This window comes from Gobio gobio (assembly GCF_949357685.1).
Source record: "Gobio gobio genome assembly, chromosome: 4".
Lineage (NCBI taxonomy): Eukaryota > Metazoa > Chordata > Actinopteri > Cypriniformes > Gobionidae > Gobio > Gobio gobio.
The window spans coordinates 36,753,415-36,967,483 of NC_137100.1; the positions used below are offsets into that span (position 1 = coordinate 36,753,415).

The following is a 214,069-nucleotide window of genomic DNA, read 5'->3' on the forward strand; positions in this document are numbered from 1 at the left end:
CGTTAGGCTACAGTCTCAAATACGTTTTCACATTGCCATAATAGGCGTGCTAATGTTGTTTTCCTCAGCGTCCCAGCATAATGACAGAGAAACGGGCTCTGATAATGCATTACTAATGTTAGCAATGACGACTCGCCGTTTTTATTTACCAAACAATTCCTTAACGTTACCTTTTCAATTCAATGACCCACCTCCTCCATCTGCGCTACGTTACTTTGCACTAACATGCGAACTTTGTTCGACTGTCATGAATATTTGAAATATCCATTTACATTAAGTACAAGTTAGCCAAACATAGATTAACCTTACCTGTCCAGGAGAAAATTAGCAACGTTGGCATCAGTCTTCAAATTATTCTCCGTTTTCAGCCGTCTCCATCTTTCAAAGGCATCTCCTATACAAATCCTTGTTTTATTTCGGACACTGTCACAACGTTTTTCTGATTCATAACGAGGTCGTTTAGGTTTCGTAAAATTAGACATTGTTTATCCAAAAAGTTTGTAGCTGCAGCTTTGGTAACTAGAGCAGAGCTGCCAACCCGAATGCAGAAACACTACTGACTTCGTGATTGGTAGATAGGCGGAGGGTGGCGCTTCAGGCCAAAACACAACATGTCAACATCAACATCAGTTGAGGGCTGCAACTTCACTTTTAAAATGACAATATCTTGGCCGGACAACCGTTGTCAGTGATATAAGTATTTGAAATTAACATGATTTCTTAATGTCTAGTGACATATCAGGGCCATTTTATGATTAATTGAAATACATTTCTTACATACAGTTCCTTTAACTGATAACTGGTGAACTTTGTACTACGATAAACTGCGTGCGAGCTCTCCCTTTCACTAACGTTACATGTAGACTATAATACCCATCAAAATAGGAGTCCTCCTTATAAGACAGATAATGCAGACCTTTAAACATATCTAAACGCAGAGAAATAAAATGGGAAAAAAATAAATATGGTGAGAGATTAATTTGGAAGCGATGGTTTACAGATCTCAATGCAAACGGGAGAAGCCTCTTGTTACGATCGCAGATGATAACATCCAGGATCAACACTGTTCATGTCCCTCAGGGTAAGATTACATAAATTCACATTTAATCAGTTTAATATGGAGAGATGCACTGAAATGTAGACCTTCGTGTTTCTGACCTAAGTTACACCGTTGCATGAGAACAGTTAGTTATAGTTAGTCGGTTTGTACGTTAGCAGGGAAATGGGGGAATTACTAACTTTAATAGAAATTAGAGTATGACAACCAGAAAATCCTCTCAGGATCCCTGGAATCAGTGTTGCAGTACCTCAGGCACGACGTTTACCATTTTTGTAGCATAAACACCATCAAACCGATGAGAGCTTCGGATTTCCCAATACATTTACATGTACATTTAGTCATTTAGCAGACGCTTTTATCCAAAGCGGCTTACAAATGAGGGCAATAGAAGCAGCTAGAGCAGTCAAGGGCAACACTATCAACAATATGCAAGTGCTGTAACAAGTCTCAGTTAATCTAGCACAGAACAGAATGTGTTTTTTTTTTAAATAAATAAATTAGACAGACAGACAATGAATAGAATAATAAGTGCTATTCTCGATCGGTCAGGTGTTGCTGGAAAAGATGTGTCTTTAGACGTTTTTTGAAAATGGCTACAGACTCGGCCGCAGAATTGAGATAGGCAGGTCATTCCACCAGGTGGGAACGGTCCAGGAAAAGCTCAGTGACAGCGATTTCATGCCTCTCTGGTATGGCACCACAAGGCGTCGTTCACTGGCAGAACGCAAGTTCCTGGAGGGTGTGTAAGTCTGAACAAGCGAGTTTAGGTATATTGGTGCAGAGCCAGTGGATTTTTTGAAGGCGAGCACCAGTGCCTTGAATTTAATGCGAGCGGCTATTGGTAGCCAGTGCAGACTGATGAAGAGAGGCGTGACGTGTGCTCTCTTCAGGTGTTTCTCTATGGCGCTGAAACCTAAAGATGTCCGAGTTCTGGTCCCAGCGCAACTGATACTCAACTGCCATTGGCTCATCGGCGTTTGATGGGAGGGGTTTACCGAAAGGAATTCCGTGAAATGAACACGGGCCCCTTAACTCAAAATCCGTGGCAGTTTCACGGAATCGCCGAAAATTCTGTGATGGGTCAACAGAAGTGATTCCTATGCAAGTCAATGACAGTAAAAAGTAGAAATGATTTTAAGAATATTTATAGGCTACTTTTATATTTTGGAGCTAGGGATGAAACGATTACCGGTTTCACGATAAACCACGATAAAATTTAGTGACGGTTAGTAATATCGTATAAAATTTAATTATCATTAAAACCGCGTGTGATTATCATGATTGTGAAAACTCGCGGTAAATCTTGGCCAGTCAGCGTCAGTCTGGTGCAAGCGCAGCGCTGTTTTTGAATGAGAAGAAATGGCAGAAGGCAGTGACAGCACTCCGGGGATTGTTCAGCCTCTAAAAGGACCAAATCTGAGGTGTGGTCATATTTTGGCTTTTACAAAAGTCCTGAGGGAAACTTAATCGAAGATGGTCACCCTGTCTGCAGAACATGCCAGAGGAAAGTCGCTGTAATAGGGGGAAACACTTCAAAACTACAAACGCAAGGCAAGTGGACTTTTGGCTCTTTTCCACTGCGTGGTACAGCTTGGTACGGTTCGACTTGACTCGGCACTGCACGTCTCAGCTCGGCTCGGTTGCTTTTCCACTGCAGTAGCACCGCTTCAAGTGGGTGGGATTACGTTGTAGTTGCGCCTCCTCTACTGCCACGACATCATCGTAAACGCGACACAAAATCAAATGTGCAAAACCGGAGCAATGGAGCCTATCGAAGGAATGGTGTTCTTGATTCTCGGCATGTGGATGTTTTTCACCGCACAACGAAAAAGTTTGTTTCAAAGGAGGCTGATGGCAGCAAAACAAAATACTGAAAAAAAAACTAAGAGAGTATGGGAACTCCTACAACAAAGCGCATTCGACGATAGGCTTGCTCGACGGCGCACGAGGGTAAGCTAATCTTGCACCACGGTCTCAATCGCTATATCACTGTCACGAAAACATATAATGAACTTGGCTGGCAAAATTATGTTTTAAAATGCGTATTCTGTGTATTTCAGATCCTTCATATTTTGCAACGTCGCCGCAACAGACCATCTGTTTGGACATTTAACCGAGCTTCTGAGTGGTGGGATGTGATTGTTCCCGGTTTTACAAACACTCAATGGCTGGAGAACTTTAGAATGTCAGAAGAAACGTTTGTCTACTTGTGCAACAAAGTGCGTCCAGCGATGGAAAGACGGGACACAAACTTTCGTGTTTGTGTACCTCTAAAGAAGAGAGTAGCCATCGCACTGTGGAAGCTCGCAACCGGTTCTGAGTACAGAAGTGTTGGCCATCTTTTTGGAGCAAGCATAACAACTGTTTGTCGATGTGTCCAGGAGTTCTGTGCTGCAGCAGAGACTTTGCTGGTACCAGAACAAATTCGTTTTCCAGATCAGGAGAAGTTTCAAGAAATGGCTGCCTACATTGAGAACAGGTGGGGGCTCCCACAGTGTATTGGTGCTATTGATGGATCACACATACCCATCATAGCACCACAGGACTATCACTGTGACTATTTCAACCGTAAAGGCTGGCACTCCATCATCCTTCAAGGTGTTGTGGATGGAAAGGGACTTTTCTGGCAGCGAGTGACCGACAGCCCGATTGAGCACGCCTGGACACCCACCTTCACGAGCACGAGGACTTCACAGGAACACCAGCCACGACGACAGCACGCACCTTTGTTTCACCGTTTGCACCTATTCCCCAAAGTACTCACAATAAATCCACCCTCCGGGGTTCACTTTCACGAGCAACCTTGTTGTGTGATTTCTCACCCGTGACAATACATACATATATACACATATATACATACATACATACATACATACATACATACATATGTATAAACCTAAAACGTACACTTTTCACAATGTTGAAGTAGTCTATTATAATCATTCAGATATTGCGTACCCTTGCGATATGCATATTGCGATATTTTGATATATTGCGCAGCCCTAATAGTTTTAGTTTTATATATAAGTATATACACACACACACACACACACACACACATTTTGTGATATATCTAATGCTGCCAATACATGCTATATATTATTTCTGTCATTCAAATCATCATTACTCAAGATTTATGATTTGCAAACGTGAGTGTTTTACTCATTTCATACCTGAGACCATGCGCTCCGGTGTCGTACTGTTGCTGGAGTTTGCTGGTGTTGGTGATTGTGCTGGTGGCGTCACTGCTGCAACCGAAGTTGAGGCTTCAGAGCATGGAGAAAGTGCTAACGAATCAACCGTAGACAAAGCATCTGAAACAAAAACAAAATATGGGTACAAAAAAAATTAATGCACAAATTACCACACCATAGAACAAACTAGCAAATCCAGAATACCACTGACCATAAACAAAAATAACAATTAAATAGGTATAGATGTAAACAGTAAGCTTTTAAGTAGATGGTGAATGTTAACATAACACAACGTACCATCCTCCATCATGTTCTCCATCAACGCCGTGGCTGAGTCCAGAGCACCCAGCCGTCCATTACTCGCCTGTCTACTCCCATAGATAGCGTCCATTTGGTCAAACCACTTCCAATTTCTTCTGTTTGAACCACTCCGGCTGTTGTGGTCCTTTATGGTTCTGTAATCGCTTTTAAGTTTTTTTAACTTGTCCCTACACTGTTTAAATGTCCTCGCTCCTCGGCTACCAACGAGAGGAACGTCTGCACCTCATCTACCGACCAAGATTCAGCCATATTTTTAGTTTTTTTAAACAAGTTTTCCTCTCAAGTCGTGCCAACGATACTGCCTGGCTGTTACTGCTAGCAGGTTGGTGTCGCAAATCCAATGACGCTAGTAGTGACGATACTCTCTGACCAATCAGTGATCTGCAGTGTTTACACGTCACATTTTAGTATCGGTACTGCATGCTTGGAACCCCAACCGAGGTGGTACTGTTTAAGCGAGCTGTACCGAGCCGTACCATGCAGTGGAAAAAGCGCCAAAGCGAACCATACCGAACCATACTGAGCCGTACCGTGCAGTGGAAAAGCGCCATTTGACCTCAATACCAAAACTACGTCTGGCAAATTATAACGTGAAGCAAACGAACAAATTCAGACAAGACTAGGGTGACATTTTAAGGGATAATAATCAGGGCTTGACATTAACAACCGGCATTTGCGGGTGTAACGTATAGACTGTAAAAAAAATAACGTGTAACGTTATTTCGGCTGCACACTAGTCACTCTGGCTGTTGAACTTATTATAGTCTTCTCAAAAGCCGTCTGTTATAATCGCGTTGCGCATTAAAACCACTCACACGTGTTTATATTGAGTTTATGAATGCAATGTCTCATAATCAGAGGCGTTCAGATTAGCCGGAGTTATGTTTGCGCCGTAGCCTGGTTAAAACCAGACCATTCTCAAATTTGCCGGAAGTTGTCTGGGTTTTCCCAGGCTATTCGCGCCGCTCTCTCTCTTGCTGTAATCTACACTCAGAGCAGATTTAAACGTGCGATGTATGCAGGAGATTCACTCATCATAGAGTGGATGACTGTTTTTGTTCTATTTCAGCAGCGAAAATAGTTTAAACAAACACAGCAGAACCACAGCGCATCTGATATGACTGGCATAATGCTGGCGAATTTAGGAACCGTCTCTAAAGTTACACACAACATTGGTAACGTTATACACGTTTCAAACTTTAATAGCATTTGAAAATAATGACAGTCATAAAACTGACTGTAAAGTGATCATTTAGGTGTCAGGTATGATGCACACATTTTGATATTTAATAAAATAAACTGTCAAATCATATGGAAATATGGATATGCATTATTTCACTTGGATACTGTTTGGGCTCTAACACAAAACATGCTAGATTTAAATGCATCATTGCTGAACACTGATGCGAAATATTGCCTGAGAATATATTTACAATATTAGACAATATTAGAGATTATATTTTTACGACAAATTATTATTATTTATGCATTATGCGTTGCTATTGACGACGGCCATTAAGGAAGGAAATCCCACAGAATCTAGCTTAAAAAAGTGCATCGAGCTGCTTTAGTTATTTGTTGTTTGTTGAATTTCAAATATCAAATATCAAACTTGTTGAAATGTTTTAAGTGTGTGCATCTGTTCTTTTTGAATACTTTCATCTCATTTGAACAAAACCGTGATAATATTGATAACCGTGATAATTTGGGTCACTATAATCGTGATGTTAAATTTCCATACCGTTTCATCCCTATTTGGAGCAACTAACTCCACTCCTACCCTAAACTTACCCACTCTCAACAATATAAAACACATAACAGGCAAATACAAGTACAGTCACAGGTATTTATTGCAAAAACTGACCAAAAACAGCATAAAAGTATTAACTCATGTTGCATTCCAAGTCTTCTGAAGTCACACGATGTCTTCATGTAAAGAACACAACACACTCATTCATATCTCATTCAAATAATACACACGACTCTTTAGCATGACGCAATCTGTCACGAGACACACGAGAGCCAATGGCATTTTACAATCAAAGCCGACTTAATGACGCAATTGGTCACGAGACATACGACAGCCAATGCTGTCAAAGCTGACGTAACGTTTCTTCCGGCGGTAAAATTTGAAATGTGTTTTTGATCTTTGGCGGATGGACTCGACGCTGCTGATCGCTTTTGGGGATTTTCTTCATACAAATTAATCGTTTGGCCTCGGAACACTTGGAATATTTGTACTTTTTGAATAAATTGTGCCTGCAGTCGTATCTGCCTGTTAAATCCTGTTTTTTATAATACACAAATGGGTAGGTTTAGGGAAGGGATTGGGTTTACATGTTCAAAACGTCTCTAAATACTGTAAAAAAATAAATAAAAAAAATAATGATAAATAAAATGATGCTGGCTGATTAAATCGAGAATCACATGTCATAATGGCAAAAATCATAGTTTCATGATGATAACCATGCCCAACGCGTCTGTATACTGTCATTGACTTACATATAGGCATCAATTCCGTGGACCCATCACAGAATTTTTTGGCGATGCCGTGAAACTGCCACGGATTTTGAATTAAGGGGCCCGTGTTCATTTCATGGAATTCTGTGAGATCAGGTTGTATTTAACTAGGAAACAAAAGCTTTCAAATGGTCATGGTTGTGATGCCCTGCTGTTTTAAATTGATTGAACAAGGCATGAAAAGAACTGAAGCACAGATTTTATTCACTAATGGGAAACACAAAAGGGGTTTGAGGGGGTTTGAGACTACAAAAGTGTGTTTTATCATGATAATGGCAGGAGTTATCTATTGGGGAAGACATATGGTAATCTGTCTCTTTTTCTCTTTCATGAAGTCATATATATTTTGAAGTATAAAGTCAATATCCATCAGTAAAGTCCCTGCAGAATAACCATTATTGCCTGTCTCATGAAACACACACACACACACACACACACACACACACACACACACACACACACACACACACACACACACACACACACACACACACACACACACACACACACACACACACACACACACACACACACACACACACACACACACACACACACACACACACACACACACACACACACACACACACACACAGACAGACAGACAGACTGTCAATGGATTCTAATTATACACTTACTACCTTTACAAGTACACATTACCATTCTTATCTAAAAGGAAAGGAAATTGCCTGGCCAATATTCATTATTAATATGGAAATTCTTGCTTTTGCAAATAGTACTATACAGCATTTATTTTCAATAATTAGTATTCCTGTGGGTTTTTAATGGTTTGTGTGTGTGTGTGTTTTCAGTGTTAGATGTCTATCCAGATGTGTGTCATTGTGAGGGTCGGAAGGTGAACTGTAATGGCAAAAACCTCCTACATGTACCTGCTGTGTCATCTAATGTAACTGCACTGTAAGTATAACACCAACAGAGAGCAAGAGACCCTCACCTCTATTATACAGTACAATCTGCATGAAACTGAAGTTGCGATAGTCTTTTCTTTCCTATTGTAAAAAAAATTAATTAGGGCAGGACTGTTCCATCAGGAATTGATCGTTATCGTTCGCTATTGCTGTCATCTGATGTGAGTGACAGGTTGCCCTGCCCTCACAGCAGTAAACATGTCATCAGAAAAGAGATATTGTCATTTTGATTAAAGATTATGAGAGCACGTGTTTAAAAAAAAAAAAATGTATGTGCTCTGAGAAAACATTTATAAAAAAATAAAAATACTGCAATATTCCATAAAAAAATAAATACAATGGTCAATTTTGATTTAATGGTGAATAAAAGACAGGACTTGTCAGGTACTGGTCATTATGGAAGGTAAGCTGGCTTACCAGCAAAACCCACTAGGACCAGCAACCCCCCTTAAGCTGGGAACAAGATGCAAATCACTATATTTATACCATGGTTTGTCTGAATACTTGATTCTGATTAGCTGGAAGGTGTGCAATAAAACCGTTTAATGCACAGGTTGTTCCAAGAGTTGAATCACAATTCTATATTAATGCGCTGTTTTAATTGAAGCGCGCATACACATACAATACTCGCACACAGAGAAGAGATCACGCTGCATTCACACAAAAACATTCAGGAGCACAGAAACGTAATAAAATAGCATTGATACTGAATCTCTACATTATATTTCTCAGCATCAAAGGGGTAACATCGTTATTTTGAAGTAAATAAAGGCACAATATGTAAGATTTAAAATGCGAATGGTACCACTAGAACAAAGTTATATATTTTGTTGACTTGTGTACTTACATTATCCCAAACGTTTCCAATAATGTTTAAATCCAGAGAAATCCGCTATTTTAACCGGTGTTGCCGACCATGTCCTTGCGTCGCCTGTCAATGATGTCATATCCACGCTACCCTTCATTTTCGTAGAAACCATGGAAACACCAAAGACGCTTTAATAAAGTATGTATTTTATTAGACTGGTGAGCAAGTGTTTGGATAATATATCAACAGAAAATGAATCATTGCGCAACACGATTAGTCTTCTTGTTTAAATCGCTTGTTTTCTTGATTCACCGCGAGTAATGTTTTTACTATGCCTCAGAGAGACTATTTGGTCAGGTGGCTAACATAGCATAATCAGAGAGAGCTTTCTCCATCATACAATTAAAACGAATTGCATGTCATTTAGTAAGCCATTTAGTCACCCTGTTTTTATTAAAGGGGTGGTAAACCACGATTTCACTTTTCTAACTTTAGCTAGTGTGTAATGTTGCTGTTTGAGCATAAACAACATCTGCAAAGACATTCCTCCAGGGTTGCTGACATCACCAGCCCCAATATTTACATAAACCCCTCCTCCGAGAATATTAAATAAGGGGGGGCGAGGCCATTTTGTTTCGCTGCGGGGAAGCTTTGTTGTGGTATAGTTAGGCTGGAGTGTTGTTGCCGCAATGCCGACGAAATGCTGTTATTTTCATCCGGATTGCAGGTCCACTTTGTTCAGCCTTCCTAGGGACGGAGGTGCATTGCAGTGCGTTTAACATACAACATGTTATATGCATGTGTGTATGAGACAGTGGGGAAAAGGTCGCATTTGCAGCAGATATAGGTATGCTGCCCATCATAAATCAAAGCACAAGACAGACAGGGGTCGGAGGAGAAGACCGTAAAATGTGACATAATGGACAATATTCGTCTGTATTTGCAATACACAAGCCGCGGTTCAGCTGCGCGAGACGAACGCTGCCAGTGTCAATGCACAACGGCCGCGCACGGCTCCCGCTGCACATTTCACGGAGGAAAGCTTCCACAATCTTCACGAGTTCAATGCAGGATTCGCACAACGGCTTGTCCTGAAAGATGGATTTAAAAACAGGAGCTTTTTACGGGCCACAACGTGTAAGTATGATTTATTTTTCGTCAATGTGTTTTCCTGTAATAGTTTGTATTGTTAATTGTACGTTGTAGAAGGAAGTACACAGATGACAACGCTGTTTGGCTCTGCAAACCTGTTTGTTAAATGCTCATTCATACTTAACGTTATCTGACAAACACCTAATGTTACAAACTTTTATTAAATCTCAACAGCGAACTTGGCATTAGTGTAAATTATTCTTTGATTAGAGCTTTTATGTATTGTTTATCTACAGGCATGGTAAACATGGTTCTGTGTTTGATTTGGCTACTATTAAAGCCAATGTTTAGTGTTCGTTTTGGCTTAATAGTTTTTGCGACAGATATTTGGCTATAATCATTCTAAAAATACAAAAGTAACAGTGCCATTCAGTAGCGATCATTATAGATCCGCAGTCTGTACTCTTGAGGACTGAACAGGTTCTGCTCGATCATCTTCACTAAAATTGTCTGGGTCTGATTTGGGCTCATATTGGTATGGTTTTATTGACGCCATTGTTTCTAATACTACCCACAGCACAGTCTACCGGTAAAGGGGCGTGGCGTTTCCGACAAAACGTGCACTAGGCGGTTAGCGAATCACAACACACTGGGCCAGCTAACCAATCTGAGCCCATCGCGTATTTTTGAGGGACTGGTTTCATAGAACCCGGAAACCATCAGACCGTTTTTACAAGGAGGGACAGAGCAGTGTAGAATAAAGGTCAAATATATGAAAAATAATGAAATTTTTTAAAAACGAAGCATGAACACATGTCACAGTGCACCCCACAAACACAATCAAGCCTTCGAAAGAATGTGTTTTACCACCCCTTCAATAGGATATTCTAATATCGATCTAGATTATTGCAAATTGCAACAAGTCTCTCAGCCACCGAGCGAACGCACAGAGTAACGTTGTAACATAACTTTAAACACACTTAAATGTATTTAGTATGACTGTTTTAACCATGTAAAACAGTGCTGCGTTACCTCATATCCGCAACAAAAAGAGCGGAAGTAGCCAACTGCAGCATAAGCATAATAAAAGCTCAGTTTCACACAGGTCCTTCTCATTAGCCTTTGCTCCCAAGGGCTCTCAGGGCTATCTGCTTCATACCACCGTAACGTTAATAAAACTTTAATACATTTGCTCATTCATGAACATGATTTCTGCCAGAGTCCATCGGTTTCCTTTCCATTGGCTGTGGAGGTGAAGAGTCAAGACTACAACTCCCATGATTCCACGCTCATTCACAGCATCATCAAGCTATGTCTTTGATTTGAATAAGCGACCTCTAGCAGCAAAACTTACATACTGTGTCTTTAAACTCATGTAGCTTCGTTGTTAATAGAGAGAGAGAGAGAGAGGTATACATCTCTCTCTCTCTCTCTCTCTCTCTCTCTCTTTCTCTCCCTCCATAATTAATTAAAATAAATGCTATAATTCATTCATTCAAATAAATGTACTCTTACGCTCTACTTTATCTCTGTGTCTGATTGAAAGCGGGCAGAATGCTTCATCTATGAGCCGCAACTGACGAAACTGTAAATTTTACCTTTCCAGTCAAATATTGCGCTGCAAACATCAATAACAGCTTTAAATTGTGAATGCTGGCAAATGACCATGGTATAAATTGGATAATCTACAACTAGCAGTGCATTAAACTATTTTAATGCGTGTCAGGCGGTTCTTTGCCTCCACGTCGTGCATTAAAATCGTTTAATGCACTGCTAGCTGTTGATTATCCCTTACGTAATAACTGTTTTTTTCCTCCCATGCTGCCATCAGAGAGCTGAACAGTAACAGAATCGAATCTCTCTCTCGTGATCTGTTCATCCGCTATAGACACCTGGAGAGACTGTGAGTGACACTTCATCCTTTCATCTCATCTTCTCCTTTCCTAATCCCTCTTGCTGTTATCTCTTCTAAGCTTTTTAAATGTCTGAGTCTCCTTGCCTTGAGCTCAAGTAATGATTTATGAATGATGATTAACAACAGCTTTACAGTGATTCATTTTTCCTTTTCTTTAAAATACCAAGCAGAGAGCTGTCCGAATAGGTTTTGTGTGTGTATGTACTTAAAGGGTTAGTTCACCCAAAAATGAAGGTTCTGTCATTAATTACTCACCCTCATGTCGTTCCAAACCCGTAAGACTTTCGTTCATCTTCGGAACACAAATAAAGATCTTTTTGATGAAATACAGTGTCAAGAAAAAGTATGTGAACCACTTGCAGAATCTGGGAAAATGTGAATAATTTTAACTAAATAAAAGAGATCATACAAAATGCATGTTATTTTTTATTTAGTACTGTCCTGAATAAGATATTTACCCAAAAAAATGTTTTACATATAGTCCACATGACAAAAAAATATATGAATTTATTCAAATAACCCTGTTCAAAAGTTGATGAACCATTAATTCTCAATACGTGTGTCGTTCCCTGGATGATCCACCGCTGTTTTTTATTTTTATTTTGAGATGGTTGTTCGTGAGTCCCTTGTTTGTCTTGAGCAGTTGTACTGCCCAATGTTCTTCAGAAAAAATCCTTCAGGTCCTGCACATTCTTCAGTTTTCCAGGATCTTTTGTATATTTGAACCCTCTCCAGCAGAGACTGTATGATTTTGAGATCCATCTTTTCACACTGAGGACAATTGAGGGACTCAAACACAACTACTAAAAAAGGTTGAAATATTCACTGATGCTCCAGAAGGAAAGACAACGCATTAAGAGCCAGGGGGTGAAAACTCAAGGTAAATTGTACTCAATTTGTCTTCTGGGAAACATGCAAGTATCTTCTGTTGCTTCTGAAGGGCAGTACTAAATGAAAATATATATATATATTTAAACAAAATAAGAAACATTTGGACATCCTGCTCAAAAGTTTTCACCCCCCAGGCCCAGCTCTTAATGCTTCGTGTTTCCTTCTGGAGCATCAGTGAATGTTTCAACCTTTTTTAGTAGTTGTGTTTGAGTCCCTCAATTGTCCTCAGTGTGAAAAGATGGATCTTAAAATCATACAGTCCCTGCTGCAGAGGGTTCAAATATGAAAAAGATGCTGGAAAACTGAAGAATGTGCAGGACCTGATTTTTCTGAAGAACGTTGGGCCGTTTAACTGCTCAGGACAAACAAGGGACTCATGAACAACCATCTCAAAATAAAAAAAACAGCGGTGGATCATCCAGGGAACGACACACAGTATTGAGAATTAATGGTTCATCAACTTTTGAAAAGGGTTATTTGAATAAATTCAGCTTCTTTTTTTGGTCTTGTGGACTAAATATAAACATTTTTATGTAAAATATCTTATTCAGGGCAGTACTAACTAAAAAATAACATACATTTTGTATGATCTCTTTTATTTAGTTAAAATTATTCACATTTTCATTGATTCTGCAAGTGGTTCACATACTTTTTCTTGCCACTGTATGAGAGCTTTCTGTCCCTCCTTTGACAGCCTACACAACTACCACTTTCAAGCCACAAAAAGATATTCCAGTGGTTTAACTCAATTTTATGAAGTGACGCAAGTAATTAATGACAGAATTTAAATATTTTGTTGAACCCTTTAAGGGTTCAAAACAACACTCCAATTGCACGTAAAAAAGGTAAAACTTTATTTTACAGTGTTCCTGTTACACATTACATGTACTTAGTAATTACAGTAAATTATGCATGCAATTCAATGCAACTAACCCTAAACCAAACCCTATAAAGTTTATGTTCTTAATAATTATTACACAGTAATTACACGTATCAATGAGACCTTCAAATAAAGTGTTACCATATAAAATTGGCCATTTGGAACATTACTTTATAGGGCTCTGCAGCGTTTTAATTAAAACTATAATAATTATTGCATGACTCTCACTGATGTTAGCAAAACATTTAAATCATATAAGAAAATTTGTGTTCTAATGAGTTTTACCTACGTGAGAAATTTACCATCAGAATTAGATCTATGATGGCAGAATATTCTGAATACTGCTTATATTTCCTCATATTAATCATCCAAAACAAATGTATAAAATCATCATATTTCTAATTTGTATATAAAGCTGCAAACGACACAATGACATACACCTAAATAATAATGTAGCAGTGATAAGGGAGTATATAAAGCTAAATACAGTTTCATGACCTACAAATTACCCTTCTTTTGTGCATGATTATGTTTGCATGGACATAGTGGCACCTTCTTTTTCTGAATCCTCTTTCCTTTACACTTTTTCTTTCGCTGAAAAAAAGAAAGAAAAAAAGATCTCTCCCCCATTCAGTGTAGTGGAGGTTTTTAAAGCTCATATTTCTTTGTAGAGTTCAGACAGGATGACATTTTTATTGTCCATCAAAGTTCAACAGTGTAGCAACATTTACACTCAGACAGACAAAGAAAGGCCTTCACAAGACATCTCATCAATGTATCTTTATATATGACAGACATTGTTTAGAAGATTTCATAATAAAGATAATCATTTTCCACCAATAGTTTGATATAAACAAACAAAAAAGACTCTTTGAAGGGTTTAAATGTTTCTGTTCCCACAAATGACCAATTAAGAAACCGCAAGCAACCAATTAAGCAACCATAAAAAATTAATAACTGATAGTATGTTTGCTTTTGATCTTCATTCCATTTCTGTCAGTTCATTGATTGTGTAAGCATGAAAGATTTGTATCTAATAACTGCTATTTTTAGGGAATGTGTTTTCAGATAAAGGGTGTTTACGTGCACTTGTAAGTGTCTTACATGCTCACCAAGGTATCATTCATTTAATAAACAGTATATTGTGGAACTATTATAACAATTTAAATGAACTGTTTTCTATTTTAAAATGCTGAATTTTCAGCATCATTACTGCAGTCTTCAGTGTCACACTCAGAAATCACTATAATATGCTGATTTAGTGCTCAAGGAACTTTTCTTATTATAAATAAAACTGTTCTACTTGATATATTTGTGGAAACATTGATACATTTTTTTCAGAAGTCTTTGATGAATAGGACATTCAAAAGAAAATGTATTTGAAACAGAAATCTTTTATAACAAAAATGTATTTATATTACTTTTGATCAATTTAATGCATCCTTGCTGAATAAAAGTATTGTTTTCTTTTGAATGGTATTATAATAATGATGTTTGTCAAAGTATATATTTGTAAATATCATATAATCATGACTCATCCAATCATTATCTCAAAATAAACCCTTGTGATTCCACAAAGCACAGGAGTCTTATATAATCTGAAGGGGTTTCCAGGTGAAAAAGACACACTATTAAATGTATTAAAAAATAATTAATTGTATATTTGTATTGTACTAAAAAGATACTCAAGAACATGTTTAATGCATTTAATAGTAAAACATTTTTACCTGGGTTATTTGCAGTAAAGTCTGTCTGAGTGTACATTTTATATATATATTATTGTTATTATTATTATCATTATATATATATATATATATATATATATATATATATATATATATATATATATATATATATATATATATATATATATATATATATATATATATATATATATATATATATATATATTACATGATTACTTAGCAATTAAATCAATAAATGGACATAAAATATTGATTTAATAATAAATAAAAAAAATATATATATACAGTATATATTAAGCGAGAAGAATCCTGAAGTACAATGAGAATTATGAAACAAGCATAGAGTTGAATTGGTTGCCAGGCACATGGCAACCACTTATAGATTACGCAAAAAGTTTAGACAAAAATATCTGGCCGCAGGATGCCACAATTGTTTATTTCTTTAGGGGTATAACTTTTTAATGAAGCAAAATATACGGAGTGCACCTACAGCAAGGACTCAAACTGTAAATATTCTCTCTCTCTCTTTCTCTGTCTGCAGACATTTGGAAAGTAACAGTATAGAAACGATCTCCAAGAAAGCATTTTCAGGACTGATCTCTTTGCGTAAACTGTGAGTTATGTGTGAATGAACAGTTCACTATGTGTTTGACTCTGCAAAATCATATCAATGTCACATCATGTATTGATCCTTCCCAGAGCTCCTGTTTTTATTAATGTGTAACTGTACATCACTGTATGTCTATGATAATGTAATTGTGAGTTCTCCATCCCTTTCTTCCCATTAGTCAGTCTGAGGCTTTCATCATCCATCCAACCATTCATCCATGTAAAAGAGAAAGAAGGAGAAGGATGTTACAATCAGGATGGAGGATTGATTCAGGCAGAACAGATCCATGATCAAAGAATGAATTTTAATGCATCCTGATACTTTTGTGTTTTCTTTTATGCTTCAGTTTACCTGCATGGGCTCTTACTATCAGATGCCTGCTTTCATACATATAACTGTGGATCTAATTAACATTATGCTAAGACTAATCAGCCAGCAAGAGAGAGAGAGAGGGAAAGAGAGGGAGAGAGAGAGAGAGAGAGAGAGAGAGAGAGAGACGGAAGGACGGAAATCACTGACGAGGCGGCAGGAAAAGCTGTGATGGTTATACAGCAGATGGCCTTTTGTATTGACACAATTTAACAAAACCCATTTAAATATCTGACCTCTGTTAATGTGTACTCCTCCTTCTCATTCTCATTCTCTCTCTCTCTCTCTCTCTCTCTCTCTATTACTTTTTTTCTTCTTCAGTTTTTTGACTCAAAACAGGATTGCGTCTCTGAAAGCAGGACTATTTAGTGACCTCAGCTCTCTGGAGTGGCTGTAAGTACAAAAACACAGACACCTACACACCTACACACTCACATGGGTGGATGAAATGAGATGATAGGTGCGATTCAATTGGTGCGATTCAATTTATCTCTCACTTTATTCGTCTCATTCTTCTTGTTTCTGTCTGTTTCTTACGCTGTCTCCTTTTCTTTTTTGCTGTTTGCTTTTTTCCCTCCTCTTTGTCAATCAGGCATAATTGATGGATTGTGTTTGTTCTCTGTGAGAATGAAATGCAGAATCATTTAAAGGAATCTATCAGGGTTCAGATTGAGACTTTGAGTCTGACCTGCTCTCATTACCAAGCAAAGAGCTTCAACATGCTCTCCTCAAAAGATTTGGGGTTTCTGCAAAGGTTTTTATTTCAGATGAAGTTCAAATGATTTTCAGGGTCACTCTTTTGAATATATCTGTGTTTGTCTGCATCTGTAGGATTCTGGATGAGAACAGAATATCATCTCTGCGTCAGAAGTCCTTTGAAGGCCTGAAATCATTATTTTTCCTGTAAGAGTAACCTTCTAATTCACAGTGACAGATAGATCAAATAGATTAATCCACAGTATATTGTGCATAGACCTTCAATAGAGGAGGATAAATAGAAAAATGATGCCTGTCAAATGTTTTTGATTTATTGTAAACAGATTTCTCTGTTGATAGTGTTGTATAGCTCAAGTGCGCATGTATGTTTTTTTCAGGTCTTTATTAAATAACTCAGTCGAACAGTTTCCTAAAACCTCGATTTGCCTTGAGATGCCCCGTCTGAACTGGTTGTGAGTTATAAGCATGACACTTGCATTGCACATTACATCTTAAATAAAGTGGATCCATGAAGTATTTACATATATGCAGTATATTAAGTAAAATAATTTTACAGAAATATGTTTAAAAAAACAAATGTGCAGTTATTGTATTTGGAAACTTTCTGGCTGTCAAACGTTAGTGGACCATGGTTATAAGTATTGTGATGAACTACTCTACTCTGGTATCTATATGAACTTGAGGGAATCTGACATTATACATCCAGAGGTGTTAGTGAGGCGATGAAGGGGTGCTCACCCTGTGTTCTGTGTGGGTCCTAACACCCCAGTATAGTGACAGGGACACTGTACTGTAACAAGCACCTTCCTTCGGATGAGATGTTACTCAATGTGCTCATTAAAAATCCCATGGCACTTCTTGTAAAGAGTAGGGGTGAAACCCGTTGTCCTGGCCAAATTCCCTCTATTGGCCCTTACCAATCATAGCCTCCTAATAATCCCCATCCACTGAATTGGCTCTATCACCCTCTCTCCTCTCTACCTATAGCCGGTGTGTGGTGAGCGCACTGGCGCAGCTGTACACTGGTGGTGGTTGAGGAGAGATCCCCTGATATGATTGTAAAGTGCTTTGGGTGTACAGTAGTACATATAAAAGCGCTATATAAATGCCTCATTCATTCTTTCATTCATTCATTCACTAAAATATCCAGTTGTTTAAGAATAATATAAAAAATGGCTCTGAGAAAAGTGTTTGTGGACACTTTGCCTTATTTGACTTATTAGACGTTCCTACGGGTTACTCTTATCACTGGTTTCTCTGGTGCTAGGAGTAATACTATCTGGCTTTCAGGCTTTCCGACTTTGTTGATGCTCAAATGTGGGCGATAAGTGGGTCAGTTAATTGTAGAAGTACGAGCCAATTTTGCAGCTTTGTTTCTGTAAATGTTCTTTTTTTCACTGGGAAGTAAGTTTTGAGTTCTGAGAATCACAGTCTATTTTCATAGTGTAATCAACAAAAATTTGATTCCTCATAGCATGACCCTTTTTAGTGTCCAAATATGGGTAACACTTCATTTTGATGGCTTTAGACAATCTACTAACTAAGTAACTTTGCAACTACTTGTCAACTAACTTTTATTAGAATATTAGTAGAATATCTATTATGCTAACAATTTATTCCGATGGTCCCCCAACAGATAATCTACTAAATATAAGTAACTTTGCAACTACGTTAACTCATGTTATTTTAACCCGAACCTTAACACCTAACCATAACCTAACCGTCTACAGTCTACCAATAATCTAATGACTCAAAACTACATGTTACTTATAACATGAAAGTCTAAAGTGGACCATCTAAACCAAAATCTTGATATTTAATCATTTTGACTCCATCGCTACACACTCCTGTGATCAGCTGAAGGTGTTTATTGTTGCAGGGAAATGGAGGGTAATAGAATTTCATCTCTCTGGGCATCAAGTTTTAAGAACTGCTCATCTCTCACCGTCTTGTGAGTATCCACAAACCACACACACACACACACACACACACACACACACACACACACACACACACACACACACACACACACACACACACACACACACACACACACACACACACACACACACACACACACACACACACACACACACACACACACACACACACACACACACAGTAACATACAATGTACAGTTCAATGAGTGTTGTGGGAACCAGGGTATTTATATTATATATTGTTTATTTGTCACAGCTGAGTGTGGGAGAAGGAGAGAGAAGTGGGACTCATCTAAAGCTCCTCCTGAGTCTCTCGGCTCGGCTGGAAACACTTACAAATAAATGCAGATTTAGGTTGAACTGAATAATTTAAGACCTTAGCAGATTAAAGACATCGGGAATGAATAAATTACAATAATTACTCATGTTTTAGATGTACATGTTGATATGCATCACAAATATCTGGTGCTGTGGTGTAAGGCCTTTGATTTGGTCTGTCAGTGACATTTGAAGGACACTCTGTCCTGAGGGACGCAGCATCACGACAGCTTCTCTCTCACTCTTCTACTGTATTTTGGTATCACTTTTATGGGCCAAGGGTTGCTTTTAATTAAAACTAACAGATTTAAATAATACAATTTCATTATTTATTTTTGCAATTTTTTTATGCTTTTTCATTATATATGTTGCAGTATTACCCCACAGACTTTCAATCTTAAACTATGAAATCCATCCATGTGTGTCCTATCAAGATTATGCAAAAAGTGTACAAATTTTATTTTACTGTGCGTAATCAGATACATATAATTAATTCAGTTAAAATAGCTTTAGCGAGACTACGAGTTCCCCCAAATAATTTAATTTCCACCACAGATTGCAATTGTGTACAGTATAGTAGATTTACATAATCTGAAATGTGGGTGAAATTACATGTGTTGGATAAGAAAATATTACATAAATTGCATAATTCTCCTTTCATGCATGTACTGCTGGCCTGGCATTAGTGGACAAATAAACTACTGTGAGTGTGCAACATGTGTTTTAAGGGAATTTATTTTCCACAGAGCTATAAGTGATTATATAATCATTGAAGAAACCACGATGACACCATGATGACATTTCCTTGAAGGGTTAATTAATATTCTAGCATCTGAGAAACTGAATTCTCTTTTATACTTGTACAGGATGTTAATGAATCGACTGAAGTGACAGTGTGTTTGTTGTGATATCTGATCCCATTCATTCACTCTATTCCTCAATTCAAAGATGTTTGAGTTATCACAGAAGAGTACATTTCTTCAAAACTATAAATATTTCATGTCTTCGATACATCCAGTGCTTTTCAGACCTAAACTGTGACTGTTAGTTTGTCCTTGTATACTCAAGCATTATAGAAAATGTTTGAGATCGTTCCTGGAAGCATGAATAATGATATGGATAGTTCTTAAAGGGTTAGTTCACCCAAAAATGAAAATTCTGTCATTAATTACTCACCCTCATGTCGTTGGACACCCGTCAGACCTCCGTTCATATTCGGAACACAAATGAAGATATTTTAGTTGAAAGCTGATGGCTGAGAAAGGCTTCACACAGGCCTCCATTGGCATTCAGTACATTGACACTTCCAAGATCCATGAAAGGCACTTAAAACGTCGTTACAAAGTCTATCTCACCAGTGGCTCTACAATAATCATACAATGCGACGACAATAGTTTTTGTGCGCAAAAAAAAATCAAAATAACACCTTTATCCAACTTGTTCTCGACTTCCGTGTATGCCTCCACGACGCATGCGCGAGAATATGACGCAGATCCGGCGTTCGGACATATGACCCAGAAGCGATTTGTTTACGAGCAGAGGAAGACGCGCGTGTCTAAGCTGTTGGATTCTACATTGATCGTGCTTTAGGTCTCGGCGTAGTGCTCAAAATGGAGCTTAAGTGTGTATTTCATCGATTCCCGAACACCGGCGCTACGTCATATTCTCGCGCATGCGTCGTGGAGGCGCACACGGAAGACAAGAACAAGTTGGATAAAGGTGTTATTTTGATTTTTTTTTGCGCACAAAAACTATTGTCGTCGCATTGTATGATTATTGTAGAGCCACTGTGGTGAGATAGACTTTGTAACGACGTTTTAAGTGCCTTTCATGGATCTTGGAAGTGTCAATGTACTGAATGCCAATGGAGGCCTGTGTGAAGCCTTTCTCAGCCATCAGCTTTCAACTAAAATATCTTCATTTGTGTTCCGAATATGAACGGAGGTCTTACGGGTGTCCAACGACATGAGGGTGAGTAATTAATGACAGAATTTTCATTTTTGGGTGAACTAACCCTTTAAGTGTGATCTTCAGACTTTCTGATTTACATATAGATGTTTATGACTTCATCATGCGGCACTGAAGGCCTTGGTGAAAAGGGGAATAAGTTTGAGACTTATGCGTGTCCTTTTCTGGTTTAGAGCGCTGAGGAGAAACCACATTAGCAACATTGAGGAGGGAACATTTGCAGACATGCAAAGATTAATAGACCTGTGAGTATACATGCGCACGCTAAGTGAAGGCATTCATTTCAATGTGGCCCCTAGATTATTTTTTAAAATACATTTTCAGGTCATTGCTTATAAAAATGTGTGCGCCAGAGAGAGAACCAAAGAGACACTATTTGTGAATTTTAAGGGTTCATCTAAAAAATTAAATTCTCTCATTCTTGTTTATTCACCCTCATGTTGTTTCTTTCGTCCCTGGAACACACAAAAAAGAGATGTTTACAAAACTATCTCCCATACAACAAAAGCATATAGAAATGGGCTGAAGTTGGTATACATTCACAGATGAGATTTGACAGCTACGGTCGAGGCCAATATTTTGAGTCAGCAAGTTCAGTTTTATTCTTTTTTTTTTCCACACTATCGTATGGCTTCTGCAGACTTAGAATATAGAGCACATGTTATGTATATGAAGCACATTTTCCTTTTTTTTTTGTTTTTTTTTTAGCTGGACAGCCCTGGTCACGTTTGTTTTGAATAGGAAAAAAAGCAGCATGAACAATTTTCATATCTTTGCAGAGATTTGAAGGCAGAGAGAGAAAGACAGAGAGAGCAACCTCCTGTGTGTAAATAATCTCAGCCTGATAAACACAAGTGTAGGAACAAAGCTTCTATTTTAGGGGATCCCAAAATGATTTTCCCCCCCAGTTTTATGTATTTTGTAAATGATTAAGGTGAAAAATGAGCTGCTGAATTTTCTGTGATTTGATTTACAGAGACGTGTCTATGAACCAGATTAAAGACCTGCCTCCATCTCTGTTCCAGAACCTCCAGAACCTCAAACAGCTGTGAGAGACATTCTTTTTTTCTGCAAATTGTGTTGTCTAAAGCTCCTTGCTTTATGCTTAAAAGCTAAACAATATTTTTCTTGAGGTACCTCAGTGGAACAATACCTGAGTGTTATTGACTTGTGCTGATCTGCCCAGTGATTCATTGATTGGTTGAAAGCCTCTTTGGATAAAGTGACAGGCCTTATGAATCACAGAAGCATATTATGGGCTTTATCAATAACTATTTTACTGTTTGTTTGTGTGTGTGTTTGTTATAGAAATATCTCCAACAATCCCCTGGCACACATATACACCAATCAATTTGACACTTTGGTGAATCTGCAGTCACTGTGAGTAAACAGGAGTAAACACAACATTAGTTATGTTATTATACTGATGCTGTGTATTAGGAGAGAACTTGTATTTAATCATGTGTGCACAACGTTTATAGAAATCTACATCATATTTACATGAAATTCACATCCGGTACATGACTATTAATCGCAGCATGTGGTCGACCTCAGACTGTTAATCAGAGAATAATTAAATATTTAATAATTCAGTCACATTGAATTAGCTCTTTAGGTTCTGATTAGGCAGCCATTAATGGTTACAAAAACATATAAGTTTTAATATATGATGGGTTTCATTCTAAGGGTAAGGTTTCAAAAAATGTGGGTGGAATTTAGGTTCATTTTTGCCTATTTTATTGGAGATCGTGCAGATTTGAAAGCGTTCAGGTCCTGGCATTTTCCACACAGTGTCTTGGAGTGAAGCAGCCCAGTGTCGTCTTCACACTTCTGCTGGTTTGAGCTCTGTAGACCTGCACCACGTAATTCACAGAAGTAGGACATATGGATCGACATCATGGGGCCCTATATTGCACCCAGCGCAATTGACTTTGTACACCGACGCATGTGTCATTCCTATTTTGCACCCGCGCAAAGCGCGCTTTTCCCTCCACAGAAGCACGTCGCTAAACTAGTGAATGAACTTGCGCTCCCTGGGCGGTTCAGCGCAAAAAAAGGAGGCGTGTTCCGGCGCAAACAATCCCTGGTGCTATTTTGTTGTTCCATTAAACAATTGCGCCACTGACCAGAAAAAACCTAGTCTAAAGTCAGTGGCGCGTTGCGCGTTGTTCATTATACTATTTTAAGGGCGCATGCTTGACCATAATGTATAGCGTGCACAACGCGCATACACTTTGCTCATGTAACCTACACAGATGCAACAGTTATTTTTGCAAATCATAAATTGTTACACTAAAAAAATATTAACACATGAGATGACGGAAATCATTGTGGTGTGCCACGAAGATGTGAAAAAATAGGCATAAATCTAGCTTACAAATGATTCAGGCTAATTGTAGCCTAATAATTAAGGATAAGACCTGTTTGCCCAATAGTGGCAAGACATATATGTATATAAGGACATCTGACAAATTGGTTTGTCCGTCAAGAACCAGGAAAAAAAATCGACTGAAAAACTGAAAAAACTGAAAAACTGAAAAAAAAAAGACTGTGAAATCACCTTTACCATAATGTACAACATTACAACTTCACTTCTCTGTCTTTCACTGCTCTTACAAGAACATCAGTCTCCTCGGCTGTGAACCGCTCCTGGCGTGCGCCTGGTAAATACGCCATAATAATAGCAATCCATAATGGAACTTGCGCACCTGCTTTTAAAGGGAATGTTGGATGATTCTCGGATTGGTTTATTCACGTTACGCCCAAACCACACCTATGAATAATGAAGCTACTTCAGACCAACCCATTTTAGATTTGTGCCGGGCGCAAGAGCCATTTATCCCGCCGGGAAAATAGCAACAGCGCCGAGACCCGCCCACAAAGTTACTTGCGCTTATTACTTGAGTCCAAATGAGATTTTGAGGAGCTAGGCAGAAAAACAGCAGGACATTTAAACAAAAGCAAAAGTTGCCATTTGCTCTTGATTTGATCTGCTTTCTGTCTATGAGAGACATTAAATAAATCTAATTTATTTATTTTTCTAAGGGTAATAGAACTTGAACTTAATGTGAACCCTAATTATAACCTATCTATAATCAGACGCCAGCAATTGGTTGATAGGAATGTTGTTCTAGGTTATGAAAGGACATAGATCCAGGAACAGCTTCTTGGCCTAATATTTCTATCCTCATACAAGCCCACTCACTAATTCAATCCCCATTGAATCCTGCTGGGTCAGAAATGAACAATTCCATGCATCATGTCAAGAAAGGAACAGAGAGCAAATGTAAAAAATAATCAGATTCTTAGCCTTTGATAATGTATCCTATATTGATATTATAATGCTACTTTTTTACTAAATGCTTAATATTTAAAGGTTTGTTTGCACAACAACAATGTACTAAAAATGGAAATGTTTTTCTTTTGCATTTTTCAGACAAAAACGTTGTCAAAACAATATCCGTTTAATGATCTGTGAAAATGATTAAAAACGCGGTGTTATGCTGCCAGTCTAGTAGTTGGCAATGTCACTTTGTAAAGAAACACTACACGCCTATAGACTGAACAAGTAATACGCATGCGCATGATGTCACCGTTTTCACAAATCCAATCTTTTTAGAGTTTACATGGAGACAATGGCGGTATTGTTTTCAAAAACTGGCACTTTGAAACCCTTTTTCAAAAGTTTGCGTTTTCAGGCCCCCAAAACACCTTTGTCATGTAAATGAATGGCCCAAAACTTGTGTCGGTGTTGTGTAAACGGCCCCTAATATCTGGTTTATGTACTATTTAGGGCTGTCAAGTTTAATATGTATTTGACATACATGCATGGCACTCTCTGTTTTTAAATGAAAGGAAATGACCTTATAGGGGTAAAACTGTCCCTAAAAATCAGTTCCAGATATTGCCCCTGGTCATTTTTTTTATGATGTTTTATTAACAAGGTTTGGGAGGAGCATGTTCAGATCATTTACACGAGTGGAGAGCACTCAGCTAATCAACAATAGGAGGTTTATATATGCAGCAGTCTTACCTCCGTTTGTTGACAGTTTATCAGCATCCCTCCACCACCCCTTCTCCACACTTCTAATTCTAACCACTTACATTCACGGGGAGAGTACTCTGGGTTCGGGCCAGATTCCGAGCTCGAAGCCCTCCCCCCGGACAGCACGCCAAATACGCATTTATATATATATATATATATAGCCTAACATAAAAAAGCTAATTATCTTGTCTGTAGGCTGATCCTCTGGTCGCAGTGAATGTTGTGTATCTTCCACAGATGTAATTGAGATGTTTTGTGAGATTCATGTTCAGAACTGCAGCCTCTGTGTCTGTATATATATATATCTGCATTTGTTGATATTTTTCTGGGCATTATGTCAGTAATTATTAATCTGGTTTATACGTCTACAGTCCTCTACAGTTCTCTTTTATTGGCTTTGAAAATGTGTTGTGTTTTTTGGTTCTGGATAAAAAAACACCTGATGGAGATCAAATCTGCATCTGTCTTTTTTGGTGTGCAGGAGTATGGAAGAGGTGGAGATCCCCAACATCAGCATCAGGATGTTCCGGCCCCTAACTAACCTCACTCACATGTGAGTGTACTAAAATTCTATTGTACAACTTAGATTAGGTTACTTTCTTTGTTTACTTCTTATGCCATCTTATTCTTATATATATATAGTTGCACTTGTGTGCCCTCTGTGGAGAGTTATCAGCATGCTGCAGACCTTCAGATTTGCACTCAAATTCCTTGTACACCATAGTCTCTCAAGACAAAGACAACGAAAACCTCCATTAAGCCAGAAAGTCACACAGCACGCCCCCTGAGTGAGATAGAGGGCGAGAGAGCAGAGAGAGGTCTTTACTCTTGAATGTAGGCTGAATGGTAGCTGTCAGTCTGATTACTGCATTTGAAAATTCAAACCCGCTGACAAATACAGCTCAACTTGAACTCTTGATTATTCACAGACGACAAGATTACTGTGCCTCTCTCTGCTTGAGAATTATCTTTAACTTTTCTTCCATCAGATTTATTATCTCCAGAACAGATGTGCTCCCCTCTGGAGAAATGAAAATGAAAATACATTTTAAAAAAAGCAGTAGAGTGTAGGCCTTCCGAGAGATTTTTAAATGGAATGCCATTATTTCTTTATGAGGAATGAGTCCCCTCCACACCAGCACTGAACAAAAGAGCCGCCGCATGCCAAGAGATACTTTACTGAAGTGAGCGCTGAACCTCACGCTGAACCTGTCGGCACTTTGATGTGGAGATGAGGTTTTCGGGATTGTTACTTTGCAGATATCAGCTGCACTAAAAATTCACTTTTGATCTGAGACAGGCCCACCCTAGCAGACTGTGACATTAATAGAAGGTTAGCTCTGCATTTCACAAACCTGTTGATGAGTTCGAAGAAGCATAAATGACAACAGAACTGCTTGTGTGTGTGCTGGAGTGAAACACACATGATTTAAGAACAAACAGGGGAACAGATCTCTGCTCGGGCTGGAGTGTTTGATTGTGCAGCAGGGTAAAGTGTTAATTTAGGGTGCAAGTGTTAGGCATTTATTTGAACACGTTCAAGCACATTACTTTTTCTTAATGCATTCTGCCTTCATTTACTCATCTTTGTGTCACTGTGGCACTTTATCTAACAGTATGTGCACTTACGTGTACTTACAGTGTACTTACCTAAGTACTGGGTATAATATAAGGAAACTACATGGGTTAGTACCTAGTTATTATTACCCAGTTAGTATCATTACTACAATAATTACAAAGTGTGTATATGGGGAACAGGGCTGCATTTCCCGAAACCTACGTCGTTTTTAAGTTATACCTTAAGCTGTTTCGGGAAATACGTGTTTCCCGAAACGTTCTTAGTTAAGTATGCCTTCTGTAAGTCATTTGTTCGTAAGGTTGGTCTGGAGCACTCTTAGCTATACCTTATCTCTGCTGACAGTTCATTCCGATAGTGGCCACCACTGTTTCTTGACATCTCAGTCTATACCAATATAATTCTGCTAATTGAAGTGTTTTCATGCAAAGAATACAATTGTCATTACACTGATGTTTGTTAGCTTTTTAATTATATTATCCAAAGGTAGGCCTTATCAGCTGGCAAACCATTATGGAGTCTGTTTAAAGGGAATGATTGTGGAGGGGAGTTTGGTCAAACTATGGCAGCGAGACAGCGAATAGTTGTGCTAAATCAAAGACGGCGCCGTCCGCGGAGCCATTTAGAGTATTTCATCCGTGAAAACTTTAGTCCCCTGGCTACCATGTCAGAAGCTGCCATTCCAAATTAATTTTGCCTGCCACGGCAGCAAATTCAGCAGCTTTTAGATCTTGTTGGTCCGACTTTGTCAAGACAAACTCGACGGAGCTACCCCCTCTCAGCCCTGAAATTCAGCTGCTGGCGGCTCTTCTCTTTCTTTCTTTTTCTCCGATATAGTATAGCTGTTGATTATGTTTGGCATGTTGCGCTTTTATTGAGTAGGTCATTCAATAACAGAAATTAGTGATTTACACCAATAATGTGATGCGGGCAATTAACTTTGCTTGTGGAGTAGGCTATATTAACTATGGCAAAATATATTATGATAATATAAATGGCATACTGCCAGTTAGTGTAGCGGGTTGAGGCATGATACGTTTGGGCATGAGAGGTTGCGGGTTCGCACATCGTTTCAAAATTATATCAAATATTCATGGTTGGATTTAGTTTGCAATTTGGATTCTATTTATAAGATCTCACAAGACCTGATAAATGCCATTTCAACTATTTCTGAAGTGCTTCTATTATAAAGAACACCACTTTCTCACATAGCGCAGATAAACAGCCCCTGCACAGAGTGAATAATCGATTTTTGAGCCATTGATAAACCAATTCAGCACCACTGCCACGGACAGCACCTGGTAATGTCGCACTTAGGAGGTTGCTCCAGGGATACCTTCTTAAGATATTTCGGGGAACACACCTAGAAATGGTATACCTTTAGTTAAGTTATACCTGTAGTGTAGAGTCTTCGTAGCGTGCTAAGAGACGACGTTATCGGGAAATCCAGCCCTGGACTGTAAAATAAAGTGCTACCAAATATCTTGACGATTCTTTTCCATAAAATTAAAGTGAAGGGTCATAGAAGTGGTTCATATGACTTGTGCGCTATATTCCAAGTTCTCTGAAGCCATATGAAAGCTTTGTGTAACACACTAAAGTGTAAGTAATGAAAAGAGTCATAAGAGAATTATTGTTAAATTTCTAACAAAACAAAAAAATCATCTTTTTAATGAATTGGTTGATTTAGTTCACAAAACTTGTTTACAAATCAGACTGAACTTGAATATTGCCTCAATGTCACCTCAGAATTGTCATTTGTGTAAACAATTTCCTAAATGTTTTAATATCTTTTTTTATACACTATATGATCATTAATGAAGTATGCAGTTATGTGTAAAACAATTTTCCTTTTCTATTCTCTTTTTCTGTCTTTTATGTGTTGGATCATTTCAGTTATTTTAAGCGTTTTGAATTCTGTGGATATTCTCCCAACGTGAGGAGCTGCAAACCAAACACAGATGGAATCTCGTCCTTTGAGAATCTGCTCGCAAACATCATCCTGCGCGTGTTTGTCTGGGTCGTTGCCTTCATCATTTGCTTCGGAAACATCTTTGTCATCTGCCTGCGGTCCTGTATTGCTTCAGAGAATCAACATCACACCATGGCCATCAAATCCCTCTGCTGTGAGTCCATTATACATCAAACACGAGTGTGACAACCAATATGCAGGATCCTACTCAACCCCAGTGAAGCTCAAATGATTAATCAGTGAAAATCCATTTCGTGCATAAAACAGTGAGACAAAAAATCTTGTGAACTCAATGTAGAACAGTCGGATTACATCAGATAAGAGTGAGATTTCTACACATCCACAATGCAATACACTTAACCCAAAAAACCTTAGTCAACATGAAATGCCCTTTGCAACCCATTTTACTTTGCAATATTTTAGATTGAAACAACATATTCAGCAAGAAAAATGACGTAAGGTAAGACTTGATTTTATCCATCAAGAATTGATTGGATCATGAAAGTTGTACTTTCTTGGCCAGATTGAAGCCAGACCTGAATACGGTTAACATTATGCAATAGACTGCAAAACCTTGGTGATATCAGCAGAAAGGGACAGTTGTTTGGAAGCTGAGAATTTTATATTTTCATTAAATATTATTTTATACACTACTACATTTCAGTTTTTACAGTGTTTTTTGTGTTTTTAAAATAAATCTCTTATGCTCGCCATTGCTGCATTTTTTAATAATACATTTTATTTAAAGAAATACAGTCAAAACAGTAATATTGTTTAACAATACCAATTAAAATAACAATTTTTTATTGCTGTGTAACATGACAACCCCCAAAATAGAATAGTTTAAGCAAAATAATTCAAATAGCCGCCAAACAGGATTAAGCCTGCCAAAAAAAAAAAAATTAAACCAAGATAGCTCAAAGGAAAAACCTCCGGTTACATAAAATAATAATAATAACAGCTGTCTTTTCCCAAAACAGTGCTTTGATTGAATATAAAGGTATATAAAAGAGTCACAACCCTGAATAATCAGGTTAAGTGTGCGTACTATAGTAAATATAGGTGTATTTGATTGTGTGTTGACTTATGTAATCATCTACTTATTTAAAGTGATTCAAAGTTCTTGATGAAAAAGTTGTTTGCTTTCTGAAATGGCAATATTTGAGTGCAGGGTCTAATTTTGGAAGTTCACAGGTATCAGACAAACAGGCTTAGAGGGTCGTATAGTTCCCTCTAATTGCAGCATTTACACACACACACACACGACACGTTCCATTATACACTCAGCTAATTATACACATCAACACACAGCCCTGAATCTCACTAAATTATACATCTATGCAGTATCACAAGCTTTTAATAAACATCAAAACACACGCACTCTCGACTCCCCACTGGGCAGATAAATAATTACAACAGTCTGTATCATTATACACATGTGTGTGTGTGTGTGCACACAAAGAGAGCTTGCTGACTTGTGTGTGACCTTGCACATTGCAACACAATTCATTCCTGAACACACATGCTGTACACACACTGACAGGAATGGTAACATTTATTAGAATACATTTTATTATATTTATTAGTGCGATATCTAGAGCTGATCAGCTGGGGATCAGAGTCTGAGGACTAATCTGTGTCTCAGTGACAGAAAGAGATAACAGACAGGGGCTGGAGCAGATATGGCTGGATTTTTAACCCACATAGACTTTAAAGGACCAGTCACTCTCTTAAATTATCAAAACCTGCCGCCCCCTCAGATGAGAGACATGTAGAGAGAGGAAAGAGTTCCATCTCACGGGGTGGCATTGGCTGGAATATGTTCAGCAATGGGGGAGGGGGGGCTGTCTCTGTAGGACTTACTTATTCAGTTAAGACTAACACACTATCAATGCTTGCTTGCAAAAAGCCATTCACCGTGTGTGAAATGTCTCATCTCAATGGCTCTGATTTTGATGAATGAAACCAGAAGCAGGGAGAGACATCTTTGAGGGGAGGGAAGATGATTTGGAGGGAGTGCAGTGAATGAAAGTGTGTGGGTGGTTTGGTGCTTGTTAACTATTGGCTGAATCAACTGCTCTGTAGGTTTCTAGGACACAAAAATAGAGAGAACACTAAATAATAGAGAGACTTGGGCTTGACCACAAACTACCAGAAAGAAATATAGCAGAAAGAAATTGACTGATATGACTGACTGATTGATTATGGATGGGTAGATGTATAAATGGATCAATGCTATTATTTATATACTATTATAGTATTTAATAATATTCTTAGTTAGCTTTCATTTTTATATTTTCATTTTAGTTTACGTTTTAGGATTATTGTTGTTTTGTCATTTTTATTAGTCTGTTTAAATATATGTGTGTGTGTGTGTGTGTGTGCGTGCGTGCGTGCGTGCGTGCGTGCGTGCGTGCGTGCGTGCGTGCGTGCGTGCGTGCGTGCGTGCGTGCGTGCGTGCGTGCGTGCGTGTGTGTGTGTGTATATATATATATATATATTTCCATATAGACTGGATGTATTTTTTATTTCAGCTTTAGTTTTAGTAATTTTAGTACTTCAACCTAAACATTTCAGTTAGTTGCCAAGGCAACATTTGTTACATTTTCTTTTACAAGTTTTCATCTAATATTTATATTTTATTTCAGCTTTATTATTCATTTTTTTCAATAGTTTTAGTTTCAGTTAATGATAACGCCGGAATGGATGTGCCGATGCAGAAACAGGTGAATGGATGAAAGTTTGACAGATTGATAGATGGACAGATGCGCAATTGGATGAGGATGAATGGATGGATTAATAGTTTGATGACCTTAAATCATGTATTAAGATGTGTGTTTATCTCTGATAGGTGCAGACTGTCTCATGGGCGTGTATCTGCTTTTCATCGGTGCTTTTGATATTAAGTATTGCGGCGAGTACAACCGCCATGCTCAGATATGGATGGAGAGCCTGTCCTGCCAGCTGATTGGCTCTCTGGCCATGTTGTCCACAGAGGTATCCGTCATGATGTTGACCTACATGACACTAGAGAAGTACCTGTGCATCGTCTTCCCATTCCAGCATTACCGTGCTGGACGAAAACAGACCCTCTGCTCACTGACCTTCATCTGGCTGCTAGGATTTATCATTGCCGTTATTCCCTTCTGGGATAAACAGACATTTGGGAATTTTTATGGGCGGAATGGAGTGTGTTTCCCTCTTCATTCAGACCAGACAGAGAAACCTGGTGCCAGATGTTACTCTACAGCCATCTTTCTCGGTGAGAGCAGAGGGCACTGGAGTGTACAAATTTTGCACTGTGTTTGAGACGATATGCCTGTGTGTGTGTGTGTGTGTGTGTGTGTGTGTGTGTGTGTGTGTGTGTGTGTGTGTGTGTGTGTGTGTGTGTGTGTGTGTGTGTGTGTGTGTGTGTGTGTGTCATTCTCTGGATGTGACTCAGCTTTGCAGAATTATTTAACAATTTTTGTGAATTTCCCCAGAGCTTCAACAATGCTATGTTACAAAAGCTTTTTTTAAACTCAGAAAAAAGTTGAAGCCGTCACTGGTCAGTCACTGAACTCAGCAAAAAACAATGCTCTTAATTACAATTTTTCAATTTTTCTAACAAAAGTAGCTAAATATCCACAAAATGTGCTAAATTATGTAAAATATTAAAGGTGCACTATTTAACATTTTTTCAGTAAAATATCCAAAAACCACTTGGCCAGTGTTATATATTTTGTTCAGTTGAGTACTTACAATATCCCAAACGTGTCCAACTATTTGTAAATCGTGTGAAAATTGCTATTTTAACCAAGGAACCGGGACATGTGAGGAAGTCGCCTGTCAATTGCGCCATGTCTGCGTTACCCTCGGTTCCCAGTTTTATTTTGCAGAAACGCTTTACTCTCACTTCAGTGTGCAACAAGTGTCAACATAGCAGCCGCCGAGCAAACGCAGAGTGTAACACCATAACATAATTTTCAACACACTCAAATGTATCTAATATGATAAACAGAGCTGCGTTACCTCATACTCATGACCGGAAAAGCGGAAGTGGCGCCGGCGACTGTGGCAATATAAAAGTCCCGCCGGCGACTATGTCATAATAAATGTCCCGCTGCTCACGAGGCGTGTGTTCCGCTTTTCTTATTAACAATCGCTCCTGCGGCCTTGCTCAGCTCCCACAACACTCGGTCCTGCTCTGCTTCATACTACAGTAACGTTAATAATCACATCCATGAACATGATTTCTGCCCAAGTCCTATCCTGACTCTTTTCCACCGGCTGTGAGGTGAAGACCACATGTCCCGAGATTCTGCGCTCAAACGTGGCCTCATCAAACTACGCCTTTGTTTTGAATAGGCGACCTCTAGTGGACGGAAAAGTTACATAGTGCAGCTTTAAGGATTGTTTTTTAGAGAATACATAATGAATTTAATTTATTTTAATTTCTCCATTGCCATTTATTTATTTTTCAATGGTGTAAGAAAGAGTAATTAAAAATATATTGTCCGAAAACCTAATATAAATAAAAGTCTATTTTCTTAAAGCTGCAGTCTGTAACTTTTTTTGGTTAAAAATGATCCCAAATCAATCTATTTGAGAACAAAGTATAACAATAATGATCATTCGCATGATTTGATGTTTTATGAGCGATCGTTAGATTTAATCACCGTTGGTAGAGCGATTTATTGTTATGTCTTGTTCCCAAAAGTGGCAGACATGTTACTTGTTCAGATGACATTTTCCGGTGAAAATTCTTATTTAGGTTATACTCCAAGAAGTAGAATCTGTGATTCTGAAGTACAGGATCCACACCGATGCGGTGATTGACAGAAAGCTGCACATACTCCTCAAAACATTAGATTCATCCACGCTGAGGAGCTGATGCACAACTCGTGTACAGATGATAACTCCGCAAATAACTGCAATTGCAGACTGATCTCATGAAATAGCGTATGTATGACACGCCAATTCGCTATGCCATTTTGGCGTGCTATCAAGATGCATTATCGCTTGTTAGCGTGTTTATCAACGCCATTTCATTCTATCCCCCTACACTGCCCCTACCCCTAAACCTACCCATCACACACACACACACACTGCCCATGCCCCTAAACCTACCCATCACAAGAAACATTCAGCATTTTTACATTTTCAAAAAAACATCATTTAGTATGTTTATAAATCCATTTACATTCATGCGGAATCACACGGCGTAGACATACACACGGAATCACACGGCGTAGACATACACACGGAATCACACGGCGTAGACATACACGCGGAGATGATGGTTCGTTTCGGCGTACACATACACGCGGAATGACCAAGCCTGTAGTGCTTCAGTCAGAAATTGAAGCTTTCGCGCCTCGATCGCCCCCCGGTGGCCGGTCCCAGTATAGCTCCTAAACCCCGCCTCTCCATGTATTAGAATGGGCGCGAGACACACTAAACAATTTAATTACACTTCAAATAATTGTTTCCTAAAGATGGTTTCTGTCATTTTAGGCAGTTTTTATTACAATAATTTCATTTCAAGTGTTCGTTTTTTAAATAAGTTTAGTTTTAGTGAGTTATTTGATGCTATAAAAACGAGGGGTGTGACGTCATGATTGACAGCTGAGATTGACGGCTTCTCTGAGTGAAGTTGTCACTGAGGCACTAACAGACTTTTTTCTGGATTTTTGGGAGGAGATTGGAGCTTTAGCTTTAATTTCTACACTTCCATAACTGTTTATTTCACACCAACATAATGAATTGTTCTGCATCTGCGAGAGTGTGGGCGGGCTTTTGATAATCGCGCCTCTACTTCCTGTTCTCTACTGCGCAACTCCGGTCCCGAGATCGCTACTGCGCAGACTCGGTCCCAAGATGTCAGCGCCGTGAGCGGGCCTATGAAAGCTTCAACTTTGGTCAGCGGAAGTCAATGAAGTCGCGTCGTCCATATTTTTTTACGGTCTATGGGAATGACATGGCGTAGACATACTCGCGGATAGCTCAAAATGCGTTTGGCTTTAGAAAGTGGCGTGTATGTTTACGCAAAGTCATGATGTCATGTTGGCAATTGTAGGTTTCAAACAGATGGCGACACAGAAGCAAAACTCACCTACTACAGCTTTAAAATGAAAAATAAAAATATTTCAAAAACAATTAATAATAAAAAGAAATTGCTCCCCAAGTTGATGTCTCATTTTGAGGATGTTACAGTAATTGTTTTTACTGGAAAAATATTAAGTCATGCAACACTGCACCAGTCCAAAGACAAAAGAAACAAAACTTTTTGCTCAATGTTACTGAAGATTTATGTGTGTTCTTTCTCTGTCAGGTCTGAATCTGCTGGCTTTCATGGTGATCGTATTCTCCTACTCCAGTATGTTTTACTCTGTCCAGAAAACGGCAAAGTCAGCACGGCAGACAGTATTTGATCGGGAAGTCACTATTGCCAAGCGATTTTTCTTCATTGTGTTCACTGATGCCATGTGCTGGATCCCCATCTTCCTCTTGAAGATACTATCACTGTTAAGAGTTCAGATCGCAGGTAAGCAAACACATGTGATCACAATACGTTTGAGAGGACACACTGGCAGGTTATTAAGAGTGTGTCTTCTTAACTCATAAATGCTGTGACCGCAGTTTGGCAGCACATTAGCTAATGATTTTAATGAGGCAAATCATTAATATTATGTATTCTAAATTACTGCTTGGCCTGATTTCGAGTCAATAAAACTGCAGTTCTATGTTGTTCTTGTGCATGTTCGATGCATACAGCAGGATTTACAGAGCTTTAAAATAAGATCTGATATATGCTCCAGTAGATATTGATTTTTACTTTTCTTGTTTTCTTTTTATTTTGCTTTGTGAACACATACACCCACAAAAATAATATTAAACTATCGGTGTTAGAAATTACAGTGTGAACGCTAAGGGAACCAGGACTAAATTAATGCATTTTCTTCATTGGTCCGGACCAAAAGTGAACCAAACTTCAAGTGTGAACGCACCCCTAACTTAAACTCTGTGGACCCTGACCCTGTCCCTGTCCGGAATGACATCATCAAGTATATACTTTACATTTTAAATGTCTGTGGAGGAGCTCTGACCTCATATGGTACCATTTGAAAGCTTAGAGTCTCTACTTTCTGGAGATAAACAAAGTAACTTATTTACACTAAATTACTCTGGGACCATTTCCACCTGGATTTGGCCTACCCACATTGAAAAGCTTCCCATACCCACATACAGTGGTCTAAATACAAAGTTTTGGTGTCATGTTACAGGAAACCCTTTGACGTAAAACACTGCTAAATGTGATAAACATTTAAAGGGTTATTACAGCTCAGACAACATATACTTACATGTTTATCACTTTTAGCAGTGGTTTATGTAACTTCAAAGGGTTCCCTGTAAAATGACATCAAAATTGTGTATACCACTGTATGTGCATGGGAAGCTTTTCAATTTGGGTAGGCCAAATCCAGGCGGAAAACTCCAACAATGGTACCAGAGCATAAGAGGTTAATATCCACAATTCAATTGATGAATGAGTATTGATTGTTGAGTAGTTGACTTTATCCAGACACAATAAGCCATTCTCCTTTTTAATTTTTTTCCTTTATGCTGAACCCTTTAAGCTTGTATCCAGATATAACTTTACTCCTTGTAAAAATCTGTTGACAACTGTCATTTACGAAACATGCGAGCGATGCAAGTAGCCGGTCTGAGCAAAGAGGCACATTTTGATTTGTAGATGGCTGAGGAGCTGAAGCCCCGGGCACTAAGAGGATTAGACCTTCAACAGCCATGAGCACACATGAACACTTATCAGCTAGAATGGCTTTGCAGTTCTTCCCTCGGACAATACGGTTTAATCTGCACTTTCTTTTCGCTTTCTCTCCATCTCCTCTAGGTACCATTATTCTGTGGGTGGTGATTTTTATCCTACCAATAAACAGCGCCCTGAACCCCATTCTGTACACTATCACAACCAGCGCTTTTCAGCAGAGACTCAAACAGTGTCTGAAATATCGCTGCCAGCAGACTAACTGACACAAACACACTATATGCACATGCTCTGAGACTAATATGCCATGTGGAATAAAACGTTAATAGATGAAAGGATAATGACCACACACACACACATATGATGCTCTCATCCTCGGCAAGTTAATGAGGCTGCAGGTGTGAAGAAATGAGCGCACACATGACCACATTAACCAGCAGACCATCATAAACAATATACACTTATGCAAATAACATGTAATACCAAGCCTTATTTGAAAAACAAAGAAACTACATGCAAACCTATGAAACTTCAACTGCCATATAGACCTGGAGCAGTGCATGCGTACGCAGGGAAAGCCAAACTCTGCAGCTGTCAGAGGAACAGGCAGGAAACAGTTCAGGACGGACCCGGTGGGCTGAGGATTGGAACCCTTCCGACTGATTTAATTGAATTTTTGTTTGCTTGTGTGGATGTGTATGGAAAACAAAGAGGCGAAGATGGCATTTGCATACTGTCAGGATAGAAAATGTTCAGACAGACCATGTAAAAATATATGGTGGAGAGGAAGGAATGAATATACAAAAGATTTCACAATGAAAGATCACACTAAAACCAATCATAGCACTTAATCCATGAAAAAATACAAATACAGATCATTATGGGTGTTCAAGTTGGTATCAAATGACAAATTTGTTCCAGATTGCCGTTATTGACTTTTATTGTGTGAGTCTGTTATTTAGGAAACTCACGGCTTTCATTTGTCTGCTGTAATTTGTCAGTTGTCTACAATATGTAAAATGAATGTAAAACCCCAAAAATTGCAATGAATAAATTATAATTATTTCATTATATTTTGTTACACAACACATGTTTGGCAGCTCTAACTCCTTTTCCTTGCTCTGACATAGTTTATATCTTACACAAAATCAGCTTTAAGAGAATGTCTTTTAAGAAAGACTTAGGATAGACTTGATTACCAAAGAGCAGCGTTACTGAATAAAGAAGTTCATTGATCTCCCTGGACCCCACAGTCTTACTAAAAAGCATCCCAGGACAGTCATCTGTTTACTGAGGTGGACCCTTTACAGCAGAAGGTTTGGGGTTAGACTTTGTTTAGTCTCATAAAGTCTGACAACATAGTCTTGTCCAAATTTGAATGTATTCAAAAACTGTTCACACAGAACACATTGCTGGTAAAAATGTAATAGTTTTTTGTTTTGTTTTCTTGCATGCACTAGACCAGGGTTCTTTAATTCTGCTCCTGTGGGTCCACTGTCCTGGGCTGTGTTTCCCAAAAACATTGTACGCCTAGATTGATCGTAGAACAATTGCCACCAATGGTCTCTACAATCAACATAGGCTTATGATGCATTTGGGAAACACAGACCTAAAGAGTTGAGCTCCAATTCTGATCAAACACACCTGAAGGAGCTAATCTACATCTTTTGTATTACTTGAAAATTACAAGCAGGCTATAGGCATGAAAACACCCTTGATGACCAGTTCATCACAGGTCTAACATTTACACTTATGGCCAGTTGACTTTTCCAATTCACCTGTCCTGCATGTCTTTATATTGTGGGAGATATCTTATTCGCTACAAAGTGGCTTTAAACAAAAATCTGAATACCTTTCAAAGATGTTTGATATGCTGCCACTGAGCAGCAAATTATGGCAAATCTAGTGATTAATTATTTCATCCACAAAAGTGCTCATTGCATCAACCTGATACCTTGCAAGCACTTTTTTTTCCATGCAGAGAAATATCCCAGATGCCAACCAATCAGAGTTGTGTGCTATGCATCAGACCGGTGCTAGGCTTTGTTTTATTATTTTCGACAGGTCCTCAAATCAGCTGATGAGGCTCATTTTAATAATGTATAGACATTAGACCGATTTAAAATCCAACCGTTAGGTTTATAGTCAGTCAAGTCACTTCTATTTATATAGCACTTTATACAACACATATCGTTTCAAAGCAGCTTTACAGTGATAACAGGATTATGCATTTCGGCTGTTGTTCAGCTGAAGTCAGTTCAGTGTTGATTCAGTTCTGTTGTAAAGATCATTATTATACTTACATTTTTTAATTAGTTCATTTAATTTATTAAGCAGTTCAGCAAGAAATTATGTCATCGTCCAGCTCAGTTCAGTTCTCATACAACAGCATCATTTTAAGTTTATAATGCTGAAACAGCCAATGCTACATTTGATCCAGTTACCAAAAAAAAAGGCCGAGCAGGGTCATCTGTCATTGATTCAGGTGTAGTCTGATGTCAAACAATGTTACAAGAATCCTTTTCAGACAGGCCTGAAATGTGGCCTTCATGACTTTTTCTTTATCACCTGAGCCAGCCAAGCTATCAGACAATCGATTTATCTAATCAATACAACAGATGAGGCACAATCAAGACTGAAAAGAGAAAAGGACAGGGTGTGGGAAAGAGAAAGAGAGAGAGAGAGAGAGAGAGAACATTGCTGTAAACTAAAACTAACCTCATTTTGACCCTAGGAATAAAACTTGCAGAATACATTTATGCGACCTGCCACATCAACTGCTACAGACAATTTTTCAAAGGAAGTCAAATGAATCTATATTTCTTCTCTGTGTTTCACTGTAATCTGTAGCAGGAGATAAGGAGGCAGCACAAAAGAACAAGGAAATTAATTGGTCTCCAAAAGACCACTAGCCTGTGAAAGGCTTCGAGCCAAGCTGCTCAAAAGAACAGGAAACCACTTCAGTTTCTAGGCAGGTGATAAACAGAACCCTACATTACATTTTTCTTAATTTAGCACATACTTTGATATCCAAAGTCATTTTGAAATGGGAAACTCTCATTCTGGGTTCACTGTAAGTGCCTTGCTCAAGTAGACATTGGTCCTCATTAATTATTCTTCTGAATTATATTATCTTGTTACATGGATTTTTTTTGTTGTTGTTGATATTTTTACTGGAAAACAAGATTATTAATTTTTTTGTTTTGTTAAAAAAGAGTCCCAGTCCCAAAAGTTTCCTGTGAAGAGCAATAAAACAAATCCTTCCCTGTTTATGATCTAAAAACTGATGATGGCTTGAATAGAGATTTCTTTAAAGTAGACTTTGGTAATAGCAAAGCCATTGAAAAATTGAGTTGTGACAATCACGCTCACCGGTAAATTGATAAAATGACTGCATTTTATAATATTTGAACACATTAGCTGACCTCTCAGTAGTGGTATTTTATGTAGCCTGCTTTAGTTAATGTTTGTCATTATATAATAGCAAATGAGATTCTAATTGCACATAATTGTTGGTTATTTTGTCGCTGCTCTTCAACATATTGGATTTGGAATTAAACAATAACTAGGATTTAACAAATCAGACTTTGATCTTAAGTATAAGGGAATTATTTGTTCAACAAAGAATCATCAACCAAATACTGCCTAAATATGATCATTTTATTTAGGTTTATATGAACTTGCAAAAAATGTGCACCTCTAAAAATGGTAGGCTGTCAAATACTGTAGTTACTACATGGTTCACTTGATACATCTAAAAAATACCCACACATTTTGCACTTGAAATCCATCAGCATTATTTAATTTCAGGATCAATGTACTGGACAGAAATCGTGAAATCATCATGCCCCAAAATGAATAAACCTATGGACCTGTAGGGGCGTACTCTCAATTTAGTCATTTATGAACCAATAGTTCAAGTTCAAGTTCAATTTTATTTGTATAGCACATTTCCAACAGCCCCCAGGCTGACCAAAGTGCTTTACAGAAGAGCAAGAATATCACACATACAGAAAAATAAAAATAAATAAACCACATAAGAATATAAAAACCACCTATAAAAAAGTTTAACAAATCACCATAATCAGTACACTAAGGAAAATAAAAAAGTTTTTAGCAGGGACTTGAAAATAGACAAGGAAGGGGCCAGCCTAATCTCTAAAGGCAGGGTATTCCAAAGTCGTGGCCCTGCCACCGCAAATGCACGCTCACCTCTACGCTTTAGTCTAGCGCGAGGAACGACCAACAAAGCCTGATCACAAGAATAGTTTCATCTTTAATTACTAGCCTACTCCCAGTTCTATCCTCCTCTATAGGGCATGGTCTGTTTATTGTAACAGAATATGTAACTATTAGATGTGGAGTTGTAATGTTTTTGCTATCACTGTATGAAAAATAATCTGACTGAAGTTCTTGCATGTGTGTTTTTGAGCAGTCATTATCCATTGAAGTTTCTTAAGCTCTCATGGCCAGGTGTCCAACTCTCTTTCTGATGTGTTGAAAGAAATAATGCGAAAGCCTTTCTTCGCTAGCCTGCTTTCTTCCATTTTTTCCCCCTTCACATGGTTAAACGGGTTTCTATGAAGAGTGTCCTTCAAGGTAAAATTCTTTCCCTAAATATATTAGGCTATATAATACAATTTTTTGTTGAATACAAATGGTTGTCTCGTTTATTTTGTTTATTGACCAAACTTCTTTCCTGGGTTAAATTGAGCATTTGGTTGCATTCATTGATTTTCATTTGTTGTGCATGTCTTTGTCAATGTCTTGAGATAAAATCAGGATGTAGTTAGTTTATGAAGCAAGAGAAAAATATTAATGCATAGCCTACACCAGTGTCGTGCACAGACCTCCGATGGGACAGGAGTGAAATCGCATTCCTGGTTTTGGTCTCTTTATTTCCATTTATCATCGGACGTATTCCTTTTCTGGGACGTTTAGCTGTGCATGCCGTTCTTGACAGTTCAAATCGTGAGTCAATTTAGACTGTATCTTATCAAACCCATTCCAAATCCACCACGTTCTACTAAGCTTACGGCCTTACTGCCTGCTGTGAACGCGTGTGAACCAGTGTTGCCAGCCAACGCCAGTGTTTTGTTTTTCTTTTTGATAATTTTTGATTAAAATCTTCATGGCCCACAAAATATTTTGTTGTATGAATATCTGAACATGCATCAAAAGAAAGTTTTTAAAATAAAGTTTTATTCTAGCTTTCATTCAGCAGGCAGTTGGATGTGCTGTTTAATGTTGGTGATCGGTTATTTTACATATGCATATGATTATATGGTATCTACGGTGGCCGAGAGAGCACTGAAGAAAACACATGCAAATAGAAAAAAATACAGAAACGCGCTGAAGAAAACATATGTGCTGCAAAAGTTCACGACGCACCCAAATACAGAAACACGCTGCTGTTGTGTTTGTGTAGGACTCAATAACCACACCGTGTAACTTCGTTCATTTCACTTTACTTCAATACCGCCAACCTGCCGTTTTCCGACCTTTTGCCGTAAACCACTGCTGTCAGCCTTAAAGGCACCGTAACCTGTCACACGCAGTGTATAACATAACAGAGTCCAACAGGACCCAATACTGAACGTTTTCAGACATAACATTTCCCCACCCCCTTGAAAACTGAAACATAGCATTTAGCCCACATCCCCAGTGTCACTATAACCCTGTCACATAGTCCCCATGCCAGATGGGAGGGGCCCTCATCCTCTGAGGGCGTACTGGCCGTGAAACTGCGTCGGGCAGTGTGGCTGGACCCAACTGGTTAGACAAAGTGAGGGGGTCTGCACCCTGTGCATGGCATCAAACCTTTCTTTCATCCGGGCCTGCAAACCTTTTACCTGAGCTCTGACTTTCTGGAGCCCTGGGCACCCACGTGCAGGAGCTGACTCAGCTCTCAAGCAGTCCAGTGGTTGCTTTAGTTCGCGCCCAATCATGAGCAATGCAGGTGAGACTCCCGTGGTGGAATGCTTGGATGCCCGGATGGTCAGGAGAGTTTGGTTGAGTGCATCGCTAAAGATTTTCCCTTCCTCCAGACAGGCACGGATTCCATTTTTGAGAGTTTTATTCAATCTTTCCACCCCCCCATTGCTCTCTGGGTGATACACTGCCGTCCTGATGTGCTTGATAGATCGTACCATGAGAAACTCTGTGAACTCCGCGGATGCAAACTGGGGCCCATTATCTGTTGTGACGACACTGGGGAGGCCCCAGCGCCCAAACAGGTTGTCAAGGTGTTCGATGATGGTGTGTGCAGAGATGGAGCTCAGCTGAAAAACCTCTGGCCACTTTGAATGAAGATCGTGCACCACCAGCAGGTAGCGAGCGTGAGCAGGTGCCCCGTGAAGTTTGCCACAGAGGTCGACCTGAATATGTTCCCAGGGTGAAGAAGGCCAAGGGGTCGGGGTGAGAGGGGCTGTGGCAGGTTGACTGGTTTTCCCACTCAGGAGGCAACAAGCACAGTTACGTACCAGCTCCTCAACATCAGAGTCTATGTGGGGCCACCACACTGTGTCACGGCAGCGCTGCTTCACCTTGACCACCCCCAGGTGGCCCTCATGCGCCATGTGTAGTACTCTTGACCTGAGAATCTCCGGAACAACCGCACGGTGGCCGCGGAAACGGTAATAGGGAAGCAGCCTGTCATCCACTTTGGCAGGCCAGCCATCCTGGACATAGGTACGGAGAATCGTGAGGGCCTCATCTGCAGCTGAGGCCTGCTGCAGCTCCGCCAGAGTGACTACTGAGCTGAGGGGCCCGTGTAGGACGTGGACCCAGTCTTCGTCGCTCTCTGTGTCAGCTGTCACCCCGCCCGACTCTTTCGTCACGGACACAGCTCTAGACAGGAGGTCGGCCACCGTGTTGGCCCGTCCAGGCAAAAACTCCAGGCTGAAGTTGTACTGATTTAGCCTGTCAGCCCATCTCAGCAGTCTCATGGGCCTGTGTCCTGAGCCTTGAGTCGCCAGCAGTGCCGTCAGCGCTTGGTGGTCAGTGCGGATGGTGAAAGGCCTCCCATATAGGTAAACATGCCAGCGTTCGCACGCCCACAGGCAGGCCAGGGCCTCCCTCTCCCCCACCGAATACTTCTGCTCTGCAGGAGTAAGTGCTCGTGAGGCGAAAGCCACCAGGCGTTCCACCCCTTCCTGAGTCTGGGAGAGCACAGCACATAGCGCCACCTCAGAGGCGTCGCAGGTGACCATGGTGGGTGCGGCCAAGCTGAAATGGGTAAGTGTGGGTGGAGATGTGAGCTGCCGTTTGATGATGCGCACAGCTTCGTGGCAGGCCGAGGTCCAATCCCACGTAACATCCTTCCTGAGCAGCCGGCGCAGGGGGGCCGTTGAGTCAGAGTAGTGTGGCATGAATCTGAGGTAGTAGGCGGCCATCCCCAGGAAGGAAGACAGCTGGGATGGTGACTGTGGGTCTGGCAGGGATAGAATTGCCTCAGTGTGGGACATAATCGGGGCGATGCCCTCCTTCGAGAGTCTGAAGCCCAGGAACTCGACCTCCTCCACCCCAAACATGCATTTCTCAGAGTTCAGTGTGACCCCATGCTGTTCGAAACGCTGAAAAACCTGCTCCAGACGATCGTCATGCAGTGCAATGGAGGGCGCATGCACCACCACATCATCCAGATAGATGGAAACACCCTGGATACCAGCCAGTATGAGTGACATTATCTTCTGAAAACAGCTCGGGGCTGATGAAAGTCCAACTGCCATTCGTTTAAATCTGAAAACCCCCATGTGCGTGACAAACGCTGTAAGGTCCATGCTGGCCGGTGCGAGAGGGACCTGCAGGTATCCTGCTTATCGAGGATGATGGCTTTGTTTACATCTGTGAGGTCGACACAGAGTCGCAGTGTGCCCCCCTTTTTCTTGGCTATTACCAGGTTAGACACCCACGGCGAGGCATCGACGGGCTCTATGACATCCGCCTCTACCAGGCGATGAAGCTCGGCCTCCACCGCATCACGGAGAGCCAGGGGAATGCGCCAAAGGGGCTGGATAATAGGGCGGACCGACAGGTCAATCGTAGGCTGGTGTACAAATCCAGTCATGCAGCCCAGCCCGTTGAACAGTTTTGGGTAGCGGTCAGGCCAGGAGGTGGCGACCTGCAGGACATGCAGGCCCCTAGCATCACTCACCGTAAAACCCAGGGCAAGGAACAAGTCTAGGCCCATAATGTTAGCTCCCTTCCGGGTGATACAGAACTTAGTGGCAGGCGCATATTGTTGATCATATCTGACGGAGAGGCGGGCCACACCCAGAGTGGAGATGGGAAAATGGCCGTAGCCTAACAGGGGTCTAGCCGCTGCTTCCAGAGGAACATCACTGAAGAAGCGGTCATATGTGCATTTATTCAGAATTGACACTTTAGCCCCTGTATCCACGAGGAGTGGAATGAGAGCAGTGCCCACATGGCATGTGCAGAGCTTGAATGAAGGCTGTGAGGTCTGTACAGTGTTTATGGGAACAGCAGCAGTGTCATTGTAAGCAGGAGAGGAGCGACAGCAGCGTGCAAAATGGTTCAACTTGTTGCAGTTACGACAACGTTTCCCCTGGGCAGGGCATGACTGATCTCTGGTTGCGTGTTTAGGAGAGCCACAGTTGCTACAGCTCTTGCGCCCACTCTCCCTGGGCCCCCTGTCCACTCTCTGTACATCCAAACTGTCACTCACCCTGTCAGCTGCTTCTGCAGTTGCTGTGTGCTGAACTAATGGTGGTGATGACGTCACAGGCTCGTGCACAGCGCGAACAAACTTGCGTGCCTCCTCTAGGGCCGTTTCCAACTTTTTTTTTCAATTACTAAAGCGTCCGCTAGTGTCGTGGAGTCTGGCTCTAGTAAAAGTCTCTCTCAGTTGGTTACAGGACGTTTTTTCTATTAACTGGTCAACTATAAGTCCGTCCTCCAACACCCCAAAATCACAAAGTCTGGCCAGCTCACGTAATGCTGATACATAGTGGGCAACGGTCTCACCCGGCTTTTGGGTCCTCTGACGAAACTCAAAACGATGCATCCGCCGGCTTTTCCCGGAACTGAAGTGAGCCTTCAAGGCGGCCGTGGCTGTGACATACTTATCATCCGATAAGGTGAGCGTGGCGAAGATTCGCTGTCCCTCCTGCCCGAGACAATGGCGCAGGAGCGCACACTTTCTCGCCTCCGCTAGGTCTGAGTGACCCAAAGCCAGAAAATAATCCTCAAACGATGTCAGCCAGCGATCCCAGAGAACAGCTGGATCACCGGGAACAGGTAGAAAAGGTGGCGGTGGTGGTAAGACGAGTTCAGACATCCTCGTTCGCCAAATGTTGTGTTTGTGTAGGACTCAATAACCACACCGTGTAACTTCGTTCATATCACTTTACTTCAATACCGCCAACCTCCCGTTTTCCGACCTTTTGCCATAAACCACTGCTGTCAGCCTTAAAGGCACCGTAACCTGTCACACGCAGTGTATAACATAACAGAGTCCAACAGGACCCAATACTGAACGTTTTCAGACATAACAGTTGCCAATACTCACAACGGGATGTTAAAATAAACAAAAAAACACCCTCACTTTTCAGGTAATTGACAACACCACTGACAAGTAGATTGAACGATAAGGGGTCCCAGTCAGGTTCGTCATTTGTTGGGGTTCCCTTGAAACATTTCCGTTGTGGTCTGTGCTATTTGCAGCTCGTTTCTGTATTTGGGTGCACTGTGAGTATTTGCAGCATGTATGGTCAAACTGGTGAAGATGTTTTCTTAATTAGGGCCCGAGCATGAATCGCATTTTTGAGGACCTAAACATGCTAAAAAAACTCATGAAACTTTGCACATGTCAGAAGTGGTGACAATTTACATTTGATATGGGTTTCAGAATTAGGTGTGGTGAAATGACTTGATAGCGCCACCTACAAAATTTCAAATGAGCGTATTTCGCTCCAGGTTCCAAGTAGGGCTCGCTGCAGCCTGCGGTGGATATCCAACTCCGCCCACATCCAAGTGTGATGTCAGAAATCCCGCCCTACAGCTAATTTCATTGGTTACAGTTACGGGTAGGTTTAGAGATCAGTGTTTGGTGTAAGCAATCAGTACTTAATTCGTTACAGTGACGGTTAGGTTTAGGGAAAAGAGTTTGGTGTAGGCAATTCGTTACAGTGACGGTTAGGTTTAGGGAAAAGAGTTTGGTGTAGGCAATCAGTACTTAATTCGTTACAGTGATGGGTAGGTTTAGGGATCAGTGTTTGGTGTAGAGGCAGTCTCTACTGTGATTGATATGACCAATAAAATCTTAAAAATCGGCTGCAGGGCGGCATTGGCCTGGCCTCTGACGTCACACTTGGATGTGGGCCAGGTTGGACATCCACCGCAGGCTGCAGCGAGCCCCTTCTCCTAGGTTTACGCACAAGAATGAAATTCGGTAGACACATGTAACAGCCCATTACCTACAAAAAAAGTCCCAGGGAGCAAAATCTGAAAACCCAGCAGGAAGTGAGGTATTTTGAATTTTCTCTACAAAATGTTTGCAGTTTTACTTTAAAGAACTCCTCCTAGAGACTGAATCAGATCAACATTATATTTGGTCAGTCTAATCTAAAGGCCTTTGCGATGATAAATTGCGAAGATCTTGAGGTTTCGCTGAAGGGCGTGTCTGTGACGGCCTCACAAAGTTTAATGTTTTGCAATGAAATAGGAAGCTGTTGTAAGTCAGGCATACAATGTCCGATCTGCCCTAAACTTCACGTTTGATAATAGTCCTGGCCTGAAGACACTTTGATGTTGCTTCAGCCATTGTTGTATAGACCGAAGCACTGAACCAGACTCGTGTTCTAAGTTCTGTGAAAATGAGAAAAGAACAAAAAAAAAACTTACAGTACCTGTGATGATAGGCTATAGATAAGGTTAAAAAGAAAAACTTTAAAAGAACTTAACTTTCTACAGTTGACAGATGTCTCTGACATTTGAAACAAACTGAATTTCCTTTAAATAACCCAACATGTTGTCTAACATATTTTCTGACCTATACAAAAACAGTTCACTCTCATGCAACATTAAAAGGTGCTCGGCAACGGTTTCCTTTTAGTCTGCCAGTACAGAATAATTGGCCAATTTTAGACACTTTAATAATTAATGAGAAAAAAGTTGAGCACTTTATCTCCCAGAGAAATGACGGCTCACAAGGAGTTGTCACTGCAACAGGGCAGACTGTCAGCCCACAGTCTGCGCCTCAGAATCAGCAATTACTCTGTATCAATCAAACTAATTTGGAAATAAATACTGTACAAAAGCAGCTTGTGTAAATGGGAGTCCTCCATCAGCTCCATAATGTTTACCAACCAAACCTGTGCCCTTAAGTGTCCTACAACACCTTGTTCTAGCAGGACACCAGTGCACTTTTTTAAATGGATTGCCGCACACTGCAAGACACCTGTTAGTTAAATTAAATTCTGTTTTCAGGATTAACACCTTATGTCTGTGTAAAAGCCAAAATACAAACACTGTTTGTTTTTGGGTTTTTGGGAAAAGTTCCTTTATTCTCATTGCACGAGAGGCTAAGTTGGCACGATACACAAGAGTATAATTGAAAATGACAATTAAATCAACATTATTCAAAAATGACGCCTGTGTTTAACACTGAATTATCATTCCAAAAAGCAAGACTTGAAACAAATGGTAAATGGAGATTCTGTACATTAGAAAAAGTCAAAGCACATTGAACCATTTCACTTTGAGGCAGAACACTTAAAACAACACGTATACATGCAGTTACGCTTTTAAATAAATAAAATACTGATATTACATAATGCCCTGGTGAAACAGCACAGATTTAATGACAATTATAAGACAAAAGACGAACACACATACGCACATTTCTCTTTAGTTGCTCATAGGCACTTAGGCAGTTAGGACTTATAATAATAACAACAGATAAGAACAGTAATAAGAAAGAGAATCATCTAATTGTATATAAAAAAAAACTTTACCTTTAGGGGAGATAAAAATGTAAAAAAGTAAAGGTGTATTAAGAAAGTTTCTTGAATATCATTCCCATGGATTCCATGCAGACGTTAAGTTATTAAAACTTCACAAATGAAGTTTGCCACATGCAAATGGCTCACGCAAATAAATTAAAAAGGGGGTGGCGGAATAGGAAGAAAGGGATTGAGGTCACAAAAATAACCGATGTAGAAAACTGTCAGACTGATTCAATTTGGCCTGCATACATCAGATTATCATGCACTGTGTCAGTGGAGAAAGTGTCACATTTGCTTAACAGCACCAATCATATAACATACAGAAATGTTTGGAGGCTCTATGATGTCTGTCGCGTTGGACTGATGATGTAAAGTACACAGGGAGCTTATAACAGCAGATCCTGTGTCATATGATGCTATGAATGTTTGTTGATTGGCTGCTTCTCTTTGCCACCTGGTCATTATCATTGCCACATGACAGGTCAAAAAGCAACACTTGTTTACATTTACCCTGAGAATGAATGAGGGGTCTGACAGACCACACTGGATTATTAGAAAGAAATTTTAAGGGATATCAGGTGTCTATCGAGACACACTGCTTAACACAAACCGATATACACAATTACACAAACGAAACACACACAAGATTAGACACAGTATCAACAGTATGATTGTGAGCTTGAGCTTTTTCACATTAATCAATGGCTTTTAAAACCACAATGGTTTATTTTTTTTGCATTTTCCAACTACTATTCCACACAGTACTGTGTTCTTTGTCATTCATTCCCAGTTTAAAACATTCTCTAATGTTCTTACTTTCCACCTTCCGACTTGCATGGCTATCCTTGTTTTACACCTGCACTCTCATTCTTTCTCATACAAAATAGTCTTAGATTTAACCCAAGTGGGTTCAGAGTTTGGTTTCAGGTCCTCGTGCTGTTAGAACTGGGAAAGAACTGCGTATTCTAGCAAGCTCCATCGCACACAGACGGCCGAACACTTTATTATACCAATCAGGAGAGCGCCCCCTGTGGGAGAGAAATACAAAAGATTACAATTCATGACGAGCTTTAATTAATATTATTACACATGCAGTCACGTTCCTGAGAGATGTAGCAAATCATTCGTAAAACCTGCATGTCTTACCGTAGATCAGCCCTACAGTAGTGTGTGAGCCGGGACCGGCCCATTCCACATGGCTCAATAAAGATGCGTGATGTCAGAAGCACAGCCCGTAACCCTGCCTCCACCTGGACGTTATCATGGTCCACAGACGAGGAAACAAGAACGCACAGCCCCTTTGGAAGATCACTACACCAACGTCTGCAACACAAAACACTACGATTACCAGGAGCCCACGGCGCACTAGAAGGCATCTGCAAACTTGATGACTAAAAAATATTTAAATGAATATTTCAAAATATATTTGTATTTTTTAAATATTTAAAGTTAAAAATATTCAGTTCAATATTTCAAATATTATTAATAATGTCCAATATTCAAATTCTAATCAAAATGTAAAAATATGCATTTTCCCCCCTCAACAATTATACAATTATTATCAATTACATCATGATCTTGAAACTTCTGAAAAATCACAAAATGAATCGTGGTATTCATTTAAATCAGTATTCTATTCACAAATCTGACAAATCACTTTGTCATAACTACTGGAATTCTATAGAAATACCAGAAAGCCTATAATCGGGGAGCCTTTGAATATTGTGTTGGATAACAAGGGGCTTTATACACACACACACGAGTACACTGAGAAGACACAATTGAACAAACAAACATCTGCATAGAAAACAAGATCTTACTTATTCTAGACAGATTCTAATTTGATCCCATTAGTGTTTTAAATTACAATAATTCTATTAGCAAACCTGTACATTTAAGATATTTAGGGTTCTCAGTTAGTTAGTTATGGGTGTGGCATAATAAAGAACCAAACTGATCACACTAAAATAGTGTGGAGCTGTGTACCTGAGCACTATGAAATTTCTCCGTGGATGTGGAGCCATGCTGTCTGTGATGTAATGGAAAACCTCTGTGTTGTTTTCCAAAGTCTCAATGACTCGACTGTGTAGAAGGTCTTCATCCCACAGGTGGCGCTCTCGCAGAACACGCTGCAGCACCATAGCAGGAGGGGCCTCTATCTCCACCGAAACACGCCATAGACGCATTGGCTGCCCGTCTCCTACCTGCAAACAACCATTATTAATCTGCGAAGATCATGCCAAAAATAATGACGAATGAATAACGCGATGAATAACGCATAATAATGCAGACGGATTTGAAAGTTCTGGAAGGAGTTCCGTGGCTATTGGAAATACTGGAGTTGATCAGCAGAAGAGGATATCTGTGCACGTCTCACAGCAGACCGCCACAATGGGGGAGCCCATATGAATCTAAGAGAGACCATTTCAGCAGGTGATTTGGTGGCAGATGGTCTAAATTCAGTTGTGCCAACAGTTCTCATGGTGCTTGGGCATCTGATATTTAAAAGGTTAATCTAAGGGGAGACAGCATGAACTTGCCACATGCACTAAAATCTCATTTCAGTTTTAGCAAAGTTCCTTTCAGGCAAGTCATTTCACTTGGCGGCCATCTTTGAAATGCCTCTCAGGCAGCTATTTGAGTCATGCAAGTACAGCTCCTATCTCTTTGCATGGAAAACATCAAATACTCCAAAGTCGTTCACTAAGCTTACATATTTGAAATCACCAAAGAAATGTGACCACACAATTTTGTTTCTAAATGCTCAAATCATGAAAAAAACAAAAAAACAATTCAGGATGGACCAGCCAGTGTGCATGCGCATTCCTAAGCGTGTCTCTGAACATTGACTGTTTCGATAACAATCAGAGCTTCTAACACTTTTGCAGTGACGCAATGACTTTTCCAATTGCCGACTGCTTTTGCACATATTGCACCATATCCACCATATTGCACATTGCAGTTTCTCATTCATTAGGAATACGAGTGCACCATCTTTATATACACCTAAAGTCTTTGGTGTAAGTGACAAAAAACAAGAAGGGTACATCTGTCTACTGTGGGCATGTATGCTTCGGCCTCCCTGACTGATGGTAACTGGCCAACTGTTTGACAAACAGAGACCAAAAAAAAAATCTTCAATCCATTTTGAGCACATTGAGCACAAATATATAAATAGTGAAATGGAAACAGGTATTTGTTAAGCACGTTTCCTAATATGACCAAAATCTGATAATACAATTCATTACATAAATATAATTTCTTGTCATTCAGACACAATTTGTCATAATTCAGAGGGCAGAACTGGGAATCTTTCCAGACACTGGAATTATCAGAATGCTTTGGCATCAGCAACAAAATAAAAACAGCAGCAATTAAACAGGGTTTCAAATAGGTTTCAAAACCATTATGTAATATAATCATGTTAAATCTTAATTTGCTTTCGCTTTTCTGCAAAGTCTAATTATTGTAATAATCTGCTCTAAAACTGTATAACTAATATGTAAATAACATTAAGAGGGAAACAAGTGCCTTATGGATGTGATAAATGTGTTTTATTAATGATTCAGACATCTGAGGTATAGATTATGAATGTCCATAAGAATGGCAAAAATCTATTAAGTGATTTTGGAACCATTACTGTCTTGCAGATTATGGTTTTATATGGCCATCAAAAAAACATCATTCACATTAAAAGCAATTAAGACCTTGCGTTGTTTGTGAGAAAAAGAGAAGCTGTCGTGCATATTGGTTAAGGGAATTAAACACCTTTCAAGTCTTTTTAATGGACATAAAAAAAAATTCAAGACAATTTTGTGCTATAAAAGGGGGGGGGGGTATTTATTTATATAAAGTCATCCAGTTTATGAAGAAAATAAATCTTGCAGGTAGGTGTCTCTAGGTCCCCATTAGATGTCAGAACGTTCTTCAAGCTTGTTTCTCACATTCCTTCTGGCAAATAGTAGCCGAGATGTCATATGACATTTCAGCAGCAACTTTCTCCTCTTTCAGTGCCACTCCAAAGCAGTGACTGATGAAGTACCCTGCATGCACAGTCTCTCCGGTCTCAGCCACTGAAGCGTTTAACCTTTATGCACAGTCGCTGTGTTAAAGGATTAGTTCACTTCAAAATGAAAATTCTCTCATATTTTACTCACCCCCATCTCATCCAAGATGTTCATGTCTTTCTTTCTTCAGTGGAAAAGAAATGAAGTTTTTTTGAGGAAAACCTTCCAGGATTTTTCTTCACATAATGGTTTTCAATTGCAACCAAAATGTTCAAGGTCCAAATCAATGCAGTTTCAAAGCATTTCCAAGTGCTTCAGAGGCTCTGCGTGATCCCAGACGAGGAATAGGGTCTTATCTAACGAAACTATCGGTCATTTAAAAAAAAAAAAAAAAAAATGTTTTTAAATAATAAAAAATAAAAATATATACATACTTTTTAACCTGTATTGCGCAATCATGTCGAAAACATCAGACTAGACGTAGACAGAAGTACTTCCCCAAGCGAACGTGCGAGGACATATACAAACTGCCTTTACCAAAAACACTTCATCTTCAAAATCGTCTGACATCGTTGTTTTACCTTTTTTTTTTGTTGCAAAAGGGCGTTTGTATTAGTCTTCGCATGTGCACTTTGTAAACACAGAGGCGGTACTTCTGCCTACGTCTAGTGACGTTTTCGACGTGATTGTACAATCCCTAGCACGTCGCAGAGCATCGCAAGATGATCAATTTAGGGATATTTCTTTTTTTTCTTTTTTTTAAATGACCATCATTTCGCTAGATAAGACCCTATTCCTAAGCCCTCCGAAACGCTTTGAAACTGCATTGATTTGGACCTTCAACATTTTGGTTGCAATTGAAAACCATTATGTGAAGAAAAATGTCACATGAATGAAAAATGAAAAATGTTTTCCTCAAAAAAACTTACATTTCTTTTCGACTGAAGAAAGAATGACATGAACATCTTGGATGAGATGGGGGTGAGTAAAGTATTAGAGAATTTTCATTTTGAAGTGAACTAATCCTTTAAGGACAGCCTGCCGTAGGTAGATTTACAGCTGTGACAGGCTCCTTTCCATTTCTTAATCATTTCTAAATTGATTTTACCACACTCCAATGGATATTTAGTGACTTGGAAATGGGTTTGTATCTATCCTTGCCTCATGTTTTAGGAGTGCGTGTATCACTTTTCAGTTGCATATGTTGTGTGAACCTGTCACAACATCACGTGGAGCTGTTAAAAACTATATTGGACTTGACAGCAAACCCAAAGAGCATATTAGTTAAAGCAAAAAACTAAACAAGACTCATTTACTTGTATTAATTCACAAGTAGTAATTACAAGTATACAAATATAAATAACATTTTTCAGTTTAACGCAATTAAGACTGTTTTTTCTGTCATCCTTTGGCTAGCGTTACATTTTATGATCATGCTCTTATTCATACAAATGCTTTTAAACTATTCAAGCGCGACAAGACAAAAGAGAACGCACTGTCTGTGAATGTCCTGTCTCACACAATGCACAGAAAGATGCGTGCCAGTATCGTGTGCACAGACAGCGCCAGAATCAAGTTCTCTTTCAAGCTTGAACAAACAATAACAGAATTATGCTAAAACTCACGTTTTGTCGAGTATTCTCAAATGAGCAGTCTTAAAGGCCACAAGTAAATATGAAATTTGTTATGATGGGTTTATGTGAAGTTCACTTAAATTAGAAGTTATTTTTTTAAGCCTAATAAATGTTGAAATTGATAGCTTTCAATTATACTGTAATGCTGAACATCTATCATTAATGTTTAAAAAAAAAATCAATTTGATAGAGACATCAGTAGAAATATCAGAGATACTGGCATTCATTCATAAAAAGATGCCATTACAACAAATATTTAAAAAAATACTGTCTTTAAGTTGTTTTTACATTAATTTGGAGAATAACTAAATTATCACAATATAAATGTGCGATTAAATGCGATTAATTACAGAAGAAAACATTTTATATATACAAAAATAAAAGGCAATTATATTATGCGTAATAAGTTAATGAAATAATCAAATAAAAAGTTAATTAATTAAATAGAATTCTGGACATAAAGCTCCAGAGAGACTGTTCTGAGTATATTTCTGTATCTCTACCTTTTTATAAGCCAGTTCAGTGTTGTCGGGTCCATGGGCATGATGCCAGCCTTTACTCCGCTCAGATGCCTCTCTGAGAAGACACTGAATGTTGTCTTCCAGGTACGCCCGATAGTCCACAGGCTCGCCCAGGGCATTCACCCCGAGCCCGTGCAGAGGCAATGGCTGGGCATCAGCCGCCACATAAGAATTCCTAGACTGGAGCATCATTTCATGTGGGATCTGCAGAAGGAAACAGTGACAGAAAGCTGATCAGTGCAAAAATGAGATGCTCCTGGTTCCCAAAATGAATTCCTGCCACTGTTAATCTATACAAAATATGCAAGACACTTGAGAGTTATCAATAGACACTAGAAATTAAAAAGTGGCTACCTGGAACAGCTTCTTGCATTCCGTGATCATGTGACTAAGGCAGTGTGTGGCAGCCATGTTCTCACTCAAGTCCTTTTGGACAGGCTTGTCTCCACCTTTCCTGCTCATGATCCTTTAACCAAACCGAACATAAATAATTATAAACCAAAAAGTTGACCAAAAAAAAAAAACAGTTCTGTGAGAGGACATTATGAATGCTGTTACCATGAGTTGTTTTGGAAAAACTGGCAGTAATCTTTCATTCCATTCTGTTATGATGGTTACTTTTCATCAACTTTTTAGAATATTAGATCGCTTTTCATGTGGGGACCTTTGCTGGTCCCCCAATGAAGGCAAAACGTGACACACACACACCTTGGTGAAGCTCCATCTTTCTTGGAGGCATTCAGGTGCAGTATGGAGGGTGCGAGACAGACAGCCAGACTCTCTGCAGTCATCTGGTTTTCCTGTGCAGATGCAATATCACTGAGGAAATAGAGCAACGTCTGTAGAACCTCTCTGTTCTCATCAGGCAGCAGGATCACGGCTGCCTGCACGGCCTGTAAACGCTGCTCTGCTGGAACGACTACACACACACACACGTGGGAGAGAGTTGTGAAGCTTACTGAAGCAATGATGTGTTAAGTATGTGAACTTGGGAACACTAAAAAAATGTGAGACTGTGTGTGTCACTCACACTGGTATGCATGTAGAAAAGTGTCTGTAAGCTTGGAGGTGAGCACGGGTTCAGGCAGATCCCTAAAGTACTGTTTAATCAGGTCAGCCACATCATAAGCCGATTGGCCCTGGTAGGTCACATGATCGGGGGAATTCTCATTGAGCTGCCTGAGGGCCTGGATCCGGGATTTAACCCCGGATTTTCGGAATATTCCCACCTGTAGAGAGGAATTAGAGAGAAGACGTTGACGAAAAAAAATGTGTGTTTGTGTGGATGAGTGTGTGTGTTTGCTTGCATACAAACCTTCTCTAGACACTGGCTGCGTAGGTATCTCATCGCCTGCTGGATGCTCTGAGGCAGGGGCTGACCAGTTCGCTGGACGTTTACGATCGGCGGAACGCCAAACACATGTTTATCTTTGTAATCTGGAACTTTGGAACGTTTCATAAACTTCGGAACCACCCTGACCAATGACAGAGGGAGAAAAAAATATTTGATGTAATGATACAATGACAACTAACCAGGGAGATGAGACCCAACATACATGAATTTAATTATTTATCTACTTTTATTTATTTAACTTGTATTTTTAATTATTTCCTTTAATTGATTACATACTTATTTACTAATACTTTAATTAAATATTTACAAATATACTGATACACTTTTTATTGTTATATTCATGTATAAATGAGAAAAGGAGGTTTAAAAAGCACACTAGTACAATCATCCAATATGTGCATGTCCCCAATAAAACCTGCAAGGTCACATCATTGCAAGATAAACTCAAAATCATGGCAGCAGGCTGTAGCGAGAGAGCAAGAGCAAATGGAATTGCAGTAAGTATGAATAGACCTTGTGAAAATTGGATCTGTTTGCTGCCTATGACACTGACACTGATGCAGGCCTTTGACTGTGGGGTGTGTGGGAATGGACGAAAGGGGAAAGATAATGCCTCCTCAGTGACTGGTGCAAAATGAAATGAATCATCTTTTACATCTTTTACACTGTGAGCCATGACAGTGTATGATAGACCTATAAGCTTCTCATCAGAAGTCATTTCCTGCAGCTGGAGTTTAAAATGGACAAATGCAAAGAATATAAACCAATTTACACTTCGTTCCTGCAATGGCGAATAAAAAATTACTGAAGAACGAAAGTGTGTGTGTGTGTGTGTGTACATAAACAGAACTGTAATTTTAACCCTGTTGGCTGAGGTAGATATGGAAAGTAATTTTCATAAGCAATAAAAAGCCAGCGGGGGAACAGATAGAGAGACAGAAAGATGCTGTCATTAACTGCATCTGTTAGAGCCGTTTTACTCAACGGATTGTGCCAATAAAAAAAACACTTTTGGCAGAAATGAGATTTCTTGCATCAGATATATAAGAGAGCATTTAGATTGGGAACATGCCTTGAGCTACAATCTTGGGTGTTATTTAGAAAATGTGTGACAATGTGCCATCTCACCAGTTCCAGCCATGTTTGCTGGTGTCTGTGTGTTTCTCCAAGATGGCGGTCAGTCGCAAGAGGCTGAATTTCTGCAGCAGGTTGAGCTGGGCAGCCGACTGCCTGTTGATTTCTAAAGATGCAGAAGTCACGCTCGGACGATGAGAGTTTTGGAAACTGTGCCAGCGCAACTTTCTGAGTATAGAGAAATGGGTGGAAGAAAGACAAGAGTGAGAAAAACAAGAATGATAAAAGGATGAACAGATGGATATAAAAGCAGCACGTTCACTCAGTTCACTCTTTTGGATGTATGGGACACATGTAAACAAGAAATAAAGTAAGTTTATGTGACAAAAAGCCTCAAATGTGATTATATTTCATTTTAAGAAAAAATGTAATTGCAAAATAGGTCTTGTTTTCAGAACGTACATTATTTATTCTTAAGCATTTAATTTAGTGAGTTTTATTCATTTAAGGAAATAATTTAAGACAAAAAAATCTTCATAAAGAAAATCTGTTTTAAAAATGTGTCTGAACGGGTGTACCCCAGAGTTCCACTCTAGGTCCTTTAATCCTCATCAGTGATGTGTTTGCATGAAGTGGAATTATACTTTTAATATGGAGAAAACTATCAAATCCCAAAAACAGAACTTCAAGTAGGCTTTCAATGTACACACAGCTGTCACTGTCATCAGACTCCAGTTTAACAAACGACAAACTGAGTGACCTATATCTCTCTCTCCATTACATTCTTTCACAGCACTAGAAACAACTGCACTCACAAGTGTGGACAGGCCTATAAAGGTCTATAAAGTCTAACCATCAGATGTACTCACCTGCTGGGTCTCGTGAGTGATGCTCCCACACCCGAGTCCCTCCTCTCTCTCATTCCTCCTTCTCCCTCATTCATTGAGTTTCCTGCACTATCGTAATCGCTCACTGTCGTCCCAACATCTGACATGGATTGCTCATCATAATTCAGACTGCTGGGTAATGTCATGTCCGCCGTGGACACAGTCTCCACATTCGATTGGTCTTGCGGCTGAATGCCGAGCGAGCGTGACCATTCGGCAATGTTATGCTGTAGCCCGTGTACATGCTGTAGAATGTCATCCAGATGCTGGAAGGCTTTCTCTTTTCCAGGGTCGAAAATGTCACATAGACTGCCTGGTGTCTCTGGAACATTGTCGTAAATGCTTCCAATCGAGCCCATAGAAATTCTTCTCCTCCCAAAACCTGAAAGAAAGTCTTGCGATCCACTGCGACTAATGCTTTCATCCAATGAAAGGTCTCCATCTTCTCCTGCCCAGTCACTATGTTCAGGACTTTGAGAAACGGACACCGGGCAGAGACTTTCGATAGACAGAGACTTGGGGAAGGTTCCAGGCTTGTGGTCAAAGGGGAGGTGGACCACACGATCCTCTTTCCTCTGACTGTTGTTATGACTGGTTAACTTTGGCATCTCCCAAGTTAACTGGTAGTCCTCCAGGTAAAGGCATGCTCTGTGAGGCTTGTGCAAAGTGGCTTTCTGGCTAACATTACTGCGGCATATTGTATGTGACCTCCATGCCTCATCTTTGGTGATTCTGAACTTATTTGTGGTTTGTCCAGGCAAACTTGCATTGGATGTGCAGTGCAGACCTGGAGGTGTCTGATGTCGAGTTACTGTTGAAATGTTCTTTGGGACTTTCTCTCTCTCACAATCCCGTTTCTTTATTGATTCTTTCCTTCGTAAAAATGATCTAGAAGGACGCTTCGACTTCTCTCTTATGGACGGCAGGGAAGATGAGGACCCGGTGTCATCATTCTCATCTTGGCCGGGTGAGACACAAACTGACGATGCACCTTCACCCACCTTGATGTCACTGAAAGCTGCAACTTCTGGAGAAGTTGTTTCCCGGGCACTGTCTAAGCTCAAGCTGCTAGCGCTGAGGTCAGAGGTCAAGGAGGTGACTTCTAGGAGACTGATGTCACTGAGCACACTATCACTACTACCCGAGGGTCTTAAAGTCGAGGCCCGGTTGCCAGGGGGAGCAGGGGTGGGTGAGAGAGTGCGGAGACGGGACCAGGTTTTACTCTCACGCTGAAAAGCCCAGCGGGAGCTAAGGGCACATGCGTCATCCTCCTCTGAGTCCTCACTCTGCTGACGGTAGCACAAACATGCACACTTAGATAACATTTTTGAAGTATGAAAAAGAAAAGTAGCTAACCAAGAGTACCAGAATTCACTAACAATAGCATAAACACAAGGACATAGATATATTTTAAAAGGTTTAAAACTGCCAGTTTAAAAGATACCATCTAGAGGAAGTATTTATCTTTAAAATTTATGAAAACAAAGAGCAGTTGTCAGCAGATGATTAGATCACATAATTGAATTAGAAGTGTGTGGCATGTTTGTTTGTTTACCTGTTTACACTGAAAATGAACCTCTAAGCTCATTGCAGCACATTTGTTCAGGGTCGTTAGCCTCCTAAAACACACACACACACACAAGGGCATTTTTGAGTTCTGTGGGATTTAAATTCACATGAAATGTACATGTATATTCTTGGTTATATATTATTATAAGAGGCAGGGTGGCCTAGAGGTTAAAGGCCCACTGAAGTGCCTTGAAACTGTTCATTGTGGTGATGTAATTTCCACTGAAACAGGAAACATATCGAGCAGCTCCTCCCATTTTAAAATATAGCCAAAAGCATTTTGTATCACAGCTTGACCTGAGCCGTTGAGCCTGGTAAAGATGCATTTTACAGCTAATGACAGTCACAGTCTAATAGATTCCCCCTTTATATTTAATATAAAACTTTTAATGAAGCAAAACAATAATCATAATCATGCTGAGGATGTGTTTGAAATGCGTATAATTTATGTTGGTGAACGGCACCGGTGTTGTCTTTTCTATTCGTCAGTGCTGTTTCTAATGAGTCTGGGTGCGTCTCAAGTTCAGTAGTCAGGGCACTGATCAGTCCATTGATTTATGTTCTGATCAGTACCCTGACTACTGAACTAGGGAGCTGATTGAGACGCACCGGGGCCTCATTTATAAACGTTGCGTACACACAAAAGAAGGCGTACGCCGCTCTCTACGCAATAATTGTATTTATAAAAAGCATGCAAAAGCACTTGACGGGAAAATGTGCGGTCCTTCACGCAAGCTCTGACCCAGGCGTACGCAAAAAAACAGGTGAAATGAGAAATGGCGACACCGTCGGCAGATGGAAGAAACACGCGAAAGTGTGTGAAACTGTAGACCGTTGTGTAAAAGAAATGGCAATACTGCCTCTCATAAATAACATGAAGACTTCACAAAGCAAGTCTTACAATTAACAGCCTACACGAACACCCGTTTGATCGATCTGCAGTGTAAAACAAACAAAATCAAACGAAAATTACAACAGAAATGCAAATTAACACATATTTGCAAAAAGAAAAGTGAAATATGTTCTGCAATAATATTGGCATGTTATGCAATCCATCCTCATAAATAATATGGTAAACAGAAAGAAATAGTTAATGTACAAAACTGATATTCTCGTTAATGTGTCCGTCTGGCGGAGCAGACAGACAGACAGACAGACAGATAGATAGATAGATAGATAGATAGATAGTTTTATTTTTGATAAAATAACGTATGACGTATGTCTCAACCATTCAGAAAGCTACAAGACATTACATTTGCACTGAACTATTTCCCATTTCCACGTAGATTATAACCGACATCTGTAGCTTGTCAGATGCAATTAAATGGATGGAAATAAAATGCCCCATCACTATGCGTAATGATGCACAATGGCTGATCTTGCGCTCTTAGAAGATGTGGCAAATGGAAGGATTCGGAGTGAAAGCATCTTCAGACAGCAAGAGGACTTGCTGGCAAACGAGGACACACTCTGGCGATGGAGCGCTAGACGCTTTTTTGCCTCGACTTTGATGTCCGACCATTTCTTTTTTATTTCGTCCATGGTCCGAGGTTGTGAGGCTACAGCATTTACGGCGTCTGCAACCTTTTGCCACTCAAGTGCCTTTTTGGCATGAGTAATGCCCACACTGTGCCCTCCAAAACAAATGCCCACACTGTGCCTTTTCTCCTCTTTTCAACCTCGCCAACGATAACTTCTACTTCACATTGAGTGAAGTTACGCTTTTCTGATTTCCTCTCTGTGTTTGCCATGATTTCGCAATCAATGAATATTAACTTGTGGGCGTTTCACAGACTATTTATGGGCAACTATGGGCGTGACATGAAGCCGCAAAAGCTGCGCTACATTTAGAATTGATTGTGATTTATTAAGGGAAAACTGCGTAGGATGTGCGTGCGCACAGTTTTATAAATCTGAATATTTCTGTGCGTATGCAGACTACGCACGTCCTATGTTTCATCCGTACGCCACTTCTGACGTAAATCCTACGCAAAGTTTTATAAATGAGGCCCCCAGTGTCTCACTGTTTCCCCTATTGTAAATCTGTGTTTCCGCCATGTTTCACATCAGCCCTTTTAATGTCACAACTCATGCATTATCTAGAATTCAGACTTTAGCACTTGTTAATACAACTTCGCCATTCATGCGCTCGGAACTCGTAATTACTATATTTCCAACCACATTGATATCAGGTGTAAACGAGCCCGAAGTGTTCTTGAGCAAGACACATAACCCCAGATCACCTCAAGGAAACTGTTCCTTTAAGTCAGGGATGGCGAACTCCGGAACTGAAGAGCCTCAGTCCTGCAGAGTTCAACTCCAACCCTGATAAAACTCACTTGCCTGTAGCTTCCTAGTAACCCTTCAGACCTTTATTAGCTTGTTCAGGTGTGTTTGATTAGGGTTGAAGCAAAACTATGCAGGACTGTGGCTCTCCATGGGGGTAATCCAGAGAGCAGGCTATGTGACATACCCGGGTATGTTTAAGAGTAAGCGGATAACCTCAACTTTCGGTTCCAAAAACGGAGGTAACTTTCAGGGTATGTAAGTAACAATGGCAACTCACTCTCTGAACATAACCTGCTCCGGACCAGGTTATGTTCCAGGGTTAGTTTGCTTAAGAGGTATTCAGATGGGTTTTATATAATTAATATAGTTATTAATATAACCAAATTTGTTTCAGTTATATAATATACAATATTATATATTAATTCTAAAGAATTAGAATTCACACATTTAAATGTTAATTCAATTAAAATATATTTATTTATTTTATTGTCATCTCACACATGGATCTGCATTCAATTAATTAGCATTAAACAAACAATATTTTTTTTAAAGATTACTTATTAAACGAAAAGATGATTGCACAACCACCAAATAGGTGGCGATGTGCACTAAGTAGGTGATATAAACCGCCGTAAAACAAAAGAAGAAGAGGAAGTAGAATGGCACGCTTTTTCTTAGCGTCTGTTTCCATGGTGACTCATCGATTCGTTGCTCTGTTGAGAATGTCTTGTGTGTTAACCGGGAACATACTCCGAGTTGGCTGAACTTACTCCCGGACTCGTTTTTGGAACCAGCATACCTCGAGTAAGCAAGGTTTGGGTTAATCAACTGAGAGTTCAAGGTATATGTGACGGTAAGTTAACCTTGCTTTCTGGAATACCCCCCAGGAACGACGTCCACCAAGCTTTAAGTAATATACTATTGAATAAAAGTCACACTGAATAAAAGTGTCAGCTAAATGACAGCTTAATTAAAGTACATATTATATGTTCCTGTGGTTAAAACAAAACCAAAGTTCCAACAGTGACACAAATGTGTGGACATATCAACCTGTTAACAGCAGTTGTCCAGGTTTAGAGCAGTATTTAGATGAACTTGTTATTTCTGTCAGCAATTGATCCAAGCCACAAAGTTGAACACATTCAGTGAGTGTGTGCATGTTTATTGATGTTGACTGAGCCCTGATGATCCTTCCAGCTGAATTGCATTAATGCCACACTTGACAGAGTGATGAATCTATCAGCCCATGCATCTTTCTAGAATGATTTGAACTTGACTCTTGGCTCTGATATAGGAGTGCTTTTGTTAGAGGTAGAGAGGCATTCATCACCATGTAATTATGTGATTATCAGTATGTTTAGAGTTGATGTGAGTGGCCTCGTAAGTGTACGAGTCAGCGATGCTTTCATGAGCACTAAGCACTCTCTGTGAATTAGTGCACTCGTTGTGCTTGGTGTGATCTCATTCCGGCTCTGTTGTGTGTATATGAAAGAAAGATGAAATGATTTAGCTGTGAAAATCATCACATTTGGAGTAGGGGTGTGCACAAATAGTCGAATATTCGATCAGTAATTAATATTCGAAAAATAAAAATACTATTCGAATTTTACTATATTGCTTTGCTAACCGTAAATGCAGTGAATCCATGATAAATCCCTCTAAAACTCGCAGTTATAATTAAATCCACTGGGTTGCGCTGTGGAGCGTGTTAATAAGTTGAGTGTATTTGATCAAATGATGTCGTCGTCTGCCTCACGATGTTTGGAATTACTCCGATGAAAATTTTAAATGATCTTACAAAATGGAGTTACTTTTGATAAAACGAATGAATTAATTATCTTATCACGACCAAAATGAGAAATCACATGAAATCCAAACACCAGGCGAATGAGGAAAGACAGCTGTACATCACTGCATTCACGACTGCAGGTAAAGACAGATGTTCACCGAGTGAGAGCGAGATAGCAAAATGATCGAGACAAATGCTTCCTTTAGGTTTCATCAAGGGTTTAAGAACGTCTCGGTTACGTATGTAACCCTCGTTCCCTGAGGAGGGAACGGAGACGTACGTTAGTGACTAACGAATGGGGGTTTCGCCTAGAAGCCAATTACCTTCGAGGTGTTTAACAGCGCCCAATGGCGTGCCAATGCCATGGGCATGCGGAATTTGCATGCGTAACTCCACCCCACCGCGTGGGTATATAAGGAAGTACACTGGCAACATCGCATTATGTATCTGCTGCGGAGCCAAGATCTGAACTCCGCGTTCCAGCAGCACAGCTGACGTGGCTGAGGAACGTACGTCTCCGTTCCCTCCTCAGGGAACGAGGGTTACATACGTAACCGAGACGTTCCCTTTCGTTCAGTCACTACGACGTACGTTAGTGACTAACGAATGGGGGTTCCAATATAACCGCGCCACTCAGCTGTCGTCCAGTGCCCTGCTTAAGTGTGAGATCCCGCCACTTAAGGCCGTAGGACTCCCACTTATCACAGGATTACCAAGGTACACTGGGAAGCATATCCCAGTGAGGGAATGCCAAAGATGCCTACCCGTGGGGAAGACTTAGAGAGTACACATATGACCCGCTGTGGGCTGCATATGGGAAACTCTAGGGTACCAGCCGAAGGTGGATTTTTAACCCTAGGGGTGGCAGGGGCTTGCCAAGGGAAAGACACCTGCTCACTGAGGAGGCTTACGGTGGAAATACTCGTGTGGGGGTCGCCGGAGGGAACCATGCACACGGGGCACCTGGGCGGACATGAGGGTCTGGGCTCGAAAGGGCAGACTGAACTGATGTCGGCGTCGACAGTGCTGGAGGAGCTCAGGGCTCTCGGGGAGCTCACCTGAGGAAATTATCGCACGTATCCAGTCCGTGGAGTGGAGTGGCGAGCAAGCGAAGACACCAGAGCCTGGTCCATTACCGGCCCCTCGGGGGAGCGAGTACATAGTCGGACACTGGCTCCACTCGGAGATTGTAGAATCTGGCGAATGTGTTGGGTGTCGCCCAGCCTGCAGCTCTGCAGATGTCTGTTAGCGAGGCGCCATGCGCTAGAGCCCAAGAGGAGGCCACACTCCGGGTGGAGTGTGCCCTCACACCAAGGGGACATGGTCGACCTTGCTGCTGGTAAGCCAAAACAATGGTGTCCACTATCCAGTGAGACAACCTCTGCTTTGAGAGCTCTTCGCTTCCGCTCTCCACCATAACAGACAAAGAGCTGGTCTGAGGTCCTGAAACACTGCGTCATGTCTACGTAAGCGCGGAGAGCGCGTACTGGACAGAGCAATGCCAAGGCTGGGTCTGCCTCCTCCAAAGGCAGCGCTTGCAGGTTCACTACCTGATCTCTGAAGGGAGTGGTAGGAACCGTGGGCACATATCCAGGCCGGGGTCTCAAGGTCACGTGAGAGTTAGCCGGCCCGAACTCAAGGCACGCTTCGTCAACTGAAAAGGCCTGCAGGTCCCCGACCCTCTTAAGAGAGGCCAATGCGGTCAGCAGAGCCGTCTTCATCGACAGGAACTTAATATCAACCGACCGCAAAGGCTCAAAGGGAGGCCTCTGCAGAGCACTAAGAACTACTGAGAGGTCCCAAGAGGGAACGAGAGGAGAGCGAGGAGGATTCAGTCTCCTCGCCCCCCTCAGGAACCTGATGATCAGGTCGTGCTGACTTACCTTTTTGTCTCCCAAGAGGTCGTGATGGGCAGATATTGCAGCCACATACACTTTCAGGGTGGAGGGAGACAGCCTTCGCTCCAGCCCCTCTTGGAGAAACCCAATCGGGCAATTCCAGGGGTCTTCTTGGCGGGAAGAGCACCAGGTGACGAAGAGGTTCCACTTCAACGAATAGAGGTGTCGTGTAGACTCTGCCCTAGCGGAAGTGATGGTGGCGGCCACCGTAGGTAGCAGGCCACTCAAACCTGCCGCGTCCCGTCCAGAAGCCACACGTGGAGCTTCCAGAGCGCTGGACGCGGGTGCCATAGGGTGCCCCATCTCTGAGAGAGGAGGTCCGGTCTCAGAGGGATAGGCCAGGGAGGGGCTGTCGCAAGGAGTAGCAGTTCTGAGAACCAGGTCTGGCCGTGCCAATACGGGGCGACCAAGACGACCTGCTCCTTGTCCTCCCTGATCTTGCACAGTACCCGTGCGAGAAGGCTCACTGGGGGAAACGCATATAAGCGTAGGCCCTGGGGCCAGCTGTGCGCCAGTGCATCCGTGCCGAGCGTGCCCTCGGTCAGGGAATAGTACAGGCTGCAGTGGGAAGAGTCTTGGGAGGCAAACAGATCTACCTGTGCGTCGCCGAACTGTTCCCAAATCAGCTGGACCGTCTGGGGATGGAGTCTCCATTCTCCAGGAAGTGGCTGAATCCGTGAGAGCTCGTCGGCTGCACGGTTCAGGTCTCCCGGGATGTGGATAGCACGAAGGGACCTCAGGTGCTTCTGACTCCATAAAACGAGATGGCGGGCGAGTTGAGACATACGGCGGGAGCGTAGACCGCCCTGGTGGTTGATGTACGCTACAGTGGCCGTGTTGTCTGTCCGGACAAGTACGTGTTGACCCCTCAGCAACGCTCGGAAGCGGTGCAGGGCGAACCGTACTGCCAGCAACTCGAGGCAATTGACATGCAGAAGGCGCTGGGGTCCTGTCCAGGAGCCCGCGGCTGCTTGTCCATTGCACCCCAGCCCGTGGAGGAGGCATCCGTTGATACAACAACATGCCTGGAAACTCGTTCTAAGGACACGCCGGCCCGTAGAAAACTGAGGTTCGACCACGGAGTGAGTGTCTGTAAGCAGGCCCGGGTTATTTGGACCCGGAGCGTGCCAGACCGCCATGCCCATCTCGGGACTCGATCGCGAAGCCAGTGCTGAAGCGGTCTCATATGTAGCAATCCGAGCAGCGTTACCACGGCTGCAGATGCCATATGCCCCAGGAGCCTCTGAAAATGTTTCAGTGGAACCACACTCTTGCTCTCGATTTGACGGAGGCAAGTCAGCAGAGACTGCGCGCGCTCGCTCGTAAGCTGCGCGCACATGGCGACCGAGTCGATCTCCATACCGAGAAAAGAGATCCTCTGCACGGGGCAAAGTTTGCTCTTCTCCCAGTTGACCCGAAGGCCCAGACAGGCTAAGTGGTGGAGAACCAGATCTCTGTGTTCGCAAACCTGCTCTCGAGAGTGACTCAGTATGAGCCAGTCGTCGAGGTTGTTCAGGATGCGAACCCCGTGCTGCCGTAGGGGCGCAAGGGCTGCCTCGGCAATCTTCGTAAAGACGCGAGGGGACAGAGATAGCCCGAATGGGAGGACCGCGTACTGGTATGCCCGCCCCTCGAAAGCAAACCGTAGGAACGGTCTGTGTCGAGGTAGGATGGAGACATGAAAGTAGGCGTCCTTCAGGTCGATTGCTGCAAACCAATCGCCGGGACGAACGCATTCGAAAAGGCGTTTCGCTGTCAACATCTTGAACGGAAACTTGTGAAGGTAACGGTTCAAGATGCGCAGGTCCAGGATTGGTCTCAACCCACCGGTCTTTTTGGGTACAATGAAGTAGGGGCTGTAAAACCCGGACTTCTTCTCGGCTGGAGGGACAGGTTCGATCGCACCCTTCGCCAGTAGGGTGGCAACCTCCGCTCGCATGACAGGGGCATTGGCCCCGACCATAGTAAAGTGGACTCCCCGGAAACAGGGAGGAACCTGCGCGAACTGAATCGCGTAGCCGCGCCTGACTGTCTTCGCGACCCAGCGGGACAGCCCTGGAATCTGAAGCCAGGCTCCCAGGAACTGCACCAGCGGGGTCATTCGGACTACAGGCGTACCCGGTGTGGGGCAGCGATGCAGCGTTACCGACCCGGACAAGGGAGGCTGTTGGGCGTCCCGGTGTGGGGGTGCGGTTAACTGCTGCGTCCTGACAGAGGAGACCAGGGAAGGACGCACGTTCCACTGGGGTCTGCTCTGCCAGGAGGCTGGCGACAGAGTGGGATGCGAGTGGCGGGACCCGTGGGTGGCGCGCACTGACATCACCAATCTCTGGGGGCTCAGGGATGGGAGTGTTAATTCTTTCTTTGACCAGATTAGGGTGCTGCTGGCCCCCGGGTAAACAAAGGATTCTCCCCCGGCCCTCCACCGGGGGAAGGAGTGGTCCTGCTACCATCTCCTCGAAAGAATTTCCCATCCCTGAGCCGTCCGTCTCAGGAGCGCCGCTTGGCCTGGCGTTTAGCGGGGCGCGGGGCGGCCTGAGGGGACTTGGACGCCTTCCTACGGCTTCCTCCGCGACCCGGCCCGGGTGAAGGCTGCTGCTTGGACCGGGTGGGAGGGGCGGGAGCCTTAGGAGGGCGTCCTCGGCGGTGAGCAGGCTGAGGCGACTGTGCCGGCGGCTGGGTGGAAGCAGCAGCTGGCCGCCGGGGCAGTACATGTTTGAGAGCCTCAGTCTGCTTCTGGGCGGTTGAAAACTGTTGGGCGAAGTTTTCAACCGCTCCGCCGAAGAGGCCAGCCTGGGATATGGGGGCATCGAGGAAGCGTGTTCGCTCGGTGTCCCGCATATCGGCCAGGTTTAGCCAAAAATGTCGCTCCTGGACCACATTTGTGGACATCACTTGACCCAGGGAGCGTGCGGTCACCTTCGTCGCCCGGAGAGCGAGGTCGGTGGCGGCACGCAGCTCATTTAAGAGCCCCGGATCAACTCCACCCTCGTGCATGTCCCTGAGGATCCTGGCCTGGTAGACCTGTAGGATCGCCATGGCATGCAAAGAGGCGGCAGCCTGCCCCGCAGCTCTGTGCGATTTCGCCAGGTCGAAGCGCTCTGAGGACACAGTTGCATCACAACAGAACGTTCAACCTGGGGGACCCCAGTGTACCCTTTGGCCGCGGCCCCATCAAGGATGGAGAAGGCGGAGGAGACTGCAGACCGGTCACGGGAAGACAACGGGGACTTCCAGGACCGGGCAATCTCCTCATGCAGCTCGGGAAAGAAAGGTATTGAGGGCGGGGACTGACGTGAGTCAGCGCGGGCCCCCAAAAACCAATCATCGAGCCGCGAGCGTTCGGGACAGGGCGGAGGGTTCCACTCTATCCCTAGACTCGCGGCTGCCCGAGACAGCATGGCTGTCAGCTCTGGGTCCGACTCGGGCAATGCTGGCGCGCCCGAAGGCGGCAGCACAGCCGAGTCATCATCCTCAGAGGACTCGAGCCCACCTTGTGATGCGGTGACCGACATCGCATCATCCTCTGGAGCGCCAAACGAAATGCACGGGGAGCCGGAGCTGGCCCCGCGATTTCAGCCTGAACGCTCACGGGTTGCGGAACGCTAGAGGGAGGTGTGGCCCGAGGCATGAGCGTCGGGGCTTTGTTCCACACCGTAACCCTCAGGTCACCCTGACCACCAGCTGAAGTACCGGCCACGGGGGGCACGGTAGATCGGGGTGTGGTTGAGGGGACTCTCACTTCATTACGAAGATCCTTGAGTCTTGACCGCAGGACCGCGATGGTCATGTTCCCGCAGTGGGAACATGACTCATCCACGAACGCTGCTTGAGCATGCTGAACACCCAAGCATACCAAGCAGAGATCGTGCCCATCAGAAGAATTCAGCGACCGGCCACACCCAGAAGTAGACGGGCGAGACATCCTGAAAAGGACGTGCCACGTGTAAGCTCTTTTATGAGAGGAAAGCTTCGCAGAGACGCCGAAGCGCCCAGGGACCACACACCAGCTGTCAGACGGACCACTGCGCAGATCAGCAGGCAGGCAGTATGCGATCACTGGAACGCGCTGTAGATCCAACGCCCCTGGAAAGCTGCTCGTCTCGAAGGCTTGACAAAGACTCAGTTGTAGGCTTGAAGGAGTGAAGAGGTTCTCTTGGCTCCAAAGCAGAAACATAATGCGATGTTGCCAGCGTACTTCCTTATATACCCACGCGGTGGGGCGGAGTTACGCATGCAAATTCCGCATGCCCATGGCATTGGCACGCCATTGGGCGCTGTTAAACACCTCGAAGGTAATTGGCTTCTAGGCGAAACCCCCATTCGTTAGTCACTAACGTACGTCGTAGTGACTGAACGAAAGGGAACAGAAAATACAAAGTGCTGTTAGAAACTTCACTTAACACTGTTATCTTTGTGTCTCTGCAACGTCTGTCAGCAGAGCACGTTTATCATCCACATGATATTATTGTTTTTCTCAACATGAAAATGTGAAACTACATAAACACAACGATAACAATACACTGACCCAAGTGTATAAGTACGTTCTGCACGATAACTGGCGCGCTCTGCTTTATTTTTTTTCATTTTTTTTTTCGCTCGCGCTGCTTGACCATATAATAATGCTTTTGTTCTTTAAGCCTATATTTTGTGTTTACACATATTGTTTAACAATATCATTTATTGTTTAATGTTCAGTTCTTTTGAACTGAATGAAAACCTTAAGATATAATGTAAGCTTAATGTGTATATTACCTAATCATAAGTTTGTTCAGAAATGGTAACAAAAACTTGATGAATAAAAAATTAAATTTTTCAAAATAACGTCATTTAAATAAACGAATATTCGATTTTTATGAGCCCAAATATTCGAATCCAGATAGCACACGTACGTCTGCAAGATGTCTGCTAAAGATCACTTAATCTGGAAAGCATCTGCTGTTTCAGACCTGCAAACTCCTCAAAATAAAAAAGGTGACAGTGTTGCACGCGCGCGGGGGTGGGGGGGGGGGGGGGGGGGTATGCAAATGACACATTTCTGAGCGTGACTTAAAGAGAGTGACACATTTAATATTTAAAAAATTATTTTATTTACAACACGGAAACACCTGGAACTCAAGGAAGTGTTGTGACGCATGACAAAAAATAAAAGACTGACAGCAGAGGTGTTACACAAAACGGACGGTTCGGTACGTACCTCAGTTTTGAAATCATGGAGTTTGGTACAGCAGTTTTACAAAATTGCTTTTTAGATTTAACAGTTGTTTACTGAAGAAGAAAAAAAGTGTCTGTCCTTGAATTAATTAAATTATATCTAAAAGTGTATTGAAGATATTGCTGTAAACTATATAGGGAGCCCTTACTTGCACATTAATATTAAAGGTTAACAAAATAGAGCCCAAACTATTCAGTTGCTATTTATTTTTAGGTATAATAATCAACACTCAAATAACACATTGTATGCAAACATGTAAACTTCACATATGGCAGTTTTTGAATTAACTTCTAAATCTAATTATAAAATAGTTTTCTTCTCCAATTTGTTGTTAAAATATAATAATTTATACAGTGTCTGTCATTTTCATGACAGGTTTATTTCACATGCATGAAATAATCAAGACATCACTAACAGGTTAAGTAAAATGTAATGAATATATAGGCTAATATAGAGCTTGTATTTAGTGAAAGAGTTGATTTCTCTAGTGTATAAAATTCTGTGCACCCTGAATGACTGCCTGAGGTAATTATGTGATGCTAACGTTATGGTTTAGTTTACAAGCAGTTATATTGACGTCATTGAAACACTGATTTAGCGATTACACCACATATATACATGACAGTAAGTTGTAATGTATCCTCAGCATACCTTCATTCATGTTTATTCTTTAGTAAGAGATGATCGATCGCCTTCACAGATGATCGCGTTCACGCGCGGCCGCTTAAACTGTGATCATGAAGTGACCAGTCACGCCATATATAGAGCGTCAAAACGGCATTTATCGTTTGAATCTCGTGATAAAATGGACTGAATACTTAATATGTCCCCCCCCCCCCCCCCCCCCCCCCCCCCCCCAAAAACAAAAACTCTCCGGTTCTACGCGATTCACGTAAATGACCCAATTGACCAAGAAAACGGCGATTGTCGCCGAAAAGCGACAAGTTTGCAGGTACAAACATCTGATAGACGTCTTTGGGCACCTATTATGCCCCTTTTCACATGATGTAATATAAGTCTCAGGTGTCCCCAGAGTGTGTCTGTGAAGTTTCAGATCAAAATTCCAAACAGATCACTTGATATAACATTTTGAAAATGCCAAATTTTGGGTTTGAGAAAAATTAGCTGTTTTCTGTGCGTCTCCTTTCAATGCAAATGAGCTGCTGCTCCCCTTCCCAGAGGACGGAGCCTTCACAGCTCGTGAACACGCGAACTGCAAACTGAAACATGATATCTGTTTGTTTTGATGATCATCTATCACAGATCGCAGACACGCTCATGTGACATTGCAGTTTTTCTCCATCGTGAAATATTATCCTCTGCATGTGTTTTAAAGCCTCATCACTCTCAACTTGAGCACAGTGCGGGATGCCAGACTCAGCGCGTCCGTGAGTAGGCTATTAAACTAGTCTAAACTTGTTCTCTTTCATGTGTTATTGCGATTAAACTGTCAAATGCACACAATGTTATGTCAGAAACACAAAGTTCACATGAAAACAGTTGAATCAAACAACAGAACATCACTCACTGCTCTTGACTGAATAACTTCAGTAGCTTTATTAAGAACACATTTCTTACTTAAATGCTGCTGTTAAAGGTGAACTATGTAGGATTTTTGCAGTAAAATATCCAGAAACCACTAGGCCAGTGTTATATATTTTGTTCAGTTGAGTACTTAGAATATCCCAAATGTTTTAAACTATTTGTAAATCGTGAGAAAATTGCTATTTTAACCAAGGAGCCGGGACGTGTGAGCTATGCGTGTGAGGGAGTCGCCTGTCGATTGCGTCATATCTGCGTCACCATCGGTTTCCGGTTTTATTCAGTGAAACACTTTACTCTCACTGCAGTGTGAACAAGTGTCATAGCAGCCGCCGAGCGAACGTCATAACTTCCTTTTCAACACACTCAGATATATCTAATACGATAAACAGAGTTGCGTTACCTCAAACTCATGACTGGAAAAGAGGAAGTGGCGCCGGCAACCGTGTCATAATAAAAGTCCCGCCAGCGACTATGCCATAATAACAGTCCCGCTCTTCAATCGCTCCTGCGGCCTTGCTCAGCTCCACAACACTCGGTCCTGCTCTGCTTCACTACAGTAATGTTAATAATCGCATCCATGAACATGATTTCTGCCCGAGTCCTATCCTGACTCTGTTCCACCGGCTGTGAGCTGAAGACCACATGTCCCGACCAAGATTCTGCCCTCAAACGTGCCGTCATCAAACTACGCCTTTGTTTTGAACAGGCGACCTCTAGTGGACGGAAAAGTTACATAGTGTAGCTTTAATGCTCTGGCGAGGAGATAAATATGACGGAGTGTGTACAGCTCACTGAGGGCGGGGTTTATGCTAATACAGCAGTATTCATCAACACTTGTGTGCGGGGCCTGTGAAAAGTGACATCACTTTACCAGGATTCTGCAAACGGCTTGTTCTGAGACACTGCTGATGATTTATGGGGATAAAAAAAAGGAGTGGGTGGATTTTTTTTACCATTATAGGGTGGTTGTGTACACACACTGCCAACATACATTTATGTTCAAACACCTTATAAAAGTGATTTTTGCACAATAGGTGCCCTTTAAGATGTCAGTTTTAGATACATTCTAAAACATCTTAAAGACATTGTTTAAACGTCTATTTGACATCTGACAGGAAACGTCCAATAGACATATTGCAGTTGAGCAAACACTCTAAAAAATACGTCGTCCAGATGTAAACACGCACATCGAATAGACGTCTCTGAAATGTAGGTGTGCTATCTGGACAATATTTTGGAAAAATGCCCATCCCTAATTTGAAGCACAGACACTACAAGATGCAGACGAATATAGTCCAAACTAGCTGGTATAAACATCCACAAGCATAAGTGACCATCTGTTTTGACTGAGTTCACACCAATAATCACAGTAGCTCTCATGAACATGCTTCGTGGCCACAAGATTTCTGTTGGACATAATAGCTTTTCTGCACGACAGAACAAAACTAATTCTAGAAAACAAACACACAAGAGTGGGTGTGTTCGGTGTGGCATCTGAGATACAGATAATAAGAGTGTGCGAGAGTGTGTGCTCATCAATACAATAAACTAATTACTCAGTGAATAATAATCAGTAGGAAGGCAATAAGGATGAATAGCGTTAACAATAGGCTAACAAGACACACACACACAAAGACTTTTAGCTGTGTGCGTCATTAGATAGCTATTTTTTGCTTTTGTTTGTCAGCTTTTTTTTCCTTGAAAGATTAATATATATATATATATATATATATATATGTATATGTATATGTATGCGTGTGTGTGTGTGTGTGTGTGTGAGATTGCCTCTTTCAGATTTCTTTTTCTTCCTGCAGCTCAAGCATTGTGCATGGTGCTAGTAACACCAAGTTCATGAATTCGATTCCCAGGGAATGCATGAACTGATAAAATGTACAACTTGAAAGAAAAATGCCAAATTTTTCTCTCTTTCTCTTTTTCTAAAATGGATGGTCATCTTTAAAACCATATTTTAAGTGTCCCAGTTACACTTAATGTTGTCACATTTTCGTGGTTAAATAAACATTACATCAAAAAAGAGAAACCAAATACATATAAAATTATACAAATTATATTTTGTATTTTTACATTATGTAAGTAATGTTCTATTTATTAAACCCAAGTATAAATATCATTTTTTATTTTTATTAAAAGTTTTACATTTATTGCAAATAATACCTGAAGGCACTGTTAAACAGTGTTACTTTAGAAAAACAAGTCATTTATACACTTTATAATGTTTTGTAATATCTGCACATTTTTATTTTTAGTGGCAATACTGCCATAGCAGTACAGATATTTAGTCAAGTAAATGCCCTGACAAATACATTTAAAGTACCGGCTGAATAAATATCATAGTTGTTTCTAATAGACAGCTGACTGAAGCCTTGTTTATAGGCTACTTTCGCCTGGCTCCACAGCGCAAGCCTCCACTGACTGCACACGCACCTCCACAAACGGACGAGGCATTTATACTTGACGCACTTGCTGTTGTACTATTCTATGAGTAATTGTCCTCTGTCTAAACCATCAGGAATTAGCGGTGAGAAGTAGTAAGGTGTAGTGAAGTAGTAAAGTAGTAACATGTTTATTTTAGTACACCACCAACACCACACTACAAAAGAATTGTGTAAAACTCAGTAAACCTTGAGATTATTACTCGTGACATTAAAACAAAATATATGGATGAGAACATGTATACAACTAAATTAACGATCTCAAATATTTTCTAATTTCCCTAAACATTTTCATTTAGTTTTATGAACATTTTCATTTAACATGGACCTTTATGTTCATTAAAAAGGTTTATTATGCTGCTTTAGGCTCATTTTGTAAATGTAAGCAACTAATTTAGAAGCACAAACTGGGTGCGGAGCCATGCGGAAAGTAAAAAAAAATGCCATGGACACCACCAAACGAAACGGGGTCTCGCACACTCAACGCGCACGACTGCACACACCGCAATGACATCATATTTGCGCACATGCGGACACTTAACAGCATGAAATTTCACCTCTGCATTTATGATAAGGTATACTTGGCAGTCTAGTTCACCATAAAGCTACTTGCCAAAATGGCCACCTACTGTCGTATTCAATCAGGCGGCGAGACAGACCCTGCATGGAGCAAATTCACAGAGAGAGTCAGGGATCTTTAAGTGCACTAGTAGCCTGCTGTGGCAGAAAGATCAACAGATGAGCTCATCATCCAACTAATGCATGAGGGCCATCGGGTGTATGATGGCTAGAATACATTCAGAGCAATACAACAAGTGATTCTGCAAGGAGATTGATTTTTATATTGCTGTTGGGAGAGTGAACATCATAACTAGGAAAAGGAGCAAAGTATCAGCAGAGTTTTTAAATTAAATTTGAGACTAAGACCTTTAAAGTCGGAATGACACGGAAGTGGCAATAGTCTTTTCTTCCCTGTTGTGATGTGTATCAGAGGGAAACGGCTTCTGGAATGAGAAAAAAAATTTAGGGCAGGACTTGATTTCGTCCTCGGGAATTGATTGAATCGTAGAAAGTTGGGTGTTGCTAACTAAATGGAGGCAGATCTGAATCCCAGTTTGAGCCAGTTGAGAAGACTATTAGTCCCTCCCTCTTCCGAGAAATGCGTCATGAAGAGAACAGGTGTCTCTTTGGGGTTTTTTTTGTATGTTGTTTATGTCTATGTGGTGTTTTTAAAATGCTTTAAGACAAACCATGTGCAAATTCGTAACAACACCATTGCTGAGTATTTTCTCCTTAAAAACGTGTCTCAAAAACACGGTTGTTCTCTGAGTCACAAATAACCAAATAATCAATCCCGTCAATGTGCGGGCGAGCTTTAGCATATGTTAAGGCCAAGGGTGTTTTTGTATTTGTCCACCAGGTGTTGTGCCATGGTTTGGTCTTTTCCAGGGGCCCGTTTCAGAAAGGAGGTTAAGTGAAAACTCTGAGTATGTTAACCCTGAAATAAGGGAAACTCTGGGTTTTCTGTTTCAGAATGGGAGGCATGTCAAACCCGAGAAAGCAGGGTAAGCCAAGCCCGTTTCTGAAAGAGAGGTAACTTATACTCAGAGTCAGTTACCAGGGTAACTTACTCTGTGAACCTAACCTGGTCAGAAGCAGGTTTTCTTTGGTAAACCCAGAGTTTCTTTCGTTCTCCTCCCCCTTTTTAAAGCACCAGCAGTGTTTAAATACTTTATTAATTCATTCAAACGCCACAAATGCTTTTCTTACGGAGTATTTTGGTCGTATTTCAAGTATAAATATAAAAATATATATAAATTTCATCTAAATCTAAAGTAAGCAAAGTTTACTTAAAACAAATTAAATTATCTGCCACTTGACAAAAATAAAAAGTAAGAAAAGCATTCTTTGCAGGAACATTCATTGCTCATATTTTCATCATGAGGACACTGTCAAAGTGACAAAAATGGCATGTCCTTTTATACAGGATCCTGACGTTCACTTGATAATCCTCTAGAAGTATCCTAATAATTCGAATTTCCTTTAGGATTTCCAGTGGTTGGATGCATTGATGACACTCATATTCCCATCATCACACTTTCTGAAAACGGATTACTGTATGGAATGGAAGGATGCTGCCAGATGGTAGTACGAGATATATGGCATAACCACCACCACAGCTGTTAAATACATTTATTTACATTTTTTATAGTCATCTTTATTTCCTATAAATACTTTATTATTTTTCCTGTTGGGTGTTAATATTCTTCCTCCATCTCCTCTTCATCTGTCAGTGGTGCTGGAGTTTGGCTGGCCTGAGTAGAAGTCAATAATGTAATTACCCTGATTAATAAATGTAACAGGTGGGATCAGAGAACATTTCATTATGTGAAAGAGCATAGACCCTTTTCACATTTCTGGGTTTCCGAAGCTGAAGTCGTCATAGTTGGGTTAACTCTTATAGCGGTGAATGAGAGAATACATTAAATATATATTTTTGTGTCTCCATTTGCTCAAATAGCAAAAGAAAAACTCCACAATGATTTCAAAAAGATGGAAAAATTAAAGTGAGATTGATAACTGCAGTGAAAAGAGAGAAAGATGTTAATTTTAACTATCACTCCCATAGACGCTGTATTAGAAAAACTCTCACAGCAGCGGTAACTTGATTTTTGCAATTTGATGCAAAAGTAATATAATACAAAGTATTAGTGTTATAAATGTACATACATAAAAAATAAATTAAAAAAACGTTGCAGGATTTACGATATTGATGACCATTAAAACACGTCATCACAGTCTGTGAAAAGGGTCTATGTGGGAAAAGCTGCTGCACATTGGACACTGAATAATATTTATTTAATATGTTAAATGTTTGTAAAGTCATTAAACCTACACCCATGAACATTTTATGCTTAAAGCTTTTCCTGATTGAATTATGTTTTTTTAATTTATTTATCTGCTGCCACATTCTTTGTTTGCCTTTTGGATACCATAAAAATTAAACTTAATTAAAATAATTAAGAATTAAACTTGCATATTGACCCGGAAGTATGCAAATGTCTTTTTGTTGGGTGCTGTTGCCATGGTGAATCATAATTTCGGAGCTCCATTGATCGTGGCTTTTCATAGTTGGAGTGCATGAGCTTAACTCAGAGTCAGTCTACTCAGAGTTGATTGAACCAACTCAATTCAGCTGTTCTGAAACCCAAAACTCAGAGTTTCCCATCTCAGAGTAAGTCAACTCAGAGTTCAGGTTTAAACTCAGAGTTGGTTGAACCTCCTTTCTGAAACAGGCCCCAGAGAGAGTGGCGTGGAGTGTTACCTGTGATTGAGGTGAACAGGTGTGGAGTGTCTGCGATTGAGTTGGGAATGAAAACAAATGAGATGGTGTTTCTGAGTTGGACAGTGGGGTCATTCACCTTTTCCTCTTCAGTCCTGGATTGTTTTTTCTCGTCTTTCTCTTTAGTTAATGTTTGTATTATTATTTTGATTTATTCTTGATTATTCTTGTTAAATTGACTTCCATGTGTTGCCTCCCCTAGAGCCAGGTCGTTGTAACATGGGGGCTCGTCTGAGATCAAACTGAGAGACGCTCAGTCAATTCTTTAGTAGGCCTATTTGGTAAAACAGTTATGTGAGATAATTGGATTTGTACTGATATTTGCTAGGTAATAAATCGATTAACATTTATTTTGGGGGAGTGTTAGGATAAAGCCATATGTAAGATTTGAATTTTTGGAATATTTCGATAATATTTTCTGGGGCTGGAGAGCAAAACATCATCCTGCTGTCAAAGTATTGGGACTTTGATGGGCTGCATGTGGGCGTACTGAAGACTAGGGTTTGAGAATCTATTAGCTTGGATACAGGATGGCTCTTGATTTTCTTTGGGTAAGTAAGAACAGCAATTCTTTGTTTAGGATCTTTGGTTGTATTTCAATTTGAACTTGAATAAAGAAGTGAGTAGTTGAGAATTTTCATTCAGATAAAATGGATCAACCAGGATTTTTTGGTAGCTTCTATGCTGGAGAAATTGGATTGTCTCTCAAAAGACCAACTGTATAAAGTAGTTGAACATTTTATTTTTGAGCTAACAGTAACCAAAACTTTTTGCGACATTATATAAAAGAAATTAGTGGAGAGGATGATTCTAACGTACACTCTAAAAAAAAAAAGGTTCTATATTGCACCAAAAATGGTTCTTGGCTCGTAATCATAGGGGAACCTTTTTTAGTGCTATATAGCACCAATTTTGGTGCTTCAGTGGTTCTTCAGCGGTTCTTCAGAGGTTCTTCAGCGGTTCTTCACCGGTTCTTTGACTAAGGTGCTATATAGCACCTCTGAAGAACCGCTGAAGAACCACTGAAGCACCAAAATTGGTGCTATATAGCACTAAAAAAGGTGCTAGAGTGTAGACACACAGTCTGAAATTTTGAACATGCAGAGTAAGGAACGTGAACTAGACAGAGCTTGAGCTAGAAAAAAAAAGAGAATATGTAAGTATTAGTGGTTAAAATTGCCCTCAACACTTTTTTTTCTCTCCGTGGTCATATTTTAATATCCATGTGTCTGTAATGAGTGTGTTGCAGGTCTGTGTTTTATTGGTTGTTGTCTCTGCACAGCATCATTTTGTGGAATCAACTCTAGTGTGGAATCTTTCTACAATATTCACTCATCATGACAGTAAAATAGGGCATTCTAGTCAATCTACTGCAGTATTTCCTCTCTCAATCGGTAGAAAATGTGGTTCCCTTTCGTTCAGTCACTACGACGTACGTTAGTGACTAACGAATGGGGGTTTCGCTTAGAAGCCAATCATCTTCATCGTATTCAACAGCGCCCAATGGCAGTGCCAATGCCATGGGCATGCGGAATTTGCATGCGTAACTCCGCCCCACCTCGTGGGTATATAAGGAAGTACGCTGCGAACATCGCATTATGTTTCTGCTTTGGAGCCAAGAGGATCTCTTCACTCCTACAAGCCTGATCTGAGTCATCGACAGCTTTCGAGACGAGCAGCTTTCCAGAGGCGTTGGTGTTACGGCGCGTTCCAGTGATCATCATACTGCCTGCCTGCTGATCTGCGCAGTGGTCCGCTAGACAGCTGGTGTGTGGTCCCTGGGCGCTTCGGCGTTCTCTGCGAAGCTTCCTCTCATAAAAGAGCTTACACGTGACGCGTCCTTTTCAGGATGTCTCGTCCGTGTACTTCTGGGTGTGGTCGGTTGCTTTCCTCTTCTGATGGGCACGAACACTGTCTGATATGTTTGGGCTTTCAGCATGCTCAGACAGCGTTCGCGGATGAGTCATGTTCTCACTGCGGGAACATGACCATCGCAATGTTGCGGTCAAGACTCCATGACCTTCGTACTGAAGTGAGAGTCCCCTCTACCACACCCCGATCTACTGAGTCCCAGAGGCCCAGTACTTCGGCTGGTGGTCAGGGTGACTTGACGGTTACGGTGTGGAACAAAGCCCCGACGCTCATGCCTCGGGCCACACCCCCGTCTTGCACATTGCAACCCGCGAGTGTTCAGATGCAGATCGCGGGGCCGGCTCCGGCCCCCCGCGCATCTCATTTGGCGCTCCAGAGGAGGATGCGATGTCGATCACCGCATCACAAGGTGGGCTCGAGTCCTCTGGAGATGACGACTCGGCTGTGCTGCCGCCCTCGGGCGTGCCAGCATTGCCCGAGTCAGATCCAGAGCTGACAGCCATGTTGTCTCGGGCAGCCGCGAGTTTAGGGATCGAGTGGAACCCTCCACCCTGTCCCGAACGCTCAAGGCTCGATGATTGGTTTTTGGGGGCTCGCGCTGACACCCGTCAGTCCTTGCCCTCAATACCTTTCTTTCCCGAGCTGCATGAGGAACTCACGCGGTCCTGGAAGTCCCCGTTGTCTTCCCGTGACCGTTCACTGACTTCCTCCGCCTTCTCCGTCCTCGATGGGGCGGCAGCTAAAGGGTACACTGGGGTCCCTCCAGTTGAACGTTCTGTTGCGATGCAACTGTGTCCTCAGAGCGCTTCAACCTGGCGTGGTGATCCTAAGCACCCCTCCAAAGCCTGTCGATTCACATCAACCTTGGTGTCGAAATCGCACAGAGCCGCGGGGCAGGCTGCCGCTTCGCTGCATGCCATGGCGATCCTCCAGGTCTACCAGGCCAGGATCCTCAAGGACATGCACGAGGGTGGAGTTGATCCGGGGCTCTTAAATGAGCTGCGTGCCGCCACCGACCTCGCTCTCCGGGCGACGAAGGTGACCGCACGCTCCCTGGGTCAAGTGATGTCCACAAATGTGGTCCAGGAGCGTCACCTATGGCTGAACCTGGCCGATATGCGGGACACCGAGCGAACCCGGTTCCTCGATGCCCCCATATCCCAGGCCGGCCTCTTCGGCGGGGCGGTTGAGGACTTCGCCCAACAGTTCTCAATCGCCCAGAAGCAGACTGAGGCTATTAAGCATGTACTGCCCCGGCGGCCAGCTGCTGCCTCCACCCCGCCGCCGGCGCAGTCAACTCAGTCTGCTCCACGCCGAGGACGCCCTCCTAAGGCTCCCGCCCCTCCCACCCGGTCCAAGCAGCAGCCTTCACCCGGGCCGGGTCGCGGAGGAAGCCGTAGGAAGGCGTCCAAGTCCCCTCAGGCCGCCCCGCGCCCCGCTAAACGCCAGGCCAAGCGGCGCTCCTGAGACGGACGGCTCAGGGATGGGAAATTCTTTCGAGGAGATGGTAGCAGGACCACTCCTTCCCCCGGTGGAGGGCCGGGGGAGAATCCTTTGTTCAGCTGCTGGCCCCCGGGTCAGCAGCACCCTATGTTGGTCAAAGAAAGAATTAACACTCCCATCCCTGAGCCCACAGAGTCCGGTGATGACGGTGCGCGCCACCCACGGGTCCCGCCACTCGCATCCCACTCTGTCGCCAGCCTCCTGGCAGAGCAGACCCCAGTGGAACGCTGGTCCTTCCCTGGTCTCCTCTGTCAGGACGCAGCTGTCAACCGTGCCCCCGCACCGGGACGCCCCACAGCCTCCCATGTCCGGGCCGGTGACGCTGCATCGCTGCAAGCCCACACCGGGTACGTCTGTACACCGTATGACCCCGCTGGTGCAGTTTCTGGATGTCTGGCTTCAGCTTCCAGGGCTGTCCCGCTGGGTCGAGCGGACCGTCAGGCGCGGCTATGCGATTCAGTTCGCACGGGTTCCTCCCTGCTTCCAGGGAGTCCGTTCCACCATGATCGGGGCCAACGCCCCCGTCATGCGAGCGGAGATTGCCACCCTACTGGCGAAGGGTGCGATCGAACCTGTCCCTCCAGCCGAGATGAATTGCGGGTTTTACAGCCCGTACTTCATTGTACCCAAAGAGACCGGTGGGCTACGGCCAATCCTGGACCTGCGCATCCTGAACCGTTACCTTCACCGGTTTCCGTTCAAGATGTTGACAGCGAAACGCCTTTTCGAATGCGTTCGTCCACACGATTGGTTTGCAGCGATCGACCTGAAGGACGCCTACTTCCATGTCTCCATTTTGCCTCGACACAGACCGTTCCTACGGTTTGCTTTCGAGGGGCGGGCATATCAGTACGCAGTTCTACCATTCGGGCTATCTCTGTCCCCTCGCGTCTTTACGAAGATTGCCGAGGCAGCCCTTGCGCCCCTTCGGCAGCACGGGGTCCGCATCCTGAACTACCTCGACGACTGGCTCATACTGGGTCCCTCTCGAGAGCAGGTTTGCGGACACAGAGATCTGGTGCTCCATCACCTAGCCCGTCTGGGCCTTCGGGTCAACTGGGAGAAGAGCAAACTTTGCCCCGCGCAGAGGATCTCTTTTCTCGGTATGGATATCGACTCGGTCGCCATGTGCGCGCAGCTTTCGAGCGAGCGCGCGCAGTCTCTGCTGACTGCCCTTCGACAAGTCGAGGGCCAGAGTGCGGTTCCACTGAAACATTTTCAGAGGCTCCTGGGGCATATGGCATCTGCAGCCGCGGTAACGCCGCTCGGATTGCTTCATATGAGACCGCTTCAGCACTGGCTACGCGATCGAGTCCCGAGATGGGCATGGCGGTCTGGCACGCTCCGGGTCCCAGTGACTCGGGCCTGCTTACAGACACTCACCCCGTGGTCGAACCTCAAGTTTCTACGGACCGGAGTGTCCTTAGAACGAGCTTCCAGGCATGTTGTTGTGACAACAGATGCATCATCCACGGGCTGGGGTGCCATGTGCAATGGACAAGCAGCCGCGGGCTCCTGGACAGGACCCCAGCGCCTCCTGCATGTCAATTGCCTCGAGTTACTGGCTGTACGGTTCGCCCTGCACCGCTTCCGAGCGTTGCTGAAGGGTCAACATGTGCTAGTCAGGACAGACAACACGGCCGTAGTAGCGTACATCAACCACCAGGGCGGTCTACGCTCCCACCGTATGTCTCAACTCGCCCGCCATCTCGTTTTGTGGAGTCAGAAGCGCCTGAGGTCCCTTCGTGCTGTCCACATCCCTGGAGACCTGAACTGTGCAGCCGACGAGCTGTCACGGTTTCAGCCTCTCCCCGGAGAGTGGAGACTCCACCCCCAGACGATCCAGCTGATATGGGAACGGTTCGGCGACGCACAGGTAGATCTGTTTGCCTCCCAGGACTCTTCCCATTGCTCCCTGTATTATTCCCTGACCGAGGGCACCCTCGGCACGGATGCACTGGCGCACAGCTGGCCGTCCGGGCTACGCAAGTATGCGTTTCCCCCAGTGAGCCTTCTTGCACGGGTACTGTGCAAGATCAGGGAGGACAAGGAGCAGGTCGTCTTGGTCGCCCCGCTTTGGCACGGCCAGACCTGGTTCCCAGAACTCTTACTCCTTGCGACAGCCCCTCCCTGGCCTATCCCTCTGAGACCAGACCTTCTGACTCAGAGACGGGGCACCTTTTGGCACCCGCGTCCAGCGTTCTGGAAGCTCCACGTGTGGCTTCTGGACGGGACACGGCAGGTTTGAGTAGCCTTCCACCTGCGGTGGTCGCTACCATCACTTCCGCTAGAGCTGAGTCTACACGACGTCTCTACGCGTTGAAGTGGAACCTCTTCGTCACATGGTGCTCTTCCCGCCAAGAAGACCCCTGGAAATGCCCGATCGGGTCCGTGCTATCGTTTCTCCAGGAGGGGGTGGAGCGAAGGCTGTCTCCCTCCACCCTGAAAGTGTACGTGGCCGCAATATCTGCCTACCACGATCTCCTGGGAGACAAAAAGGTAAGTCAGCACGACCTGGTCATCAGGTTCCTGAGGGGAGCGAGGAGACTGAATCCTCCTCGCTCTCCTCTCGTTCCCTCTTGGGACCTCTCAGTAGTCTTAAGTGCTCTGCAGAGGCCTCCCTTTGAGCCTTTGCGGTCGGCCGAGATTAAGTTCTTGTCTATGAAGACGGCTCTGCTGACCGCATTGGCCTCGCTTAAGAGGGTCGGGGACCTGCAAGCATTTTCGGTTGACGAAGCGTGCCTTGAGTTCGGGCCGGCTAACTCTCACGTTATCCTGAGACCCCGGCCCGGATATGTGCCCAAGGTTCCTACCACTCCGTTCCGAGATCAGGTGGTGAACCTGCAAGCGCTGCCTTTGGAGGAGGCAGACCCAGCCTTGGCATTGCTCTGTCCAGTACGCGCTCTCCGCGCCTACGTAGATATGACGCAGTGTTTCAGGACCTCAGACCAGCTCTTTGTCTGTTATGGTGGAGAGCGGAAGGGAAGTGCTCTCTCAAAGCAGAGGTTGTCTCACTGGGTGGTGGACACCATTGTTTTGGCTTACCAGCAGCAAGGTCGACCATGTCCCCTTGGTGTGAGGGCACACTCCACCCGGAGTGTGGCCTCCTCTTGGGCTCTAGCGCATGGCGCCTCGCTAACAGACATCTGCAGAGCTGCAGGCTGGGCGACACCCAACACATTCGCCAGATTCTACAATCTCCGAGTGGAGCCAGTGTCCGACTTTGTACTCGCCCCCCCGAGGGGCCGGTAATGGACCACGCTCAGGTGTCTTCGCTTGCTCGCCATTCCACTCCCATGACTGGATACGTGCGATATTTTCCTCAGGTGAGCTCCCCGAGAGCCCTGAGCTCCTCCAGCACTGTCGACGCCGACATCAGTTCAGTCTGCCCTTTCGAGCCCAGACCCTCATGTCCGGCCAGGTGCTCCGTGTGCATGGTTCCCCTCTGGCGACCCCCACACGAGTATTCCCACCGTAAGCCTCCTCAGTGAGCAGGTGTCTTTCCCTTGGCAAGTCCCTGCCACCCCTAGGGTTAAAAATCCACCTTCGGCTGGTACCCTAGAGATCTTCCATATGCAACCCTCAGCGGGTCATATGTGTATTCTCTAAGTCCTCCCTACGGTAGGCATCTTGGCATTCCCTCACTGGGATATGCTTCCCAGTGTACCTTGGTAATCCTGTGATAAGTGGGAGTCCTAGGGCCTTAAGTGGCGGGATCTCACACTTACGCAGGGCACTGGATGACAGCTGAGTGGCGCTGTTTTACAGGTTCCCCCATTCGTTAGTCACTAACGTACGTCGTAGTGACTGAACGAAAGGGAACGTCCGGTTACGTATGTAACCCTCGTTCCCTGAGGAGGGAACGGAGACGTACGTTTCCTTAGCCACGTCAGCTGTGCTGCCTGGAACGCGAGGAGTTCAGTCTTGGCTCCTGCAGCAGTAACATAATGCGATGTTCGCAGCGTACTTCCTTATATACCCACGAGGTGGGGCGGAGTTACGCATGCAAATTCCGCATGCCCATGGCATTGGCACTGCCATTGGGCGCTGTTGAATACGATGAAGATGATTGGCTTCTAAGCGAAACCCCCATTCGTTAGTCACTAACGTACGTCTCCGTTCCCTCCTCAGGGAACGAGGGTTACATACGTAACCGGACGTTAACACCCTGTCATGCATAGGGGAAAAAATACTATCTTATACCACGAAACTGGTATAATTTAGAAAAATACCATGATATAAATTTTTGGTCAAATCGCCCAGCACTAGTAAGTATGAGCAAAAAATGAAGGAGCCTAAATTAGCTCAGGAAGCTGAACACTTGAAGTTGATTGCCTAGGGGAAAAATAGGGAGTATTAGTGCTGATTAGTCCTCTAGTGATCAAATAAATGATCATAAATGGTTTCAAATAAAGCATTACATTTTGTGAATATGACCAAGTTGCTGCCTAGTTGTCTTTTTTCTCTGCTTGAAAGTTGATGATATAGGTTGGAACGTGGAATGATGCCGATTGGACTCTTTTACTTCAAAGTGTTCATGAGAGTAAAGCCAAAAAAGCATTTATTATTTCACTCTCGTCAACAGATCAAAGCTGCAAGAGAGCTTTCAAGCCACTTTAATCATTTGTGTACTTCGTTAAGCACAGACTCTTTTGAGAGCCTTTGTGATTTGATGATTTTGGAGCAATTCAATAACATAATTTCTGAGCGAATAGCGATGTACACAAATGGAAACCGAAGGTGAAAACGGCAGCTGAAGCAGCGGTTTTAGCTGACGAATTCGTGTTGATTTACAAAAATGTAGGTGTTTATCAAAAAGAGTGCAACTACAAAAATCTAGGTAGACCTTGCAGATGCTGCTTAGAAAAGGGTTATAGGAAAAAAGAATGTCCGGTGTTGAAAGGCAAGTATAAGTCCACTATTAAAGCTGTTGGACTTGTATCAGCTTGTACTCCTAGGGAAAAATCGATCACTGATATAGTGAAAACTCAATACACGGATGAGTGCGTAGGATCCCAGGCAGACTACAGTCCTATCATTACCATGTGGTTTGTTTCTCTTGTCCACAGCCTGGTTAAAGTACCAGTTAAGATTTTGCGCGACACAGGGTCCTCTGAATCCTTTATCTTGGACTTGAAACGTTTAACGCACGTTTAAAATACTCAAGACATGTTTTATTAAATATATACTTATGTACTGAAATTGGTTTATGTACTAATGTAGCAATACATACGTATATTTTATTAGCAATACATACATATTTATTTAATTAAACCATCGCCTTTTAATGTTTAATAATCACATTAGGTTGTGTTGTGATTTCCCTTTTTCGTCTTTAAATTTTTTTCCATCTTTTTAAAAATGTAAGTTCTGTCTTTAATAAAAAAAATGGAAGACCTTTTTAAATGGTAATTAAGACTTTTGTCATACAATTTAACACTACAAATGTGATCAAACTGAATTTAAGACACTTTAAGACTTTTTGGATCCCTGCACAGTAATGGGCATGATACTGATAAAATACCCTGGATGAATTCAATACAAGTCATTTTGAAAAGCATCTGCCAAATATAACACCTTTTACCACAATCACATACATAACAGATGTGATTGCAGCGTTTGATGGTCTTCTCATATTAGACAAACATTACATTACATTTTACATTTAAGCGACTTAACACTATTATGAAATTAATAAGAATTATGGACAGTGAATGATTTTATTAACTAATTGCCAGCACATAATCCCAAACTTTTTGAAAAGTGTGAGACTGTATGCATTTGTGTTAATGTACATACTGCATATTCATCAATGTTCAAATTGATTCACGTAAAAAAAAACAACAGCAAAGAAGCATCCAGTGTGGATGTTTATTCATTTAATATCAACGAAAATCCTACGGTCTAAAGTGAACGCTACACCTACACACACCACCACGTGTTTCCAAGCAGATGCAGAAGTGAAGTCCCGTCTCTTCACCTGCACAAAACGCCACCATGCAGGTTTCCTCAACTTTTTTTTAATAGGAAACCTGTGGACTCGATGTCCTGACAGGCTGGACACAATAATTTACCATGACAATGATACATTGGAATAGAAAATCTACTGAAAATACACGGACTCCAACAGAATACCAACCTATTCCTCACTGAGCCAACGCAGAGCTCGGCAAGCGACTCCCTCTCGTGACGTAATATGACGCGATGTTGAAAAAAAAAAAGCGTTTTTTACAAGTGGCCAACGAAACAGCCTCTTTATCTACTAAATTTGTGCTCCTATGTCTTTTTAAAACATTTTAAATCCTTCATTACCTTTTCATATGGTATTTTCATACAAGGTTATATATTCATATAGAAAAAAAATTAACCTGTAATATGACCTTTAACATTAAGGTTGAACCACTGTAGTCACATGGACTATTTTAACAATGTTTTTCTGGGCCTTGAAAGTGGTAATTAAATTGCGATCTATGGAGAGGTCAGAGAGCTCTTGGATTTCATCAAAAATATCTTCATTTGTGTTCCGAAGATGAACGAAGGTCTTACGGATTTGGAACGACATGAGGGTGAGTAATTAATGACTAATCGAAAGTAAATACTAATCGAAAAAAAGGTGCAGTTTCATTCACACAAATCACCATGGTAACACACACGACACTAAAGTAATGCAATAAACATTAATTTAACAACATTAGATGTAGCATAAGATAGATGTAACAAACCCCTAATGTACATGTGCTGGGGGGCGTGGTTTAGCAAGGTCTGTGACGGGAGATAGAGTTGGGAGACAGGTGCGGCCTAAGTGGGTTAATTGCAAATAATGAACACCTGTGTCTTGTTCAAGTAATGGGCATGGAGAGACCGCATAAAAGCCACCAGGAAGAGGACATCCTGGAGAGAGACTGACTGGAGAACAACTGAAGTGCTATTAAGAAAAGTTTGAGTGATTGTGAGCACCAGAGAATGTGATACTGTGTTGTGGGACTAATTTAGAAGAAAATCAAGTTTACCCGAGTCTCCATCAAGCTGACCCTGTCCTATATATATATATATAGAACCTTGTTGCAGTGGTGCCGAAACCCTGGAAGGAAGAGGCAGCCGCCACCATGCAATCTCCGCTGTCCTCAATTGTGTCATCTCGTCCATCGCGGTCCTCCACCAAGAGCAACACCAGGCCCTGCTCGACCTGAGGAGCAACCAAGAGCGCCGCTTCCAGGCGATAGTGCAGGTTCCAGAGCTGGATGGACCGGGAGGTTCGGGCAGAGGTCCCAGAGATCCCGAGTACGTCCACCCACCTGCCGCTGAACAAAATGGGTCCGCAGGATGACCCAGAGGTCTTCCTGGACTTGTTTGAGAAGACGGCCGAAGCAGCAGGGTGGGCATGGGATCAATGGTCAATGAGGCTGATCCCCCTGCTGTCGGGTGAGGCACAGACCGCAGTGCAACAACTCCCTGTCCAGAACCTCTTCAACGGTCTTCAACGATCTGAAGGCGGCCATTCTACAGCAGGTCGGCCGAAGCCCAGAGCAACATCACCAGCAAATGTGGTCGCTGGAGCGGGGCAAAAGTCTTCCCCCAACAGCTCCGGGGACTCCTGCCGCGAATGGCTACTGACTGATGGGCGCGACGCCGAGAAAATCATCGATCTCGTGGCACTGGAGCAGTTCATCACTCGACAGCCACAGAGAACGGCCGAGTGGGTCCAGTGCCACCGTCTGACGTGGCTGGACTCAGCCATAGAACCATATGGTGGCGTGGCCAGGGGTCGGCAGACCCCTACCATCTGTCTCTCTCCCCTCTTCTTTTTCGTCCCCTGTTCCCTCTTCTTCCCCCAAACCTGTCCCTCTCCCCAGGTCCCATCCTCCAGGCCCTCCGAGGATTCCACCCAGAGGGAGGGGTGGACCCAGTCTGGAGTTTTCTGGGGCTTCGTGAGCTCCGCCCAATGCCGCTCCCTCTTCCCCGCTCTCTCCATGCCCATCGCTGGGCCCTCTTACCACCACTGGGGTGGCGGTAGGTCTGGGCTGGCCTGTTGGCGTTGCGGGGACCCGGAGCATTTCATTGACAGGTGCCCAATGATGGTGGAGGTGGGGACAATGATCCGGGTACCAGATGTCCCACAGGCTGCCCCCGGTCAGGCTGGCAGGTACCAAATACCTGTGAGTATTAAGAGGCGTACCTATCCGGCTTTGGTGGATTCAGGATGTAACCAAACCTCGATCCACCAAAGCCTGATTCAGCCAAAGGCATTGGATACAAGCTGCATGGTTCAGGTGCGGTGTGCGCACGGGGATGTCGTTAAATATCCTCTAGTGTCGGTTATGATTCAATTTAGGGGACAAAAGTATTGTGTAGAGGTGGCAGTTAATCCGCACCTCCACCATCCGCTGATTTTGGGAACCAATTGGCCAGCTTTTAAGGATTTATTGGAGTGTTTCTGTGCGGATGTCTCTTGTCATAAGAAAAAGCAAGAAACGGCAGCAGCTGTGCAGGTGGGAGAGACGGAACCGGGACCACTGAGCTCTGAGCCAGGGGAACCGAGCGCGATGACTTTCCCCTGGAGCAGTCTCAGGATGAGTCATTAAAATATGCTTTTGAACAGGTCCGTTCTATCGATGGCCAGTCTCTCCAGCCTGACCATCCGCTCTCTTTTCTTCATTTTGCTATTATGAAGGATTGGTTGTATAGAGAGACAAGACACTCAGACAAAACAGAATACAACCCAGTTATTAGTACCAAAAGTATATTGCACAGTCCCGTGCACCATTTAAACAACCAGGCAATTCTCATGATTGGGCATGGGGCACAAGCTCAGGTTTGATCATCCTGTAGCTGGCCACCTTTGATGAGGGTGTCTAGTGTTGAAAGGCCGAAACACCCCCTGATTCAAAGGTACACTACTGATGACGTGTCCCGAAATTTACATCTTTCCCACGTCTGAGATACAGCTCTCACGTCACTCTCAACATCAAGGCAAACCTCATGTGCATACCATCCATTGGCACAATGGACAGTTTACCATCACGGCCCGTGTCTCATGATTATTATTATAACTCACAATTAACAGACTTTTACTGTTAAAATCAAGATAGTTTTAACTAGCTCACACAAATCCAGCTTCCTTTTCTACACACCTTTAAATATAGATAATGTATGGAGATATATATATATATATATAATGTGTATGATTCAGCCATGTGTGTGTGGTTCTGATTCCATTCTCTTTATTCATCGAACTGCCCTGATGGGTTTTTTTTATCAGTAGCTAGCAGCCAAGCATACAATGCATAACTAGCCACTGTGGGACAAATGGTACATTCAGTCTCTTCTTCTATCGCCTTAGGGCTGACACCTGAGAAATATAAATTTCTCTTCTGTTTATTCGCTATCTTTTGGAAAAGATTCAATCCAATGTGACTTCTGCAGGTGTGACCAGTCACTTAATCACTTATTCCACATGGAAGAGTGAAAAAAAAAAGAATAAAGTTGATGATAAAAAAGGACAGACCGAACAATGAAGCACAGCAAGACATGCTGACACAAGTGGACTGTCACACCATGGTGATCGAAAGACTATAGAAATTGACATATGCCCTCTCATGACATGTGACTCATGTTATTAAACATATGTCATAAAAGCACCCTTGGTATACTTTATGATTATTCCAGCTTGATTAATGCCATGGGTGCAGTCACATAAAGGAGGAGTGAAACTCAAACCAGATGGGATTATTATGTAGGATGGAATATATTTAAAAGTGCTGTAATTAATATTTAAGTGAATATGCAATGGTTTCTCACCTGCACAATGCCTTAAGAGAGTCCTGATCCAGAAACTCATGGTCTCTCCTCACAGCAGAGATCTCAATGGGGAACAGAGAGGCTGAGGGCACACAGAGACGCACCAATTAATTCATTCATTCAACTACACAATGGGGCTAATTAAAACCTACTGAGACTAAATGTAACATTTAAGCCAGTGGCCAGCAAAAGAGAGAGATTAACCACACAAACATCAGATGACGTCAACTTTAACCTACATAAAAAAATAAAAAATTAATGCGATCTTAAACATACACAAAATTAGAAAATCTTTCATTTGAGTAAATGCAATTAATGCACATCAATATGGCAGCCTTGGAATACCCATTAATATCTCCGCCTTTCAGATCTTTTCAGAGTTTTAGGTATTTGGGTGGGCATAAATGTGACAAAGCTTTTCAGACTTATTTGATCACAACTCCCGTTGCTTAATAGTCTTGCAAAGGATTGTAGTCATTGGGTTCTCCTCCCTATACCCCCTGGTTGCTAGGGTTAACTGTATTGAGATGAGCGTGCACCCCAAAGCTTTAATTTGATTTTAATGCATTCCTATTTTTATTCCAAAGTCCTTTTTTGTTGCACTTGATAGCTCCATTTCTTTATTTTCTTTTAAATAAAAAGACTCTAAGGATCTGAAAAGGCATTCTGTAGAAGACAAAACATTCGTGTGGTCTAATTTTTTATATATTCGTCCATCGCGGTCCTCCACCAAGAGCAACACCAGGCCCTGCTCGACCTGAGGAGCAACCAAGAGGTCCGCTTCCAGCCGATTTTGGTGTTCATACACCCCCTTATTATCCCCAATACGTTCCAACCCTCTGTTCCACCCTTCCAGTTTAATATTCCCTGAAGCCACTTTTTCAGATATTTACAATCAACTTTCACAATGCGCCCCTCCCTATGGATTTGGATTCATTCTGTGTGTAGATCATTGTGTTAAAGGGTCAATAGAGTGGTGTAGGTATGACATCAGAACCTGGAAGACTCCTTTGCAGTGGGGGTTTTTCGATGTAGGTGTAAAATAAACCCTGTGGTAAACATACCTTGACTAAACTTTGATGTTTTCTTCTACAACGTAAATTACACACACCCATAGCGAGGTTAATGTAAATGTTAAGTGACACTGTTCACAGGCTGTTTTAATGGCGTCTTTCTGCGGTTGAAACACTGATTGAGTGATTACATGAGACATGATTCTTTTGGTAAGTTGTACTGTATCTTTCAAAATACCTTCTGATATTCATGGATGTTTATTTATGCTATAACTTGTATTTAAGTTGAAGAAATTACACTTTGTTTTATATCAGGTGACAAAGCACAAAGCTCTTTGCTTTTATTGGATGGGAGGCGCGCTACAAATAAATGTTTGGTGTAGAGAAAAAAAAACGCAGACCTGGCTACCCTTGCTTGAACTATGGGTGATTCATAGGGTCGCTATTTATTTAACTGTTAATCCGTTATTGTTAACCGTTAACTTTGACAGCCCTAAATTCAACACAATAAAGATTTTCTTCACACACAGTATGAGTTTCAGTCTGACATGTTTTTTCTTGGCCCTGATCATCAGCTGTTTTTAAACAATTGGCAGATAGTGAAAATAAATGCTTTTATCAGCTAATATATACACACACACACACACACACACACACACACACACGTTTGTTTTTGTGAAATGTGAGGACATTCCATTGGCGTAATGGTTTTTATACCGTACAAACCGTATTTTATATCCCCTTACACTGCCCCTGCCCCTAAACCTAGCCCTCACAGGAGACTGTGCAGTTCACTTTCTGTGAAAAAAAATTTGTTCTGTATGATTTATAAGCATTTTGAAAAGTGAGGACATGGGTAACGTCCTCATATTTCACCCTCTTTTTGTAATACCCATGTCATACCCATGTCATTATACACATTTGTGTCCTGATATTTCACAAAAACATGCCCACACACACACACACACACACACACAAAAACCCACACACAAAAACCCCAGTTTGAATGTGATATGGACTGAGACACATTTGTGTTCACTTAAAGTCCAGGTACACGTCAATGCAAACACTTTTTACTCTGTTCAGTTTGGTCACTGAAAATGGGTTGGAACTCTTAAATTTAGCTCTTTAAGTGCAACAGACTGATACATTTAACTTTTCATCCAGAGGGAATGTCCCCAGGAGGGACCGGCTAAAGATATAGGAGTTTGTTGTATTATTATAATTTTTTTTTTTTAGAGGACAATAGAGAGGAGACAGGAAAGTGGACAGAGGGTGTGGTGGGATGAGATTGAGACATAAAAAGGTCAGATTCAAACATGTCCCTGTTAACACAACGGCTAATGTGTGTTTGGAGTACATTTACAACACAACAAAAATATATTGCTACTTTGAGGAATTCAAGAGGGGTCTATGACCTCTTGGGGGTCTGTAGTGGTACTTTCATCAATTATACTCTGATCACAACTATTTTTGTGTTATTGTGTTAAACAAAACAGCTGTAACAGCAGTCATGTCTTACATTGTATTAGTGATATTCTTTAAAAAGGAGTTGGAAAAACAATTATGTACTGGCAAATAACAACCAGGGCAGCACTATTTTAGATAGAACAGAGTCAGAATATCAGTGTGGTGTGTGTGTATACCTGTGTATTGTATGCATGTATGTGTGTGCGTGTTTGAGTGTGTCAACATTGCTGAGGTGTCCCGTTTCCAGCTTTTGTTTCAACCTCCTTCCCCTCTTGAGTCGCAGGTCCAACTAATGACAGTAGTACAGGAAGATTGCCAGAAAGCATTCAGCTTACACCACAAGAACAAAGGAAAAAGAAATCAACCTGCTGCCAAACAAAGTCAAATTTAAGTCAAGCTAAGCAATTCTACAGTATCCAATTCAGACTGACACACAGTGTCAGTGTGAAGCTGACATTTCTTTTGTTTATCAGAAATTAGAAGTACTTTGCGTCTCTTCCTCTCAAAAAGTCTTTGTTATAAGCATCCTTATTGCAGCAGTTCAAGGAACACTCATAACTTTCTTACACACAGCCAAACACTTACGTTTCTCTACTTGTTCTGTGCTTGAAAGACAATTTCCAATCAGTGCCGTTACTCAAATTCAGAACGCGAATTCCAGACATGCATGAACAAATAACAACAAATAGAGCATCCAGACCACTCTACTGCATTTAATGTTTTGTTTTCCTAAAAAATACAAGCATACATGAAGATACAGAAAATAATATAACCTTTCCCTCTTTTGAAATGAAGGGCTATTTTCAGGGTTGGGGGAAGCCAGACTCCGAAGCATCTGTTTGATGATGGTAGTTAAGCCTCAAAATGCAAGTGACAACAATTGGCCTCATTTATTTTCCCAATAAATCAAATGTTTATCGCCATACGGTCACTTTTCAAAGATAATATTACACACAGGGCTGTTTTCAACACAGACACACACCAGCATCCCTGCTGTTTTAAAACACAGCGCCAACTATTGCGTTTTTAATAGAGCATCAGGGGACGATGCCAAGATAAAAGTGGGAAACCGCTTACTATTACGGACATCAATACACAACAGAGATCACAGAATGCCTTTGTACTGACTATACAAATTCATAAGTTATTCTGTGATCTGTCACTGGATCAAAGTCTTGCTTTTTTAACGTCACATCCTTTTTAAAGTTAATTTAGATTTATGTTTATGCCATAGTCACGAGGATGAATGAGTCCAAGTTTGCTTTGATATATATTGGCATACATTTTTTTTTTTAAATCTGTAACACTATTTTACAGTGTCCTTGTTACATATGTTACATGTACTTACCTTAGTAATAACAGTACATTATGCATAATTACATGCAACTAACCCTCAACCAACCTCTAATCCTACCATAACCCCATAGTAAGTACATGTTGTTAATTAATATTACTCAGTACTTAAATATATAAATTACACTGTAACAATGACTCCTTAAAATAAAGTGTAGCCAAAAAATCCAATTCAACGCCACGAACATCCCGGCAACAGGCATATCATTAATGCAGCACATCCCTGTTTCTGTCACAGCCAAGGTGGGTCAGGTCACTGCCAGCTTAGTCTGTGACATGCAGCAGGAAAATACACAAATCTGTCAGAGGAAGCCAAGCAGATGACAGGTGTTTGTCAGGTTGCTTAAATGAGAAGTGAACGGAAGTGTTTCTGCATTCGGCTTTAAAATTTGTTTCATCAGTTTGCAGGTGGAAGAATTTTGAAAGCAATAAAACAATGATAATTATTTATTTTAGATATACAAAATGAATACATTACTGTGATTATTAGCTATAAAAAATAGGATTATTTCAGAATTAATGCAGACAATAATGCACTGACCCGTGCATTAAAAAAATGGTGCTACAGGTAACACCGCACCACACCACACTAAAGGTAATTCTAACTGAAAGAGAAACTGATACTGGTTTTTTTTCATATTTAATACTGTAAAGCGGCTTTCTTTTAAACGATTTGTTGTATAAAGTGCTATATAAATAAACATGACGTGACTTAACTGGAGTGCCGAATTGCAGAGCTCATGCAAATATCCACATTGCTATGATCAGATGCTTTCTTAACTGCTGTTTTCTCATCACTGTCATTTTTTGTTGTGTGTTTATTTTGTAATTGAAAGGAAAGCGCGTAACACATATTACCATATTCATCTAAATGCGGTGTCAGGATGTTTGCTAACAATATAACGTGAGTATATCAGGGCCTTTACTTTTTTTTTAAGTTTAGGTTTTAGACACCAAAAATTTTTCAAGTGAATTTAGGGATCCCAGCCTAACCCCTTATTTATACTGCACACGTCTGCGGCATATTATGGCTCCGACTGGGTTTTGTTCCATCCTCTTGATTTTTGGGGTTCTACCATGTTTAAGTTGGATAACTGGTTATGTTTTGTCTGGCTTAATTGTGTTTATTGTTATGTTTATGTCTGACTTCGTTGTGCTGTAGCCTACATTCAAAGTTAAAGGGTTAGTTCACCCAAAAATGAAAATTAGCCCATGATTTACTCACCCTCAAGTCATCCTAGGTGTATATGACATTCTTCTTTCAGAAGAATACAATCAGAGTTGTATTAAAAAAGTCCTGGCTCTTCCAAGCTTTATAATGGCAGTGACTTGTTGCTTCATCATATAACTGCTCCACACAGCTCCTGGGGGTTAATATAGGCCTTCTGAAGCGTTTGTGAAAGAAAAATATCCGTATTTAAAACTTTATAAAGTAAAATATCTAGCTTCCACCAGATCACCTTCCGTATTCAACTTATGGAAAAAGTGTGGTGCCTCTCGCAGTTCAAAATGCTTACGTTACGTCTGATGACATTGCACACCAGTTACGCTTTTTTCCGATCTGGAAGAAGCTAGATATTTTACTTTATGAAGTTTTAAATATGGATAAGTTTTAAAAAAATGCATCGCTTCACTTCAGAAGGCCTTTATTAACCCCCCGGAGCTGTGTGGAGCAGATATTTGATGGATAGATGTACTTTTATGGACTTCAAAAACTAAACAACCATCCACTGCCATTATAAAGCTTGGAAGAGCCAGGACTTTAATATAACTCCAATTTTATTCGTCTGAAAGAAGAAGGTCCTATACACCTAGGATGACTTGAGGGTGAGTAAATCCTGGGCTAATTTTCATTTTTGGTTGAACTAACCCTTTAATACACTTAAAAGTCCAGTTATGAGCAACAATGATAAAATATTTAAAGGTCCCATGGCATGAAATTTTCATTTTATGAGGTATTTCAACATTAATATGAGTTCCCCTAGCCTGAATATTGTCCCCAAGTGGATAGAAATGTTGATCGGTGTAAACCCGAGTTCTGGCTGTCTCTCTCTGCCTTTGAGAAAATGACAGGCCAGACGAGCCAATCCTGAAGTCTCCTGGTTTGACGTCCAAGCAGGAGCGGTTTCCTCCCTTTCCCCCGCCCAGAGAATCTGGCACGCCCATGCAAACACTCGAGATCATTAACGTTACTTGTGAACGAGTGAACACTGGCAGTTTCTCAGTGTTTGGATGTACAAATGAAAACAGAAGTCTTTCTTCAGTTCCTTCTGATCTGTGATCATTGATTTCTTATGTGTAGCTTATTATTTATTATTTGTGGACACGCAGCGGCTTCTCTCTCTCCCGACAGAACGGTGTTTTCGTGTTTTCTATCTTGTGAGTCAGTGTTTTTGTACGTCCTTGTCGCGTCTATCTGTTCTAAAATGTGCATACAGTCTTTTCTGTTTAACATCAGCAGTCACATCTTTAGAGATAAACCTCACGCACGCCGAAGCTCGGCCTCCAACATCCCCGACCCCCAGTACTGCATCTGGCCCACAGCGGAGGCACCAAACGCGGCGTGAGATTAAGCAGAAGGAGGGTAAGCGTGAGGGTATCCGGCTAGGCTAGCCAGCTTTCCCCACAATAAACTGGATTACATTCGATTACAGCTGTTGTGTCTTTGTTTGCGCTGTGTAACGTTACTCAATGCGCGTCAATGACGCTATTCATATGATTGGAACATATCTAGAAATAATGCTATACTCAACACTTACTAACTCGTTCATCTCGCTGTAATGGTACATTGCATGTGTTACAAAGTTGGTAGAATAATGATGAAGACGGACTCGGTGTGACTGGGACTCGTGTTTATTCAGAACTCTCAGATACAAACACAATAAACTCGCGCTGACTGTCAGCGCTCTCATAACTCAGTAGTTACTATAAATAACTTTGTTAGCAATCGCTTCGTCTCCGTGATGTCCGGTTCGCGAACGAATCATTCTTTTGAATCAGTTCTTTTTAGTGAACCGAACCAGTTCACCAAATCGGACTGAATCGTTCTAAACGGTTCGCGTCTCGAGTCAGCGCTGATCCATAATTTACTAAAGTTACTAACTTTCTGACATGAGTGACAGCCCCTCCGACTAGAAATAAACTAATAACCTGAAGTATATGCTAGTAACTACAACAGTTCACCCTGAACTGAGACATGCTGAGAGAACTGATGAGAAGTGAACACGGGTCCATCCGTCTCTCTGGCAGACTCGTGCCTGCTCGTGCCTCGTTAAACCACGCCCCCTCCGCTCATTTAAAATGCAAAGATGTCAGCCAATCACAACAGTGGGCGTTTTTACTGAAGTCTCACAGCAGACACGCCTCTTGAAGCAGGGCATTCAGCCACAGGGCAAACAGCAGTATAGAAAAAATGCCTTTTATTTATGACATTTTATGATGTAAAAATCATACTAATAATATAAGTACACCTCAGAAAACACTATAAAATAATAGAAAAATGCCATGCCATGGGACCTTTAATAATGAATATGGTATTGTGTAAAAATCATGGATCTCAAGCTACAATTTAAATGTTGTGCATCCCTGCTTTTAACATAACACAGCTTTATAAAAACGGTGTCACTCCTGGTGAGAGATATGTCTTTACATCGACCATAGTCATATTTGATAAGGAAATAAGGTTTCCAATTTTCTTAAGGAAATAAGGTTGTGAAGGATGGAAGTACAGTGTGTTCAATGGATTGTACTGTTGTTTAACAACTACTGGTCATTCAGCTAATGAAACCTCTTTCCAAGAGACTTTCAGTAGACAAAAACCTCCATAAAATGGTTTTGAAAATTATGAGTTTTGAAAATTACGTGATCTACACCTTGATACAGCACATGCTATTGCAAAAACTACATCTATCCCTCACAGCCTCATTTTCATCTGCATAAAATTATATATGGCATCTACCTTGCGGACAAAAAGTAAAAGTAAAAACAGGTCCTCTTCATTTAATCTACCTTGAACAGATTGCCAAACGGTTTGCTGTGGACATCCTGATTTAATATAAAGTCAGTTTTTGTATTCAAGACTTTCTGCTACATCTTTGAATTATCTTCATCCGTGGTATTTAATTAGCAAATAATAATAATAATGATAACTTTTTTTCTTTCAGCATTGGAAAGCATAATAATTAGGAAGGTAGCACAGAATGTTTTTAGATTCTAAACATAAGGAATAATAGACCTGGCAGAACCCTGGCTCACTAATGAATATCGAACCATGATTTCAACAACAACAACAACAAAAAATCTTTTCTGTTATTATGGGCTGGTTTTTCCGAGACATTTCGATCCTTATTACATGAAGCCTATGAGGCAAGATCTTTAAAAAAAAAAAAAAAAAATTCAGATTTATCTGCATTTAGGTGTAGGTTCAGCCCTGCCAGTGAAATCTGAGCAGGCTAATATTAGAACTTGTCTGTGAATTCGTCATTGTCTGGGTCACAGGTACACCTGCTTGCTGCTTCACACAGCAGACTTATCACCAACAGATTCCTGCAGGTACTGTATGAATAAAATAAAAAGAATCAAGAAGTAAGCTAACATAAACAGTGTGGTCTTTTGAGAAATAGTTAGTGTGATATGCCCAGACCTCAAATGAGTTTAGGATAGAAGTTTTTGTTCACAGATTTGAAGAATAACTCACCCAGAAATTAAGATTCAGTTTTCAACTTGTCGTTCCAAACCTTTCCACTGTGGAAGATTTTTTTATATATAAAGAATGGCCTTCTCCACATGACGGTTGGGTGCCAGACTCAAAAATGTAGGCCTTCAGGTTTGAAATCAATGTCTCCTGTCTTGATCACAAATTCTTTGTGATTAGTGATACAAATGTAGCTCTGTTTAGTGACACACCGAATTTTGTCTGATACTATAAGCCGATAATTTTCATGTTATGGGTTAACAATTAAAAACTAGGGCTGGGTATCGATTCAGATGTTCCAATTCGATTCGATTTCCATTTTCAAGCTCTCGATTTGATTCGATTCTCGATTTAACTCAATGAATATAGATTTAATACAAATACTATATTTATAAAAATTAACAGTGAACATAAGTTTACAAATGGTTAATTAAAGGGTAGCAGAGATTAGGCTTTGTATCAGTAGAAACCCCGTAGTATATTTGAATTATGGTACTTCCCCCCTCATATCCCCCTGAGACGAGAGAATTAGGCATTTTATTTCTGGAAAAAATCCTCCAATGACGCAAATATCGTCATTTTGCGTCATCTGAGGATTTTTTGGCCAGAGGCTAAAAACTACAGCCAGTAGAGGGAGCTGTTCCGCATGTTTTCAACCCGCCCACAGGGGAGAGATCTTACGAGATCTTAGCTCGGCCTCGGGCATTCATAACGGGGCGGTGCAGATAAAAGTGAGTGTTTCAACTTTTCAATGAATTCCTATGAAAGTTTAGCTTCCATATGCGATCAGAAAACGTGCCAGACTGGACACACGCTGAGAATGACAGCCACGCTTATCTCAGCTCTGCTCAGATCTTACTTCCCTCTCGTGCTGAATGAAATCTGACTCCTGCTGCGTTTCTGCCGTGACTTTCGTTTGGCTCACTCACACTTTATTGAAAAGACACGTTCAGTTTTTAATTGTAGTGTTTATTCTCTAACTGAACAAAATTATTGTATTATTATGAAGATCAAAACGACACTGGGGGCGGTGTAGGGAGTGGCCTCGTAGGGCAGCGAAGCAAGTGCATTCTGGGAGTTGTCTTTCACCCACGAGACAAAAAAACATTTTCTGTCTTCTCAGTCTAGAAGGCCACAAATTCAAAAATAATTTCACATTTCTACTACATAAATGACCCAGTTTAAATCCACATTCATCTTCCCAGCGCTGAAGTACCCCTTTAATAAAAAGACATTAAGCCCTACAAACCTATTAAACACTTTTTTTTTGTTACACGACTTGGGTACATTAAAACAGAACCCAACTCTATATTTCAAATGCATACAATGAATAGACAGAATTTTGATGCCAGATGAAAAACTGATCATGAAAATTGGACAAGTCATAAAAGTCGCATACCTTGATTAAACGCCTGTGAGATATTTGGCATGCTAAATATCTGGACCTGTCTGCGATTCAAAATTGCTGAAATGTGTTCTGACTGAAAATTACATCTGCGATGACCTACAGCCAATGAGAGAGCAAGATACAGGGCAGCGGGAGGTTCGGGAAGTTATGGACCAGAATATCAGTATTATAATAGATATTTTTACAATTATATCAAACAGAAACAAAAGCACAAACATTTGCTTGACCAGCCGTAACAGCAGCACATTGCAAAATTATTTATTTACCTCCAACTCTTGTCTTTTTCTCCTTTTCGCTGCAAATCACTGCAAAGACAATTTAGATCGCAAGTTTCTTGCGGGCTATCATTTTTAATAACAATTCCGGTCTCACACGCGCGTGATCTTGTGTTATTACCTTATCACTTCTTGCGTGTTTGTTTGTGAAACGTAGTTGCGGAATAGACAGAGTTGTCTGCAATTCTTCCAATTGTAAAGTCATGCAATGTGAAACCCCCTGTTGCTGATCCATCGTGCTAAGTGCACACAGAAACAACTGAATGCTACCACAGATAGTCATGCAGTGTCAAGTCAAGTCACCTTTATTTTTATAGCGCTATTTTGTTTCAAAGCAGCTTTACAGTGGTAACAGGAAAATTATGCAACAAAATTGGATTCAGCTGGACAGCCGTGCTGGAGGAAACGGTGATATCATCGTCCAGCTCAGTTCAATTCTCATGTGGTGTCAATACAAGCAGATCAGTAATAGAGTTGAATGTTTAGTGTCCCCAACTAAGCAAGCCAAAATCCAATGTGAAAAGCACCAGTGTGAAAAGAACAGTGATCCGACGACTTTGAAATTGTGTAATGTGGACTCTGCATTAGATAATGGTAAAGATATCTAAATGTCAAAAATCTAAATGTTTATATTGTGCATCCCTAGTTCTCTTCATCACACAAAGCTATTTTATGCTTCAGACGACTGTGGCTTAAGAAGACTTGGAATATAGACATATGAATCACTTTTCAAAAGGCTTTTATAATGCTTTTTTGTCATTGTGGAACTTGACAGCACCTGTCCTCATTTCACTTTCATTATAAAAGAAAATAGGTGGCCAGGATATTCTTTTATGTTCCACAGAAGAAAGTAAGGCAGAGGGCTTGGAATGACATGAGGGTGAGTAAATGACGACAGAATGTTCATTTTTGGGTGAACCATGCCAATTATTTTAGATTTAAATGAATTTCTCTTAAAATTATTCCAGTCTCTATAGCCTGTGAACCGAGTATGCATGAGCTTTTAGATTTGTTTAACTTCACGGTGTGTGAAATGGCACAAATCATACTCTGGGGGGGAAGCAGACCAGCAGGACTAAAACAAGCTCTGAACATCTGCAACACCTGTGCTGTGGACCGCTCATTGGTTCAGCATGACTTTACACTCACAACCCAAAAGGGATTTGAACCAAAAGCCATATGGTCTCACATGCATTTCCCCAATCACTAATCCTGAAACACAATAACATTGAAGCTTCCTGCAGTGGAGCGCTTCCATTCACATCTCTGCACCTTTCTAAAGAGACAATATGGAGGGAAACCAGATGAAAATAAAACCGAATCACAAAAAGGCACAGAGGTAAGGGGTGAATGGAAGAGACACACATGGAGGGGATGAGTTCTGGATTACCTTCATAGAACTGAGCATACTGAGGAAATCCTGCCGCTCGGAGCCACTCACAGGCCTCCTTCGCCTCCAGCTCTGAGAGAGAGAGAGAGAGAGAGAGAGATTTTGATTTTCAAAAAAACTTTATTACAAATATTAACACATTGTCTAGACAATCAAGTCAAAACCTACTTCAAGAAAATAAAAATAAATACCTTAAAAACTGAAAATGAATAAATAACAAAAAAAAAATTTATTCCAAGATGGGAGCAACAAGTTGTTTTCAATAAACTCACACAAAGCCCCATCGTAACACCAAATCAAGTCAAAAGAAAGAAGATCTTCCATAGCTTTGAAATAACGAAAATCAATAAAGATTCTAGAGAGAGAGAGAGAGCGATGAATTAATGAAATCAATATGATAATATATTCGTTCAATTCGCTCATGTTATTAATCATTATCATCCAGACATTCAGAATACATTAGACTTGATTTGATGACTCATTTTACTGTGAATAAGAGCCGTTTAAGGTTATTTAGATAATCTGTGGTCACATTATTAGGTCTGTCTGTGGAAAAAACATTCAGCATAGTAATGAGAGCAGAACTGGAATTTTTAGCTGGTTTTCCGTGACACCGAAAGATCTAACAAACTTTGCAAAAATGAAACCTATTGAGATTAAAATATAATAATCATGTGCTAGAATATTACTTATATTTTTAGGGCCTGAGCACCGATGGTGTGAGGACCCTATTGGAATTGCGCTGTTTTTTTTTTTTAGGGTATTCTACTTTAACTGTGATCATTGAGACAATGTTCTTCATCCAGCTGTCACCAATCATCAGGGGAACATGGCACATGTGATGGACAGTGCCTTCAGACTGGCATGAAATGCCTGAGATCTCCATGGAAACTGGTAAGGTGATAGGAGTCAGTTAACCAACTTAGGAACAACAAAAAATGAGAGGATCTTAGAAATAACAGCCCAGATGCAAGTACAACCTGAGGCTGATTTTCAAGAACAATAATATTACATGTTTGGTCTTTTAGAAATGCACCTTTTAGCACCTTGAGTTCAGATGAAAATGTATGATGATCCAAAAAAAACAGTAGCCTAAATACATCTAGTGACAATTAAAATGCACAAATGGTAACTTAATTAAGTAAATAATTCTATTTAATTATTCTGTAATTATTATATTATATTACTAGTGTTACTACATTAAATCCAAGGTAAATTACGGTGATTTGTAGATTGAAACTGTTTAGTGGTTGTGATCAAAACGACTGGATAAATGGTCCGTGTGGCGGGGTTCAAATGAGTAGTGCTGTTTCTTTCCACTTTGGCGCATAAACATTATATTGAACATTTATCGAACTTTTATTTTATCGAGAAAAATTATATTATTGCAATCGCCATGTCCTACTTTAAATAAAGTTGAAATTATATAAAAATTTTGGATACCATTGAAATTTCATAAATCTCATCACAAATTTCAATATCACAAAAATATGAATAGTAGCATAACAAACATAAAATAAGAACAAAGAAACTAATTACAAGCAAAGCAATAGGACAAAAAAACTACAGTATAACAGAACAAAGACAAATTAAGTAGACAAAACATAAATGTGTTTCTATTAAATTGTGTCATATTCAGCATTAATATTAATATAAAGCTGCTATGTTATCATATAATTTATTATCGTAATCATAAACACTCAGTTTGTATTGTGAATAGTTTTACCATTTACTGCACTTATACTTATACCAAGTTATTTACTTATAGCACTTAATGAATTGATAGTCTAGTGTGCAAGCACAGAAAATAGCTTATTTCCATGTTGTAATTTTAGATGGAATCCTTCGATTTAATCTATTGATAGCACTGTTACTTTATGATATAATGTCTGTTTTATAGTTAATAAAAAAATCACAAGCTTTCAAGTGCCCCCTGGAATCTTCCCATGTCCACATATCCCTAGTTGGGAATCACTGTACACAGTTCCCATGTATCATATTAAACAACTGTAACTACAATGTAAACTACTGTTTACTTGCATTAAGATACTGGTAATTACCCGACTCGACAACCAGACCTTTAAAGAAACGAGACAAACTGAAGTGATTGGCCCTGAAAAAAAAATCAATCCTGACATAAAGTCTCTCATCTGCCTCTATCTGGAAACAATCAAATCAATCTAAGGAGCAATGAAACAGATCCCACTATCAAACAAGTCATCTAAAAAAAAAAAAACACACAATTTAAACCTGTCAGAATATGAGAGAGATTTTGGATTTCAAACATGTCATTGCACAATCGCAGGTTAATCATGGTTTCATCAAATCCATATTCTGATATGCCATTGGTGCATATTTCATACTCCATTGGGATTATTTGTTTATTCCAGTAGTTTAATTTTCCAGCAGTGATCTCTATCATTAGATTTGCGAGGGCACAAGAGAAATTACATGCTTCATGTTTATAGGAGCCATTGAGAGCGCTTTGATTTTGTTGGTGTCAGATTGACAGAACAAATCAGTTCACATAGCACTAGTAAACACAGTAAAAACATGCTCCTTATGTCAGTAATTAGCCTCGGAAGTATTGAGGTACAGTTTGAGAAAGAGTCATCTTCATTTGGGGAAGGAACAAAGGCATAAAATCTGTAAAATCATCCCAATGGAATGTAAAATATAAGGGAATGGCATATCAGAATATGCATTTGATAAATCCATGACTAACCTGTGATTGTGTTCACTGAATGCCAAAATCATTTTCTCTTTGTGCATCAACAATAAGATTTCACGTTAGAATAAACATTCTGCACATAAACCATTGTCATTTGGGAAGCTAGCCAATCAGATCCAAATGTAAACTGACTAGCCAATGACATTGCAGCATGAAGCAAGGAGTGGGGAACCAACATTTTTCAACAGAATAACCCTGTCAGTCAATCAAAACAGCAGCTGTGGCAAGAACTTGATGTTATGACTATTTTAACACGATTCCCAAAGAATCGTAGACAGCTTGCAAGTGTTGTCAGTAATAGTCTTTGTATTCATAAGCATTTATGGCTGTCAGGGTGAGTTGGGCTCTGAAATTCTGGCCTATTTATAAAGGCAGACACAGTCTGCTGAAAGCCCTTCAGGACAATCTGTGGCACACGGAAGCAAAATTGTGTTCAAATGAACAGATGAAGATTTAACAACTCTCTAAAACAAATGGTGTTTAATTAAAGACTTCAGAAATAATTAGCATATGCATACGAGTGTTAATTTATTATACATATCATTTGCAACTCTTCCTATATACAAAACAAGACACACAAAAGGGATTCAGCATTGAACACATACATATACACATAGATTTCCTAGGATCAGATCAGCTTCGTCTGTTTCCTGCCTCCATACTCTGCCCCTTCAGCATTCCAGAACTCCCTGACTCCCAACAGTGCTCTGGGTTTTCCCACCCAGACGCCCACATTTCTAATGCCTCTAGATGGGATGGAGATTGGTGGTATCAGCCTCACAGTTCTCTGACATTTTCTCCGCTGCATGCATATGTACGGCTGTACGCAGGTTGACAAGTCTGACAGACATTCAAGAAGGAAAGGATTTGTGTACACACACTTGACATTCTACATCCGCTTGGAAGTTTTTCACTGTCATTTTCATACCGTGAATAAGCAAATGCACACTTTGTGACAACTGCCAATTTTCATAAAATGAAACCCTATAGGCAAGAGTTTGAATTGATCATCATTATTGACATTTTTTCTCCATGTCAATCATTACACGTTACAACAGTTACTATTACTGATATTAGTATGTTCAGGAATCACTGATGTTGTAATTCCCATTGATAAGAAGGTCCAGGCAGGCATAAAACATGAACATTCCAGTAGCTACTTCTCTTCTCAGGAAAGGTGGAAACCCCCTAAGTAAAGTGTTTCTTTTTCCCTCTCCTTCTCCACCACCCCTCCCTCTCTTTTCCTTTTCCCACCCCTCCCTCTTTCTTCATTCAATAAACAGGAAATCTAAAGAGCTATGGTATTAAAATGAGGGGATAATTATGGATAGGGGTGCTGTGGGTTAACATGATGATGATTGAATGTTTAATCTTACTGTATTCTCTTGGTATAGATAAATCTCCTACAGGATAAAAAGAGATGTTTCTTTTATGATGTTCTTCCATGCATGGACACATTTGAGAAAGCTCAAAGTGACAGTAGGGCAGAGATAGACAGTCATCGCTGTACTTTAAAAAAGTGGCATTCCCCACTAGAGTGGACCTTGCAAAAAAATCTGTTTGTGAGGTTGATTTTATAACACGGTCATCGTTTTCCACTGCATGTGCAAAATTCATGGATGAAGATTTTCTATTCCAGTTATCTCTAAGTATTAATAATAATTTCCCATTCATCGCCCCACCACTGACCTTTTCTATGATAATTTGACTTCTAGTGATATCAATAATAAAAGAGCATGATGGCAAAAGGCATTATATTTTGAGTTCCCTATCTGTCAGTCACTACGACTTTGTGTCGACTGACAAATAGGAGTCCAAATCACCTCTGATTTTTGGAAAAATGGCCAACGGATTTGGTGAGTGGAATTTGCATGCCAAGGAACTTTCATGTATTGGTTACGGAAGTAAAGGTCCGTTCAGACCAAGAGTTAAATTAAAGAATAGCAGGGTTCACACCACAGCTATAACAATAACGATATAGAGCAACAATATCATTGGGATCACTTTCAGAATATTTTTTTTTCAGCTGTTGAACGATAAAACACTGTCAGCCAATCAGAATCCATTCCAATTTAAGGGCTTGCGCATTTAAAATGACAGACGACATTGAGGAGAAGTTAATCGCAGAGGTCCAGAAAAATCCACCACTGTTTGACAAGTCAAACCCCCTTTTCCAGAAAATGGACATATAGAAAACAATCGTTCATACCCTCTGAATACATGGTGAGAAGTATTAACGGAGATGAGATCATTATGCCAGGCTAGCAAACCGTGTAAAATTAAATTAACTTAGGTATTCAGCGCTCGTTTCGACAACATTGTCTTGAAGTTGCAGCAAAAAAGACTAGTTGTTTTTTTTACTCCACTATATTGACTATGTCAGCTAAATTCACTGTTAGATCGATTACACTAGCTAGATTTGCTCGAAACATAGCATGCTGAGGACATCTGCTTTTTTAAAGCTGTGTAAAGGCAACAAGAACAGTACATGTTCAATGACGTTGTACACACATTGAAACTGCAGAGCCCAAACTTAGAATAAACAAACCGTTATCGTTCGTTGATGTGGACACTAATATAGTTATATCTTTATAGTTATCGTTCCTGGTGTGAACGGGCCCAACCCTTGTTCCCTGATGGAGGGAACGGAGACATTATGTCCCCTCCTGCTCGAACCCTGAACTACCCCACCCGCTGAATGCCCAGGAATAAACCTAATGAGTGGATGCGTGCCACCATCTTATAACACCGTATGTACAGGGGAGTAGCTTGGCATGCAAATTTCACTCACCAATTCCATTGGTCGTTTTTCCTAAGACTCAGAGGTGATTAGGTCTCCATTTGTCAGCCGACATCGGCACACTTTACCATGTTAATTCTTAAAGGGATAGTTCACCCAAAAACAAAAATGTTATGTTTTTCTGCTTACCCCTAAGGCATCCAAGATGTAGGTGTCTTCGTTTCTTCAGTAGAACACAAATGAAGATTTTTAACTCCAACTGTTGCTGTGTGTCACTCATATAATGCTTGTCAATGGGGTCTAATTCTATTAGAGTAAAAAAAACATGGACAGACAATTTCAAATTAAACCCCTTGTCTTAAGACAAGAAACGATCGGTTTCTGAGAGAAACCGAACAGTATTTATGCAATTATATGACCTCATATCAGACGAATGCCGTCAGCTCTCCAGACTCTCCAGACTGCCATCACTTCCCGTGAGTGAGGTCAAAATTCCGGCCGGGTCATAGATATGTATACATAGATTCCTCATTCGAGCGATCCACGCAGGCACTAATGAGGTATCTATGTATATACCTATGACCCGGCCGGAATTTTGACCTCACTCACGGGAAGTGATGGCAGTCTGGAAAGCTGAAGCGTTTGTCTGATATGAGGTGATATAATTGCATAAACACCGTTCGGTTTCTCTCAGACATCAATGTGTCGTCACGAGCCGCAGGGTTTAATTTGAAGTTGTCTGTCCATGTTTTTTTTACTCTAATAGAATTAGACCCCATTGACATGCATTATACAACTGGCACACAGCAACGGTTTGAGTTAAAAATCTTAATTTGTGTTCTACTGAAGAAACAAAGACACCTACATCTTGGATGCCTTGGGGGTAAGCAGATAAACATCAAATTTTCGTTTTTGGGTGAACTATCCCTTTAACCAAATGCATCCTATATGAGATAAATCAAATATATACACAAAATAAACATAACATAACTTACAATTGCACAAAGCAAAAAGCTGCAAATGCACAAGCAAACTTATATGAAGGTGTAACTCCGTTCTGTATGCGCTTATCCCGTAACAATGTGTTAAAACATGGGCATACAAAGAACTCACAACATTAATTTACAGTATTGTTTTCATTCTAATATTATGTACCCTATATGACAGACTTGCACTGCACATGTTGCACTTAAAGGGTTAGTGCACCCAAAAATGAAATTTCTTTCATTACTCACTCACCCTCATGTCGTTTAAAACCCGCAAGACCTTCATTCATCTTCGGAACACAAATTAAGATTTTTTTTTGTTGAAATCCGAGAGCTTTCTGACCCTACATAGACAACAACACAACGCTCAGAAAGAGAGTAAAGATATCGCTTTTATAGTCCATGTGACTCACAGTGGTTCACTATTCACAGTGGTGTTGTGGTGCTTATGTGAATCGTGTAGGAGAGTAACACTGAAGAGAAGAGATTGTTGAATAAAGTCGTTATTACACAAAAAGTATTCGGGTTCGCGTCTCTAACATTTAAAAACAAATGTGCTTTTTCTGAACGAACCCAAGAAGACCTGAATTATTTTAATCTATGTCGACCATTAAATAAAATTAACATCAAATGACAACTTTATTCTCTCTGAATATGTGCATACACACAATAGATTCTACGCACGGTTGCTTCTACATTAAAATTTCTGCTGCATCCTCATCAGCGTAAATGAGAAACTAGGATATCCCAGATGATTCTGTTTCTCTGCTCGCAGATCAGCATAAGCTGTCAAATTGTGTGAATTGCTTGATGTTTTATAAAACAAGGATGTGATGATAAACTTTCCTCACTGTAAAAAGTATACTAAGTAACTTCAGATAAATATTTAAAAATCACCAAACGCTCAACATCTTGCCCAACATGGTTTAGAGTCTGAGACACTGACTGTGCTACATCCATATCATCTATATACAGCCCAAAGACATGTCTGCCACAGCTCTGAGCTAAATAAAGCATGTGAGAGTAATGATAGAGCGAGTATTCTGTGTGTATCAGCATTCCTCTCACAGCTGTTTCGAGAACATGCTTTGAGGTTTTACAGCATTCATAAGCGTCTCTGTGTGTTGATATGAGACCTGTATACCACAGAGCTCTATAATCTGTCCCTTGCCCATCTTGACATGGCTAGTTCTACACATTCAACTATTTGAGCACCAGAAACATGGTTATACAGGGCAGGAATGCAAGACAATCTCTCATGGAAAAATCAGGGATGTTTTTATGCAAATTTGTACTCCGATTCATTAAAACAAATGTGATATCAGAAAGTCTGTACAATCATGTAAACTTCTGACCATGTGCACAGTTTTAGCGGAATTGATTTTTCAAGCAACTCCTGGGGTTTTATAAATGTAATAGCAAATGACTGCAATCATATTGCAATTCTGGCCACAAATGCATCAATGAGCTCCCAATGTAGACATCAATGCAGCAGCAATTCAACAATGTTTTGATAGCATTTTTAAAGAAAACTGTACTTTTTGTTTTTTTAGCCGGTAATTGATTTGACACACATGCATGCTACACAATCTCTTGTCATATGCCATCTTTCTTTCTCCATTACTGATGTTCTAAAATGTTTCAAAATGATCACTTGTGTGCTTAAGTAATTATGCTGACAGCCACTTTAACCTCCTGCCACTGAGTATCTGTCTTTTGTTAGACCTGCAAAGAAACCATTTTCAGATCCTCTAAAGTGCATCACTTTGGTTCCTCCTTTGTATTTTTATTCAGCAAGGCTGTATTTAATTGGTCAAATTGGTCAAAATTAACAGAAAAAATTAACTTTTTTTTCCATCAAAGAATCCTGAAAAAGAATAATGGTTCCCACCAAAAAAATACTAAGAAGCACAATAGTTTTGGTTTTTAACAATAACAGTAAGAAACTTCGATTTCCTTACCACCAAATCGGAATATTAGAAAGATTTTTGAAGGATCATGTGACACTGAAGACAGGATTAATGGCTGCTAAAAATACAACTTTGCCATAACAGGAATAGATTACATTTTAAAATATATTCAAATAGAAAAGTTATTTTAAATAGCAAAAATATTTCACACAGTATTAGTGTTTTTACCATACTTTTGTGTTGACTAAATGCAGCCTCGGCGAGCATAAGGGACTTCTTTTAAAAACATTAAAACATCTTAACGACCACAAACTTCTCATATTTGAAATCTCATCACTGCTCACGGTCACACTCGCTGCTTTAGAAACTAAAGAGGAGATCAATTACACAAGAATCTCACTGATTTCTGTCATTTATTGTCTGCCTCATTTAGGCAGCAATTCAACGTAAAGTTTGCCAAAATGAGAACAAGAACACTGGGAATACAAGTGATTGCAACAGGATAAATCAGAATGTTTTACGCAGTGTGTGATGTGTATTTGTCCCTTCAGGACATGCTGTAGAAAGTACATGCATGGTTATGTTATCAGGCCAAATTGACTAATCTTGTTTTTTTTTTTATGGAATACTGCTGCATTTATTATAAATTATTCATCCGTGTACATCATTAATTTTAAAAAATTCATGTGCCCTCATAATCGTTAACCATCAAAATAACTTGTAGCAACATCTTTTCTCTGGTGACGTGTTTTTCAAAACAAAAGCAGAACAACCTGTCACCCATATGAGATCACAGCAATAACAAACCACAATGATCCAATCAAATTCCCAACAGACAAAATCAAGTCACGCCCTCTTTTTTTTGCCAGAAGCTGTTTCACTCAGATATGTTTCTCAAATACACATCACAATAGGGAAGAAAAGACTAAAATCGCAATGTCATTTCACATCGACTGACAGAAAGCAGGTGGGTCATGTACTTTACTTCAAAATTGATTCAGATGCCAGCACCGCAGTGGTCAAACACTGCAGATTGCATTCAGCATGGATTTTGTAGAAGGGTTTGTGCTGCTAGCTGATTTGCATAATTCCTTTAGTTCAGGCACCAAATGCTATTAGTGGTTGCAATTCACTCACTGTTGAACAACCTTGTCAAAAGTAATCATCATTCGATTTATTTTTATTTTTATTTGTTCTTACTTTGCTAAATCTCTCTCTCTACCAGTATAGTATAGTATAAGCATACTCTACATGAGCTGTAGCTTGAGTCCAACATGCTACATACCAGCTAAAAAGTTTATAAATTCAGACCAAATGCCGACACAGATTTTATACAGCTATTTTAAAACCTCATTTTACAAGCGATGGAAATCTGGATTAGTGCAAAATAACTTCAATAACTATCAATTGAAATGTGAACAGCATGATTAATAAGATACCCACCCACTCACTCAGTCTCAGCCCCAAACCGCACACAGAGCGGCGCTGAGCGGGTGAGAGTGATTTGTAGTAAGCCTGGGTAATCCCTGCAGCTTTAACAAAACAAACCAGAATTAGACTGAGAGGCATTTAAAGCACTGAAAACCCTGAAGCAGAAAAGAAAAACACTACTAAATGCTCCCATGAGCGCTGAAAGAGCAGAAGGAAAGTACTTCATCTCATTTTGAATGCGCTTGAAACGCCTGTTGGTATCACATGTGTGGTATATGTGTGCGTGTGATGGGGGGAGTGACCTTTGGTAAATTGAATGTAGTGTGAACCTGCTGTGTGCAGGGAGTAAGCCTAACTTCATGCTCTGCATGTGTGAGTGTGTGCATGAGCAGATGGTTTAAGATGACCAAAATGCTGGTGTGTGTGTGTGTGTGTGTGTGTGTGTGTGTGTGTGTTACATTAAGAGAGCCATATAGGCCCTGATATACTTCAATCGAAATCAAAGAACGAACGGAGTTCGAAACAGCTTGCACAGTTTCCCATAGATTGCCCGAAGATCTATTTATCTCATAATACCACAAAAGGTCTTTAATTACGTTTTGCGCAATTGCTGTCAAACAAAATCGAAAGCTCGATAAGGCTTTGTGTCCTTTTTAAAATCACAAAAGACTGTCTGTTTGTGCTGCGTTAAAGGGTTAGTTCACCCAAAAATAGTATAAAATAACTAGCTTCCGGGGGTCAGCGGTACGTGAGTCGACTTGTGCTAAAAGAGTAACCCTTGACACATGCGTATTGATGAACGCAGAAGCGCAGAGGATAGAGCAAAACAAAACATAGCATCAGGGGTTACTCTTTTAACATGACTTAAGTCGACTCGCGCACCACTGACCGAGCTAGTTATTTTAGTCTATAAAGTTTTATATATTTTCTTACACAAACACACCACTTCGCTTCACAAGGCTTTTATTAACCCCCACGGAGCCATGTGGAGCAGTTATATGATGGATAGATGCACTTTTATGGACTTCAAAAATGACATAACCATTCACTGCCATTATAAAGCTTTGAGGAGCCAGGACATTTTTAATATAACTCCGATTTCATTCGTCAGAAAGAAGAATGTCATATACACCTAGGATGACTTGAGGGTGAGTAAATCATGGGCTAATTCTCATTTTTGGGAGAACTAACCCTTTAAGAGTAGTGCGCGCTTCGCTCACATGATCAGCTCACATGTGCTGAGTTTAGCATGCACCAGTTACGCATTATTTTCTCATTCGCATAGTTGACTGCAAACTGGTGCGCACGGCATAGACTCGTCATCCAGCGTGGTAAACGGAGGTTGCACTGGTGCCCAACTGATAAGAGCTGCCATTTCTGTTACATGTGAGAAACATATGGCAAACAAAGAGAGAGCGGAACGGAAGCGCACTACTCGTTAAGCTGCGCGAGCTCATACATGGGCCGATCTCGATCACATGACATGACATGCTTCTACACAGAGCTGGAAGATCCAGTGAGAAAGCGTTTGAATCAAGTGGCAACCTCCCGCAGTTTCTCTTGAAGCCAATGCGGAAGTGCCTCAAACTGCAATTCATCGACTGGCCGCTAGGGACAGGATCCAGTAGGGAGCAGAATCTCATTGAGCCCCATGTTAAAATGGCCAACTTTAGAGCAGAATAAAACATGTTTACAGCCTGGTACAAATTGTGCTTTTGGTCTATACGGCTCATTTTGCCCTTCATGACAACTGTGAGGGGGGTGAATTTTTTTATAACTCATTCGTTTACATTATATAAAGCCTTAAAATTCTGCATAATTAAGGCCGTGGCCATTTCGAGTGAAAGGTGGATAGCCATTTATCTGCTGTCTGTTAGTCATCGCGTCACTTAAGCTCCACCCACGTCCCGCCTTTTTGCCCATTTTCTGTTATCCGGGAGTGACGCGCGATGACGCGCTGCCAAGATGGCAACGGCCATCTCGTCCCTACTTTGCGCTTCAGAACGGCTCATCAGAATCCTATGGGTGACGTCACGGACACTACGTCCATATTTATTTACAGTCTATGGTTTGAATTCACCACAGGATTAATAACATCACTACTGCGAGATCTATTGGAAGCGTTCGGTCACAGATATCAGATCACACAGCGCTGATGTGGAAACCAGAATAAACATTGAGCCATGAGCGAAGATCAGGGGTTTCAGTCCACAAATCACCAACATTCACCATGGATTTAATGTAGTAACACCACATGGTATTGTGGCAGAAATAGTCAAATGTTTTTTTTAATGTTGTATTCATCTCAGGGTTACTTTGTAGAGTGAAATTCAAGCACTTGTCAAGGGTTTTCAAGTGGTTCACACTTGTTTTTTTTTCTGTTTTTCTTTTGTTGTTTGGTTCATATTAACAGCATATATAGCAGTAGGTAGTGGTATTGTATATTACGCTGCTGTCACTTTAATACGCAGATCTAATTTACACTTTAATTTTCTTTCCCAACTGTTCACGTTCACAGACATAACCGACTGTGCTTATGTGAACTTTGTGTGCTTTTGATATAACCTTGTTGTGTGTATTTGACAGTTAAAGACATGAAAAATAACTTAGCTTAATACTCACGCGAAGCTAGCTCCCTGTGCACGTGCTTAAAAGGGGGGGGGGGGGTATCACACTCAGTTTCTGTCAATCTTATGTCAATCTTGAGTACCTTTAGAGTTGTATTGAATCCTTCATATCTCCGAAAAGTCTTTAGTTTTATTATATTTATAAAAGAAAGATACGCTGTACAGAGTCTTTCCAAATAAAAACGAGCGGCTGGAGGCGCATCGTGTGGGCGGAGCTAAATAATCATGAGCGCATGCAGCAATTGCGTTGAGAGTGTCTGAAAAGCTGTGACATCCTTGAACGTGGAAAAAACCTTATTCTAAATAAACCATGGCTATCAATCAGATTCAGCCATACATATATGATCCAGAATCTGATCTGGAGGCTGAAATTGAACAGGAGCAGCAGCAACAATGACAACGACTACAGCAGGACGTCTCTCTATGTGGTATGTACTGTAACTGTATGCTTAGGCTTGTCATGCTTTTTTACAACATTTGTGTGTTTACTCGTGGTTTATGAGGACCTGATTTGGTTTATGGATTATTCTATGTGACTTAACGTTAGCAGTAGCAAGCGGAACGGTTTTGCACGTCAGACTAGTGCGTGTTTACATAGAAAAACAATGTAATAGGGCTCGGGCGTATGACGTCATTACTTTGCGTGGCGGCCATGTTGATGGCCTCATTTGCTGCTACTCGGACTACTGCGCACTGTTTATAGACGTGCTCCCTCTCAGTCGTGTGTCTTAATTTGGCATTATTATTGGAAACCATGGTAAACCGTTGCTGCATTGTGGGGTGTAACACTAGATCACATAATCGCCATGGGAAAAAGTTCGAAAATGGATTAACTTTCCACCTCTTTCCTGCTTGGAGACGCAACCACGGAGACCAAGTATCCGAGGTAACAAAGAGTCGTCGGCTCGCTTGGATCGCGCTTGTAAGACAAACTGTTACCTGGGGATATGGTGTTGGCTGATCGCGGCTTTGACATAAAGGACAGTGTGGGACTTATGTGTGCCGAGGTAAAGATCCCTGCTTTCACAAAAGAACGCTGTCAGCTGGATGCAAGAGATGTGGGGAGCACAAGAAAAAATGCCCACCTCCGAATTCACGTGGAAAGGGTGATTGTAACCGTCCGCAACAAGTACACTATTTTGTCAGATAAAGTACCGATTCACATGGTGTTGCCAAGCAAGGACGAAGACATGACATTCCTCTATAAGATTGTGTATGTATGTTGTGCTCTGACAAACATGAGCCCTAGCGTTGAAATAAAATAAATGTGCATTAAATACAGCCATAAGTGTCTGTTGCATCCATACCCACAATCTTCAAAATAAATATACTTAAATCAATATAATGTGCAAAAGCAAGAAGTGTCACACAATCCGATATTTTTCAGTGTTTATTTGCAAGTAGTGCAACCCGAGAACACAGAACGGTGCAGAATGCTTCAAGGTAAAAGGTTAACGTTACATAGGCTTCATGGTCTGCAGCTCCTGAACCCATCCATTTGTGAACTGCAAATTTCATATGAATCCAAACCGTTAATAGTTCCAATTTTGTCCATATACCGGTCCCTGGCTTCCCTATTTAACGTATCCCGGTAAATTCCACATCCTTTTCGGGATTTTAACATAGTTTTTCTTTCTCCCAACTCTGCTTCTCCTCGTTCGATTTGCTGTATGTTTACATTCGCGAGGCCATCAACATGGCCGCCACGTCCCAGAATGCAACGCAGCGCCCGAGCCCTATAGTGGCGCAATTGAATGAAGAAGCGCGCTTTGTGTGAACGCCCTTTGTGTGGCCCATAGGTTTAATATAAATTAATTTAGTTCAACATATTTTCCCACTCTTTGTGTATTGTTGTTTGGAGTGGTTTTACAATAAACAAACAGACATCTATAGTGGTCCGCTAAAGAAATGTATTTAAACACACACCATACATTGCATGCTCCATTGATAAATTAACTATACATGATCATGTTTACTTGATGTGAACTTACGCGCCGATACCCAACAACACAAAGACATTTGAAGCAGTTTTACTCACCACCTGCGACCGTGAACCATTATCGCTGGGATCACTACATCTTTCAGCATTAGACGATCTACAAATCCGGCGTCGAACTGGGCCTTGTTTATAAAACAATCGTCGCCGAAATGCAGGGAACAAACAAAAACACTTGCACAACTCTGTTGCTGCTCTGGAAAAACAAACTCCATCCAATGTCCCCTTAAAGGGATAGTTCACCCAAAAATGAAAATTAGTCCATGATTTACTCACCCTCAAGTCATCCTAGGTGTATATGGCATTCTTCTTTCAGACGAATACAATCAGAGTTATATTAAAAAAGTCCTGGCTAATCCAAGCATTATTATAGCAGTAATAGTTGTTCTGTTTTTGAAGTCCATAAAAGAAATGCATCTGTCCATCAAATAACATGCTCCACATGGCTCTGGGGTGTTAATAAAGGCCTTCTGAAGCGAATCGATGCGTTTGTGGAAGAAAAATATCCATATTTAAAACTTTATAAAATAAAGTTAAGTTTCAGCCGACCGCCTTCCGTATTTAATTTATGGAAAAAGTGTTGAAAGTGCCTCTTACGATCGAAAGACAAACGCGACCAGGTACGCTCATCATGACGTCACGTACGCATCTTGAATTGAGAGATGGCACTTTCAACACTTTTCCACGGAAGGCGATTGGCTGGAACTTTACTTGATAAAGTTTTAAATAGGGGTGCTCCGATTGATCGGCAACCGATCTCGATCGGTCGATAATCGCTTTGGGATGATTGATCGGCGGTCTCCAAAAAGGCCGATCTCATGAACCGATCGCATGCTGACGACACATAAAACCCGCACCTGCCGTGAGAGCTAGGGCATGATATGCAGCGACACCGTCTCATTCTCTTTCCGGCGCGGGTAAAATAATTATAATGCTGAAGGTGAGGTACAATTCATATTTCTATATTAAATAACTTACGCAGTCATTTGAAAACTTTCTGTGGGACGCAAGTTCACAAACAGCGCGCGAGAATCACCGCGTGCGTGCTCTCTCTCTCTCTCCCTTTCAAAATGCTCAAATGGCTTTACATCAGCGCATCGCATGTGCACTAAAATCGAGCTGCTCAGTTGACACAGGATTTGCCACTTTGCACAATCGAGGCAGTGTCGCATCGTCACTAAAGTTTATCATTTGCATTTATTTTTAAGTCTTGCCAGTGTTCAAACCGCTCAGCACTCGCGCGCACGGTCTGGAGAGACACACACACAGGCCATCTCACAAAAAGCTTGCGAGTACAAACTGCGCTGATATGGGCAGATACACACAAATGTATGTACTAAATTACCGTCTTGACGAGTATGCACGTAAACCCCGTCGTGACTCGCGAGTGTTCACTCTCAAAGTGACAGCTGTCGAATAAACTGCTGCTGTCTCTGAGTTTCTCTTTGTCTTGTGTTGTTTGATGAACCTTTATGACACTCACTGCTCTTGAATGACTAACTTTTGCAACCTTAAGTGTAAGGATTAAACAAATTTAATTTATTCAGGGAAGACCAATATTAATTTACATTTGATTTCTTATTAAATGTCTTTAGTATTTCTTACCTCAATACTAATGTTAGACCTACCTGAAAAAATGTTTTTAAAAACAAAAATGCACTGCATGATCAAATATTTAGGTGAGATAATTATATACATTTATTATATACATTTATTTGGGAAAGATGGCCTACAGTAGCCTTAAGTTATCTAATTTTCTAAAATAAACACTTGGTGGTTCTTCAAGATCTTGACTCAGTTAATTTAGAGTTAGTTTCATTTCTACAAATGGTGCAAACTCTGCAAGATTATAGATAAAAGATTGCCATTCCCCTGCCATTCTGTGATCGGCAGTGATCGGCAATCAGCAGATCATGAACTTGGTGATCGGTAATCGGTGATCTGCCCCAAAAATGCTGATCGGAGCATCTCTAGTTTTGAATATGGATATTTTTCTTACACAAACGCATCGATTCGCTTCAGAAGGCCTTTATTAACCCCCCAGAGCCGTGTGGAGCATGTTATTCGGCTGACAGATGCATTTTTTATGGACTTCAAAAACAGAGCAACTATTACTGCTATAATAATGCCTGGATTAGCCTGGACTTTTTTAATATTACTCAGATTGTATTCTTCTGAAAGAAGAATGTTATACACCTAGGATGACTTGAGGGTGAGTAAATCATGGGCTAATTTTCATTTTTGGTTGAACTATGCCTTTAACGCTGGGTTCTTTGGGAAGCTATACAGGGTTGTCTTGCCCTGAAAACCAACAACACACATCTTTGGTGACATTGTTGATTTCATGAAGTCCTGTGACTGCAGCACAGCACAGCTGACGGCTTCCCTAAAGCTGAGCAAACCGTGTTAATGGGCGTGCATTTGCTCTCTCGCTCTGGTCGCGCACGCGCGCACCCTTCCGGGAGAAGTGCCCGTACGGCCCGTACAAGGACATTCCGCCCTTGTTGACGTCACGCAGACCCATACTCGAAAAAAACTTTCCGAAACCGGAAGGAGTATTTTTGGCACAGAAATACTCCATCAAACATCCAACTTATTTTTTTAAACTTTGTCCATGTTTAAATGAAATGGTTAATGGACTGCATTTATATAGCGCTTTCAACAGACCCATGGCCATCCAAAGCGCTTTACATATTGCCTCACATTCACCCATTCATACACCGACGGCGGTGTCAGCCATGCAAGGCGCCATCCAGCTCGTCGGGAGCAGCTGGGGTTAGGCGTCTTGCTCATGGACACCTCGACACTTGGTCAGGTGAAACCGGGGATTGAACACCAACCTTCGAGTGTGTAGACAACCTACATGAACCACTGAGCCACTGCCGCCCCGTTTAGCATGTAAAGCAAAGTCTTTAACAGTGTAAAAAGCCCCTTTAAGATGTGTACACTCAGAAAACAGGTTTAAACTGATATGGATTTAAAACGCATGCAAATAATACATTTTCATGACGAACTGCAATGTCATGTGAGCATGACCGCGATAGAGATGAAAATAAAAAACAAACAGATGTTTTGTTAGTTTTTGTCAGATTATCTGATGCACTAGATGTAAAGGCACGGCACTATTCTGGATCATATAGTCTCATATGGATCTCATTTGCATTTAAAGATAGATGCATTAAAACAGCATGTTTTCATTTCCACTCATAAATGGTATAATAAATTATCTGTGCTGTGGGGTATTTTGAGCTGAAACTTCACAGACACATTCTGGGGACACCTGAGACTTATATTACATCTTGTAAAAGGGGCACAATAGGTCCCATTTAACTAGGCCACTACAGTGACTATTTCAAGAGGTCTTCTGGTAAATTTCTCAATGTGCTTGAGTGTATTTCTGATAATTCTATGAGATCTTTGTATCTCTGATGAAAGTGAAAGGTCACAGACATTTCCAGCGGCTCATCAGGAAAACACTGCGACTTTTGAGAAACGGACCATGGAGGCTCTGTGCGTTTCTGAAAAGTCTCTGTGTTTCAAAAGACTCTGCATTTTGAAGATTGTCTGTGCATTTCTGAAGAGCCCCTGTTTTCTTCAGAAGAATTTCTGAGGAGTCTCCACCCTTTCCACAGAGTATCACCAAGTTCCAGAAGAATACAAGTGCATTTGTGAACAAGCTGTTGTGGATTTCTGGATAGTCATGTTACATGTACAGTACACAACAGATTCTTCATATCTGTTTGAAGAGAAACAGATCACATCCACACATGCTGTTAAAGATAGTCCACACAAAACTTAAAATTCTTTCATTATGTACTCACTGTAATTTTGACCCAAACCCGTATGACTTACTTTAATCTGTTTTGTCCATACAATGAAAATCAATGGTCACAAAAAACTGTTTGATTACCAATATTCTACAAACCATCTTCTTTTAGTTCTGCAGAATAAAGAAAGTCATAAATGTTTGGAGTGACATGTTTGGAGTTGTAAATGACAGAATTTCCCTTTAATGCATTCTCAGCTTTTTTTAACCTCATATCATTTGGTTTATGATGTTCATATCTGTGTGTAAATAGTTCCAAGTAAAAGGCCTTTTAGATAGAAGCATCTGTTGTATGAATAAATAGAATCTGTGAAGTGTGTGTGTGTGTGGGGAAGGAAATGTTTTCTGTGCTGTTAGCTGAGTGTGTGTGTGTGTGTGTTTGGCTGAATACACCTCATTGTTCTTAGTGGATTGTGGCTTCTACCCACAATCCCACAGTCCACCTCTACTTATCCCAATTACACTTCTCCTATTCTTCTTTTACCAAGCCTGTTTTTGCCTCTCTATTTCTCCTCTTACACTTATCCTCTCATTCACCCAACAAACAAACAAATGCAAGATTAACATTCCTCACTGAGTGACATTCAGGTTCAGGGTTCAGAGATCAAATTCTAACTAAACCCTGCGTGTCATAAGCAGTGCAGCGTCAGTCATGGCGATAATGAAAACAATTAAAACACTGTTACGAAAATGAATGTTGACAAATAAAAATATGACATGCAAATATGGCTAGAAAAATAACACTGATAGATTATCAATAATGCATCAATGTTTTCGAAAAAGAGACATCTAAAGGGAATAGCTGCAGTGCATAAGGTGAAGCTGAAGAGTGAATGAACACCAGTAAACGGAAATCTGTTCTATATGATACACGACAACATAGATGTAACATTACAGCTTGTATCCGCAAAAAAGGACACAAATGCAAGTGAACTTGAACAAAGATACGTTCTTGTCTGAATGTGCAACTCCCGTTGTGGATGCGCTCTTCCCGTAACAACAACGCTGAAACACAGGAAACTAAAGCACTAAGAATTCACAACATTCTATTACAATAGTGTTCTCATAATAATGTCATTGCACTTCAAATCCATCGTTTCACTTTATTTTGCCAGTCTGGACGGCATGCTGTCCTAACGCTAACCAATCAGACCTCAGGTATACCTCCCAAAATGCTGCAATAACCAATCAGAATTTTTTTATATATATTTTTAAAGTCACAGCGAGCATTGATTTTTTTAATCAAAGCTCGCCATCACGTCCAAGTACCCTGGGCCACAAGGGGGTGCTAGATTCTCAGCAGGAAGGTCTCAAGAAAAATTGCATGAAAAACATATTTTAAAAAAAATTAATAATACATTTTTAAAAAGTCAAATTTACAGAATTTGATATACTGTTGGAATCATGAGAAATATTTTATTTTTATAATTAACATTTTACGTTTTACACACCAAGTTTAAACATGTTAAAGTACTTTGATGTTGGGTAGAAAAAAAGAGTCTATGTAATAAAAATGTATATTTTCCAGGTAATATTTTACACATTTTTACTATATTAGTTTTTCACTATTATCTTTTTACTTTGAGGGTAGAACTTTAAGGGGATCATTATATTTGGGTGTCCGGACCATCAAAAAGTCTAAAAACCCATGTACAATCGGGGCTGTGGAAAATAATAAGTTCAGAAAATAATACATACATTAAATTAAAACGTAAAATTATTTATATATATATATATATTTTAAAATAAAATAATAAAAGCTGGACATCAGTACCATTTTGCTTTCATTTTCATTCTGGGGTCGGAAATCACAAATTATTTAATTCTACTGACAGATATGATGCACAGACAGATTCTACTGACAGATACGACACAAAACAGATGCAGTGTCAACTAGAAAGTAAGCATTTTCCAGATAATATTTTACACTTTTTTTCACTGTCTATTCTAGGAAGGGGTCCCTCGTAAGGAGGTCATCAAATTTGGAGATCTGTGACAACAAAGATTGAAAAACCCTGATATATAGAATCGGAATGCACATCGATATGAACAATTTTAAAACGCTATATCTGAGTTCTGAATAAAATCACATAGAAAACTACAGAAAACTAGCCAACTACCAGAGGCACTTAGTAGGAGACCGCAGTGAGATGCACTGAATAATAAAGTGAGGTTAAAACTCACCATGACCCTTTCGATGTTGTGGGGACGACCTCTCCATCCTAATCACTTAAACTCCAGTGGTCCAACATTACATGTTAACATTCAGGAGACACAAGAAAGTGCCTGCCTCAGCCATTCAAACACCTAAAACCTACTCAAGTCCAACATACGCTCACATTTTTCCAAAAGGTCCAACCAGAAAAGTATTTACTATCCAAACAGGGCCATAGCAAAGAGTAACGTTTAACAGTCTCTGAGCAGTGGAGTGGGATCTGATTTACTGTGGTGGCGGTATCCTGAGGGGGAGGGGGTGGGGGGTTCGGTCCTTCCTGCCCACCCCCTCCACCCATTTATACCATCTGGTTCCTGAGACCAAATGTTCGGCCCTCAAAAACTCCTCCTCCACGTACCACACCACAGTCTGTGTGTGCTTGTATGCCTCAACATGCAAAATGAGCTCAAGCGCTGTAATCCAGACGGCCTGTCATTAGCCTTATTAGGGTTGTGGGATTGCCCTGAGGGATTGTTAGGTGCTTCATAAAGTTATTAAACTTGGTGAAGAAGTATAACATAACCAGTGTTGGGGGTAACGCATTACAAGTAACTTGAGTTACGTAATAATATTACTTTTTCAAGTAACTAGTAAAGTAACGCATTACTTTTCAAATTTACAACAAAATATCTGCGTTACTTTTTCACATTTATTTGACTGACAGCTCTCCTGTCCCCATGTTGAGAAAAGTGAGAGTAAGTGCAGAGGTGTTGTGTGTAAATGTGTTATTGTAGTTCTAGACTAAATGTGAGCATTTACTCATCTCACTTGCACAATGAAGATTCTGTACTCCTCAAAATTAATAAAATCAGTCAAATGCAAAATCAGAGTACTATGCAAACCTCAAATATATAAATGTTAAATAAAACTAATATTTTTAAGCATTTAATCTACCTTTATTGACCAATGTCATGCTGCTGACCTGTGATGATTCAGTTAAGCCATGAGCAAAAATTACTAGATTTTTGTTTTTATTGGTAAAACTTTTTTCTCCTGCGTCCTATTCTTCCATTATTCAGAATGGCAGCACATTTTTACCTCAGCCTGAGGCCTATTATTTAAATTTTGGTATGAAGAGGTCTTTACATTTGCACAAAAAATGACTTTGTTTGCTATTAAAAAACTAAATAAAAAAGCAAGCCCATCCCAGGTGAGAAAAAGTAACGCAAAAGTAACGTAACGCATTACTTTTCTTAAAAAGTAACTAAGTAACTCGATTAGTTACTTTTTAAGGGAGTAACGCAATATTGTAATGCATTACTTTTCAAAGTAACTTTCCCCAACACTGAACATAACCAACCCAAAGCCCAACTGCACACCTGAAATACTCAAATAAGGTGTGTGTGCAAAGAACTCCACACAAAAAGACAGTGAAATGACATTAAAAGAACAGCTTTTTTATTGAATTTTTTTTTATTTTTAATTTATCATTGACGAGAGTGAGGCGAGCTGACTGACAAGACCATGACGGAAGATTTGTGCTAATAGGGAAGCTGCAAACATTAAAGAGGCAATCTGTAAACTTTGACTGATGAAGGTGGCTCTAATTTACACATACCAATTTAAGTGAAACACTCTAATTTTCAAACTCTAATTTACACACACCCTCGCTTTCAAGCGCACCCCAAGAATGAGGATGTTATGCTTATTCGTTAAAGCCGTCTTATTCACTTTGTTAATAAAAGTCCTATGTTTAATATAAGAGTTTGTCATTGTACTGTTTTGTTGTTGTGTTTTTCATTAAGAATAATAACGAACCCACCATTCAAGCAACTGTAACCCCCGAATTGCCACTAATTCATGCGCACGGCCGCACAGACATTGATAAGCGATTTAAAAGCAAGGTGGAAAAGAAGGACAAACCCCAACGTTGATTAACCGGGGGGAAATTTCCTCACCGTCACATCCCTCGTAAGTATGCATTCGAAATTCTATAGCCTAGCTTTGAAAATGACTAAGGAGCAGTTGAGTTAAACAGAGCAATTGAGTCTTGCTGGTACTCAGTCTATTCTGATTGGATCAAAGTTCAGACCGTCTGTATAGTCATTTCCTGTTCCCTGGGATTTGCTGTCATTCCTTCGGTCCTGTGAGAATGGGGGGAGAGGAAAGGAGTGGTGAAGGAGGGGGGGGGAGGACAGACAGTTCAGGAAACAAGGGATCAGACAGGAAAGCACAAAAGAAAATGTCACGGCGCAAAAAGGGAAAAAGGGCGTGGCACTGTCGTACACGCATCACTTTGATGTCTATCAGAAATCAGACAAGCAACACACATGAACAAACACATGCTCACACACCCCATCATACACCTCAGATACAGAAAGACGGAGAGCAGCACAAAAGGGAAAGAGACCATGAGAGAATCACGAGAGCGAGACGTAATAAATTAAAAAAAGAGGAAATTAATGACAGTGACTCAGCTTTGACCTCATGATGGATACTAAAATACTCTGAAGCCAATCATCAAATGCTAAAGGCAACATCAGCTCAATAACTGTGACAAATTGGGCAGGAGATGGCCGTGACAATCTGTCCCCCTCTCAAACACACACCATTACTATACATATCCACATGGAGCTTTATCAGCACACACATGGACTACTGCTACACACAGCATTTCCACTTCAAACACAAACACAGCATGACAGACACACACACACACACACAAAAATCGAGCAAGAAAACTGTAGTCGAAAGCCACTTCAAACGCTTCAGATTGCTTCAAACACATGTGCTTACTTGTGTGCAATTTAAAGCAGGGTGCTTAACTTATTGCTAACCCAAAATATTTGCTGTGTGGGTAAAATGAATCCAACAAGAGAATCAGATTAATCAAATTCATAAAACCAAGAAAGGGGCATCCAATTAAATATACAACATGTACAAAAACACTATTAGCGTTAAGGCCTGTTCAACACAAAAGTGCAAATCTTATTGATTGGCCAGTTTTCTTTGCAGTGTAATTTTTTTTTAAAAAGACAGAGATATTAAAACACCAATCCATAAAAAAAGTCACATTGACAGCATGTAAATGTTTTAAAAACAGCCGACTCTCCTTTACTTTAGCAATTAAAAGTTTATACAAGAAATCTTGTAGGTCATAAAGAACTTTATGTTTTCCTTGCTTTACCCTGGGCTCACTTTAATTCAGTGCCTGGAGCACAGCAAACATAGACTGGACTGCTACACATGCACCGCTCCTGGAACGCATTGTCGGACCGAATCCATGTGCAGTGTGAAGTGTAAACGCTCTAACCCGTTAACATGGGCACAGAAAAAAAATTACACTGCGTCAACAGCATAAGAGTCTGACACAGGCTAGAAGAAATTGTTGAATAAATTTTTTATTTTTGTTTGTTTTTTGCTCACAAAAATGTATCTCGTCGCTTCATAAAATTAAGGATAAACCATTGGAGTCACATGGACTATTTCAATGATGCCTTTCCTACCATTCTGGGCCTTGAAAGAGGTAATTAAATTGCTGTCTATGGAGGGGTCAAAGAGCTCTCAGATTTCATCAAAAATATCATAATTTGTGTTCTGAAGATGAAAGAAGGTCTTACGGGTTTGGAACAACATGAGGGAGAGTAATTAATGACAGAATTTTCATTTTTGGGTGAACTAACCCTTTAAAGGGCCAGAATCATAAAAAAAATGGAACTGTTACAAATTCTAAACGAATCAGTCAGTCAAAGGATAAATCAATAAATCTATGAAAATACATGAACCATTGGATGAATTAATGAAACAATGACTATATGGATGAATCCATAAAAGAATATATAATTTAATGCATAATATCCAATAATCCATCAATCCAAATCTACAACAATTTATTCAAAGAACTACAGACTAGACAAAAAGAAAACATGACATTTTCAATTCTTATATCTTAATATATACACCATTTCACTAAACTCTCACTTGTCAATATCATTATGAAACACAAGGAAACATCAAACATGCGCCAGCCAGCGGAGCCTATTTGGTCAATAGAGCTCCATTCATTCTTTTGTTTTATCGTGATTGGATTTCTGCAACTCCCTGTATTTTGGCATCAATTCCGCATCCTTGGCCCGATTGCAATCTGTACAAAATGCTGCAGCGAGGCTTTTAAAATGGTAAAGAAATATGATCATGTTACCCCAATATTAGCCTCCCTACAATGGCTACCAGTTCACCTTAGAATAAGGTTTAAAATTCTATTATTCGTTTTTAAATCTTTACACAACCAGGCCCCACCATATCTCGCAAATCTTCTGCTCCCATATAATCCTAAAAGAACACTTCGTTCAGAAGACCAAAACTTCCTTGTAGTGCCCAGGACAACCCGGGTATAAAGGTGACCGAGCCTTTGCGGTAATAGGGCCGAGACTTTGGAATGAGTTACCTTTATCCATCAGGTCTGCCACATCTCAGCCGATTTTTAAGAAGTTACTGAAAGCCCATTTAATGAGGGGGGCATATACTGTATAAACCACATGTTCTTAAATTTTGTTTTATAAATTGTGTTTGTTTGTGAATTGACTATGTAAAGCACTTTGGTCAACTTCGGTTGTTGTTAAAGGACAACTGAAAAATTAACCTAGGGGTAATTAACACATGGTTACCGAGTAGATCTTTCTCTGGGATGCGTTTTCATGACAATCGAATGTAAAGAGTTTTATCTCTAAAAACAGATTAGCTTATAACGCTAGTCTATGGGGCACAGAATAAGTAAAATTACATCGCTAGTTAATACCACTAACAAGGCTCAAAATAGCCTCACACAAACACGGTAGTGTTAAACAAACAGTTTAATAAGAAGATACTTTATGAAGACAGAACATTACGCGCATACAGACAGGAGCCATCTTGGAAAACAGTCTCGACGAGTTGAGCCACGAACGCTGTGCTAAGTGAGCTGGTGGATAGGAATTAGGTTCAGCTTAGCACAGCGTTCGTGGCTCAACTCGTCGAGACTGTTTTCCAAGATGGCTCCCGTCTGTATACGCGTAATGTTCTGTCTTTATAAAGTATCTTCTTATTAAACTGTTTGTACACTTACAAAGTTCTCAATGCTTCGGTTTGCATGTAGGGACCCTCATTATGCTACCGTGTTAGTGTGAGGCTATTGTGAGCCTTTTTAGTGGTATTAACTAGCGATTTAATTTTACTAATTCTGTGCCCCATATACTAGGGTTATAAGCTAATCTGTTTTTAGAGATAAAACTCTTTACATTCGATTTTCATGAAAACGCATCCCAGAGAACGATCTACTCGGTAACTCTGTTCATTTTTCACCGGAGTTGTCCTTTAATAGTGCTATATAGAAAGAAAGAAAGAAAGAAAGAAAGAAAGAAAGAAAGAAAGAAAGAAAGAAAGAAAGAAAGAAAGAAAGAAAGAAAGAAAGAAAGAAAGAAAGAAAGAAAGAAAGAAAGAAAGAAAGAAAGAAAGAAAGAAAGAAAGAAAGAAAGAAAGAAAGAAAGAAAGAAAGAAAGAAAGAAAGAAAGAAAGAAAGAAAGAAAGAAAGAAAGAAAGAAAGAAAGAAAGAAAGAAAGAAAGAAAGAAAGAAAGAAAGAAAGAAAGAAAGAAAGAAAGAAAGAAAGAAAAAAAGAAAGAAAGAAAGAAAGAAAGAAAAAAAAAAAAAGAAAGAAAGAAAGAAAGCTCCAAGAGCAGCTGTTACTTAAATATTTTCTTACACACTCACAAGATGTATGGTCATAACTGCAGTGACCTTTCTTTAACAAGGCCTCAGAATTTCAGCACACACACACACACACACACACACACACACACACACACACACACACACAGATAGCCCGGTAATGAGAAAAAAGGATAATGAAACAGAATGTGAGAACATGTGTTACATGATCAACTTCCTCTTACAGAGGTTTGTGGGCTGTTTCAGGGCTCCAGACTAACTTTTTTCACTAGGAGCACAGTGGCCCCCAACGGAAAATTTTAGGGGCACAACCAGAAATTTTAGGGGCGCACAGTCGCACACCATAAATCAACATGCTAACCAAATCTACTAATATCCACTGTATTACTAATAGGGATCGGTATCGTTAAGGTTTTAATGGTATTACTACTCTTACCGATACTGCTTATCGATCCGGTACTTTAACAGTATTCTTACCGGTTCTTTTTATTATACTTTATTTTATTTTTATTATATATAAAAAAAAAAACATAATTAAGAACATAATTAACATGGCTTTATAATCTGAAAAGTAAAATATCTATAGCAAAAGAAACCGCAAAGTTTGAACAAAAATATAAAACATCTATTTGTAAATGGACCAGTGTGCATTCGGAAGGTCTGCTAACATTAATATTACAGTAAAGAACAAACCTACAAAGAAATCTAATAAAGTAATGAAATGTAAAATAACACTGCATAGTTTTCACTGTATAAATTGATAGATTAATGCTTATAAAAGCTAAAGTTATTAATTCAAGAGATGTGAATATTTTCTATTTGCCTTTTGTTCGATTCGAATTAATGGCTCAATCGTCAGCAGGTTTATTAGACGCTGCCCCTTTAAGACCGATCAATGTAGAACTAATAATATCATATTCTCCTATTTCTCCAAACTATTTACGCCCATTTAAGATATAAACTGTTAAAATAACTACTCTCCAATCCGGTAATTTTGACACCGGCTATTTGTTGTTTATTTGATGGTTTAGACGCGCACACGAAGCCTAAAATATTAAGTGCAAGTCGGTCCATTTCGCAGCACACACGCATAAGCCGCCTTGAAGTTGGAAACAGAGTCTCTTGCGCGGATTATTGTGCATTTAATAGCTCTTTATTATCAAATACATCCCGCAGTTTAGCAACAGTAGAGACTGCGATTTACAACAATTACTGAATCTGACGTTTAGTTTAGGTTTAAGGAGAAATGACAGCGCAAGGCTGTGAAGGGAAGGATGAGCTCGACGGAACACGGCTATAGGAATAGTTTTACCCTCATACCATCTTTTTATAATTCTTGGAAGCCAAAATTGAAAATAAAATTAGATTAATATCACAGCCCATCCCTAAAGTTTAAGCAGACTAAACTTTTGTTTAGTTCTTGGCCATCGTCACTCATTAAAGCTGACTGACGTGTTGTGTTCGCTGTAGCTCCATGTGAGAGCTCGCTCGCTTTCTCTCTCTTCTGATTTGCGAACGGAAAAAATGCATCACGGACAAATGGTTTAATATTATCTCATATAGAAACGGCTGGCAAAGATAGAATTTGCCAGACATAACGTCTATCAATTATAATTAGTAAGTGTATTTTCTTAATTTCTCCAGTACCGACAGCAGGCAAATTTACTGGTCGCACATGTGCGACTGGATGTAAAATTCAGTCGCACACTCTCAAATTTTAGTCGCAAAATGCGACCATTTAGTCGCACTCTGGAGCCCTGCTGTTTGCACTTTACTGTTTGTTTGCTTTGTACTTTCATGCCCTTTTGTGTGTCAGTGTGTGTTGTGTTGTGATATGCAGCTCTCACTAAATTTCTTGCAGCAGGGACTGAAAAACAGTGATTTCCTCTGTGGCATTTTACAGTCTGGATACAGATGACAAACATAGAGATCAACATCATCAAATACACTGTTATTCTCAGGTGTACCAGAGTGCCAGACAACTGAGACCTCATCAGACCAATGTGACTGAACAAATATCGACCCACAACAGGTCAAGATCAAACTGAGATCTCATCCATACAAGCTCACATGTCACTGTTTGACTTCATTTTTTTCCCCAAGTACTAACCTCTGACAGCAGCACAGAAAAAATTATGTAGAAAAAAAGAGCCACAGTTCCTAACAAATACTTTGTGCCAATTTCCCAAGAAGTGACGATTTTTGTTCTTTTGAACAAAAGACGGAATGGGATGGAAACGCTGCTTTATTCACAAACGTTTTATGTGATTTTCCAATTTTGGGCTTAAATTAAAGTTAAATTTGCGACTTTGAATGGAAATATAGCTAGTCACATGATCCTTCAGAAATGATTCTTATATTGGTGCTCAAGAAACATTTCTTATTATCATTAAAGTTGAAAGTTCCTTAAAAAAAAAAAAGTTTAATATTCTAGTGTAAACACTAAACAGTGAAACATTGTATGAATTTATTTTGATCAATTTAATGCATCCTTGTAAAAAAAAAATTGAATGGTAATGTATCCATTTTATATAATAATTAAAATATTGATATCTTTCATTATTAATTTTACATTGAAAAGCTATTAAAATAATGATTGATGTACAGGGTAATTTATTTGAACATTATATTTTAATTGTATTTAATACATTTTACTATAAGACAATGAAACATTTGACTGTACTTCTTCCTTAATGCATGCTATCATTATCTAAAAAATATTTTGAGATCAAGCAATTGCCACACTTAGCCAATAAATATAATAAAAACTGTCAATCCGACCTTTTTTCCCCTCTCTCTTTATTTCTGTAATATGATAAAAGAAGACCTGGAGATCTAGAACAAGGGATTTTTCCATGTACTTTTTTATGTTGCAACACTGGACGCTTGCTTCCTCTCAGCTGACTTTCTATTTTACTACTGTATCATGACATGACCATTCACAGGCTCAAACCAAAAAGTCACACCAGCACATGACATGCTCACTGCCTGTATTCAAAAGGGTCAATGATCCCAACATTTTAAACTAGTCCGATCTTTACAGTTTGCACATTGTTTGTGTGTGAATGTGCGATGCGCAATGCAATGGCGTTTTTCAAAGGGGCTGTTATTGAATGAAGTTCCACTTAAAACTACAGTATATCGGATTCAACAGGGAAACATGAGCTCAAAATTTTAATCTCATTCCCCATGCAAAGAAGGCATTTGCGTATGACTCTTTAAAGACACTGCTCCAAAATCAATAATAATTTAAATCTAAAAGTTAAAGTTAAAATGGAGGTAGGAAAATGATCATAAAAAACAAAATTATATCCTAAATAAGAAATTATATCAATTAACAATACTTTAGCCTTTAAGTTATCAGGAATGTGATATATACTGTATATACTCTCTGGTCAAGGAGAAACATGATCCTCAAACAAATCACATAAAATGAGGAATTTGCAAATTCTCTGTAAAAGCAGTTGACCTCTGAAACTCCGCAGTTTAATGCCCAGAATCCCCTCCAAAATGACAAACACACCCCTGTCATCTGGGGCAAACAATTCACAAGGCAACTATGTCTAAGGACAGTGCACTTCCAAAACGGGTTAATTGCAGCAACTGGAAAACTCTAGCCTAGCAAAACTCATTAATATAATCAAACTCTCTATGGAAATTGGACACTAGCACTGTCATGTTTGTAATGAGATCAGCAGAAAGCTGCCTTATAAACAAAACTAAAAAAGTAGGAATTATTATAAAACCAAACATGAGAACACACAGATATGTCAGTTATGTTAATTGAAGGCAATTTCAGATTCCCTCGCACTCTTTCTTTCTCCAGATAAAAGCTTTGTGGGCAACCAAAGTGGTTACTAGCAGAGCTATGTTAATGTATATTTATTCACAGTAACTATGTCTCAAAACCTACTGAGGTACCAACCTAAACAGCACTTCTGAGCATTACATGCACGTGCAGCAGCTATCTAGGTAGGAAGCTCATTATGTATTGAGACACATCCAGTATGAACTCAAGGAGAGTGGTGTACTGTAAACTGATCTCTCCCTCACACCTAGTTCTCTGTGCGTGCGTGTGGCTATTGGCCTCTAACAAATGAATAGATCTTTTATTTCCGCTGCATGCAAAAACGTGGCAGCGCGTGCACACTCAAGTAGCCTTATTATATCTGATCCTGGTATGAGAACCACAGTTATTGTTTCTACAAAAAAAAAAAGTAAATTTTTTGTATTAGTAACTTTTGTATCTGTCATCAAAAATAAATTAATTAAAATGAAAACATTCTGACACCATCTAAGGAGATTCATCACACAGAGGTAATCAATAACCTGGTGCTATTGGCGGAAACCATGGTTACCACGGTACATTTCAGAGGGTTCAGCGATGCATGAAGGAAAGGAAACCTCAAGGGTTCGTTTCATTATTGCAACCGAGCCACTGATACACAGAAATATCGATTATACAATATTTCATTAACGTTACATATTTTATGATGTAACATCATTTAGTATTATTAAAAGAAACACTCACAATCGTACAGAAAGCATACTTGGACAGACTGTCGAGCCCTGTTGGAGGGTTTTAATGGACTGACTCGTTTCTGTCTCACCCGATGCCTTAAAAAAAACACTCCCCGCAAAAACAATCGTTTGTCTGCATAACGTACCCGCTATTTGCCGCTGTTTGGTCTTCCTCCGCAGTAAAGTCAGGGCTCTGTATGTAGATTCTCTGAACTGTGAAGTTAGAGAACGCGACTGTGGGCCATTGCAGCTTTTATCCATTTCCAAACTGACTTCTGAACCCAACTTTTAACCCTGGACTTCTTCTTTCTGAGACTCTTGGTGCGTTCGAGGTCTTAATCCTGAGACGGAGCAGTGGTTATTCATGCTGCTTCTTCGTTATGTTAGCGGTATCGTTTCATTTCTTAAAAACTCTCATTATAAAAGGACTTTCCGTGAACGCTGCCGTGTAACCATTCAAACCGCTAAGCATCACGGGACATGAAGTCTCTTTATGTGTGCGTCTTTTGACTGTACTAGTAGGCTAGTTTCCGTTATGACGCCTAGCTGGCTGAGCTGTTTGATGTGTATTGTACATGTCTTTTTTATGATTCGTCATGCAAGGGACACGTTAAATGCACACAGGTCAAGTTCATTACTTTTAAACATAAATTGTATTATTTAGCCTACAGAAACATTTTAACAAGACTGACTCAAAATATTCTGCTATGGACAAAAGCAATAACCTCTTTTGCATTGATCAAGCGATAATGTGTTTCAGATAACATATTTTGTTAAATAATTTAGCCTAAATATTTTTCACGTCTTTTTTTATTTATTTATTTTTTATCTTAAAACTAATTATTTCACACAATAGGCCTACATGTCTTATTTTCCTTTAAAAACTCACAGCAAAATAATACAGTATTTAAATTACCCAGCCTGATGCTTCTGCCATTGTGGACTGATACCTACTTCTTTCTGACTTTGATCTGAATGACAGTGTAAATATACAAAGTAAATATCTCACACTTATGGTATGCTTGACCAAACTATGTGACTAAATAAAGATCTAATCTGAAGATCAATGGGGAGAACATTTCTAAAGTTTGTTCACATGCCAGAGATTGAACAGTGACAAGATGAAGCAATCACATTGAGTACCATTAAGAGGATTATAGTTAAAAAAAACAAGCTATCTATCAACCATGTGGACTAAAGATGGCCTATCTGTGTATGTAATTTACACCAAAAACAACCACACACATTAGTCTGTTTGCTGAGCTTATTCATTTGCATAGTTTATGGGGACCCTTGCAAGCTAGGATTAACTAAAAAAACATTCAGAGTCAAATAAAACATTATTTTAATGTTCCCATAAAGATCAGCAGGTAATCATCCACATAAAACATCATATCAATATAAAGCTATAACTTTTATTTATAGATTCAAGCACTTCCAGAGAGTGGCTCCTAAAATGGCACACATAAGGAACCCTTGTGCCTCACAGTCTGTGGTGAATAATTACACATTAGATATCTACCATGCCATCTGAGGTGTGTTATAAATAGTATGATCTACTTTCTGCATCACATGATACCATTACTTTCCTAAAATGCAACTGGGTGACATCTACAGTATGACTGCACAGAGAGGGTAGAGGTCAAGGAGTTCCAGCAGAACAGCTCAAACTATAGATTATGAGATATCATGAAAGTAGCGCCCAAGACAGTGATAAAGCAGAGAGACAGTTAAATATAGAACCATTCCTTAATAGGTTGTTTCAGGCTGAATTGTGTCCACAACATTCTAAATAGTGTACACTTGCAGGCTTTTTCTAAGTGCTCTAGCAGCTGTGTAATGTGGTTAGTAGTAAAGCCATTCAGCTACAATAGAATCTCACATCCTTACCTGAGCGCTGGACACGACAGCAGGTCAGCTTCTGAAACATCAGAAAAAATGTTGCAATTATATTTGATGAGATCTAACAACTAAATCTGTCTAGTTTTCTCTGAGCACCCTCACTTTGTGCTTCAGCATCACCTTGATCAAAAACACTGCTATACAGACTTTTCTTCAGACTAAATTCAACATCAAATTATATGGCTTATATGTGGGCAAGGACAGGAGCCTATACATTAAGCAAGGAAGCTTAACATTTTAAAAAAAACATTTAAGGGATAGAAAGTTTCGTAGAAACTGTGATACATGTTTTTCTGAATTATTTAATAATTCAGAAAAAAACATGTAGGCTATCACAGTTTCTACGAAAATATTAAGCAGCATAATTGCTGTCAGCATTTTCAATAATTAGAAATGTTTCTTGAGCTTCAAATAAAAATATTAGAATGATTTCTGAAGGGTCATGTGACACTGAAGACTGGAGTAATGATGCTGCAAATACAGTTTTGCCATCACAGGAATAATTTACATTTTAAAATATATAATAGGAAGCAATTACATATTTCTCAAATCAAATAGTCTTGGTATAAGATACTTTTAAAAACATTTCAAAACAAATCGTGTGTATGCACACAAACATAGAACAGTATATTTATATTAACATTATGCCCAACATCTCATTTTTTGTTTTTAACACAAGGAAGAATATTGTGTAAAGGATGTCAAAATGTAATTTAAGGGTGAATTTTCATATTTTCTGTTGTTAATAAAGGAAAATGTAGCAACAGAGTTTGTTGAATAAACCACTGAAGCAAAGTGTGTGTCTCCAGCAATTTCAGTTGAACAGACATTCTACTGTATCCTAAGTCTGCAATGGAAAAAAGTAAATATATCAGGATCTCTCACTTAGGAACGTTGTGATGTCATGGGTTATGCAGTGTAGCCTATTGGCTGAGCAATGCGGAAAGGCTGAAAGGGTGCTTTTTAAAAAAGATGTTGCCCTGGTAACAGAGTTTTGGCTGGCTCTCATATTGGCAGCCATTGAGTGAGTCCAGTTCAGCAAATGATAATTTCCTACGCCCACTGCATCAGCCCAAACACTTACACATGCGCCACAAGTGCCTTCTAACAACTATTCACACAGTATGCTACAAAACATTCCTTTTCAAAAACGAAAACATTTACCCTTAACTTTTGAGAGTTGTTTCCTTTACGCAGAAAGTACAGTGATGCCAGTATGATCTTCATATGGCATGATTTTCAAATAAAACCATGTCCAAAAATGCCTAAAAACATGGTAACACCATGGAAACTCCTTAAATAGACCTAGACAGCTGTCAATCAAAGCATGACTTGCATGAGTTCTCTCATGCTTGTAAATCTACTTTGTGTTTTGTCTATTTTTCTTTCTCTCACTCTGTCTCTCTCTCTGTCTTACCTTGGCTTGGTTGACGAATGCTCTTAGACAGTTGACAAAAGCCATGTTCACAGCAGGTACCCACAATGAGGGTCAGGTTCAAAAGGTCAAGGGTGAACAGTCATGAAGGTTGCCGTGTTGGAGTCTATGCAGATTAACGGTTCTCTGAGAGTCTGATGGTCCGGAGCTCAACGGCTTGAAGAGGCAGATAGGGAGGGGCCACAAGGCCATATTTCAGCTGGCCAAGAGGAGAGATTCTCTGCATACCACTGTAGCTAGCGCTAAATGCTAACACACACAGGGAAAAGCATAGAAGCCCAACCGGATCTGCTGTCAGAACAGAGAACTCCCAGAGCGTATAGCACACTTTAAAGGAATCACCCTGATTTCATTCCAACCTACTATTATTTTGTTTCTTCAGTGAAATACAAAAGGTGATGCTAGCCAGAATTAGCCACTCTTATATTTACTTATATATATCTTATTAATCACAAGGATGATGGAGATTTGTGAGCTTAAAGGGACAGTTCACCCAAAAATGAAAAGTATCCCATAATTTACTGACCCTCAAGCCATCCTAGGTGTATATGACATTCTTCTTTCAGACGAACAAAATCAGAGTTATATATATAAAAAAAAAAATTCCTGGCTATAATCCAAGCATTATAATGGAGTGGCAGCCCAAAATTTGAAGCTCAAAAAAGTGCACCCATCCATCAAACATTTACTCCACACGGCTCCGGGGGGTTAATAAAGGCCTTCTGAAGCGAATCGAAGGGTTTGTGTAAGAAACATTAACATAGGCTATTTAAAACTTTATAAAGTAAAATATCTAGCTTCCAGCGGACTGCCTTCCATATTCAAAGTGTAGTGTTCAAACGCTTACACTACGTCCTACGTCATCGTCGCGCCAGGTAAATTTTTTCCGTAAGTTGAGGCGGTCCACCGGAAGCTAGGTATTTTACTTTACAAAGTGTTAAATATGGATATTTTTATTACACAAACCCATTGATTCGCTATCAGAAGGCCTTTATTATTATCTGCATTTTACAAATATTTGTGACACGAAAGATACAATATAATTTGCGATATGAGTGAATGTATGGAATCATGTTTGGAAACGACTTGAGGGCAGATTTTTTTAGCAATACAACAAAACTTCCATCCATCATCTTCCGCTTATCCGGGGCCGGGTCGCGGAGGCAACAGTCTAAGCAGAGAAGCCCAGATTTCCCTCTCCCAAGCCACTTCCTCCAGCTCTTCCGGGGGAACCCCGAGGCGTTCCCAGGCCAGCCGGGAGACATAATCACCCCAGCGTGTCCTAGGTCTTTCCCAGGGTCTCCTCCCAGTGGGATGTGCCTGGAACACCTCCCTGGAAAGGCGTCCAGGAGGCATCCGAAATAGATGCCCGAGCCACCTCAGCTGGCTCCTCTTGATGTGGAGGAGCAACGGCTCTAGTCTGAGCTCCTCCCGAGTGACCAAGCTTCTCACCCTATCTCTAAGGGAGCGCCCAGCCACCCTACGGAGAAAGCTCATTTCGGCCGCCTGTATCCGGGATCTTGTCCTTTCGGTCATGACCCACAGCTCATGACCATAGATGAGAGTAGGAACGTAGATCGACCGGTAAATCGAGAGCTTCGCCTTACAGCTCAGCTCCTTCTTCACCACGACAGACCGGTACATCGACCGCATTACTGCAGAAGCTGCACCGATCCGTCTGTTAATCTCCCGTTCCATCCTTCCCTCACTCGTGAACAAGACCCCAAGATACTTGAAATCCTCCACTTGAGGCAGGAACTCTCCACCAACCTGAAGTGGGCAACCCACCCTTTTCCGAACCATGGCCTCGGACTTGGAGGTGCTGATTCTCATCCCAGCCACTTCACACTCGGCTGCAAACCGTCCCAATGCACGCTGAATTCTCCTATCCAGTACCCTGGCATTGACTTTTGCGGGGAGGCTGGTCCCCCTTCTTGATAAGAGGGACAACCACCCCGGTCTGTCAGTCCAGAAGTTCTGTCCCCAACCGCCACACGATGCTGCAGAGGCGTGTCAGCCAAGACAGCCCCAAAATATCCAGAGACTTGAGGTACTCAGGGCAGATCTCATCCACCCCCGGTGCCTTGCCACCGAGGAGCTTTTTAACTACCTCGATGACTTCAGCTTGGGTGATGGACGAGTCCACCTCCGAGCCCTCAGCCCCTGCTTCCTCAATGGAAGACATGTTGGTGGGATTGAGGAGATCCTCAGAGTATTCCTTCCAACGTCCGACGATATCCCCAGTTGAGGTCAACAGCTGCCCATCTCCACTGTAAACAGTGTTGGTTGGGCACTGCTTCCCCCTCCTGAGGCATCGAATGGTTTGCCAGAATCTCTTCGAGGCCAACCGATAGTCTTTCTCCATGGCCTCACCAAACTCCTCCCAGGCCCATTTTTTTTGCCTCCATAACAACCTGGGCTGCAGTCCACTTGGCCTGCCGGTACCTGTCAGCTGCCTCAGGAGTCCCACAAGCCAGCCAGGCCCGATAGGACTCCTTCTTCAGCTTTACGGCATCCCTTACTTCCTGTGTCCACCACCGGGTTCGGGGATTGCCGCCTCGACAGGCACTGGTGACCTTACGGCCACAGCTCCGAGCAGCTACGTCGACAATGGAGGTGGAGAACATGGTCCACTCAGACTCAATATCTCCAGATTCCCTCGGGATCCGGTCGAAGCTCCGCCGGAGATGGGAGTTGAAGATCTCTCTGACAGGGGGCTCTGCTAAAAGTTCCCAACAGACCCTCACAGTACGTTTGGGTCTGCCGAGTCTGTCCAGCTTCCTCCCCCGCCATCTGATCCAACTCACCACCAGGTGGTGATCAGATGACAGCTCCGCCCCTCTCTTCACCAGAGTCTCCAAGACACACAGCCGGAGGTCAGATGAGACGACCACAAAGTCGATCATCGACCTCCGGCCTAGGGTGTCCTGGTGCCACGTGCACTGATAGACACCCTTATGCTTGAACATGGTGTTCGTTATGGACAAGCCGTGACTAGCACAGAAATCCAATAACAGAACACAGCTCGGGTTCAGATCAGGGGGGCCGTTCCTCCCAATCACGCCCCTCCAGGTATCACTGTCACCGCCCACGTGGGCGTTGAAGTCCCCCAGTAGAACGATGGAGTCTCCAGTCGGAACACTTTCCAGCACCCCTCCCAGGGACTCCAAGAGGGCCGGGTACTCCGCACTGCCGTTCGGCCCATCGGCACATACGACAGTGAGAGACCTATCCCTGACTCGAAGGTGCAGGGAAGCGACCCTCTCATTCACCGGGGTGAACTCCAATACATGGCGGCTAAGCTGGGGGGCTATAGTGAGCAAACCCACTCCAGCCCGCTGCCTCTCCCCATGGGCCAGAGTGGTAGAGAGTCCAGCCTCTCTCAAGAAGTGTGGTTCCAGAGCCCAAGCTGTGCGTGAAGGTGAGCCTGACTATCTCTAGTCGCTACCTCTCACAAGCTCAGGCTCCTTCCCCGCCAACGAGGTGACATTCCACGTCCCTAAAGCAAGTTTCCGTGTCCAGAGATCAGGTCGTCGGGGGCCTCGCCTTCGACTGTTGCCCGATCGACAATGCACCGGCCCCTTATGATCCCTCCTGCAGGTGGTGAGCCCATGGGAGGGCCGCCCCACGTCGCTCATTCCGGCTGCGCCATGCCGGGCGATGTCTCTGTCCTTGTTGTTATTTTTCTCATAATGGGTTTGTGAACTGCTCTGGCCCGTCACCAAGGACAACATAGCTCCTAGGATCATTCGGGTACTCAAACCCCTTCACCACGATAAGGTGACAGTTCAAAGAGGGGACAACTTATGCACATTAAATGTTTAATATTTTTTAGTAGTTTTTTTATTTATTTGGACTGCTTTTATCTTAAATTAATTTAATCTTATTTTTTTATATATAATTTTACATTTTTATAAACCAAAGTAGGAATCCCTTCTCTAAACAATATATGATCACTGACTGGTGTAACACCTACTGTAAATCACCATACACAATTAGCTTAATGTGTGCAAGTGCATATGGTTGTTCACATGAAACTTCAACTGTTTAAATTATATAAAATGAAGTCAGTGTATCTGTTCCCGGATGCCCGTCTATACTGCACATTTTGGATGTCTCCCCAACTGTTTAGTTCATTCGTAGAGGCTCCAAGACCACAAATGGGTGTATCAGATAAGAGAGACATTTAAAATGTGCGTTGTTAGGGTTTGTTTGGTTGGGAAACACTGCCTTATACCACAAACGAAAATTTAAGGGCCTGAGATGGCATGAACACAAAACCACCTTAAAACCAAAAACGATGACACATTAAAACATGAAAGTGATTTGACACCTCATCTCTGTTTTTGACTATTACATTAGATCCCTACAGGCAAACAGACACACATCTGTTTAGTCATCAGTAGCTCTCTTGAGAACCTGCACCCACTCTTGTTATGTATCAAAAACACAGAAAACAAACACGAACAGTGTTTTCAATCTCCCACTCGAGCATGCCAGAGATCACACACACACAGACACTCCTTTACACAGGCCTACACATTCAGTATAGGAATGTGTCCCTGAGTCCCATAAGCACCTCTGTCAGCATATTTTTCTCTAACCGATTTGAGATAGAAGTCCTGTGTCTCATTCTGCTAATTTAAAGTAATTTGGACTTTATTCTCTATTTATCACCACACAGTCAGGACCAATAGAATTAATTTCCAAAATTTCACTCATTGCGTGAAACTCCCTTCAGCAACCTGGTGTGAAGTATACCTTCCTCAAATACACCGGTGTTGGCTCATGCCTGGCTGGCTTCTTGTGGGGATTAAACCAGACCCCTCAATATTAAAATATCTATCAGTGTGTGCAGTCAGTTTGTTTATTTTCAGAGCTAAATTCAGTAATAAAGGTGTTAAATGTCCTTGGGTCGTTTTTTGATTCAGTCACCCTGATTTGATTCAGTTAAAAGCCTATAAGGACAAAAACATAATTTCCAAGTCAAGTCATTTGTAAGTTTAAAGTATAGTTTAGTTAAGTAAACTTTTATTGTCCCCCTTAGGGGCAATTTGACAGACAAATACACAACATCAATAATACACACAACTACTGTTTAAATTGAGCAAATTTAAAGCACATGGAATAAACTAAAATGTGAATCTATTTGACGTAGCTATGGGCAGGGTTTTTCAAACTTTATGATGCTAAGGACCCCCAAATATGATGAACCTTAATGGGGGACCCCCTACCTAAAATCCATCTATACATTTTTATGTATGAAAAATACTGCCTTACAAGCAGTGAACATGATAAAGGGGACTATAATAAGAAAAACTCACTAGAAAGAAAGAAAACAAACATATACAATTCTGGAAAGTATGTATACAGCAAGAAAGGAGAGAAACATTTAGAAATTAAACAGTTAGGATGTTCGGTAGACTTTATCCATTTTTGCTTTGTCTTTTTATTCTCCGAAATTTTCTGGGGACCCCTTAGAACCCCTGGCTAAGGGGATCCTATACAAAGATCCTGAAGGGATGGTCTGAAATGAATCATGAAGGGGGTGAGATGTGTCAGATATAATGTGATTCGCTTTCTTAATCACCTGCATATTAAATACATCTGATAACCCAGGTAATTTCACACCCAATATTTTGTTACAATTATTTACAGGTGACTTTCAAAGAGTCAAATCAATGAAAACGTTAAATCGATTCAATATATGCCTTTTAAACAGTCATCAATGTCCTGTCAATATTAAATTTGGCTAACTTCCTAAGACAAAAGAGTCTTTGCTGACTCATCTTACTCAATCTTTCAGTATTCTCTGCTAATTTTAATGCTGTGCTGGGAATGTCACCTTGCAATATCCCATCAAAAAACACAATAATCAACATAATTCTTTCATCATCCAAAAAAAAAAAAACATACTAGTGTATTTAAAAATACACTTACTTCATACTAAGTATACTATAAATCCATTAACTTATTTACTGACATATTGCATAAAACTTACTAATATAAACATAATTAAACTTTATTTGGAGTACTTCTTTATTGCAAAATGCTAATTTCTTAATATTAAGCCCAAAATGTGTTTTAATATCACTATAATTAAAGAAAGTGTGATCTTTGTATAATATCAGTCTTTAAATGCAAGATATTTAAAGTGTACCTAAAGTATACTTGCTGCAATAGTTCCACTTTAGCACAATCAAATATACTTAGTATATCTTTAGTTGGACCTCAGCACTATTTCCGGATAACTAAAGTGCATTAAAGGGCACCTATTATGCAAAATCCACTTTTACGTTTGAACGTAAATGTGTGTTGATAGTGTGTGTAAACAACCACCCTATAACGATAAAAGTCCACCCAGTATTTTTTTTTTTATCCCCAAAAATCATAAGCAGTGTTTCAGAACAAGGTGTTCTCAGATTCTCTGCAGTGACATCACACTGCAAAGGCCCACCCGCAAGGTTTGACTGACACTGCCATTTTAACATAGACCCGCCCTGTGAGACCTGTATGCAATCTGCCATGCACAGGAGAGATGTATGCTACCCTCTTCTAAAGACGGGGCGGGGATATACAGCTCATTTACATTTAAAGCGGTACACACCAAAACAGTGCTTCTTATAAACAGGCCTCAAAATGACATCTTGTAAAAAGGGGGATAATAGGGACTTGACTTGACTTGATGAGCACGGAGCAGGGAGCAGGGAGCAGGGAGCAGGGAGCAGGGAGCAGGGAGCAGGGAGCAGGGAGCAGGGAGCAGGGAGCAGGGAGCAGGGAGCAGGGAGCAGGGAAATATGAGGTATGTTCGACAGGTAACAGTTGACAACGATCCAGCCCAGGACTGCATGAATATCCGAATCCCAACACAAAACCAAAACCAAACTAGACCAAAGTGCTGGGATCCGAACACCACGCCCCACACAGAAAACTCACAAGCATGCTCAAAGCTGCGCGTCAGGGCAGGAACCATGAATAAACTAGACCGAAGTGACAGAACCCTGAAAATTTGATTAATTCTAGCTTATTCAGAAAGAAATGACTAATCAAAATTCCTTTATTATTTCAGAAATTCTCAAAATTCACCCTGCATGAGTTTAAAAAAACAATAACAAACAAACATGTAATTCAAAGGAACACTATGAAATAGTTGCCTTTCTAAAAAAATATAATGATTCTCTCTTTTTCATTTTTCACCCATTTTTTAAAAGTGAAAAGATGAAGTTTGATATGTTCCACTCAGAGAAAAGAATGATGGTAACTGGATAAAAGAAAAATAAGCAAACACTTTGGCAAAAAAAGGTGACTGAGAGATGAATCATCAGAAAGACCTTGCACTATATAAAGGGTTTCCTTAATGGCTCTGCCTGCATGTGAAAAACATTCAGCCAAAATATCAATTGAAACGACATAGAGAACTTGTACTGAACTGAGGTAAACATAATATTAAACATTATGTAAGGTACACAAATGATACAACAGCTCCAACACTCATGATGCAATCCCCATAACCAGCCCCACAAAAAAATATTTCAGCCTGTTTTACGAATTTCAATTGTATAGTAAAATTCCATCAAATTGAATTGAATAATCCTTAAATATTATGGATCCAGAATTTTAAATGAGTAAAATAAAACTAGAGCTTAAAAAAATGAAAATATGTTTCAATTTATCACAAAATCACAAAAACTGAAATGGTCCATTCCCTTGTTCTATTAAGATGTATACAAAATGTTTTAGCAAGCTCTAGTTTTTTCTACTCATGTAAAATTCTTGATTCATAATATGAAAGGATTGTTCAATTCAATCTGATGGATTTTTATATACAATTGAAATTCGTAAAAAAAAAAGGCTTTAACAGTTGCACAACAGTTTAGCTATCAAATGGAAAATGTTTAGTTTCTTCCTTCCATTTTCCATCTTTTCAGAGAACATCATATAGAAGTGCTGTTACTAAGACCTGTTTATATGTGTGCTTCTGATCTCTAATAGAGGCATTGAGGGTTTGAAAGTGCAATCTGCTGCCTCATCTCTCAAGAATGTCATTTAAACAAGCTAACAGTGAGCAGAGGAATAGGATTCCAGGCATCAATATCGACATCAAATACAGGAATGCAGACAACAAATGTTCTTTTGACATTCAGGTCACAAATGCCTCTTCTTTAGAGACAGGCTCAGTGTCGTCCTTCTCTGATGTTCTGCGATGTTATCTCCAAAGAGGAAAGATTCTTGAAGGAAAATTCTTTTGCTTTCCCGTGATGTCTGCTGTTCTTACTTGTGCAAGACTGACTTAAGTTATCACAAGCATGGATTTTTGTTAAGTCATGTTCCTTTACCTTGCATTGCTTATAAATGGCATGACAGACTAATATCGCCACACACAAATGCCATGACAGACTAATATCGCCACACACTACATGACTTTAGCCCTAATTTTCCACTCGACAATAGTTCAAGGAGACTGTCGACAGAAGCCTAAAAAAACCTGTAAAATTAGAGGTAAATCGGTGCTCGTTCACATGAGTGACGATCCCTGTTTGATCAAATGATCAAAGACGTGATCTGTGAGAAGCAGTGATGTGTTCGCATGTTAAATGGATCTGTCTGCAATTCAAGTCTTGTAGTGTGAAATGTGTTTTGACTGGAACTGACATCTACATACAGTTGTGTTGAGTGAAAAGAACATCAAGGTTTCATAGGTTTATTCAATCATAGATTTATTAATCAAACTTTGAATGTTACATAGTTTATGAGTGCCATAAAGCAGACCCAAAAGCTGTGTCCCAAATGAGTCGCTATACGTGACGTGACTTGGAGTGGCGAACTGGATACCTCGTGCAAACATGATCAGATGCTTTCTTAACCAGGGCGGTTCCAAGCATGGCGCTTGGCCCAGTGCGAGTTATAGAGGAAGAGGGCCCCCCTCGGTCTGAAGTCTCGCACAGACACATAAAATAGTCTTTTTTTGCTCATGCATTGAAATAATTTAGGTTAAATATTTCAAGAGGGTTACAACGGATAAGGTTAGGAGTTAGTATAGGCTATCAATTAGGGCCTACAATGACACAACTAAATAATTCCTGAAAAATAATAATATAAATAAAAACAGAACTGAATAGTAAGTGCTATAAAAAAAAGAAGTATAAACTGTTAAAACATGCAAAAAACTATAGGTTCAGAAATAGGGTCCTGAAACTGCCTCCGGAATTGCAGGATTGAAATACACTAATCTTTCTTTCTGATAACAACGCGTTTGAATGCGTATATCACAATTTCAGAATTGGGACATAGGAAATTTCGTGAAGGAAGCATAAAAGCTGATATCACTCCTGAATTAAAGGGATAGTCCACCCAAAAATGACAATTCTGTCATCATTTACTCACCCTCAAGTTGTTTCAAGCCTGTATGAGTTTCTTTGTTCTGCTGAACACAAAAGAAGATATTTAGAAGAATGTTTATAACAAAGCAGAGAGAGCAACCATTGACTACCACAGTAGGGGAAAAAATACTATGGTAGTCAATGTTTGCTCTCTCTGACAGAATTTTCATTTTTGGGCGAACTATCCCTTTAAGGTATATTAACAAGAAAGAAAGAAAGAAAGAAAGAAAGAAAGAAAGAAAGAAAGAAAGAAAGAAAGAAAGAAAGAAAGAAAGAAAGAAAGAAAGAAAGAAAGAAAGAAAGAAAGAAAGAAAGAAAGAAAGAAAGAAAGAAAGAAAGAAAGAAAGAAAGAAAGAAAGAAAGAAAGAAAGAAAGAAAGAAAGAAAGAAAGAAAGAAAGAAAGAAGAGGGATTTTCTAAATTCTCTAGGGTCTCATTACTCTGCTCCCATAAAATCCTAGCAAAAACTCTTTAATGACAGAATGGTGAAAATGCCTCATGTCACTGATAGCAAGTGTCAGGAAAGACTATTTAACACCTTTAAAAATGTTCCAGCGCAGAGTTTAATTTTGTCTGCACCATGAATGGAGAATTTAAAATAAATAAATGTTATCTTAAAATAATAATCACAATATAATTCATTTTTTTGTTTACACAATTTTGTGTTCATCACTATCGTAATGAAATTGTATTGATACCCATAAACATTTTCAAAGGTAGATATCTGTTGTTTTCAGACTTTAAGAAGAAGCCCAGCCACACTCTGGATAGGGCATAGCAGATGAGGCTGGCTTTTCCTTGACTGCTGTGGCAGAGCCATGATGAGAGTCCCAGCGGTGCTCTGTCCGGGAGCAGGTGAAAAACATCTCTAGATCAGCTGGCCTACAGTGCACCACCATCTTCTCCTAAAATGTTGATATTTTAGCAGTGCCTGCAGAGAGAAAGAGAGGGTAGTCTGGAATCTGAAAATGCTGTAATGATCACGTTAGAGATTTGGAGCAGCTGCTCTGAGGGATCTTTCGTAGTTAAAAGTGACCTTACTCCTCTGCTCCAGCAGTGAACTCTCTTATGGCTGTTATTAATGTAATAAAACGCCTCTCTTTCTCTTTCGTCTTCTCTTTCACACATCACACACACACACACACACACACACACACACACACACACACACGCACGCACACACGCACACACGCACACACACACACACACACACACACACACACACACACACACATTTATTATGATATGACATATTAGGATATGATTTATACTATACAAATTTAGCATTTTTACATTTTCAAAAAACATCACTTAGTATGATTTATAAGCTGTTTTCCTCATGGGGACCAAAAATGTCGCCATAATGTAGGGTTTACCAGGACACACACACACACTTTTCACTGCTAGAATGCTTTTTGTGGTATGTTAGCCTTATTATTTGTGTATAGAGCGGGCAAGAAGAAATATGGGAGACGAAGAGGAGCTGGGAGGGCTGCTGCCCATTGGTACGTGGAATCTACCTTATCATAACCAAGCTCACCTCTCTCTACGTACAGTAGTGGCCAAAAGTGATGTCCTGCATATGAGAAATTACATTATCACCCTTTATTTAAATATTATTATTATTTTTTTTTTGTGAATATTTTATAATCATATTACATAGTTGTGCTTGGAGTCCATTGTTTTATGTGTGAAAAAATTAAACCTGCAAAATTGTGCAGACAATTTTTGGCCAGGCTACTATATACTAAGAAATTATGAACACATGGAAAAACAAGAGACAACCAACAAAATATTAATATATTTTTTTTAATATTTTTTTTTAATTGCTTACAATTTCTGATACTATGGCTCCATTTTTTTAAACTAAACCACAAAACACGCACACAACATGCAAAACATCACACATCTCTTGCAAAATCAAACACTTCATTCAAAACTATTTTAACTCTTCCAAAAAAGGTGTTTCGTGCGTAGTAACTCGACACACAAACTTGACACAAATGATTAGCCACATAGACACCAAACTACACACATATGTGAAAAATGCAAAACACTACTATCTTTTGTCTTTTGCTTGTTCAGTGTAGTGGAGTGTATAGGAGTTTGTCACACGTACATGTATGTGCACAGCACAAATACACTGTATATACAGTGTGTGTGCACAACTGATGTATTTTATAGTTATTGAACTGAACTGAACAGAACACTGAACTGACTTTAGCTGAACAATGACACTTTTGACTTGTTAGAGCTGCTTTTCAGGAGAATTGTATTACTATTGTGAAGCTTCTTTGAAACACTTTGTATTGCATAAAGCACTAAAAGGTGAAGACTTACTGGAAGCCTATATTCAGTATAGGCTATATTTACAAAATAAACAGAATTGCAAGGGTGAAAAATATATTTGTTTCTCAAAAAAAGGAGTTTTGATTTCTAAGTGATTAATTTATGTATATATGTATTTTCACACATAATTGTTGAGTGTAGGTAATCGGGAAATTATTTAAATGGCAGTGTTTTCTAAATGAAACACAAGAGCTGTGAGTTTTGAGTGATGTGTCTAGAACTGTGTTTAGAGTTTTGAAAAAAGTTTGATTTTCAATTGCAAACTGAGTGTAAAGCAGATAATGTGCGTGTAGTTTAGCAGACTTGGTCTGAAGAAAGTTATTGAGTGAATTGTTTCACTGAGTGGACCTCTATGTTTCACTTTTAGTGTGTAAGCACTAACTGATTGTTGTAATAACTATGCATTTTAACTATGTATAACTATGTATGCATTTTCCTGTGAGATTTTTGTTTTTGCAAAACCAGTAGCTGTATAGTTTGCCTTTTTTGGCAAAAAACTTAATTTCTCATTCATATTTAAAACATTTAAAATATATCAAATATTTTCTTCATATTTTCATGGTTTATTCAAACTTATTATAGGGTCATAAAAAACAAATATCCCCTCTGGAAATCACTTCTGGCTACTACTGTTTATATGCTCACCAAGGCAGCATTTATTTGAACAAAAATACAATAAAAAGAGTATTTCTGTGAAATATTATTACAATTTAAAATAGCTGTTTTCTGTTTTAATTTGTTTTAAAATGTAATTTATCCCTTTGAGGGCAAAGCTGAATTTTCAGCATCATTACTCCAGTCTTCAGTGTCACATGATCCTTCAGAAATCACTCTGGAATCCTCCCTACTTCCCTTGCAACCACCATGTGTGACAAATGCATTACTATAACAGGATTCTCTTCTCTTAAATCTTTAATTAAAAATTGATACAGAAATCTTGGCAACACTTTACAATAAGGTTCATTAACCTTAGTTAACTACATTAGTTAACATGAACTAATAATGAACTGCATTTATGTATCTTTGTTAATGTTAATTTCAACATTTATTAATATATTATTAAAATCTTGTTAACATTGGTTAATGCACTGTGAACTAACATGAACAAACCATGAACTGCTGTATTTTTATTAACTAACGTTAATTTAATTACTTGAACTAGAGTGAATTTAAAAAAGGTTCAATAAGATGTAAGTAGACACAAACAGTTGCTTAGCTGCAGCTGGTGTCTGTCTCCAATCTGCAGGTCTGGAGATCTCAGATAGACTTCAAACAACCAATCACAGACTTCAATGCAGCAGTTCACAAACCACATTAACATATTAATTATATTCAGAATTCATTAGCATGATAATATAAAATATAAGACCATATTAACAGATAGTATGACTAGAAAACAGTCGTTGCTGTCGTTTTATCACATTTGATCTTCTCTGCTACATCTTCCTTTGGTTTTATTGACCAAAACAGATTGAGAAACTTCAGCAACACATTTAGCAAATGAGTCTGTCCTAGATTATAAAGTCCACACACAAAGCTTGATATTTATGTTGTGATGATGTTGCCACAAAGGGATAGTTCACCCAAAAATTCTTGCATTATTTACTCACCCTCATGTCATCCCGAACTTGTGAAAACACAGAAGAAAATATTTTGAAGAATGTTGGTATCCAAACTGTTGAACAGTGACTTCCATTGCATGGAAAAATAAAAAGACATTTCTTAAAATATCTTTTTTTGTGTTCCACAGAAGTGATGGCAATTTTCATATTTGGGTGAACTATCCCTTTAAGACCAACCGCAACACTGTTAAATACATGCATATAAAAGGTCAGAAGAAACAGTGACAATTTTCTCACACTCAAACACCTTCATTTAATCTGCACATACACCTCAGTTGAGGTGTTCAGTTCAGGTGTTGCAATGCATTAGAAGTGAAAATTAAAGTCTTTTTTTAGGCATAGATGGCAAGATGAATTTTTAGGCAAGATGGAAAGTCTAATTAGAATTACTGTCACAGAGAGGCAAAGGCAGAGAGAGAGAGAGAAGAGTGAAGACGGTGTGTGTTTCTCTAGGTGAGGGAAACAGAAAGACAGGTCGCTGATAAGAGGAGAGATTGTGTATGGCAGACTGTCTTTGTCAGATAGACTGGAAGATGTGTGTGAAAGGATCGTTTAAAAGAATAACCACATTTATACATATATTAAACCAAGTTACATGTTTTACTTCCTATGGACAGAAAAAGACAGAACACACAGTCTATGCAGCATTTATAAAGTCCATGTTTATTTCATTCTGGAATGTATTAACTTCCACCGGCAAAAAATAAATCTAATGAAGCACAAACATCATTCAGACCAAAAAAAGAAAACACCAAAGAAAATAAACTTTTGTGTGCAGCGATGTGAGGGAACTGACGTGAATGTGCAGCCTGATGATTGCTAAATAATTCTCTCAGCAGAGCCAGCGGTGGCACTGCTCAATCAGACGCACAAACAAATACGTGCACACTCACAGTCACATACTATGCTTGAGTAAGCACATCCACACATAAAGTCATACCCGAGACGCACAGAACACAGTATGTGAGTACATCTGGAACTGCTCAGAGGAGCACACAACTAAAGGTTCTCATAATGAAGACATGTAGGCTGTTGTTAAATTAGTAGCGCTGAAGAATTAGTGTCCTCCACTCCTTTCCTCTCCTCTTATCCAACTGAATGAGGGATGGGGAGGAGTGATATTATGCAATAATCCCCTTACTGTCCTCAGTTTGTCCCTTTCTGAAAGTCCATCAAAGTGCTCCGCCTCTTATTAGGCTCGGCCAATCACTGGCCAGCTTCTAGATGGTCTGCTGGTTGCCTTAATAAAGGGGAGGAGTTCATTTTGCAATTGGCGTAGGGTATATGTATGCTAATGAGAAGGCGAAAATGTCAAGATCATCCAGCTAATCACAAAGTAGAACAGGAACACTGGATACACGACCAGGGCTTTCCTATTGGCCGGTTGGCTGTCTGCAAGAAATGCTGTGGAGGCTGTGAATGAAACACACAGAGAGAGAGATATGAGTTCAGATCTCACTGAAATCCCCTAAAGACTGTGAAGAGACTTGAGTGATCTGTGTCTTCACAGTATTACTGGTATATCTAGTCTTATTTTCTTCTTCTTTATCACTTTACTATCAGGTTATTAATAGCACTTAATTGATGGTATATTTATAATTGATTCATTTGTAATTTCTCTGTGTGCAAAAATTGCTTGTAATTTTAATTATACTCTGCACATTTTTATTCTGCTTGGCAGATATTTTATTTTTATTACACACTATTATTTTTTGTTTGTTTGTCTCAACCAGTTATTTTTTGTTAACTAAAACTAAACCAAAATAAAGCTAAAAATATTGTCACTATGTAAACCTAAAAATAAAACAATATAAATCTTATCATTTAAGATTAATTATTAAAAGTTATTTTATCAGGAATATTGTTAATTGTTATTTTACTTTTATTTGTTTATTTCGCACTGTGAGCCACTAAATGTACAGTTTTTCCTCATGGGTATAAATCAATAACAAACAAACAAAAAACATTAAATTAGTCTACACAGCCACCTGGTGGAAGCTGCATGCACTGCCTGAAGGGCTTGTTTGCCAATCAGGCAAACACATGGATTCTAAACATGACTGCTATAAACAGAAATCTGAATAATTTAAGTAGAACAATTCCAATCTGTGAACAAAATGTGATTGACAGACAAATGATTTTGATTAGTTCTTACCAAATGTTGACCAGATGAAGGATGCAGTGACAACTATAAGACGGACAGCAAAACCGAGTTTGCCTGAGCCCCCCAGAAGAACGATACGGCAAACTATCATGGCCACAGTCAGAGGAAGAATACAGTACCCCAACACACATAGGCTCTGGAAAAATGATCTGTAGAGACAAAGAGTGAGTATGAGTAAATGGAGAGAAGGAATGACATTGTTCCAGTAATGTGCTCAAACATTAAATCAGCTAAAATTATTATGCACTGTAAATTGTCTAGAAGCTAATGAATAGTTAAAGGGGTCATTAATTGAGAAATCAACTTTTCATTCAGCCTTTGATATATAAAATCTCAGAATGTGCCAGACTGTGACGTCTGAGTGTGGTGAAACACTGCCTAATACAAAATAATCTGTTATTTAACGGTGATTATCAGCGCGCACCGGAGCTGTCAATCAAACAGGAGAGTTTATCAGTGACTCCCGTTTTGTTCAACGAATCTCTTAACTATATCACGTTTGCACTGTTAGTGAAGATGAAAGCATTCGTTAGTGTTCAGAAACTGAGTTGCAATGATGAGATCGCTGCTTTCATGCGCTCAGCATGTGTGTGATCGGCTACAATGATCATCACTTTTGCCAACTTTTCATGCCAAGATCGAAATATAATGCCATAGATCTAAATATAATGCCATAGATCTAAATGTAATGCAACACTTTTAACGATTAGTTAACCATGAGAGCTGTAATAGTAAAAATGCGCTAAAAGAAAGAGTAATACTATTTCAAATGGAAAGACGTTAGCCAATCACAGAAGTGGGTGTTTACACTGAAGTCTCACAGCGGACACGCCCCTTAAAGGTCCCATGGCATGGCATTTTTCTATTATTTTATAGTGTTTCCTGAGGTGTACTTATATTGTTAGTATGATTTTTACATCATAAAATGTCATAATTTAGAAATAAAAGGCATTTTTTCTATACTGCTGTTTGCCCTGTGGCTGAAGGCCCTGTTACAAGAGGCGTGTCTGCTGTGAGACTTCAGTAAAAACGCCCACTGTTGTGATTGGCTGACATCTTTGCATTTGAAATGAGCGGAGGGGGCGTGGTTTAACGAGGTCTAAGACGCACGAGCTGCTGCCAGAGAGACGGATGGACCTGAGTTCACTTATCATCAGTTCTCTCAGCATGTCTCAGTTCAGTGAACTGTTTTAGTTACAGCATATACTTCAGGTTATTAGTCTATTTCTAGTCGGAGGGGCTGTCACTCATGTCAGAAAGTTAGTAACTTTAGTAAATTATGGATCAGCGCTGACTCGAGACGCGAACCGTTTAGAACGATTCAGTCCGATTTGGTGAACTGGTTCGGTTCACTAAAAAGAACCGATTCAAAAGAATGATTCGGTCGCGAACCGGACATCACGGAGACGGAGCGATTGCTAACAAAGTTAATTATAGTAACTACTGAGTTGTGAGAGCGCTGTCTGTCAGCACAAGTTTATTGTGTTTGTATCTGAGAGTTCTGAATAAACACGAGTCCCAGTAACGCCGAGTCCGTCTTCATCATTATTCTACCAACTTTGTAACAAATGCAATGAACCATTACAGCGAGATGAACGAGTTAGTAAGTTTGATTAAAGCATTATTTCTAGATATGTTCCAATCATATGAAAAGCGTCAGTGACGCGCATTGAGTAACTTACACAGCGCAAACAAAGACACAACAGCAGTAATCGAATGTAATCCAGTTTATTGTGGGGATATCTGGCTAGCCTAGCCGGATACCCTCACGCTTACCCCCCTTCTGCTTAATCTCGCGCCGCGTTTGGCGCCTCTGCTGTGGGCCAGATGCAGTACTGGGGGTTGGGGATGTTGAAGGCCGAGCTTCGGCGTGCGTGAGGTTTATCTCTAAAGAGATGTGGCTCTGCCTATGTTGAGCAGAAACTCCCGACTGTATGCACATTTAAGAACAGATAGACGCGACGAGGACGTACAAAAACACTGACTCACAAGATAGAAAACACGAAAACACCGTTCTGTCGGGAGAGAGAGAAGCCGCAGTGTGTGCACGAATAATAAATAATTAGCTACACATAAGAAATCACTGATCATAGATCAGAAGGAACTGAAAAAAGACTTCTGTTTTCATTTGTACATCCAAACACTGAGAAACTGCCAGCGTTCACTGATCTCTTGCATGGGCGTGCCAGATTCTCTGGGTGGAGGAAAGGGAGGTAACCGCTCCTGCTTGGACGTCAAACCAGGAGACTTCAGGATTGGCTCGTCTGGCCTGTCATTTTCTCAAAGGCAGAGAAAGACAGCCACAACTCGGTTTTACACCGATCAACATTTCTATCCACTTGGGGACAATATTCAGGCTAGGGGAACTCATATTAATGTTGAAATACCTCATAAAATGAAAATGTCATGCCATGGGACCTTTAAAACAGAGCGTTCAGAGCAGAGGGCTAAAATCAGGGTAGGAATATAACAATGATACAATGAACAAAATTATAAACACAACACTTTTGTTTTTGCCCTCATTTTTCATGAGCTGAACTCAAAGATCTAAGACTTTTTCTACACAAAAGGCACAAATCTGTCTAAATCTGTGTTATTGAGCACTTCTCCCTTGCTGAGATAATCCATCCACCTTACAGGTGCGGCATATGAAGATGCTGATTAGACAGCATGATTACTGCACAGGTGTGCCTTAGGCTGGCCACAATAGAAGGCGTTTTTTTTTAAAACCGTCCGGGGGTGGTCGGTCCGAAAACCAGTCAGTATCTGGTGTGACCACTATTTGCCTCACACAGTGCAACACATCTCCTTCGCATAGAATTGATCAGGTTGTTGATTGCGGCATGTGGAATGTTGGTCCACTCCTTTTCAATGGCTGTGCGGAGTTGCTGGATATTGGCAGGAACTGGAACGCGCTGTCGTATACGCCAATCCAGAGCATCCCAAACATGCTCAATGGGTGACATGTCCGGTGATGGTCGTGGTTACAAAGTGGTCTGAGGTTGTGAGGCCGGTTGGATGTACTGCCAAATTCTCTTAAACGTCTTTGGAGACGGCTTATGGAAGAGAAATGAGCATTCAATTTACGGGCAACAGCTCTGGTGGACATTCCTGCAGTCAGCATGCCAATTGCACGCTCCCTCAAAACTTGCGAGATCTGCGGCATTGTGCTGTGTGATAAAACTGCACATTTTAGAGTGGCCTTTTATTGTGGCCAGCCTAAGGCACACCTGAGCAATAATCATGCTGTCTAATCAGCATCTTCATATGCCACACCTGTGAGGTGGATGGATTTATCTCGGCAAAGGTGAAGTGCTCACTAACACAGATTTAGACAGATTTGTGAAGAAATGAAGATTTTGTCTATTTGAGAGAAATAGGCCTTTTGTGTACATAGAAAAAGTCTGTGAGTTCAGCTCAGGAAAAATGGGGGCAAAAACAAAAGTGTTGCGTTTATAATTTTGTTCAGTGTATATAAATACATACACAGTACACAGCATAAATTATTCTCCTGTTAAACCTCATGACAAAGGGCATCTCATGAATCACATTGGTTCAAGTCTTTGCGCCGAACAGAAAGCACCACACATGTCTTCATCAATTTGCACTGGTTGCCAATAGCCGCTTGCATAAAATTCAAGCCACTGATGTTTGCCTACAGAACAACAGCTGGCACTGCATCCCTATACCTACACGAACTACATCAGACCTATGTGACCTCCAGAAGCTTGAATTCTGCAGTGAGATCCCAGAGGCACAAAAATGACCTTTACCTTGACGGTTGGACATGCTAGTGAACTTTCATATTGTTGCCCTATTGTTGGTCTGATTGCTTCTATCGTTCTCCTCATTTGAAAGTCACTTTGGATAATCATTTAGCATCTGCTAAATTATTAAATGTTACATGTACACTAATGTTCAAAAGTTTGTGAATAGTAAGATTTTTGAAAGTTTTTGAAAGAAGTCTCTTATGCTCAGCAAAGCTGCATTTAATTTATCAAAAAATACAGCAAAAACAGCAATATTGTGACCATTTATACTACGGGGCCGTTGAATGCTTGAATCTGATTGGCTGATGAACGTTCTGAGGTGTGCAGTTATTTTCTGGGAGACGCACAGCGAACGTAGTTCCAGGCAGCTCTCTTGACCGCATTACAGTTCCATATCACTGCGCATAGTTAACTGTAATAACGGAAATTACAGGACTAAAAAACAACAATATGACAGACGATTTTCCTAAAGTAAATCTTAATATTTACAGTGAATATAAAACGTTCAACAACTGGGCGGCAGCAGTATTAGACAGTCCAGATGAAAAACAACAAAGGCAAGCTTTTCTGTCTCATTACTGAAATCACACATGCTCGCACGCGCACTACAGTTTGCACAAAAAGGTGTCAGCGCTGCCCTGACGATTTGATCAGTTCGCCTATATAGTGGAGCAACTTAAAGGCTACACGTGACATTTTTTCACTAGCGAGGTAATAACAGCGCTGTTTAGAGACGCACAGAGGTAGCCTAGTTCACACAAGCGCTCTTTCTTTCTCTCTCTCTCCCTCTCTCTCTCTCTCTCTCTCTGTCGCTCTCTCTCTGTCGCTCTCTCTCTGTCGCTCTCATTCTCTTTCTAATAACTTTATTAATAACTGCAGTAGAATGCTATCAACGGCTCAAGCCTTCGTTAACAGCTTTAAAAAGACGTTTCGGAACTAGCAAAAGAGCTGTTGGATGAGACGCGGAAGAAATAGTCCTACTCACAATAGCGATTTAAGTACAAAAACCGGACGAATCCCATTAAATATATAATCGGATCGATGTCTTGAGGTGTGGTAACCGTAGTATAAGCGGAATAATTGACTCCGGGCCGTTCAATTATTAGAATGATAATGCACACCCGAGGTGTAACGGTCACATCACCAACTCGGGTGTGCATTATCATTCTAATAATTGAACGGCCCGTCGTCAATTATTCCTTACTTAAAATATGATTACAATTTAAAATATCTGTTTTCTGTTTAAATACATTCTAAAATGTGATGTCAAAGCTGAATTTTCAGCAGCCATTACTTCAGTGTCTCATGATCCTTCAGAAATCATTCTAATATGCTGCTTAATATTTTTGTGGAAATGGTGATACTTTTTTTTTCAGAATTCTGAAAAGAATGTTCAAAAGAACAGCATTTATATTTAGATTTTTTTTGTAACAATATTTTGGTGATAGCAAATGCTATGCTTTATTACGGTATTTAAATATTCAAATAATGAAATTGTATGACTTTAATGGACAGCCATTAAAGTCATACAATTTCATTATTTGAATATTTACTTTTCTGGTTGAAATGTATTGTTTTTCAAATATATTTGTGAGCGGAATTGTGTGAAGTCAAATTGTGTGAAGTCAAACCTCTCACAACACTTAATGCTCAGAGTTGCAATTTTGCAACAGTTTCCAAAATTTGTCTAAATAAAATGGCTTCCTCAAACTATTTATGGGGGGGGGGGATACATATTATGAATATCAACGCTTAGGTCTCTGAGGGCTAAACAAAACAATTAATGTCACCCATACTCTTTTCCCTCATTGGTCAGTGACATTAAACAATCAATTCTCTTGGATATGGTTGACTAGCTCTCTTTTCTACCCCTAGTGATGATTGGTTGGTACAGATGCCGAAGCACAGGCAACAATTTGGTTCTACTTAAGAGACCCCTCTTTAATAAGAATATTAATTTACTAAATCAATTGACAATAAGAAAACTGCACTAAATTCACACTTCCTCCACTCTGAGGATCTGAGGTTCTCTTTTTTGTGCATGTAAGAAAGCTTTTATCAAGCTAATTAATTACCTAGTGTAATCTGTGCCGCCAGAGTTTCATAATGAACTGAACATTTTTTTAAAAGGTCTCTAATGTTGTTTTGCGCCATTGTTTTGGCAAAGTATCTGTCAAATGAACTAAAACCGAAAGTGCGATATGACTATGCTCTCGACCCCCCCACAGGGAACGAGGTCCATCCACCACAGTCTCACAAAATCCTGCAGGAAACATAAAAATATAAATGAAAATTAGACTATTTTACTCACATAGTTCCTCCCAGGAGTTTGGAGTTGAGGGTGATGATTACAGAACCAAACCAGATGATAACAAAGACTTCTGCAAACTGTGGTCTGCCATCCTCCTCACTGTCACCAGACCCACCCTGCAGCATTCTGAGATAGACAATATTATAAATACAATATATTTGCTGGAGTCATAGTGACAATAGTTCTGGCTCGGACTGGTCAACATTACTACTCACAAGGCCAGAGTGACAAAGAGGATGAGAGGTCCCCATAAGTCCCCTAAAAAGTACAAAACACAAACACTCCTTATTAAATTAAGACAGCTGAAGAACATTTAACGTATATTAATAAGTTATCAAAAATACGCATTAGAAATGGATGAACTGTGAATGATGGACTCACAGTCTCTGAGTAGCGCAGAACTTTTCTTGGGGTACATCACATGGACAAACTTCTGTCCAATGGCTCTTAGATCCCTCAGCTGAGACCCACAAACAGAGCAAAGAGAATAAGAAACGCTTCAACTCAAACAGAACTACTCTTAAATGTGCACTCCAGTGTTATTTTAGTATAACTTATATATTATTATAGTCTGTTTTCATTTTAATTTTTAAATAATTTTGTTGTGTGATTGTCATTTTTATTTGCTTTTAAAAATATTTCTATACAGCTTTAATTCATTTTCATTTTAGTTTTAGTAATTGTAGTACTTCAACTTAAACATATTTCAGTTAGTTGCAAAAGCAAGGTTTTGCATCTAATATTTATACTTTAATTTATTTCAGCTTTATTTTAAGTATAGACAAATGATTTTTAATAGTTTTAGTTTTATTAAACAATAACACTGGTGTGCTTAGAATTATTTTCCTTATTACAATTATCCACACAAAATATTTGACCACAGAAAATGTGCATTGCCACATATGCCAATATACTGCTACCCTGTAACAAAAGGTTCCACTTACAATAGTGTCTTTGACAGGCTCATCCAGCGTCGAGAGATCATTGTCAGCGTTCTGCGAGCTTGCAGGAACAGATATATCTCCCTCCACTAGGATGTCCTCCGAAATTGAAATGTCAGACAAACCTGCAAACTGAGACAGGAAGAATGACTGTTTAAATCATTCATGGCATATACACCCAAAACACAAGTTCACATTTATCTACACCGACAATTCTCAAGACGTGATTCACTGGTGGTCCATGCATGATTTATAATGGGTTGTGTGTTGACTGACTAATAGAGGTAAATAATAAAATAATAATTATAATGAAAACAAAGCACTTGAATTTAATTAATTGAATCCACTCATTAATAATTGAGTTAAATGTGTAATAAAGTGATTCTGTCACAATATAGGTGTATTAGCAAAAGAAACATTTAAGTTGATTTCAATTAGTCAAGAAGAAAACAACAGTCAGTTAAATTAATGGCAGAAGTATACAATTTCAAGACACAAGTTGTATACTGATGATAATTTGTACACTATTTTTTGTTTTTGTTTTAAAGTTCCTGTCCTGAAAAAGGACACCTTGAACTCAGACTCAAGAATAATTGCAAACATTTAACTCAGTAAACCCTATTGTAAAAACCTATTGGACAGAACCCTCATTTCAATACGCATATGATTACTGGAAATACATCTAACGATGAGCTTTAAATCACCAGTAGAGAAATGTAAACATCTCTCTGCCGAGATCCTTAAATGGGAAATTACGATCAAATGGTGGAAATCTACCATATCTTGATTGGAGTCTAGAGCTACTGTACAAGTTAAAATATAGCGAATAAATAAACAGACTGAGACAGACAGTGAGACAGTGACGCCAACAGTTTCAGATAGAAAGCGATGTTCCACTCTCACTGTTGACATAGCTTGGTAACACTGCACCATAAAAGGAGCAATGCTGTTTTCCATAAAAATCACCAGATCTATCAGTATGGCCATTTGGGTGATGTTTAAAAATGTGTTAAGGTAGTAACGTTAACGTTAAATGTTCTGTTGTGCTGAGAAACGATCATCTGTTTTTAACGTTACACTTAACCTTAACCCAGCAGAGCTTTACTGACGACACCTTTACATTACATTCCCAAGCAGTACTCGGGATCGGTTCCCAGACAAAAGCAAAAACGGTGGATACGAGGACAACGTGTTTTAAAGATTTTAAGCGTTTTAAAGCATGTTTTGTGTCTTACCAAAGGCTTGCTAGACTCATCTACTTCCGCCATCTTCACACGGATACGGATACGTCATCGTTAGTGTGACGTCAAAAACGCCAACATGCCGCTGAGCAAATAATAATAATATATTGTTGATGCATTTTATGTATTGTATACAAAGTTGTATATCATAATATCATCTCTACTATTTGCAATAAATAATAATAATAATAATAATAATAATAATTAAAAAAAACTGAAAATAGTAAAACAAAAAAAGGGGATGTTTACTAGGCTACTAATTAAAACATGTCGTTAATGTCTCTAATATGTCAAATGTTTTAAACTGATTAAAGCTTTGAAATCATTAACAACGATTGAAAAATGCTTTGTGGATTTATTTGTATGATTCAGAAGACCAGTGTCTGTCTCTTTAAGGGTCGGAGTCAGTGTGGGTTTAGAAATACAACGTGCGGGTAGAATGTCAAACTAGCCTGACTTCGAAATATTAAAATAGGCGAGGCTTCAGTGGCCCGGATGTATGTCTCTGCTTGAACGTATGACTTGAACAAGCAGGATGGATCAACATAATATATATATTTTTCAATTTTACTCTTCATTGTATATATTTCAATGCAATGGTTATTAATTGTAAGATGCAATTTTTTTACATCTGTTCACAGCTCACATGCAACGTTGGCGGCATGTCACGGGGTAAATGTTACTTTTTCCAGCGCCGTTCAGTATGACCAATAATAGTCGTTTATGATAGCTGGTTACCACAATCATTAATTCATAATTTAACAGTGACTGTAGAGGCATGTTTCCATTTGTATTTTAGGTACCAAATAACAGATTTGAATGATTATACTTTTCAGCATATTTATGTCTGCAGCAATACAAAATACATCCTGAGATTTAAATGCAGGTCAATGGAGGATTTCCCTTTGTGGGCCCTCACGCGCCCCCTAGAGGAAGAAAACGGCGTGTCCCTTAAGAGTAATAGTTTTCGCTGCTAACAAGTGACATTTGCCGCCCAATGATGTGGGAGTGCTCAGAATGTTGCCCTGCCCGCCGCGTTTGTCAGTCCCCCCGCTTCCAAAACAAGGAAAAGTATTGAAACACAAATACTTTATCAGTACTTTTAAGTTTTAGCCTGCTTTGCAACTCAAATCGACTTGGTCTTGATAGGAATAGCGCGTGCACACGGAGGCAGTCACTACCGCAGCGTTGGATTATTATATTTTTCTTTTTACAACTCTGCATAGAATATGTCAAATATGGGGAACTTTATCGAAGCCAATTAATCGAAATCAACTTGATTAATACAGCCGAGTGATCAACAGGCACGTCGGTCGTGGTTTGTGTACTTTATTGACAACAAAAGGCCGGTTATCATCGTTGCTCGGCCAGAGAGTGAGAATGGGGCATCCTCCACTGGAGTTCAGCGACTGCTACTCCGACAGTCCAAATTTCAGAGAGAGGTTGAAATGCTACGAAAACGAGCTGGAAAAAACCAACAAGTTCCTAAAGGATGTCATCAAGGACGGAAACAGTGTGATCAACACGATTAAAGGTAAAATGGTCTTTTGCAGCAGCGATGGTCTTCCCTGGGGGAGGTGGAGGTCTCCGCCTTTACAAAAGAGGTTCTGCCGATGAACGAATACGCATGATCAGTATAGGCTATATAATTTGGTTTTACTCCGAGGAAAAAGTCCTTTCATTCGTAGGTTTTTTTGAAAAAGCTTTCACTTGCAGATCACTGGTTGGTTTTAAAGGGGATTATGAGCTAGAGGGGCGGGAGTGATCTGGCAGATGGTGCGCACCTCTCAGAGATGCTGGCAAACACTTTCAGGAGACGGTTGATTTATTTATAGCAGACACCTTTAATTTTCCAGATTAGCAAATGGAATTCAACTGGAAAGTGTGAACGTGTCAACAAGACGATTGAAGGTGGAGGGAGAGCCACTAGTCATATGAACCCAGATGCTATCATTATCAGCACTTATCACTATTCTGCTGATCTGATAGATGTCAATTATAAGGCACTTTGCATCCTCGAAATGGAGATGAGAGACAGAGAGATTCAGGCTGTAAACTAGCAGTCTAAGAAGCATTCATTTTCACGGCCATAAGCCACACTAGATGTAATGTCTCTCTTCCTCATTCCTCTTGTTTGGTTTGGCTTATCTCTGAAGTGTTGTGAAGCAACAAACTACAAATGGAAATTTTCCAAGATTCCAGTCCTCCTCTACCAATACTGTTCCCCTGAACGAGGCAGTTAACGATAGAGGAACCATCACTGCAAACAATGCACTTTAGACAGTAGCTTCTGCTTAGTGAGGAGAAGCTGCTGAACTCACATGAGTTGTATTGTATTATAGTCATTATAGATACTGATATAATAGTAATTGTAGCTGTAGATTTCCCAGTGCACAGCTCATATGTGGTCCTCTTTGTCATCAGGGTTCAGGGAAATATCAGAGAAGTGTAAAAGTGTGATTTCCAGGCCTGGTCATGGAAATCAATAAAAATGAATAACAACTTTTTTTTCTAAAATGATGCAATCATAAAAGTAATCTTTAATTAAAATCAATAAAATGATTTTTTACTAATTACATTTTAATAAGTCATATAATTTAATTATATTAAGTTATGCATGCAGAGATTTAACTGACCAAATTAAATAAATAAATAAATATAATGAAGATATAAAGGCACTAAGTGCAAATAGTATAGATTTAAGAGCAGTATTTTCTTTTAACCATGTCTAAATGGTAATTAGAAGTGTAAATAGTTGTTAGATGCTAGTTGTGGCAGATACTATTTGCACCTCACTTTATTATAGTAGGCCTAGGCTATAAAACAGTATGTAATAACAACATATTCAGTGTATATGATTATATGTATTAAAATCATAAATGGATGCTACCTTATTGAGACATTACTTGTCCCTATCCCTAAAGGCCATTACACCTAAAGGAGCCTTAAACCTAACCCTACCTGTTTGGCACTTTATTTCTGCTTTTTGAGTATTTTATTATTTAAAATAAACAGACAGACTGAAGGTCTGGAGCCTGGACTCCATTACAGCTTTCTTTGGCCAAGGACTGCCCAAGAGGACGTTTGACTGACATGTAACACAACCAATCACAGTTTGTTTTGTCCGTTGTCATGTAACGTTGATGTTCCTGTGATAACAGACCAGCGTGCATCTAACAAATGATTACTTCAAGAACATTGTGCAAGTGTTCTGCAACAATGGTGCCATGAATTTCACGTACCTAAATCCACCATTTAGTTGACCCTGGTAAATGCTCATTGTCACAGTTGTAAACACGACGGCTTTGTTTACAGACAAATCGTCAAAGAACGCGACACACACGTCTCCCGGACATCCTGTAGAATTCAACCAATCAGATGATGACTTGGAAAATCCTGAAGTGTTTCCAGTTAAGTGTGCCATATACATCAGGGGCCGTATTCACAAAACATCTTAAGGCTAAAAATAGCTCCTAACTTGCCGATTTAGGAGAAACTCTTAAAAATAATGGGCGTGTCAGTCCTAATTTTAGGACATTTTTGCTCTAAGAGTATTTCACAAAGCATTTTAGCACTAAAACTAGCTCCTAAATCCATGAAACACTAGGAGTAGTCAAGAGGACTCTTAAGTTACTAAGACCAAATCACTAAACAATCCTACTGGCTGTTGCCGCAATCCACCCAAAGACTCTATACAATAATGATAATAAATGTATCTTTAATAAAAAAATAAATAATGTCAGATTACCTGTGGCAGTTGTTTTTACGATTTCACACTTACAAATGATCAAATAGAGTTAAAAAATATAAGCATAATAGGGGCAATGTCCAAGGGGATCGAGGGCTCCGAGCTCGGAATCTAGCCCAAACCCAAAGTTCTGCCCCGCATTGCAGACCGTGAGTGAGGAACGGGGTGGCGGAGGGATGCAGGAAACTGTTGAGGTAACTAGGTGAGTCGGCTCTCGGCTGTGTATATACCTCCTCCCGCGCTGATTAGATAGACCATTTGAACGTGCTACTCACAAACTTTGTTTACAAAACATAATTTTCACTTGAATTCTACATCTCGAGATGCAGACATGTAAGAGGCCGACAATTACCTGAACATATACTAGTTTAATTAGGCTGTGTTCACACTGCAGGCTGAAACGACCCAATTCCGATTTTTTTGCCCTTATGCGACCTGTATCTGATCTTTTCATGACAGTCTGAACGACACAGATCCGATCTTTTCAAATGCGACCCAGGCCACTTGGGTATGTGGTCCAAATGCGATACATATCCGATCTTTTGAAATGCGTCTTCAGTCTGAACTGCCAGGTCACATGTATCCGACCCGCACGTCGTTGATACGCGACAAACGTTCCTTACTCCAGTCCAGTGGTGGCGGTAATGCACAAGAAATAGTTGCTAACCGCCAATAAAAGAAGAAGTACGCACCTGTTGCTAGCCAATACACTCCAACTCCAACGCGTTTCTGCACTGTTGTGGGCCGCCGCAGACGTGTCTCTTCCCGTGACAAAGTTAGTTGAAGGCGCTCACAAACATAATTGAAGGTGGATCTGATCATTCTGAAGTTACTGACGAATTCGGTATCAGTAAAGCCACTCACATCAGTATCCCACCACTCCTGGCTGCGACTCCGCACACACACGTTTCTCTGTACCGACGTTGCAACCACTGCTCCACAAAACGCCATGGCCAAAAACCTTGCTCTCCTCCTCTTTTTTAATTTTCTTCTTAACATAAGAAGGTTGTAATGGTGCTGGCTCCGTTGCGAAAATAACTTTAATAAAGCTAAACGAACTCCAATGCTGACACCCATATTTGGCTACTTCCGTAAACAACAAGTGACGTCGTTGACCGTTGAGTACTCTTCTGCGCATGCGGGTCACTTCTGGGTCATTTCACGTTCACACAGGAGATCACAAAAGGCAAAAAAATCGCATTTTTTCAAAAAATCAGAATTGAGGATTAAGCCCTGCAGTGTGAACGCAGCCTTAGTGACACTTGGCCTACTTTTTAAAATCTTTATTTGAATATGGCAACATTCTTATTTCAAACATTTTATTTGAATATAGCAACATGAAAACCCTCCCCTGTCAGCCACACATCACTGTGTATAGTTAGTAAGCGTGTTGACATCATCCATAGCAACGAGGTCAACCCCGCCCTTACTCTTAGCTTAAAGGATTAGTTCACTTTTAAATAAACTTTTGCTGATAATTTACTCACCTCCATGTCATCCAAGATGTCCATGTCTTTCTTTCTGCAGTCGAAAAAAAAATTAAGATTTTTGATGAAAAATTCCAGGATTTTTCTCCATATAAGGGACTTCAATGGGCCCCAAACGGTTCAAGGTCCAAATTACAATTTCAGTACAGCTTCAAAGGGCTTTAAACGATACCAGACGATAAATAAGGGTCTTATCTAGCTAAACGATCAGTTTCTGCGAGAAACGAGCAGTATTTATGCTATTATTTTACCTCTTATCAGACGAGCGTGATCATCTCTGAGCTCCGCCATAACTTCCGCTAAGTGAGGTCAAAATAGGAGCGTGGTCAGAAACTGATCGTTTCGCTAGATAAGACCCTTATTCATTGTCTGGTATCGTTTGGTATCGTTTAAAGCCCTTTGAAGCTCTACTGAAACAGGATAGAAACTGTACTTGAACCGTTTGGGGCCCATTGAAGACCATTATATGGAGAAAAATCCTGGAATTTTTCATCAAAAACCTTAATTTCTTTTCGACTGCAGAAAGAAAGACATGGACATCTTGGATGACATGGGGATGAGTAAAATATCAGCAAAAGTTTATTTAAAAGTGAACTAATCCTTTAAGACTTCTCTCTATTCCTCAGTAAAAGTTGCTCTCAGCAGCTTTGTGAATAGGTTTTAAGAGAAAACTCTTAACTAAGAACTTTTACTGCCATTTAGGAGAATTCTTAGTGCTAAGATAAATTTTTTTTGTGAATACGGCCCCTGACGTTCAGCCAACGGTCCGTGGCGTGGGCATGACGTCTGAGGCTGAGACTAGGTAAAAGCCAGATTCGAACTCTGGTCGGTCGGGAATGTTGCAATAAATAAAAGTACAATGGAATGTAAGCATAAATACATAAGTAATAAATACATAAATAAATAAATAAATAAAAAGTATGTCAAGCTCTAAAATAATTTAACTGGCTAGAAATTCTTTTTAAAATATATTTTAATAAATCCTTTAATCTGGAACTACTGGAAAAGTAATGTACATTAATTAGTCAAAAAGAGCAGGAATCATGTGTCATTGTCAAATGATTTCCTGATTTGTAAGAGAGTTTTAGCTGATTGGCAGTCAGTTTTCCCGTTTGCATTTCACTGCCTAAGTTTGGGTTGAAAACTTAACAGTTGGTCTTCTGTCTGTAATAATTTGATGATTCAGCTTTAATTTATCTCCTTCTCAGGCTTCCTTCCCTAATTTCAAGGGAGGTCATAAATGCACTAGCTTTCTAAAAACGCATGTTTTTATTTTGCCCGAGGGGTTATGCAAGCTTCTAATTTGACTAACCATAAGCCTCTTTCTATACCTCAGAGTGCAACACTCCAAAAGCAGAATGCTGAGCTATTAAGGCAGATTTCCTTACGGAACTGTGCAGAGCACGACTGGCTGTAATTTGATGACTGCAGTCTGCTCCCCGATGCTTCCATTGTCTTGGAATAATAATAATTAATTTGTTACATTTATATAGTGATTTTCTGGGTACTCAAAGTGCTTTACATATAGAAGGAGGGAATCACCTCAACCACCACCAATAGAAGGAGTCTTCAGTAACTTTTGCTTTGGAAACTGAAGGAACCACTGGAGCCCAAACAGTATATATCCACTATCTGAAGTTCTGCAACTTCTAAAGTCATATGACCTGACTCAGTGGTTTCAATATGCTTGCTTCCGGCGTTTATGTAGTTTTGCACTTTTTGAGGAATATCGTGAGTGCTGTGTGGATGTGAAACTTGACTCAGGAAGTTGAGCATTTCCTTTTCTCCAATGATGAGGAACCTCATTGGAGATCTATTGCTCTTGTTATGACTAAACAGAGCATATCAGCATGGCAGATGTTCAGAAGCGTCGAGGAAGATTTCATAAATGCTTCAACAAACATGCTGCCAGTACATAATTGTTGTGGCTGCTGTGGTTTCGAAAGTAGTTTTGAACAAATAATCAAATAATCTTTTACACAACACTTTTTGGCACCTCTCCATTCAAACATCACCTGTTTAGTTTAGCAATCTCCTTTTGTCATCTGTTTTGACTGCACTGACCGGTTTTTCAGCAGGTTCTCTTCTACCAGGATGTGGTTCTTGGCTTCAGCTGCGGTTTAGTAGTTTATAACCTGCAGTACAAACTGACACTTTGACATACACACTTTGTCGTGCATTTCAAGAACACCTGTTACATCACTTCTTGTTGCAAGAGTAAAATAGCTCCCTTTTGAGATCCGCGTTTGTGTTTGTCAGAGGGCCTGACAGGGCGGGTTTTGTGATCTAGTTTGGAGAGTGTAGTCCGTCATGCCAGCTCTTCATGCTTTAGACAAACACACTCTTTGTGTCCTTTTCATCAGAGGGGATATAATCATTTAAGCCTTTTCCTCTGTTAGCACGGCTCACTTCACAGAGTGTGTAGGCCTACAGCACAGAGATAGAGATAGAAAGGGTTAGGGATGAATGGCTCACCTGGCTATTGATCAGTAAAAGAGAGGAATATTAAATTATATTATATTATATTATATTATATTATATTATATTATATTATATTATATTAATTATATTATATTATATTATATTATATTATATTATATTATATTATATTATATTATATTATATTATATTATATTATATTAATTATATTATATTATATTATATTATATTTTATTGTATTAATTATATTTTTATATTATACTTTTATTCAACAAGGGCACATTAAATTGATTGAAAGTGACAGTAAAAACATTTATATGTTACGAAAGGTTTCTATTTTTAAATAAATGCTGTTTATTGAACTTTCTATTTATCAAAGAATCCTGAAAAATGTCTCACAGTTTCCACAAAAATATTAAACAAAAAGTTTTCAACATCGATAATAAAAAAACCATTATTGATAATTGTGTACCAATAATATTTAATAATATTTGAGTGCCAAATCAGCATAATAGAATGATTTCTGAAGGATCATGTGACACTGACGACTGAGTAATGATGCTGAAAATTCAGCTTTGCCATCACAGGAATAAATTACATTGTAAAATATATTATAGAAAACTGTTATTTGAAACTGTAGTGATATTTTACAATTTGATATTTTATTTTTTAAATTAAATAAAACATTTGGTCCCACTATGTACTTGCATCAAAAAGTGTCAACAGTGTAATTATAAATGTAAGTACAGAAATTAATTACAGATGTAATTTTTTAAATGTAAGTAAAATGTAAAAACATGTATGTACACAATAAGTGCATTGTATCAAATAATTAGTTAAGGACACCTTATATAAAGTGGGTCCAAAATTTTGGATTATTTCAAACTATATATATAGTTTGAACAGAGATTTTGGTCCATATTGACATAATATCATCACGCAGTTGGTGCAGATTTGTTGGCTGAACATCCATGATGCGAATCTCCCTTTCCACCACATCCCAAAGGTGCTCAATTGGATTGGCCATTTGAGTACAGTGAACTTTTCAGGTTCAAGAAAGCAGTTTGAGATGATTTGAGCTTTGTGACATGGCGCGTTATCCTGCTGGAAGTAGGCATCAGAAGATGTGTACATAAAGGGATGGACATGGTTAGCAACAATACTCAGGTAGGCTATGGCATTTAAACAATGCTCATATGGTGCTAAGGGGCCCAAAGTGTGCCATGAAAATATTCCTCACACCATTACACCATCAGCAGCAGCCCGAACCATTGATACAAGGCAGGATGGATCAGACCAGGAAACATTTTTCTATTTCACCCGGTGTGTCTTCTGCTGCTGCATCCCATCTGCATCAAGTTTCAATGTTTTTGGGCATTTAGAGATGCTCTTCTGCAGACCTCGGTTGTAAAAACTAAAAAGTGGTTATTTGAGTTACTGTTGACTGTTACTTTCTATCACCTCGAACCAGTCTGGCCATTCTCCTCTGACCTCTGGCATCAACAAGCTATTTTCGCCTAAAGAACTGCCGTCCACTGGATATTTTCTATTTTTTTGGCCATTCTCTGTAAACCCTAGAGATGGTTGTGCGTGAAAATCCCAGTAGATCAGCAGTTCCTGAAATACTCAGACCAGCCCGTCTAGCATCAAAAACCATGCCACGTTCAAAGTCACTTAAATTACCTTCCTTCCCTATTCTGATGCTCAGTTTGAACTTCAGCAGATCAGCAGATCATCTTGACCATGTCTACATGCCTAAATGCATTAAGCTGCTGCCATGTGATTGGCTGATTAGATATTAGGGTTAACAAGCAGTTGAACAGGTGTACACACACACACACACACGCACACACACACACACATATACAATACAGTTTCCGTGAAAGGGTGTACATGATCTGCAACAATGCTTAGGTAGGTGGTACGTGTCAAAGTAACATCCACATGGATGGCAGGACCCAAAGTTTCCCAGCAGAACATTGCTCAAATCATCACACTGCCTCTGCCGGCTTGCCTTCTTCCCATAGTGCATCCTGGTGCCATGTGTTCCCCCAGTTAAGTGACGCACCCGGCCATCCTCAAGAAAATGTGATTCATCAGAGCAGGCCACCTTCTTCCATTGCTCCGTGGTCCAGTTCTCATGCTCATGTGCCCACTGTTGGTACTTTCGGCAGTGGACAGGGGTCAGCATGGGCACCCTGACTGGTCTGTGGCTATGCAGCCCCATATTCAACAAACTGCAATGCACTGTGTATTCTGACACATTTCCATCAGAACCAGCATTAACTTCTTGAGCAATTTGAGCTACAGTAGCTCATCTGCTTGATTGGATTCTCCTCTGTCTTGTCTTGGTGTCGGATTTAGAGGACTCTGGATTTTATCTCAAGACCACACCTGCTGGGATATCACTAAATTGCCGGTGTATTGTCTGATTTAACATCATTAGTGTGATTTGATGTAAAACTTGAAATGCAATCAATAACGTCTTTGAAATGTGATTTCTTTTGTTACTGTGCTGCCGGGTTCAAAATCAATGCAGCATTGTCTCAAAAATGCCCAAAATTAATATAAATGCCCACAAAATTATGAGATATAGTTTTATTATATAACATAGAATATAATTAAACAATATCACAAGAGCAAGAGAGCTGTTTTCATGAATATAACTGTGATTGCAAATGATATTGATTTATACAAACATTCAATAAACAAGAAGTTAATATAAAAAAATTACATTTTAAACTTTGCTAATTCGGCAACGTTTCGTTATTAAATGAATCAGCTGCTTTGAACAAATCGGTGACTGTGACTCTGAGATTCTGTGACTGTTAAATAATGTTAATGTTTTAATGTTAAATTAATCTGAACATTATTTATGCTGGTGTAATTGTACCAATTCAGATGCAACTTTAATGTTAGTGATTTGATTGGTAACAGCGCTATAGTGTCTTACTGTTATAATTGTATTTATTAATTAAATATAAGTCATTTCTCAGACAGTAGATATGTTTCTTTTAGATGAATTTAAGGAGTGCTGGTCTAGTCTTGGTCTTGACTCGGTCTCGCCCTGTCTTGGTCTTGGTCTTGTCTTGGTCTCAACCCCACAAAGTCTTGGTCTTGTCTTGGTCTCGGCACACGCTGGTCTTGGTCTCGGTTTAGGTAGTCTTGACTACAACACTACTTAGGACCATGTGATATTTCAGTTTTTCTTTTTTAATAAATCTGCAAAAATGTCAACAATTCTGTGTTTTTCTGTCAATATGGGGTGCTGTGTGTACATTAATGAGAAAAAAAATTTACTTAAATGATTTTAGCAAATGGCTGCAATATAACAAAGAGTGAAAAATGTAAGGGGGTCTGAATACTTTCCGTACCCACTGTATATATACATACATACACTGAGTTCCAAATTATTATGCAAGTGACATATCAGTAGGATTTCATTAGAATAAACGTTCAGATTTTAGTGTTTGTTTTGTTTATCCATATCATTTTAGATAACCCATATCAATCTCAGATAGGTTTGCCAGGTCTACTTAGGTAAATGGAAACCCTACAGAGGTTATTATTAAGCAAATCACAAATCCTGCTGATGTCACTCAAATAAACATTTGTAATGGTGTACAGTAGTGGCCAGAAATTATGTCAGGAGGAGGTATTTGTTGTTAATGACCCTACTAGTTTGATTAAAAAAGAAACTACTTTATATAAATAAATAAAATTTGCTGTACAATTTGGCATGTTTCATTGCGTTCTCACAAATAAAACAAATGACTCCAAGCACAATTACGCAATATGCTTATGAAATCTTTAACACATTTGTTTTAATATTTGAATACGGTGTAGGTGACAAAGGGTGCTTCTCAATTCTTATTTGTGCATCCTCATTTCCTTTCCTCGCGTCTTATCTCCAAGAGGAAAGGGCGGAGGAATCGAATCAAGTGAAATTATATATCCTCGCTCCCTTTAGCTGCTGGATGATGGATATAGTTTGCACGTCAGGATTCTTGAACATCAGAGATAACTAGCCTATTTATATTTTAATAGTTTCAACCTCCACAAAATACCACATTTGTCCATAATTTATTTAATATTACCAGCTATTATTATTAACAAACTAATGTCAGTTATTAACAGCTTTTTATTTGTTGTATAGTATTACAGTTAGTTTATTTTATTTTCTTGTGCTTTGATATAATTCTGCAACTGTCAGTTGTTGTTATTTGACATACATTTGTGTCTTGTACATGTAAACATAATAATAATGAATAAACTCTGGCAAGATGTAAAGGGGGAGGAGAATTAATACGTGCGTCACTTTTAATCGATAAAACACTTCTGCAAAGGATACACCTGTGTATCCTCGCTCATGACTCCTCAGGAAGCCTCCTCACTCCTCGATCCTCGCCTCCTCGTGGTGCAATTAGAGAATTGAGATGTCCTACAAGATGGCTGAGCTCGGTTGGTTTCCAGGTTATAGGATGGAGGACAGATGAGGGAGGAAACAAGGAGGGATATTGAGAAGCACCCAAAGTGTCACCTCTGTGTCTGTCCTTGGACTTTTAAGTTGAAGTGTTTCCTGTGCTTTATTTTGTAGTTTTTCATGTTGATTTGAGTTACAGTTCAGGTGTGTCTCATTAGTCTTGTCAGCTGTTTCTCGTTTCCATGATGTGTTTGCCTGTGTATTTAAACCAGTGGTGTCCAATCCTGATCCTGGAGGGCCACTGTCCTGCAAAGTTTAGCGCCAACCCCAATTAAACACACCTGAACCAGCTAATCAAGGTCTTTTTAGGGATACTAGAAACTTCTAGGCAGGTGTGAGGCAAGATGGAGCTAAACTCTGCAGGACAGTGGCCCTCCAGGACCGAGTTTGGACACCCCTGATTTAAACCCTGTGTTCAGTCTTGTTCTTTGTCAGTTCTTATCGTTGCGTTATGTTGGTTGTTATGTTCCTGAGCCTTGTTCTTGTCCCTATGATTTTGATCTTGTGAAGTTTAATAAACGTACGACTGCACTTGGATCCTGCTTCCTCATCTGCTGCAACCAATCGTAACACAAAGGGTGTAGATGGCATTATTCTTAGGCCAGAAAATGTTCCTTTTGGCCACTACTGTGCATGTGTGTATAAATATTATACATTTGATTGTACTTCATTCATAAACTGCCCGGAATTAATAAGATATATCCAAATAGGATGATAATTTATAGTAACATGTCTGATGCCGAAGGACGTACCCATGATCTGGAGAGTTACTGAGATCCCACTATTGCTTTATTTTCATAGGCCCATGATCAAAATATTTCGAAACCCTTGGTTTGGTTGGGAGAACGTCCCAGCAATTACAGTAATGTAAAATGCTTTGGATGAATGCATCTGACAGTGGCCTGTCTTGCTGTGCGTGTGTGTTCTGGCACTGAACCTGTGTAGAGAGTTTGAGACATAATTCCATCCTCACTGCATCCCACAACATCTGATTTCACTTAACAATAAAGCTGCTTTTCTTATTTCTCAGAGGTTCAGCAAGCATTGGCTTCATATGCTAAGTGGCCAGCAACCAATCAACGTGTTGAAAGATTGTTTGTGTTTGAATTTCCTGGCCGCGGTCTTCAGTGAAACCGTGAGAGTTGATATAGAGAGTGTTTCATTGGGGCTCGGTTGAAGCCAGAGACAGTATAAGGTGTAGGAGAATGATCCCGGCTTTCAATTAAAAGAGTCACTCACCTTGTATATAGAAGCTTCGCTCAATTGTTTGCTCTTGAACATGCATGCTCATTAACATGATTTGAACTACAAAAGGGACATTTAAGATAGAATTGTTGCCAACGTGCCTGTTACTTGGATAGAAAATAACGATAGCATCATGGCCCGCACTCTGACATGGGCGGTTGCGCTTCGGGCGACCCAAATTAAAGTCCTGGCCCTCTCTCCCCCAATTCACTGCCTGTCCACTTTACTATCCTATCTCAAGGCAAAAACGCCACAAATAAATATTTTTTTAAAAGAAAGAAAACCGATGCCTTGAGATATGTATAGATTGAGTGGACTAGCTGGAAAGCTTTTAGCATGTGGGATCCATATGTTGAATCAGGAAAAGTTTTCCTATTGATGTTCTTCACAAGTAGATTTATTTTGGCCAAATAACCAAACCAACAAAGACTAATGTGGATTGTTGATAGTTTTTGTATGGTTTTGATGTTGTTTCCAGAATACTCGCTAGCGGTGCAGAAGTTCTCTCAGACCCTTCAGTCGTTCCAGTTTGATTTCATTGGTGACAGTCTGACTGATGATGAGATGAACATCGGTGAGTTGACAGCTGGTCTTAAACTTTTTAAAGTAGTGCTCATTAGTGTGTGTCCATTTAATTTATGTGGTGTGTTTATGCCATCCTTATTTCACTTTTCTGTCGAATTTGTATGTGTATTTGTGCTTGACTTGCGTGTTACGTTGGCTACCTTGTTTACATAACCACATGATTTACCTTCACAGCTGAGTCATTTCGTGAGTTTGCTGGTTTGCTGCAGGATGTGGAAGAGGGCCGAATGATGCTGGTTGGTGGAGTGCACTTCTTCACATACCCTTGTAAAAACGCTGTCACTCAAATGCAAAAAAACACACATCAATCATTAACAATCTGCAAGATTAGCCTCCCTGTGCTGAGGGCCAGTTAAACTTGTTTCGGTTCATTTTACTGAGATTTTTGTGCCATAAAACTCAGTAATTAGTTTGTTAACCCTGAAAACTCGCCCACAAAATTCCTTGAGCTTGTCTATGAATCTTATCTGTTCTAACTGTGGCATGTATAACAGGAAACTCCAGAATCAGACTAAAAAATAGACCTCCTTCCTTAAAAGGTGCAGAATCGAGTGAAGTGCATGACATAAATATTTGCAGATATTTGTAATTATTCCTGCAAGGTTCACATCCACTATGAGGGAAAGTCTCAAACAATTATTCCATATATATATATATATATATATATAAGGTCAGAATTATTGAATCCATAGAGATTAACAAATTGATATATTGAACAAACTGATTTAAATACTATTAATTACTAATAAACTAATAATTATTTATTGTCAATGTTGAAAGCAGTTGTGCTGCTTAATATTTTTGGTATGTTTTTTCAGCATTCTTTGATGAATATAAAGTAAGAAAAAATATTTTGTAACATTCTTAATACCTTTCCTGTCACTTTTGATTAATTTAATGCCTCCTTGAATAGAAGTATAAAACAGTAATTTCTTAAATAAAATATTCATTCCAAACTTTTGAACGGTAATATAGAAAGGAATATTTCTTATATCCAGACGAACATATGATGAACAATATCTCATTGTTTGTGTAACAAGTGGAGTTTCACACAGAAACCTGTCTCGTATGATGCTGTGTGACACAACGGCTTAGGCAGAATGGTAACACTTTACAATAAGGTTGTATTAGCTAACATTAGTTAATGGATTAGTTAACATGAACTAACCATGAACAACTCTGTTCAGCATTAGTTCATCTTTGTTAACCTTAGTTCACAAAAATACAGCTGTTCATGGTTTGTTCATGTTAGTTCACAGTGCATTAACTAATGTTAACAAGATTTTAATAATGCATTGGTAAATGTTGAAATTAACCTTAACAAAGATAAAAAAATGATTTATAAATGCTGTTCATTATTAGTTCATGTTAACTAATGAATCTTATTGTAAAGTGTTACCAGCAGATTGTATGAAATATGTTACAGTAATATTCTTCATAGTAAAAATATTCATATTAAATATAATATATAAATAAATAACATATCAAATAATATATAGAATGCAAAATCTGGTAAATTTTCTTAATTGATCTGCCATTGGCCAATGGGACAAAAAGCAAATTTTGGACCTTGTTCTTTCGCTTCCTACTCAGGGCCCCTGCTATTGTGTGACAGTGGGATACTTGACGTTCATCTGTTCCAGTGTTACAGCTCTTGACCTCTGACCCCCATTTATTGATTAAGAGCAGAGACAAGACTTTCTATTATAGATACAGCAAGAGGCTTTAGGAAGAAAACAGAGTTTTATTCACCTTTTCTCTTGCAGGTCCAGAATTCTTGTGACTTGCTTATCAAACCTTTGGAAAAGTTTAGGAAAGAGCAGATTGGAGTCACAAAAGTGAGTTTTTATTATACACTTTTACACACATTAAGAATACACACCACATGACCACGTGTGTGAGCTTGCTCACAATTTCTACATCTACTTCCTTTCTCAGAGCAAAGGATACAGCATACAACTAACAAATATACACACACACACACACACACATATATATATATATATATATATATATATATATATATACACAGACAGTGTTTGTAATGACTTTCATGTGCGTGTAATTTATTTTTGAGCCGTACACACACACACACACACACACACACACACACACACACACACAACTAGACATTAATAATGTGTCAGTAGCTGGAGAATCCATGGAAAAACTATTTGTTTTAGAGAGACTGAGAAAGAGTTACGGAGCTATCATGCTTTAAAAGAAAAGCAAGATCATTTGTTGGAAAAACGACATATGGAAAGTTTCAAAATTCCAAAGACTTCTCACTGGATTAGACTCTTTCCATGCCAGCATGCTTCAGTTAACATTACTGAAGTATCAGTTTCCTTTCAGCAGTTTATTGTGGCTATTCAAAGATTATTGGTTGAAATTATTGGTTGTAAAGAACCAGTTACAAGTCTGCAAAAAGTTTTATAAGGACAAGTTCTGTTTTGTTTTTATTCAAGGATTAGTTCACCCCAAAATGAAAATTTCCTGATAATTTACTCACCCCCGTCTCATCCAAGATGTTCATTTCTTTCTTTCTTCAGTCGAAAAGAAATTAAGGGTATGTTCACACTTGTAGTTTGGTCCGGACCAATAAACAAAAACAAAACATATAGTCCTGGTCCGCTTAGTGTTCACACTGGCATTTTTAACAGCGAACCTAAAGTTACTGAACCAAAGGCATAGGGATATGGTCACAACCTGATTGGTCGGCTTTCATGACGTATATTTCGTGACGGAGCTTGCTTACCGAACATTCAAAACAATGCAGTGTGCTGGATTAAACGCGATTATTTTATGCGTGTACATATGGTTTTATTTTTACCAGGTGAGAACTCACAAATAGCTCATAAAATGTTAAAAACATTCAAAACAGCACCAGGATTTGAAGAAACGAAGATCTGCATATATTGATGAGTTACTTTACCTCCTCGTTGCTCCACGTTTGCCCTCTAACTTACTCATTTTGGATACACAGATCTTTCCGCGTCATAAAATCAGCTGACTTGTAGCGTCGCATCTTGTGACAGCACGTCCTGTTTTTGGTTCGTTTACATGTCTTTGGTCCGTGTTGCGTTCATATATCAATCGAACCGCACCAGAGTTCGTTTGGAAGTGGACCGAGACCAATCTTTTTAGCGGTCTCGTTTCGCTTGTTTGGTGCGCACCGGGGTTCGGATGGCAGCGTTCACATATGTTCAAATGAACCGCACTAACCGAGCAATCGCACCAGGGTTCGTTTTAATCGAACCAAACATGACAAGTGTGAATGCACCCTAAGGGCGTTTTCACACCTACCTTGTTTGGTCCGGATTTTCGGACTTTTCAGTTTGGTCCGAATCAAAATTGCAGGTGTGAAACCTCACCTGGACCACGGTCCGGACCAAACAGACGAAATTTGGTCCGACGAAAAGAGGTAGTCTCGGTCCGGATCAAACTGAACAAAGGTTCGGTTCGTTTCTAGTCTGAAAGCATTTTCTGTATGGTTCGGACTTTCAGACCATTTACAGGAAGTTCCTGTTTATGTTTAAATATTATAACGTTATTTTTAAATTCAATCTAGGCTACATTGATTATGAAAAGTGAAAATATGCGCAATATGTCAGTAGACAGAAAGTCAGAAATAATTTTGAACGAAATTTTTGTAGGATTTTGCTTAGAAAGCATTGCTTTAATGGGAATTTCGTTTTGTATAAATTGTATCTTAATTTTAATCAACGTTACACAGATAATTGCCTGGATTTAATAAATAAGAAGCAAATAGTCTATAGCAGACAATAATCGTGGGAGCGATCACATGCTTTACACATGAACAGGAGCGCGTCTCAAATAAACCCAAACTCAGCAGATACTTGTCTCACACACATGAGAAATATGTGTATATAAAGCTTGAAATGTCCACTTTTAAACGTAACGAATAAAAAAATAGTCAAGCAATGCGACTGTTCAATAGTGGCAACGATATGCGTCCGTTCATTCATTTTGTCAAAGACGCTGACGTCAGACGCACGTCCGTTTACAAACCCATCAATGTCCTGATGTCGCCCACATAGATGATGACGAGTGGACGCAAGTGCGTCATGTAAAGTTCTTTAGTCCGCTCACATAATTGCAATGTGAAACCAAACCAAAACTAACCGAATGTATAAAAAGTATCAAAACATGAACTTCGGTTCGGACCTTGGTGCGGACTTTCAGGTGTGAAAACGCCCTAAGTTTTCGGAAGAAAACATTCCAGGATTTTGTATCATATAATGGTTTTCAATTGCAACCAAAATGCTGAAGGTCCAAATCAATGCAGTTTCAAAAGGCTTTGAAGTGCTTCAAATGGTACTGTGTGATCCCAGCTGAGGAATAGGGTCTTATCTAGCTAAACGATCGGTCATTAAAAAAAACAAAAAACGAATAGGGGTAGAGTGGGGGAAAACGCCCCCACCTGTTTTTCCCAAAATAACCACTAGAGGGAGTCAAGATACATTTTCACTGTTGCTATGCACTACGTTTGACAACGGGGATAAACAAATCTCCTTGGAGAAGCTGACACCAGCTACGTATTTGAAGAGAAGAGGATTACATGGCAAGCTATAATTCTATAATCTATAGTTTTCAGATATTAGTAAACAAGTGTTTAAGAGAATATTGTTCTGCAGGATATCACAGTGATGTATGATAGATGAATAGTGAAGTCTGTAGTTTGAGAGGATATGTTATTTATAAGGAATATAATTATATTAAACATTTTTTTTTTTTTTTTTATAGTCATAGCTTGTGGGGTAAAACGCCCCTTACGCTGAGGGGTAAAACGCCCCCCAGAGGGCATAGTTTCTCATAATTACTAACATATTTCTGTCTATCAAATCCTTTGTTTTACACTTAATGCAGTATAACTAGGTGGTAAAATCAAAATATTTGAATAAAATAAAAATAAAAATTCCTCAAGTGAGCATTAGGCTAGCTTGATAGCACAGTTAGCTCACTGATGGAAGGTGGTTAGGTGACCCAATGATAAAACATAGTGGCTTTTAATGCATTTATTGAATATTTTTCACAACATAAATATACAAATTTATAAGTTTAATATTTATTTATGTATTTATTTATTACAACATATTTGTTTGCATGACTTTAAATTTAAATGTTAAACATTTTTACATGTTGGACATTCCTCAAATAAATATTAATATATATAGGCCTATACATGTTGATACATTACTTGCCTTTTACTTTTAGAGATTAAAAATTAGTCTGTTCATTTTGCTGTTGATCTATGAAGCAAACTGGTTGGTAAGAAAGGGGGCATTTTACCCCACCTTGGGGGGCGTTTTACCTCACTGCTGGGGCAAAACACCCCCTTTGTACAAAAATATTTTCAGTCAAAATACTAATTAATTATGAAGGCTGAGCAATTTTAATAATTGGTGAATAACTCCTGCCATAGTCACTCAAAACCGGGATGGCAATTCTAGTCACATTTATGTTTTGTTTCACTGTAATGTCACATTTTCCTTAAGGGGGGCGTTTTCCCCCACTCTATCCTATACTTTTTAACTTAATGTCAGGATGTGAGAGAGAGGACCCAAAAGGCGAAGGCAAGTTAAACAGCCCTTTAATTGAGAATAAGCAATACGGCCGCTGAGCCGTCTAACATAAAGTCTTTTTCAAACAATGCAATGAGGCAGTAGACCCGGGTAGATGACCGGTCCGTAGAGTAGAACAAAGGAGACTGGCTGACGGCCGTAGACCGTGGGGACAAGACAGGATACGAGAGGTCATAGCAGGACGACACATCTGCAAACATAATTAATAATCTGGCAGAGAACAAAGGATAGACAAGAACTAGAAATAGAGACGCTAATCAGAGGGGAAAGGAGGGACAGGTGTGGAATGAATGAGCCTAGCAGTAGTAACGAGGAACAGCTGAGACTAAGTGTATGCGTGCAAGTGCCCGGAGGGAAGCGTGAGTGTGAGAATGACCAGCAGGGGGGGAAAGAGAGTGAGAGACAGGATCATGACACCTAAATTGTTCGTCTTGCGCTGCTCTGCGAGGTGCTAAGGATGATGTGATCACATAGGAAAGGTCACGCAAGACGTAGGCAGAAGTACCGCCCCCGTGCTTACAAAGCGCTCGTGTGAAGACTAATACAAACGGCCTTTAGCAAAAAAAAAAGGTAAAACAACAATATCGGATGATTTTGAAGTTGAAAATTTTGTGTTTTTGGTAAAGGGCGTTTGTATTAGTCTTCACACGAGCGCTTTGTAAACACGGAGGCGGTACTTCTGCCTACGTCTACGTGACCTTTCCGACGTCATGCTTTGCACCTTGCAGAGCTGCACAAGATGAACAATTTATGTTAAAAAGTATATTAATATTTATTTTAATTTTAAAAATGACAGATTGTTTCGCTAGATAAGACCCTATTCCTCAGCTGGGATCACGCAGTACCATTTGAAGCACTTCAAAGCCCTTTGAAACTGCATTGATTTGGACCTTCAGCATTTTGGTTGCAATTGAAAACCATTATAAAGATGTAAAATCCTGGAATGTTTTCTTCCGAAAACATAATTTCTTTTCGACTGAAGAAAGAAAGACATGAACATCTTGGATGAGATGGGGGTGAGTAAATTATCAGGAAATTTTCATTTTGGGGTGAACTAATCCTTTAAGAATGGGTTTAATGAACTTGAGCACTTCTACTCCAGTTTTTGGTCTCATTTTCTCAGTTTCAGGTTGTTTGTTTGCATGCGTGTGTTTCAGGAGAGACGAAAGAAGTTCGAAAAAGAGAGTGAGAAATATTACTCTCAGTTGGACAAACATGTGAACCTGTCCTCAAAGAAAAAAGAGACACAGCTACAGGAGGTACGTTTGTAAATACAGTAAATTGGAGAAAGAAAAAAAGAAAAAACAACCCCCACAGTAATATAATATTTATTTTTGTGTGTTTATATTATGTGTTTATAGGCTGATGAACAATTGGATAAGGAGCGTCAGACATTTTATGAGTCGTCTATTGAATATGTGTACCAGATTCAGCAGGTTCAGGACAGAAAGAAGTTTGATGTTGTGGAGCCTGTGCGTGTGAACGTCCTTTTCCCCAAGCACATACACATACTTTTATTTTTAAATGTGTTTTGTAGTAACAGATATTTGATTGTGTGTACAAGAAAGAATTTATAGGTGCACAAATGAAGACCTTAAAGGTGCAGTATGCGATTTCAGAGAATTATTGTTTAACACAGTTGATATTTGATCAACCCAAACAAACACCCCCTCCCTTCATTGATCCACCCCCAAAATGCACCAACACGAAATGCAAGAGTGGATGTCTCTTTATCATAGTAGAAGCAAAACAAAATAAAGCTTCGTGAAAAATAAAGCGAAGATGACGAACAAAAAATGTACATACAGTACACGAGTATATACAAGCAAGACTTCGTTGTTAGTCGGTAACAGCACACACTCAAAACCAATGTTACTCATGTATGGAGCAGAAACAACAGAACCATGTGTCTGTTTTCGGGCCTTCCCCCTCTCTAACGCCTCTCCAGTGCTGGAAAGCTTTTCAAATATTAACGTGGGTCCTAGACAGAGTATTTGAGCAGAGTGGAGCGGCAGCAATTTCCACTCCACGCTCTAAGCATTCAATAATCACTCCGCTCCGGGTTCACCATTTCCCGCTCCCCGCTCAACTCCTCGCTCACTGATTTCAGAAACACCACTCCGTCTTCGCTCCGAGGAAATTCACGGCTAAAGTATTTAAGTAAGCTCTGAAATATCACAAAAGTTTGGTTTATAACATACATTAAATAAAAACAAAAAAAACAAAAAAAACATTAGGAGATAGTTTCAACGTGGTTTATTGGAACACTAGTGTGCAAACATTTTCCTACGACATGCCAAGCTTATTAGGCTTTATCAGCATTAAAAGTTAAATATTATTGCTGCTTTTTGCAGTGCAAATTTTGTTTGGAAAAATGAAAATAGTATATTTCAGTATACATATACATATTCAGAAAATAGTATACATCAGTTATTTTGTCTACGGGTCACTACATATTTCTGCTCATTCAAAATCAGATACAGATAACTAAGCATTTGTTTGAATTCAGGCCCGGTTCTACGGGGGTGCTAGAGGGTGCTAAACCACCTCAAATGCAAGCAAAAGCACCCTCAGTTGATACTGTAATAATTTTGGCGAAACAGATTTGGCAGATTTGCACATTTGTGTCCGAGTTTTGGAGAGCATCAAATGCATCTATTTACAGCTTGTTTTGCAGCGGTGAGTAATGCAGCCAATCACAGTCGTTGATCTCTCGAACGCGATCAGAATCTGAAAAAAAAAACCCAGAGTTTTTTTTATTCAGTGCTGAGTTAATGCAGCCTCGCGAAACCTCTCTAACAAACAAAGTCAACACACGATGTAAGTAAGATATTTATTGTTGACGAGACGACTTCATTTCTATAAAGGAACTTTGTGAGATCACGATGAACTGACAACAACAGCATTTTAGTGATCGTAGCGATCTTGGCTCACTTTCGAGGCTATAGTCATTTATTGAATAAACTATTATTGCTAAGAGGACCGACGGCCAATTGCATGCTACAAAGTTTCGGAAGTGACATCTAAATATAAATGCCACTCTGCTCGAGACAGAAATATCCTCCTGAGACCCAGAATAAAGGTTTTGCCTCTGTAGAGGACATTATTTAACGAATTTCTCTGACAACATACACAGTTTTAAGTCTGGATATTCTTATGAAATACAAGACATTCTTATGAAAATATTATTACACGTCTTTTTACATTACAACACATTAATATGCAAATTAGATATAGATGCATTGCCTATAGAATGGGAATGGCATTTATGGCCATGTTAACACACACACATATTGCATAAAGAAAAATGGTATATCAAATTATTCTGTATCTTTCATTACATTGAGAATCATCTTTATACAAAGTTTGGATGAAAAAAAAATTGAAGCATAACAATATTGTTTGGTGAATGACAAAAAAAAAATCCCATTGTTTGTCTATTCATGTCTTTCAATTTTCTCAATAAAGGGGTCTGGTGTCCTCTACAGAGCAGAGGATATAGCATAGCCTATAAAATAGTTTTTTTTTTAATGCTCCAAACAAACAAAAAAAATCTAAATTCACAAAACCTTTTTTTCTGGTTCTCAGGAAGATGACATGTTAAAATACTAGCAACGCATTAAAGTAATGTAAAGGCAGACTAATAGATTAATAGACAATGTGTAGCTAAATATTTTTGAAATTCCAATTATTGGTAAATGACTTGTAAATAAATAATCATAAATTTCTCACTGTACACTGCTATGGTGCTTAGCTTATCTGCACTTTACTAGAGCACCCTCAGCAATTTCAGAAGCACCCTCAGTGATTTGATTCTGGAACCGGGCCTGATTTGAATGCATTAGAGAGAACGATTGTGTGTGTGAATAAGTGCTGTTTAAAATGTGCTTTCACCTGATCATATTCAGTATGTAGAAGAAGGTACAAAAGAATTCCTTGAACTATAACATCCCGCTCATGTCTATCAACCATCATCATAACCTTTACATTCTTTCTGATTTGAGTTATCCATCTGTATCAAGCTAGTTAAATGTGTTTAACATGTGAGTTCTGGCTAAAAATGCAGTTATATTATGGGCTGTTGGCATGAATTGTACTCGTGATGGAGCGGTAGTGGAGCGCTCTTGGAGCGAGTGAAAACCACAACGCTCTGACTTTTAAAAAAATGCGCTCCTCACTCCATTCAAAATCACGCCGCTCCGCTCCCACTCCGCTCACATACTCTGGTCCTAAAGCTCTTGCCTAATCACAACCCTTCTTTTCCCAGTGATATTCCTCTGACCTTTTCTCTCTTGTAAAATCTCTCAGCCATCTCTCTTTCTACAGTCTTTCTTCAAATCTCCCTCCTGCTCACTCTCTTTCCTCCCCCATCATGACTGTATAAGCCCCCTACTGCTGATTAGCTGCGAGTGCGTTGTGGTGCTTGGGCTCTGATCCACGTACAACAGCATTTTTCAGAAATCACTTACTGCACCTTTAAAACACACCTATTATATTCATATTGATACAAACAATGCATTGACTAGAGCATGTTATGCTTATAGAGGTGTGTCTTTTGTGTGTGTGTGATTGGCAGGTTTTAGCGTTTCTGCAGAGCATCCTAACTCTGAATAATCTCACTGTGGAGATGACGCATGACTTCCTTCCATATAAACAGGAGCTTCAGCTCAGTCTACAGAATGTGAGAGCTTTACCGATCAATAATGACTTTAACCTTCCATCCACATATGGTTTGTCCTTCACTCTCATAGTGGTGTTGTGAACATACAGGTTTAATAAATGAACAATATTTCACCAAAGATTATTAATATGGATTATACATTAATGTTGATTTAATTTAAATTATTATTATTATGACACTTTACAATAAGGTTTCATTAGTTAACATTATTTAACTATTTTAGTTAAAATGAACTAAGTATTAACAATACTTCTACAGCATTTAGTAATCATAGTTAATGTTCATTTCAACATTTACTAATTCATTATTCAAATCAAAAGTTATATTTGTTAACATTAGTTAGTGCACTGTGAACTAACATGAACAAACAGCTTCTCCAACAGCTGAATTATTTTATTAACTAAAATAAATATTGATAAATACTGCAACAAAAGGTCTCTATACAAATGAGACCTTATTTTAAAGTGTTACCATTAGTATTATTATTTTAATATTTTACATGTAAATGTATTACATTTTTTCCCTACTGATTTATAATTCATTTATATGCACTACCATTCAAAAGTTTGGGGTCTGTAAGATTTTTTTAATTCCACTGTTCATAAGTCTCTTATGGTCACCAAGGGCTGCATTTATTTGATAAAAAATACTGTGAAATATTGTTACAATTTTTACTCCAGTCTTCAATGTCACATGATCCTTCAGAAATAATTCTAATATGCTGATATGATGTCCCAGAAACATTTCTAATTATTATCATTGTTGAAAACAGTTGTGCTGCTTAACATTTTTTGTAACATTATATATGTCTTTACTGTCACCTTTGATCAAAATCATAAAATATAGGAACTCCAAACTTTTAAACAGTAATGTAATTGATATGAATTATAATTCATATTTAGCAAAAAAAGCAAATTATATCAATGAATCTGTTTTAATAGCTCCTGATAATATGTAATATGTACATATGTATGTGTTTTTTGATCTGCTGCTGGTGTTTTTGTAGACCCGTAACCATTTTGAGAGCACCAGAGAGGAGATGGAAGAGCTAATGAAGAGGATGAAGGGGTCGGCAAAGATCTGTATGAGACACGGCCAGCAGGCGACTATGGAGGGATACCTCTATGTGCAGGAGAAATGTGAGTTCTGCAACACTGCATGTTATCCATTAACATAGACAATAATTTCAACTTCATTTGAAATTTCAATCTCTCAAGTGTTCATAAATGTGCAGGAAAGCTTACTTTTTAAGTGGACCAGAGGTATGAAGCTCATACTGTATTTACATGAATTCTTCAGTAAAAAAAAAGAAAAAAGTTTGCTGCTATGTTAAACTATAAAGATGTTTGGATCCTCTTTTTGAGGCGGGACTACTTCCGTTTATGCATAACAGATGTTAATTTAGTGGGCGGCTTTGAAAAACATCAACAAAAGCTTGTTGGTTTTGTGCATAATTGTCTGTGGTAATCACCAGAAACAGATGCAGTCCATTGACCTTCAGTTAAAAATATTAAAGCAGCAAAAATCTTAATGAGTTATGATAGTTAATAAAAGAGCGCTTTCTCTTTGGTCAAACGCAGCATTCTGCACACAGATATTTTTGTATATTGACTGTTATAATGACGCTAAACTGTATAATTGATTGTTATTGGCTCCAGACTTTTTGTAGCTGTGCTAGAGTAATGTCTCTATGGTAGAACTCTGCAATCTCCGTCTTCTCACATAATAAAATAATTTAAACTCAAATCAATATTTTATGACCATTTATTTGGCAAGTAACCGTGATAAATGGGATCATTTACGGTCAGCCAATCTCTATAGCAGAATAAACCCCAGAAAGAGGGTAATACAAGACCCCTCCATTTCACGTCTGTGTCAGTCACCCAGTCAGGATTTAATTTTGCAATATTGATTGTACATTATCCCTTACAAAACTGTGTCTATCAGATCATATTCAATCAATAATTCAAATGACACATATGCTATTTGCCTTCCTGTCTCTGTTTCTGTCTCTAGGGGCTCTTGGCGTAACCTGGGTAAAGTATTACTGTAAATACTTCAAGGACAACAAGTTATTCATTATGGAGCCAATGGAACAAAAGACAGGAACCAAACAGGTGCAGAATTATTAGAGATATATGATTATTACTTTGTGAAGTGCCAGCCCTTTTCTCTTACGTTTGTCTCTTTGTTTTTTTCAGACCACAGCTCAGCTCACACTGAAGTCCTGTGTACGCCGTAAAACGGAATCCACCGATAAACGCTTCTGCTTTGACATCGAGACAAATGAACGGTGAGGGTCCTGCTTGTAATATTACTCATTCTCTTGTTCACTCTGCAAAGTGCATTTATAACAAACGTTTTAGTAGGTCCAGAGGAGGGTCAGTAAACTGGAAAGCTTATATTTTTGGTTAAAGCACTTACATGAACTCTTCTGTAAAAACACAAACAATTGAATAAAGGCTTTATTTACTCCATTGCAGTTTGAAGAAGTCTGAAGTTGTTTTGTGTTATGTTTTAGAAGGTTCAGCCCTGTCCTGCTCCAGGCTATTTCTGAGGTCAACAGGAAGCAGTGGATAGAGGCCATGGATGGCAAAGAACCAGTGGGTTTAACATTATCTCTCCTCGCTCCTCATTAAAAGCCCTCACTATGATCATGTTTCTGATCCTTCTTGGTTTCTGTTCCAGATTTATCATTCTCCCATTCAAAAGCAGGCAGAGAGTAAGTATAACTTCACTCCATCAGGGTGACACTGTATTAGTACAGATGCTTATTTGTATCAGAAAACCACTGACGTTCATTTTCTGCTTAATTATAATAATTATACTGCCCCATTCCTCTACATGGCAGAAAACCTGAATGTGCTTAATGTTTCACAGGAATAGCATTTCTAATTTGAGCATTTCTAAAAAGGGTTGATTGCTCCCTTGAAAATGTTTTCCCTACATGTACAGAGTCACATAGATACAATACTGTTCATAAGTTTAGGGTCATAGAACTGAATGACAGTCTTTTTATCTAAATATCTATCTACATGGTACTTCAAAGAGTATTATAGTACATCATGGTAATATAATGTCCTCAAAACATGGTAATACATTGAGAATTAAGTATAAAATACATAAATTCTAAAAAGAGCAACATTGCAGAACACGAGAGAGTCTAAAAATAGATGGAGAAAATGCAGCTTAATAGATTGTGATCCTTGCATACCTGTGCAATACCATGTATAATTACACCATAAATAGTGTCCAGTAACCTACCGAGAAATGCATACAGGGATGATGAACAGTGTTTATTATATGTAATATTAATTCTTTTTTTTTTTCTCAGTGGAGCTGAATGACCTCGGCTTCAAGTTCGTCAGAAAATGCATCAACTTTGTGGAAACAAAAGGTGCCTTCACACATTCGAATAACAAGAATATCAATCGCTTATTTTAGTGTCTGAAATGATCTCACATTCATGTACCAAGTTTGTCACCTGTTCTCAATGACAGCAATTCATTGCCACCATATGCTGAGATGGTACTAGAGATGGAAAGACAAGCACAATGTTGCTTTTATTTATTGGATTCATGTCTCAAATGCAGCCAGCAGAGGGCAGCAGCACACCAGTTGTGTTCACATCTGCGTATCTAGCGATTTGAGCCAACTAAATAGAAAACATATGCACTGAAACATGTAGGTTTTATCAATAATATATCATACAAAGTAAAAAAAAAAACGTGCACAGATACAAATTGATAAAGGAAGTGTCACTTTTCTCATTTGAAACCTGCCATTTATGCTCATTAATAAGCATGATTACAGCGTAACGTTTACTGCGGGAGCACCGAGCACCAATAGTTCTGTTTTAAGTGCTCATTTATGTGTTCATCAGTCTCTGAGTGTGCCTCAGATTTCCCAGACGTTTAAGTCCAGCTTTGTCATCAGGCACAACATGGTGTATGTTAACAATCAGTAAACTTTCAGTTGCATGGCTAACAAACCTAAAGCGGGCCAGTTCCACCGCTGCTGTCGTTTTTCGTTAGAGCTGTACTTTTCCACTTCAAGACACTCCCCCTTGCTTTCTCCTACATGCCAGGTTCTCCAATTTTCTCAGTTAATAAATCATGCTTTCTGTTTCTCTTTCCTCTTTTTTTTGGTTTCTCTCTTCTTCTCTTTCTTTCTGGTAGGGCTGACTCAGGAAGGGGTCTACAGGACTGTGGGCAGCAATATTCAAGTACAAAAACTTCTGAATGCCTTCTTTGGTGAGGAAACGGCCAAAAGAACATCTGTGTGTGTGTGAGTGAGTGAGTGCATGTTCACGAGGGAAGACTTATGAACATGAACTCACACACACAGACACACACACACACACACACACATTGACTCACTTACTCAGTAAACCAGATTTATACACAAACATTTACAACCATATACAAACAAGAGGCTTATGTTTTATGTGGATGACAAATTTAATGACTCATAAATCTGAGTCTAACTTATCGTGCTGTGTTTAATATCTGCAGTGAGCTTTATGAACTTACAAAAAAAAAAATGAAACACTGAGGAAACCAAAGCACAGATATACGTCCATGAGAGCGTCCTTGAGCTGCTACAAAATCCCTGACACATACTGAAAAACAACAACCGTCTGAGGAAGGCCGTTTATCTCTCTTTTTTCCCCTCTCTCTCTCTGTCTTAATCTGTCCTCTCTCTGCAGACCCAACGTGTCCAGCTGATGTAGATTTCAATTCCACTGACATGGACTTTAAGACCATCACTAGTGCTTTGAAATTCTATCTGCGGTGAGTTAAAAACACATTATTTGATTATCTTCAACAATTCCTTTTTTGGTCATTTGATTTAATGTTTGTGTACTGTACATTTACATATGTTTTTCCAGGAGTCTGAATGAACCTCTGATGACCTACAGCCTGCATGGAGAACTGCTCTTAGCAGCAAGTATGACAGTGAACGCATCCAGCCTTACACACAGATAAACACACACTTTTATGTGTTTATCTGTGTTTTCCTTCTCTTATGTGGGTCTGTCTAGTTCAACACAAGCATAGCTCTAAAAGAGGGGAAAAACACCAGCCCAAGTGCAAGTTTCCTCTTTCAGCACTCTACAAAAAAGCAATACCCCTAATTCTCAACCATGGTTATGCGAACTACAGTTTTCAGGGGGTTCTTGGAAAGATTTTGATTTTAAAACAAGGCTAAGTTTTATACATTTGAATAACACTCATAAAATAATACATTAGCGTTCAAAAGGTTTGGGGTCTGTCGTTTTTTTATTTAGCAAGGATGCATTAAATTGATCAAAACTGACAGTAAAGACATTTATAATGTTACAAAAATGTTTTCTCAAAAAAGCAGCACAACTGTTTTCAACATTGATGATAATAATAAAAACTATTACTTGAGCACTAAATCAACATATAACAATGATTTCTGTCGGTTCATGTGACACTGAAGACTGGAGTAATGTGTCAACGACTGCTGAAAATTCAGCTTTGCCATCACAGGAACAAATTACATTTTAAAATATAATGTTTTACATTGCAATAATATTTCACAAATATTACTGTTTCAAATAAATGCAGCCTTGGTGAGCATAAGAGACTCCGGTAACACTTAATTTTAGGGTTCAATTCTCTACTAGTTGCTTATTAGCATGCATATTACTATGATATTGGCTGTTTATTAGTACTTCTAAAGCACATATTAATGCCTTATTCTGCATGACCTTATTCTACATCCCTTAATCCTACCCAATGCCCAAACTTAAATGCAACAAGAACTACCGTACTAACTATTAATACGCAGTAAATTAGGAGTTTATTGAGGCAAAAGTCGTAGTTAACAGTGAATATTTGTTCCCCAAGCTAAAGTTTTACTGAGATTTCTTTTAAAAACATTTAAAAAATCGTACCGACCCTACACTTTTGAAAGGTAGTGTATGTGTGCTACTTTTTTCCAAAAGTGATTTTAATAATATTACTCATAATTGTAAATGATATCCAGTATAAAATGAGAAAAAAGAACTAGGACTGAACCAAAATGTTAACTTTAGTACAATACCAGTCTCTAGTATCTTGGTATCAATACTAAATTGATGCCTCATGTAACAAATTAGCAGCTTCATGAAATAAACCTAAAGTATCAAAAAATACAATAGAAAATGTAATTAAATAAACAGAGGAAATATCTGGAAAACTTTGTAATATTACTTTGCAGTACTAATGTTAGCTATGTCTTACGCACACAATTAAATGTAATTATGAATTATGAACCGAAGTCATTGCAGTATTAACAAGTTCCTTACTGTTTCTATTCCACACTGAATAAAATTATGAATACATTTAGCCAGAATAAATTACACCTTATTTCTGCATTTAGACTTAAAGGGTTATTTCACCTAAAAATTTTAATTCTGTCCTTAATTACTTACCCTTATGTCGTTCGACACCCGTAAGACCTCGTTCATCTTCGGAACACAAATGAAGATATTTTAGTTGAAGTCCGATGGCTCAGAAAGGCCTCCATTGGCACAATGAACTTTACACTCTCAAGACCCATAAAAGGTACTAAAGACGTCGTTACAAAGTCCATCTCACTACAGTGGTTCGACAATAACTTTATGAAGCGACGAGAATAGTTTTTGTGCGAAAAAAACCCAAAATAATGACTTATATAGTGATGACTTATATAGTGATGAATTATTAAAGTTTTATTTTTCTTCATAAAGTTATTGTAGAACCACTGTAGTAACGACGTCTTTAGTACCTTTTATGGGTCTTGAGAGTGTAAAGTGCATTGTACCAATGGAGGCCTTTCTGAGCCATCGTATTTCAACTAAAATATCTTCATTTGTGTTCCGAAGATGAACGGAGGTCTTACGGGTGTCGAACGACATGAGGGTAAGTAATTAATGACAGAATTTTCATTTTTGGGTGAACTAACCCTTTAAGTTGTCTGTAGTCCAACAGAAAACAGGGGCCTGCACTCATGCTGTTGTAGTCAAGCATGCAATTGACCCATTAAAAAGCATTTTCAAGACTGACACTTACATGGACGTATCATTAAAAGAAAAATAACCTCTTTCACTGGTCTTGTGTTGGCATATTAATCTTTTGTTATGTTTTACACTTCATGTAATCGCCCAAACTGGCCTGCACTGCCTGTACTATACTGGCTATGCATGGTCTTTTCTTTTGTTTAAATTAATTAGCCACTTAAGGGCATGTTTTATAGTGATTTTACAACGGTGACAGGTATTTTTTAGGTCTAAAACCCTCTTAATCTTGGTAAAATGCATAGCTTGAAGGGGCTTATTACTTTTATAAGATTACAGCAATATCAATGTGATAGAAGACCTCAGTGTTTAAAAATAGTTACGTTTTAATATGAATAATATTCAGAATAAGCTATTCTTGTAAGTAATGTAATTCATTAGCGTAATTGTAGATGTGTATGGTTGCCAGGATGTAGCATTATAAAACGCTGTAGAACGCAACTCATCCAAACAGATATTATAGTCAAAACCATCCTTTTTATATCCTCCTGTGTGTGTGGTCCTGGTAAACCCTACATTATCGGGACCAAATGTCCCCACAAAGATATTAATACCAGGCATTTTTAACGTTGTGGAAAACAACTTGAAAATGTAAAAATAGAGTTTAGGGGGTAGCAAATACAGTTTGTACAGTATAAAAATCATTGTCTATTGAAAGCCCCCACAAACGATGTTTGTATTTGCAATTCCTTTGTGTCTAAATGAGTGAGTGTACGTTCAGCTTTGAGCGTTTTCAACAAGTTGTGTTGAATATACTGTATTGTAATCCTGCCCATAATAAGATTAGAAGCCATTAAAGCAGCTTTGATTATTATAGCTTGTCTGTGTACTTGCACTCAGATCACTCACACAACTAAACAAACGCAGCAGAGCAGAGGAAAGGGCTACACCTGCCAAGGGATTAACGGCTCGCTTTAATGCGCTTTACTCACTTGGCCCAAGTGACCTCCCAGTCTGTTGTGTTGTAGAATTTCTTCTATTTTTTATACATTAAATACACAGAGAGGATTCGTTCGAATCTTTCAAAGATGCTACATTGTCTCCTAAAATCGCTGTACAGAGTTCACAAGTATACTTGTTTGCTTTGCACTCTATAAAGTAAGCTTTGTTACGGTTCGCCACAGGCTGTATTTTCAGATAAAGCTGTTTTTATCCCACATTTCACAATAAATGTGTCTGTACTGATCCTTTTAGGATTTTACAAGTTATCTTTGGACAAGTTGAAAGACGTTCAGCAAACTGCCGTTAAGATGAAAATAAACAAACACTTCTAGAAACCACTAGCTTGCTAACAATCAAACGGCTCTATTAGCTTTAACAGCTCTATTAGTCCTAGCGTAGGCAGAGAAGTGCACTGACATGTACTGTTTGCTTCCTTCTGCCTTTACGCTGCATTCTTCAAAGTCTATTCATCGGGCCATGTAATAGGAGTCATGGCATTTAAATGTAGCATGAACCACTCTTTCCATGGGTGGGATTCAACACAAACTGTGGCACAATGATTATGTTAATGAGGCAATATGTGGATCATGTCCATCTATAGTGAATGTGACTTATCCCCACATTTTTTCCTCAGAGTCTGAGAATCTGGACTATCGGTTAGGGGCGGTTCACTCGCTTGTTTACAAACTCCCAGAGCGGAACAGAGAGATGCTGGAACTGCTAATCAAACACCTGGTCAGGTAACACAGACACACATGCATGCATGCGTGCACACACACACACACACACACACACACACACACACACACACACACACAGACACACACACACACACACACACACACACACACACACACACACACACACACACACACACACACACACACACACACACACACACACACACACACACACACAGACACACACTCAGACTGTGATTTTTCTAAGTGCTACCCAGCTTGCTTGGGTGTACCTTTATAATTATATATTTGAGTTATGTTGTGGTTAATGTGACAGGTTGTGTGTGAAAGTTTTGTGTTCTGACAATAAGTCACCTGATCTATAGCTCCATGCCTCATTTTGTGTGTGTGTGTGTGTGTGTGTATATATAAAATATTTTGAGTAAAGCGAACAACATATTCACATACTGTAGCTTCAAGTTTATGCTAAACAAGCTCATATACTAAATATAAATGAAAGTAATATTATATTAATACATTTAATTAAGCCTGCAAATATTTAAGTTGCAGTCAAGGATGATCAGCCCATGATATACACAGACCTCAACAGTTTCTTTTAGTAGTTCAGTTGTGTGTGTTTGTATACATATATCGGCCAGTAAGATCTTTTAAAATGTTTTTGAAAAGAAGTCTTCTATACTTACTAAGGCTACATTGATCAAAAATACATTAAAACCTGTAATTTTGTGAAATATTATTATAGTTTAAAATAACTATCTTCAACTTTTGTTGTTTTAATACATTTCAAAAGTAATTTATTCCTGTGATGGCAAAGCAGATTTTTTAGCATCATTACTCCAGTCTTCAGTGTCACATGATCCTTCAAAAATCATTCTAATAATTATGCTGATTGCTACTCAAGTAACATTTATTTTATTATTATCAGTATTGAAAAGAGTCGTTATACGTAATTGTTTTTGTGTGGAAAATATGTTTTATGGAAATGTAAAATTTTTTACACAATTCTTTGCTTTATAGTGGCAAGAAAAAGTATGTGAACCCCTTGCAGAATCTGTGAAAATAGGAATAATTTTAACAAAATAAGTTTGATCATACAAAATGCATGTCATTTTTTATTTACTATTGCCCCGAATAAGATATTTTACATAAGAGATGTTTACAAACTTTCAAACAGAGCTATATATATATATATATATATATAAATATATAATATTAGGGCTGTCAATCGATTAATTGTTTGATCGTGATTAATGCGATTAATTGCACACTTATTGTAAAATTAAGCATACGTCATTTATCTCATTAAACACCCTCATTTTGTCAAGCTTCAAGGATCATTGGAGACTCCAAAAGGACACCAAATATAAGGAGTCCATATAATTATATTATATAATACATTTATACACACCTAAGCACCCATGAAAAAAAACATTACAGAATTCAATGTATAGTAGTACAGAGCAACAACAACGGGATTGTTTTCATTTTAGTCTAGTCAAGCTGTGATACCGAACAGGACCACACAGAGACGGCAAAAAAAACTGCTAAATCAACCGCTTTGACTCCATAAACCTACGATTACTAAACACAACAACGTACACATGACACGTTGTCATACTCGGTTCTAGTCAGAATATGAGTCTGATACTGCTCCGTTGGGCTGTGATTATGGGGCGTGTTTCTACCGAACCAGGAAAGAAAATACCTCTGCACTCAATTGGATAGACTTACAACCAGTCAGAGTCAACAGAACTCAACTGCGCACGCTCGCTGGAAGAAGTAGAAGAAGAAGATGAGTGTAAACAATCTTTGCTGGTGTTCTAAAAAAGAATTTAAGGATACACAGAGTACTTACCAACACAATCATCATTTTTGAGAGAAATAGCGAAGGTGAATGCATATACGAACAAGTTCTCCGTTTAGGATTAAAATGCAATGTGAGTCTCTATTCTCTCTGATGTCTCTGATGTAATCAGCCTGGCCTTCTTTACATTAGCGCTGTTTTGGACTGTTTGAATGAATTCAATTACTGGATGACTGAACACTTTCCCAGAGTTTAACGGCTTTAAATGGCCTGATCACAAACAGAGAAGCAGAATTGGGTTAAAGAGTTAGAATGGAAATGTCAGGGTTACTACCAGGGTTACATGTGCAGTAGATGCTCAGTGTGATTGTGACAAACTCCCGACTTCTAACATCATCTAACTGCGTGACGAAAATTACGTTAATGACACAGCTCCACGTACTTCCGTAATTTATTTGCGTTAAGGAATTTAAATTATGGAATTTAAGGAATTTTAATTGAATGAATACCAGATGTGCTGTTGAATCTATGTTGAAGCTCCGTAATGTTTATAAATTCCTAAAAACAAAGTGCTGAGAAACAATGACATACAATCCAATCTACATCTGTCACAATTCATTTTTGCAGTTTTGACAAATCTTCAATTTATGAATTCTGAAATTTTTTTTTTTAATTCTGCAGTGTCAGCCAGCTTGGAAACAGTATCTTGGTAGCAAGTTTAAATCTGCAAAATTTAAAAGAACTACCAAATAAAGTAAACCAAATAAACACCATATATAACAAATGTACAATCTAGTAACAACACCACTCTGCTCCAATAAGGAAAAACTTTCTCTCTCTGACCCTGGGCTAGGTGGCTTATTATAATAGTTTTATCCAAAGCAGCACAGGGACAATCCATATATCCTATCCCAAAGCTCACTACACTATCTCTGTTGTTTTTCTAGTGTTTGCAGCCACAGCAGTGAAAATCTGATGACTGTGTCAAATATGGGTGTAATATTTGGCCCCACTCTCATGAGAGCAGAGGAGGAGACAGTGGCGGCCATGTTGAATATTAAGTTCCAGAACATCGTCATGGAGATTCTTATTGAGGACTATAACAAGGTCAGATATGCCCCTTTCCAACAGGGGACAGTTTATCTGTGTATCTATACAAGCTAAATGCTCAGACAGAAAAAAGGTTTCCATTGAGAACTGCTGTATTTGCACTCTAAAATAATTTGAAATAAAAAAAAAGAAATGCTGTGTGATTCATAAGAGAACAATATGAAAAATATTTGTCACCTTTTCAGGGAGCCATAGTTGAGTGATGTTAATGATGTCATATTGTTTTGTAATCACTGCCGTCTCTGATGTTCTCAGATCTTTAAGGGTCCTCCTGAAGAAACCACACTGCCTCCTATCCCACCTCCAAGGGTGACGCCACGGAGACGGCAGCCAATTACGATCTCAAAACGCCCACCCCGTCTCTACCCCGGCCTTCAGCCTCCAGTTTTTGAGCGTAAATAGCATTCAGCATCCTAGCCATCATCATCATCATCATCATCGGCATCATCATTTTGTCATTACATAATGCTTTTTTTTGCCTTATCATTGAATTATTATGAATGTGAATTATATTTGTTATCTTTTTAAGAATTAATTTTTAACATAGGCCTATATATAAACAGATTTTTTTGTAGATTGGATAAAAAAAAATAACAAAAAAACTTTTTTATAATAATCTCTATATCTCAGATAAGACATTATATGATGTGTTTCAGATCTATATCTATATATTGTGTGTTTTTTGGCTCAATATTTTTCTTTAATTGCTATCTTTAAAATGTTCCTTTTTTGCTTTTTTTTTTTTTTTGCAAAGCCTGTTCTTGTACTGCGAGCTTAAATACAATACACGCACCTAAACATCAACAACAACAAGTTGTTAGCGAGCGCACACACATAACAGCCGATCAGGATTCATATGTTCTGGAAGGGACCTTTGACTAGATCTGTTTCTCCTTAAGTGATTTCCTCTAAATGAAGAAAAATACAACCAAATCTCCCGATCTTTCTGTCATGCTCCAGTTTAGAAGCCCCTCCATGCACATTGTGAACTGTATGATTAAATCTGCAGGATCTCAGGGTGCGTGTATGTGTGTCTGCCTTGATAAATGTTCATTCTCTGACATGTTGTCCTCCCCTCATTGTTAGCCGTGTTATGTAGTGTTTAACAACAGTCAAACTAATAGTACACTCACTAGAGCATGAAAAATAACGACTACCTGCCCTTCTGCAGCAAGCGTTTGTGTGTGCATCAGTGCCTATGGCTGTACGAGTGTGTGTGCTGGAGTGCGTGCGGACGAGTGTTGGTATGCCATCATGTGTGTGTCCTATGAGCGCTACCCAGAGTGTCTGAGAGCTAATGCCTGCATGTGTTTACGAGTCTCTCTCAATCTGTTTTCGTTTGGCTTTTGGACTTTTTTCCCTCTAATAAGCTATTCTTATTATTAACTTCTGAGCTTTTTTCTCTCTCTCTCTTGATCAAAAGCGAATGTGTTTATTAATCCATTAATATGACTCTAGTTCATTTGTATATTCATGAAATTTGGTTTAAGCATGCTGGATATTTGCTTGTTCAGATCAGTGGAATAAATTGTTTCCCCTTCTGTTGTATTTTTCAATCAAATCATTAATCTGAGTAGATCAGAACTGCTCGTTTCCTGTTTGGTGAACTTGCTGGTGGTGGGATATGTGTGTTTGTGCATGTGTGCGCCTGTGAGTGCCAAGCCACCTGTTGAGTTTCAGTGAATGTTGGATCGTGATGGTCCGTAAACTTGGCCCTCTGTGTGTGTGTGTGTGTTTCTGTGTGTGTGTGTGTGTTTTTTTTTTTTTTTTTTGAGAATACAGATACAGTCATGGAGTATTAGGACCAACTGTGTATTTGGGAACCCCTGCCAAAATGCGAATCTGTTTGTGAATGCGTTTTCATACAAACGTGCCCATGTCCAGTTTGGCTATCTCACACAAAGCTGGTTGTTTTGACTGATTCTGCTCACATACACAGACACACAGCTGTGTTTTACACTCATGTCCTTGGTTCTCACATGGCCATAGCAACCTTTCTTATGACACTGATTTCATCTTTTCACACACTAAACTGGATTCAATGTTTATTTATTTTTATTTCATATTTTTGACTAAGCAAAGACTATAAAAGTACTTTCCCCTGCATAAAAACCTTATTGTGTGAAAGAAACAATAGTCTGGTGAAAATGCCAGCGGTGAACAGTTCTTCTAGTTTATCTGAAATGAAAGATATGCTAAAAGCGGGTAACTTTTACAATTTCAAGGTAATAATGCTAATTCCCGACACAAGAAAATGCCATTTCTTTTTAAAGAGATCGAGGAAAAAAAAGGCCTTTCAAAGGATACAAATCCAGCCTGGAGGAGGTAGACTTTGACCGTGTGGCTTGATCTGATAACAATCGGCGTGTTTGGGTAAAGCAGTTCATGGCTTCTTCAGACTTTTTCTTTCATTTTAAAGCTTCCATTATGTTCCAGTTGTGTTGAAGCTGTTGGAATAAAATGACTCACTTTGAGTAATTTGATTTTGACTAGTTCAGTCTTTATTGGATTGTATTTCCCGTATAGTGGACTGAGCGCCTGTCAAGCTGCTCTCTTTATTTATTTATCGGAACTATCAAAACCTCCCTTTTTAAGCCAAAACTACAAGAACAGGAAATTTAAAGTTTTAACGACACCCCTGATACAATCTCCCCTCAGGGGAATGTTCAGGGCTAAACTGTTGCAATCGTGCTTCTGACCCACCAGACGTTTAGTAGTGCTTTATCTAAACTGCCTGCATTGACTGACTCTGTGCTTCGCAGGGCGAGAGCAAAACGGCGCCAGCCACAATGACAGCGAACCTGAGGGAGACACCAGCCTCACCAGCCCGGTTCCTCATCAAAGAACAAAACTGGCACCTCCTTCCATCTCTCCTCCATCCATCCCGCTCTCCTCTCCGACATCTCGGAAGCCTGTTAACCCCAGACCTGCTCTCCGGCCCTTGGATTCTGATGTTGGCAGGCTTGAAGTTAGGGGACAGGATGGTCAGAGGTCGGACGCCATGGTGACGACCAATGGGGAATCAGGAGCGACAGTGAACCGAGCTCAGTCTTTCCAAGGAAGCAGGCCACAACTCAAAGGAACAACCGGTAAACAAGGAATTCAAAACTATCCACCACCCTGTGACAAGAATGAAGGTCAATATACATATACATATACATATACATATACATATATACATATATATAGGCTATATATTACAAAACTGTTTCCCTGATTACATTTTTTTTATTTTGTCTGCAAAATCAGTCATTTGGTTTAACTAATATTCAGAAGAAAAACAAAAAACAGGAAATTATATCAAATGTAATGAATTAATGCAATAACACATTGTGGCATGAAGTATGAATGATCAGCATAGTACATGATGAAGGGTGGAAATCCCTTGTGATCTACAGTAAGCAGAACACATACTTACAATAATCATGCTCCAATGAGTCAGTCAGTTAAAATGGTTGTAACAGGTGTGTGTGTGTGTGTGTGTGTGTGTGTGTGTGTGTGTGTGTGTGTGTGTGTGTGTGTGTGTGTGTGTGTGTGTGTGTGTGTGTGTGTGTGTGTGTGTGTGTGTGTGTGTGTGTGTGTGTGTGTGCGTGTAACAGGAGAGGCTCAGGGGCTGAAAGGACGATCTTTCTCAGAGAAGAGTTCCATCTGCCGGCCACCCACTCGACCACCAGATCCACCCTCCCGTCTCCTCAATAAAACTGAAGACACTCCAGCATCATAGTAAGTACACATCAATTCACCACAAACCATACTTCGCTGCAATGCCATTGCTGATTTATTCAGATTCTCTGTGACATTTTTTTTTTCTGAAACTTTTTTTTGGTTCTTTTTTTTAATAAACATTAACAAAAAGCTGAAATGCGTTGCATAGCACACAGTGAGCGGCACCCATGCAGCAATGACAGCATGAATTCTTTTGGGTGATGGATAAATCAACTCTCTGCTCAGGTGTGATTTTGGCTCGCTCATCCAGGAAGATTTGCTCCTGATTGTTCCGGTTACTTGGTTGACACCTGTCTACTGCATTTTTTAAGTAGCAGCACAGATTCTCAGTTGGATTGAGTTGAGAACTTTGATTGTGCCATTGGGAGATATGTTTGTGTTCTTGTGCCGCTGCGATGTTCATTTAGCCTAGTGTCTGGAATCACTGACCCTCAGAAGGATGAACTTTCTCCCAAACGTTGGCTATTTGGCAGACTAAAACAGGTTCTCCTGCAGTAGGGCGGCACAATTTTAGAGATGCATGCTATATATATCGGTATCAAAACATTTACCAGTTATCACATTTTTAGGTCAATATTGGATATTTAATTGCCCGTTTATTTCCTTTATTCTTTACATAAAGATAATAATCAAATAATGCATAATAATTTAATAACACTGTTGATGTAATCTTTAGCTAATTTTAAAATTTATATACATTTTTCATGCTTTACATTATAATGTTGTAGCATTTAAAATGATTGATTTTAGTTTTCAGGTTTTTTTTTATTTAGACAAAATAGTATGGAATTTTAATACTGATGCAAATAAAAGTATTTGCCAAATATTGCAATAATGATATGAAATTCAACATAAACATTGAACATCTATTATTGTTGCTGTTAAGGTATTTCAAGACTAAAAGAAGAAAAAGGCATAAAAGTACATCGAGATTGCAGCTCTCAGGTTGAAACGGGTGTGCAAAAACTACAAACTAGAAAGTCTTTGTCTCTGAACTAAATCCTGTTTTGCCCAAGCTTTCCTGCTAACAGAAAGAGTAACTCAGACTTCTTTCAGTTAAGCCAAACGTGAACCAAGTGAAAAAGATCCCAGTTCTCTTGGCATTTATATTATACCTGAACTTAAGTTGGACCCAGATCTCTATCCACTTTAGCTGTGAGAGGGTCTCCGTCCACTTTTTATTCATAAAAAGTGTCATTTGTACTCATTGTACTCATACTGATTGTAACATAATACTGATTTCACGAGTTCACACTTACATATAATTTAGAGGGAGTAAAGTTAATGCGTATTTGGCGTGCTGTCTGGGGGTATGGCTCTGAGCTCAGAATTTGGCCCGATCCCAGAGTACTCCCCCCGTGTATAGAAGTGGTTAGAACTAGAAGTGTGGAGAAGGGGTGGTGGAGGTATGCTGATAAACTGTCAACAAATGGAGGTAAGACTGCTGCATACTGTATACGTATCAGTGGCGGCTGGTGATAATTATTTTTAGGGGGGGGGGGGGGTCAAATAAATACAAAGCAGTATCAAGATGCATGTTAACTAAATTCGAGCATTAAAGAGAAAATAGTGTTTTCTTTTTACACATCATTTCCCACATATAGTTGAATGAGGAAAGGAAAAACAAAAGAAAACAGCAACAACAGACTAGCATGTTGACTACTTGAACATACATTTTGCTCTCCTTTCTTTCTGGCCAGCAAATTTCTCAATGACTCTCTGATTAAAGTCAGTCATCTCAGTAGTGTCATGACGTTTGCATTGTTCAGTCAGATATTTGAGGTCTCTTACCCCCGTTGTTGTCCACAAAACTTCAGTACCGACACTTTGAAATAAAAGACAGGGAAAGCAATAAAGGGCATTGCTAACAACACATCCAGCCAGCCACCTACGTTTCTCATAACAAGCGCGTGAAGCTCCCAGTGTAGCTTCATCGTTCATCCTCTGTAACTGGCCTGCTGCTGGGATTTGTAAATCGCGTTGGTCCGGTTCGGGATCCTTTATCCTTTTTTTTAGTTCCAGCAAACGCCTTGTGAAAGAATTTGGTTTAACTGCTGCCATCTCTACGAAAGTGATCATCCTAACAAGGTTTTGGCGGAGTCGGTGTGACGGTGTCGCCCGCGCACTTTCGTTTTAGTGGCCAAGAGCGTAAAGTTAAATGACAGGTGACGAGAACCAATCAGATTAGATAAAATAACACGCATCCAATTCTGATTCGCCAGGGACGCAGCGACCTGCATCCGGAGGAGGATCTTTAAGAAACCAATTAGAGACCAGCTTTAGGTAGGGTGACCACCATCAAACAAACAAAATGTGGGACGATTACTAAGTTTGTGTGGGACAATGTGGGACATGTTAGCAACACTAAAACATAACCTGAAACTGTTGTATAATCTTAAATTCAACATCACTGAGCCCAAAGGCAGCAGGCATCATGCAGATAACTACTTTTGAAACAGTTCTGACCAAGTGCAACTAAAATCCAACTAAATAAATAATGAAACAAATAAAACAACATAAAATTAGTTAATCTTATATATATATATATATATATATATATATATATATATATATATATATATATATATATATATATATATATATATATATATATATATATATATATTAATTTATATACAGAACTATCCATTCGTTTTCTGACAGGAATTATATATATATATAATTTTTTTTTTTTTTTCTTGGGGGGGGAACTGTAGTTTTTATTTATATATATATATATATATATATATATATATATATATATATATATATATATATATATATATATATATATATATATATATATATATATATATATATATATATATATATATATATATATATATATATATATATATATATATATTTATATATATATATATATATTTATATATATTAATTTATATACAGAACTATCCATTCGTTTTCTGACAGGAAGGGAACACATGGAACGAATCACCGCTCCACATTTTGATTGACAGCCGTCACAACCTACTAGTGACCGTGTTTACTCCTTTCTTTTCAACCATTGGATATGGTTTAAAAAACGGCTTTTGTATTTGTGTAAGGCGGGATGTTACTTCTGACGAAGCGCTGTTAAATATAGGTGAAAAACGATGCCGCAAAAATAATAAATAAAATGCTTTCTTAAAAAGGCAAAAGAACGCATGCATGTTTTCTCAATATGATCATTAAAAATCAACAGAATGCGGGACATTTTCTCAATATGCGACATGCGGGACAAGGGGTGAAAATGCTGTGCGGTACAACGCAAAGCGGGACAGGTGGTCACCCTAGCTTTAGGTCACATGCTACCCGTAGATTTTTGGACTCAGATAGACATCCATTTGTCCGGCGTCCCTCGCCCATGAAACCGCATGAAACATATTGAAGAACATATAAAATAGTTAACGGATCAAAGCCAGTTTTTATTAAATGCTGAGGCTCTTACTAACAGCCGGCACGTTGTATGAGTAAACTATTTTATTTAATTTTTGTATCATTTTTGTATACATGTATATTTCTGGAATTTTGATGGGGGCGGCGCCCCAGCGCCCTCTATTGACAAGCCGCCACTGATACGTATATTGTTATACCACTATATACGTATACCTCCTATTGTTGATTGGCTTAGTGCTCTCCACTCGTGTTAATTATCTGAATTTGCTCCTTGAAACATTGAACTTTGTTAATAAAACCTAATTTATTGTTATTATATTGATATAAAGGTGTTCGTTGTTATGGGAAGAAGGAGGCAGGAACCGGCGAACATTCAAAAACACTTTAATAAATTAACAAACAGAAAGTAAAAGCGGCAGCCCCTCACGGACGACTGCCGCGCACACACATAACAAAACGTAAACAAAACACAACGTAAAATCCAGGCCTGGTCCTCTCTCGTCCTTCACTGTCGTCGCTCCTCCTTTTATGCGACCGAGCTCCTCCGTGAGACACGAAGCGCTCATTACCACTCACGACCGGCCTTGTCCCGCTCTCACGGTCCTTCACAATGGAATATTGAAATTATGGTTTCACGTTATTTTACAGTATGTGCACTTACAGTGTACTTACCTAAGAAAGTTCTGGTCACTACAGGTAACTACATGGGTTAAGGTTAGGTTTAGGGTTAGCACCTAGTTATTACCCAGTTATTGTAAGTACATAGTATGTACATGGGGTAAAGGACTGTAAAATAAAGTGCTACTGAAATTATGAAATAGTTATATTTCTTTAAATGTATAACTTTCAAGCCTGTTTGGAGGATAACTTTCTGTGTAGTAGTTTTTCACTCTGTCGAAATGCTGTAAACTTTTTACATATGTTTATTAATTATAATTTTATTTATTTAGTTCAATTTCAGCTATTAATAATCAGACTATTCCGTTGCAAGTTTAATTCTATTGCGATTAATTTTGCAGCCATGCAGTACATCTCTCTATTTTGCACCATCCATCCTTCTGTTTTTATGAATATGTCCAGTTCCTACTGATGAAGAGAAGTTCTACATCTTTCATCGGCTTATGGATGGGGTTTTTGTGGTGTGGGCAGATATAGATTTGTGCCATCCAGGTTGTTTTAAGCGGACCAAGATCTGATCGTTTCCACATTGCAGCTGGACCACCATTATGTGTTTTGGCATACTCCAGACATGCTTTCGCATTGTTCTTTTTAAAGAATGGCTCCTTGCTGTCACCCTCCCTATACAGGCCAGTGTTTTGCAGGACTGGTTGGCTGGTGCGTGTTTAATCTGTTGTCAACGACTGAACACTGTTGATCCTGCAAAGTGATTGTTGGCCTCGCTGCGGTTGATTTGGAAGATTTCTGGTTTCGCAAAGTTTGAACGATGACCTTTTCTAGGCAGTGTCTGGGTGGCCTGATTCCAAACACTTGGATATAGTTTGATGTTTTTCCAAAATGTATGCATTTGGTTTACTTTAACTTGGACTCAAGAATGCTCTTAGCTCGTAATTTTCACAGCAGTCCCTAAGATTAGCAGCTGGAATAATGATTCTTTAACTGTGGGGATTTTATCTATAAAATGCTACAGTTGTTTTAATGATTCACAGGTAGAGGTCAATTTGACAGCATTTGTGTCCTCATTAACAAAATCGTTTTCCATCCATGTAAACTTTAAACTTTAAATCACAAAATGATTGAATTATTATACAAACAACAGATTTCAGATATTTTTTTTTTTTTTTTACAATTAATTCTGGAAAACAAAAACATTACATTTATTCTCTGACAGTCACATTACATTTTTTTTGAGTTTCAGTGCTTAGAAATAAATATCACAGAGAGCTCAATTTCAGTGCAGGATCTGCAGGGATTAAGTAAACTGAGAGATTTAGTAAAGTGTCTGAATCATTTTGCAAGCCACTGTAAATATACTATATACAGCAGATTTGATGTGGATAAAGACTGCTAATCAAGTTTCTGGAAGCAGTAATTTTAGACCAACTCTGGGTCTGAGAAAACATGACCACTGTGTCATATGGTCTTGTGTCTTACCTCAGAAATGCTTTAAACTAATATCTTCTGAAAACCCGCATACTCTCAAGCATACTGGCTCTGTCATTCTTGTGGCAGACTGCAGAACGAGTTGATCTTTTTTGTTGTTATCAGAGTAGTTTGTGTATTTGGTTTGCTTACTCATGAGGGCCTAACGTCTACAAGATATTTAAAAAAAAAAAAAATTAAGAACCAACTTGTAGGGTGGCTAATTAAAAAATATGAATGCACGAATTAAAACAAATAATGTCTTCATTAAAATCTAAAAATAGCCAAAGGTGTTTGTGTTAAGGTGCAACAATTAGTTAATGCAGTAATAATTAGTTGGAACAATAAGTCTAATGGAGCTCCTCACAAGTATAAGCACAGCAGTGTTACATCAGCGGAATTACATCAGCGGAATTATTAAATAATTTTAATATAGTTGATGGAAAATATGGCAAGAAAAAGAACAATGCAAGGTGTTAATAATGCACTAAGAAGAAAAGTGTAGAAAGAACTGATTCAAATCAGTATATTGAGAATTGAGCTGAAGGTCACTAAAATTAAGCACTTTTCTAGCAAATTAATCAACTCGCTGACATACATATATAACCATAACCTGCAACAAAAATATTGTCCAAAAAAAAAAAAGATTTACTCAAATTTGAGCAAAACAGAGTAAAATTTGATTTGACAAAAAACAAAAAAAAACATTTCTACAAATGTAAATAAACCTGCACAGATGAATGCTGTACTAGTGTGTGTGTATTTGTGTGTTCTGTCTGTCAGGTATGCCATATTTACTTAACAGAAACAATGGTGTATGTGTCAATCAAATGCAAAATATACATGCGCGTACACACACACACACACACACACGCGCTGATATTCGTTGCAGATGGTAGTACATGTTTGTGAGATTAAGTGCAAAGAGTGACTCAGACCTCAACACGGCCACATTTTCACATTTGGCATTCAAGATTCCAACTTCAGTCTCCGAAGAGATTGTAATCTGTTCAAGCATGTTTGGGATATTCTTCAGATCATGCCAGTATGAGCATAATGCGAAAAATATGGACAAAATAGTTCTATTGAATATTGTCTTCTATATTTAGAATGATATCAGTAGAGGATTTTCATCATCAGTGATGAATTGATGCATTGCTTCTTTCTTCCTTTCATAGTGTGGCCTCCAAAACCAGATTTTTTGAGAACGCTTCCAGGCAGATGGGGAGGTACGTGTGTGCGTGTATGTTAGCATGCGTGCATGCGTGTTAAATGTGCTGGCTCACGAGTGTGTGTGTGTGTGTGTGTGTGTGTGTATGTGAACTTTTCATTGTTTTCAGCAGCTGCCTTACCTCACTTAGAGCGGAGCCAATAAAACTCAATGCGCTTTTGATGTGGTGCTTTTAAATAAAGTTGTGTTTAATACCGGACCACATGCTGAAAGTCCTTGTGTTACAGACCAAATAAAATCTGTTGTAGACATACATCCGATCAGTTGTTTAGTCCCGCACGACGGTTTAGTTTAAACCTTTCAAACAGATGGCTACTCTAGAGCAGGTAATATGATCTACGTCTGGGAAAAGTGTAACATGCTCATAAAATACGCACGCTCACATTTGCACCTACAGGCATAATAGCCTGATTTGAACCCTTTGGCTTAAAGGAATAGTTTTAGTCATCATTTATTCATTCCTCATGTTGTTTCAAGGACTTTCTTTCTTCCATTGACCATAACATGAGAAATTTTGAAGAACGTTTTGGTCACTGTTTTCCATGCTATTACAATAAATAAATTTTCAAGCTTCAAAAAGGGTGTAAAAGCACCATAAAACTGTCATAAAATTGGTCCACATGACTCATGCGCTACTGTATATTCCAAGTCTTCTTCGTCATACAATAGTTTTGTGTGAGGAACAGTCCGTTCTAGCTCCCGTCTAACCGATGTCCTGTTCATGAACAAATCATTCTTTTGGAGTTGCATCTCTTCAATGAATCAGTTGGTCTGAATCAGTATTCTGAATCTGAATCAGTGATCTGATCCGAATGAGTATTCCTGTATGGGTTGGATACCGGGAATGCATGAACTTGAACGCAATGGATCTTGGATGAATCTTGGATTTCATCTTGGATGAAACCATATGCCAAATGCATAAATCTACAGTAAATCAATCATTTAGGTAAATGGTTTATTCACAGATTTGACTGATTCTGTTCTATGCCTCAATTTCAATTCAGTGACTCAGTGTTCCAGCTTGCTGGAGATTATCAGTAAATAATACTTGACTAATACGCATGAATCGTATGGACCATTTTTACGGTGCTTTTTTTGTACTTTTGGAGCTTGACAGTCCATGGTCATATAATGGACCAGTTTAATGGCACTTTTATAAGGTGCTTATGTGATTTTAAATGCTTGAAAGCTCCAGTCTTCAGTCATTTTTATTGCATAAAAGAGAACGACATTCTTCACATTTCTCCGTTTATGTTCCAAAGAAAAAGAAAGTCGATAAAGTTATTATGACAAATAATAGTAAGTTAGGACATTATAATAGCAAATTATGACAGCTTTTTCATTTTTGGGTAAACTATCCCAAAAGCACAAGATTCAACGGCTACTGTGTGTGTAAGAGTTTCCTAGACACCACAGGAAAGTGCAGAGAAGCTAGACTAGTTTTGCAGTCGGAAGTGAGCTACTGCTCAGATATCAGGTTTTGTGTGACAGTATGTGGGTGTTTGTGATCTAAAATCAGTATGGGCTGATATTTTACTAAATTCTGATTTATGAAGTATGAAATGATGAGCAGTTTGGCGAGTTTGGCTGCCTGTTTGAGATTAGGAGGATTCCTTTCAGTGCTCGTGGCTGCACTCCAAGCCCGCGCACACATTTGTGTAGTTCAAGTTCAAGGACTTTCACAATGCTAGAACAGATCCCAAAGGGAACTTTCAGAGGATACTAAGACAAAAGGTTTGACCAATGCAAAGCGTCAAAGTCAACTAAAATGAACGTCTGTAATGAAGCACCACACCCCGTTCATTTCACAAGCCTGGTGCCAATGAGCAGGTGCCCATATTTCAAGCACATGAAATCTAATGTACTGATGATGGTGCAAGTGACATTGATATTTTAAAGGAGAAATTCTGCCAAAAATTTACATTTTGTCATCATTTCCTCACCCTCGTGTCATTCCAGTCTTGAACGCTGTACATTTCTTTGAAATACAAAAGGAGAATTTTGAGAATCTTCCATACTATGCCAGTTCACAGGTATCATGGACTGTCAAGTTCCAAAAATGACCAAATAAGTACGTCTCCATATCTTAGGATATACCAAGATGGTGCACTCATATTACTACAGTATGAAGTGGAGAAAGAGCCACATGCAATAGGGGGGAATAAGCCCCCGCCATCTAAATAAAAGAGCCAATCGTCGATTTGTAAAGTCATCGCATCATTCTGGTTGTCATTCTGTCACCTGATGGAGTTTGGGTTCCTCGCCACTGTCGCCTCTGGCTTGCTTAGTTGGGGACACTTAATATTCAACAATATCATTGATTTAACTGCACTGATATTATTGGATGAGAACTCAACTGAGCTGGACAATGACATCACTGTTTTCTGCAGAACTGCTTTATAGATGAAATGAACGAATATAATAAATGATCTTTACGACGAAACACTGAACTGACTTCAGCTGAACAATGACACTATTTTCCTTTAGAGCTGCTGTACAGCACAAATGTTTGCGTCATTGAATCATTTTCCTGTTATCGCTGTAAAGCTGCTTTGAAACAATCTGTATTGTATAAATCTCTATATAAATAAAGGCGACTTGACTAGAAACAGTCAGTGTCCTGAGACACGCACTTAGAAGTTATTAGCTCATTGGCTGGTCCAGTTTATTCTATTTGAGCATAACGAACAACATTTGGTGATTTGAAATATTGTTAGACATCTTGAACATGAATTGTCATTGGATCGAGCTTGTCTCGTGACCAAACTTTATGATGTCAAAACTGCACCATATTGACTCAAGAACTCTTGAGTTATATGGAAAACTTTGATGGCAGTTTTAGGACCTTTTTAGATCTTGACAGCCTCGTCCCTTTGTGCAGCCATTGACGAGAAATAATTAAACTTTTGTCCATTTTCCACAAAAAAACAAAACAAAACAAATCAAAACGGCTAACGGGTTTGGAACAACATGAGTGAGTAAATGATGACTGCATTTTCTTTTTTTGGGGGTAAACTATTCATTGAAGTTGCTGAAAAGAATTTAATTTATAATAACTTACTGTTTTTTTTGTCCTGCAGCTCCTCTCCGAATGCCTCAACTGCAGCTTCTAGAGATGAGGTACGGCATGTTCTAGCGTCTTATTTTTATTATTAAAGTAACCTATAGTGTTTATGCTCATTTCTGTCACTTGTTTTTCTTTGCAGAACACTAAATAGGAACTTCTAGTCACTGCTACAACTTGTGGATCAAAATGTCTTGTGGACCAATTAACGCACATCAGCGGTCAAGGGACTGTATGTGGCCATGTATGGCACAGGCCTGGAGTCTGGATGTGGTTTTGGGAGATAAATTATTAATGTTACTGACAGAGCATGAAGGAACGCCCCTTGACCCCAGTTTTTGTGTGTTTATGTGTGTGTGTGAATTGGGCAGGGTACTATTTTTTTGTGCTTCGCCGCCAAAATTTTGCACTTGCTTACTTTGTTGTAAAACTAAGTCTTTGATTCTTGCTCGGATCAGAGAACAAAAAGAAAGCAATGAAATTTTTTTTCATTTTTAAACATTTTGACCTTCCTGCACACAATAGGGAGAACTCCCTCCTGTTCTCTCACTCATTGTGTCCCTCAATATCTCCCCTTCTCTCTGACCTACTTTAATGAAACTAATAAGGCTTACGGTTTACAGTCTCACTCAACAGACAAACTACAGACTTCACTTTAAGAGTGGTAGAAGGTGGTACACCCCAGACATATTATATAATCAACACTAATCAGTATTTAATTACGTAAAAGCTGAACATGCTTCTATTAATTATTTATTACACAGTAATTAGTAACTGGAAAGAGATGAATCGCCAGCAATGCTAGTTTTAAATGTTTCTGACAAGCAGAGTAATTACTGTAATTGCAAACTGCTTCTCCTTTTATCTGTCATGACATGCTTGTGGTGTTCCTATAGCAAACCAAAAGGGATCGAGGAACTTTCTTTACTTTGACTAGTTCACAAAGCAAAGGACGCTTCAATAAGTTTTTCTCTCCCTCTTGACCTTTCTTCTATCAGTCAACCTTACTGATATAGAGATCAGTTTCAGTATTGAGCTTAACCTCACTTTTAAGTCTCAAGCTTTGACCGAAAGATGAACATGTATCGGTTTCTTTTGGTCAGTGTGAAATCTAAAGATTTAAAGTCTCATTCTCACTTTCACACAATTGTAAATGTGGAAATGGAAATGTATATGTCAGTGTGTTTTTGGTATTTCAGATGCGATGAGGTTGAAATTTTAGGTCACTTTATGTGGGTTTGGCGCATTCCTATGTATTATTATTATTATTATTATTATAAAGCTCCAAATTGATGTAGTTTATGTAAATATTTTATTGCTGTTCGTCAAGTTCTCAATTTTTGTTACTCTTTGTAACAGTCACTAACCCTGTTTGTTTTTTCGTTTAAATGTACTGCTGCAAGAAAATGCAACTTTATAAAAATAAAAGAGAGAGAGATGAACTGTTTCATTCTTATGAAAGTAAGCTGTACGTGAAGTCAACCCAGAGTAGAAATAAATCTATACAATGAAATGGCCTCATGATAATAATCAATAAATGATTTGGAGGACAACGGACCTTTGGAATCCAGTTAAATTAAAACAGCTGTGCATCAGTCAAAATCCAAAGTACAAAAAAAGTCATGGCCTTAAGAGGTTAGACAAGCTCCCACCACAAAAATGCTGCTTGTGCCCATTTGCTTTTTCATGATGATTGTTAAGGTCCATCCGATTCAGGGTGTGTCTGACAAAAAAGTTGCACAGGACTTTTTCAAATGTTTTTTATTGAATTGAAAGCGGTAAAACACAAACAAACCTGATTTACAGAGGCTCTACACAACAGGAATCAGAGCTTGTCTGATAAGCGATTTTCCATAAGAGTAAAAATCAGTTCGCAAACTGAAAAATGAAATCGTCAGTTAACAACTGTCAATACAACACTACATAGCAGTACCAAATAACCTGCAAAAAAGCGCACATGCACAGACACACACCCACTCACTCACACAACTGCTGTAAAAAAAGACTATAAAGTCACAAAGATTTAAGTAACAAACATCGTTTAAGAAGCCAGAATTTCCTCTTCTAGTCATATAAAGCCAAACTCCCCAGATCCTCCATCTGCTTATGGAAAAGCGAAAAAAGATCCCATAATACCAGGAAAAGACAGGAATTATTCACACAGAGAAAAAAGCTGTAAAAAAGCATTCACTAATGATTAGTCGTGTAATTGCTCTTATCAGCCAGCGAAGAGAGTTAAAAAAAACAAGTCATCGTTACACGTATAGGAGTTCTTATGGTTTACAAAGCTGAAACAGGACATAAATAGATACAGTTATTTAATGGTTTCATTAGCATATTTAGTGTCTGTAACCAGTGTGGTGCTCTCGTTTCAGTTTAACGTAGCTCTTCGTTTCAAGATACTTTGCAGCAATACACATTAGAAAGCCGAATTATATCAGTGAGAAATCATTTGGTAACATTTCCCCCCCATGTGTACCGAAAGACCAATTTATAACCACAGGAAGCATCCTGGTGACATGCAGACTGTTATTAAGACTCTAGGTTCTGTTGTTCACGTGAGAGTGGAAACATTGGTAGGATCCAAGCAAACCTTTTGTCATCAACACAGGCCAAATTCAATATTTTGCAAATGAAACCCGACAATCTTTCATCCCCTTTTTTTTACCTATAAGGGTGGCGAAGAAGAGCCTGCTAACAGATTTACAAGAGTGCATAAAAACATATGATTTTTCTATTGGCTGACACACCACACACAGTAACGGTAAATCTTAAGACTTTAATTGAAAACCAACACACGCAAAGTTCTACATCATAGCTCATAAGGGATGTCTTAAGAAAGTCACAAATCAGCGTATGGACCATCCAAGCACAAGTTGGTTCACACATGCGGGGTGTTACATCTGAGCCAAACGAGGTGTTACATCTGAGTGTTGCTAAATGACATATTAGAAACGTTCCATTGTAAACAGACAATTGTGAGTGTGTGTGTGTGTGTGTGAGAGAGAGAGAGAGAGAGAGAGAGAGAGAGAGAGAGAGAGAGAGAGAGAGAAGAGAGAGAGAGAGAGAGAGACAAAGTCGAGTAGCCTATGAATGAGATATATCAGTCTTTACATGCAAGTTCCACTGGTTAATGAACTACTTCGTGATCAGACTTTGGCTTTGGCTCTGTCCTAAAGCGCTGCATGTCTGTGGTAGAAGTCATGAGCTCCTTTTTGGCAGGGTAAAAGTGCAGATTGGAGTTCTGCAAATTCTAATGAGTGCTTTCGGGCCGTCTAAATGGGTAAACACCTGCGTGTAATTGCGCGGTGCTCGGTGCTGTCAGAGCAGAAGAGCTGTCTCTGACAGCCTATTCTCTGCCTGGCACATTTAAACCGTCAACATGCTCCGCGGCGACAAGAGCTCGAGCAGCTAAACCACATCTCGTCGTTTTAACTCGGCGGAAAACTCCCTGCTCTGCTGAAAGCACACCCCAGGTCACCCCAGGCCTGACAAAGACAACATAACGTCGCGATTTTTGGGCTCTTTAAAGAGTAATCTACATACATAACGCTGCAGGCATTATTCAATCATTTAGAAACGGAGCGCGTGCAGAGGAAAAAGTTGACACGACGTCTAGAAAATAGGAGCTGCGCAGGAGTATGAGGCAAGCGAGTAAAGTCGTTTCTTTCTGACAGATAAATAGAGAATGCTTTAATTGAAGCGAAAGCGAAGTAAAAAATACATATGCCTTGTGTGTGTGTGTGTGTGTGTTTTGTCTCATTTTACACCCTCGTGAATAAATAGGAGAGATTTAGCACCTCTTGCCGTTGATTTGCGGCAGTTGATGGTGATTAAGATGTTCGGTACGAGTTCCTGATAAAATAACAATACTGTCCAGTGTTATTATATACGCATAGCTCTTTTATTATTATTTTTTAAATAATTTTTTATTTTTAAAGCTGTGTACCATTTGAAGCGTGTTTTGGTATTCTAAACGAGCTCGTTAA

General features: G+C 39.7%; 5 protein-coding genes across 13 annotated transcripts; 3 read left to right on the forward strand and 2 right to left on the reverse strand.

Moving 5' to 3' along the window:
* Positions 1–1,050: 1,050 nt before the first annotated feature.
* Positions 1,051–37,684, forward strand: rxfp2l (relaxin family peptide receptor 2, like). The gene is made up of 16 exons (XM_079813938.1): positions 1,051–1,081; positions 7,908–8,013; positions 11,756–11,827; positions 15,858–15,929; positions 16,617–16,688; positions 17,127–17,198; positions 17,390–17,464; positions 18,892–18,963; positions 21,413–21,484; positions 22,216–22,287; positions 22,548–22,619; positions 25,766–25,837; positions 28,757–28,986; positions 31,684–32,094; positions 35,146–35,358; positions 36,727–37,684. Exons 7-16 carry the CDS (start codon positions 17,445–17,447, stop codon positions 36,864–36,866), a joined length of 1,374 nt encoding a protein of 457 aa, XP_079670064.1. The 5' UTR covers positions 1,051–1,081; positions 7,908–8,013; positions 11,756–11,827; positions 15,858–15,929; positions 16,617–16,688; positions 17,127–17,198; positions 17,390–17,444; the 3' UTR covers positions 36,867–37,684.
* Positions 1,654–3,888, forward strand: LOC307124758 (uncharacterized protein; the record flags this gene model as incomplete). The annotated part of the gene is made up of 2 exons (XM_079814202.1): positions 1,654–3,010; positions 3,121–3,888. The coding sequence occupies exons 1-2, from the start codon at positions 2,804–2,806 to the stop codon at positions 3,886–3,888; spliced, it is 975 nt and encodes a 324-aa protein (XP_079670328.1). The 5' UTR covers positions 1,654–2,803.
* Positions 37,685–48,103: 10,419 nt separating the features above from the next.
* Positions 48,104–137,051, reverse strand: stard8 (StAR related lipid transfer domain containing 8). 4 transcript variants are annotated; one of them, XM_079814845.1, is made up of 15 exons: positions 136,869–137,051; positions 135,440–135,470; positions 102,923–102,994; positions 91,321–91,402; positions 59,602–59,665; positions 58,029–59,335; positions 57,214–57,387; positions 56,047–56,206; positions 55,762–55,960; positions 55,440–55,650; positions 55,086–55,197; positions 54,714–54,935; positions 50,556–50,773; positions 49,716–49,892; positions 48,104–49,597 (listed from the first exon to the last, which is right to left on the reverse strand). In XM_079814845.1, exons 1-15 carry the CDS (start codon positions 136,911–136,913, stop codon positions 49,480–49,482), a joined length of 3,192 nt encoding a protein of 1,063 aa, XP_079670971.1. In that variant the 5' UTR covers positions 136,914–137,051; the 3' UTR covers positions 48,104–49,479. The 4 variants fall into 4 exon arrangements, with proteins under 4 accessions (XP_079670971.1, XP_079670969.1, XP_079670970.1 ...); XM_079814843.1 differs by lacking the exons at positions 135,440–135,470; positions 136,869–137,051 and adding an exon at positions 133,696–134,022; XM_079814844.1 differs by lacking the exons at positions 135,440–135,470; positions 136,869–137,051 and adding an exon at positions 133,696–133,887 and having other exon boundaries at positions 58,029–59,332.
* Positions 137,052–149,511: 12,460 nt separating this feature from the next.
* On the reverse strand, positions 149,512–160,724 carry yipf6 (Yip1 domain family, member 6). Its single transcript, XM_079814288.1, has 7 exons — positions 160,658–160,724; positions 159,426–159,554; positions 158,863–158,941; positions 158,697–158,739; positions 158,482–158,607; positions 152,392–152,549; positions 149,512–151,649 (listed from the first exon to the last, which is right to left on the reverse strand). The coding sequence occupies exons 1-7, from the start codon at positions 160,688–160,690 to the stop codon at positions 151,528–151,530; spliced, it is 690 nt and encodes a 229-aa protein (XP_079670414.1). The 5' UTR covers positions 160,691–160,724; the 3' UTR covers positions 149,512–151,527.
* A 921-nt stretch (positions 160,725–161,645) lies between these two features.
* Positions 161,646–211,520, forward strand: ophn1 (oligophrenin 1). Of its 6 annotated transcripts, none has more exons than XM_079814890.1 (24): positions 161,670–162,197; positions 174,544–174,639; positions 174,825–174,886; positions 176,417–176,488; positions 181,414–181,515; positions 181,618–181,728; positions 184,833–184,937; positions 185,944–186,076; positions 186,954–187,054; positions 187,139–187,230; positions 187,459–187,540; positions 187,626–187,659; positions 188,272–188,334; positions 189,116–189,190; positions 189,646–189,730; positions 189,829–189,887; positions 193,580–193,685; positions 196,398–196,557; positions 196,816–196,954; positions 199,323–199,697; positions 200,160–200,283; positions 206,964–207,014; positions 210,097–210,136; positions 210,223–211,520. In XM_079814890.1, exons 1-24 carry the CDS (start codon positions 162,044–162,046, stop codon positions 210,232–210,234), a joined length of 2,433 nt encoding a protein of 810 aa, XP_079671016.1. In that variant the 5' UTR covers positions 161,670–162,043; the 3' UTR covers positions 210,235–211,520. The 6 variants fall into 6 exon arrangements, with proteins under 6 accessions (XP_079671019.1, XP_079671016.1, XP_079671017.1 ...); XM_079814891.1 differs by having other exon boundaries at positions 199,323–199,649; XM_079814893.1 differs by lacking the exon at positions 206,964–207,014 and having other exon boundaries at positions 161,646–162,197; positions 199,323–199,649.
* Positions 211,521–214,069: the final 2,549 nt, after the last annotated feature.

Excerpts from the sequence above, each read along its gene's own strand:
- rxfp2l (XM_079813938.1), top strand. The coding sequence starts at position 17,445 with ATGCCCCGTCTGAACTGGTT. Across the intron at positions 32,095-35,145 it reads CTCTACAGCCATCTTTCTCG|GTCTGAATCTGCTGGCTTTC; the intron begins GTGAGAGCAGAG and ends TTTCTCTGTCAG. Across the intron at positions 35,359-36,726 it reads GTTAAGAGTTCAGATCGCAG|GTACCATTATTCTGTGGGTG; the intron begins GTAAGCAAACAC and ends CATCTCCTCTAG.
- stard8 (XM_079814843.1), bottom strand. The coding sequence starts at position 133,810 with ATGGATAAAAGCTGCAATGGCCCACAGTCGCGTTCTCTAACTTCACAG. Across the intron at positions 91,403-102,922 it reads GTATGCTCAGTTCTATGAAG|CCTCTCTGTTCCCCATTGAG; the intron begins GTAATCCAGAAC and ends GTGTGCCCTCAG. Across the intron at positions 55,961-56,046 it reads GCAGCCAGTGTCTAGAGAAG|GTGGGAATATTCCGAAAATC; the intron begins GTTTGTATGCAA and ends TCCTCTCTACAG.
- yipf6 (XM_079814288.1), bottom strand. The coding sequence starts at position 160,690 with ATGGCGGAAGTAGATGAGTCTAGCAAGCCTTTG. Across the intron at positions 158,740-158,862 it reads TTCTGCGCTACTCAGAGACT|GGGACTTATGGGGACCTCTC; the intron begins GTGAGTCCATCA and ends TGTACTTTTTAG. Across the intron at positions 151,650-152,391 it reads CTTCATCTGGTCAACATTTG|CCTCCACAGCATTTCTTGCA; the intron begins GTAAGAACTAAT and ends TTTCATTCACAG.
- ophn1 (XM_079814890.1), top strand. The coding sequence starts at position 162,044 with ATGGGGCATCCTCCACTGGAGTTCAGCGACTGCTACTCCGACAGTCCA. Across the intron at positions 187,055-187,138 it reads AAAAGACAGGAACCAAACAG|ACCACAGCTCAGCTCACACT; the intron begins GTGCAGAATTAT and ends TGTTTTTTTCAG. Across the intron at positions 189,731-189,828 it reads GCTTTGAAATTCTATCTGCG|GAGTCTGAATGAACCTCTGA; the intron begins GTGAGTTAAAAA and ends ATGTTTTTCCAG.